This window comes from Melozone crissalis, unplaced genomic scaffold (genome assembly GCF_028551555.1).
Source record: "Melozone crissalis strain CALT ecotype California unplaced genomic scaffold, PUWL_Pcris_2 ptg000013l_1, whole genome shotgun sequence".
Taxonomy (NCBI): domain Eukaryota; kingdom Metazoa; phylum Chordata; class Aves; order Passeriformes; family Passerellidae; genus Melozone; species Melozone crissalis.
In genome coordinates this window covers 60,145,946-60,412,240 of record NW_026535791.1, presented here as the reverse complement: position 1 = coordinate 60,412,240, position 266,295 = coordinate 60,145,946, and the positions used below count along the sequence as shown (strand labels likewise).

The 266,295-nt window shown below is 39.9% G+C and overlaps 2 protein-coding genes across 4 annotated transcripts; both read left to right on the top strand.

The window, feature by feature from the left end:
• Positions 1–13,674: 13,674 nt before the first annotated feature.
• On the top strand, positions 13,675–42,358 carry BCLAF3 (BCLAF1 and THRAP3 family member 3). The gene is made up of 12 exons (XM_054271859.1): positions 13,675–13,707; positions 21,997–22,068; positions 24,035–24,613; positions 24,958–25,623; positions 27,927–28,105; positions 28,846–28,960; positions 29,153–29,216; positions 30,039–30,157; positions 31,836–31,950; positions 35,826–35,921; positions 40,249–40,404; positions 42,106–42,358. The coding sequence occupies exons 2-12, from the start codon at positions 22,028–22,030 to the stop codon at positions 42,133–42,135; spliced, it is 2,160 nt and encodes a 719-aa protein (XP_054127834.1). The 5' UTR covers positions 13,675–13,707; positions 21,997–22,027; the 3' UTR covers positions 42,136–42,358.
• Positions 42,359–48,192: 5,834 nt separating this feature from the next.
• On the top strand, positions 48,193–260,176 carry SH3KBP1 (SH3 domain containing kinase binding protein 1). 3 transcript variants are annotated; one of them, XM_054271713.1, is made up of 19 exons: positions 48,193–48,550; positions 73,037–73,194; positions 126,527–126,650; positions 154,245–154,351; positions 162,184–162,307; positions 167,588–167,662; positions 177,465–177,661; positions 197,823–197,898; positions 207,109–207,203; positions 224,035–224,136; positions 228,097–228,148; positions 231,953–232,033; positions 234,413–234,575; positions 239,322–239,407; positions 250,606–250,715; positions 252,317–252,442; positions 255,408–255,679; positions 257,049–257,112; positions 258,456–260,175. In XM_054271713.1, exons 1-19 carry the CDS (start codon positions 48,547–48,549, stop codon positions 258,495–258,497), a joined length of 2,058 nt encoding a protein of 685 aa, XP_054127688.1. In that variant the 5' UTR covers positions 48,193–48,546; the 3' UTR covers positions 258,498–260,175. The 3 variants fall into 3 exon arrangements, with proteins under 3 accessions (XP_054127688.1, XP_054127689.1, XP_054127690.1); XM_054271714.1 differs by lacking the exon at positions 167,588–167,662 and having other exon boundaries at positions 258,456–260,176; XM_054271715.1 differs by lacking the exon at positions 48,193–48,550 and having other exon boundaries at positions 73,043–73,168; positions 258,456–260,176.
• The last annotated feature ends 6,119 nt before the right edge of the window (positions 260,177–266,295 follow it).

The window sequence follows — 266,295 nt, the reverse complement described above, 5'->3', positions numbered from 1 at the left end:
CCAGCTCTATTTATGTTAGTGTACTTCAAAGAAATACTTTCTTTTGACTGTGCAGTAAGCTGTAGCATGGTACTGTGTCTTCCAAATTAGTCCTTCATCTATTTCCTAAATAATAAACAAACAGAAACAGTTTGTTTTGCTGTAATACACTGTGTTTGACAAATGTCATATTATATTTTATTATGGTGTCATTGTATAACCTGTAGATTTCTGTATTTGCATGACCTGTATAGCATGTATAAAGGTGAAATACATTTTCATTTATGAATCTGACTTGTTTCTTAGCACTTTTTTTTTCCCCACAACAATATGACTGATTTAAAAATACATGTATGTTAATTTGTTCTGAGGTGTTTTCTGAAAGAGAGTATAGTACTGGAGAAAGGAGCAGTTGGCAAAATCTCAGAATATTTCACCATTGTTCCCATTGCCATATATCCATTTGCTTTCTGAGGTGCCAATACACTGGGGAAGTGCAGGCTGGTGGCCAAAGAGCCTCAAGGTCAGGACTCCAAATTGTGCCATCCAGAGGGCTGGTGGCTGTATAGGGCCAGTTTGCAGCCCCAGCATCTGCTCTCTGGCAAAGAAAATAAGCAAAAGAAAACATGAGAGCTGTGGTAAGTAGACACTTCTGTTTAGTGTGCAAGAGCTGTTCTCTAAGAGTGCCCATGACATAAATGCTGAACTTCAGGCTATGTGCACACACTGCTGCTTGGAAAGCAACCAGCCTGGAGCTGCTGATAGTTCTCTAGTGAAATGCTGAGGAGATTTTTTTAATAGATTTTTTTAAAACCATCACTTCAGTCAAAATTGCAAATGAGACAACCTGATTTTATGATTAAGGATATTAATACTTTCCATGGTGACAGTTCATTTCATTTGTATTGACTCCTGAAACATTCATGTTATTTTTCCACTATATTATTTACCAAGATTGAAGGAAACAAGATGAGTATTTGTGAAGAAATTGCATATTAACCTTTATATTCTCTTTCAAATGTAACTTTTCAAATTTGGCTGAATATCTGGAGTAGGTAGTCTCAGCTGAGGGGTTAAATTGCTTCTTTTTGCCTTTGCTGATGTAGCTTCTTCATAGCAGCACCATCCCAGTGTTTGCTGCCGTGAACCAAGACTGTGCAATGAGCTTTACTTTGAATTTGTCCGTGGTTTTGCAACCGCAGCAAAGGATCAGAAGTGATTCACACAAGTCCTTGATGAGCTTTTCTGCAGTTATTTTATAGAACTATTAGTAGGTTTCTAAAAGGTAAATAACACCTGTGGGGTAACTGGGCATCACAGTAGCTTTCTGATTAGGTTCTACGTTAGGTTTTACATGGTGTTGCCCAGGGAAATGGCAGCCAGAGCTTGCCTTGGACCACAGTGAAGGCTCTGAGCAGACCTCTTGTCTCCCCAGGGAGTTAATTTCAAAATAAAATTGCATCAGTGGGGGGTGGATCTGGACCCCCAGGCTGTATTTTCATCTGGTGATGAACAGCAAGAAGCAGTGGGCATCATCCTCTCTGCTTTAATTGTACAAATGAGATGTGTGCAGGAAGCTGCAGAAATAGCACAGATTGCTACTCTGGCTGGCAGGGTGGGGATCTCCCCCCTGGCATAAAGAGAGCAGCACCTTGTCCTGCTTCCCACCCCACCTCAGACCCTTGACAGCACCTACAGCTCAGGTGTCCCTGCCACCAACCCACTCCTGTTCCAGGCACTGTCAGTGTGGCACTGCAGCTCTTCTATGCCCAAGGTGGCACAATGGCTTTGAGCATTGGTCATGCTGTTGGGAGAAGCCTGAGATCCCAGGATAACTGGACTCCAGTGCTGCACAGCAGCCTGGAAACACTAGAAGAAGACATCCTTCTCATTAAGGTTTAAACTGTATTAAAATGTAGGTAGTTCAATATTCAAGAGCTGAAATCTAGACTCTGAGGTTTATAGGTTGTTTTCTCTAAGCCTGGCCTGTGTCCTGCACGAGAGAGAGACTGTCCTCTAAGTGGCACAAATGAATCAGTGATAATATATGCTGTTCCTTTTCCTGATTTAGTGACCTGTGGGACTTCTGCCTTCTCCCTCCCTATTCAGGAGCAAGGTGGAAACTGAAGAATTCATTTGGTTTCATTTCAGGATAATGTTGTTCATTTGGTTTCATTTCAGGATAATGTTGTTCAGGCTGTTGGTTGTCTCCAAAACCAAAGTGAAGAGTGGTGGCTTGTTGGATTTCTCGGCTGTTTAGATGGTCTGGGGAAAAGCCCAAAGATGGCCTTGGGCCCCCGGGTTCGAAAGGACGAGAGGAAGCTTCAGATTTGTTCTTGGTCTTGGTGTTTATTAATTGCTTATCTAAAAGATTTTCTCTTGGCCTGACAGAGTTCTGCTCAGCAGTCAGCCATGGGCACACACTGAAAGCCCCTGGGGCGGTCACCTATCTTTATACCCGGAGTTACGTATACAATATTTATCATTTTTCTCCAATACCCTCTACCCTTATTAACCAGTGTTCCCCTAGTAAGGTCCAATCCCGGAGTGCCAACATCACCACAGAAGATGGAGGCTTAGAGGAAGAAGAAGAAGGAGAAGGGCACGCCCCAATCCCTCCATCTTGCCTCTCTAGACCCCCCTGTACAGGGATCTTAAACCCTGTATCTCACACTCCAATTAACTTGTCCCTTCACCATTCACCCCAGTGAAATCCTCCCGTCCTCATACTGATGTCATCTCCCATGTGGGATCAAAGTCCAGCCACCAGACATTTCTGGCAGCATTCCAGGACTCCCGAGCCCCCCAGGGGCAGTCTTGTTCACCCTGCACCCCAGTTCTGAGAGACTGAGATCCCACATCTCCCCCTTCTGTTTGCACCAAAAAGATCTTTTTCGCCATCCGATTCATTGCATGTTTTAAACATGCAAATATGCATGGGACAACAAGTATGAGGACTAGGAGAACTATTAAAACATAAAACCCTATTTTTAAGATTCCTCTCCAAATGGGAGAGATGTCAAAGAATTCTGCCAATTGATCGATCCATGATCCTGTGATCTCACCAAGCTTATTTATGCTGTCCTTTATATTTTTGATATTTTCATGAATTGACTTTGAATGATCTGAGAGATTCATGCAGCACATCCCTTCGAACTCTTCACACCCATGTCCATGAGCGAGCAATAGATAATCAATTGCTGCTCTATTTTGAAGAGTCGCCTGTCTCACACTACTGACGTCTTTTAACATGTCATCCAATGTGACAGACACAGACCGCGCATGTTTGCTCAACCAACAACCCATGCGGTCGATCTGAGTCAGGGCCACCCCCGATGCTGTCTGAGGTGAGAAGATTGCTGTAGCAATACTCGTTTTCTTGTCCCAAGAAAACATTTCATCATTGCAATCTGCCGCATATTGCTGTATTGATCTTTTTTCTCTGTGCCTTTCCTCTCTTAACATGTTCAAATCAGGCGATAGCATTGAAATTTCCCCAATGCTGCATGGACCTCCCGTGGCATTAGCAGGAATGCCGTGCCAAATTCTGTCCCCGCAAATTAAGAACAGACCCCGCGGCAATTGCACCGGAACTTGGATCGATCCTTTGGTAGTTCTCTTTGTATATTTACACCAAGCTGAGGCATTCTTATAAAATTCATGAGTGGGAGTTAAATCAATAGTTTTCACCTTTGTGACTTTCGGAGCTTCAAACTGCATGCAGAGTCTCATTGTCATGGACCCAAAAATCTCCAATTCCTGAGGTTCTGTAGAAGCCACAGGAAGCAGGTGTGTCCAAGCACACCACTCTTTTATAGGATTTTTAAAGACCTGCGAAATGTTAATTGCAGAGTGCCCTGGAACTGGCCATTGGTCCACTGGCAATCCAACCATGCATGCTGAAAACGGTTTACCTGGTCTTGAATGTGTCAGGCAGACACTATCTAAATTCGCTGCCCGAGCTAAAGCCTCCCATACATTTTGCCTTGGTTGACTAACAGGTAAATCTCCCCCACTGCTTACTGCAATGAATGAAAGAACGATGCACATAAGCATCATGAAACCCATTACTTTGCTTTTGTGTGAAAAACCCCCCAAGGTCCTCAGTTTCTTTTCATTTCTCTTCTGGGTCGTTTTTCGCAGCCCGAGTCTCGACTTCTGTCTGAGTACTCGTCTCTTTGTTTCTTGGATCAGCGTTCTCGTGCTCTCGTGTTCGGAATGGCTTCACGTGCCGCGCTGACACCCACTTCAGACCTCGATCTGTGGAGATACAAGCGAAACCCTTTCCCCAAGTGATTAGTCTGAAAGGACCCTCTATTTGACCTGTTTCTGGGTTTCTGACCAAAACCAAAGGATCTCCCTTTAGCTTTGCCTGCGTGTTGTTTAGAAAATGTCTCACGATCGGTGGATCAGATGGATAATCCCTTTGTCGTGTTAACATTGTCTTCTTCGAGGTGCTTTTCTTTTTATATATTGTTGGAAAAAATTGCTGCATTGTTGCAGTCTCGCCACGAGATGGCGCTGTGGCTCCGCCGAGCTGACCCGGCATGTCGTGCACTTCCGCCCTCCTGCCACTAGGTGGCGCTGTCACCGGCCCCCCTGGCTCGGATGACGGTGCAATCTCGACTGCCCCACTTCCTCTTCCGGCTCGGCGTCTCCCATGAAGGGAAGGAACTGAGACTCCGAGGCTCGGGACCAAAGGCGCCAGATCTGGAGACGGAGTGGAGCCCTGGGACGTAGAATCCCTAGCACGGCCCCTCCTCACCCGCGACGTCACAGGGGACCGGGCTCGGGCCCGCCCGCGTCTTACTCTCTGCGCGTGCGTACTCTCTGAGCTACTTCCGGTGTCCCCCAAGGTGACGTCATCATCGTCTCCCCCCTGTTTCACCTCCGAGGTTCCCGCCCCTCGGTCTGTCCCGGAATCCGACCCCTCCTCCTCTGACGTTGTGTTCGCCTCTCCCGCCGGCACCCCGGCTCTACCCGCGATTCGAGCTGACCGTCGCACCGGCTCTGACGTCACACCCGCGCGCCTCCTGCGTCCCGCCGCGGCGACCCTCTGAGGCTGCAAATTTTCCCTCAGCCCGCCTTCCGCGTTCGCGTGTGAGTCTACACCCCGGTTTTTGCGAGTTTCGCCCTCCGCGCGCGTTTCCTCATCCTCACCCGCGCTGCTCGCGTCCGCCGCCGCCGCCGCCGCGTCGCCGCTTTCACCGCGAACAGGCCCCCCCCCCGATCCTTTATCTTCCTGCTCCCCCCCTTCTGCTCCTGACTCCTCCACACTCTCTGGAGTTTCAGGACGCCCTTGGGGTTTGTTGCATTTTTTGATCGGGGGTTTTAATATTTTTTCCCGCTCTCTTTTTTCGAGAGCCCTTTCCCCCTGGCCTTTCAAAGCCAGAGCAATTTTTTTTTCCGGAGCTCTGCCGCTCCGCCCCCTTCTCTGAGGGTACCGCAGCTTCTCGCTGCTTTTCCAGTCTTTTAGACTGCACTGAAATACCTTGTAACATGATTCTTGCCGGCGAGAGTAGCTTTAACGCTGTCTCATCTTTTTTTGTTGCTAAAATATATAAATGCCTATTAATCTCTTGCCAAAACCCCACTTCGAACAGCAAATATGTCTCAGCAAGTGGATAATTGAGCCTTGCCCATAATAACAGCTGTTTTAATTCTTTCTTTGGGATCCCTTCTGTATATAATTCTGCTACACTTTGTAAGGTGGATAAGATTTCCCGTTGTTCTTGGGAGAGTGTTGCCCCCATGATTTTATTTTGGCCTTCTTACCGAATCTGTCGTCAGCGTGGTCTGGAGGCCCTTGTTCTCCGTCCAGCAGATTACGAGGGATGGATCAGAGGCGCCTTTCTGGTCCCAGTCCAGGCCGCTCTGCTACGAGCTGTCTTCAGCAGAAGCTGAGAGATGGAGTTTCTCAGTGACTGCTGATTTTTGCAGCTTCTCCCGGCCGGTTTTTTCTTTTTCTTCTTTCTTTCTTCAGGCTTCCCTCCTCTGGAGTTATCAGTGCTGTTCTCTTGGCTCTTCAGCTCTTCAGGGCTTTCCCCCCCCCGAAAGGTTTGGTGGGAGATAGCCCGCACAGTGGACGCCAGTTGTTGGATTTCTCGGCTGTTTAGATGGTCTGGGGAAAAGCCCAAAGATGGCCTTGGGCCCCCGGGTTCGAAAGGACGAGAGGAAGCTTCAGATTTGTTCTTGGTCTTGGTGTTTATTAATTGCTTATCTAAAAGATTTTCTCTTGGCCTGACAGAGTTCTGCTCAGCAGTCAGCCATGGGCACACACTGAAAGCCCCTGGGGCGGTCACCTATCTTTATACCCGGAGTTACGTATACAATATTTATCATTTTTCTCCAATACCCTCTACCCTTATTAACCAGTGTTCCCCTAGTAAGGTCCAATCCCGGAGTGCCAACATCACCACAGAAGATGGAGGCTTAGAGGAAGAAGAAGAAGGAGAAGGGCACGCCCCAATCCCTCCATCTTGCCTCTCTAGACCCCCCTGTACAGGGATCTTAAACCCTGTATCTCACACTCCAATTAACTTGTCCCTTCACCATTCACCCCAGTGAAATCCTCCCGTCCTCATACTGATGTCATCTCCCATGTGGGATCAAAGTCCAGCCACCAGACATTTCTGGCAGCATTCCAGGACTCCCGAGCCCCCCAGGGGCAGTCTTGTTCACCCTGCACCCCAGTTCTGAGAGACTGAGATCCCACAGTGGCTCACCTATGCTGCCACTGTTCATGGGTGCACAGAGACCCAAAGGGCAATGTCAGTTATCTGACATTGGGGATGTTGATATTCAGTATCAATATTAAATTCTGAAAAGTGTATTATTTCTGCTGAGCCACTATGCTAAAGTATGGAAAATATATTTTACATTATGACTGAGTGCCATTTTCTCTGGATTTTCTAATTTTCAGGAAAGCAGGATTTTAATTCATTCTCTCCAGAATGCATACACTTAAAAATAACAGAAAACTTAAAATATTCAGATGCTGTTAGTGCAATAATGCCAGTCCAGAACACAGTGAGCCAGAATGTTCATTTCTCCCCCACTTTTTTATCCCATCAATCATTTATCATATCCTTATGATGTCCTACAGCTGAAGAGTAGGTGATGCTGTTCACTCCAATTTGACATGTCTGTTGAAGCATGTGAAGTGGAAAAGTCCTTAAAACAGCAGGCAGAAACTCTAAGAGATATTATATTTAAGCTTTTAAAACAATTACGTAAAGTATAAGAAAATGGTTTCTTGATCACCTGAATTTTAGATACTTGTATTCTTCCCAGCAGCCTTGTTTCCTCTGCAGCTTGTGTATGTTTTATAGCATTTTGATTATTCAAGACTGAGCTTAGTAATGTTTTTAATCTAGTAGGTTTGATGATTACCTGAGGCCTGCAATTTTCAGGATCAAAATAGAGGCTCTGGAAGATAGTGTGTCATGTTCACTTGGGAGCTTTACCAAAATAGATGTGTATCCTTGCTATAATCAAGCCTTAATGATTTCCAGAGAAAACCCAGCTATGATGCAGGAGAGATCCAAAGAATAGAAGGAGCAGCAAGCAATGAACTGTGTGCTCTAGGAAGTCCTTTCTCTAAGAATAAGTTTTTAAAATAGTTACATTAATAGCTTAAACCAGCAGCTTTGTATATCACTTTAGATCTTGCTGTGCCCACAAGAACAACTGGAAGTTCATGCAATTGTAGGTGATTGACATTGTACAATAATGGACCCAAGGACATAAAATTGCTTAACTGAAGAAAAAAATTAATGTGTGTCAGAGAGGTTCAGAATCTGGGAAATTACTTACTCTGTCAGTATGTGTGTTTTTTTCTAGAAATAATAGGTCCTCTCACCAAATTCAGTAAGCAGCACAGTAAGCAGGATCAGGGCAATACATGTAACCCCACATTAACATGCACACACATCCCTTTTCAGAGTAACCTCACTTTTAAAATACAGATGGCACCATTGTCTGAAATATCATTTTTAGCACCTTAAATATGCTAAGCTGGGGGGGGGGGTTATACCACTAAATTCTATGGTGTAACTTCTAATTTTCCTGGTGTGAAATCTCAACCAGGAATAATTTTCACTATTTTTTTTTCTTAAATCTCTTATTAGTTTAAATATAGAAATTCAAATAAATACAAATTCTGGCCATTGCCTGCTGAAATGGGTTTGTTCTCTCAGTTCCTGGACAAAGACTGCCCGCACCACAGCTGGCAGAGAAACAGAAGTCCAAGGAGTCTTTCAAAGACTGATTGTGTGCAGTAGTGTGTCAGGGCCAGCACTGAATCCCTGCTGGCATGGGCAACAGGTACAGTCCTGGTCAGACATGGCTAAAACTTCCCCAGCTGAAGACTGGGTCAGAAGTTCTTCCCTTCTGGCAAGCAATGTTTGTATTTCTAACCTAGAGTTTTACAAGGTTAATTTATGCCAATGTTCAGTGTTGAGCTTTAGGGCAGGTGTCCTGTAGCAAGTGAAACTGCTGGTGAATTTAGCAAATAAATGAGCTGATGAATGGGTGAAGGTCACAGTCACTGAAGAATGCTAAGACACTTCACACATATTTATTTCCACATAATTACTATTAAAATTCCTAAGGCAAATCAGTATCAGTCATGCCTACAATGTTGTCTCAAGCTAGACATTTTAAAATTTTCTCTCTCTTAAGTCAGACTTTCACCTGCTGTTTTACTGCAATTTCTTCTGTCGTCTTTCCAAGACCCGGCTCTTGCAAAAGGAAAGAATTGCAGCCTTTTTGCACCTCTGCCTTCCTCCTCAAATTCATCTGCTTTGGCCTCTTGGATGATAAGCTCAAAGCCTTTGTTTTTAAAATCCTCTTACTGCATTTATGTCACACATTGGTATTAGTCCATACACTGAGATTGTTTTCACTGGTATTTTGCCAACACCCTACCAAGTTCACACGGGCTGGATGCCCAGCAGCAATGGCACATTTTCCTGTGTTGTTACAGGAAAGCCACGATAACCTTATAAATAAAACACTGCCTTTGTTACTGTCATGAGAGCCCAGGCTTGCTGGAGGCTGTCTTTGAAGGGTAATTCAGTGATGCTATCAGAGCCAAGTCATGCAGTTAGTCATCCTCTCACATTCCTTCAGGTTTTAATTAAACAATTACTTTCCAGTTTTCCTTCAATTTCCAGGCTAAAAAATGTAGGATGTATTTCCTCAGTGAAGGAGGAAGTAGTTATCTATTGCTTGGAGCCTATACTGGAAAAAGTGTCACAGTTCCACAGAAAACTGTTAAAGTTCTTATGACTGAATTTGGGGATTACTGCTTCATTCTGGAACATATTCTTGTCTTGTCTGCATAAGGTATTACAGATTTGAAGTTTCTGCATAAGGTATAACAGATTTGAAGTTCCTTTGACAAATAACCTCAGGAATTGACTTAAACCCCAGTGGCTATTTTTTTATAAATGAAAAGAAAGAGCTGATGCCCCTGTGCTGGGAACTTAGAGGTTTACCTAATTTTGTTCCATTGAATGATAGAAATATTTTTTTTATTACTACCATTAGAGGAAGCAAATGCCCAACATGTCTGCAAAGAATTAGGCAGCTCACTCATTTCATAACAGGAGACACATTTTGTGGTTTGGTGAAAGCATTTTGATAAAAAAGTCCTGATTGCACTAGGGGTAGGAATGGATGAGAGGCAGAAGAAGAAATCATGAATGTGAAACTCCTTCAAAAGCAGAGATCCAAGTTAATGAAGCCATGCAAACCTAATCAGGAGGCATAACAAGGTAGTGAAGTACAAAAGAAAACATTTCCCTTTAGGTATTATGAGAGGTTGCTTGGTAAAACCATGATTTAACCTTGGACAGCAGTTCCTGATGGTGGATCAAAATCATTGTGTGGGTGTTGACTCCACCAGACCCTCTCTCATTGTTCCAAGATGCCTCTTCCCTTTTAACTGTCAGGATCTGCAGGCTCTGTCTGTAGACAGCGAAATAAATTGTGTATGGCAACCAAGCCAAACCACTCCACAACAAGATTTTAATGTCATTTATCTGGTGCACCTCAATGGAGAGAGGTGTTCAGCAGCAGCTGCTGTGGTGGTCAGCCCTGGCACTGCAGGAAAGTCCAGGTGATGCTCCCAGCACAGCCTGGGGAGCACTTTCCTTGTTCCCTGCCTGCTTCTGTGCCTGACCTTGTCAGCAATCAAGGAGATGTTTTATTTTTTTTTTTAATTAGCATAATATGGTTCAGCAAAGGTCAGTGTCAAGAGTAACATTTTATGTGGAAAATCAAATGCCTCCTTGAAAGAACAGATCCATAAGATCTGTCTGCTGTCAAGGGCTAGTTCCTGCTTTTGAATTTTAGGTAACTTCCATTCATCATTTCCAAGTATTTAGCATGCAAACCACAGTTGTGCTCTTTCCAAAGGGAATGTTTACTAAATTAAGCATTAAAGGAATATGAAAGTGATTCTCTATTCTAATGATACTTAATTAGAAATAAAACATGGAAATAGATTAAAATAATTAGTCTTAATAAGCAGTAATTGCCAAGTCTTGTGCAATAGAATGGCCTTCCCAATTTAGAGGTGAAGAATAATGATGCTGTGGAGCTACTAATAGACACGGATTTAAATATTAATTTAACTTGTAAAGTATGTGTAAGTTGTTTTTCACTTAGACTACATGGTGTTAACCACAGAGATCCTTGTGTGCTTACTATCCATCAGGATAGTATCCATCCTGCTATCCATACATATGAGTTGGATCAAGATCATCTGAGGCAACATCAAACAAATAGGTTGATAATGAAATTTGGTAATTTATTTAATGTCACGTAGAAGTTTACCCTATGCACACAGAGGCTGTGTGTCTGTACTGAGAGCTCAGTTTTAGTTTCAAATCTGCTTTGTTTTGTCTCAGTGCAGAGGTAGCCCCCTACATGCAGAGGTCAGGCAAACCATTACACCAGCTGAAACAGGGAATAAACCCAAATCTTGTCTACTGTTAGTTCAACTTTCTGAATCTTGATAATGAAAGGGTGGCTGCCTATACAGCGATTATCCCACACAGTGCCACATATGGCAATATGTTTATATGGCACCCAGGCTGGAGCAGGTTTTATGGCAAAGTGCAGATCAATGGCATCTCTCTGCTTCAGTCTCACTTTGTACATTTAAATCTCACAGAGTCAATTCTCATCCTGAACTTCTATTAACAAAAATTCCAGCGTGGCAAAGAGGAAGCAAGTGTTGTTTGGTGCAGCTTGTCACTGTAATTCTGTGCCCTATGGGTCAGTAAATCTTCTGCAGTCCATTTTAATTGGGAAAATGCTACAGCTAAATTTAAAAATAATCTTATAATTTTATATTAGAATTTCAAAGTGTTTTGGTGGATGCAGAAATCGTGTGGGATTCCTTGTGTTTGAGTCCACAGAGAACCAAGCAGGATCCTGCAGACAAAGACAGCAAATGGATTGATAGCTGTGACAAGGGATCCCTCAGTCCCACCTACAGCCTCCAGGCATGAGAAGACAGAAAACTGAAGATAGTGCCCTGCTGAAAGATCAGTCCTATAAAAGGAGGACAGGAAGATGTCAGCAGCCAAAAGTCCAAAGGACAGCCAAAGTTGGCAGCTCACACAGGGTCGTCAGAACATAAGGAAACTGAGACCACCCCTTTGAGGGGGGCCAAAAGCAAGCAACCCTTCCTCTCCACTCTCTATTCAGTGAATATAACTTCACCCTGTTTAGGCCATGGCTTGATGACAGAGTTAAATGCAACACTGTGACTCTCAGCCGGATCAAAAATGTCAAGACTGCGTAACACAGAGTGATGAGTCTGGTTCTTTTTTTGACTTAAATTAAATTGTTTAAAAAAATGTTGACAAGGTTAAGTTGGTAAGCTTTACACCAGATCAGATATCACCTGCCTTTGCAGTTGTAATGATACTGTATCAGGTATCTAGGCTTCCTTTAGCTACTGTAAAAATACAAAACCAACACCAAAACCGTGCTTGGTCTAAAACAAAATTGTGTGCCTGCATTTGTGCTGAATCAAATTTATATTAATGAGTTGATCTGGCAATAAAAAAACTACCAAAGTAGTATTCAAGATCATTGACCAACAGCCTCAGACACCAATCCAATCTAGATAGCATCAGTGTCTCCTTGGTTTTGTGTGATCTATAAATTAAATTTATTTCCGAGTGGTTTTCAGCCAGAAGAAGATACTTTGTTTTGAAAGTATGTTCACTGTGTCATTCTGTTGTTTATAGCTCCTGAAGGAAAAACTGACACCAAACCTGTTGGGCCTGCTGGCTATCAGGACTGGCAATCAAGGGAATTAATGCATCCCAGCAGCCTAAAGAGCCTTCACACCACTAAGACTGATTCAATCCCAGGCAAGGAGAGTGCTGCCATCCTCTAGTGCATGTTCTGCTGAGAATTCCAGGAACTTGCAAGAAGTCTTGGAGAGCGCTACCTGACACCTTGCCAGGCGCCTCGACCCTCGCAGCAGCAGCCTGGGACAAGGGAGCCGTGGCTGCCTTAGCTGCGGGCTCGGAGCAGCACCACAGTGGGTGCAGCTGCAGGGGCCCGGACCTCGGGGAGGCTTTGGTCCAGACTTCCTGCCTGATCCACTTCAGTGCAGCCAAGACCAGTGAAAGACCAGTGATACCTGCCCAGGAAACCCAGGTCCTTGGGGCCTGCCCCGCTCTGGCCATCGCTGGCCCTGCACAGGCGCTGCCAGCTGCTGCTTGGGCCGAAGGGGCAGTGAGGAGGGACCCAGAAGAATTGAGTGTATCTCTGAGCCCTGCACAGGCCAGCCCCAACAACCACGCCATGTGCCTGGGCTTCTTGAACTCTGTCAGGCTTGGTGCTGTGGCCATTTCCCTGGGGAGCCTGTTCCAGTGCCCAGCCACCCTCTGGGTGAAGAACCTTTTTCTGATATCCAACCTAACCCTCTCCTGACGCAGCTTCAGGCCATTCTGTCAGGTCCTGCCTGATCTGATCCCCACAGAGAGAAGATCAATGCCTGCTCCTCCACTTCCCCTCATGAGAAAGTTGTAGACCACGAGGTCTCTTCCAGGCTGAACAAGCCAAGTGCTTTTAGCCACTTCTTAAATAGTTTCTCCTCTAGACCCTTTGACATCTTCGTAGGCCTTCTCTGGACACTCTCTAATGGCTTTGTATCTTTCTAATACTGTGACGCCCAAAACTGCCCCCAGCGCTCGAGGTGAGGCCGCCTCTGCAAAGCAGAGCAGAGCAGGACAGATCCTCCCTCTCCTGGCTGCCCATGCTGTCCCTGACGTGCCCAGGACACGGCTGACCCTCCTGGCTGCCAGTGTCACACACGGGCTCTGCTTCCCACAGGGCATTCCAGGCGAGGGGCTGCCCAGGAGTCACCCGGAAAGGGTCAGTGCACCCCGTCCTGTGCGCTACCGCGGCCAGGACCCAGCGGCCCAGATCCCACCCCGCGCAGCACGGCGGGCTCCGGCCAAGGGGCCCCGGTGTGAGAGGGGCGGTCAGTGGGCGGTGCCGGAGCCGCCCCCGCCCGGCCCCGCCGCCCCTCCCCTTCCGGGCCGCCCCCCGCCCGCCCTTTCTCTCCGCCGCGCCCGTGCGGAGCAGCCGCGGCCGGCGCGGCCGCCGGGACCCGCCCCGCCGGCTCGCCGGGCACCTGCTCGGGGCGGAGCGGCGGCGGCGGCCGGAGGAGCGGCGGGAGCGGCGCCGCAGGCGGTAAGTGCTGGGCCGGTGGCGGCGCCGCGGCCGCGGCGGGGCCTGGTAAGGCCCGGCGAGGGGGCGGGGGCGGTGCCGCGGGCACGGGGAGCCGGGGCTGCCGCGGTCATTGTCCCCGTCAGCGCCGCCTGCGCCCGGGACGGAGTGGGCCGGGGTGGTCTGGGCTCCGTCGCCCTCCGCCGCGCCCACCGAGGGCCGGCGGTCGGCCCGGCCCAGCCCGGCCGGGGGGAGGTGAGTGGTAGTTGCCGCCCTCGCTCCCCGCGCTGGCCCGGGCGCTGCTGGCCGGTGGCAGCGGAGCTGCGGGGACGGGAGCTCGGCGGGGACTGTGCTGCACCATCCTGGGTCTGCTGAGGGCGGGGTAGCCGGAGCAGCGGCACCCGGATCCGCCTCGCCCCGCGTGTGTGCCTGTCTGTCTGTACGCAGCCTGTGTGCCGTGGTGCGGGGCTCGGGGGCCGTAAGGGGCTTTGGGAGGGCCAGGGACAAAGCCCAGGGCAGGGGCACACACCCGAGTGGCCGCGGGGCTGTGGCCGTGGCCCCGAGTCGTGACTGTTCCAGAACAGCCGTGTTGCTGTGAGCCCTCTGGGCCAGCGGCACCGCAGAGCTGAGCTCGCTGCTCACCGGTACTGTAAGGACTCCTTAGAGGTGAGCAATGCATAAATACCAAAAGTCCCCGTTTCCAGTAATTTATATACTGTCACACGCAGAATCACACCAGTTAAAGTCTTTATAAAAACTTAGAGCGGTACAGATTTTGTGTAATAGTCATAGCTCAGTTTCAGTATATGTTTGTATTTTCTAATGTATTTTCTAGATTGATTCAAGCCACAGCAAGGTGAATTGATGCCAATTTGAACAAATCTGAGGGGTTTTGAGACTTCTTTAAGTAATTTAGTTGATTATGCACAATTTTTTCATACACATCTGAGTGGGTGGTAATGTCTGGTGAGGAGTTGGTGATAGCAGTCTCCTCACTTGGCTCAACTCCACCTAGGACAGCAACACCTCATTTCTACTGCCATTCTTAAATGCCTCAAGTCCTCATAAATATAGTTCAGATTCCTCAGTTATAAGGGTTTAAAACAAAGGCTGTTCAAATTGCTGGTAGATTTTAATTACCTGCTTAATTTGTGTGTTTGTGGACCTCAAGGAAAAGTGAATCTTCTGTGAAAGTCTTGCTGGGTGTGCATGGCTGGAGGAAGAACAGGGAAGAGGATGCCAGGAAGGGAGGGGAAGAAATATGCAAAAGGCATGGAAGGATCTTTGGTGAAGGATGTTGTGTTGTGGCAGCCTGGCACAGGACTGGGCAGAGGATGACTCTTTCCCTTTGAGGATTTTTTCGATTTTTTTGCCTTTTTTTTTTTTTTTTAATATTGGTGTTGATGAGGTGAACTGAAATTAATTAACTTCCTTCAGTGACACACCCTGTTATCCTGATAAACCGCTGTCTATCTTGAGTGTCCGTGCACTCCTCCACATCTGCCTTCAGCAAAAGAACTGGTATTTCTGCCACTGCTTTTGTAAGAGTCATCAAACCAACTCTCCATGTGCCTGTGCTGGGACAAGATGGGCTTGATTTTGGTGCAGTCTTGGCTTGTGGGTGTTCACCTCTCAGGAGGTAACCTAGGCTGTGTTGGTGTTGCAGGGAAGCTGGTGAGGGATGTGGCTGCACACTGTTAGCTTTGCTTTTCCTCTCGGGTGGCAGCAGGTGCTTGCTGTCAGCAGGGAAGGAAGGAAGCGTGCCTGAGCCTTCCAGCAAAGATGCATTTCTGTGGTGTGACTGGGGAAGGCAGCCTGGGCTTCCCAGCCTCCTGGCAATGCTGCTCTGCAGCACCACTGATCCTGAATAAAGAAGGGTGTTGTTTTGGTTTTCTGGTAGTTTGTGACACCAAGGTGAAACACAGAGGTTTCCATCATGGTTTGTTTTGGAGAGCTTTCAGTAGGCAGGAAGTTGTTATGGTCTGTCTCTAAGACTCACACAAGCAGATTTAACATACCTCTTGTGTCCCCTTAGAAACTGGTCAGCAGATGTGGCTGGGTATGGTGCTGTGAAGTTCTGTGCTGAACAGGTGTTAAAGGCCTCCAATTCAACACGTTATAGAAATGGCTCACTAATATATTTATGGGTTGGGTTTTCTTTAGTTAAAAAAAGGAGTTTGAGAGTGAAATACCTTATTTATTATGTGATAGGGATTTATCCTGCTCAGTCTTTCCAAGTTGGCATTCTAATCTGTTCTTTTGCAAAGGTGAGGCATTGCCTGCTAATTAGTGAAATTAAATGGGTCGATTTTAAATGAGAACTCACTGAAAAGTTATATGCTCTGTAGACCTACTCAGTTATTTTTATTCATTTGCTCAAATATGCAGGCATGGGGGAATACTTTCTATGTGTTTTAAGCAATTCCTTAAAATTTGTTGGGTGGTCCACTAAGAAATTCTGTATGCTTGAGCTAGGCCTGTACTTTCTGTAATAAGTCTTCATCCTACTGTTAGTGTAAGGGGGAACAATAATTTTTTTTTTATCTCTGTCTATTTGTGTAACAAGCAGAGGAGAGCAATCCCCACATGCTGCCCCTGCCTGGCACAGTTACCTCCCTGGTTGTCTGTTACAGCCTGTGTAAAGCCTGCCTTTCCCAGCTTGTGCTGAAGAACAAGGATAAAGCTGAGCAGGAGGACAGCTTTTGAAGCCACAGTGGATGTGGTTTTGATAGGTTCAAGCAGCTTCTGCTGCTGTGGAGGCCCAGTCTCTCATCAGAGAAACCGGAGCATCAGAGCTGCTCACCTTGAGGGGTGACACATTCAGCAGGAGTGTGGTGCTGCCTCTTGCCATTGCTGCCCTCTGTTCCCAGCTGCTCTGCCACAGCTGCCTGGGGAGGTGCTGTGGACCAGATCTGGAAATTTCTTAAATATAGCATGGTATGAAAAGTGGAGATGGGATATAAAGGATTATCTCCCTCATGATGTTGGTGGTGAGGATTTAGGCTGTGAGACTGCAGTTGCCTCAGACCTGTCACAAAATATTGTGGAGATTCAAAGCATATCCATGGAGAGGTGGAAGGTGCTCCAAGAGTGATAAAAGCCCAGGGGAAGGGATCTGTAATCATAAAGAGTCATTGTTGAATATCAGAGACCTATGAGAGAACTGAGGATGGAAATCTGGCTCTGTCATTTGCATTGATCTGTTACCTGCTGTTTTCTAAAAGAGGGTTTAGAAATCCCTCAGCCAAGTTCCATTTGTGTCAGCTGGGTGTGTGCCCTTGACTTAAACTTGACTTGGCTTTTCTAGCTCATAGCTTTCAAAGTGTTACACATGTCCTTCCTGAGGTGGTGTGCCTTGAGCTGGGAGTCACCTCCATGTGCTGCCAGAGCTAACAGGGGATGGTACTGAAGCCTGTCTTGGAAGCATTGACTACAGGAATCCTGTTGCAGGTTCAGAAATATTGAGACTGGTTTGCTGGGAGATGTTTCTCTGCTCTTTTACTTTTTCCTGAGGATTTGGTGTTGGAGGTGATAAGATTTGCCTCAAAGATGAGTGGGCAAGAACATGCCAGGCTTGTGTTCTGCTTGGATAGTGTGTGGAGTGGGCACTGCATGGGACAGCCTTTGAATCAACTCTTATAACCTACATGGTGGAGAAGTTACCAATTCTATGCTTTTCATTTGAAGATGGTGTAAATTACTTTCTGTATTGCAGACCTAAAAAAAACCAGCAAAAAAACCCAACTTGAAGTCTGGATTGTAGTTGAGCTTTTAATTTGATTGTATTTCTGTCAAATACGTGATTGTCCTGATATTGAGAGTCTCAATTCCTGGTTTTTCTTTCTTGACAGACACTGCAGCAGTAGACTTTTGTGTGTCTCTTGCAGCTTCTGATTGATCCCCACCTAGATCAGTGAAAAGGTTGGAGCTGCTTCTTACCTTTTTTGGGTGAAGTGAGAGAGAGAACAGTGGTGTGGGTAGTTTTTACAGCAAGTGTCAGTCTTCTTGTCACCCAGCCTATGAGACCTGCTTGTCCCTCTTTCCTCTGAAAGGTTTGTGGTGGTGATCAGGCAATCCCTCCAAAAGGGGTGGGGGAGGACATTTCCTTCACTGTAGGTGAGAGGCATTGAGGAGCAGCTCCCTGGTGATGAGCACTATTAGTATTGGTTTGCCCTTTGTGTGTTCTGAATAAGGTTTCTTCCATTATCTGTTCCAAGTGATGATGGAGGGCACCAGAAAGTCATGTAAAACACACATTTATAGTCTGCTCCAGCAGAGTTAACTGCTTCTACTCACTCTGTGCTCTTACCTGCAGGATTTTGGCTGTTTGGGGCTTGCTAATTTGGGGCTCTTTGCATTAGAAAGAGCTCCAGTTCCCTTCTGTGCAGCTAGATGATTGCAGTCATTTGTGATTTCTTGTTTCATGCTGGAGAAAGTAAAGAGATAAAAGATTGTTCTGTTCAGGAGTGCTAGTTGTGAAAAATCTGCAGCCTTTCTGGAAGAACATATGTTCAAATTGGCACATCCCATACAATTTCTGGTCATTTTTGATTTACTTGTCTCAAGATACTCCTTTCAGGTTTGTTAAAGACTTTTGTACTTGTCAAAACACTAATATCCCAAGGGTGGAATTAAAGGAGAGCTGGTAGCAGGCTTGAGGCCGTTTCTCCCAAGAGGGAAGTTGTCTGAGTCCAGTTCCAAAAGTCAAGGGAAAGAAAATAAAAGGTGAGAGTCCCATTAATATTTAAAAACTATCTAAGCATAGTTACTGATAACTCTTCCAATGAGTCACTTATTGTAACTAACAAACACAAGCAGCACTCTGAACCTAATAATGCTGCTTAGTTAAAAAAATAGTTCTTCATTGTCGAGTTATGTGTGGGTTTTAGGTCTTTAAAGAGACTGGGGCAGTTGTTGATTGTTGTAAAGTTGTTTATTGCATGAATGCATCAGCCTCAAAGGCAAAGAGTTCAGAGTAGTCAAGTCTGTGCTAAAAGCTTTCTGGCATAGAGTCCCGATGTTCTGAGCAGAGGCAGCAGGAGCAGCTAGCAGAAGCTGCTACCACACCTTTTTTTGCACCCCAATACAGAGGGATTTTATTCATAAATCATCCAGTCAGGTAAAAACACGGTTCTAAAACATTCTTCCTACAGCTATCTGAGCTTAATTCTAATGTGTGAAAATAATGTCAGTTGTTACACAAAATCTATGTATGTAGTTCTGTCTGTTCTGTCTAGAAATGTTAGCAACGTTCTGCTATGTTTTCATTATGTCTGGAGCTAAGTTAATCTTTGAAAGGTATCACTACTGAACTTTAAACTAGGCTTTAGGGCTTTTTACTAGCTAACACAGTCTCTTAAGGCACTTAAGATATATTTCTACTTACTTAAAACTAAAACTTGCACTCCTACTTCATGTCTGTGTGGCTTAATATATTTCAGTTTCTCTAAAGGTACCAATTCAATCCCTGCATTCCTTTCTCTCTCTGAGCGATTCAGAGAGGCTTCTATTTCATGCATTTCAACACTTCATGTTTTCATAGTGACAGTGGCTCCCAAAGTACAGCAGAACATCTTGGAGAAATTCAGAGCCCAGAGCAGCCAGGCCCTGGCACCTCTGCTCCATCATGACCTGTCTTTTCAGAAGCACCTGGATGCCTTACTTGCAAACTGTAGGGCCTTCACTTGAGTCAAGTAATTCTGCTACAGACAGGCTTGCTACCTGATACCATCCTACAAAAAACTTGCTTTTTATGGAACCATAAAAAGGTGACTTAAACCTGGATTTAGCAAAGTTTACAAATTCTGTATAGATTGATTTGCAATTCTGGTGTTACACTGGGAGCCTTGTTGCGGGGGAGCGACTGCTGCCTTCATATGGTGTGTTTCTCTGTGAGGAAATCCTACTGCGTGGGTCATTTTTAGGAGGTGCATGAGATGAGCACTTCTTTCCACTAAACAAAAGGAATGTCATCATTGGAAATTACAGCAGTCCTCCTTATCCTAAGGCAAGATCTAGGATGTGCTGTCACAGTCTTTCTCACGCTTTTAGGTATGATTGTTTAGCCAGTCTCAAAGAATAAGGAATTGGTCATTATGTGTGCCCAGTTTCTAGCTTATCAGTCTGGCAGATCAAATTCTGTACAGATAGTTGGGTGGAGTTTAATGGTACTTTTGTCTTTTTGGTGTTTACATACCCATTTGAAAATTAAGAATAAAGTTCATGACTGAAGGGAAGGTAGGAAGAAAGAATTCGATTGGCATGTAAAAACATTCATTGTCTCTTCTAAAATTTACCAGAAGAGATGGTAGTAGTGAATCTTTGAAGCTTGTTGGGCATGGAGATGGTAGTAGTGAATCTTTGAAGTTGGACATGTACCGCATTTGGAATATGTTACCCAGGGACTGTGGTGTTTTTTTGTTTTTGTGGGTTTTTTTGTTTTTGTTTCTGAAATACTGTTGTAAGATGTATTTTCATGGGTGAAATATAGGAATATAGATCACAATATTGCTTTTCTTGGAAAAATAATGAATAGTGGCATTGGAGCATCATATCTAACTTTGACTAGTATGACTTCAAGTAAGCAAAGGGCCTGAAGTTAATCATGCTGTGCAGTCCTCAGATATGTCTTCAGGCTATAAGAGGCAGTGATAACTTCATATTTGAGAGTTCAGGGAGCAAATGCTTTATCTTGTCCTTGGGGTACTTTGGAGTTGGATTCTTTTTGCTTCACTATCTCTTGCAACAATTACAACCTTGTGGTTTGTTACATGAAAAGATTGATTTTGGAGCAAAAAAAAAAAGTTATACAGGTTTGTCTTCAGAAGTAAGCTATTGCTACATTTTGCAAATAAATATCTGGTTAGCTTAACGAGCAGTTTGTAGTTTAGGAGGTGGCTTGTCTAATGCCTGCCAGTGGGATAGGCAGCAGAAGTATGCTGTATATTCTTAAGATCCTACTGTTTCAGCCATGAGGTAATCATACCAAAAAGTCAAGTATAGCAAGGAGTGATACTTTGTTTGAGCAGCCAGTGTGACTGAGGGGTGTGAGGCGCTGGGTCAGGCATGTGGGTCACACTACTTCAGGTAGTGCCTTAGAGCTTGGTGTGTTTTTCTCCCTTTTCAGTTTCAGTTCATTAGGCAAAAGATTGAGTTAAAGGAATTATTTGAGCGCTGGGAGTGTCAGAAATGCCATACTTTGCTAGCTCAGACTAGTTCTCTGTCTCCCTGAGTGTTTGTACAAAAAGCTACAGAAAATACCATAGCATATATAGATTGGCATTGACCTGGGTGCATTCTTTCAGTTTCAAATGGTTGGTTGTTCATTAACTTTAGAGCTGTTGATAGATCTGTTTTTGCATCTATATTTCTGGCCTTTAGAGCATTTTGTGGTAACTAAATCTGTAGGCATGGTTATGTTGTCCAAACTTCAGTTTTTAACCAGTTACCCAGTAATTTAATTCTGCTTTAATCCTTTGTCTTTGCTGAATAATGAACAGTCATTTAATTCCTGTTCACCAGTCCATTACTGGTGAGTTTGTATATACCTTCATCACTTTTTTATGACGTTCCTAGGGGTTTTGTTTTCATTCTTTCATAGCTTTTATGAGAAGGGTTGTCAGGAGCTACCTTCAGGAGTCAGGGGCAGCACTTTGTCATAGTGCATCCATTATTTGGTGTGTGTCTAGTTAGTAGGTTATTAACAGGTGAAGTACAACAATGAAAAAAAGTGATTTTTTTTGTACCTGGTTTTGGATGGAGTATGTGATAACCTAGCAGTTAAGATTTGATGGAATAGTTGAAGTTTACAAGAAGTTTACAAAAAGTCTGCAATCATGTAAAAATTTTGATGTATATGACAAATTTGAAGTTCAGTATGTATGAGGCTCAGGATATAACTTGATGGAAAAACCTTTTCCTGTATAAACTTTATTTTTAAAGCTTTGTTTGTTTGTCCCCTCTGTCATCTACAGCATTCAACACATACTAATGTATTTTTCATTGCTGCAGCTTGCTTGTGAGCTTATTAGCATTTAACAGCAGGCTGAATAGACATTAATAGCATTAAAAAATTGAGAGAAAAATGGAACAATGATCAAATATTTAAATCTTTATAAAGAAAATATACTGTGTTTTAAGATCAGCAACTAGAGAAAAGTTGCTTGCTTAAAATTGGTATTCGAGTTTTGCCTTTGATGTATAACATCCTAAAAATATCCTCACCCTAACTTTGAAGCTTCTAGTACTACACTTGTTAAAAAAACTTCCTGATGTAATTTGTAATTAGAATAGTAAATTATATAATTTTTACAGCTTCAAGAAACTGATAAACACATGAGAGAAGATGACAAGATCTAGATCAAGATCACCACGATGGAAACCAAGGTAAGTATCTACAGTTTGTGTTCTGAAATGTAGCTCTGTGTAAGGATTTATAATTAGGGCCTAAAACTTGCATTAAAGAAAGAAAATGGCATGCAGAATTGCAGTTTGTAAAGTGTGTTTTGAAATCTCTAGTTTGTTGTACAGCTGAACACCTGTAATTTTTTTCCCAACTTGTGATTTTATTACAATTTCTCTTAAGGTGGAAATGTTCAGTTTTTGCAGTCTAAGAACCTTTTCACCTTCTGTATTCTGGGATTTGCAACTACCTTGAGCACAAAATCCAAGCTCCAAACTAGTTAGGGTCATTTTTTCTCAAGCACCACCTTGTGCACTGAATGTCTGTAACTCGCTTTTGTTTTATTTCTTGGCCTACAGCGAGGAGCTGTTAAAAATCAGGTTTTTTTTTTCTTTTTTAAAGTTTTCTGGTTCAAACACCTCGGACTTTCTGAAGTTAGGGGCTGATTTGTAAGCTGATCTTTAGCACAGTTAGACATGCCTTGCAGCATAACAGAGAGTGAAAGCACGTGGAAATGTGGGAGTCATTGCCCTTCTCCTTGGACATCAGCCTGGTAGCGCGTGTCTTTGACGTTTGTCACCAGGATAACATCCAGCTTGCTTCATGCTGGGAGTTACCTGCCTCATTTTTAAGACTTGCAGTACAAATTTGAGGTGCTAAAATCAGGAGGGTAGAATACAATTGCAAGCTTTTGAGACTGTGAAATTACTGCTGGTTTTGGGTATCTCTTCAAAACAGACTTCAGTTGTGATGACCAAGACCAAGGGAGTTTGGATAACTCAGAAAAATGTGTAGGGCTCTTCACTTGTTTCTTTTGTTTTTAAAAAGGGAAATCCTACCTATGTCCACACTAGATTGAGAGTTGTGAATGTCATTTGAGTAAGGGCAGCCCCAGCTCTCATTAAGATGCAAGCCCTAACCAGACCAATGTGGGATGGCAGCCACAGTGTAGGTGCTGTTGGAAATCAGCCATTATGGCTTTAGGAACATCTGTGGTTCTGAGTTTGAACTCATTTGCAGAAATGGAGAAAATAGTTCTTCCAAACTCTTCATTTGCAATATGTGCACAAAGGAAACAGCTTATTCCAACTTGGTTTTTGATGTTTTTTTATTAAACAGTGTGTAAAGAGTGTGCAGTGAATACTTGAATATAAGCAGGACTGTTACGTCTGCGATTATTTCTGGTTGTCGTTAGTGGCCTGTGCTGTTTTTTCTTTATTTTAAGGAGATTTTGGCTAACAATTCCTAACAGGTTGCCCTCGTTTTTGTAACTGTAGGTGAAAATGCAGAGCTGAGTGATGCAATTGAATCTTTAATTGCAAAAGCTGCAGTGAGTGTGGAAGAGTGTGTGTATACATGTGTGAACATGTACATACAATTATCCAAAAGGCCAAAGCATCTTTCTCAAACTTGTTTTTTTATTCAGGAAAAAGCCTACCTGTATGACAATTTAAATACATTTTATAATGTTTCAGTCTTTCAGTTTCGAAGGTTGTTTTGGCATGCAAAGAAAATGTGAAAAAGCATTTTCCTCCCCTTTTAAATTTCTTTATACACTTTTTTTTCCTTCCCTTTTTTCTCTGCACTGAAAAAGAAAGATAAGGAATGCTTGAGAAGTGCAAAAATATGTATAACAGTTGTTCTCAATGTAGTGGAAACTTCATGTATATGAAATTATTTTTAGTTTTAAATAAAACACTTTGAAGAGACAAAAATGATTGACTTGCTGCAATTTCAAGTGTGTATTTTTACTATGAAAACTTTCAACAGAGTAAAAGTAAGTCTGGTACTCAGCCAGAAAAATGCCACTTCAATATCTTGGTGTTAATATTTTTACAAGCTGATTAAAATTTTGTACTGAACTCGACTTCCTTAGGAAATAGATGTTCTCATTAAGAAATCGATTTAAATTTATGGAACTACTCAAAGTGGATTTTATGTTTGCTTTAGGTCCTTATCTCCAGCTTTTAGGACTCCAGAGCACCATAGGCAAAGACATGCTCATGTTAATTATGACTGTGAATATAAAAGCTTTCGTAAGGACCCAAAAAAGTCTATGCCTTGGAGAACAGAAGATGAAAAGTATGGACAAAGCAATTCCAGGTTTGCACCTCATGGAAATAACCACCAGAGAATATATGAACGTAGGTCACCTTCACCAAACTTGAAAAGAATTCCCATGGAAGATGCTTACAGTCATAAGCCCTACAGAACACATTCATCTGAAAGGACTGAAAGCAATAGGAGATGCCAGTTACCACCAAAATACTCGGAGGTACCTTACAAAGAGCATGATCGTCCGTTTTACCAGCACAAAATTGAGGACAGATACATGTTTGATCACTACAAAGTCACTGGAAATGAAAAAGGAATGAAACCTTTTCATAGACCGTTAGGGGCTTCATGCAAACTTGAAAGAAAATGGCATGAAGATGACTTGAGGCACCAGAGGTTACATGAAGAGAAGTATGGTCAGTCACCCAGAAGAGTTTCTGATGAATTTACGGCAAGGAGCTCTTTACAGAAGAGGTATAGGAATAAAATAATTAAACCCTGGGTATTGTGGTGTAAAGCCTCAAGTGAAAAGTCTATTTTCATTATAGTTGAAGATATCCACCTTGAAACACGTTGGCCACTTTGTAGTTTAATTATGGGCGACTGGTAGTAGTGAAGTATTTGTCTTTTAAGTAAGTCGTATTGCTGGCTAGAGTATGAAAGGATAATATTTCCCTCTTAAGAGCCCCTGCACATCTGTACCTTGGCGCGAGGGATTATGGGTTAACTGGCCACGCATTCTGCTGTCCAACATTCTGCACATATAAGTTCTCGCTTTCTTCTCTAGTGCAAGTGTAAATTGCTTTATGTCAACACAGGTATCCTGAAGATCACGATTACAGAGAATATGGGCACGCGTCTAAAAGGGCTAAGGAAATGGAGAGGTATGACGCTGGAGATGTAGCGAGAAATTCCAAGTGGAAGCAAGAACGTTCTTTTCCACCCTGCCAGGAAAAGGAGGAGCAGAGATACCCGGGCGCGCAGTCGCAGCGCTCGGCCGAGAGGGAGCACCTGGGGGGGCCTGTCCCAAAGATAGCCTATGAGTACAGCCACAAACGGCGCCGGCAGCCCGACGGGGAGAAGCCTTTTGCAGCAGACAGAGCTCCCAAGTACGTGAAGCAGGAAGAGCAGAAGTACGGCTCTTCCAAGGGTGCTCGGAATGGCAAGGAGCTGGATTACTGCCCTGGGGGCAGAGCCAGGCGGACTGAAGAACGGCAAGTTGAGGAACCTCTGAAATGCAGCTCAAAGAAGGGCTGCAATGCTTATGTTAACTCGTCCAAAACAGATGTTGAGCTGAGGTCTTGTAAAAACAAACTGAACGAAAGAGTGAGGAAAGATGGGGAATTGAGGAAAAATGTAGATTCCTCCAATAGCCAGCGTGATGCAAGTCATACTGTTTCAGATGTGAAAGTGTCAGAGGCCAACTGTATGAGAGAACATCTCACAGTCAAAGTGGATATGAAGAAAATGGTGACCAAGTACAGGTATTGGTTTTCTTTCACCTCTGCTTTCTTGCTGTCTCTTTACAGTTTATGAATGTTGGAGGGAAGCATGGTTTCTTTAGGACAAGGACAAACTGTGATTGTACCTTTTTGGTTTTATTTCTTCTAAAATGGTAACTTTCCTGTCTGGGCAAGTTAATTATTAAACCTCTATTAAAATAAACAAATACAACCAACCAACAAAAACCAACATTTTATGGAGCTGTAGGAAGTGGAAAGAGTAGATATGCCTGATACAAACCTGTAGTTGGTAGATATGCCTGATACAAACCTGTAGTTGTAGTTGGAAGTTGATTATGATAAGTCAGTGTGTTATTTTTATTTAAAAGCAAAACCCTCAAAAGACCAAAACCCAAATGCAGATAAATGTAGTCCTGTGCTTTCATCTGAAATACAATAGTACTTTTTTAAACTGTCTTCCCTTCTTTTTTCTAAAAATCAGCTAACCTGTAAATACATAAATCTCAAGCACATATTCAGATATTCAAGATTTCAAGTTCAGTAAAACTGCAAAAAATGAGAGATCTCAGGGTTGTCATTTATTGTTATAACAAAGTGGCAACCTGTTGAGGCGTCAGAACTGAAAAGCAGTAGAGTCTGCTTACAAATGTCTTCTGGGTAATACTTGTGTTTGCATTTAGCATTCCCAGTGCTGGCTGCAATGGAAGAAAAAGTGTCAGTAGTATAAAATTTTAGGTGATAAATACACGGTAGAGAGTAAGCAGCTTGGTTTTGATAGGTTCTTGCAGGGTTTTCTGGCTTGTTGTCATGCTGTTGCAGGCCAGAATATCTTATATTGGTAGTAATGGCTTTTGGAAGAGATTACCTTCCTTTCCAAAATGATCAGCCTTCATTTTAAAGGTGTTTTGCCTCTTGTCCCAAATAAAATATCTATATTAATTTTCTTCTCTTTGCACTATTAAAAAAATATACAATACAATGGAGAGTTACAAAGACAAGTTACTGCCTATAAGGAGCTAATACTAAAGACTGAGGAAGGGGAAGTGGAGTAATGCCCATTGCCTACAGTTGGGCTAGGATGAGGATTTGACTTCCTGAATGATAATGTAAGGACAATTGTTGGGTTTTGTTGCAAACCCATAGGATGATTCCTTTGTCTAGGAGACTCTTGCTGCTGTTTTTGAAGGTCATGCACAATGGACATGGTAGTTGTTTGCAGACCAAAGAAACCTCTGCATTGATTACAGCTGATTTAATATATGGATGGTTTGCTTCTGCAGCCAGAAGTGCTAAATATTTTATTTTTGCAAGATAAGAACATTAATTTTACAGAAGCTGACGGCTTGGAATATTCATATTACTTTAGGCATTTAAGAAACACCTGACTTGAAATGACTCAGCTGAGAATAATAGTTTCTTTATAAACCTGGGGAGCAGGTAGATAAACCTGAGGTTGCTTGGATTCCTTCTTGCATGCATTTATTCCCAGTTTGCTAGGGAAAAATAGATTATTTCTGGCATCTGCTAGAGGCTATTTCTGATGCAATTTTTGTATGGAATTCTAGTATTGTATGCTTCTAATACAGTGTGGCCAGGCACATAATCACTTTGCAGATTGAACAATTAAAAGTCCTCATCCTAAAATCTTTTATCTGAGCTCTTAGAGTCTTTATATTTTAGAATGACAGGCATTTTCCTTGCAGCAAGAACAGTATGGTTGTTGAGGTGTTGGCTTTCTTGTCAAAATAATCTTTGAGCAGCAGTGCAACCATTTGGTGTGTAAACTTACTTAGAATGAGTAAAAATTTACAAAAAGATGGCAAGCACGTTCTTTCACACACTGCTACTGAAGCAGTTTCACTGCTGTTTCACTAGGCTGAAGTGATGATTCAGTTCCTAAAGATCTGAGACTTTTTTTCTTATCTCTGAACTGTTCTTGAAAATTGCCTGGTAGTTCCTTCTAAACAAGACACAGGCATAACTGCATTTCAGAGTTATTCTAAAGATGTCTGTCAAGATCTTAATTTTTATCTAGATTTGATAATCTAGTTGAATTAAATTTAAAAGTCACAAATTTTCTATTGCATACTTCACAGAAACAAAGATTCCTGAGAGTGAAATTATCTCTTCATATTTTATGATAGATTTTCTTCCTTTTGGCCTTACTAGTTTTTTAATTAAAAAAGAACAAAATAAGGTTTTGGCTTTTAATCCCATTTATTCACAAAATGAACTTCTTAATTTGTTTTATTCTACTTGTCTATTTCAAGTTTTCAGATTTAGATATTTGCTTTAAAATAAACCTTGCATTTTTTTTATTGTAGGACTGCTTCTAGTCACACTACAGAGAGACAGATGTCCCATGATCTGGTTGCTGTTGGCAGAAAAAAAGAAAATTTTCATCCAGTGTTTGAGCACATGGCATCTGTAAAACAAAACATTGAAAACGACCCTTCAAAAGAATTTACTCAGGAAATAATCACAATTATTCATCAAGTTAAAGGTGGCTGTAGTATTTGAAGTATATGTATGTTAATGTATATATTCCACCTATATATATATATATATATGTGTGTGTGTGTGTGTATATATATATACATACACATTACAAGTGTAGATTACTAAATCCAAAGCTGGTGGTTTAGATATGCGGTCCCTTTAAATCTCAGGTGTTTGCCATTGGCTTTGTTTGTATTTTGGCTTCCTTTTGTATTTAAGGAAAATATGGGTTGAGGATTTAAAGTAGTTGGTTGGAGGATGACTGCAGGAAGGTCTCAGGCCATAACTGAGGCATTATTGTGGAGATTAAAGATCCAAATGATTTTATGCTAGTATGGGAGAGTAACCTGCTTGTTTAGAAAACATGGCAGGAATAAGGGAGCTTTGCTGTAACCACAGCTCTCTAGTTATGTATAGTTCCTTTAAATTTTCAGATTAGTGTTTAGGCAGCTGCATCATGCTCAGTGTTGAATCTGTATATCTTTATATATAGATTCAAGTAGTTTGAGTACTACCATGGTAGAGCTGACAATTGAGTTTAATCTTATCAAATAAGGGTATCTAAGTTGGGCTGGCCTAATCTTTCATTTGTGAATATTAAACTGCAAGTGGAAATAGTTTGAAATTTCATTTCAATAGATTTGTCATGGTATCCTTAAGTATTAATCTTTTAAAAGATAGATTTTCCCACTGTGCATTTCAAATACTACAAATAACATTCTTGTATTTAATATCTCTTCACAGCAAATTATTTTGCATCTTCTGACATAACTCTGCACGAACGGTTCTCAAAAATTCAGGATAAATCAAGTGCAAATACAAAAGAAGTGAAAACTCATCTGGATCCAGAAATTCACAGGTAGTTGTTGAACTTTTGGTCTTAATTTATTTGCATTAAGGTAATTAATCTTCAGTAGGCTTTACACAGTGTGAAGTTTTTATTAATTATTTTAACCTGCCTGTACCTTTAACACATTCTGTAGCCTGGTCAAGAATGTTTTTGCCTTTACAGTGATGGCATTTGTTTTTATGCAGTATTTTTGTGTTCCAGGAGGATTGACATGTCTCTAGCAGAACTTCAGAACAAACGAACCGTGCCATCTGAGTCCCACCAGGTACCTTGGTTGCTTAACTTTTTTGGCAAGCAGTAAGTTGCTATTATAGATACATTATACATGTAAGCAATGTTTTCCCCTTGCTGTTGAGACATAATTTCTACATGCAGTGAAGACCAGCAGTAGTTCTGGGTGTTTTGAAAAAATGCACATCTGAACATATTTACAGATACCACAGTATGTGGTACTGTGTTCACTGAGCAGTAAAATGCAGATGTGTTCTCCTGAGTAGCTGCAGTGTGATTATTCCTGCTGCTTGAACTCCTGTCTGGTTTTAAGTAATGTAAATACCGAGTCCCTGACTGATGTGTGGTTCTTGGTTTTCCTCTGAGTTAAAAAAAGCCTTAATGTTTCTTCTACCCTAATGTTACGATGACTGAAAGTCCACATAATTCCTCAGAATGCTATTTTATCCCATGCTTTCATCTGGGCTCATAAGATTTTCTATGTTCCCCTTTAAAGCTCTGCTTGCTATGATATAGTAACCATTCCTTTTCTATAGTACAGGTACATGGAGATTCTCCTTGATTAAGGATAGTAGAACTTAAGATTTACTGAAACTTACATAAATATTTCTGCCTTGGCAACTCCATGCAGAATTCCAGTGCTCTGTGCACTGTTGTTTGGAAACTTGTACAAAGGCAGATGGTGCAAGGAAGGATAATTTTTTAGGACCACTTTTTATTGCTTTAGGCTTTGGATCCTTGGGTTGCTGTGAACCTGTTTGCAGGTTATGTACAGGGTGGTGCCCCTGAAGGACAGAAGCAGGTTGGTGTTGAATTCTTAGCAGCTAACTTGGCTTCAACCCTTCCTTTTAACTAGAACATTATAAGAGTGTTAGAAGATCCAAATGATCTACGGTATGATATAGAAAGGAGAAGAAAAGAGAGATTGAAGAATGAAGATGAGAGAGTGTTTCATGTAGATGGTGTAACTCCAAGGTAATGAGCAAATAATCTTGTTGGCCCAAGCCTATAGTTCCCTTATTTGTTCATTTTAGGGCCCTTGCACAGTTACATTCACATTTGTGGTGATTCTTTTCCAGTTAGGCCTTATAAGTTTGACTGGGGCTGAAATCCAACTGACTGTTGAACTATTGAATCCAATAGATTGCAAACTACTCTGTAATGAGGTGTTACCTTGAAAGAGGTTAAACTGCAGTGGGTGAAAATGAAAAGCAAGCACAAACTAGTACTGAATGAGAAGAGAGGACAAAGTTAGTTTGAAAAATTTTGAGATTTTTAAACTCTTACATGTGCCATTCTCTTGGTATTTTGCAGTTCTGTAAAAGCATTCTAGGATGAATATATTGTTTTGTTGCCCTACTGATTTGGTAATAAAATGTGGACTATCAGCAAATAATTGGAATTTTTCTCATTCTTGGAGAATTTGAAAACTTAGATTTTTGGAATAGCGGTTTAGTCCTATGGATTCCTCCAGCAGGTTTGTTAAAAGTTTTTGCCCCAAAGGTGTTTGCTAACCTCAGTCATCCTGTTTCACTTTTGATGTTGTGAGGTTGGTTGATTAGAGAGAGGGACTGTTAATAGAAATGTTGATTAATGAATTTCCAGAGTGTAATAAAATGTATCCACACAATAGTCATAGTTTCTTGTGCAGATTTTTCTTTGAGTGCTATTCCTTGTTCATTTTAAATGCAGTCTGTAATAGCAACTAATGGCAATACACACATTTGGAAAAACATAAGAAGCTGTAGAAGAAATTTCTTGAATTTGGGATTCTTGAATCAAAAATGTTAAGCTTAACAAGTGGAGGAAAAAATCCCTGGACTTGCTTTATTTCCACCAACACACTTCCTCAGTTATTGTCCTGCTTATCTTTTCTGAGAAGTGTAAATTTCCCTGCCAAGTATGGATGTCCTGGAGTTTGTTGTCAGGGGTTCCAGGCTGAGGGCAGTAATGGCATGAGTGATATATAGAATTTTCCTGAGGTTGAGAGGCTTTAATAGCTCACAGGAGATACTGGCAGTGCCTCTGAGCTTATCAAGTGTGCTGCTGTTTTTTTCCTTAACTTGTTTGCAGCTATGAAAACTGTTCCTGTGTGTTTTGTGAAATACAAAGTCTGACTTCTAGTGGTTACTTTTCATGGTAAATATTTTTTTTAGAAGTTTGTGGATGCATCTGTATTAGCAATAATCTTGGTAAAAAAAACATAGAAACAACAAAACAGTTAAAAACAAGCAAGCAAAAGCCCAAAGGCAGAATCAGCTGCTTGCTGAGGATGAAACTGGAGGATGTGGGTGTTCATCTAACGCTGCTGTGGGATGGGGAATGTCGTGGAAGGGCGGGAGTTGTGTGCAGGGAGCGCTGCCGCCGGCCGAGGGCAGCAGTGACCGCGGCACGGCTGAGCCGGGAGCAGAGCCGGGGCTTCACCGGGCAGCGTCCCTGCTCCTCTGCCGTCCGTAAGAGAGTACACATTGCCGTGGAATTCTTTGAGCTGGGACTAGGGATTTGTTGGATTGTCCTAGGAAAATTACTTATAAGCTGTTACTTTGCATTTGTGATACAGATGCTAGAATAAGCCAGTTTAAAATACAGGGTGTTGATATGCTGTGGATTTAGATATTAATTGTTCTCACACTCTCTCTCTCTCATGCATCAGGAACCAGCAAAGCTGCAGTCTTTCAAAGTTACAAACGTCTCAAGTTGATGGTTTCCAAAAGCCTATGAGGTTTATTAAGCCACCTTTCAGGAAATTTATTGGGAGACCTCATCTGGTAAGCCTAAATGTAGAAATAGTAGCTCCTGCATTGTTGATGTATAATGAATATTTTGCTTCATTGTCTATGCTGATGTAAATTTAACAATCTGTGATATCTTGCCCTTTAAAATTTTGAGTGAGACTTTTTATCTTCTTTCTGTGCTCAACAATGAAACTACTCATAATTTCACAGTTCTGGTGCAAGAGCACTTCCTCAGCTGTTTTTGAAGCAGAGATTAGTACATCTGAACTAAAACCACTTTGATACCACTCCTTTTCTTTTCATAAAAGAAGCTTGTGTCTAATATCACATTTCTTCCACATAATGGTGTAATTACCTAAATTATAAAATAGTAGGCCTTGTTATTGAGCAGATAATCTGAGCTAATGTTAAGTAGTTTGAGAAAAAAGAATACTTTCTTGCATTCTAGTTGTCACTGGTACAAAGGGAAGGCCTGAATCTTGTGTGGGTGGTATTGTTACTGAAACAGTGTTTCTTTTCTCTTCATTATGATAAAAGTTCTGAAAAGCACTAATTTTAAATAAAAATGAGGAGCAAATTACAGAAATAACAAGAATTATCTGAAAAATGTTCCTGGGGATGAAATGTTAAACAATGCATTGTCACATCTCTTGAATAATATTGCATTTATGAAACCTAGTTTTGGACAACTATACTGTAGGCTATCTTTCTGCAGTTTACTTCAATACTGAAGTGGGCAAGACAATAACATTAGGTCCAGTACAAGTAAATTTGTCTCCTGTGGAAAGTTCTAAAGAACTGTAATCAGTTCCAGGTGTTTGTGCTTGTTTAACCTGGGGAACTGGTGAGATCAGAAAAGCTTTTTTAATGTGTGCAGTATAATTCTAAATAATTTTTTTTCCTAAACTTTTTTTTTTCTGATGGCTGCAAAATAAGAAGGACACTAACATAAGTTGACATTCTTTATGCACTGTAACTAATACCCTATGGAGAGGGTTCCAGGAGTCCATGAAACTTAGTTCTGAGGTCCATGAAAAGAAGCTTTCATGTAGTCAACTCCCAAATGTAGCTGCTTTGCAGATAAAAAAGTGCCTCCTTCAGTGTAAAAAACCACAAGTTTTTAATGGTAAAAGCCATTACTTATTCAAGACTAAGATTCAGGTCTCCCAAAGCAAGTGCCAATGGCTCAGTAACTGCATTGGGTCTGGAGTTCATTTTCATGGCAGCCCTCCCAGTGCTGTGCTTTGCCCTGTGCAGGAAGGTGCTGGTAGCACACAGTGTTGGGCTGCTGCTGGGCAGGGCTCCACATGGCAGAGCTGCCTCTCCTGCTTCCCACCCCACTCCCAGCCTGGGCCTGGGTCTTGGGAGAGACCATAGCCAGGACAGCTGACCCAAACTGACCATATGACCTCCTCTGCTCAGTCAGGAGAAAGGAAATAATAATAATAAAAGCTCAGAGAAAGGAAGGAGAGTGTGGGAGGTAATTGGTTATTGTGACATTTGTCTTCTGGAGCAGCCACTGTGCACTGAAACTTGGCTTCCTGGGAAGTGGCTGCACCTTGCTTGCTGGTGGGAAGTAGAGAAGAAATCTTACATTTTCCCTGGCATCTATGTGCAGTTTTTGCTTTTGCTTTATTAAACTGCCTTTTTCTTGACCCATGTGGTTTTTAAAATTTTATTTTCTCCCTCCCAGCCCTGCTGAAGGAGAATGATGGGGCTGCTTGGTGGGTACCTGGTATCCAGCCAAGGTTAACTCACCACAGTAATACTGTAATTGCAAATAAAAAGGAGGTTGGTTTGAAAAAAACACTTGAGTTATTTCTAAATGTGGTGAAGATTCAGGAAGATTGCATTTTCTATTTAATAGTGAACTGCAAACATGCAGCTTTTAGAAAGTCCTGCACTGCAGTAAGGAGTAATTCCTTTGGAACAACGGTAGGTGTAAAAGCTTAGGTATTAAAAATGCAAGACATCCTAAAGACAGAATGGCTCTTAATGGTCAGCCTTTCAGAGGCTGGTTTGCAGACAAGTACAGAAATAAAAAGCTTTAATTAAGTAATCAAAATATAATATTTGTGATGTTAATATTCAGTAATTGAGAGTTGAGCTTAAACTTGAGAAAAACTTAGGCCTGAAAGGTACAATTGTGTATCTAAACTTGATTGTAAGATTTGTCCATTTAGCCTTGTCCCCTCCTGACAAAAGGAGGCCAGCTAAAGAGTGAAGTAGAAAATCAGAAGCATACATGTGTACATGTGTATTCCTCCTCCTTTTTTTTTTTTTTTTAAGGCTCTGGTTTAAGAACTTCCTAAAAAGTGGTTTGCTATACCTTTGCATCAAGTAGTTCTAATGTTAATATTTCTGTGAATGTATTTTAGTCTTAAGGAAGGTGGGGATGGGGAGGGCTGTATCCAGAGTTAATTAAGGCAAGCTTTATTTTAATTCCTAGAGGTTTATTTTGAACTATAATGGGAAGTTTTTCTAATTTTTTTTTCTTCTTGCTGGATTCCCAGCTTAAAGGAAGAGTGTACTTCAGCTAGGAGCTTCCTGATTTGTGTTGTATGTAGAAAGTTAATTTGATTTTGTGGAGTGTCTTTATTTTCTTAGAATAAGAAGGGAACTGGGAAGTTCCTATCTTTTTCTTGCAAAAACCATTTTGATCTCACTTCATAAAATCTTTCTTCTTCTCTTTTTGTTCTCCAAATCCTTTCTTGTCAAGGCATTGTAAGAAGCTGAATAGTAGGCAATAACATAGTGTAAAAAAGAAAAAAGAAAGTTAACTTAAAAAGTTATCTTGGATTCTAACATAATTCCATTGCATTTATAGCCACCCTCTCTCTCCAATAAATCCATTATTAGCAGTTTTACCAGAAAGGTTTCGTAGTTGTTAGAGGACAGAAATTCTGAGAACAGCAAAGTATGCATTTGGATTTATTATTTAATATTAGCATTTTTGAAATATTTCAGGGGAGTTCTCTTCTTAGGTTCTTTTTAAAATTTATTTCAAGCTGATGAAATTTCCTCTATTAAGAGAGTTCAACAGTGTTGGAATGCTTCTGTGATTATTCAAGAATGAACCATAGACAAATTTCTTTAGTTGCTTAGAGTTCATTAGCATGTTTGTTCTGTCTTCATAAAGGACTTCAATATATGCCAGTACAGGCCAATGCCTCTGTAAATATTGGTGATCATATGCAATGATGGATGGGAATGACATCCTCTAGAAGTAGCTGTCATAGGGAAAGTTAGAAAAGAGCCAAAGTGTGCAGGTAGGTCAGTGGCTGAGGGAGTGCTCTGTTTTAGGCAACCACAGCTGTGTGATTACAGCTGTTCAGTGTGTTGACACAACAATTTCAATACTAGCTGTCTGTGTAACTTGCTTTTGAAATTGTGCTTGTGTGGCAGGCAAGCAATTCTCAAATGCTCCCTTGAAATGAGGAGTTCAAAGCAGCATTTTCTAAGGACCTCAATGTGCTACACATTGTTTGTTTGCTGTGGAGGTGTGTGTGTGCTACACACAGAGGGGTGATGGCCCTGTGCTAACCAGGAGCTCCAGAGAGCCAATCCTGTTGCCCTTGTTCCTGATGCAAGCCATGACTTCTCTACTTGATACATGCATTTGTTCTGGGAGGGAGGGAGGGATGGAGAACCTTAATTGTGTTGTCAGCTGCTTTGATCTCTCCAAGAGGAAGGCATTCTGGGAGGATGGTCTGTATCATCTTTAGCTTCTGTGGACTCTGCTGGCCCTTCAGCTCAATGCTCCTGTTACTCCAGTTCCTTCAAAGAGTGTCATTGTGTCAAACAGTACAAGACTGAATGTGTTGCAATATTTGTTAGTGTAACCTGAACAATTTATATTTTTTCTTGAACAATTTATTAACATGAAGTTATTACTGTTTTCCTTCTAGAATTCTTACTATGCTTCAAAATCAAGTGACACTTACCCCCACAGACGTATTAGAGGACACCTTGAAAATGCAGGACCCATCAGAAGGCACTTTAAGGTACAGATCAGCTTTTATAAAGAGTTCGTTTTATAAAATGGTGGTTGAACCTGTTGAGTTTCGTAACAGGAGACACTTTTGAAGGTATTAAGTGCCATGAAAAATAGTGTCATCAAAGCCTAATTGTTTCTGTTGGAATAATGGGAGGCTTAGCTTTTAGTAGGTGAGAGGGCTGGCAGTGGATTGAGCAGGGCTGTCCAGTGTTGTATGCAGGCAGTTGAAATAAATAGGTTAATGCAGAGTCAGGAATAAGAAATGCAGGAGTTGCTCAATGACTAGAAAACTCATCTCTCCAAAACCCAAGCTGCTGAGCTTTTTTCCTTCATGTGACAGAAGCCTGAGCTTTTTCCATTATGAGTTGTGTTACTTTCCAAACTGTATTACTGTTATTTCATTAACACATTCATGTAGGGATTTCTGGGGAAATAATGTCATGTGAATACCCTACATACTGCTAGGTATGCATTTAAAAAATTGAAAGAAGTGAGGTTTTATTCTTGGAGCCTCAAGAGGGTAAAGGGATTGACAGTTGTGCTTCTTTCTCAGGTAGAGCAGTGACCAACTAATGCCTTTTAATTGTAAAATGTGTCCTGGGTTCAGCAGAAAACCAAAACATTTCCTTTTCTGCTGACAGTGGCATGCTCTGCATGAGTCCAGTTAGAATTGTTGATGTGAGAAAAGTATAAGTCAAATCTAAAGCAACTTTACACTAATTTTCTACCTTGAAATTGCCCCTACATTTTTAATATGCATTCTTAAGAGTAAAGTAATACACAGACTAGACAATCACCTTTTCTGTTTTGTAGATAGTGAAGCAGAATTTTAATGGGTAATTAGCTGTCATTTTTGGATGAAACTTTGAAAGGTGGAGAAGTATAGATGTGGGTTGTGGGTTTTTCCCCCTTCTTTCCTCCCACCCCACCCCACCCCAAACATAAAAGCTGTAGAATTAAAAAACTTTCTCCAGTTTAGGTGTGCTTTGCCAGCCAACCTTAGTCAGACAGCTGAGCTAACACCAACATAAACTGCTGTCTTGACTCTACTGGAGAAAGTCTTTGTCCAAGTTAAAAAGTTGGAAGTGTTCAAAGCCTGACACAACTATTTCAACACCTAAGAAGATGGTAGCCTGTTATTCTGTGTCCCCACTGTATTGTCAGCCTCCAGGTGATGGAGGAATCTTGCACTGGCTGCTGGATCCCTGAGGCAGTGTTGGTGGTTGATGTTCCTTTCATTTACATCATTCTGCAGCTCTGCTGGTTGTACAAGCAGGAAAGTGTCCATTTAAGTTGTCACCTCATGTAGAGATGAATATTGCAGTACCCAGTGATCTGTCCCTTGATGCTTTAATATTTATAGGGAAAATGGAATATGCACTTGTATTGCAGTTTGCTTTTGTGTATAGCACTTTCATATTGCCATGGAAACAGTGGTGTTGATTTGACTTCATTTCTTTAATTTTTTACGTTTAAATTCCTTTTGCACAACAGTTTTCTTGCTGTGCTGTTGATGAAATAGAGGTGATTTGACTGTCTTCTACACTCAGGACTTTCTTGGCTAATTATTTAAAAGAACTGCAACATACTGAGAAACAAAAACCTCACCAAAAAACCCATATAGAATTCCATTCTTTGCCTTCCCCTCTCCCCACCTCCCAAAACAAGCCCCACACAGTTTTTTCTTGATATGTAAAATAGGGGCATTTAAATTTAATAAGCAAAAAGTGATGACTACTCAGAGTATTTAAAAAAAACATATGGTCTGCACTGTGTTTTTGAGAAAAGAAAAAACTGCTGTTCTAAAATACTTTATAAAGGATCTGGAGCAGTCTTACAAAATTTAAAAGGTCTTTTTTGTAATGACTCTTTTATCATGAATCACTAAGTCAGCCTTTAAGCAAGTAAGTGCAAAGTGATCTTTAAAACTAAACTGCATTCACTGCTTAAAAAAAGTTCAGTGTATTACTGGCTGTGGTGGGTTCACCCCTGCCAGCAGCACAGCACCACACAGCTGCTGCCACCCTCCCCTCAGCTGCCTTCCTCTCCCAGCAGGATGGGATGGAAAACGTGGAGAGCAAAAGTGAGAGAAGTCATGAGTTGAGATGAATGACAGTTTTAAGTAGTGAAGAAAAAAGTGATGCAAAGGCCGTCACTCACCATCTGTCACAAGGTGACTGATGCCCAGCTGGTCCCCAAGCAATGGCTACTTCCTCCAAAACCCCCTTCCCCCAGTTTCTGTTCCATAGGAGATCATATGGTGTATGACATCTCTGTACTCAGCTTGGGCCACCTGTCCTGGCTGTGTCCCCTCCCTGCTTCTTGCCCACCCTGGTGTCCTTTCTGAGCAGCAGAGTAAGGAAAGAGGAGAAGATGTTGCTGCTGTGCAGGTACTGCTGGGCAATAGCCAAAGCAATGGTGTGTTACCAGTGCATTTTTAGCCACAAATCCAAAACTCAGCACCATGCATGCTGCTGTGAAGAAAATTAACTCCATCCCTGCCACACAGTGCAGCCATATATATTTACTCACATACCCTTGTTTTAGAGCTTCAGGCTCCTAGGGATTGTCATTAGCATTATTTATAACAGTCCTAATGTAAACCTGGATTGTCACTTCAGCAGACTCTTTTCTTATTTCTAGACCAAAAGTTTTGATGTTTTCCACAAACTTTAGATTATCTTGTTTTGCTATAAGCTGTGTGTGACTGAGGTGCCTATTTGTCAAATGTATATATAATCTGTTAGCTTTGTCTGTAACTGATGCTGCTCTACATTAATATTACTGCTGTGTCCTTCCCACTTACAGAACACATAGATGCTTAAGTTGAAAAGTCTGAGCTGTTTATAAGGCAATTTTCAATACCTTTCACCTTTTCCCCATCCCTTGCTTGTTCTAGTCCTTTGTTTATTGCCATACAATTGCAGTGGCCGACCACCAAGGCCTCCTTTCTAGTCACTGAAGTCAAGGGAACCATAGCAGGAATGGGGAAATGGGAACTTCTAGTGCTGTGTTCAGGGCATTAATCCAGCATTAAAAGTGCCCTTCACTTTTCCCTGTGATAGGCACATACCTATGTCATACAACCTAGTGCAAGGAAGTTCTTTGTGCCTGGTGTGCCTGCACTCTGATACTCTCCAGGAAAGTGATGGGCATTGAATGGGCATTTGCAAGTGTTCTCCGTCAGAGTAACCCTGGGGGAATGAATGATGGGGCCAGATTGTCACTTGTCTCCTGCAAAGTAGCTGGGTGAAATGATTTGTGAAATAACAGAACCTCTGCATGTGCATAAAGAAACCTCTGTTCTGTACAGTTCTTTCTTTATTGTTCACCAGCCACACAGTGGAAAACACAGTGGAAAAAGTGGTACTAAAGTTATTGCAGTCTCAGAGCATGTGATTTTTCTTGAAGTGATCTTTGCTCTGTCAAAATGAGACATTTCACCAAAGGAATTTTGTCATGCTCAAGAAAGGCTGTTTCTGTGACATATTTTGTTTTCTCCTGCCCTTCAAAGGTAAAAGATAAGAAGAATTTATATGGCCTGAAGGCTTTCTCTGGTTTTAGATGAAAACTCATTGTTTGAATTTGGAGTAGCTGTTGGAAAACTTAAAATGGCATTGTTGTAAAACTATGGAAAATCACGATAAATAACATTTTTATTACTCTAAAGACATTTACTGCTTATTTATTGGAGATCTGAGTGCCTAGGAATGAAAATCTTTTTCAAACTTTAGCCACTGTGATCAGTGTTGATCTTGCTATATCCTTTCTGTGTTTTTATAATACCTTTCACCTTTAAGTCTTCTGATACCTCTGTGGCCTCTGCTCCTAGTCCCACACTAGGTTAGTTTGCAGTTTTCCAGTGTGGAGGTATCAAAGGCATAGAAAATGCCTGTGTGTTCAGACTGTCAGACATTAAAGCTCTAAGAAAAACATGTGTACTGACTTGTGTTAGTGTGACACTTCAGACTCAATGTGTGCCTGCTGCAGGCTTGGCATCACTGAATTGGGTAGTGGCAGTGAGGTGAAAGTGTTTTGTTGATGGACTGTGCCTCATTAATGGTTGTAAAAATGTTGTACAATGCATTTATTTTTTTCCTACAAGGAAGATAATTTCCTATGTTTTAAACAGCAAGTGCAATACACCAGTTCTTTGAGTCCTGTGGTCTGAGAAATAATACATGGATGTAAAGGAAGAGGGTGTGCACTTGCAATGCATGCTTCTGTCATTGAGTACTGGAGGTTTTACATGTGTATAGCTGTAAATATGAACTGTTTGAGTTTTGGTGCCCTCATTTTGCACACTTTTTTCTTCCTTTCCCCCACCCTTACAGAGCAACTTTGCAGATGGCCGTTTGCAATCCCATTATAAATCAGGCTTAGTGCAGAAGGGTTTATATATTCAGGCAAAGTACCAGCGGTTACGTTCTGTTGGTGTAAGGGGATTTGCCACTAATAAATTCAGAGATGGATTTTTGAGGAAAGAAAAGGTAAGTTGGATTAATTTATTTTTCACTAAGCCATTTGTAAAATATGCATATTCATAAGATCCATTTTGATTTTTAAATCTCCATGGGATGATTTGGATGGGACTTCCTGGGATATTGGCTCTTTGTACTTCACTGGCAAACTTGACTCTTGTTGTGCACTCTTGTTTCCTCTCTGTTTATTCTATGGAAACTTGCTGAAACTTGCTTTGTGTAACTGCAAATCAGAGATGCCCTCTGAGATTCTGTGGTTCCTTCTGTTCCAGTATTTTTTCCTCAAGCTCAGCTGATTTCTCTTCCTACTGACAGGACCAGAAATTGTGTCTTTGTGAAACAAAATATTCTATCCTGTTTAATCTAAGAGAAGGATATTAATTTTTTAATACATTTGTGCGTCTCCTTTTTTGTTATGTTTCCGTAATTATGTGCTTTAGAGTATTCACTGGGGTGCTGCTCTGAACAAAATTTCCTGCACAATATAATGTCTTGTGTAAAATAGTTTGATAAACTTAAGCTTTGATTTGCAGAGTGTATGGGCCAACAATAATCTTGAACTGCAGAAGAACTTTTGAGCCATATAAAATGTTGCAGCTTTTGTGAGGATCAGTAGTTAAAACATACTAAATCCTTTATTGGAATTGATCAAAGTAGTATGAAGTTACTTGTGACATGGGGGAATTGGATTATATGAGCTACACAGCCCCTTGCAGCTCTGTGTGAGTTTTTGTTTTGTAACTCTGTGTCCATCCAGCTACAAGTAAACACACTTGAATAAATAAGCATTTGTAGTTGGATTAGAGTTTAGCTCTTGGAGCACAGAAGCACCTTAAAGCACAGGTTCTTACGGTTGTTTGCAAAATTCCTCAAGTTTACAGCCCAGTGGGCAGAAGAAAAAGTCCCCAACACCCCTTAAGGAAACACACTTATAAAAAACAAACCAAACAAACAAAAAACACCCAACCGTCAGAAAGAAAACCAAGCGCTTGAAACAAGGTAAAGAGATCACTTGTAACTGAAGTGTCTGGGAAAATATATCTTCTATTTGCATGGGCTCTGAGAAGTATTATCTTTGAAGGCTAAATTGAATTGGAATTAGTGGAAAATAGGAGAAAGATATCCCCCCCTCCCCCGATTATGACCTTGTGAAATGGCTATAGCAATGTTACAATTTGTTGTTGTGAGCTATTTCCAGTGTTGTTCTATAATTGGCTGTTAAGATTCTTGTCTGGAACCTATAAAGCATACTTAAAACATGCTGGCGGCTAGATACTGAATCAGAGATTCATCAGTAACTTCTGAATTTTATGGGATTTTTTACACCTGCTGAATTTGAGTGTGTCTGAATTTAAAGTAAAATAAACCCTGAAGAATAGGTATGACAACCATTTTCTTAACAGCATACTGTTTGCTGGTTGGCTAATTCCTAAAAACTAAAACTGTTCCTGAAATTGTAGCATTTTGCCTATTGTGATGATAAAGCTTGTTAAGATCTGTTAAACAGGTCTGAACATCTTTATTTCACTTTATTTCATTTGAAGTAATAATGATACATATGTATTTTTTAAGGTAAGCTCTTTATAGTTGTGGTGTTTGAGTCCATAATTGAAAGAACCTTGCATTTTACATACAGCACTTAGGAAGGTTGGGAGGGTTTTTCTGCTATTACAACTGACAGTAATGATTTTCTTTTTTTTCTCTGTGTAGGGAAATCTAAATATTGCAACAGAAACCTGAACTGAGCTGAGATCCTGAAGTTGAAACAGACAACACAGCAAAGGGATCATCTATTCAGTTTTTGACAACTTTCTCAAGACTTAAAAAAGGATAAAGGAACTAATGCTGTAACTTTCTTGATTAAAAAATAACTTTATTTTGAATGCTGCAGAACTTTTTTACAGTTTTAATAATTGCTTTTAAAGTACAGTATTCAATTAAAACATCATATTATGTACCTTTAGTTCTGTGTGCATACGAGTCTCAAGTAAGGAAGTCATTGAAGGGAGTCTTATTTATTGAGTACTTTTTCTCCAAGCATGATGTTACAGATGGAACTTGAGTTGTTATACCTAGAGGTTTCTATGTTGAAAGTTTATTGCTAATGTAATAATAAAAAAGAAAAAAAAAAGTGCCTGAATTGTTTGGTAATAGCACATTAGCTCAGGATTTTCCAGTTAATGACCTTTTAGGTTGTGCAATAGATTTTACACCTCTGTTCAGTCATTTCCATAACACAGTATTTTGTATTACTTTGGATTAATAATACACTTGGATTTCTGATGTGTATATACATTTGTAAATTGTTAGAATGTTGGGACAACTTTCAGCATTTGGTTAAAATTAATGGTAACAGGCAGTTATGTAAAGTACTGTAGCAGTAGCTTATAACTGCACTGAAAGCATGCTTGGGTTTGTTAGAAGATTGGTTGGTCTGTATTCAAAATTATTCTGTCTCATATTTCAGTGTATGAGATTCTTGGCCAAGCCACATGTTCTCTAATCTTTTTCATCATAAATTATTTGATGATTTTGTGAATTCTAAAATTGGCGCCTAAAGTATTAAATTACAAGAAAAGCAAAAGTGTAAGTTTTTGAAAGCGTGTCTTCTAACAAAGAAATTGTTCATGATTGAAACTGCTTTAAATGCAGACAGCTGGTGATTTTGTTCTGAATGATTCTCTGAAGTTTACCATACTGCAGTATTGTTAAGCTGTGTGCAAAACTCAAATAGCCAGACCTGTTTCATAAGCAGCTATAAACAGTATTGTGTTTATTTCCTGTTTATAGCCCTTGCCTTAATTCATTATCTATGGTAGGGTTGTGTGGATGTATTGCAGATCTGTTCAGACTTCTTATTGACAGTAAATTAAAGATGCAGAGCACGTAGTCTTAAGAGATGTTCTTTTTCAAGAAAAAAGTTAATTCACAATATCTTCAATACATGCAGGCAGATGTATTTCCATCTAGAATGCAGGCTGGTCTCTGTTGTGGCTGGTAGACCAGAATTCCAGTTCTGGATTAGAGGTATGTTCACAGGAAACGAAATTTGGTTTTCTGGGTGGAAAGCCAGGATGTGATTTCTGCATGCTTTTTTGTAATGTTTTTTTCCACAATGCCTTCAGTAGAGAGACTGTTTGAAAATGTAATTATGGTTCAGAACAGCTAAAATTATTGTGACTTGAGCTCTTCAGTTTCATGGGTGTTCTGCTTAATGTTCATAGGGAATAAGGCAGGAAGAGTGCAACATTCATTGATGTCACGGTCATTCAATGATAACAGATGGTTTGTTTCTAAAACACAGGTTTTCAGTTTAAATAACAATCATTAATAATTTAACTAGTTTTTTCAGTAACTTTAAAATGCAGAGACAAAATGGGCATTGGAAGGAAAGGAACTCCCTGGACAAATAGAGGCAGGCAACCTTCTGCAGATAAGAAAGTGGTTTTTTACTTCATGCTGTCAGTGATTAATCTGGCAGAGTCATCCTGTGTAGATTTACTGGGAGATAAAAATAAGAAACTGAAACAACAGGTTAAATGAGTCAACCCAAAGCAAATGTGGAGTAGCTGCAGTTGTGATCAGGCTGCTGGCAGGGGAGTGCAGCACTGCCCTGCTGAGAGGGGCAGGTTTACCCTGAAGCCAGCAAGTCCTTCACACTGCTCTGAATGTGCACTGTAAAAGATGTGAGAAATGAAACCATTTATGATACAGGACAAACTACTGAGGCTGTGTTGTCTTATTCAACAGGATACTACTGTGTCTGTAAGCTTCCTGCAGTGTTCTTATTAAATTCTGGAAAAGAACTCTTTGTTGAGTAAAGTGGGAAAAGTGAATACATGAAGAAACTTCTGACATGGTAGTTTTGCTAACACTGTTTGGAAGTAATGCTGGAGTAGTCAGACTTCAGTCAGTTAATGCTGCTTTAACCAGGTTTCAACATGTGACTGACTCCTGATTTTGTGATTTATTTTATCTATGCATGGTTAATTTGTTTTGTACTTTACAGTTTAGCTTTGTGTTTATTTCTGCAACTGGGAGCAACATTTTGCAAAGAAGTTTTGTGGGTTTTTTGACTTGTTTGCTGACTTTGGTCCCCCCCACCCATGGTCCTAAGATGAATGTCATGAAATGTAGTCACTGTTTCAGTTGGTTTATCTTTTGTATGATCCCATTTGCTCAAATCACATTTTTACTGATAATTTTACTTAAATAGTTTTGGATTTTGTCATGATAAAACCTCTTATATTCTAAAAAATGCACACAGAAATAATGACTTTTATAAAAATTCATGGCTTAGGTGCTAGAAGCATCTAGTCTATGATATGATGTGAGACATTGCTATGTAGATATACCTTTGTGAATTACAGAGACTTGTGTGTATATACTCATACCCAATTCAGCTTGTTTATTGTTTTAGCACAGAAAATTCTGTTTTACTGGAATACAGTGTTTGATTGAGGGCAATGTATTGAAGTTACTGTTTGGGTTGTGAAGGCACAAGGAAAAGGGTTAAGTAGAAGAAAGGTCAATTTACTTGAATAACCTGGTGCCTTTCAATATTGTGACTGCATTGTAGAAAACACATGTACAGAGACATAAGTTCGTTGCAATCTTTCTAGTGAGAGCATGGACTGATAGCAGTTCTTGTTAAAACAACTGTTTACTTTAAATAGGTGTGTAAGCCTCTGTAGGAAAACAGTGACTCTTTCATTAGTAAAGTCTGTCACTGCATTGGAAGGGCAAGTTAAAAATGTGATTGTCTTAAGAGCTTTCTGACTTTCTGTTTTACACTTTGAAAATACAAATGTGAATTGCCTTTGTTTTGTTTAGCTTGAAATGGCTGTTAAATGCTGTCATTTTCAGTTGTTCACATGTGAAATTTTATTTTTAATTGCTATCCAAAATGTAATGGGTTTAATATGACTAGAGTCTTCCTTTTAAGTGTCTGAAATACTAAGTTGCTATGATGTTAGCATTTATATTGCTGATCCATTTAATTTCTGCATAAATTGATTAGAATACTTACTTTAAATTTGTAATTGTTGAGTTCACAAGGTTCACAAAATTCTGGGCCAGTAAGAAGCAACATATTGCAAGGTTTCTATAAGCCTGCCTTAACTCATAATTGCATGTTTGAAATCGTTTTACCTGATGGATATAGATGGTCTTGAGACCTGAACGTAGCTGTCTCAACTCAGGTAACTAATAGCAGAGGATAGGAGTAAGTCCAGCTGATCCATCACCTGCTGTGTAATGTTTACCTGCTCCCATCTTCCCTAGGGCCCCAGGCTGAAATGCTGAGTTTTATTTAAATGAGCTTAGTTGCTTTACAAACAGAACCAAACCCCAGGATTACACTTTTGTCGCATTAGAGGCAGAGTTCTCAAAACTTGATTGTTATGCATCAGAAAGTCATTTTCTGTCTTGTCTGTGAAATGGATAATGAGAGTCGCTTGAAGAAGGTGATAAAAGATCATAACAAAGAGAGACTGATTTCTCAGTATTCACCTTAGAAGACTGTAAATAGAGGGATTTCTTTAATTTCCTTGCTTTTCTAAAGGGAGGCTTTTCCCATACTGTGTTGAAATCCACCTCTTGCCTTTCTTTAAGCATCTGAACAGCAATCTACAAGGTTCTTTGTGGGAGAGCTCTCTAAAAGACAGACTTCAGACTTGCATCCTAATGAATCTGAAAAAAAAGATGTTTCTGCACGTAACTCTGACCCTTGACAGACTTCATTCCATTGCTGCAGAATTTGAAGATAAGAAGTTCTTCAGCCTCCTTACGAAGGAAAGAAAGAATAAAGCCATTTCAAGATTGTTGAAAGCCTCCTTGTGACACTTGATTCCCTAACAGACCTTAAGGATAGCCATGAACATTTAAGTGTGTTCTGTTTTGAGCTTTGTGAACATTATTTTTCAGTGTCAAGATCAGAGAAAACTCTTGTCATAACACCTGCCCCTTCCTTCCATGCCTGGTGGTTTTTGTTGGAGGGATTTTGAGTAGGTATTTAGACACATGGTTTAATAGCCTGCCACTTTTAATGCAGTTTTCTTCTGTTCACTGTTCATTGCTCTGAATTTTGTCTAAGTAGTCTGAATCTCATGTTGTCTTTTTAATATTTCATTTTCTGTAAATAATGTAGTAGATGGCTTTCATTTTGTGACTGGCTTCTCACGTCTTTAGTATTGAGGGAGGAGGCAGTGGAAAGAGTTGTTGTTCGAGTATGTTCTTCAAGGAATAAAGAAAGCCTCATTGTTTTGTTTTAAGAATAGCAGGAATTTTCTACTCCCATTTGAATGAGGGGAACTAATGTCCGCTTCTAAGGAATAGATGGTTGATGTTATTTATACTGTAGTTTCTCAAGGACTGTCTAATGTGTGTATGTGTACGTGTATGTGCACATGGAAACACACTGTTAGAGAAGCCTTTAATTATTTGTAAGTGTGGATAAGAAATGGCATTTTTAAACTACTGAAGCTGGAGTTAAATGCAAATGCATTTTAAGTCTGTAGTCTTTGAGTCCACGACGGTGCTTTTGACAATGTTACTCCATATCTAAAAGCCTCGTTCATAAGGATATATAGTAAGATGTAGGTATGTTTATATGTATGTTTAACATAGTTTATATAAAATAAATGTAAATTTTGTTTCTACAGACAATAAATGTTTTCACGAAATTTTTACTTACAAATAATTCAGTTATTTGATTCAGTAGTTATTAATGTTTGGTGTAATTAAGAAACAGCTTTTTTCAAAATCTCTTGCGCAGGGAGTGGAAAGTGACAGTTTTCTGTTTTCGTGCACAAATTAACTATCTGAGGTAAGAACAGGCTCGTTTTGCTACTGTTTCATTAATAGTCAAGATGCTCATGCTGTAAAATTTACCTATACTTTATTACCAGCTTTTTTTTTTTTTTTTTTTTTTTTTTAATCTGCGCTTCTCCTCTGCTGCTATTGTAGGTTTTTTCCCAGGGGTCGTTACCTGTGGGAAGGCGTGCCTGTGCAGAAGCCTCCCCACCCTCCTTCTATGCCTGTCTGTCCAAACATGTTGCTGATGTGTGCGCACTGTTACTGTAGCAGGGGTTTCGCATCTTCCTGCGGTACGAACAATCCGTGCTCCCGTGCCACGCTGCTCTTTTTAGTAAAGCATCAACACTACCCCAAAGGCGCTCTTCATCTTCACTTTTTGTCTTCTCTTCCTTTCTTCCTTCCCTGCTCCTAAACCCAAACCTGGAGCGGTACGTGCGGGAAACGTGGGCCGGGCACAGGCGAGGGGGCTCTGCGGCGCAGTCGGTGCCTTTCCCAGTCAGTCGTTCAGAAAGCAGCGCCCCGGGGGCAGGGCCGGGCCGGGCACGGCTGCCTGGGGCCGTGAGCGGACGGGGCAGGTGTGCGGGGCCGGGATGCGCGGTTCGGAGCCCGTCCCGCCGCCCGGGAGCGCTCCGCATCCTCCCCAGCGCGCAGCGAGGACGCGCCCGTCCCCTCCCTGTGCCCGGGGAGTCCTGCCCCGAGCGGGCGGGAGCCGCCCCGCTGCCCGCCGCGGCTCCGCTCCCCGCCGCCCCTGCCCCCGCCGGGACCGCGCCGCGGCTCCGCTTCCTGCGCCCTCCCCGCCCTCCTCTCCCGCCGGCCCGAGGCGGCGCAGCGGCTCTGGCGCAGTCTCGCGACACTTCCCGCAGCGCGGAGCCGGAGCCGCCGCTCGCCCCGGCAGCAGCAGCGGCAGCCGCGGCGCTCGCTGCCCTGCCCGCGCCTGGAGCCCGAGCCGCTCCCGCCCCGCGCCCGCCGCCCGCCCCTGCCGCGCCTCGGCGGCACACGCTCCTCCGGGCGCTTTCGCCCCGGGCTGCTTTTCCCGGCGGCAGCGGGGACCCAGGTGGCTGCAGGAGCTGAAGGCTGAGCCCCTTCTCTCGCCTGATTTCTGTATATTTCCTTTTCCTCACACACGCCGAGGGAGCCGCGGCGCAGGACGCAGGATGCAGCCCGGCTGCGGCGGGTGCTGAGCGCCGTGGCCGCCGGAGGAGGGAGCGGCTCTGTCAGCGCCTCCGCTCCGCGCGGCGGCGGCTCGGGCGGTCCCTCGCCCCCTTCCTCGTCGTGGCCACCCGCCCCAAACTTTCAGCCTGTTGTCGCTGCCAGGCGAAGCCCAGCTCGACATAAATGGGTGAGTTCAGGCCGCCGAGGTGGCGGTGCCGCGGGCCAGCTGGGGCTCCCGGCTAGCCGAGGGGTGCGTGTGCCTCTGGGGGCGGCGGGAGGGAGGTGGCCGCCACCGGCCTCCGCTCCTCCGCCTCACGGCTTTTAACTTCTCCTCCCCTCCCCCGGCCGAGGCAATAATTGTTTTCATGTGACAGGCGGAGAGGTCGGTGTCGGCGGCGGCGGGGCGACGGCCGGGTGCCCCTCGGGGCTGCCGCTGTGGGTGCTCCCGAGCGGGGCTGACGCGGTTACGAACCCTCCCCAGCATCCCGGCCTCGCCGTCTTCCCGCCGAGCACGGCCTCCCCGGGCACTCTGGGGTGTGGTGGCACCGGGCCGCGCGGAGGGAAGAGGCATCTCCGTGCCGGGCGCGCAGGTCGCGCTCCGAGGGCTGCGGCGGGGAGGGATGCGCCGCCCGTCGCTGCCCTGCACTGCCCCGCCGGGCGGGGGCGGCCGCCGGGGCCGCTGCCGGGGTCCTCGGAGCCACAGCGCGGGGGGGCGGCCGCGTTCGGCTGCCGCTGCCCGTGAGGTGTCACCCGCGGACTTCGGGAAGAGGCAGCACCGGGATGCCCGGGCCGGGCTGGGCAGCGCCCGTCACCTGTGCAGGGGCAGGCACGGAGGATGGGGTGAATTGTCCCCTCATGCGGGCGAGGCGGCGGCAGCGGCGATGCCAGGCGCAGGCTGAGCGATGCGCACGGGGAGTGCGGCTGCCGCGGCTCGCTCTGCCCAGCGCGGTGCCCGGCGGAAAATGACGGACAGGCGGGAACAAAAGAAGCGGCGGTGTCGGTGGGCAGCCTCGGTGCACACACCGGCCGGTGTCTGGAGACAGCAGCGCACGGCGCTCCGAAACAGCCGCTCTTGGATGTCCCCAGGCCCCGCTGCCCGCCTCGCTCACGACGGCGGAAATGCGGTCGGACTGTGGGGAAACCTAAGGGCAGCATCACCGAAACGACTGAATGTAATGCGTGATGTGGGAGGACATTTTACACCATTTCACCTGTTGTAGTACAGCGACGCTGGGAATATAGTGGGAAATAGATCCCCCCTTTGTTCTTTGAGAGATTACTTTACGGGGTGCTATGGGAGCGGTGCACAGCTGCTCTACCTGTGTGTTGCCAGATTAAGCAGAAGCTTTTTGCTATCGACTTTCAGTTGTCCCTCCCGTTGGGGCTGAGACGGGCCCATCCCTGCGCAGCTCGCTCGGCCCCATGGATCCGGCTGGGCTCCGAGGGTGGGCCGGCACCCCCGGCTGCCACAGCTCACCGGGCATCGCAGCTCACTGGGGCACCGCGGATGGGGGCATCGCAGCTCACTGGGGCATCGCAGGAGCTCGGCAGGGCTGCTCTGCCGCGCACTGACACAGCCCTCAACTTCTGTCCTCTGTCACAAGAGATGAGGTTCTAAACATAGTGCTGTATTGAGAGTTAGGGTTTGTAACTGCTGAATGGAGCAGAATCTGTACTCACTAGGGCATGTCATAGGAATTTCTTAAAAATTATTTTTGGTTTCTTATCCTCTTCCAATGCATTTATTTCTTACTAACTTTGTATTGTGATACAATAAGGCTTTTCTGATTTCAATTTGCTCCATAGTCCAAATATTAGCCTTCATGGTTCAAAAGATTTAGTAAAGCAATAAAGAACCAACAAAGTGATTTGCATTGATAGAGCTCTAGGAAGGTTTTTAATACAGTAATTTGGTAGTAAAGGCCATCTTTTTTCTTTTTACTCACCCATCCCTCTCCTGGGCAATGATCCTACACATCTGGTTTCTTTAAAGCTCATTTGGGTGATGACTTTCCCAAATCATCATGGTTGTCATACTTTGCTTTTCAAAATGGGAGTGGAGGGAAGGTAGATATGATTTAATATTTGTTCATATCTTTAAATGATAATTGATTCTCATAGTTTGCAAACAAATAGAAAAATTGTGAAAGGAGGTCAAGATATGCATAGTACAAAAGTAAAATCTTTATAGGAGATATCAAATGAAAGCAGTTTTATTAAACACATTTTTAACATAGTTAACATTTTTGTAAGGTATCTCAGATACAGAAGAGAATAGGTGAATTCTTTGTGTACTATTCCTACTAGGAATTTGTGTACTAATCCTACTCAGGATTCCTTTTTTTTTTTTTTTTTTAGATTACTTGTAAGCCTCCTTATATTAACCATTTATATTTTCTCAGTGGCACTGCAGGGTGTTTTAAGCCCAGCCCTGTGCATGTGTGTATATTGGGTGTATGTTATACATACCTGTATGCTGAGATTCAGTGCTTCTTTACAGTACACACCCCAAACGTTACAAGAAATTCCTTGTGTAATTGGTGTTTTACGAGCTCTTCTATGACATTATAGGGAGAGTACATTAAAATTAATTAATTTGCACTTGGAATGGACTTCTCAGGAGAGTTGAGTGCAATAATGGTACAACATAAAAAAGGGGGGATAAGGCACAGATGTTGAAGGTAATAATGAATGCAGTGAAACAAGTTTGGTCCCTCTCCTTAAATGTTTGAGAACTGAAGATGTGGTGTTTTGTGGGGACATGTGTGTGGGAGAGGGTTGTTTGTTTGTTGTTGCTTTTGGGTCTGTTTCGTTTTGAAACTACTTAGACTCGAGTGTGGTCAGGGAACTCAGTCTCAACTGCAAGAGCATGGGGTGTCCACAAATCAGACTGTGCTCCTGAAGTTGAAGGTGCAGAAAACAAAGTAGATATGGGGAAACCTGGTTTGGAATGTACTGCTTGTCAAATTTAGAAAATGCAAGATTAGAAGTGTGATTTTAGAGAGCAGAGTTTGACTGCCATCATCATAAAGCAGCTGTGCAGCTCCTTCTGTCAGTCGAGGCACACCTCCCAACTTCTGCAGTGAATGAAGGAAAATCCTTTCTTCTGCCTCTCAACTTCTGCAGTAAATGAAGGAAAATTGTTTCTTCTGCTGTGCACTCTTTGCTCAAGTTCAGAGCACAGCCAGTTTAGTGCATTAAATGAGTTGTGGGTCCTGTATAATAACATTGCAATGAAGCTATGAAACCTTCATCACAATGCTTAAACACTTTCTTCATCAATATTTTTTCATCTAAATGTTTTTCAAGGTATTGTTAAAGCTCTGCTGTTTGGAAAGGGGAAGAGAGGAAGCGCTGCTTTTGTTTAGTGAAATCACATCCATCACCTCTGCTGCCACCACAGTTGGGAGTTTGGATCCAGAGAGTCTTGTGCCCTTAGAACCAGCTGGATTACTTCCCCTGGCAGGCAGCTGTTGTCTGGGTGGTTTTACATAATTGGCTGAGAAAGGTGCTTGCTGTGGAATACTGCAGCTGGTTTGTACACACCAAAGGAATATTGCACCAAGAGGTAATGCAATCAAAAGAATTCAGTCTATGTGAGAGTGGGATTATTGTGTACTAATTGCAATCCCTTTTCCTGTTTTCACCTTCCTTTATTTTTTTTCATTTTCTAAATTCTCCTCTATCCCCTGTCCTCAACTTTCCCCCTCCTCTGTTTCTCTTTACGCATTTCAGAGTTGCTGTTTCCTCTGCCTTCCTCTCTCTTATCACAGCATCATCAGAGGGAGTGCTCTGAGCACATTTCCTGCCTGTGGGGCCAGGCTGACCCCAGCACCAGGGCTGTGCCCCATCTGAACTCCTGTTGGCCCCGTGGAGACACCTGGGGAGCTCCAGCAGCCCTGCTCTCCCATCTAAAATGATGAATTTTTGAGGCCTGAGCTTAGCAGAAGTTGAACACAGAAGATGGTAGGTGTGCTTGTGGTTGCCTTTCCAAAATGGTGGAGATATTGGAGCCTTTCAGTGACATAGCTGTAAGATTTTAAAAATGGAAATAGTATTTGCCATTCCAGTCATCCTTGAAGGCAGTTGAACAGTTTCAGCTGAATAAGGAAAAGTAATAAGAAAGATGATTAGCATGACTTTTTTCACTTGGATTTCTTTTTTAAAAATAAGGTTTTAAGCAACTCTAAAGTGGCTTTATAGGAAAAAAGTTGTGTAAAAATCCTTCCCAACTCATAAAAAGTCTTTATTCTCCTCACAGGGGGTGTTACTGATTTTAATTCTTTTGTGGTCATTGGGAGGTTTGTTTCTCACAAGAAGGCAGCCACATTGGAGCTGTTCAGGATCAGATGTCCAGTGCTTTGGTGGCATTATACAGCCTGTGAGTGGCTTATGATGTGAGTTCCAGTGGAGTTTTCATGAACTGTAATAAAATACTTTCAGTAATCTGTATAAAGTTTCATTTAAAAATAGCTGGTGTGAAGTTTTCTTTTCCTAGAAATCAAGAGATAATGACACTCCTGTCATAAAAGGTTGTCAGAGCTGCCTTCTATATGGATCAAGATAGGGGTTGGAAATCAAGAAATACAAAATATGTAAACATGTGTGTATATGTAAAGGATTATAAAAATAATTCATGATTATGGCATCTCTTCTGCTTGCTCCTTTGCAGTAGCTCTTCTTTCCTCAGGCTCTCCATTAGAGTTGTTTTTTGATATTAACTGTTGCTTTTAGCTCAGGAAGTGTGATAAAGAACATAATACTTAAAATAGATGGTTTCTTAAAAGAACAGAATTCTTGCTTCTTTTGTGCTAGTCAAAGATTCATATGTAGAAAATGACAATAGAGCTGCTAGAAAAGGGTTTTTTTAGCTGCCTGGGTTTGAGGAGGGAATGTAATGAGCATGTAAAAATAACAATGTAATGTAATAAAACACTTTCTTGAGAAGCAGTTTTGTTTTGATATGAATGCTGAGTGCGTACATATTTTTGTTTAAACTCTTACTAATGTAATAAATACAATTTTTCAATACAATTATATACAATGTATACAGTTTATCTCTGGTGTTATTAAGATTGTTTATTTTGTAGTTGCTATCCACTGGATGTTAGAGGGTGTTTTAAGAATGTGGTATATCAGGATTTGTATGGGAGATCAGTGTTGGCCTTGTAGATAATGCATTGACTCCTTCCCTGCTTACAGGGCAAGGTTGCATGTGTTAGGAGGAGAAAAAGGAGAGCTTGGGAATGTGAAATGAGCAGCTGAAATTTCAGGTCTGATGTGTTAGAGGTCACTGACTGACGTGCTGCAAGCAGGTTAGCCCTGATGAGATCAAAGGAGCGAAAACAGCTGCAGAGATGGGATCTGTTGTTTTGCTCTGATCCTGCTGCTACAGAGCAAGCTCATAAAAAAAGATGATGGATTTTGTATGGCTCCTATCTGTGTGGTTTTTAAAATCCTGGGCCAGGGAGCGGATGTTTTCCCTTGATGCCAAAGCAGGAAGTAGCTGCAGGCCATATCTGCATTCTGTACACTGAGGAATGATGAAAGAATATATTAGGGGGAGGGGAGTGATGGAGGAGGTGAGTATCCAGATTCAGTAATTCAGCTAATGTAAAAGTAATTGCTGACAGTCTGCTTCACACTGAGAGGAAACACAATAAAAGCTTGAAGTCCCTGTGTGTGAGAGAATATGCAAATACTGCAGTTCAGTAGTCGTGGATTGTGTTAGCAAATGAAGTTGTCTTTCCCCTCCTTTTTGTTGTTGATAACTGAGAAGCATCAGTAGAAAGCAGCTCCTGAGAATGCAGTGGTAAATCCACAAAGAAGCTGTGTGGTGAGCTGACTGCTGCAAGGTCTTGGCTGTGCTTTGTTCCTAACATAACTTTGCCTTAGAGAATGGAGCATCCTGGAGGACAAGCAGTGAAAGGGGAAAGGATGTCTTTGTTCCCAGTCTTACAGCAGTTTGTGTTACAGTGGGAGTGCTCCTGAGAATTTGTGCTTCTGATTTAGTATGAGGAATTGTGTAGAGTTGTGGATCAGAAATTATGTTTGTACTGAAAAAATTCTCTTTAGCAACAAAGATAATGTGTTATAGAAAGGTGAGCATTTATACAAGAGAAATATCCCTAACTTCTGATTAATCAGTAGTGTCAGTATAAAGAGGTGTCTTTTGAACTCTGCCTTTGGATTTCATTAGAAGTATTGTACAGAAGGAAAAAGTTCCTCTTTACCTCATTCTCTGTCTTTCAGACTGTGCAGCTAAATCACTTCTGACAACTCAAACCTGCTCACACCGAAACCAGTGTAAAAAAAAGTGTAAGTTTATTAATTTATTCAAAGATCAAAGTCAGCATTGGTGCACAGCTCCCCAGGGAGATAATGCCTTTTTGGAACTGTCAATATAGATTCATGGCATGTGTTGCAAGTCAAGGCCCAATTAGACTAGGTCTAGACCTTTAAAGGTCCCTCCCAGCCCAAAGCATTCAAAATTATTTATCAATATTTAATTAGCTTTCAGTGGTCACACCAATTGTATTTAAAAATTAAGTGGTTTATGTCCCACAGGTAATTTGTATTAATGAATTTGTGACTTACATTTAAAAAAACCCAACTCACCTAAAACAAGCAAACAAAATAACCAGCCCTGCAAAATAGGAGTACTCATAACATGTTGTGTTCTCTGCTTGTAATATCCAGGAACTTGCTTGTTACCTTAAAAAGCAGCATATTGGTGCTTTTTATTGATAATGGGGTCTAAAAGCAAACACACACAAAAGTCACTTCAGGGTGTTTTCTTGCTTGTTTTAGGTTGGTTTTGTGGGAAGAGGTTCTTGGGGGTCAGTGCCACTGCTGGTGCTGTATGGACTACTTGTGCCAGCCTGGCTCTCTTTGTGTGTAGCCCTGTCTTCCCCCGTGAGCTGGATTTATAAATGTTTTCATTAAAGGTAGCAGCAGTATCAGAATATAAGTGTACACATAAAGAACTTTTCATTATTGAGCCAATTGGAAAGCATTCTTTGAGAACTTCCATGTCAGGTTTAAGTTAAATATGTTCTCTATCTGTGGTTGCTGATTCATCCTCACCAATGAAAAAAAATCCATTTTTCATACTCTGGTAACTTGGCAGAGTTGATTTTTTTTCCTGATAGGCTTGTGCAGCATTGAAAATTTTCTGTCCTTGTGACAGATATAAAACTGGCAAGCAGCAAGACCTCAGCTTAATTTTTCAGTGTTTTTCTCATTCCTGCTGTTCTTTTGGTGAGGTCTCACTGAGCTCTTATTGAGCTGTTAGTGCTCCTCTATTTCCCACTGTCAAAGGGCACACCAGATTCCAAACTGTGCCCAGGAAAAGATGCCTTTATTTAGAGGTTTTGCTATGGCAAGGTTTAAAAAACTTCTTTGCTGTTAAATTTGGACCATTTATAAAAAATGTTTTAGCTTTGGCCATGTGTTTCCAAATGTAGGGATTAGTGGCTTGCTTTGGAGGAGTGGTGGTGCTTATTTATAAACAGTATTTGAATGTTGATGAAGATTGACTACTCCAGTACTTTTCTTTTTCATTATTAATTTCTTATGTACATTTATTTATTGTCATCAACAGCTTTATGGAAAAATATCCTATGAAAGCATTTCACCCCAGACAAGACCACCCTAATTTCCCATGAAATAGCCTGGTACTATTTCAATTTCATTGAAATTGCAGAACGGCCAGTTTCATGAATACAGTTATCCAACTTTTCTGATTAATGATCACGTTGAAGAAACCCTCAAAAGCTTACACAAGGCAGCCAAAATACCTCAGACAACTCCTACCAAAAAAAAAAAAATTCTAACCCTAGAGGAACCTGACTTTGTTTCCATCAGACTTTAAATGGTTGGGTGAGAGGAAGGGATGGAGAAATGAGTGCAGAGAGTGAAAACCTTGAGAGCCTTGCCTTGAATGCACAATCCTGCAGTTTGTGACAGTGGGAATTGCTGAACACCTGAGAGTGAGCAGCAGTGCTTCCAGGCAGGTCCTGCTTGCAGGGAAGTCAAAATTGCACCATGGCAGTAAGGAACCACAGGCCTGGTAGTAAGAAATTCTTGTAACTTCACTCATTAATAAAATGAAAAATTAAATTAGTTCCAGGAGAGTAAAAAAAAAAGTGTCTACAAATTTATAAATCCTCATTATATTAAAGATTTTTTGATGGCATGTGCTACACCTTATTATTTGATTTTAGTTTTTGTTCAGAGAAACATCAGGGTCCCAACAGTTGTGGAGAACACTAGTTTGAAAGCTTACAAGCTTTTATTTTTTTATATCTGTATTTTTAGATTGCATGTGGGAAAGAAAAGATTAATCGCTATGCAATCTTGAAATCTAGATTTGGTTCTGATTTAAATATTGATGTTGAAGTTAAACAGTTAAACCTCTTTAGTAGATCTGAAGTTTGATACACTTCTGTGCTTTTGTTGCATTTGTTTAATGAGAATGTAACATTCAAATTTCATCTCATATTAAGGTTCTTAGCCATTTGCTGAACTGAGCTGATCATGTAACTAGTTCAGTTGTTAATCTCAGTCTGATACGAGATTACTTTTAATCTTGATTCATTGCTAATTGCTGTATCCTGAATGTTGGAAATGTGTTCTTTGTAGCTATTTTTGTTAGTGACTTGAACGACAAAGTTAATTTTCCAGGTGACAAAAACCTGAGTATTTTGTGGATTTTGTTGGCTTTTAAGTAGTTAGTTTATAGGTTTGACCAGCTCCTCAGTTGCTTCTTTCTTTGTTGCTTCTTTCTCTGTAAGTCTGGTAGATCACAGTGGGTCAAGTTTATCTTTCTGTATAGAACTGCTCCAACATCATAGAGCTAACATGTGGTTAATTAAGGGATTTGTGTGTCTGGTTCATCCAGGCTAGTTAACTGCTATTTTATTGATGGGAGGTTTGCTTAATAAGCAAAATCCTTCTCTGACTTCTTCCTTGCTTGACTAAATGTGTGATGAAAAGAATTTATCCTTGAACGGCCAGCTAATTTGTACAAGTAAGATCAGCTCTTTCTTTTGCAAGAAACAACCTTTCAACTGGGAGAGAAATCTTCCTGCTGCTGTTATCTTTGGTTATGATTGTTTTTAATGTTCATCTTCCTGGACAGCTGCTATTTCCTCCTCCATCCAGTAATCTCTTTTAAAATGGGAAAGGTCTTTATTTTCTTTGAAACTTAATACAAAAGCCCCTTGTATCTGCTGCTCGTTTCACTCATCAAACACCTTTATTCAGCTTCATTTGAAAACAGTGGAAATACACTTGTCAGTTTTCCTTTGACCACTGAGGTCAGTTTGAATGCTCTTTGTTCTGTCAGCTCATAGCGCCCTTCAGAATTGCTCACTTTGATTTGCATTAAAACCATGCTACTTATTTTAAAGGCCACCATTTCTGTGTATGAAGCACCTATAAATAGTGCTTTTGATTAGCTGACATCTCAATTATCTGACTGTGGTTTGTGGAAGATTAAGATAAGATACCTTCTAGTTCATGATGAACTATCTTCTGTCAATTCAAAATTGTCTGCACTGGTTCTGGAGTCATGAGACATCTATTAATATGTATTCCTCTGCAGTGTATTTGATAGTTTGTTCACAGTTGTGGAGAAAACATTCTTGTTTGTTCCTGTGTGTTTCTCATTCCTTCACCTCATTCTGTCAGAAAGCAGTTGCACCTCTTCTCATCACTTACAGAAGTACATGGATGCTTCTTTCCCTTTGTAAGTTGTGCTGTTTTGTTGCTTTGGGTTCATGTGTTGCGGTGCTTTTTGATTGTCAGAATGTTTTTTCTTTTTTTTTCTTTTAAAAATAAATCTACATTACAGTTTCTCAGCTGTTCCTCAGGAAAGATGCTCTTCAGCCTTTTTTTTTTGTCTGTTCACATACCTGATGCTCTGTCATCCCATGTTTTCATATGCACTTCATTTGAATTCATCTTTCCTTCTTTGACCTGTCTTTCAAATGTACTGCTTCCCTTTTTAGAAAGCTTTCTTATGTATTTCACTTAGAGTCTCAAAATTCCCTAAATTAAGATGCAAAGATATACAGGACTCTGAAGGCAATCTGGTGTAGAATACAGCACAATTGTAGGTGATCCTTTATGTATTTTATTTGAAATTAGGGACAGAAGAAAGCTTTGGCTGGAATGCCATAAATATGATGGGAAGGAAGGAAAGGGACTGACTGTCTTTTAGAGACTCTTGCTTTAATCTGCAAAGATTTTTCAAAGTTGAAATTGCTACCCTGGAATAATGCTGAGGTGTGTGTTGCACATTGTGTTTTGCCAGCCACGTTTTTGATATTTTCTGATGGAAGAGTGATGCCTATGTCATGTGGAGTAAAACAGGTTGTAAGAGTTGGCAAAGCCACAAATCAGATTGTGAAGTTCCAATGTTTTTTTTTTTTTTTTGTTTTTTGTTTTAATTTGGAGAACTTTAAAGCAGGATGTTGCTATTTTAAGTAGAATTTCAGTTCCTGTCTATTCAAGTCTGTCAGTGTCTCTCTTGAACCAAAACCAAGGAGCTGATGTAAATGCAGCCTTGTAGGCAGAGAAACTGGATGTAAGAAACACTCTGCCTCTCCAGACCATCTGAAATCTACAATTAGTTTTGGCTTCCCATTTCCTTCACTCTGAAAACCTGTACCACTCGAAACCAGGGAAGGTCATTAAGGGGATAAAGTTCAGGAAACTTTTTCTTAGATGGAAAAGTAGAGCTGTCTCCTTAGCCTTGGAAGAAGTGCTCAAGATAGAAAACATTCAGTGACCACCTTGTTGCTGTCCTCTCTAGTTCTCTTGGTTGCATGGTTTTTCCTGCCTGTTGCCTCCTGGATGCTGTAGAGAGATTCTGTGCCAGCACCTGAGGAAGTTCTGTCTGTCTTGAGGAGAATCTGTGCTGTTGTTACTTCCTTGGCCACACACTTTGTTCTGTTCCAGACAGTACCAGTGCTGGTTACTGCGGGTGGATGAGAGCAGCAGGCTGTCAGAAGAATAACAGCCTATAAAACAATGGGGTTTATTGCCTCTGTTTGTTTCCTTGGGTTCCACAAAGCCATCCTGCTGCTTTCTCCCCCTTTCCCCCCCATCCTCAGTGCAGCAATGGGTTCTTCTGTCTAAATGCTGACTGTTGTTTGTGCTTCCACTCTGTGAGCAGCTCTGCTGAGCATTCCCATTCAGGCAGCACAGAGTGGCTCAGATTCCCTTCTGGAACAAGGCTATCATCAGGTCACAAGCTGTTCTGGCTCACGATGAAAGCCAGGGATAAACTTTCAGATGTACTTCTTTGGCTGCACCAGGTTTTGCTTTCAGGATTGTTCTTCTGAGGAGGAGCTCTGTGCAGGGTCTCCCTTTTGGAGGTTTGTTCTCATTGTAAGAGTTAAAGAGGATCCCTTGGAAGGGAGTGTTTTTTCAGGTGGAAGAGACTTCTTGAGACATTTAACCTGCTCCCAGAGATACCTGTTGAAAGAGCTGTGTCTTCTAACTGCAGCATAATCTCTGCTTTCTGAAAGGCTTTGCCTTGTTCAAAATAAAGAGAATTTTTCAAAGAGAAAAATAAACTAAAAAAATGTTAATGCAAGTGCCTCATTGCCCAGGCCTACCATGGTCACATGGGATTTTGAAAAGCACCATTAAAACAAAACATACCAGCTAATGCCTCTGATGTGGATTTTTGTTCATAAAAGAAAAAAAGTTACCTTGTGAATTCCATTTATTGTGACATCCAAAAAACATTACCTGCAGAAACTGATTTGAGCTGAGAAAACAGAGGCATTAAAGATGCCATCAAAAACTTATTACTCCAAAATTGCATCCTGAAATCTAAAATTGAAATTTGAAAGTTTTTTGATGCACATAAGCTGACACATGTTATCTGAGATAATAGTGAAGTTTATTTGCCCAAGGATTGTCTGGAACTTGTGAGTTCATATATTCAGTAATTTCAAAGGAGCATTTTTTTTTTCAGTCCTATTGTTCTTACCACAGTTTGAAGGAGAATAATAGAACCTGATGTTAAAAGAGAAGATGCTAAGGGTCATGAGCAGCACTTTCATGATATTTCTTTATTAATCAAGAAAATATTATATTGATAGGTTTTAAAGGTGTTCTTTTAGCCACATGTGTCCTTTCTCCAAATATTCCCGCACTGCCCTCCATTGGTGCTCACATAATTGAGGGAGTTTGGTGGTTGCTGGCTTAGTGGAGATGGCTTGATGCTGGTATGTAGATGTTGTTTTGGACCCTAGTGATGAAATGCAAATTTCCCATCACCTGAGCTCTTGTACTTAGGGCTCTGAGCCCCAGTACACACACAGAAGTTACAGCTCCTGTATAATAATCCAATTGCACAATAGCTGTGTCCTTTAATTTCACTTATAAATTATGAAACTATGAGAAATTATGAGAAGTTCCATAATTTCAATTTATTGGGCCTGACCTTCCTCTGAATGTGAAGTTTTGTAGCTTGAAATGCTTGGATTTATGTGAGAGGTTAGAAAGAAAAAAGCTGATTATTTCTGCTCTCCATCCAGCCCAGCTCCTCGCTGTTGCACAGTGCATGTCTTTGTGACAGTTTATTGTGCATCAGTTAAAACACAGCACTGGCTTGTAGTCCTAGCATTTGACAGGTGGAATCAGAAAAGTTGCTGTAGGGGTAAATATTTTGCAACTGCTGTCTTAAAAATGATAGAATTCCATTAAACTGAGGGAAAGCAACATAACTTTGAAATTGTATAAGACACTGTGTTTGCAGCTGGCATCACACAGCAAAAGACTCAGACTGTAGTATAGTCTGAGGATTTTGGCTATATCAGGCTACTGCTGCCAGCAATCTCTTCTTGCAGAAATTGCCACTTCCAAAAGCAAGAATACCTCAACAGGATGTATCTGTGCACCACTTTTCAGTCTGGTTACTTAATGTAACACCATTTTTATGAGCACTTCCAGCAAATGTGGCTGAGATGCAGAGGAGTATGTTGTATTCTCCCCATCCTCCTCCTGTGCAAAAGGGTTGCTACTTTTGGCAAAGACGTGTGGTGATAGTAACAGCTTAGGCATCTAGTGAAATCCTCCAAGCTCCTCTGAGATCATGTTCATAATCACATTCATGCTTCTCTCTGATGTTAATGAGATGAGGTGGATGCTGCTGGTGTAGAAGCTCACAGTTTAAACGAGTGCTATCCATTGCACAATATGAAGACTGTGAACCACTTCTTGATCACAATCTCTGCTCATCTTCCTGAGGGTTAAATGATGCTACATCATCTCTGAAAAGGTGCTTATTCCTTGTCTTTTTAATTTTTTATTCATTTGTCTTTTCACCTCAGTACCATCCATCAGCATCTGTAAGTATTATGAAGGCAAATTTGGGACTAGAATACTGGGCTAGTACTTCGGAGTAATTTAACACAGCACTTACTATCATGGCATCAGCTTTTGTATCCTGTTTACTTTATATGGTGATACATTCATTTGGTAGCAGTTCTCATGAATTTAGCCAAGTGGTAGTTTTATAAATAGTTCTGGGTGTATTTAGCTGTTATCTGTCTCCTTTTTGTTCTGAAGAAGTAACTCATATCCTTCCTATGTCCTCTCAGTTGTCTGAGAATGAGATTTAGAAACTGCAAGAGTAGAGAAGCATTACTAACAAGTTTGTATGAAGATATAGTTTGTCAAATGGGACTTATTTGTCTTTTTTACCTTAAGCACTCCTCTCCTTTTCTGTTTTTCTTAGCAGTGGGTATAATAATTTACAGTCTTCAGAACTTGGAATTGTTTTTATGGATATTGGAGGAGGCAGGAACTCACGTCAAGATGATGATGTTAAATGTTTTCCTCTGAATTTTATCTCTTCCACTTCTTCTGAATGGGTCCTTGTGTGCATTACTTTCTAAGGGGAAGAGCAATTCCAAAGGTGAACAGCTCTCAAGACACTTTTGCCTCTGAGAAGCGCTACGTTTCTTTAGTTACAGGTTAACACAATGCACATTGTCTGCAAAGTTGACAGTGTGAATTTAAAGTAGGTTTGTTTGTGCATGCTGTGTGCAGTGGGAACATCTGCTGTAGTGGAGAGGCACTCTGGCTAGATAGAACCAATGGATTACAGTTAAATTAGTCTCTTTCAGTTGCAAAAATGTGATTTGAGTAGTTTGTTGTCCAAGGCAGAAAGACCATTTTGCCTGCAGGAAAAGATCAATTAATTAATGGAATAGAAGTGTTTCCTCTGACTGACAGCCACATGAATGCCAAAGAGTATCTATGCAATCTCAGTATTTCTAAACAGTTAAGGAGACTCATCCCAATAAATTCTAACATGTATTGTTGGATCCAAAGTGATATTAAGGGAGAATATAGATGTTACTGCTGCCACCTAGAACTACCACAGTGATCTTTCCTTGTTTACCCCACAGTTACATGTGCAACGTTTCTGGTGTTCTGGTGCTTTGGCATATTGCATAGAAAGTTTGTATCAGAGATACGGTGTGACACTATAAATTCACTTAGAGGCAACTACTATGATAGGCTTAGGAAAAAAATTAAATTCATAGTGTTTCTTAGAAATACCTACCTGAAGTAGTTTACTACAGACTTGCTATGAGATGTATATTTTATGTGAAAAGGTCCTACATAAATACCAACATACAGACACACTGACTTACTGTTGTTCTTCACCTGACTGTAAATGTGAGATTTTTTCAATGGATTGTGGTCATACCAAGTGGCTTAGCTGGAATATAAAGTATTTCTTGTCCTACTGGGTGATTTCCATTCAAATAACTGTGTGCTTGTTTGTTCTAAAAACTGGAACCAAGCACACCTCTTTGAAAAACAGAAAACTAGCTCTCTTCTTTTCTTGGAGGACAGCTCAGGTGTTCTGTCAGCTGGACAGAGAGCATCACATCAGGACAGGGCCAAGTGCTCCCTGTCCTGTGGATTAGGACGTGGTTGGGGTCCTCTGTTGTGTGCCTGTGTGTGGCTGTGAGTTCACCCCTCAGAGCTTCCCCCAGCGCCTCCCATCTGCCCCGAGCCCTCTGTGGCTCCCTGGGCTGTCCCAGGTGCAGCTGGAGAGGGTTTGTGGCTGTCACAAGGAGGGACCCCGGGCAATCTGATTTAGGGGCCCCTTCTGAGGCTGCTCTGCCCTTTGAGCAGAGGTGCTATTCTGGGATGTGACCTTTAGCTCCCCCCCATTGTTTGCAAAGGGGAAATAGGAAATCTAATGTAAACTGAAGGCTGTTGTCTAAGTGGAGGAGCTGCTGTTTATCATGTAGCATGGATTTAACGTCTTGAAGATTAAATAGTACTGCTTTTCCTTCTGATATTGATTTTTCCTCCCCCTACAGCTTTTCTTTTTCATGAAGTGAAACCCTTGCAAATACTTTTAGCAGGGAATATTATTCCTGATAGTGTTGCAAAAGAAAAATGTTAAAAATTGAGCAAAGTTTAGAATTATTTTTCAAGGAAATTATGGATCTTGCTTGCAATCAAGTAGAAACAAAATGTTGAACTTATTTTTTATGCCACAGACATGCTACCAAACTAACAGCTCAAGCTTTCTTAAAAATCCCAGTTGTAATTTACATTTAAGCTGTAAAGTCAGAGGTATATTGGTATTTAACCAATTTTTTTACAAGGCATTTCCATTTTGGTAGAATGATGACTCCAAAGCCTGTTCAGTGACTCATTCCTCATATTACAAAGTGTAATGACATTGAGAGAGTTGAGTCTTTATAAACTATGGATTATTTTGTTCTCTGGTAGAAGAGCCACATCAGACTTAATATGGATCTGTTTTCCTTGTCTTCTCTCAGTCCCATCTGTACCACAGCATCCCTCATGTGACTGGGCTGCCAGCTGCTCAGTGTTCTTAGAGTGAAGAAAACAGTGGCCTTGTAGGTCATATTTGATCTTCAGACCTTCTGGCCCTCCAGGTCTAGTTTAGGAAATCAGCATTATTGAATGTAATGTAGCTTGGGTTTTGGTTGTAGTTTTTATTTTGTGGTTTTTATTTGTCCTTTCCTGTGATTTCCCTTTTTCTTTCTTTCCATATATTTTTCTTTTGGTTTTGATTTTGGTCTTTGTTGTTTGTTTGGGTGGGTTTTTCTTGGGTTTTTTTGGTTTGTTTTTTTGGGTCTTTACGGTTTTTGATTGTTTGTTTGTTTGTGTATTTAAATTTAAGTTCAGATTGTTCAGTCATGCTTTGCTGTTTGGTCTAATAAAAGATATTGATTTTTTTCTCTCCTGGTGGTTCCTAATATTTCACTAAGAGTTTTATTGCAACCTGTCATAGAGCAAAAAAGTATGCCCATATGTGGTATTCACATGCCCTCTGAACAGAGAGAGATTTAGCTTTCTCAGGATTTCTCCTGAGAGAAGCTGTGAGAGAAGCAGAGAAAAGAGTGATCAAAGCAATTCTTATCTCATTTGCTGCTCCTGTGTTTGTGCCCATGTGGAATGTGTTCTGGAGATTGTTTACCCGAGGTGATTGCTTGATTGGGTTCTGGTGATGGTGCTTTGGATTCATTGGCCAACTGGACCCACACGTGTGTGTGTGTGTCAGGACTCTGGGGCAGAGAGCCATGGGTTTTCTAGTTAGTTAGTGACAGCTCTTTTTAGTGTAATATAGTTCTAGTATAATATAGTATAATAAAGTAATTAATTAGCCTTCTGATATCATGGAGTTCTGCCGATCATTCTTCCCGCCCGTTTGGGCATTGTAATAGCGAAACCCCTCAAACCCCTCAGCTCTGAAAGTGTGCTGGGCTCACCCGTTTGTACCCGGGTGTCTCAGATAGAACAGCGCATTTGAAGAAGACCTTGTCTGTGAAGTTGAGGCAGATGGAATTCAATGGTCAGATTTTTAACCTGTTATGTTATCTTCATGCAAAAGCGTGATGCTCTCTCTTCTCGGGAAATGCAATTTGAGCTTTGACTGGAGGCTTGAATGCAGAATATTTGCAGGTAGTCTGTCTGGTTTCTGTTCTGGCTTTTTTGGGTAAGCCAATGCAACAAGCATGTTTATCCTTCATATGAAGCTGAGTGGCTTAGAAATGTGAAAACATAAAAATTACAGCTCTTAACTCCTTGACTGCCATGTCTAACTGTATTTACTCACTTTAATGTCTACATTTGGGTGTGAAAGCAGACTGCTGCAGAAGGTGGTGCTGCCATATGGATGCTGTTACTTGGGTGGAATAGTGCCAAAGAGGTTAATAACATTTCCATTGTGCCTACACACTTCAGATGTCTCACAAGAAACTGATTTAATAACATAGTTTTTGTTGCCCAGTAGCAAATCTCTGTTTCTTTTTCTTTATATTTTCTTGCTTGGAAAGGCACTGTACAATAACTGAAAATAGAATAAACAGAAGACATTTCTGTCTTCAAGTATTGGTAGCATTATTAAAGAAATTCTTACTAGGTCAGTTCAAGAAATTAGATTTTACTTATAATTTAAAATGTGGCAAGGAAACAAACTAAACAGTAGGAAAAATATTTGTAATTATCACTAAAATAATTTCATCTGTGTGTGCAAGACTAATTTGTGGAATGAATGAATGAATGGTAGGACTGTAGGACCAGTTAAACTTTTAATCAACAGGTGTTTTTCTAGGTGTGCTTTTTAAAAATACAGCTGCTAGGTTGCATTTCAATGCCTGGTTCATGTCATTAGCAATTCAAATTGTGCATTTTAAATCCAAACCACTAAGCATTAAATGAAAAAAAAAAAGACTTTGTCCCTGACATTGCAGTAATTAGTTGTACTGTGCCAGTCTCCAGCAGGGCTCTTAATAACTACCTTTGATTCTATTTCATGAGTTTTTATGTTACAATTTGGATTGATGCTAATACAGGACTAGGAATGGCTGATTTTGTTGGCATGAGAATAAATGTTCTCCTTGTAGATCAAAATAACTGAATAGCTTTTGATATTGAATTTCATTCCTAATGTACAAAATGCCTTTTTCTAACAGAAAGAGTAGCTAGAGTAGCTGGCTGGGGCAGGTTTGACTTTCAGGCATCATGAGTTACAATAATTTGAAGAAAATTTCTCTAAAAAGAGAAACCAGATCTGCCTGTCCCAGTTTTGCCAGTTTATTTTTCTCTTGGCTTGAAATGGATTTGAGTTTTGGCTGTTAATGCAACAATCTGTTTACCTTGGCAGAGCTGGGCCTAAGACCAACCTTTGTTGGTTAACAAATAACATTAATTTGAGCTCACTGTCCAAGGAGTGTTTTCTCACATCATGAATCATTGTGCAAACTGGGACACAGTTTTAGTCCAGTTCCTGAGGAGAAATCTAGCACAGCACTTCAGGAATCAGGTATGTTGTTCTTACAGATGTGAAGCACACTTCTGATCTGCTTTTTTGTAACAAACCTGGATCAGTGCTGTCTCTAGTATCAATCCAGTTTCCATGAAGACTAAGTTTCAGCTCAAAAGAAACAAAAAAATATTAAGTTTGGGTGGCAGAATGAATTTTTCAGAGCACAATTTGAGGAGGTGCTGTGGTTTAGCATGCTTTAGAAAATGAGTTTGATTTAAAAACTGCAACTGCAAGAACCCAACAATTGTAGAGCACTTTTGCCTGTCTTGTGCTCTTCAAGGCTTCACTACTGTGATAAATGAGAATTTTGAGTGATCTCAGAAGTACCTTCCCATCAGTTTGTCACAATTCTGCACATTTGTTAGGTGTACTCCTATTTCTCTTTCCAAACTGTGCTATTGGTTTCCTTTGAAGAGTTTATAAACATCTCGATTGTGTGGTCTCACTTTGGTGACTCATATGTCTCTGACTGCTTACACACTCTTATGTTACAGTAATCAAATTGTCTGAGAGGAGGCAGCTTTTAAAAATATTTATATGTGTTTTTTAAGAAGTGAAAACTTTTGTAGACAGAGAAAAGCCTGAACAGTGAAGGGTTGGGGTTTTCTGTTTGTTTAAACAAACTTTCAGTAAAACAAAAGTGACTGAACAGCTGCTGTCTGTATGTGAACTAGTGCGAACTTCAGGGAGCTGACTCCAGTGCCTCCAGCCTACCCAAGCCACTGTAGGGTCAGGTCAACAGCCCCATTCTACCTTTTGGTGCCTCAGCTTAAGAGAGAGAACATAATTAATAAGAAAACTGTCATTAATCATGTAATTTTTGCAGCCTTCTTAAGGGAAAGCTGCAAGAACAGCAACAGGTTCTAGAAGTCTTGAAAAATATGGGACTTAGAGAGTGGGAGAGTTGTTTGTCTTCCTTCATTATATCTTGCTGCAGTCTGAATGCTGAGGAGTGTTTGAAGAATCAGTGGTTGGAGCCAGCCTGAATCCCTGCTGCATTGTCATCTCCCGCTTACAGCTCTCTGCCCACCTCCTAGCTGCTCAGGAAGAGGAAGGCACTATGTAATTGCACTCACTGCAAAATCAGAATAGGATTTTAAAGCTTCCTCAGCAGGGAGGAGACATGACTTGACACACACAAAAAGCTTTGAGTCCTGAAAGCAAGGATGTCCTAGTAGGCTGCTTAAAAATGAAGATACAGGACCTTGCTTTCAAAATTCTTTCCTGGGGTTCAACCAAACTGGAAATACCCTGCTGAATAGTCTAAATTTTGCCTTTTCTGAGGCACAGTCCTGTTGTGTTCTGTGGAGATAAAAATTTTCATTGATGTGTTTACCTTTCTGCCTCTGCTTGAATCCAGTAGTCTTTGGAGAGCTATTGTGTAAATACAGCTTCTGATCCAAATGCACTGGTTGGTCTGGGGTAAACTGTATGTATGTATATGTGTGTGTATATATATATATATACATACACACACACACATATAAAAATATATGGATAATATTGATGCTAATTTAGGGACTCTAGTTCATATATTAGATATATGTGTAAAAATTTGTTAGTTGGCTGAACTCAGAGGGTTGGGCTTTCCAGATCTTCAGGTCCCTGAGGTTTCAAGAGCCCATACCGACAATTTTCCTGAATAAAGGGCAGATGGAGTCTGTGCCTCTTGGGGTGGATTTAGAGACTCCCTGAATGGCAAACCTGAAAACATGAATTTATAATTTGTGATGCCAGGAGGAAGGTTCCTGCTCCACCTCAAGATCTGAAATTAAAGAACAGATTCAGTACTTTTGTAGGTGATGGGGATCTGGGTGCTCAGTCCGGTGAAGCACCCAAGCTGGTAAATCTGAGCCATGCAGAAGCACCAGGAGAAAGTGGGAAGTGGTAACAGTAGGGAAATTCCCTGCTGTGAGTGTTGGAGACTCCCAGCTGTGACCTGACCTGACCTGACCTGTCATCTAGGGAGGCTTGTTGCCTGCCAGGGTCTGGAACACTGTGGTGAAACTGCCAGAGCTTGTCTGGCTTCACACCACTGCTCCTGCTGCTCTCCCATGTAGGTTTGTGATACCACCTGAAGGGATCTGAAATCATCAGCTGTGACTCTGTGGTTCTGGGGTGATGACCAAGAGTGTGGGAGCCTGGCTGGATTCTCCTTGGTCCTTTGGGTGAGAGCAAAGTGTGTTAGGATGAGCGGAGAGATCCTGTGGGTAAGCAGGTTTCAAAGTTGGTGTCAGCAACAGAATTCTAGTTTTAGAATCATGAGGGTCTTTTGAGGATTGCTTGGAAAAGATGGGATTCACCTGACTGAGGCAAAAGCATCTCTGCTAACTATCTTATGAGCAAGTGGTGGACCAGGTTGGCAAACAAAATGTGATACAAACAATGGAGACCTTGTAATGAAAAAAAAATCAGGACTGATGGGGGTCTGCATCAAGCATACCCATATAGACAAGGAAGTGCTTTTCAGAATGACAGGGAAAACTCTGCTACTCTTTCTGGGAAGTGAGCACAGCTGAAATGTCTGTGTTCTCATGCAGACAGCATGGAATGCGAAGAAGAGGAATTACCTGTCTGTATGCAGTTTTAGAGTTAGGATTTCATTGGGATTGTGAAGATGCAATAGGACAGCTCATGTTCCATCACCCTGATATCTTCTGGAGGGATAGTGGAACTTGTTAATGTGCTGGGTTGGGTGTGAGCAGTTCAGGACGTTTCTGGAGTGTGTTGTCCACTGGATGTCATACCTGCAAACAGTGAACTCTTTGGGGCTCTGGAGGCTGAGGGTGGCTTGGTGGCACTGACCAGGAGATGATAAAGTTCATGATCCAGAGGTGGGGAGGGGATAGGCAGAGGGCAGGGTGGCAACCCTGGACTTGAAGAGGAAAGACTTTGGCCTGTTCAGGACTCTGAAACCAGTAGAAAAGTCCAGGGCAAAGTAAACTTTCCCTCAGTGGAAGAGAATCAGGTTAGGGAATATTTAAACAAACTGGTCACATGCAAAGCCATGGCCCTGGTGTGGTATGTCCTGAGGGAGCTAACTGATACTGGGAGATCCCTCTTGATGGTCTTCAAAAAGTCACTGTGATTAGGAGAGGTTCATTAAAACCAGAAGAATGCATCTCCTGTCTTCAGGAAGAGCGAGAAGCCTCATTTTTTTTCCTGAAAACTACAGAGTGATCAGCCCCATGTGAACCATTGGAAGATGATGGAAGAAATAATCCTGGAGGCCATTTCCAAACACATGAAGGACAAGAAAGTTGGGAGTGGTCAGTGTGGATTTATGGAAGGGAAATCATGTCTGAGCAATCTGTTAGACTTCTACCATAACAACTTGGTAGAGTGGATGTTGTTTATGCTGACTTCAGCAAAGCTTTTGTCACTGTCTCCCATAACTTGACAAACTGAGGAGGGGCAGTACAGGTGAGTGGACAAAAGTGTCTGAAATGCAGCCCCAAAGGGCAGCAGGAGCTCCAGCTGCAGGCTGGTCCCTGGCAGTGTTGCCCCAGGGTGGGAGATGGGGCTGGTGCTGCTCAGTGTGTGCAGGGATGAGCAGGAGCACAGGGCACAGAGGAGTCTGAGCAGGCTGCAGGTGCTGCAAAGCCAGCAAGTGTTGGACTCCCCAGAGGGTCGTGCTGCCATGTGTGGAGGCTTCAGGAGGCTGGAGAAAGGGGCTGAGAGGATGCTCCTGAGCAGGGGGAAATGCCAAGTGCTGCAGCTGGAGAGGAACAGCCCCAGGCAGGAGTAGAGGCTGTGCCTGGGGGTGTGGGGAGCAGCTTTGTGGAGAAGGGCCCAGGGGTGCTGGTGGCCATGAGGCAGAGCACGAGGCAGCAGCGTGTGCCTGTGCAGGGGCAGCTGCTGGCTCCCTGGGCTGCTTTAGGCACAGTGCTGGGAGCAGGAGGATCCTTCTGCCCTCTCCTTCCTGCTGAGGCACCTGTGGAGTTGTGTGCCCAATTCTGGGTTCTCAGGTACAAGGGAGAGATGGGGAGAGCAGAGTGGGTCCTGTGCAGGGCCATGAAGGTGTTTGAGGGATTGGAGCCTGTGATGTGTGGGGAAGGTCTGAAAGAGATGGGGCTGTTCAGTCTGGAGAAGAGAAGGCTCAGGCTGATATTATTGACATATCTGAAAGCATTTTTAATCTTAAGGGTGATCAAACACTGGAATTTCCATCCTTTGAGATACTCAAAACTTGGCTGCATAAGGCCCTGAGCAATCTGTGCTTTGGCTGTTTTTGCATTGTTAGGGGATTGGTCTACAGAGGTGCCTTCCAACCTCAAAAACTGTGATTTAGGCAGTGGTTAGTGGTTTGTACTGCAGGTGCAAGCTGATAATAAATGAAGTAGCACTGGGGGCTGTGCTGGAACTTCTTCAGTCTAACGTCTCTATCGAGTACCGGAGAAGGCAGTGGAGTGCTCTCTCCTCATATCTGTGATTTCTACCAAATTGGTGGAACAGTTCATGTGTTAAAAAGTGAAGGAACGTGAATCTAGAAGAGCTTTGATTGTCTAGCTTGGAGAAGAGAAACTGGGAGTTCCTAATAGCAGCCTTACAAAGCTTACAAGTAGGTTATCAAGAAGATGGAGTTATTGCCCTGCAGTGGAGGGTGGGCAACAAGACCAGTGGGTGAAAACTGATACAAGAAAGGTTTTCTCTCTACAGTCTGTTGGAGCCTTTTTCCCAGTCAAGCAGTGGAGCAGATTCTATTGCATGCCCTACCTGCCTCTGTAGGAGGAGGTTGGAGGATTTCAAGACCCATGTGGCAAAGCCCTGAGTAACCTGGTTTGACCTCACAGCTGGTCCTGCTTTGAACAGAAAGCTGAACTAGAGATGTGAAGTCCCTCTCAGCCTGAATGACTCTGATTTTTCAGCTAAGTTTCACTGATAAATTTTTCATGTTCTGTTTGCCTGTCAGCTTACAGTGTGTGGTGCCAGTCTTTCTCTTTTGCTGTTCATTATGTAGTTTAGCAGGCCTCCTGTAAACTGGTTTTACAATGGTTTTTGACTTCACTGATGAAGTAATAGAGGAATATTATAAGCCATAAACTTGTGGCTGGTGTGTATCCAAAAGTTAGAACACTGCTTTAGCTATGACTTGCAGGCTCTGGAGGAGGGATGGAGATATTCAGCATTGTGACTGTGTGACATTTTGGGGGTGGAAAGAAGTAACTCTGCTTTCCTGTCAACTTAATTCAGTTTAGTATGCAGGGTTTGTTATTCAGGCAGAACCTTTTTGCTGCCTGTGGTGTAATGGTTGGCTTTGTTTTTGCAGGCTAGAGCTTGCAGGGTTTACGTGGCACAGTCATTTGTGCAGAAAGCAGATGCCTGATACTATTTCTCACTTTGCTGTTTCAATGGTTGCAGTGCTGTTTGGTGGGAAGGCTTGGGACGAGCTTTTCCACTGAAGAAAACAGGAATGAGTTTTAGAGGTATGGCTGTCCAGACCTCACCAATTTGGCCAGTAAATGTTTGATGAACCACTAAATATAACTATGGCTTCCATGTTGAGTACCCCAGGTGTGTTATTTTTGATTCTCTGAAGGAATTTTTCTGTCTTTATGACTTCCTTAATTCTCTAAAGAGACTTACTTGTGTGTATGGTTTCAAAAGATGAGGTGACCTCTTGGGAAAAGACAGACATACCATGTAATGGCAGCAAGTTTATAATGCTTATAACTGATAACAGACATTTAGAGCAGTAGAAGTATTTAATCTTAATTCTTTGATGCGTAGTAACAAGTGAAACTAAATCTTTTCTCTTTGATGAAACCCTATGAGTTCATGTTCGTGCAGCAAAGCTTTGCATTTCTATATAAACAACAGTGAAAATCATCATGATGAAAAAATTATTGTAAAATATATTTTAGGTTGATAGTGATGTATTTAGCAAGGTAGTTGCAGTGGCTTGGGATGCTTATGAATTTGAGAACCTTTACGTATTTATTTCCATATAAAATAGAATGCTTTGAAAGCCCTGTGAACAAAAGGTAAAACTTTGTCCAAGAAACAAAAATAAACTGTCTAATGCTGCCAGAATTAATATTGCTGAAGCATAACAAATTGATTTCCTTTAAAAAATAAAGAAAAATGCATGTTGCCTTAACCATGATGGGTTTCTTGTGTGTTCTTTCACTTCAGCCTCTCTTGTAGCAGTTACCCACAGAACATTACCATTGCATGGTGCCTCTTTGATGTACTCAATTGGTTAAGCTGAATATATTACTTTCACTGAGAATAAATGATTGCATTGGTGTTTTCTTATGCCTCTGAAAGCCAGGAAAGCTTAAATGTAGTCAATAATTGTGCCTGTGTGTGTTTCTCTTTTAGTGGAGGCGATAGTGGAGTTCGACTACAAAGCTCAACACGATGATGAGCTGACAATCACTGTAGGTGACATAATCACCAATATCAAGAAAGATGATGGAGGCTGGTGGGAAGGACAGCTCAAAGGCAGAAGAGGTTTGTTCCCTGACAACTTTGTAAGAGTGAGTACAAAGTGGAACCGTTCTTGTGTTGTGTGTATAAGTTAAATGTACTGTGCTGTTCAGGCTAAATATCAGCCTTTATGTCATAATATCTCTTATATCCAAAACCATAATATTTTGCATATGCACATGTATTGCGTATAGACATATATTGCATATATATAATGCAATGTTCTATTGAGACAATGTTACAAAGAAAAGATTACTTGCTTTGCAAAGACAAGCTGAAAATAAAAGAAGCTACACCTACATTTCTCTGGTGTTCAGTGAAAATACTTGACTTTTTGGTCTGAGAACAAACTAGTTATTCTAGAACTTATTGGCTTATTTAATTTGAATTTATATAGGCTTATAGAACTTATTGTATTTTAAATATTTTGTCTTCTCTGTAACAGATTCTGCTTTTCCCGAGTGTTTTCTCAGGTTCTATAGAAGTTTTTCTTGGTGAATATTTATTCCTGGCTAAACTAGTTGAGAATTATTAGATTTCTCCATACAGTTCCCTATAAAAACCTTTTTAAAAAAAGATTAATTTGCATTCAGTTGATATACCAAATAACTTGCAGTAATCCTTGTTTTAGGACAACCATTGAGAGGTTTGGAAAGAAATCATAATTTTCACTGAGCATCTGTGTTTGCACACATGTGCCTGCACATGTGAAGCCAGCTATTAGCATCTCTGACCTCCTTGATTTGTCGTTGCAGACCTATGCTGTTAATTTCCATAAGTCTCCATAAACCTGGCTCTCCACTATGGAAAAGAGACCAAGAACTACAATAATTTACATAGATTTTATGTTAATCTTTTAGTACAGCTTCTGAGGAGCTTTGGTACTTTCACTTTTCTAAGGGTATAAGTGTCTTTTTTTTTTTTAAGTTCTTCTAACTGTGTGAGCCTGTTGTGTGTGTGGGCATATGGACACAATGAAGTAATTTCATTTTGCGTCCCTAGTGCTGCGTGTGTCCAGGTCGCGGGGGGAAGGGGCTGGCTGTGAGCTCAGCCAGCCCATAGCAGGGCTGTGGGGATGGACAGGGAGCCTCAGGGGGCTGGGGGGCAGCACACACCCTGTCCTTGCTCCTGTCATGGGCAAGAAGAGGGAGCAGCTCTGTGTGTGTCAGGCAGCAAAAACGAGGAGCAAGACAGGGCCTCAATGAGATGAGAGGGCACGGTGGAGGACAGTAAATAATCTGGTTTTTGCTTATCTCTGAAAATATACACTTTGAGCTAGGGGAAGAAACTGTTTTGGGATTCATTGTGTATTGGTAATATTTTTCTGCTTGAACTCTGGTGAAGTGAACTGTGTGACAAATGCAGACTTCCTCTGGGCTTTTTCCTGGCTGATATTTTAAATTTGCTGCTGATTTTAGGAGGTGTTTGATTTAGTGTTCTAAACAAATGCAGCCTATGAATGTCTGCTATGGCAATATAATAATCTAAAGATTTGTAAGTTGGCACCATTAATACCTAATTTTAAGGCCTCTTTTTTCCAAAATTACTTCAAACTGTGGCATCCTGTCACATAATTGAAATATAAATAGCTTTTTCTTAATAGAAAGTTCTAAAACAACAGTAAATGGTTTAGGTTTTGTCTTCTCATGAAATACCACTCCCTGCTCTTTCCTTCCTGCCTTTTTTTTATCAACATCCAGGGCTGTTTTCTAAACAAGTAAAAACCACATTGTGTTCAAGCTGAGGATGAGGAAGAATTTAAAGTCGAAGATGTTTTTGGTAGCCAATCATTTTCTCTCTAAACTAGGTAAGATGTTTAGAGAGAAACACACTTTAAGATACACACTTTAAGTAGAATTAGTTTATGAATCTCTTGAGTGAAAACTTTCATTTTTCTTGTTTTCCTTGTGTAAATCTCCTAGATGGAGAGATATAGTCAAAATAGCAGTCCTGTTAGAAAACTTGTTGAGTATAATGACTCTGCCCAGTAAGAGTAATTGTGAATTTCTCTTGATTATGGAATTTTTTTTAACAAGTGAATGCAGTCAGATCGTGCCCCATTGGCAAAGTGTGTGTCAACAAAGTAATAGTGAAGCTGGCAAAAAGGGATGCTACAGACAAGTAATGGACTTGAACGCTACTCCAAATTCCTATTTCTTGTCAAAATTGGTTCTAAGTGTAGTTGAGACAGTCATTCAAAGGTTAAAACCTACAAATTAAATTCTTGAAGTACTTTGCATTCCACCTTCAAGAGGTAGGATTAATTTCTTATGGAGAAGAGCTTTTTCTCCCCATGATTTTATTTTGTTTTGAATAAATTCATGATGATGTTCCAAATAAACTGTTGGAGTTTGCAAAAAATTGAATGTTTGGGCTGGAATGAAATAATGGAATTAACACTGTAAAGAGTACTGGATGGTTTCTGTCAACATTTCTGCACAGATTCTAGAAGTCAAGTTTGGAAGAAAAGAAGTAGAAATCAGAAATAGAAAAATTAGAGAAATGCAATATATTGGAATGTTTATGAAAATAAATTTATTTGAAGTGTTACTTAAGAAATAAATCCGCCGTATTTTTCAAGGGAATTTGAAATAGGTCATGAATATGCAAAAGATTTTTGGAGTTGCCTGTAGTAAAAGCATTTTTAAATTTCTTGGAATAAATGTGAATTATGAGACCATTGAAGAGGCGTTATCTGAAGACAGATGTGAGACAGAAAGAGGAAAGGGGAGGTAGCAATGAGATACGTGAAGTACATACGCAGTTATTTTTTTTTCAAGGGACTTTCTCTACGAAGTTGTAGCAGAGGTGCTTCCTGTTCTTGAATCTACAAAACAACTGCTTTGAATTTTTTGTGTATTTATACATATAGCGACGAAAAAAGACGGATTCATACCCTTCTTAGGCCCTGAAACTCAACATGCAAGGCGTAACAGAAAAGGTATTTGACATTTGTTTTCTGTTTCTTTTTCCATTGCCTAGTAGTCTGCGGCGATGGCCACTCGAAAGATTTTGAGGAAAAGTTTGTTGAGAAATATGAGAAAAATCTTTGGTGTCTCTTCAAGCTCTAACTTACCTCTGTCAACACTTGATAGATCCCTTCTTTTGTTAGAGAAAATGGTGCTGAATGTATCGTAAGAAATGTACAAAAGTGTATCTGGTTGTTGTCTTCTGTTTTCTTTCAGTTTTCAGGCAGAGAAATAGAAGTAGGAATGGAGAATTACGTACTGTTCCTGGTGTCTGTTTTGATTCTCAGTTATGCAGCTGACAAAGAGGAGGCATCAGGTGTGATTGCAGTGTTGATCATTTATATGATATAAAGTTGGTTTTCGATGTCTTTCTAGCTTGAAAACTTCAACTTGAAATCCATGCTCTGCAGTGTAAAGCTATTTGTAAGTGTGGCGGCATCTGAGACAGACTTTGCTGATGGCGGATGGAGATGTAGAAAGCAGGAAACTGGTGCACAGCCATGCTTGCTGGCTTGAATTTTCAAAGTCAATTCTATGTGGGCTTGAATAGTGTTACACTGGTAAATGGAATCTGCTGCATGTAGCAACCTGAAAGCTTCTCTGTACTCCAGAGGACTTGCCAATATTACTAGCAGAGTTGGAGAGGTACATTTATCTCAAGCAGGAAGTGTAGTGTAGTTGCTTTTGGAATTCTGATGTATAGCTTTTGTTTTAGAATCAGTGAAACAGGGCAGGGATTTGTGTAACTGTGCTGCTGCCTCGGGTCAGAAAAGCAATCTGGATTTCTTGTTATGCAAGCAGAATACAATCTTTAAATAGTGCACATTAGTTGTAGGATGTCGAAGATGTTCATGCTGAATCATGGTGCAGATCCTTATCTGTTGCTTGTTATTTAATTTTCTTCTCTGTATTTGTTTGTTTTTATCACAATCAGCCTATTGATTGTGGAGGGACTGTGAGTGATTTCTTGATGAGACCCTTGTGCTTGTTACGTACCCCTACCTATCTCTGTTCATGCTTTCATAAAACTTTTCATAAAACATAAAAAGGTCCTGTGCACATGCAGGGGCCCTTTGCAGCTGAGGTTTGTCTCCTGGGTAGGAAAAGAGAATATTTCCCATGTCTGAGAACACTTTGGTTCTGCTTGGTACCCGCCAGGGCGGAGAGCTGACCAACTCCTGCTGTCCTTCCCTGCTGCTCTGCCTCAGCCTTTTGCAGTCTGTGGCACTCTGTGACTTCCTGCCCTACAAACCCCCTTGCTCTGGGGTTTGCAGGCTCTTAGGGCCTCCACTGCCCTCCTCAGCAGCCTGAGTACTGCCAGTTGAGTGATGTCTGGGTCAGCTTTGCCTCAGTAGCCACTTGTCAGGGGTTCAGTCCCCGTACAGGCCATTCACTCAAGAGCTGGACTCGATCCTTATGGGTCCCTTCCAACTCAGGATATTCCATGATTCTGGGAAAGTTGTGGCTTTAGCAGAGGCACTGAGGTTATATGCAGACTAGGGAAAATATTTCTGTCAGTACCTAAAAAGATAACTTGCTTTTTGGGTCAGTGAATTGTTATGCTGGGGTACTTTTGATTTGGTTTTTTGGTGTTCTTTGTTTCTTCTTCTTTTTACACACTTGGCAGGAATTTGCAGCTCAATTAATAAGCTTTTTCTTTTGTTGTTTTTGGAAATCTCACTAGAATACTGTCTACATATTTGTTTTCAGGAATTGTTTTAGATTGTGGGATCCTAACTGAATGAGACTCAGGAGTACTAACTTCTTATTCCAAGTTTTGAGTATGGCCATTAAACTTGCTATACTTATGGTGAAATGCAAGGAAATATAATAATATGAAAAGGGTGTCTCTGAGGTTTTGTTCCTGTCAACAGCAATCAAGATTCTATGAAGAGAAAAGTAACATCACAGGCTGTAATTATTTATTATTGCCATTGTAATTGCTCTTACAATGATGAAAGCAAAACTAGTAAAACAAAATATTTCCCCTTTTTCCAGCCCATCTCTTCACAAAGACACAGATTGACCAAGATTGCCTTGTGCCAGTCAATACTCTGTGGCTTGGCTGTGTTCTCTGTTCTGAGGGAGCTGAGCACAGAGCCATGGCAGCACTCGGGGCTGTCCTGGATGCCCAAGGCGTGGTGACAAACGATGTCACACCTCAACCTGTTCATCGGCATTCAGAGGAGGTGAGGGAGCTCCAGGGAGGCAGCTGCCTGGGTGCTTGGCCTGGCAGTGATCTGCAGCTCCCTGGCAGTGAGGGAGGCTCTTTCCCCTGGGTCTGTGGGGGCTGGAGCTGTTCCCAGGCGGATGGACGCGCGCTCGGGGCAGGCAGCAGCACGGATGGAGCCCGTGCGTTCACCAGGGGAGCAGCGAGGGCTTGGCTGGCCTGTGGTGACCACTCTGCTGGATGTGTTTTGATGGCAGGCTTAGAAGGGAAGGGTTTCTCGGGGGAGTGTGGGGGTGTGGAAAAGAGGAAAAATGATGGTGGTTTGGGTCTGTCAGCTGCTGGAGGCTGTGTGGGAATTTTATGAAGTATGTGAAAGTAAGAGTACGTGCAGCAGTCGTGTGTGAGCACACAGTAATGTGAAGCTTCAGTGCTGAGGTGTTTACTCAGTGACTGGTACATTATATTGCAAAAAGTAACTTTCTGAAAAGACAGTGGCTTACTTGTAATTATATACTGATAGGACTGATAGAAATTCTGCCATGGATCCAGCTCCTCCCATGGCAGGGGGAGTTGAGCTAAATGATCTTTGGGGTCCCCTCCATCCTCTAACCATTCTGTGATTTTATGAGATCCTTGAATTTGAAAACAAAATTTATTGATTTTCATTCTTTATGCAATGTAAATGCTGAGGTCTAAGACCATTCTTATTTAAATACACGTTTTACTGCTTTACTAATAGAGTTAATGTAGGTAGTATCAATTAATATGCAAAGGAGACTCAGTTGTTTCCTTTCTTGTTCAGATTGTTTTCATAGTCATATGAAAACCTTAGTACAGCATTTCAGTTTAAAAAATGCTGTTGTTTAAATTGTAAATCACAAAGACTCTAATTTGGGAAACAAATACTATTTTTTCTTTCTTTCCTTCCTGAAGCTCCAAGCTATGAGGAGAATCTGATCAGAGATTGAAACAAGAGCCCAAGATGTCATCTAGAAGTCATCTTTTCAAATATATAATTTCTTTGGAGCTATAACATAATAATTATTTAAGGTAGCTTCAATTTATTCAGAACTTAGTTATATATTATTATTTGAAATGTGTGTTATACAAAGAATTCAATGTGGTTTTGGCAATAGCTCTTAAAGTAGTCATAAGGATTTATAGAATTGGCAGGATTAGATGGTTCACAGCATTTCTCCAACCTAGTCCTAAAAGCTTGTGAGGCAAAGAGAAGATATTAAAAAAGTATAAATTTATATTGTGTCTTCCCTGAAATCAGTTTTCTTTTCTTTTTTCCCCCCTCTGGCAACCTTACAAGCTCCGGATGTTTTTATTTTCTCTGTAGATTGTGTGTGGGTGGATATGTTAGTAATCCATGTATTTTGGTCTGATTCATTTTCACGCTTGGCCTGGCAATTGTTTTTCTGTTGGAGGAGGCTGCTGTGAGAAACTCTGCTCTGCAGCTAGAATCTGTAGAGGCTCTTAGCAGCATTTGCATACAAATGTCTTGCAGAACATACTTCTACAGTTATGGATTTGAAGGGAGTACAGCTGTGTATCTGATTTTTCCTGACAGGACCAAAAACCTCATTAAAATTCTTAAAACACAAGCTCCTAGAAATTGAATTGCAGCTCAGTCTCACTGCTGTTTGAAGCTAACGTGAGAATACTTGTCAATACTTCCACCTTCTTTGCAGTTTAATTACAAGAGCACTCAGATGGATTCCTTCAAGTTTAGAAAATAAACTTTTACAAAGTTTAAATGAGTATTCTGAAAGCCTGTGAAATATCTACAGCATTTAATAATCATAATGGTGAAAGGTGGTGCTTCAGCCTTAGTCTGCCAAATAGTGCATTTACGTAGAGCAATACAGCCTGTATCCAGACTTCATCCACTGATTGTCTTTTAGTTTATATTACTTAAGAATTAACAGTAACAGTAAGAAAGAATGAAGATGAGAGCAACAGGGGCATGTGGGGAAAAAAAGAAAGCTATCAGAGATTGCTGCTATAACTACTGCTGCCATGACTTAGTGATACTCTAGTTCTGATCAAACACTTTTATTTATTAAATATGTGTGTGTATGTGGGATTTGTTTAGTGGTGTTGATTTTTAATTTATTTGGATTTTTGTTGCTGTATTTAGGGTTTACTTTTATGTATGGAAGCGCTGTTTTTTTCTGAAGTATCATGTGTAGACCATGTAACAGTTTTCATGTTTTTGTAAAGTGAATATCAACTGGAATGACAAACTTCTTGCAGTATTTACTGTTGGAAGTAGTATTTGACTAATTAGGTATCTGAATTCTGTTCCTGTAAGTGCTGCAATTTCCTCCTAGAATCTTTTGGGAGCTGTTTGGGAAGCTGATGGTGAAGACAGTCCTTAAAGGGTCTGCCATTTCCTGCTGTCACCTAATTATGTACTCTACTAGAATTTCTCTGGCACTGTTAGTGAAAAGTAAAATTATGACATGACAGAGTATATTAGAGCAGTTTAAGTTTATGAGCAGAACGTGTTGTTCTCTTCAGAGCTGGAAAGAGCCGAACGTTGTATGAGCCTCTTAATCCTGATTTTTTGGCTTTGTTACAGCCAAATAAAATATATCATTGTTTATATATAGGCACTCTAGTTATTCAGTTACCATGGAAAAAGTCAAAGGTGCAGGTAAATGATCATCATGAAATAGGATGGTTATTTAATAGGGTTATTTACTCACTCTGACTTCAGACTTCAGTGATGGATGCATAGTGCCAGTGGTCACGAAGAGAGGTGGTGAGGGATGGAAGGAAAGCAAGTAGAGCATACATTTTAAAAAATAGCATTGCTACTTCCCACCCAGGGAGAAGGAACAAGGCAAACCTTTCATTTTGACAGAAGGTGGTAATGACTTTTGCTTTTATTGAATTTTTTTAAAATGGGAATATCGAGAGAAATAAATGCATCACAAGCCATTCAAGAATGTGCAAGATACTGAGTTTATGTATCTAGTGCCTCACAAAACCTTAATTCATCCATTTCCCACTTGGTGAGGACTCATTGCACCTTTTGAAAGATGGAGTCAGCACTTGTTCTTCCAGAGAGCCTGCATTTGCCTTCCCAGAAGCAACAGACCAGTATTATCTAAAGCCCCGATTAAAAACACCCTTCCAACAGATACTGTCTCTAAAGCAGAAACTTCTTTCATAATTTTCATGACTGCTTCAGGATACAAGCTGCTGCCATTATTTTGGCTGGTTCCTTACAGCCAGCTTAGCTAAGCCTTGGTTTCCATTTTAGACATGCTTTGGTGTGTTTGGGCTGTCTGATTTATCTGTCAGTATTTACCTATTATTTGATAACACAAACCAAATGAAAATCTCTTCTAATACTTTTGGCTGAAAATTATTCTCTTCCTACTTGGAAGCCAAGAGCATTACATCATTCAGCTTTGCTTTTGCCAACTTGTTTATCAGCTTTTTGGTTGCTTGAAGGATCTTTTAAGTTTTATTCCCTCACCCCAAGCTTCCTAATAATGATGCCCCAGGACCAGGTGAGCAGACTGCCTGTCCTAGCTCATGGTGCTGTCGTGTTGTCTGCATGGCGCTACAGACATGGCTCTTACACTGTCATCAGCCACTGCCAAATCACTGGCCCAATGAATGCCTAATAATTAGAGGTAGAAGAAAGTAAAATGCAAATCTTCATGTTTCCTTTATGCTTCCTCAATGTCCCATGGCTCAGTTTTATTGTGCTATCAAATGTGTAATCTGTTCTTTTAAAAGCCCCTCTAAGTTGATCTGAATTATTCTCCTTCCAGAAGTGAATTAGACAAATATGGATGGAAAATGTCTGTCTCTGTAATTCAGAGCTACCACATTACCAATCTTGAATAAAAATTAGCTGAAATTCACCCACCAAAAATCTGCATGCATGTCTCAGTGTAACTTTCAACAAATTTTTAAATTCTCCTGTTTTGTTTTAGAGGAGTCTAATTCTAAAATTTAGTTGAATAGTTGCTATATAATTTATGTCATGAAATAAACGACTTTTAAGTAGAACTACCTGAAATGTAATGTTGTGCAGGTATAGAAGGACAAATGCTCAGGATTTTACTTTTGTTCCTACACAGCTTATGAATTTTGTGACTTTCAGTTGATTTGTAATGCTGTGTGGAGCACTTGCTGTATTTACCTTTCTTTGACTCTGACTCTGTCCTTTCAAACTGAGAGAACCTGCAGACCTGCAGTTGTGAACTTGAGTTCACAGGTTAGAGACTGTTCCAAGTTGGAAGGGACCCACAAGGATCCCACAAGGATCAGAAGTCCAACTCCTAAGTGAATGGCCCATATGGGGATTGTCCCCACAACCTTGGCATTATTAGCTCTCACAAACAAATTGTCACAACTAGTGACAGTTAATTCAAAAGCAAAACTTGTTTTTTTGCTGGTGTTTTGTAAAAGTACAGAATGCTGAAGTTAAAGTAAAATCCTGGAAGGAATTAGGATTTGAATTATTGCGCTGTCAGATAAAACTGGATTTTTCCCTGCAGAAGAAAAAAATATGTACTTTGAAACATTTCAGTGGTTCACTGAAGTTGGTAGAATGACAAGGACACAACAGTGCTTGTGGGACTGAGCACTGCATTTCATGATTCTTAATTGCTCCGTGGTTCTGCACAGAAAATTTTCTAATATCTGTATTGTTAGCCCACATGATTTTACTAGGTTGTTTGAACTTCTGCAGCCTGTCAATGTGAAAAATTTTTAGAGGCTAGTCAGACTGGTGGACATCAGAGGAAAATGTTGAGTAAGCAGAGGGAGAAGAATGACTCATTAAACTATAAGATAAAAGCTCTTTCTCAATGTGTAATCCCTTTCCAGGTGTTTTCAGAAGTCCATATATATAGCATGATGTATGTGTGTTGTGCAGAAATAGACACTGGGTCTAAAACCACAACATACAAGTTAAGGCATAGGAATTTTTTTTTCAAGGGACTTTTATTATACAAAATGAAGAAAGAGAATTTATCCTCTGGTATCCATTAATTCAGCCTTTTTTACTCCACTAAGCAATTGTATAAGGATGGAGTTTTTTTCTACATGAGGGTTTGCACAAGGAACTAGCCTGTGTTGCTTGCCCTTCTGAACCCTGGTGACACTTGCAGTGACACTGCAATATTGACCCCATTTCATTTTGCTGGGATTTTTACCATTGCATTGCTTCCTCAGTGAACATTCAGATATTTAGAAAAGGGTAGTTTTTGTTTGGTCTCTTTAGCTGAGTATGCTGTACTCCCAGTACGTTTTCTTTCAGGCTCACAGGTTTCCATTAGAAGCTGCACTTCTCTTCCCACTTTCCCACCCCACAGCTTCTGTGTGGGTTTTATTTTCTCATGAAGCTGAAACTGGGCATACAAGTTCCAGGGCTGAAGAACTCCTCCAGGGCTTCCTTGCTCATGCCTGGAGTTACTTGTGATGTGTTGGTAACCTGCCTCTCCAATCTCTGTACTGTGCCCTTCTGCTGTCACATTGCTGCTCCATGACACTGAGCACTGTAAATAATGAGAGAAAGTATTAATTACAGCTATGTTAGAGAGAGGTTTTTATTTGAAGACTGTATTAGTGGAGGCTTTCCCAGTCACTCTTTGGAGCGTGTCTGTGCTGAAATGAGATTCTCAAGTCCTGCCATTGAAGAATGTATCTGGAAGGACAGACAGGGAGATGGGATTTGAGTTTTGACAACCAGCAGCACCAGCATTTGCTAATGAGTGCTAACAGATGTGTTTGTTTTCTACTGATGTTTTCAGACATTCATAAAGTGAAAACAGGATTTACAGGGAGAGGCTAAATTACTATCTCTTACTAGATTGCGTTGTTGGAAAAATTGACTTGGCTCCCACACAGTATCCCCTCATCAGATCTGGCAACAAGCAATGAAATGAAAGATAAATACTGGCTACAGGCAATTGTTTTTAGTTAAAGCCAATTAATATTAGCTGCTTAGACTGCTTGAGAGAAAAGGGAAGTTTGCATCACTGGAGCATGACGTGGGGTAGCAGGGGGAGAGGTAAACTTGAAATGGCATTTTTGATACTGTGTTGCCATTATAGTGACACTATCATTTTATTGAACTTCATCTCAAAGTACTAAGATTTTGCATTCCTGCTGCTGTCAGAGAAATACATGTAAACAGGACTTGTGAAAAGATGTCACATGTGACAATACAGTGACAGATTCAGTGACAATACAAAGTGATTAACTACAAGCGCTTTTCTAAGTGTGCAAAAAAAATACACCAACATAATTGTCTGGCAAGGATCCTTTGGTAGCACTAACAGAGGTCCTTGATTTTTTTGGTGTTAACAGTGGCCTCTTGAAATATTCTTTTTGGTTTTTTTTCTGAATGGGTGTGCCTTTTGATGAGGAGCAAAAAGCAAAAGATAGTACAAAACCCAAATTGTTCTTTGTGAAGATTATGGATGAGCAGCCTCACTTGTGATAGGAACTTGCACCTCCTGCTCTGGTGCTCTTTCATGGTTATAAGGGTGTTGGTGTGAAGTGTTGCCAGGGAGCTCCTGCTATGCAGCAGCTCTACAGCAAAGTCCTGCTCCAGGGCCATGAAACCCTGCACAGCGAGCAAACAGGCTGTACCAGTGGCAGCTCAATCAGCTCAACCAGCTCTGCTGCTCCAAGTCAGTGGCTGGGGCTTCTGCTGGTTCAATTGCTAATCAGCCCCTGGTCTTCCTACTTCAGCTCTGCTGGCAGAAGTTTGCAAATAGGTACCATTGTAGGAAATTCCGCTTTGGTTGTTTAACACATATAGCACATTGTTGCATTGTACTATTTTCCTTTTTTCCCCCCCCCTTCTTTTGTATCTTTCTTTTCCCTTCTCTCTAAGGAATTTACAGCTATGCCTCTTAGTTATATGTACCTGGTCTTGGATACAGTCATTAACCACCTGCCTGTCTTGGAAGAAAGAAGTTTAAGGTTTGAATTCTGTGACTGGAAGAGAGTAGTTAGTATTCAGATTTTATTCTCATATGAAAAGGTTAGAATGAATAATGACAGCCATGGAAGCTGTGCAAGGTACTTGGACAGCATTTAATATCCAAATAAGTACTGCTTTTTCATAAAACATTAGCATTAACTTCTGGTTTTATATTCAACTGTTAGCAGATGAGACAACTGGAAAGGAGTGATTGAACAGTTTCTCTAGCATTTTTTAAGTGAAAAGGATACCTACAGGGTATCAGGAAAAGCTTCTTTAAGATGAACACATAGTAAGCTAACTTAATTGTACAGATCATCACAGGAAATGCAGCTAAGGCACCAAATTACATTGTTTGAAATGTTAATGAAGCATTTTTGTGCACTGCAGAAACCATAGCTATGCTAGCACAAAACCAAAGCTGTTTTCAGTGGTTGTTGCCTTGCAAGCTCCTCTCTGCTGGGTGCACAAAACCTTGTCTGCAGAGAGAAAAGCTGTACAGCTTGTACTGTGTTAGGTTGCTTCCATGCAAGTGGTAACGATGGTATGACTAAGCAAAGCTTGAAGAAGCACAAGTTTGATCAGGAAATAAAAAGAATAAATAGGAAAAACATTGAAAAATGGGCACAGGACAAACCATGTAAATTCAGGCATCTTTGAAAAACCAGTGGTCTAATAGCTCCCCAAGGAAAGTTGGATGCTTTATTTATATAATATATGGTTATTTTTTAAATTGTAGCTGCCAGGTTGTATATATGCTCTAAAAATTACATTTAGTCTCAAAGGTGGTCTTCCAGTTAATCATGGCTGTGTAACAATGAGTGTTAGAATTGCTTGAACAGTTATGTCTTACATGGCTTCATTGCTTATCCTTGAGCTTACATGAATGCTTGGTCTGTTATGATTGGCTTCAAAAGTATAGATAGCTTTATCTGCAGTATTTAGGGTTTCAGAAACCTATTTTATTGTGTGAAATGTCATTCAGTAACTCTAGGTCATATTTGCTTCCAGAGTATAAAGCATTCTAAAGCATTCTCTATCATCCTGCAACCTAGCCTGATACCTGAAAAACAAGTGTTATTTTCATTCATACATCATAAAGATAGTGCAGACAGATCTGCTATAATGCCTCATCCAGAAGAAAATCTCAGAGGAGACTAAATTGACACAGAAAATTGATTTTCTCAGAAAGAGCCTTGGGCAAGGCTCCTGGGGAATAGCAGAAAGCAAAAGTCGATCACCTTTTCAAGAAGGAAAAGAAGAAGAATTTGGGGAACTCAAGCTTCCTGTTTACATCCTGGAGGCCGTTTCCAAACACATGAAGGACAAGAAGACAGTAGTCAGTGTGGATTTATGGAAGGGAAATCATGTCTGAGCAATGTGTTAGTCTTCTACCATAAGATCATTGACTTGGTAGAGTGGATGTTGTTTATGCTGACTTCAGCAAAGCTTTTGTCACTGTCTCCCATAACTTGACAAACTGAGGAGGGGCAGTACAGGTGAGTGACAAAAGTGTCTGAAATGCAGCCCCAAAGGGCAGCAGGAGCTCCAGCTGCAGGCTGGTCCCTGGCAGTGGTGCCCCAGGGTGGGAGATGGGGCTGGTGCTGCTCAGTGTGTGCGGGGATGAGCAGGAGCACAGGGCACAGAGGAGTCTGAGCAGGCTGCAGGTGCTGCAAAGCCAGCAAGTGTTGGACTCCCCAGAGGGTCGTGCTGCCATGTGTGGAGGCTTCAGGAGGCTGGAGAAAGGGGCTGAGAGGATGCTCCTGAGCAGGGGGAAATGCCAAGTGCTGCAGCTGGAGAGGAACAGCCCCAGGCAGGAGTAGAGGCTGTGCCTGGGGGTGTGGGGAGCAGCTTTGTGGAGAAGGGCCCAGGGGTGCTGGTGGCCATGAGGCAGAGCACGAGGCAGCAGCGTGTGCCTGTGCAGGGGCAGCTGCTGGCTCCCTGGGCTGCTTTAGGCACAGTGCTGGGAGCAGGAGGATCCTTCTGCCCTCTCCTTCCTGCTGAGGCACCTGTGGAGTTGTGTGCCCAATTCTGGGTTCTCAGGTACAAGGGAGAGATGGGGAGAGCAGAGTGGGTCCTGTGCAGGGCCATGAAGGTGTTTGAGGGATTGGAGCCTGTGATGTGTGGAGAAGGTCTGAAAGAGATGGGGCTGTTCAGTCTGGAGAAGAGAAGGCTCAAGCTGATCTTTTAAAGTGTCTGAGTACGTGATGTGTTGAAGTACAGAAAGTGGAGCCAGAGTCCTCCTGGCAGTAGACAGTGGAAGGAGGAGAGACAGTGGGTATGAATTGAAATACAGGAAAATCTCTTAAACATAAGAGAAAATGTTTGAGGTTGGCCAACCACTGGAACAGCCCAAGGATATTTTGGAGCCTTCATCCTTGAATGTACTTAACAGCCAGCTGAACACAGCCTTGGGTATCCTGCTCTCAGTGACCCTGCTCTGAGCTAGTGGGTTGGAGCAAGCAATCTGCAGAGCTGCCTTCCTGCCTTGGCCACTCTGTCAGCCTGTAAAAGCAATTAGTTGGATCACAGGACTTTGGCTCAATAGGGATCACTCAGCTATGGAGTAGTAAACAGGAGAGTTAGTACAAGTACAGGACACCTAGAGGCTCTATCTTGAGAGTAAGCAATGCCTTTTCTGTATAATCAAGTTAAGTGTTGGTTATAGTTTCCACTTCTAATTATAACTACATGCTTTTTCTTTCAATGAGCAACATTTTTCACACTGCAATTAAAAATATGCCTACACACACACATGCACTTATGCCAAGAATGAAGAAGGAGGTTTTAGTAACATTATGAAAATATGATTCTTAAAGCATTTGAATGGGCTGAGTGAACTGCTCCTCTAGTTGATTTTTTTTTAAACAAAACCTAGCCTTCGTCAGGCTATACTTCTATGTGCCTCCCTTTCCCTCCCTCATTATTTCTCCCATATGTCACAATTTCTGAAGTGACCTTTAACTGTGAAGAGGTGAGTTGTTAATTTATAAGTCACAAGTAACCCTTTGTGAAAGTAGGCATCCACAGAGAGCATCTATATTCTGTGAAAGGTAGCAGTACAAATTCAGGACTTGTCTGATGTAAAATAGTCTGGGGGGAGAAGAGTGGTTAAAGGTAACTGCTGAGAAAACTTGCAAACAAAGGAATAAAAATATCAAAGTATTGATGAATATGGGTCTTCACTGAAGATGTATCTGAGTATCTTCAAATGACTCAGAGAGGAGAGGGGTGAGGTAACTGCTTAATGTGTGTGTAAGTGTCCATGTATGGCTTGGTGTAGGAATGAGAGAGCAAGAGCATGGGAGGAGTTTGGAAAACATCTCTTAGATCTCCCCTTACTCTTGTAGGCTCCATGTTTCACATTTATGAAGAGTCATTGGGTTGTTGCTGTGCCCAGCAAATGCTGCTCAGGAATCTCTTTGCTCTCCTGGTTAGAAATGTTTCTTTACATTTTCTCCTCATCTTGTGAGTTAACATGACTTTTGGGGTTTTTCCCCCCACCACGGTATTTCATCAATCCTGTTTGCTCTCTGTCCTTGTGAGGTCTTTTCTGTGCTTGAGAAGGTGTGGTAAGGTAGGTTTTCCTTCTCCTGTGAGTACAAGCAGCACTACTCTGTGTTTTATTTTACACCACCTGCTGGACAGACAAGATATGATAAGGAGTGTTACATTGCAACCCAGATTAAACTTCAGTAGTGCACCCTATATTGAGTTTGACTCATCCATTGTCCATTTAATACTTTTTTCTCTCATTTTCAGTAACCTGTGAGCAATTAATGGGCCTGTATTTGTGAAATGGAGTCAAAACTATGAGAGAAACAAAGTCTCTGTGGTCTTTTGAAAATCACAGGAAGTTTTAATATCTTTCTCTAGCTACTCAGAATTACTTAAAATGTCTCTGAAACTCATCTCATGATATGATTGGGGTTTTTTTGAGCTGTACACTAAGGATTGGTTTGAATTTTTTCATCTCATCGGGGCTGCTTTTCTCTCCTTAGCTCCTACACATACAGTTTGGCCTTTTCTCCAAAAAGAATTTTTGCTATCTTGCCTATGGGTAAGAGTGTGTGTTAATTTGTATTTATCTGTCAGCCAGAGAACCACCTGTGTGCTGTCTGGTAAAGCAGAATGCTGACTGGGATGAGTTTTGTTGAAGAAGTTATACATGGAAAGAGTGTTTGGTTTTTCACTTACCTGAAACAGCCTCCATTTCACATTTCCATAGAACCATGTTTTCCCTACAACCCTTTCTTTTACTGCTAATTATAACCTTCTCTTATGAGTTCTCACAGCCATAGAATTCCCAAACTGTACAAAGGGGAGAAAGAAGGATTTAATAATTCAGAGAAAAAATGATTGAGTGAAAAGGAAAATAAAAATTATTGTGGGAAAAGAAAAGAAGCTCTGATGTATATGGGGCTTTATATGCCATTGTGGAACTATTTAAATAATTTAGCTGCCAAATGAATCACACTCCTGTTCTGTCATTCATGGAGGGGTCTGATAAGACAGAAGCTTTGTATGAACAGGATGTTTTCAGAACAGGGTGTTTGAGCAGCCCATTCTGTCTTGAAGTAAAAAATTATTTTCAGCAGGCATATTCTAAACACATTGTACCTGTGTGAGAGAAGTACAAAAAGCACAAAATCCTGCAGCAGAATTTTGTGCCTGAGTTCAGTAACACTTGGCAGAGGCTAGCCAGGATAGGAAATTATCTAAATTATATTTAGAAATAGAATATTTGCCTCTCTAGGACAAAGTTGTGAGAAACTGGTATTAGGTTGATATTAGGCTTAATTTAGGAAAATAGAGGAATAGTGAAATTATGATAGAGTGGTTAAGGGAGAAGATTGTAATGGCTGAGCCATGTTTGCTGTTCTGAATAGTTGAAACTGGCGACCTCTGTTAAAACAGATAAAAATAAAGAAATAAAAGGATGGCAAAGTGTCCAGAGTAAAAACTTCTGTTGAATTGCTAACAAGGTCTGAATTTAACAAGGGTGATTGAAAGGGAGTGAAGCTGTGGGTTGGGGTTAAAAGGCTTGAATAGGGCACTGTGACCCAGGGTAGCATGTTGAAAAATGTAAATGTAGTTAAAAAAAACTCCAGACAGCACTAAGATGAAAGTGCACTGGAGGAAATGCAGAGTAATGTTCAAGTGCAGCATACCAGCTCTGCTGTGTTTCCTTTTGGGTTTTTGGGTTTGGGTTTTTTGGATTGTTAGTTTTTCATTTTTTAGGTGTTTTTTCTTCCATTTTCTTCCTCAGTTATCACCCTGCTACTAAGCCATGCCCCGTGGCTTTCTCTGCAGACCATAAACACCTGTAAACCATCTCTACTGCACCTGTTTCACAGAGGTTTGGTAAAAAGATGAGGGACAAGACAAGTGAAAGTTGATGGAATGCATGGGAAGTTGAGAATTGGAGCCCTGAGGTGGAGCAGAATGCTCTTGGGAGCTACCCCATAGGGCCCTCAGCCTGTTTGTACTGAGATTACCAAGGTTTAATACAGGCAGCGATGAGTTCTTGGATTTAAAGATCCTGTGACATTGTGTACTGGCAAAGACAGACATCTGTGTTTGTATTAAATTTTTATCTTGTGGTGTTTTGAAATTTGCCATGGTGTCTTTATATTGATTTCCCCCAGTTAGCCTCCTTTGAAACTGCACTAAACTGTGTAATCAAAATCAATTTATTTGATTTTCTTTTTTGTTTTGGGTTTCACTTTTGACAGATACCAGCAGTTACTTTACATGTCTTTGTTTTATGAAATCTTTCCTTATTGGTGGTTTGCAGTGTTACCTTCATGGATTTGATCCAAAGTTAATGTAGTCTAATTTATGTCTCCCTTTGGATTGCACTGCCTATTGCTAATCATAAAGTGGATATTTTCCAATTTATACTGTTGTTTGAATGTTTTAATATTTAACTTTGTACGTGTGTGTGTGTGTCTTATCTATCTCCAAACTACACTCTTGAGTTTTTTAACAGTCTCTAAGGAGAAGCAGAAAAAACTGCAAACTGCATGGACCAATGCTGACACTTAAACTTACACCCCTATGGAGCTGGTTTATTGCCTTTTTCTTTCTTGAAACCTCACTTTTAAAAATGATATTAATAAGAAATAATTCTAATTGTCTAAGGACAAAATCTTAGAAGTTGAATCAGGTAGATTTGCTTTGCTGTATCAAGGTGAGGTGGCAGAAGGCAGCCCTTGCATCTATTACTTTTGCAGAGGCTGAGTGTCATTCTGAAGTCTCTTTTCCTCTTTGTGGCAAGTGGTATTTAGACCATCTTTCTTGGCTGCATCTGAAGATCAGAGTCAGGTGTGATTTGTTGTGTTTAGGATCCCTGCAAACAGTACCCCTGGAATGTACAGGGGGCAGTTCTTGCTCATGCTGATGAATTCTGCTAGAGCAGCTCAGCATGCCTTTGTTCTGCAGCTGATTATAGCAACTTCAGGCCTGAGGGCTGTAAGGGCTCAGCATGTCAGAACTGAGCACCTGCATGAACCTTTCTTTCTCCTGAATACCTGGTTAATATCTAATTAATGACCACATTATTTAAAATTGTTTGTGTGTTTATGTCCCTTTGCCTGTAAAACTTAGTGACACCTCTGATATTTGCTCACAGTGAATTAGGGCTGAGCCTTCAGGAGGAACATGCACTCTGAACTCCTATAAGCTCCTTAGTGGCTGCTGTGGTGGCTTCTCTGTTACCAGCACCTAACCAGTCTCATCAATACTGCTTGGGGACACTTTGAGCATAAACAATGCTAAATAAAGCTTGATGTTGTGCAGTACAACACTACCAGTGCAGATGGCAAACAGCAGTTTCGTTTTTTGTGAAGTTGGACCACTTACACAATGTTTGCATAAATTCAAGCATGATCTGATGCAAGGAGAAGTAACGTGTAGCTGTGTTTTCAGAGCAGCATGCCAAAAGCAAAGCCAGCTAATGACAATATCTTTCTGATTTGAGCTTCAGGTGTACACTTTTTTTCTTTTTGGTAATACAACCTAGTGTCCCTAAAATGATTGTGCAAGAACTGTGATCAGAGGACTCTGTTAGCTTTGTGGAGCTTGAGGATGAACTAGAACTTCTGCTTAATATGGAAGTTATTTGGCCCTTTAAAGCAGAATTGCATCAATTGGAATTTACCAATAGCTATGAAGACACTGAATCTGAATTCTGATGCAATTAAAAAGAAGAAGTACTGTCATAATTTTGCTGCCTTCTTGCAAACCTTGTAACAAGAACCATGGGAAGAACTGACATGACTGTCCTCTTTTCATGAGAAGATGCTGACAGAAGCAACAAGGGTGAGCTAAAGGCTGCAAAAGTTTATTTCAGAAGCTATTTCTACATAGTTTTATAGTCATTCTGCTGAAATTGGAAAAGCAACTATGGTTGTAGTTTACTGTCATAAGTAACCCAACCTTGAGGACTTTTATAGCCCCAAAAATGCCTCAATGTAATGAAAATTTGTAACTCTTGAGGTAAGAGTCATCATATAGTGTGAAAATTAACATCTTGCATGAGCACCTGGTTTTCTGCAGGAGCTTTTAGAAGCTGCCTTTGCCAAGAGCTAAGCTCCTTTCTGTCCCCATTCATTTCTTGTCAGGAAGAAAGGTGTTGCCACATTCCTGGATGAGCTGACCACCTGACTCACAAGGGCATTTTACCATGTTTAGTCAAATATGATAGCCTATCATATCAAACACATTTCCAGGGTGTATTATTACTTTCAAAGATCTTAAATAATGAATTTTTAATTTTCAAAAAATGATAGAATTCCTGGAGAAAACTATCTACTTGCTCTTTAAAAAGAGAATAAATTTAGAATAGATGAATTGACATCACTAAAGCCTGAGGCATAAGTTTAATTAGTTACTGGCATAGGTTCCACTACAGCTATTATGCAGTACATACCTCAGGGAATGTTTGTCTCAATGGATTTATACTGTCTTATGCTGCATGGATTTTTCTTACCAATGTTAAAAGAAATTAGTGGAAGTGTTAGGAAAACTTTTTTTCATTAATTCCTGAAATGGTAGAATTTTTAAACATATAACAGTGTATCATTATCTTAATATATTTTTCTTTTTACACTTTCTGGAATGAGCTATTGAATCTTTGCAGAGACACTAGGGATTTATTATATTTCTTGAACAAAATCCTTCTCAGGTACCAGAGCAGTTGGTTTTTATTCAGAGGAAGTATTTGTCTTTATTAGCAGGAGTGCAGCATGGGTGCAAAGCAGGAATGTGGATTTCTTTATTTTTTAACAGTGAACCTGAATTTTTGTAGTTATTAAAATTATCTTTGGTTGTATGAACCATGGCATATCCCCATGGCAAAATGGCAGCAAGTTACCCTTGCACTTTTTTGGGTCTGAATGTGTTCCAGGTCTCCAGAGGGTACCTGGGAATTTGTCCCAAACCCAGGCTTAGCTCACTCATGGTCCTGTTCCTGATCGCTGTGAGAGGTGCTGGGCACTGGGCTGTGTCTGAGAGCCTGTGCCAGCACTTTCCAGGGCTCCTTCTTGTGGGGAGCCTCAGGATCCTTTTAGCACCTGCACTCTGAGGAGTCTGGCCACCAATGGTACTGGAGGAACAGATTCTCCAGTGGGCACTGCTTTATCAGGCCTGGGAAGCAGTTGCTGGCATTCAGACTTCTGAAAAGATTGCATTTGCAGCCCAAAAATTCAAACTGAATTATAAAGAAAATTTGTGTGCTTGTGCACTATGGCACTGTCCTAAAACTGGAAGCTGTAGTTTCAGGTCATGCCTTTGGTGCCAACTTTAGCACATGAGAAGCCAGGTATAAAGTTTCTTTTCCCTAGGACAAAGTAAGATGAGATACTGAGGGAGAAGCCTGTGGATCATGATGCACTAATTAGAAGGGATCAATGAATTAGAGTATCCTCTCCCTTCTGATTTGGTACAACATGGAAAATTACTAGCAATTAGCATGCAGCATTGTGGATTTACCTTTCCTTGTTTTGAAACTCCTTAAAACTGGCTGTGAAGAAAACATCTTGAAATGCAGCTTTGGAGATTTTGTGCTACTTCTGCTGTTTATGAAATTGCCTTTACTAATTGAGAAGCATCACAAACCCTGGAAGTCACCTGTTTGCCTCTTCCTTTTTTGGACTGTTGGGGTTGCACAGAAGTGGCAAATATCTGCAGGTCTCCAGCTACTCCTAAACCTTCCTTTGACAGCTGTGTCAGAGGCCATGCCAAAATCTAGGTGTAAGATGTGTTATTAATTCCTTGGGTAGACACAGCCCTTTCAGGGTCTTGGACACCTCAAACAGTTTCGGCACAACTTCTCCCCCAGGGTGGCTGCTTTAGTCTGTGTTCAAGGAGCTCAGACAGTCACTTTGTTTGCCATTTCTTTTTTTTGACTCCCAAGTAGCAGCTGAGGGAGTCAGAGTTGAGCGTTTCTTGTTCTTAAAATGACTGCTCTCTTGCTCATGTTCAAGCTGAAGCTCCTCTTCAGAGATCTGGTTGGAGACACAGATGAATCATCCTCCTCTCTCCCTCCCTCTGTGGTGCCACAGAAAGTCACTGGAGCTGATGCCTGAGCTCCTGAGACCAAGGGGGAGCAATGGAAAGGCAGCTGGAGAGGCTGTCTTGTAGAAAGGATCAGAGTACTGAAGCTTACCATCAATGAAAATAATTTAGAAAAAATTATGTTTTTAATGAATCATCTCTAAAAAGCCACATTTTTAGAGCATAGGAGGGCTGGGAAATAATGGTTCAAGTTTGGGGATTAAGTACTAAGGAAGATAGCATCTCTTTTTGGTCTGTGAAATTGTTAGAAAATGTTTCCAGCCCTGGAAAACTTGATATCATATATGCAATCCTGAGGCTCTAGATAGGAGCAAGGCTGTATTTCATCAAGCTATGTGAATGTGCACAATCCCATCGCTGAATGGTTGATTGTTTAAAAATAATTGTCAACAGCCCTATGACCTCATCCCTTGGTGTGAAGGAAGCCAAGAGATTTCTTTGTATTATTCACTGTTTTTCTCTAAATGCAAATCCAACAAACTACAAATCTTTCAACAAGAAAGTGGATAAAGAGATACTAAAGATTCAAACAAATTATAAACACATGAAAGAGAAAAGCAGAAATCAACATAATCTTGCCTGTTGGGTGGCTTTTGATGCCGGTTCTGTCTAAAGTCTGCCATGGTAGAAGCAAGAGGAAAGAGAAGGGTAATCTGTAGGTGTCTCAAGAAGAATGTGACTTCTCTAACTATTACAGAACTGTGGATGCCATGGGACAGAGAGAGGGAAATTGCAAGTGCTTCTCACAGTGGCTTGTGAGAATTTTTAAGGAGTTGTAAAGATGTGATAACTTGTTTAGTATAAATAATCTGCAGGTGGTGTTTCTCTACTTCGTCTTTCTGTTCTTCTCAAGGACAGTGTGTGAGGAAGATGTTTTTGTTAGTTAGCCAATCAAATAAAATCTATCATATCACTCTATAAAAACTGTGTGGTTCTCTTGAATAAAACCTTCTTTGCTCTTTTTACAATACTGCCTCCTGCCTGTTCCTGTGTTATTCTTGTTGCAAGAGTGACACAGGACCATGCTTATGACAGCTGGTCTTTGGGGTGAGATTTCCTGTAAGAAATGCCTTTGCCTGGTTTTACTACTGCTGTGCATTGACCACTTCACACACTGAAATAAACACAACAGCTTCAGCTGTACAAGCATCTTTGTAAAATGATCATCCATGCTGTGTGTGGTGGGTGAATGAGACCCCTTTGCAGCCTTTGTAATCACTGTCATTACAGCTAATGAACGAGGTTCTTACAAGAGGAATACCTTTTCTCCCTGGCATTTAGGGAAATAATATGCATTTAAGATTGATAGGATAGGGATCCAGTTGCAGTGGGGTGATTTGAAGGTCTGAGGGGTTCCAGGAAGTTCAGACAGCATGTCTGGGTGTTGCCACAGGAAATCTAACTTGGATTACAGTACTTAAAAGGAATGGCTTGGATCCTGCCTGCCATAGATGCTGCCTGCCTGCATCTGTGTATCCAGGGCAGTGCTCTCAAAGACACAGTGCTGCAGCAGTGGTGGCAGGCAGAGAACAAGCGTGCCTGGAGTGTTCTTGTTCTCCTGTTGCCTTACTTGAAGCTCTGAGCCTGGCCTGCTGGGCTTTGCTCCATGGTGACCTGGTGGGTGCTGGTGAGCTCTGCCTGCCGTGGTTTCTTGGCCCCTCAGCACTTCTGGACACACTGAAGTTTCCTCAGGTCGCTTCGGAAGTTTGAAGAAACTTCCCAAGAGCGTTATCTTAACATTTGCTACCCGTGAGAGGCCTTTGCCTTTGCTTCTTCCCTTTCTCACTTCCTCCTCTCTTCTGCTGTAGAGAAACCCCTCCATTGAGCAAGAGCCTGTGGCTGCTCAGGGTGGTCACCTGCAGGCAGCTCTGAACCCAGAGCAGCTTGATCCAAACCCACAGTGAGAACACGGAAATACAGCCTAATGTTTATCACAGAAGAGATGGAATGGTTGAGTGCTGCTTTGTGTTATAGCAAATGCCTGTACAAGAGGGAAAACTCTGATTCTCACTGAATCTGAATGTAATATACTGTGCTTTTTAATTTTCTGTTATTAGTTTACCTACATGGTACATATTTTCACAGTTTCTTAAAAAGCAGTGCAGCAGTAATGAGGTAATGCAGACAAGGATAAATCTACAATTAGATTTGAAGCTTTCAGCTGTATTTTAAACTGAACTGTACTTTTTAGAAAGGCATGCTTTCTATTTTTTCTAGTCATAATGTAAAAAAATCGAACTAATTTTTTTGATGTGGGAAAGCAAGTATTGATAATAAGTTTGAGTGCACTTATTTCTCAGCATTTACTGGGGGGAAGGGGCATTTTGTAACATTTGATAATCTGAATTCCATCTGGGTTGGGTTTTTTGTTTGGTTTTTTTGGGGGGAGTTTTTTTGGTGATTTTTGGTGGGGATTTTTAGTGTTTTTTAAAAAAAATTTGGGGGGGGAGTGTTTCACATTTTTGAAGACAAGAAACTATACTAAAACCTGGGCAATGGTATGCTGCAACAGCTGGGAAATAATGATCTCAAACAAAGAAGGAGTGGGGGAAGCCAAGAACCAAGGATGATTTTAGGCAGCTGTGTCTTTTAGCATAGGAATGGCTTTCAGAAAGTGAGGATAGAGAAACAGACAGTAGATGCCAAAGAATTCTTGCTGGGGCATAGGATCTTGTGGTGCATTTTGAAGGATTTATTCTCATTTGGCACGTTTGGAGGACTCTAAGCAGTCCTTTCACGGTGATGGGATATCCTTACTCAGGCACTCCCATTGCTGATCTGGTTTCAGAGTGCTGATGCCAGAGGTGGTAGCTGCCCTGGACAGAAGATGTCTGAGTGCCCTGGGTCTCCTGCCTCCTCCCAGTGCCAGCCTCTGTGGAGGAATGGGCAGTGTGGTGCATGGGAAGGGTCTCGAGGCATGTGACAATTAATATTGACCTATGGCAAAGGTCTGAGTTTGGGGTAGTCTCTGTCACTGTCCCTGTGTGTGCAGGTGGGCAAAACAACTGGTCACGAGAGGGTCATGCTTTCAGAACACTCTTAGTGGGAGAAAGAAAGGAATAATCAGTTTTGACCAAAACCTCTGAGGTGTGGGTATGATCAGAGCTGAAGCCCTTTGTTTGTGGTTGCAGGACATCTGTAAACAATGTGACTTTAACAGGAAGTATTTTTTTTTTACACACAAATAACAAAAAATATCCTGGGTGTCAAGAGTTAGGGCGAAAAGGATTATAGATATGTGGGTGGCCTGGAGTCTGCTTGCGTTGGGAGATGGATTAGCTGGAGTTTTTACTTGCATTTAAATATTTATTAGAGGTCCTAATAAAAGGAAAAGTAATTATGCAAAGTAAGAGTATTCATTGCTATCCTACCCACAAAATGCCAGACTTAACAGTGAAATGGCTTTGTGCCTTTTTTCACTAGAAGTGTGCCCAGGCACTGCTGAATGAAACATATAATTAACCAGTTGTTTTCTGGAGTTCTCTGTTGTGGGGCCAGTGTGTCTTTTTCCTCATATCAAAAAAGAGATTTATTTCTTGTAGTTAATTTCTAGATAATTTTAGGGAAGCCTAGTTGTTTTGGAACCACTTTGGTTAAGTAAAAATGAAATGTTTTCAGTTGTGGTGTATTGTATAATTTTTTCTCCTGAATGGAAAGATTAAACAATTTAACTACCGCTTTCTGTAGTTCCAGGGTAAATGTTTTGTCTGGAGTAAAATTCTGGTCTCCACTCAGTACTATAATTCCTATTTAATTTAATGGAAACAGGGCTTCACCCTTAAGTCTGAGTAGATCTACTGTAAATGTGAGTGGGATGCTGATTAAATAGCAGTTAAAAACAGAACAAAGCCTTTTGTCAAGGTAGATGATGTGTGTGTGTTACATCTGACTCGCACTGTATCCCAGAATAGACCCAGAGCTGCTGCTGGTACAGTTTACAGGTCTTGCATCAGAATACATTTCTATATTGCAAAAATCATTCCCTTTCATGCTGCTTTCCTTCAGCTGTGGGGGAGCTGTACACAGAGGTCAGAAAAGCATTACAGACGTTTCAGAGTCAGACAGAGCACAGAGCTTAAAAATAAAACAAAACCAAACAAAAAGCTGTCTTTGTGTGCTGGTCTCAGTAAACTGTGCTTTGCTGGCTCCCTGCTTTTGGCTGTAGCCATTGGAAATTAAGAGGCTAAAAAGTGAAGCTGGCAGAGAGCAGAACCACGTGTGATTTTTGAGTGGAGCACGTTACAAGCTGTGGTGCTGTTTGGGGGGGAGGAGAAAGGCAGCCCCAGCTTAGAACCCTGTTGGGCAGAGCCTCTGGGTGAGTATGCTGCTGCTCCTGCACAGCTCTGAGAGCTCATCTCACCAGCACAGCAAGTTCCACTCTGAAGGATTGAACGGTGTTGATGGAGAGATTTTATTTTAGAGGGAGAGTTTTGGCTTGTTAGCTTGACATGGCTTTGAGGGTTTTGTGCATCTAAAAAAAGGCACATTATTTTTCTTCTTTTTAGATGTTATTGAAGATACTACTCTTATGATTTAAAAAAACAAACCCCAACCAACCAAGCAAAAAACAACCACCAAAAAACCCAGCTACAAATAACTTCCTTACTTGTTTAGCATAAAATTATTCCTGGGAGATCTTAGCTCATTTATTCTCATGACTTGTATTTCTGATTAAAAAGTTCCTCCTCTTCCTGTTATTTTATTATTCCTTCCCCTCTGATGTATTTTTAGAAAATAATCACACATATTTTCAATGTATCAAAAAGGCCAAGCACTTTTGATTTCCCCTTTCAAGTGTCCTTTCCACTGATTGATCCAGCCCTTTGCTTTGCCCCATGAGGGTGGTTGGTCCTTCACTGCAGAACTGTGTGCAGCACTTCAGCAACGCCTTGGCACCGAGTTACCTACATGGTAGCAGACAATTTTTTATGAGGCTCCTGCCTTAATTCAGCCTCTTCAGTTTTCTTATTCAGATTCCTTATCTGGTTTCAGCTTTCTTCCCTCTTCCTCCTGGCTCTTTCTACTCTTGATCTTCAGCCCTTCCCATTTGTTCCCTTCCTTGTCAGGTATGGGTGCTCCTTCCTCACTCCCACCTCTGGGATTTCTTCAGCTTGTGTTATTTTTTCCAGCCGTGCCAGGCCTCCTCCTCTTTCCCCCAGCTCTGTGTTTCCTTTCCCTCTCCCCATTTTTCATCTCAGGTTATCCCATTGAATTTGCTCTGCTTCACCCTTGTTTGCTTCCCCAACAGGGTTCTGATCCAGGTCCTTATTTCAATATAAATGCTCTTCCTCCCCCAGTGCTTTTGCTCCTTCAGTGATTTTTGGTGATTCCCTCTTGCTGTGGCACTGCCAGGGCTGCTGGGAGCACAGGGCTGGGGCTTGGAGCCAATTTCTGCACCTGGCACCACCAAGGGGATTTCTGCCCTCCTGCTCACAGCCTTCAGGGGGTACAACTGAGCATCCCAGCGTGTGTGGCAGTAGTGAGTGACAATGAAATCCACAACTATCCTAACAACTATCACTAAATCTGTCAGTTGTGTACTTTTAAATTTTTTTTTAAATTTGAAATCATTATTTTTTACCATATTTGTGAGATTTTTTTTATGAGGATACCTCAAAGCATAGTCATTGCGTAAATATTACCTCTGGTAATATTTAAAGGTATGACATGTTAATCTTGTGTTTTTCAAAAGTTTAGGATTTTAGGGTAGTTAAGACTACTTTGTCCTAAGCTTCCTGCCCCCATCCCCAGAAGCAGGTTCTTGTTAGAAATAAAAGAAGGGGATCCTGACATTGCTTTTTTAAAATATCAAATATTTTTAATATCGTTTTTAAAAAGGATTGTCAAGATAATACCTAGATAAATACAGGTTTTATAATAGGAAGTTATTTGCAATAATGGAGAGCACTAGAGGATTCCTGTGAAATTTGTATAGTGTAAGTTAGATTTTCAAGAAGACAAAAGAAGGTCGGTTTTATTGTTGAACTTGTAACTTACAACATAGCTTTAAGCAAATCAGAACCAAAGAAAGTATGTTTTTGTACAAAATAAGCATTTCCCTATTTTTAATTTGAGCAAGCTATTAAAAAACCATAAAATTTTAACTGCTACCTCAGCCAAATTTTATAGCCTTGTTTTCATCCAAGATGCTTGGAATAAGTATCAACAAGCATTTAAAGATAAATTGGATTTTTAGCTGAAAATTTCATTTATCTGGTATAAAACTTATTATTAGTGGGAGGCATACTTACCTCTATGTATGATTTGCATCCATGTGCCAAACAGTACCATGCATTTAATTAATAATTATTTGCCCTTCATTTGATTAATATTATATTTGTACAGTTGGCTGATGTGAATTAAAATTTTATTTCCTGAAAATATTGTACTGTTTTTTCTGTTCATAATGTAGATTTTTATCCCCAGTTTGTGCAGCATCATGTATATATTAAACTGTGAGCTCTTGAATACGAGGGCTCCAGCTTGAAATGCAAATGTTTTTAGTGCTGAGTTAATTTTTTTTTTTTCCTGGAAGAAAAAAAAAATCACAAAAGAGCAGAATGTATTTCCTTATATGTCATAAGAAAAAAAAAAAATCTCCTGAGGCAACAAATAGATACAGTATTGACTGAAATATCTAATATCTGCTCATTGCTTGGCAGAGATAGTACTGAGCCACCCTTACAAAATCTGTGCTGTTCCAGAGCCCACTCAATAGATTTAGGAGCACACAGCTTATGAGGGAAGTAAGTGCATTACAAATATCCTGCTTGAATTTACTCCTTGGTGCAGACTGTTTAAAGATGTCATGAATAGTAGAAAAAGCAATGAAAGCTAAAATCAGGAATTTTGGTATGCTCTGGTAGCTGTTCTCTATTATGAAATGAAATAGTTTTAATTTCAAATAAAACCAAAATCGTTTGTGTTAAAGGTAGTCAAAAAGTAAACATACTTGGTTGCACAGTTGAAATATTTTTTTTTTCTACTTTGGACAGTGTTGTGAGTCTTTTTTTGTTTCTCACAAGTGTGGAGTCTAATATAAGGATTCACCTCTTTGAGCGCATCACAGTGAGTGCTGTGGAAAGGGGACTTGGGGATCACTCTAAGCCTTTTCATTATGAGGGCTTCCTCTTGGGAAATGAAGGGATATTTTTATTTTTAATACTCTTTCCCTCTCTAGCTGACATGCTGTCTGACCTGGCAATGGCAAGGTCCTGGAGGGTGTGTTCATCCACCCAGAATTGTCACTGCTGGATCCCTCAGCTGGGCTTGGAATGGGCTCCCTCCGAAAACCTCTGCCTGTCATTAGAACAAATGGTGCAAACTGCTTGGGCTGGGGAGGTGGGAAGTGATTGCTCTTTGCTGGCGGTGATAGGATGCTTGTTTTTCCCGTGAGCTGGTGAATGGGTCTGAATCACCATAACAAAGTGTTCAGGGTTGTTTCACAGTCCGTGGTTGCTCTCTTACTGCTCATGAAAATACACATTATTGTTGTTTCCACGTTCTTACAGTTTCTCCCAGGAGCCTGGGAATGTTTGTCATCTCCTAGTTCCCCCCTCCTCCCCCATCTGGTTCTGAGACAAAAGATGTCTAAATCCCCCATGTTTCTTTAGTGCTGCTTCAATGGCCTGTGTCACCATATTTTGCCATTTAATACAGGGTATGTAAACTCCTCCACACAGGGCTCAGCACAGGGATGGAGAATCTGGGTCTGGGAGGGAGAGGAGTTTCTCTTGCCACAACCCAGCTGAGCTGTGATCTGTTGAAGCATCTTAGTAAGGAGGGAGACTTAGGAAAAATCCTTTGTATCCATATGGAATCTTAGCTTACCACTTCAATTGGAAAAAAAACCAAACAAACCCAAGCTAACTGTGTCAGCACTACATCTTTTGAGTGGAATAGACTGATGCTATGACCTAGTAGGATAATTCTGCTGTATGCTACTAGGCAGAGGGGCATTTACAGTGTATTTAAAAATAAAACAACCTGTAACTTTTGTAAGTTGCAAAATAGCAATATCAAGTAGTTATGTACATGTAACTGAAAGAATTACAATGCACCCTTACTCCTCCTCATTTCCTGGACTCTCTGGTGCTGCTGGAAGGACAGCTGAGGGTGTTTTTTTTTTCTTTTTCTTTTTTCCTTTTCTAATATGTTCAGAATCTGTTGAGGCTGTTGCAGTATTCAGGTGTGATAGCACATGTGTGGTTTGTCCTGCTTGGCTTTGAGTGAAGAATTCGTGGCTGTGGTTGTATGGGAGCAGTGATAGTGCAGAACATGCACTAGGGAAGAGATAAACTACTTAAGCTGCATCATTTTTCCTTATTTCTTCTGTAGTCTAGGCACAAAGTACCACATTCGTGTCTCTTAAAAAAAAAAGACTTTTTTTTAAATTTTGAAGAAGAGGTTGCTCTATTTCTCATTTGTAGTAATGAAATGTACTTATGGATATCTTACCCAGTCTTAAGGAATTTGTTTTCATCATTTTAACCTAAAATGTGAAAATTACATTTGGAGTTGTCTGTTTACTTAACTGAGATTGATTGCTTTAAAGAAAATGAATTTGCCTGTCTTTGAGAGCATGTAGAAATAATCTGTGATTCACCTATTAGGCATACTCTATGGTATTTCTGAAAATAATTTAAAAGGAGGAGGAGAAGGAGGAGGAGGAGGCCGTCCTGAGGCAGCCTAATGTTAACTGCAAAGGTCTCAGAAGTGATATAGCTGAGCAGGATTTGTCAAAGCTGTGATGAGTTAATAGTGAAGAACATAAGTGATGAAATCCATTTTCTGTTGGTTGACCTTTTAAAATATTTGATATTTCTTCTTGTGTTATTTTTACATAAGCCTTTCTTGAAAATATGATGATCTTACTTCACTTTAACTCCACCTTCACCCATTTTTAGTTCTAGCTCCCCCTCTCCCCTCCTTTTTTATTTTATTAAAGCATTTGTCAGATGTGCTGACAGGAGTGTGAAGAAAAGGCAGTGAGGTGTCCCTTGTTGTGCCTCAGAAATTATTTGAAGTAGAGTAATTGGGGGTCTGGGGATGTAAAAACTGGAGATTACATCCTAAAATAGATCTTAAGAACTGAAAGGATGGGCCACAACTTTGATATCCTCTGTGCTTGTTTTGAAAGGGTTATGGAAAGTCCATATGGTTAAGCTGCAGATGACTGTCCATATGACATTCCTCTTCTGCCACACAAGTTTCTCCTTTCTCTGTAACTAATTAACTCTATGGCTGGTTCTATACACGGGGGTGTTTAGAGCCTGCAGAGTTAAACCCCTCCAGTGACCGTGGCAGCTCCCAGTGATCCCGGCTGTCTGGCAGCCTTTCACCAAGTCAGCACATTTTTTAAGCTGTAGGATTGGGTTCCTGGGTCTGTGTTAGCAGTTTGATTGTCTCTGCTGCTCCACTCCTGGTGCAGTAGGAAAGCTTAGAGTGCATTTCCCAGTGGATTTAGAATTTTTTTGCTATGTGGAATCTAAACCTCCATACCTAGTAATAAAGACTTTTAAAAAACCCTCCAAAAACTCCTGAGTGGACAAGGCCTAGCCCATTCATGCAAACTTCTTGCATGAGTAGTTGGGTCTTCTGGATATCTTGAAGACCAGCAGAAGAGCTTTTGGAGTATTGCTTCCTCATGTTACAGCCAATAAAGTACAGAGATTGCTGCTTCAGCCACGTGGCTCTGTATGGGCATAGGGGAACATTCCAGTTGTGGAAGAGAGAAGGGCAGGGCTCTCCCACTGACTTATATATGTATGCTTTAACTGCTTTGTTATGATGGAATAAGAAATTAGTCTGCAAATTTTGAAAGGAAGCTTAAACATGTATGTCCTGGTTTATGGCTTACATGTCATCTGTTGTGTTGCTTAAGCAGCTGGAAAAGGTATCAGCTATTTAAATCTAATTCAAACCTTTTGATTAGAAATACATGTTTGTTTTCCTTTCTATGTGTAACAGAAGGTATTGTATCTCTTCCATATAGCATGGTGATTTTAGTTCTCACTTCTTTCAAGCTCACTTTGCAAAGCAGAGGGTTGATGCAGCTTTTAAAAGACTGTGGCAAAAGAACTGAAAATACTCAGACAATCACTGCATTTTTGCATAAGGGTTGCATTGGGGAGGTAATGGGATAGGACTGCAAGGCTTGGCCTTCTGCAGGTAAGGAAAGAAACTCAGGCTGCTTGCCTGACATCAGTGCACGTTGGAATTGCATCCTCCCTGCGCGGAGACAGAGGTTACACCTTTGAATTGAAGGAGCTGCTGTGGCCCTGGTGTGTCCTGTTCAGTGTCCTTTTGCCAGCACTCAGCAGTAATCAACAGTTGAGAAGAACAGGCTCCTCTGAATTAACCCTTTAGTGTTGTGTTTCTTGTTACGTCTCAAAATGGGAGCATAAAATTGCCATTAAACCATTTTTGTTTTCTGTATGGTGCTGCCAGCTCTGGGCTTGATGCTTTGAATATTGAAATACTTTGAGTATCTACTTCCAGTGCCCATCTTGCTCTTGATTATAGCCTGTAATTGCATTTTTTGAGTAGATAAATGTCATTTCTTCCATTTATTTGTATGAAAATTGGCTTGTTAGCTAATGTTGGTGACTCCTAACTTGATCTCTTTCACTCAGGAAAAATCGCTGTAAATTTTTGAGAAAAGAAAGTCCAACCTCCTCTGCCTTATTCAAATTGCCTGTTTTCTTTCTTAAATTAGGTCTTCCAACTAAGCTGTCACTTATAATTTAAATGTGACAGAGGAGGTGGCTGAGTTGCATTTAGTTTTTTACCTTGAAAAGCTGTAGGTCAAACCAAAACTACAGCAATGGTTGCACTTCATAGACTGCAGGAGAAGGACAGGGTAACATCATTTCCAAGGCAGGTAACCAATTGTGGCTAGGTATGCAATATATATGGTGAGAGAAGAATTGCACACATAAAAGCAAAAAAAGGTAAAACTTACTGAATAGGTGACTTGGTACTTGGTCTGCTAGGATGTAATCTATGCAGTTCACTGTACTTCACTCCCTGTACCTTTGTTTTCTCAAGTAATACCTTACAGAAATTATCTAGACATCATAGTGAGAATATTCTGTGTGTAACCTAGGAGAAAATGCTGTGAATATGCCACTCCTGCTCATTGCAGAACTGTGCTGTAATGGAGTTAAGCTTTCATGTATTTACCACTTCTAATCCATATGTACAAAGTTGAAGATAATAACCAACTTTTACAAGAAAATATAGGTGCTAACTTTAACTTGCTGCTGTCCTGCAGTGCTGTCAGTGCTGTCTTTGTTGAGCAGGGATCTCAGGAAAGTGACTTGGCAGATGTAGATGGGGAACAGTTTATAGCTTGTCCTTAGTAAGCAATTTGTCTCTTATGTAGGGTTTGTTTGTTTGTTTGTTTGTTTGTCTCTTTGAATTTACCTATCTATATTAGGGAAAAAGCAATTTTCAAATCCCTCCCTTCCCCTTTGAGTTTTGTAAACAATAGACTGGGTTTTAGACTACCAGTGCCTGCTGATTTATGTGTTCCTGCTGTTCCAGACCCAGTGCCTGGTTTGCCAGACTTCTGGCTCTGTTAGGGCATGTTTTGTATTTAGCAGTTAATCCATGGACTGACTTGATTTTCAAGGGAGGGTGTTTTACTTTCCACAGCCAGATCTTTGACTGGAGCTGATGCCCTACCTGCTGGATTATTAATACCCAGTTCAAAGTGTCCAGTTCATTTTTCATTTATTGACTTCCCCATTTTCCCTCCTCTTTTAAGTCTTGGTTGTTATAGAAATACTGAGTTTTGGTGACAAACTCTATTTCTTCTCAAGTACCACATAAAATAAGGTGAAACTTCTTAGCAGGAACTGTTACTATATTATTGTAGACATCTGTAATTGTAGAATTTGTATTTTTTCCCCCTTTCAACAGCTCAGCCTCCTATTATTTTAATGCATACTTCCAGGCTGTAAAGGAGCTGTTATAATAAAGGGTGTTTGCAGGACTCTGCTGCAGTCTCAGGAAATTCAGAGAGGCTTTTTTGCAGCCTGTCCCAATCCCCAGCCTCCCTGGAAGCTTTCTTGCATAGTTACTCTAGCTGTGAATTTACAACAGTACCTCAACACACCAGGGAAAAAACTGACTGGGCTTCATTGGATAACAGATGAATACTACTTTGTGCAAATGTTGTGGTGTTTAGAGTATTTCTCCCAGTCTCAGACATTTTCAGTAGGTCTTGGTTCTAATTCAGCATATGTGCTTCCTTTTACAAACAAACAGGGTTGGTTTAATGTTCTTACTGAGAACCCTGTACAGTTTCTGAGGGTGGGAGGCAGAGTGCTGTGTGGGAAGGCAGGAATACATTGATGCTGAAGGGATCTTTACCTGCACTACATGTTGCTAAGTTCCCTTTTCCCCCTCATTTATCTTCATTCCTGTGTGTTATCCCACCCCCATTTTGAGGATTTCTTGACTTTTTTTTGCATGTTAACTAAAATCTTGCAGGCTTTGATGGCTGTTCAGTTAGCAGAGCTGATGTCACTCTCTTTTGGGTATCTAGTACTAAGAGTTGCACAGTTGGCTTTTCCTCTGTCCACAAGCAAATGGGATAGACAGAAAATAAAGTTGGATTGTATACAGGCTTTGGGGCTGGTTCTAATATCTTTCAGTTTTAATTTCCAGCTGTTTGTAATAAAAAAAAACCTGCTTTAGAAATGATCATCAGCTTGATACAGTTATATGGTGAATAAAACCTGCATCTTCAAACCTGTATATCAGTTTTTGAGGCTTATTTTTTGCTTGACAGTCTGTAGTGGTGCAGTATCTCATGGTGGTTTTTGTGCTTGCCCTCCTGAGATTCAGTGTTTCAGCAGGATACACATGCAGCATCAAAGGTTATGGAGATAACGAGTTCAGATTATTACAGTGGTGATATCACTGCAACAGGCAGAGAGACATCTGGCTGTGGTCAGATACAGGTGCTCTTGGGTTTTGTATTGCTGTTTCCTCTGACATCTGGATAGTGCAGCTCTGAGTTTTCTTCCTCTGAAGAACAAAAAGTCATGTCCAATACACGTCTGCTGTGAAAGTCCTTACAAATATATAAGGCTGGCTTTTCACGTGTAAAGTGACAGGATGAGAGCCACCAAGCAGTTTTTCTTGTGCTGTCAGACCCTGTTGAATCATTGCTCTCTGCCCTACAGATCAAGGCTTCTCAGCTCCTTCAGCCAGGTACTGCCTGTCATCACTGCCTGGGCAGGGTTACAGGTGATGCTCATGATGTCAGTGCTGCCACTGCTGCTTCAGACTGGATCACACAAGCATGGAATTGAGCTAAACAGGTTAAAATCCAAATAAACACTTCCATGTTTAGTACCATTTAAATGGGATAGCTTTTTCAAGATGTGAAAAAATCTGGACACCTTCCACAAGTGTCATGAATCAGCTAGAACTGCAAGCTTTCTCTTGCAATCCATTTGGGCAGAATTTCTACTGGTGATGATGATAATTTTCCAATGGATCCAGCAGACACCTATTCAAGCAGTGACTGGGGAATAGAATCAAAACAATCAGTGTTCTTATTTAAATAATTGCATTAAGTGTTCACTTAACTGGATAATATTAGATTTATGAAATAAAGCTTACAGAATTAAACAGAGTATAAATGAGTGTCAATTGACTACACTCTTGCCTTCTACATTATCAAAAGGATTTTACACATACTATGGCAATTTAGATTTTTGTTATTTTTAAATACACTGAGCAGTTTTGGTATTCATTTACACAAAATAATGTCGTAAAACACTGTTCAGTGTAGAACAGCAGAGTGGGGAAAATATTTTGGTTCAAAATAGTCTTCAGGACATCTTTTCTTTTGGACATCTCATATTGTTAAAATGAGGAAAGAAATTCAAAAACATGATGTGAGAAGAGAGTGGAAGTAAAATTTAGCTGTGTCCTCCAGAGGGTACTTTAAAAATTAAGGATTTTTAGAAATAAGCTGTGGAGATTGATTCTAATTTTCTCTGGGTTTTTTCTGTTAACCTCATTGTGTATATATGTGTGTGTGTGTGTGTGAATTAAGAATGCAAATAGACATGATAATTCTTGCTATTTAATAGAATTTTTCCCTTGTTTTAAAAATACTGTAGATTTTAAACAGCTGGGAAAAATAGTTGCCAAAGATTCTTACTGAATTCAGGGTTAGCAATGTTTTTACAATACTTAGCTGAAAAGTGTAGTTTGTGGCTAACTGCCCCAGATTTTGAGTGAATGAAAATAAATATCCAAAGACAAGGTCTGAGTTGCGACTTTGTGAAAAGGGAATAGTATGCTTTTCCAGTTTTCCTTGTGCACTTCAGAAATTTGGGTAAATATTTTGGCACGACCAGGAAACCTGAGCAACTAAATGAAAGAGTCTCATTTTCTGGCCTTAGAAGCATCTTTGTATAGAAAATTACTTTTGAAAGTTGAACTCTGAGTAAGGAGAACTTAATAGATAAACTAAGACAAATAAGTAAATACACAGGATTTCCCTGAGAAGTGCATGTATGTGTCTTGTGAATAGATTTTAATTAAAAAAAAATTGGAAGTATGAGAGGGAATTTCATGTTATTGAAAACCAAACTGCTTCATTTTTCATCCCTGATCTGTGCAACTGTCATACTGAAGGCAGTGTCATGAGTTAAAGGAGAACCTGTGAGAACAAAATATTGTATTGTGGGATACATAAGGAGAAAGGAAGCTGAAATACTTGTTTTGATTACCTGTGTCTCCAACCTTTGTTTTCTAAATGACAAATAAATTACTTCCTATTAAACTGTCAATGGTATTAATGTTAAGGTGTGGTTGGTTCTGTTTAAAGATTTGTGTAGCTGTGTAAATAAATGGAGACCAGACCATTTATTTTGATCTATGTGTATATTTAATAAATATTTAAAATACAGGAAGTATGGAATTGACCAGTACTTGGCTAGCATGGTACTTATTATACTCAAGCTTCCTTTTTGCCTTTTTAAATGACTTTTTCCAGTTATTGAATGTTTATTTGTGTGGGCTTGGCAACAGTGAATGTGAGATAAAGCCTATTTAGATGAGGACGTGAGTGATTTTTTAAAAAAAGACACATTAAGTAAGAAAGATAAACATGATTCTTCAGGATTTAGAGAATTTAAGTTGTTGGTTTAGGAGCTTCTTGTAGCTGCTAAAATACCTGGCCTTAGCAGATTAACTAGTGATTATCAAATATATTTGACCAGACTAGTTACTCCACCTTTATAGGTGGAGGTTCTTTCCAGCACTTCAGCTGCTCAGTGGGCTCATGTGACTCTTGTCATTGCTCACACCCTGTACAGTACTTCAGAAAAAATCCAGTCCAAAGCAAACAAGTTCTTTCCTCGTGCCTTGTGGTCTGTGCCAACTTAAATTTTGTGTTAGTACTGATGGTAGATAATGAAATATGTGTTGAAAATACCTAGGTCTGAAAATACCTGTAAATACCGACAAATTCAATGCAGTAGTCGCTGACTGTGCAGCACTTACCTGACAGAGGGACAGAAGGTGGATGAAAAGTGACCAAGTGTAGGATTGGCTCATTCTCTTTAAATGAGTGAGGGCTGAATGGAGACACTGTTATAGGAATGTGTGAAATTCATTTCCCTAAATGGGAATTTGCTACAGCTACCTGCTCTCATCACTAGCAGGTGCCCTGATGCAGACACTGCTCACTTTCATGTCTGCATTTCCCCCTGCCTACAGCAGTGAGGACCCTCTGCCCCTGAGCCCTTGTGTGTTGTGTGCAGCAGTGCAGACACATCTAAACCAGTTTAGAGCTGTGCTGCACCTCCCCAGCCCTGTGTGGGGTTTCCATTGTGGGTTTCAAGCTGCTTGCCAGATCCTTGAGTCTAATGTTTGCTGCTTGCTTGCTCTGTAGATCTTGTTTCTTCCCAGTTTTATACTGGTATTAAAAGTGATATCTTTGTCTGTTATACTTTTCAGTGTGGCATGATGTGTGGTCAGCTCTGTTTCCTTTTCAGAGGTATCTATTCCCAGGCCACCACTCCCGTGAATTCTGGGACATGTCCACCACAGCCCTTGTCTGGAGTGGTTAATGGCTTTCCTGAAGGAGTCTGTTATTTGATTTGGGATTAAAACTGTACTGTTTACAAAGTAGAACACACCTATGCTTTGGGTGTTTCTTTAAACCACTGCTGTGTGGGTGTTCCTAGATAACTTTTGTTTTTTCAATATTCCCCCATGGAGTGGATCACAGAGGGGAGGAGCAGTGTATTCACAGTGTAAGGAGTGCTGACAGGTATGGGGTCTTGTTTTTCCTGAGCAATGGGCCTAAAAACTTGATTTCCTGATGAGACCTATTAAAATCAGTAGAATTACCTGAGTGTGAATGTACTCCTTGACCTGAAGTAAATGTGTCAAGGATGGCTCCCAATGAAAACAAAGGAAGCAAGTGGTTTATGCTCTGTGCTGTCAAAATTTATATTGTAAAGATAAAACACCCCTGTTGGAGATGAGGGGAGAACGACCATCCTTTAATGCATGGAACTCCACTTTATTGATCAATCAATCACCTTAAATAACAGTGTTAACGAACTTCATGCATATTCTGTAATCCAATTTCATGATAGGCTAACAGAGAAAAGTCTAACCACTCCTTTTGTTTTAGAATACCTACAATTGTTTATTAAAAACAGAACCAGAGTTCCCAAAGCTTTCACATCTGTTCCCAGGGTGTCATCTTCTCCCAGAGACGGTGTTCTGCTTGTTATGGGAAGACAGTCTGAGAACTTTATTGTTTAAAGAAGTCTAATTGTTTATAGAAATCAGAAGGCTGAGAACTGTTAGGAACTGCTTTACTTTTTCCTTTTACTTTTCTCTCAATTGTATGTCTCATGGCCTTTTTCTTTAAGCCATTCTTAAACTAAACTCTCCACACACCCCTACATCTGAGCTTAAAGCATTTTGCAGTAAAGGCAGTTAAATCTAAATGCATCTAGAATATCCTGTAATTTCTAGAAGATATTGGAGTATCTAGAAGAAGGAGTGTTGCTTTTTGCTTTCCCAGTAAAAAATACAGCTCAGGGGAGGCTGGATAAAGAATAGCCTTGTGAACTGCCTGGCAAATTACTCTGCTTAAATTCAATATTTGCCAAAAATTGAAGGGTACTCCCTTCTGCTAAGTGAGATTTCTCCCCGTTCTTTTCGAGATATTTGTATTTGTATTAATGACTGGCTTAATTTTCTAAGATTTTTATTGTGCATACACATTTATCTTTTATAGCAGGCAGCTACTTTCAAGGTAGGCTGCTCTTGGGGAACAAAAGCTAAGTCATATATTGTTATTTTTCCTGTCATCTTGAGAACTGTGTAAGCCAATATTTAGAATTTCAAGGCATAGATCTGGATATATATAATTGGAGCCATGGCAGTTTAATAATTAAAGTTGCAGTAAAGTCTACTTGAAATGTAGGTGAGTCCTCTTCAACACAGAGGAATAACACCCAGTGTCTCCCCTCAGCCTACAACACTCAGACCAGGAATGTTTCAAATGTTCAAAATGAATTTATCTTTTCTTGATAAATTAGTGAGTAAAAACAATTGCTAATGCTTAGATCAAAAAATAGGTCTTTCTTCTATGTATGGCACATGCAACTTTTCCCTCTTGATTCTTATTTAAAGGTAAAAATGAAAAGTAAGTATTAAGTTTTTTTAATTGAAAAGTATTTAAAGGCAATTTCCCTGGGTGTTTGTAGCTGGTGAAATCTTGTTCCTGCTTGCTGAATCAATCTGCATCATCTGCATCAGCATTCAGTGATGCTCAGCAAAGCAAACAAGTTCAGAGGACTCAGTCCTGCAGTTCCAATATACCTTTATGTATGGTCAGACCACCATTTCATCATCCTTGATGACTCCTCTGCACCTGCTTGTCTGCTTGCTTTCTTTAACTGTCATCTTTAAACTTTCATTTCCCCTCAGCAGAACTGCATAATCAGTACTTTTCTTTTACCTTTATCTTATTTACAGTAACAGCGACCCTCAAGCATTCTGGTGGTACATTGGGAGAAACCATAAAATAGCTGTCTCTGCTTGGAAGGAGACTTATCCAAACAAAGATTGTACTTTCTCATGCAACTCATCAGTGAACAGGAAACATGCTGAGTGTGCTAGGCAGATACACATAATTTTTTTCTCATGTGGACTTGACCATAATATGTCCTATACTGTTATGGGGTTTTTTTGTAATACAAGCCAATGAGTCTGTGTGGCTCTGATAGCCATGAAGGTTTGTTCAAAGTTTCATGCTGGCTGAATAAACACTAGGTTGAGAAACTCCCAAGGTAGTTTCAGTATGATGCATTACTTCAAAGGTAGCATGCCAATCTCTTTTGCAAACATTGAGTAATTACGGGATTGAGTAATTTGAGGTGAGGATTGTGGTCACCAAATCTTCTCCCATCTGTCATGCTAGGCTGCACCTCTCCTGCAAATACCAATGGTATATCAAACTCTCTCAGGCACTTTTAGCACCCATCACACATTTTTTAGTCTTGAGCAACGCTCTTTGCTGTTCTGGATAAGTGTTGAGCATGGTTATTTCTTCTATTTGCATTCTTTATACCTCTTTTCCCTTGGATAAGGTCAAGATACAGAAGGTTGTTTTGCTAGAAGAGATTGACCAACACATCCCCCTTTCCCTGCTTGTTCCTTTGTCACAGCTGTAAAAGAGCAGACAGAACATATGAAGAGCCTAAAAATTCTACCATGGAAAGCTTTGTCCAGAGACCTTAATTCTACCAAGAGAAAGCAGTCTCAAGTGTAGAGGACAGCTGCTGCATTTCTAGGGACTTTTTGAGACCTGTTGTTTAAGGTTTGGGTCAAATTTCCCAGCTTAAGACTTTATGAATGGGGCTATCTTTTCTAAATATCAAATCTCTAGAATTAAGTCTAATACTTCCAAAGAAACATGTGACCTACATTTTATAAAGGGATTTCCATGGTTCCAGGACATCTTTAGTAGGGATTATTAAGGTTGTTGTTCTCAATCTTTGTGGTTTCATACCATTTTTTCCCCCCCACCAAGAAATTACCTCTGGGTTTGAGCATATCACCAACATGCTGGAACTCAGAAAGGTAGAGCAGACAAAAAGGAATCCATAGGATATATTGCCCCTTCCAAACTCACATGAATTAATCTGTGCCTGCTGCAATGTTTGCAGGAAGAAGGGTCAGATTAAGATGGAAAATAATCAAACAACAAATTTTGCTTAACAGCTCCAAGGGTTGTAAGCCTTGGGGAACATGACTGTCAGAAGTGCTGAGGAACTGCTTCTGCCATTGGCTACCTCTTGGAATTGTTGGTGCTTAGCTCCAGGAATAACTGGAATCATAATACATTGTCTTGTGAACAGTGGCAGGTGGATGCCAGCAATATTTATAAAGAGACCTCTAGCCCTAAACTGTCAGACTGCAGAAAGAAGAGTGTTAAATTCCAATCTCTGATTTACAAGTCTGGCAGCACACACTATTCACATGGTGTGTGATTTGAATAATGATGCATCTACTCCTGATCTCATTAACCCTGATCTAATCCAGGATCTTATTTCATTAATTCCTGCAAGCTTTCATACAACTGGTTGCACAAACAAACAAAGCCCTAAAAGTCCTGTAACACTGTAATTATCTTTCCCTCTGAATGTTTTCATGATCCTTTATTTTTGTCTTGAAAAAAGTCTCAACTTGTCTTTTAAAACAGTGATGCATCTTCAAGAATCTCAGTTTTAATTTTACATGCAGTGGAACTCCCTGGCACTTGCCCTCCCCAGGGCTCAGTGGGTTTCTCTGCATAACCTTAAAAACTGTATGCTGCAGAGGGTTGAGCAGTTGTGTTAGTTCAATAGAGCATTCGGTGAAAGGTCTATCAAAAGCAATAGGAGTGTCTGTAATTTGCCCTTACCTTTTTATGGCACAGTTCTTCATTCTATAACGCAGAATTATGTGTTTGAAGACATCTGTACAAATTTGTACAATTTTTCATTACTTGCTAATTGGGTAGAAAAATGGCTGTTTGGACCATCACCAAGGGTTTTTAAAGTGGGGTTGAAATAAAAATTCTGAAGTTATGTGCAGCTGTATTTTATGTATTTTGCATGTTTTTGTGTAGAACAATGACTTCCTTTCAGTTTGTGTGGTTTATTTTTAGTTGGTTTTTTTTTTCACTGTACAACATAATTTAGACTTTCTTAAAAACACCTTCCAAATGATGTTAAACAGAGAATGCAAGATACTGGGTGAGTCAGTTAATGTTCTCATTAGAAAATCCTGCTGTTAAGGATCATCTGGTTTGTGATAGGATTTTGCATAAAGGATTTGTTACTTTGTCTCTCTCTATACCTGTCTGTGTCACAGAGATAGCTTATCTGCTTATCTAACATGTTACAATTTGTGATAATGTCCCATCTCCCAGCGCTTTTTTTCCCTAAGACTGTATGTTGCTGCTTTTTTTCTACATTGGTCATCTTTTCAAATTGGTATGGTTGTGAGAAGGAACATAAATACAACAGAAGTTTCATATATATATATATGTGTGTGTGTGCTAATATTACAGGGTTTTTTTTATACTGACAATAGAAATATTTTTACTTCATGAAATATCCATTTTTGAATGTCTAAAACTGTAGTCTGTTACATTTTTTTATAAGGCCAGGTGTCTATGGGGAGAAGTTCTTAGCTTGCTAAATTCTGGCATATCCCACTCCCTATTCAAAGAAATGAGGAATGACATTGCACTTTCAAGCAAAGTTACCAATGCTTCTAATAGCTGGATGAAAATGGAACCTTTGTGAGAAGAAATTTATTTTTGTTTGAAACTGCTTGAGTAATTTAATTCTGCTGGAGCTGAATTTAAGCTCTGGGGAGAGGATGGCTGAGAAGCACCTTCTGTGTCTCCCCACAGTACCTCCCTGCAGCATCCAAGGATGCAGGGAAAGCACACGAGTGTTTCTGAGCACCTGCACAGGTGTGTGTGTGTGTGCTGAGAACACTGGGCAGCTGAAAGGCACACAGATGTACTGTGCTATTGGCAGACACAGGTGAAAGGCAGCAGTTCCAGCTGATAACAGCCTGGCTGGCCATCCATTGTCATGAAGGTTATAGAGGTGGGGGAAGAAAATGCCATTTAGAGAGCCTGGTTGTGGAGCATCTTCCCCATGGCAATCCCTGCTGCAGCAGTGCCTTTTGCCCTTCATCCCACTGCTCACATGTGTTGGTAAATAGATAAAACAAAACAAATTCCCAGCCCCAGATGAAAACTGGGAAGGAGTGTGTGCTGCAGGGGTTCATGGGCTCACAACTCCACAGTGTGAAATCAGGAGGTTGCTTCCAGTTCATCTGCAGGTTGAGAGACCTGCTGCAGTCATACAGTGTGATTCTCTGGGAGGTTTCTGACATGCAAAGTCTCTGTCAGCTCTGCAACTTGCCCACTCTAAATCTTAGAGTCTTTGGGTCATCATGTCTCAACTGTCTCATACATGGATGGTGTGTCCCTCTGTTCTGGTGACAAGGTGACAGGTTTGGTTTTCCTCACCCTTTTAATAAATTTATAACAAACTTCTGCTTTTGTATTTCTCACCTACTTTGGGTAACCTGCACATAAAGATCAACAAATGTACTTGCTGTTTTTCAAAGCCTTCCTTGGAGGTGTCTTGTCACAGTGTGTACAAAATGCTAAGTGCTCATGCACCCGGCCTGTGCCAATCACTTCTGCTTCTTCGTGCTTCCTGCCATCTGCTGTGTCTGCTCATCAGTTATGCTCTGCTCACACCTACGTTGGGAGGCCTCAGAGAGAGGTGCTGTCGTTTGAAAAAAATAGGTCAGGATGAATTGAGTGGCTTGGAGTGGCATCCAGCACCCAGCACACCATGGTTTTCCTATTTCTCTTTTTGTATTGTTCTAATTATGATTTTCAGTCTTGGTCTGTTAAGTGCATTAAGATGTAATGAATTGCTTCTTCTGGTGGTAGTGAAGCTGATCACTGATGTAGCCAAGCGTGTCTCCAAAACCCAAACCACAATGTGCAGAGGGTGTATTCTTTTTTCTTCCTGGCTTTCTCTGAGACAGGTGGTGTTTTGTGATTCTTTGTTTTAAAATGTGCTCTCTCAATTTCTTACTGTTGTATTCCTTGCAGTTTCTCGTAGTCTCCATCTCCCTTCCCCCTCCACCCCCTCCATGTTTCTTTAATCATGTTTCTTTAATCATGTTTCTTTAATCTTTTCTTTTCTAGTAATTAAAAAGCCCCCACAGTAAACTAATTGGTGTAGGTGAATATGAGCTGTCTCCTTTTGAACTGAAGTACAAAGTGTGAAGCTAAGGGATTTAACAAGATTTTCTGGAGCTGAGTGAATGCAGAAACACACGCTTATGTTCACAGACAAGCACAGCTGAAGGATTGCACAAGACTCAACAAATCTGAGAGTTTTCTTAATTTTATTATAAACTAGGCTCTCATTTCTCTAGAAGTACAAGGCTTTCTACATGTGTAAGAGTGTAAATCCTATCCAGAAGATCTTTACTTATCAGAAAGATGTAAAAAAGATGTAACAAATAACATAACAAATCTGTATCAAAAAAAGAAGAATGTGGAGGTTCTTTAAAAGAGGAGTTTGAGTTTGCTGTGGAGAACTGGTCACTGAGGTGTAGAAGAGGAAGAGAGGATTTAGGAGTGGCACAGTGTGGCCTCCTGTGTTATGGAGGGCTTTGTAGCTTGGGCATCTTTGGCTGGGATAGACAGGAGGGTTCAGACAGGGATGTCACAGAGAAGTATCAGCAGTTAGGCAGGAGCAGGCTGCACTGTGCCTTCAGAGCACAGTGCTTTCATGGTTAATGTAGAATACACTGGATGTAGGAGTTATTTTTTTTCATAACAGCTGCTGGTTTGCCACTTCATAGTAAATTTGTTTGTTGCCAATTGTTTGCATTAAATCTGACCTATTTATTGTTTTACATTGGTGTTTTCAATTTTCCCACTATTGTCTCAAATGTCTGAGGGATGACCTTTGTTATAAGTAAAGTTTATAAATAAAATTAGTACCAAAATGAGTATTTAAAGAAGAACAATATGCATGACAGATGGGCTGTAGAAGCCTGCATCTATGGCAGTGTAATGAATTTATGATTGTGCAGGCTGGTTCTAGGTGCACAGTAGGCAGGGGAGCAGAGTCCTGACAGGAAAGGCCTTTCCATCTTAGGAGCAAGGGTGGCACTATGGGCTTACCTGAGCAGCCATGAAAGCAGCACTTCTGGCTGTGTTCAAGGCTGTATCTGTGCTAGGGGGGAGCAAATCAGTGCATCTGTTTTATGTAACACAACAAGAAAAACAAAGGAGGGTAAAGCAGGTCAGAGTCCTCATCCTTAAGGTACCTGTTCTGCTGGAGTAGATTTGCTGTTCAGTATGTAAAACTCGGTGAGCAAATAACATTTTCTCTGTCAAGCTGTAAATCAGATAGCAGTCATGTGAGCCACAGAAATAGACCTGATTTTAAAGGCCAGATACAGAAATGAAAGAGAGGTTTAGGAGGCTGTGGTTAGAGAAACAGGCAGTACTGGCACAAACCAGGAGGCTCATGAACTGTAACTCGTGGGGTTTTTTGGTTGCTTTTTTTTTTCTCTGTCACATGCCTGACAGCTGGGAACATGTTTCCTATAAACTTGGGATAAGCTGATAGTGAAAAAAGGAGAGAGGATGTGGAATCCTGCAGCAGTGAAACAAGAGCCCAGCTTTTGTCATGAGCTCAGAGGATGTGTGCAGAGGCAGTTTGGGATCTGTGCCTCTGTTAGAAGCTGGGGATCACTGCTGCAAAGCACAATCTCCAAACCATCCTTCCCCCTCTGCCTGGTGACAGAGCCACTGGTGAGTGTCTCCTGTCACAACCAGCTGATGGGGAGGTCTCAGTCTTGATCACGGAGCTTGAAGTTCCTATGTCCTTCCTCTGTGTCTTGGACTGGCATTGCCCTGGAAAGGAGAAACTAAAAGCTAGTGATGCAGAAGCCTGGAAAATAAAAGCTAGATGGTTTCTTATTTCTCCCTGAAATGTCATTTTGCTTTTTAACAGAATGTAAAACTCGTGCTATGAAGGTATACTGGATTTTAGTGCAGGCAACATCTTTCTGGTTGAAAATGATTTTTGTCTTGATTCTAGTTCAGTTGCTGGGAATGTTTGTTCCAGTCTTGCTTCAGGATACTTTGTTTATTTGTATTAGAACTACAAGATTCTTGAAGATCAGAGTCACATTTCTAACTAAGGACATCTGTAATTATTCAATAACTCTTAACTAGTTTTAGTGAAAATGTCACAGGAAATTACTTTGGAGGACTAAATATTAAATTGATGTACTGTGCAGCGGAGTTCTATTTTGAGGCATTTAATAATTGAATGATTGAACTCATATATTGTTTGAAGTTACAGACACAGTCTGCAGGAAATCAAGGTGGCAGTTGTCTCTTGAAATGTAAGGTATGGTTTTTGAGAAAAGGGATTGAAGGAAAAGCATTCTGTGTCTCAGAGGGGTCAAAGTGCTCCTGGCATTTCCATTGTCATCTTTTGATAATTCAAATGTGTTGCATTGTTTCCTCTTTGCTGTATATGATTCCAGACTCTAATTTCTGCTCCCAGATTTGGCTTCAAGCAGGGCACATGCTACAGATTTTAGAATTGTGAAAGACTCATTCTCTCTCAGCTTTCAACTCTTTCATTATGCCTGTGTCTTGTTTTCAAAAGCTTTGATTTTTATTAAACCTCTTGCTCCCAGGATGCAAGAACTGTTGTTCCCTTCATATGGAAGCCACAGATAAATCACTTTATAGTCTGATAGTGATTCTTCTAATATTTTTTCATGTCTTCCAACAGTTTTGAGGAATTAATTTTGTACCTGCAGAGGTACAAAAAATCATTTTGTTGCATTTAGAGTCATGGAAAAGGTTGCAGAAATTTCCTCAAATGTTTTCAGCTGAGTTTCCTGTAAAGGTCAGAACTGTTACAGTAAAAAGACTTGAACCTTTGGTGTAGTGAAAATGGCAGAAATTCTTGTACTTTCCTAACTGTAACTTTTATGGCTGACCTAATTCAAGCATTTGCTTTTACTTCAAGGAAGCTTTTTGACAGAGGGGCGGAAACTTCATCATGTAAAGGCACATAAATAGAGGAAACTTGTTCCTTGAAATGTAAGAAGTGATTCAATTCTGAGAAAAAAAGCTAGGTCTTGCAAACAGCAGTAGAAAAACTATGTCTTCACTTTGAAAGCTGTTAACTGTTCTTTTCGCCTCTCTTCAGAATGACAAAGCATGTGTCATTCCAATGAGTAACAGTTTTTTACTTACAAAAGATAAGGTGCTTTATTTTAATTTAGTAAATTTTAATTGTGTTTAATTTATACATTTTATATGTTGGGATAGCCATTTATTAGGGTACAGGTATACTTGAATATATTCTATTTTCCTATGTGGTGGACTTTCATCACACTCTGTAATTTGTTGTTGTTTGAAGTTTTGTCACGTTGTAAAGCTGATGAGCTTAGGGATAACATCTTTCAAATTTCCTGTGGCTTATACTGATGTAGGATAGGATTAGAGAAGATCCAAATAAAAACAGCTCAGGTATTGTTTAGGATTTTGTGTTTCTTTGGAGAAAATATATTTCAAAGCTTGCTAGAAGAAAAGAATATTTTCACAGTGATTTGGCTGTTGATATCTATGCAGTATGGTTGAATCCTAGTTACAAAAAAGTGGTTTTTATGTATTAAAAAGGTGCACAAATTTTAAGGGCCTTTATGCCCCCATAACATCTTTGAAATCATAATATTGCATGGAATGAAGCCTAGTTTATTTTTAAAGTTCACAATTACTTTTTTTCAGTACTTCTCAGACTGAGGATGCTTCTTCCCAGTAAGAACTGCTCATCATATTGGAATCACACTGAAACCCACGTAGACAGGGGGTGGGAGCTGTCTCAAAATTTCTGACATCAAGAGAGCATCTTTCAGGTTTGGTGGTTGAAATGCAAGGTTACTTACTTAAGGGTTGGGTTCCTGAGGCATAGCCTGTTGAAAATGATCTGCTATTAACCTGAACCTGCAGTTATCTCTGTGTGGGCTGGGAAAGAAGTGCATCATTTAGATCCATGAAATTTATACCGGGCAGGGCTCCAAAACCAAGAACCAAATAGTCCCAAAGATTAGGTTTAGAGATATTTTTGAAGCTGCTAGCACTGTGAAAGCCTGCCTCTTTGCAAATGGGTTGTGTGAGTGAGACAGCTGCTCTTTCTGCAGAAACATCCCACAGGAACCAAGAGGTAAAGAGCCAAGCACTGCACTCAGGATCCCCCTGAGCTCCTTCTCCTGAGGCTCTTTGCGGGGTGTCCATTGACATCTGTCTTGTGAACTTTATTCTGGGAGGGGCTCTCAAGGTGGCCAAGCCTGTTCCAGATATTGTCAGCACAGGGATTGCTGGTGAAGGCTCTCACATGTGCCCCTTGCAGGAGACCCAGCACAGCTCAGATGTCCGGCTGTACCAGTCCACACACCCCGCTCCACCCAAGGGCAGGTTGAGTGGTGGCTGTATCTGATCAGGGTGTGAATGTGTCTGCTGTAGTCAAAATAAAAACCAGAAACCAGTGCAAAAGTCCTGGTCAGGAGGTGCACTGAAGTCCTTGCTGGGCAGGCAGCAGGTTGATCCTTTCTCAGTATTTTTGGGTTGATCTTTTCCCAGTATTTGTTGATATTTTCCCAGTATAATGTAGTCCAATATCTCACCTGTCTATTTTCTCCTCTCCTTTATTACACAAGCTTATTTTTCAAGACACAGCAATTCCTGAACTTGAAACTGGACTATTAGTTTCTGTTCATCCTCCTTTAGCATTTAAATTCAACTGTTCTTCAGCTACTTATGGCAGATTGAGGTCTTCTACCTAACTGGAAGTTTGCTTTCTGCTTATTTGTGTGCATGGAATTTCTTCTTTAAAAAAATAATATTTGCAAACTTCAACTTGAAATCACAACTGGAAATACATTTTGTCATACACTGGGGAAAGTTCCCACAAGCCACCTTTGATATGCATGGATTTGCAAGCTCATTTGCCTACTCTTTCCTCATGTGGTAGGATTCAACTCCTTGCAGATCTGGAAGGACTGGGTTACACAGAGAGATTTCTATAACTATTACTGATAAAGCACCAAGCTTTTAGGGCCACTGTAGTTCATTTACCAAATATGGCAGGCAGTCATATTCAGTATAATTTTTTCAGTGAAATAAACTGAGCTTTAAATTAAAAATATAGTTACTTGGTATATTTATTTTGCCAGAGTTCTTTGTGTTTGTTTTCACTTCATTTTTCAAGAATAAATGAAATTTGAGTAAGGCATTATGGTATTTTAGAGTAATAATTTATTTTTTTACAGCAGGTTAGAGTGGGGATAGATGTAAAGGGCTATGTCAATATTTCTGAATTTAATAGCACCAAGAGTCCTTTTGGCCTGAGGTTAAGGGTGCCTGGCTGTGTTTGAGCCACAGCTGGAGAAAAGTTCTAAAATCCTGAATTCCCTCAAGGATGAGCACTGCAGAAGAGAAGAGAGCATGGAGGCAGGAGAGCACATACCAGAGAGAGGAGAGGGGCATGAGTGTTTGCTGAAGGCTACAGGGGTGAGGCTGCTGGAGGCTGGGACATTTGTTAGGCTTTGTTCATAAGTTTGTATTCTTACGCTCTAGACTAAGACCAGGAAATAAAAAAATGTGCCAAGGTTTTAAAGCTGGCATTGCTTACTGCAGAATGCATCATAAGCCACTTGGATATGGGCTTCCCATAGGGTATTGCTAAGTATGAATGTGTTTCTGGTAAGATTTTAGCTTAGTAGGGCTGGATTGATCTTTACTTGATTTCTGTTTCATTATTTAGACAATTCTCCTGTTTTTCTTTCAGCTCCCTCCAGGGTGTGTAATTTCAGGTTGCTAGGGTTGATCATGCCATGTTACTCTGGGCAGTAGCTATGAAAGATTATGGCCCTTCTCATGAGCATCAAAGGCGACAGTAGTGAAAAGTAGCTCAAACAAGTGTTAGAAAGGCACACAAAAAAAGAAGTCCTTGGACAATTTTGATGACTGCAAGGTGCCAAACCTTCTGTATGAATTTTGGCTTAGTGGACACGCAGCACATGTGTCTTTCTTCTTTCCATGAACAGTGGATGAGAAGGAAGTGCAAGACTCCCTACCCTACAAACAAATGCCAGTGTTTGGGAGTTGTCTTGTATTCCTTTGCTTTTTCAGCAGCCAAACAAGGCTTTCTCAAAAAGCTGTCAGCAGCAGCAAAGGCACCAGTGTCATTCAGCTGGAGACTGAAGGGTACAGCATTGTTTTCTGCTACAGCAGGCAGTTTTCTCTGTCAGTTTTGAAGTTGCAAAAGGATTTTTACCGTTAAAAATCTAGTACTGCTGTTTCAGAATTTGTGAGTTGAGGATTTAATTACATTCTGACATAAAGAATGAGAAATAACACAGTAATGGCACACAGGAAGTAAGTTCTGGCAAGGTGGGGTCTTCTGTAGGGTGTTGTCTTGTGGTCTTGTTCACATGAGAATGCTGTTTGACTCACAAATTCTGTTTAAATGGCAGATAATTTTTAATAGAGTTTGTCACCTAGCTGCAAAATAGATGTGAAGCTCTGGGTGAAGTAATTTATTTACATTTTCATTTTTAAGGCTGTGAAAAAGAAGCTTGTGGAATAATGTACGTGTTAAGTCTAGTCCACTTCTTTTAGAAAGTGATATATTCTTCTAAATGCATACAGTGTTCTTAAATTCTCACATGGTTCACTTTTTTACCAGAGCTATGAACAATATTTCTTCTAACAACAGCAGCATCTATCACACAGATATCACACACCTTTCATACACATATTCACATTTGTTATTTCAGTTATTATGGTTACTCTGAGGAGTTGTCTCTTAGATACTATTTTACCAGTGTGATGGCAGTAGATAAAGGATTTATTCCACATGCTATAGGCAGTAATTTATAAAAGTTTTATCTCTGCTAATGTACTGATACACAGAAAATACTTTGGGCAGATGTAGAAGACTGTATTAATGTTGTATAGCTTATAAGTCAGCTTTGAAATAATAATTGTTTTGGGGAAATAAAAGGTAAAAAAATTTCTGAGATTCAGGTTTAAGGTGCATCTTACAGATAATAACTTAAAAATTCTTGCTTTGCTCAATGCTGTTCACAGTTGACAACTTCAGAAACTTCAAATAGAAATGTGCTTTCTATGCTTTAGTGCTCATGTCTGACATGCTGAAAATCTAAATAAGATCTACAGTATTTCCTGTGTATGTACAATGCTGTGGGGTGGTGGAAGTTGATCCTGCACTGGTTTGTAGAAGAAGGCAGTGAAGATAAGAGAGGTGAAAGAGAGATGGAGAGGTAGAGGTTTTTGTAATGGAAAGAGCTCATCCTAAGCCATCACCTGTCTCTGATGCCTGTTTAATGAAGATCTCATCACATTTGCAGATGATATGAAACTGGGGGAGCAGCTGACATGCTTAAAGGCAGGGCTGCTCTTCAGAGGGCCCCAGACAGGAACATGATGGAATCCAGCAAGGACAAATACCAATTCTTGCCCTGGGAAGGAGGAATGCTGGCAACTCTGCAGAGTTGAACGTGATAAATTTCAGCTTTTTTCTCTGCTGAAAAGGACCTGTGGGTCCTGGTGGGCAGCAACATAAGCACGTGCCAGTCTTGTACCCTGGCACCAACACAGTGAACAGCATCCTGGGCTGCATTAATAGCCTGCAGATTGAGGGAAGTGGAAATCCTCCTTTACCTGGCACTCATAAGTCCACATCCACAGTATAGCCTCCCATTTTGTGTATGGGATGAGAATTTTCCATAAAGGGAAAATATTGATGAGCTGAAGCAAGTTCTGTACCTCTGGAAGCTGGAGCACATGCTCCCTAAGGAGATGCTAAGGGAGGTGCGGGCTTGTTCAGCCTGAAAACAGGGGTTTGGGGGGACCTCCTGCTACATAAAAATTGTTATCCAGGAGATAGTGACACACCCTTCACAGTGATACCTGCTGGGCAGGACAGGAGAGTGCAGATAAGACTTGAGAAGAAAGTTCTAGACAAGGTATAAGGAAAATCTTTGTCACTATAAGTCAGTCAAGCAGTGGGCTTCTGCAGCCTCTGTCCTTTGAGGTTTTTAAAATCCAGCTGCTCAAACAGCCTTGAACAGCCTGGTCACCTCCAGTGAAGGTGACCCTGCTTTGAAATGAATTGGAGTAGGGACCTTCTGAGTTCTGTCTCAGCCTGAGTGGCTCTGTGGCTCTAGGACAAAGCTTGGAGCCAAAACTCTTTTTTTCCCCTTATATTTTGGGACGTGGTTATAAGCAAATGGTTATCCGCCTCTGTAGTGTGTCAGTCACCTGTTTAAAAGTGGAGGTAATGCAGTTTGTTTTCTCCAGTGGCATTTCCATATAAGATATATGGAAGGCGATGGTATTTTGGATGCTTTGTCACAGTGGGTATGGACAGCAACACAGTTAGGCTTTTAAAGTCTGCCTAAGAAGCTGATATGTGGGGATGTTCACAGGGGTCCCAGGATGAGGGAAGACACAAGGATCTGACTCCATGTTTCAGAAGACTAATTTATTATTTTATGATATATATTATATTAAAACTATACTAAAATAATAGAAAAAAGGATTTCATCAGAAGGCTAGCAAGGAATAGAAAAGGAATGGAATGATAATAAAATCTTGCGTCTGACCACATAGTCTGAGACAGCTGGACTGTGATTGGCCATTAATTACAAACAACCACATGAGACCAATCACAGATGCACCTGTTGCATTCCACAGCAGCAGATAACCATTGTTTACATTTTGTTCCTGAGGCCTCTCAGCTTCTCAGGAGAAAAAAATCCTCAGGAAAGGATTTATCATAAAATGTGTCTGTGACACTTGATAGAGAGGATACTGTGCATCTCTAGCAGTAACTGTGAAGCTGTTTTCTGTGCATTTACTTTCATGAAACCCCACCATATATATTTTCGATATACATTTTTAATCCCCTTAAAAGGTAGTGAGCAGCAAAATGTGTCAGTGTTAGCAACAGCTCTGACAGCAGTCTTGCTGTATGCTTCTGCCAATTATGGTAACATTTGTCATATTTTCCTAGTTAATAGTTTTTTTCCTGCTATGGTGGTTGTTTCTGTGGTCTTCTCATGGGAGGGGAAGCAGATTTAGCTGCCTCTACATCAGGAGCACTGTGCTGGTTCTGCCCTGTGTATCAAACCTACAGCTCACTGCTTGATAAACTGAAACACCTATTTTTTCCCCCCCTCACACTTTTCAGCTTTAGTGATCTTTATTAAGGGATTTTTAAAGCTATCCTAGAATTTTCATGCAGAGACACGGAGATATTTGAAAAAGAAAAACAATAGTGCCAATTGGAAAAGGTTACTGAAAATTGCTTTCTTTTTGTGGCATTTCAGCTTTGTAAGAGTCTTTGAGGTTACATTAGAGCAGGCAGAGGTATGTACATAGAAGATTTAAGAAATCTTGGGAGCTTGAGATTTAGAATATTCTGTAATAACTTTTTAACACTGGTTCTTTTTTTTTCTTTTCCCTGTCTACCTGTCTTCTGCAGGAAATAAAGAAAGACATGAAGAAAGAAAATACTGCAAACAAACCACCAGAGAAGCCTATAAATGAAGTTTCCAATGGAAGCCCTTTACTGTTGTCTGAGACAATTATTAGAACCAACAAAAAAGGTACAGTATATGGACATTTAATGCAGATTAAATTCAGGCCCTCCAAAGAACAAAATGTGAACCTTCCTTGTTTCTAGAAATAAAGCTAGAGTCTATTTAACTGAAAAGGCATGATAGGAATAATAATAGAAAAAAAAATCTTTGTCCTCCTGGATTGGCATATATGGATGCACGTCTAATATTTCCACTTTAATTTGCACAGACATCCCTTTCTTTTTAAGTAAATCCCTCCTCCATACATTTAATTAAGGAAAGTTGTATGAGGGGATTGCTAAAGCTTATTAAAGTATGGAAGTGGCAGCTTGCATATATGGAGGGTTTTGCACAGGGATGTCAGTCTACATTCACATATTCATGCTTTATCTGGGACAGAGAGCTCTAAAAAAGGAAAAAAGAAGTGGAAAACATACAACTTAATGCATTAGTTTCTTGGGAAGTGTCTTTCACTGTCTTTCATTTGAGACTGAATGTGTGCTCTTCATGTCTGGCTTGACTCCCAATGCAGATTCCTATGTATGGTCTTGGGTGGCTAAAATGAAAGCCCCAAATCTTCTCTGTCATTCCCTAGCTCCCTGCCCTGCTTTCAGAACTATCAGAACCAAACAAAAATTTGAAAATATACACCTGGATTTTTCTTCAGGTTATGTTTATGCTCCTGTTTGTTTGTAGGAGGACAATTGGGTCTGTGCAAGAGATGTGCTGTAACTTTTTCTGGAGGATTCACTCGACAGTTCCTTGCTTGCTGTCTTATACAGAATATCTGCTGCCATTAATCATTGCTGTAATGTAATTTCCATTTTAGTGTGCCTTCTATACTTTTAGGACTGTTGTGGACATTTCCTGTTATGTATTATCAGCTAGCATTTTATTTGAGCTGCAGTTTCAGTAGAGGTCTTAAGGTTTACAGCAGCAAGTGAAGAAGAATTGATAATTTTTGCAAAATGTATTATTCCTTTAAAATGTGAAGCAGACTAATCTCTACTTCTTTTGCAAGGATTGATATCCTCTGAAAGAAAAGATTGGAAATAAATCTCAGAAAACTTTGTCTTTTGAGCTTGCAATGCTGTCTTGAGTCTAGAGACACATCCAAAATTTCTGCTTTGGGTCATAAGTTTTTCAAGCAACAGCAGAATTAAATTACTAAGAATTATTATTTTTCATGGCTGCTATACAGAACCATATGAGTAGTTGGGAAATCATCTAGGGACCAAGTTTGTTCCATATTGCTTCTGCTGCTATTTGCAGAAGGCTAATAGCTGTGGCAGATACAGAGATTTGTTTCAGTCACAAGGGGATAGCACTCCAAATATGGATCTTAGAGCACTTTCTCCTCCTTTTTCTTCCCTCTGGCTAGAAGCTTTAAAGGATTCAGGAGAGAAAGATTTTCTGTCCCTAGTTGAAGAATACAAACCCTCATATTTACTGAGATGAGAAAAGCAAAGTCTGAAATGAGGATCTGTAAGTTGAGGCAGGGGTTAGGTTTGGCAGTAGCAGATTTCGTATGAGGAGGTTGTTTCATTGGACTTGGCTGGTGGGGATTGCACTTCTCACGGCCACCTGTACATCGTGTCAGGGTTGGTGCACTGTTCTTGCTGCCTGCTTCTCCTCAGCCGTTTCTGCTGCTGCAGAAGAAGCAGGTGCAGAAGGCCATGATCTGGCACCACAGCCAAGGATGCAGGGGGCACAAGGCAGGAGAGCTTCACCCCGTTTTTCCAGGGATCAGTTTGAGCATGGTGCCATGGTAGCCTTGTTTAAGTGTGGAGAGTTGAGAAATCCAATTGCTGCTGGGTTCAAAAAGAGTTTTTTAAGATCTATGTGGCCAATCTCCTTGTGGAAAGTGTTGCCATATTGAAAAGGGAGCCGTAAGTGCCATGGGTGTTGCTTTCTTCAAGTGTTCTTGTCCTGGGATTTTTATTAAATCCTAACTCAATCTGTTTACTGATCACAGAATATGACCTGAAAGACATGAAAAAGGGGACAGGATGTTTGTGTTTGGTTCATTGGTTGGTTTGTTTTCTTGTGTTCTCTTTGTTGTTAGGAAGTGAGTAGGACAGGGGTGCATCTAGAGGTCTTTAGCCACTGTTCAGCAGTGAAAGTGATAGGCTGTATTATTTATTTGCTTGGTCAATGTAATCCTGCTGCTTGTAACTTAAGAGCAGATCCAGTGATGTGGGAGTGAAGCATTCTGTGCTGCTGCATTGTTTTTATTACCAAGATGATGAAAATAATGCTATTCTACTGCTGTGGTGTTATATTGTGTAGTTTTACTACTTAACTTGGTTGGCCTAATTTAAGTGTCAGCACTTTAGCAAGCATTTACATTTTGAGGAGCGGAATCTTGGCCTCTTGGGCTTCTGGCTTGTAGAGAGTTTTTCCTTGAGTAATATTGACAAGTGTCCAACAGTGGTATTCAAGGAAAATAGCTAAGTTATTTGTAAGAAACATCTAAGTAACTAAGAGGAAAACAATGAATTTCTCAACTAAAAAGATATTTAGGATCCAACTTTATATCCTGTTTGTTTCATGCTAATTATTTCTAAGTACTGGATTGAAATTAGGAGTTCTAATAATAAAATCAGTGTAAATTGAAATAAGTGGCTGCATAATGTTTATTTGCTGACTGAGGTTAAACCACGACAGTAATGGGTGTTGGATTACACATGTAGCATAGGAACAAATTAAAGTTGGTGTAACTCCACCAGCAGTAGCCTACCTGGATTATTACTTCCATTACATAGTGAGAGTTACAACTGGTTGTACGTCACCGTTTGTGAATCACTCAGGTTTTTGTTACAAAGGCCAAGAGGAGATGGAAGGATTTGATTTTTTTCTCCTTTTCACTGTGGGCAGTAAAACCAGAATATGTCTTATCCTTTAATGTTTCTTGTTGACCACAGATATTAGTGACTTAATGGAAAAAAACAGTAGTGACCACTTCTGTGGTGGACATAATTTAGTTTAGGAAATGCTATGGAACTCTTGCTAAATCACTAACTGTTGGCCAAATTACCACATTTATCTTCCTAGGTCAGGTATTTTAATATGTATTGCTTTTTCAGATAGGCAGGGCTTTATTTTTTCTGATTTATTGCAGTGGCTTATCCAGATTTATGAGTAACTTCCATGTATTCTGGGTGGCTCTGCCTTAGGCTGCCTATTGGCAAAACCTGGTTTATACTTGCCTCATTAAGATGTTGAGATCTGCTCCAACATAGTAGAGATGGCAATTAACATCCAGGAAATGGAGCATTTTAATTTAGCACTGCAGTGTGCTCATTCTTCACCTCTGAAAGGCTCAGGAAAGGACCATTTGCTGGAGTGTGGGGATGGGGTTTGGGAAGCATGATGGCCTCGTGCTTTCCCTGGCTGCTCCCAGGGCTGCAGCAGCTCTGGGCTGGTTTGATGGTGCTTCAGGTGCTGCAGTGCCAGCCCTGTCCATTCCCTTTTCTTTCAGGTGCTGAAGTGCCAGCCCTGTCTATTCCCTTTTCTGGGGACAAAGGCTGTGGCACTGAGGCACCTGTCTGTAGCTGCAGGAATGTCAGATGTTGGTTGGCTTGCAAAAAGTTGCAAAACTGGAACTGATAAACTGTATTTTGTAAGTAAACTAACAACAATTGTTATATGAGTAAACGTCTTTGAGGCAAAGATATATTGCCTTGTCAGATATATTTGTTTTCTATAAACTGTAATTGCAGGCTGCATTGAGCCAGCAAATCTGGAACAGCTTATCACGTGTTACATGCTCTTAATCAAAGCCAAATACTGAGAGCAAGGAAAGTTTTTTCTAGTTCTCTTGAGAATTATTTAATTTACCTTCCAGCCTACATTTAAATAATAGAGAGCATTTGCACGCAATGCTAAAAGGGAAGTTTTGTGTAAATAGGTTTGCTGATATAATAGGTTTAATTGAGGAATAAATAACAAGTCTGTTGTATGCAAAACTGAGATTAAAGACCATTTTTGTAAATTAGAGAAATGGGAAAAGTATTTTGCAAGAAAAATGCTTCATCATTTTATTCAATAGTTTTTTTTATTATTGGGATATAAAAAGGCACTCTGTTTATTAAAAGCACAGGCAGTTGGCTTCTCAGCATATGAGTGTGTTGACTCAATCTTTTATTAAATAATCTATGTAAGCTATGATTCTGGTAATATTTTTCAACAGAAAGGCAAACTTCAAAATCTTTTTCATAAAATATTTTACTACCAAGAAGTGGAAGTGGCTGCCTTCATCACGCTTGATGAGGTGTCTGACCCTCAGTATGCTCAGCTTTGGTTTTCCTTTCTAACACAGTAAGTTTGAAGGCATTGATCTTTTGTTGGATTATTCTTCTGCTGTTTACACATTCAGGCCCTCTCCACAGACAGGCTTTGGTGTTCCCTTGCAAATACTGCCAGCTTCAGAGAAATTATTGCTAGCAGGGAAAAAATCCCTTTCATTTCTAAGATCAGCTAATTGGTGTATAATCAGTACACAGTTTACACAAATATGCTCAAGAACATACTGCTCAGCCTATTAAGGTTAAAATATGCATGCAACATATGACACCAACCCAAAACGAGACATAAAAAATTAATGGCACAGGAAACTCGAATGTGGAAAATATTTATTCTTTGGGTTTAAATACCATATCTGCATATGCATATGTAGTGTTTCAGATGATACACATTTCCTTTAAAAGTACTGGTTTTTGAAAATAAGGGTGGAAATTATCCCAGTATTTAGGTGAGCTACACTGCCCTGGAAGTCAATGCTTTCAGTTCAGAGAGGCAGGAAAAGACACCAGACTGTGCTGGACACGTGGGTGTGACATTGACATGATTTTTTTTGTGGCTGGAAGAAACATCTTGGTGCTGTCTTGGCAGGAGTGGAATGGGTGCTCACTCATTCTTTTCAAGCACATTTTGTTTATGAGTTCAATTTAAATAATGAGTTGAGATATATAAAATCTAAATTTATTTTCCTGAATTATGGTTATTTGCTACTCTGGTATTCAGTTAAGGTTTCATAATCTATCCAGGTTCCAGTATCTCATTCCAGGAGATAATTTCTTTTCTTTTATTTACTGTGCAGTGTCCTCCATATTTTTTTAATCCTAATTGCTTACCCTTTCTTTTCAATTACTCCTTTCTTGTAGTCTTCAAAATGCATGAACGCAGAGCCCTGACTTAGTTTCTGCAATTTCAAATTGTTGGATCCATCCACTGGTGTGGCATGCTAGTATCATGAGGCTCTGTGCAGGAACAGCCTATAGAAACAAGGAGTCACTCTGGGTTTGGAGTGAAATCCCAGGTTAATTCTGTCCTCTGGGCATCTGTTTGCCTCAGTGGCTCTCTTGTGTGTCAGATATTTAGCTCTGGGAATCCCATTTATGGACCATGCTGGGAAACCCTAAACAAAAACACAGCCACAGCATCAAGGAGCTGACTGTATACACATCTCTGTGTGTATCTATTAAACAAGGTAACAGAGAACTAAAAAAAAAAGAGTAATGCAAGAGAAGAGACGATGCCATATTTGGGCAATTGCCAGCTGTCTGAGCACACTTGTTTCAATAAAATATTTAGATCTGGATCTGCATTTGGAAACATTTGGGAGGTTGGTATGGAGAAAATTGGGACAATGGTTTAGAATTTAGTTTTTTCCTGTTGGATGCTGGACAGGACAGAGAAGAGGCAGAAGATGACCTTTTCATATGGAGCCTAAAGAGATGTGGGAGAGCAGTCCCTGCTGAGCATTCCCAGCAGCTTCCAGATGAAACAGAGGGAGGTAGTTATGGAAACAGATCTGGGCTGGTTATTTTTATTTAAGCTAGACCCAGAATTATATCTGTATCAATGAAAAAGCAGAGGGAAGTGAATTTTTAAGGAAGAGAGTGAGAGAGAACAAGAGAAGTGGTGGAACAGGGCTACAGGGAGTGTTGAAAGAGTAAGGAGAAGAAAGTATTTTTGCAAGTAATTTATGCACGTACTCAAAAATCCTGCAAAATGCTGTTGAGGAACAGTGTGGAGAGTGGCAGCTTCTTTTTCATGAACACTGAAAAACTTTTGTCTAATCGGTTAAAGGATTTTTTTTCATTTCTAAGAGCTTTGCAATACATTTTACATGCCTGAAGTATAAAACTGTCAGGTATATAATTTATCATTTGTACGAGCCATTTGCAAACTCACTTTATCACAATATGTGATAACTGTCCACAAGGTGCTAGTCAAGACCAAACATGTTGTCAAACTCAGGTACAAAATGTTTTTCTATTTAAATTTTCATTGAAATCTCCTTTAAAGAATGCAAAAGGCAATAAAATATTCTGGTTGTTGAAGTAACAACAGCAATGAAACCTCCTCTTGTCTCAAAACTACCTTTGCCCACCACAAAAGTGGATGTTGATTTTTCCACGAGGTTCTGCAGATAAATGTCTCCCTGCAGGCAGCAGTTCTGTCCCTCTCAGTGCTGCTGGATAATTCACCTGGCACCCAGCAAGGCCTTGCTGCCCTTGAGGTCTGTCCCTGACCTTTCTCCTCTAGACTGAGCTGTGTCTGTCTCCTTTAGCCTTTCATCTGGGTGGTGTGGGATTTTTGAGGAAAACATGGCTAACTTGATTTGAAAATTAGCAGATCAACCTTTCTCCTCTGTCCCTTCTCGCCTGTAATTAAGGAATAGCAGAAGATGAGCAGGGTGGTTCGGCAGATGCCGAGATGTGGAGCAAGACTTTGGGATCTCTGTGTATTTCCCAGTGCCAAGACACATCTGGCAGCTGTGATAGGAGAGAGTTGGATTTCTTATTCTGTGATAGAGACAATGAAGGCAGAGGAGAAATGCAGGGATACTGTTGTGGAACATAGAACAAAACCCTATCTGGACTGAATTTTGGGGCCAAGAGAATATACTTTGACTGTGCAAGTTTACTTTGACTGTGCAAGTTAATATATTTTCCACGAACTCTGAAACTTTGCAGGTGTACTTTAAACTGGGTCAGTAAGACATTTTTTGTTGTTCCTTCCGTTATCTTGATGAATTTGTAACTGCTAAGTTAAATATGTGACTGTAAATGTGCAAGCACACTGACAGGCAGATCTTAAGTTCAGAGTTCCTTCACCTTTGCTTGATGGGGTGGTGCTGTGCTGATTTTGAGGAGACAGAGAGCTGGTGTTAGCCTTTCCTGTGGGCTGGAGCTGGGGCTGTGCAGCTGTTTACATCCTCCCCCCATGGCTTGTAGATAAGAGTAAGCTGTGCTATGTAAATTACAGCACTAATCAGCATCCTGAGGTAGCTGAAGGTCTCTGGCTCCTGGACAACCATAAAATCCTTTGGATGATTTCTGGGGTTGTAGGCGAGAAGAAGGGCCTGTCAACAGCTTCCTTGGGTCTCCTTCAACTTGCAGTGTCATGCAACATGAATTGAAGGCCTAAATAATTTGGATAAATGATTGATATTAGAATTTCTTTTTTCACCCATTAAGCCCCCCCGTAAAAAAGATTTTTGGATGTAGGTGAAAGTTTAATGTAAACATATACCTTTGTATTTTTTTAAATAAAAGCTCCATACTTGTGCTGTCTGCATTGCATCAAGAGACTTATTCTGCTGCTGTTAAGGACACCTGTTGTTTTCTGTCTACTAGGACCAGCAGGAAACTATAATTATTGTTCAAGACCTTCCTCTTCTGATGGAATGGTGTTTTCAAACCCAGGTTGGAACAAACTTCTGCAGAAAGTGGCTAGAATGTACATAGCAAAAAGGACCTGTGGCTGCTGGTAGGAAGGAACATCACTGTTTAGGTGGTTTAGGAGAGCTGGGCAGAGTTCTGCTCAGGAGTGTGCTGTCCTAGGAACCTCTGAGCCAGCTTCTTGTGGGGGTCTGGACAGCAGTGTGTGTCTGGGGAGGGCTTTAACTCTGAATGCATTTTGCAGAGGCATTTTTCACCTCTGCTTTTGCCCTGCTCCCTTTCCTACGTGCATACATGCAATCTCTAGAGTGGTTTAAGCAAAGCTTTGCTGTTCTCTGCAAGTAGTACTGTTTATTTAGCAATAAACAGTATGAAAGCAATGCCCATCAGGCACATTGTTCAGGCTCTTTTATGATGCATGATAGATTCTATGAAACATTTTACTTTCAGGAATTGATACATGCTTTAAAACCAGTCTTCTAATAAAGCACCATGCCTGGAATAAGCTTGCTACTGCATTCATTTTAATTATTTTTCACACACTATATGGAATACTTTGATTCATTGGGTTAAAAGCCCCTGAAATTAGGGGAATTTGCTTTGCTATAACTAGATTTGAAAAACACATGTGGGTATCAGACGGTGCTAACAATGCATCACCTGGATTTTCCTGAGTAAGATGGTGTTTTTAGCTATTTGGGCGTTCGGGTTTTGAATTCCTGTATTATGTAGGTGCAGTAACTCCAATAACAAGATAGTTTGCCTGCAAAGGTATATTTCTAGTTTCTGCTGGTTTGAAGTTTCCCAAATTTTATTCATTGAGTGCTTCATACATGTTTTATCTCATTTCAGAATTTTCTTCTTTACAGTCTACGCTACCATTGTCAAGGTGCACACAGCATGGGACCTTGTGCTATTATTAGTCATGTGTTTGATATATAGCACCATTTGCCCTGTTTTTATGGTTATGTCACTGTTTTCTAACGTTATTTCACAGTTAAGATGCACCAGTCATTTGCATTAGCTCCTATTCTATATATTTTTGCATTCCCTTTTCAATTATAAATACATGTTTTTGCCTCTTCCTTTCTTGCAGTTAATTTGTAAAATCATCCTCTATAAAAATTCAAAGCATGTTGCTGATGATGGTTAGTTTCCAAGCTCAATGGTAGAGTGGTTGTGCTTGACAAGGGAGTGAAATGTGGAAGTGCTGACAAGTGGCTGATGGCTGATTCTTGGCCCCAAGCACAGGACTGAGATATGAAAGATTATTGCTGTTGTTATTATCTGTCACACAGCAAGAGCCGCTCTTTCCCAACTTCGGCGCTGACTTTATTTAGAAGCAGAAGTGGAGGCTGGGCAGAGTTCCTCGTGGTGAGAAGCAGCTCCCTGCAGATGCCCAAATTAGCTGGGAATGATTGTTGCAGTCAGCAGGGGTGATGTGCCACTGGCATGGTCTCTGTCTGAGCTGCACTGCTCTGGTGAAGCCCTCACGACTTCAGCTTTTACTGCAGGATCTTCTGTGGCTGTGAATTTGTGAATCTGCCACTGTGTTCCACAGACTTCCAGAGAGCACTGGCACCACTGTGACAGCCCAGGATATATCTGCTTTCCCCCAAGAAATAGTTGGCTGCATCAGAATCTGTTTCTGATATTGTTTTGTCTAGGGACCAGATTTTACCAGCTCTCTACCCAGGGAGTACTTAGCCTGGCACTGAAAATATGCTACTCTGGCAATTCTCAGATTAATACCATGCTATTTTGACTTTCCATTAACTCTGTTCATCATAATACTGTTACTTAAAACACAATTTGTTAATATATTTTTTGATTACAGTATGATAATATTTTTATTAATGATGTGTCCAAGCCTGATGCCATTGTTAAGACCTCTTTAAGGATTTCAGGGATTTATTTTATATTTCCAAGCTGGTTGTTCTGTCCTGTACTAACACGTTTCATTACTATACATTTAGTAGCAGATGTACTTTGTTCTGGCTTCTGTTAGACTCCTGTTAGATTCCAGATGTCCCTGATCTATAGAGTCTGGTATCTAGCTCTGCAAAAGCTGCAAGATGCAGTGTCAGCCATTTTTGCTTCATTTTGCAACTGCAGTCATAAGGCTTGGTGTTTTTTAGACCTAGGAATTCTCTGCTAGACTACTGACTCAGCATAGTGTTATCCTAAATTATAAGGGTCACAGTCACTTCTGGGAATTCATAAGAGGTCAGGAAGTCTCCAGGAAATTATTTAATAAAAAAGGTCCAGTGACCTTAAGAAAACCAAAAGATTCAGTCACATGTGTGGCAGTTATCGAACAAGTAGAGTAGTGGAAAACAGAAGTAACAAATGTAAATATTAGCCTGAGGCTGTAGTTTCATGAAGATGTTAAGCTTGCATTGCCACCAAAAAAAAGAGTCATTTTTTCCTTTTTTTGTTCTTCCTATGTTCTGGTACAAATATTTGGCTACATTGTGGGCCAGATGAGGAGAATGATCAAGGTTAGCATTAAACTAGCAAGAGAAAACCTTGTTTTTAATAGCAGGTCTGTTCCTTGCCTACCTCCTCCTACTGCTTCACAAGCACTTGATCTGACAGGATGGCAAGGGGTGTTGCAGGAAATGCAGGAGCAGAAGGATCACTAGTATTGCCTTTTATTTGGTTGCAGGTGAAATAGTTCCAAAAGTCCTGTGAGAGAGTGATGGTTCGTCAAACTTTTTGAAAGCAGGTTCATAGTAATTCAATTAAATCAACTAATAGAGAAAATTGCTCTCTTGTTAGTTTCTATTCTGAATATTGCTCTTCACTTTTCTCTTGTGTTGGGAAGGTACAAGCATTGGTCATTGTCCAGAAAAACCATCATTGCAGTTGCATACTGAATTCTTCTTATGCAGATCCCTTCTTGCCTGCTGATTCTATGGCTTTTAATCACAGAACTGTTTTAGAGATGGATTTCATTGCTGACACAGCTGACTTGAGCCAGAGGCCTATTTATTCACAGCTTTTAAGTTTGAGGAAGTAACTTCTCATTCATGTAGCAGGAGTAATGGAAAAGACAAGAGGAACTCAACAGTTATTTTTAGGAAAAGATAGTGTTTATCCCAGCAAAACTAAAAATGTTGTTGAGACATTACACACTTGAAACCTAGACAGTTGTGGTTTTGTTCTTCCATAATTATTTTAATGTGAAGGAATTTCTCTTAATGCATACTCTACAGCCCTGTCAGCTTCAGTAGTTCTCCACATACATTTTTATATCTATTCAAATTGGCATTTTCCTCTGTGGTATATGAAAAACCACTGTAAAGCTGGAAATCAATAATTCTAGAAAAATAGTAAACCTGATAATGTGCTTTCAAATGCACAAAGAACATTTTGCCCACTTTCACAAATAAAAGTAATATTATTGATCGAAAGCATCAGCATAAGAGCTGACAATAGTTTTGTAGCAGATTGTATGATTCAGAAGGAGAAAGTAGTGAAGGGTGTACAGATGCCATTAAAAAGGCAACTAAATTGGTAAGGTATGAAAGCAGCCTGCCTGCCTTGCCCAGCATCTGGAAAGTGTGGAAATCTCCTGTCTAAGGAAAACAGAACAAAAAATGAAAGGGACAGTAAACTGGAAGGAATTGCTCGGTTCAACCAGCACTCTGGTTTACGTGATGCTGAGGAATCTTAGGCAGAGTTCTGGGACAAATTTTGGATGATGGCCAAGTGCTTTGACCTGGGGAGAGAAGTAGTTTGTGTAATGCTGCTGAGGAGGGAGAAAAGACAAAGATTAGGGAAAGTTTTGGTGGCAGGGTCAGAAGGGGATCTTGCGTGCCATTGCACCCTTGGATAGAATTAGCAGAGTTGTGCAGCTGGATTCCAGGGGTTTGTTAATTTGGCAGGAAGTTTCATCCTTGCACAGATCAGAACTGACATGAAGTCATCCCTACTCACAGTGAGTTGGCAGAAGTGGAAATGGTTGTGGCCCTAGAGGCAGAGCCAAAGGGGATTGAGGTGAGGAGTCATGCAAGTATGACATGCCCAGATGTATCATGGAGTGGGGAAATCTGGGTTAGCTGCTGGATGAGAGACTTGCGGCAAGCAAAGCAGCAGAGGTTTTTGACATAAAGTTCAGTACAGCTTAGGAGTTGGCATTTGGAACAGTGTATTAAGACAGGGTTACTTCTGCACAGAAGCCTTTCAGTGTCTAAGTTAAAATCCGTGAAAACTAGCAAGAAGCTGAAAATACAGGGTAAGAAAACATCACTAGGAAGGTGGTTGGCAATAGATCCCTTGAATAGGAGACAGAATGTTTAGTTTGTTCATTACTTGCAACTTTGAGAATTATGGAAATTAAAGGGCAGACAAGCTTTTATTATGAAGACTGCAAACCCAACCAGCACATGTTCTACAGTCAGGTTGTAGGAAGTTCTGTGCCAAAAACTGGGTAAACAAATGTGAACTCACCATTTCCAGAGAATGGCAGAGTGGTTAAAATCCAGCACATAGGTTTGTTTGAACTATGCCTTTGCTGTGTTTTGGGGCTTTCCCACCATTTGTGTTGTGAAATTCAATGCTTGATGCAAGAGTGAGACACTGCTCAAGTGGTTATTTGAAGTTAATGTTTAGAAACATAATGCAACCTACATTATCTTTGGGACCAAAAACAATTATTGTGGAAATGGACCACTTTCTGGCAGTCTGCAGTGTAAAGGAGACAGACCTTTAGTAGCTATTTCATTATGTAAGGTATTAAAGGTTTTATTAGATTTTCAGCTTTTCACTGTAAACACTGGACCTAACACTGAGAAACTATTGCTATACTGAAGGGTATTGTTTTCCATAAGCAGACAACTGATTACTATGCAATATAGAAAACTATGAGGATTTTATTTTCTTCCTTACTCTTCTTGTTTTTCAAATCCAAAAATGTAGTGTGGGAGACAGAACTGCTTTTGAAATAAAAATTTTACTATGTCCTTGAAGAGGAAAAGACAAATTTGTCATTAAGAGATTCTTCATAAATGGTGTATATCTTCATGAAAACTTAATTGTTAAGGTCCCATAGGAAACTTGTTATAAACCTCATTTCATGATATGAAGGCTCTGATGTTGTTTTCTGAATACATAAATAGGGATTTGCATATTAGAGAAGAGTCCTTGAGATCATAGCACCAAAGACACTGTTGTCCTGTGACATTCTGGAGGTCTTTGCTACTAGCAATTTTATTCTAATTTCTTAATGGAACAAATACTTTTTTAAGAGCATCTGTTTATTCGCCCTATTCCCCTTGATTTTTTGAACCCTCTGCATGAGGTTTCAAAAACCAGCTACAGTTGGCAAAAGGGTGGAGGAACATAATTATTCCATAATTATAGGAACACAATAGTTCTTTTAAATTGAAAGTGGAATAGGGGAATTAGTGCTTCTAAGGGAATGAAAACCTCAGTTCTGAGAGGCAACGGGCAGTGGCCAAGCCACACAGGTGTGCTGGCCAGTCAGCCAGTGCCTGTGCTGCTTTGAAGCAGTCCCAGCATCTACTATCACCTTCCCAGCTGGGCAGGTGTAGGACACAAGTGGAAGCTGGGGCAAGATGTGGTGGGAGCAGGTTGAGGTGATTAGAAGGCATTGGGTGCTGTGGGAGGATGGGTTGTAGGAGAATTGAGACAGTGCTGAAGGCAATCTCATCCCTGAGGAGCTGCAGCTGTACTGATTGCCAAAGAGTAGGAACAGCCCTGCCCTTCACAGGCCACAGCTATGGCCAATAAGGATGGGTGCTATAAAAGAGTGGGTTAGCTGCTCCAGAGGACTTGGAAGTTGTGCTGTGAGGAGGAAGGGTCAGGTGGGTGTGCAAGGGACAAGGAAGGAGTCAGCTGGCCATGCAGAAGAAAGAGAAAAGGAGTCAGTGTTGTGAGTAGCTGCTTGTGGGAATTCACAGAGAGAAGGTATGAAAATTTTACACTAAGATAATAAACTGGTGCCAAACACCAATGCCAACAATTGGTGCCCCATATGGGGATGAGTCCTGACAGGGTGCAAATCCATGGTTCTCCAAGCTTCACTAGTTCTGCTGCTCATGAAAGAATTATTGGATGCCTTTGGATGTCATGTTCTTTGTGCTAAGATGAAATAATTTAATAACATGGAGATGTATGTGGAAGTTTCATGGAGGTGTACATAGAAGTTTCATGTATTTCTAGGCAGATGAAAAAATTCTTTTTTTCACTCACCTTATGTCATCTTTGTCAAAATAAAGAGCAAAAATGAGGAAGTTCATCTTCCTGATTTCTCTATGATGATAAAAATAAACATTTGTTCTGGAGTATTTTTATTACAATGATGGAGGTTTCATTTCACCTTGTATTTCAGCTATCTTAGTGGGAGTCTTACCGGTTAAGAAGAAAGAGACAAAGGTAAAGTGCTAAAGAAAGGCTGTCTGCAATTCCCTAGTGAAATGCCAATCCTCATAGATACAGTTCTGGTATTTTCTTTCTTATCCCAAGTGGCATTTGCTGCAGATAAGATCGTAAGGGAGTTTGTCTCAGCCTGGCAAGCTGAAGGATGGGTTACACTAACATGTGCTTTGTAAACAAGGAAAGGCATCAAATACATGAAATTGGATTTCTGTGGCTTTGCTGACAGCTCACACCTGGTTGCAATAATAAACTCTGCTCTTGGTATCTTTACCTGTCAAAGGCTGGTTCAGAGGAAGGAGAATGCCTCCGAGAAGCTTGGGAGGCTTGGTTGGATTTCAGTAATCAAGCTGTAGACAAGGAAGATTAATGACAGAGAAATAATACAGAGTCATGGGGCATAAGGATTTTAAAGAATAGCCTTAAAACAGGGTGACAGCATAGCTCAGATTGGAAGGCACCTCTGGAAAAGGTCTGGGTCAGCCCTCTGTGCAAGCAGGGACAGCTAGAGCCAGTTGCCCAGGATTGTGTTGTGTTAGGTTTTGATTATCTCAAAGGACAGAGACTCCACAAACTCTCTGAGCAACCTGTGCCAGTGTTTGATCATCCACACAGTAGGAAAACCTAAACAAAACCAGCAAAAATTAAGAAAAATGTTAGCTATATTTCATTAAGCAGAGATCCTGGTCCAGTCCTAGTCTATCAAAATCACTACTTCCCAACTCTTCTGGTTGCTGACCAAATAGAAATATACTGTACAGACAGGAGCCTGTAGTCTTGAATGCTCAGGGCACGAGTTGTAAGTTATTGCAGGTTAAAGCCACACTGTATCCCAGGCTAGTATCTTGAGATGAAAACTTACTACTCTATATTTACTAAAAATGTCATTGTGCCTGGAAAAAAAAAGGACCGGATAAGAGGATAGCAGGAAAGGCTGAGACGAATATGTTGTGGATGGGATTGACAGCACAGGTGAAAAGGTTACCAGGAGTAAGTGTTGCCCATAGTCCATTAGCCCATGCCAGGAGACTTGAAGGTCCAAGCCATGTTGCTATATTGCAGTATTGGGCGCTGCTGCAGTGTCTTCCTCTCTTGCCAGTACTCTCCTTTTAGAGGAGCATCTCAAGCACAGATGGCTCAGGAGACTGTCCTGGTCTGGCCTCAGGAATGCATTGCATCCTTTAACTGGTAACTTCAAACAGAGAAGCTTTTAGAGCTTTATGTGTATTTCTTTTAACACCACACAGCCCCATGCTGGACAGCACTGAAACAATTTAATTTTCAGTTGCCTGTCTTGAAAAATTTACTTGGGTGAATGTGCTATCAGTTCTTTATTTCTCCCTTTCATAGCACAGTAGTCATTTAAAACAGAGGATGCATATATATAGACCAAAGAATAAAGTGATGAGAAATCTGAGTATGTGCAGAGTAACTAAGAGGTAAATCCAGCCCTGGAAATAAGGGCAGGTCACATGAGTAGAGGAAAAAAACCTTAACATAGGCAAAATTGGAAGATAACAGGGATGCCTTTCATAAAGAAGCTGTTGCTGTATCATTTGAAATCAGCAGAGAATCAGTCAGAGGAGAGAAGGCAGATGATGAATGATTCATTTGCTTTCTTCCTCCTTGAGATCCTTTTCTTTGCCAGCTTGAGTTAACAGATGTCTTAAAGATTATGAATTCACAGGAAAAATAATGCAAGACAATGGGCAGCCAAGACAGTATTCTGATAGTCTAAATATTTTGTTCTTCATACGTTATCAGCTATTGAATCTCAAAATCTAGAAAAGCTCTTGTATTAAGGAAGGAATTTGCTCACAAACACTTTGGTTCAATGAGAAATGGTTCTTCTGTATTTGAACTATAATCTCTTTTGTTCACTGTGATCCAGCCTTTGGTTACAGGCAAGTCAACTGGGCCTGGGGAAACATGAAGACTGATTTTCTGTTGTGCTATACATCAAATAAAGTCTTCTTATAGAACTTTGTGATCTTTGGTGAGAGTTAATTTCAAAGGACACTTATCTTTAATGGTATGAAATCTTTCAAGGTTAGCTCAGGGCAGTCTGTTTTCAGCTTCAGTAGGGGACCATCTCTCTGCAGTCACTATTCACTAGGTGGGATTCTTGTATGAATATGCTAATCCCTTTAGGGATGGGAAGTTCCACCCCCCAGGTTTGTGTTGAAGATGCCAAAGAATACTTTAGGAATACCGAGATTTGTTACAATGAAAGTTTTGCAACCTAAAACAAACATGACAGTGTATTCTTTGAGGGTTTCTACATTGAAAACACATTGCATTTACAGTGTGTAGAAGCAGAATAAGATGTGAAGTAATTATTCTGACTCAAAAGGGCTTATTGATATACTCCCTCTTTAAGAGAAAGGCTAGACACATTGGTGAATATCTTGTCATTTATGTGTATCTCTGTGCTAACTGAAGTGAAAACTGAAGGACTGAGGGCTCTGAAGTGGCTGCCAATACTGTGCACTGTTAAATTACCAAGGGGTTGTGTTTGCAGAGCCACTCTGTGCTTGTCTGCAAGCAAACGTGTCACCATGAAGTGCTAAGTTCTGTACTGCAGCCCTGGTCTGCAGTTAGATGGACCCTCTGTCTTCCTCTGTTTCCACACACAAATTTGGCTTTGTTCACTAAGCTGTGTGGAGTTCAGAGGTCTTTTACATGCATACATATCCATTGCAAATGGATTTACAAGAGCATGTTTACACTCAGAGTGAAGGCCAAATGGTCATCAGATTTGCTGTCATTCCGGCTCTGGGTTAAACTTCATCTGCTGGAAAAGGATATAAAACAGTGCTGTGTTTGCTTTAGCCTGTTGCTAGAGAGTCATCATCCTACCTTAGTGCACTCTTTTTTAAGTATAAATGCTTTCTTTGTCTTTATAAAAGGTTTAAATTGCAGTTTTAGTGCAGGCTTCATCTCTCTTACTGGATTGTAAGATACTGAACATCTGTGAGCACCACAGAATGACAAAACTGGGTAAGTGGTCTAAGAGCACTTTTTACTCCAAGAAAAAAAAGTTACTTAAAGGGCTATTTCTGTAAATAAAAAAGCATGAATCATCCTAGATGCAGATGATATTTTTCTTATCAGATATTTTTCTTCCTTCATCATCTGTCTTGCAAGGCAAAAGATAGTGAATTACGCAAAGCCTTAAAAATATTTATATTGATCTTTCCTTGCAGCATAAAGATATCAAGTATCTTTTGTGAGGTATTTGATTTGAAATTTTTCTCTGAGATATGGAGTCATAGACTTGCTTTGGTAATTTTTTCCTCTTAGGTGTTGCTAGGTGTTTAAATAAAGGTTTCTATATTACTGGATTTCATTACTCAGTAATGTAAGCAGCACACAATGAGAGCAGCCAGTATTCATATTAGTTCTCAGGTGTTGGCTTTTGTAGAGATATTTAGACTGATATTAGTAGATAACTTAATATTTACAAATGACTGTATCAGGATATGGGGTGGCTCATAGTAACTGTAAGCAAACATGATACTGCTATTCACAACACAGAAAATAATTCTAGCCCTGAGGACAAATATGAGCATTAGCCTGGAAGTGAAGTTGGCTGTGGCTGCAGCTGTGCTGTGGGAATGCAGCAGAATGCAAGGCATGACTGGAGGTGGCTGGGAAAAGTAATTTGAAATTCCTTGATCACTCAAAGGCTGCCAATGGAATCTGCAGACTTCACCTGTTCCCCTTCTCCTAACAGCACCACAGACTAAATCAGAAAAAGCTGATTAATCTTTGATCTTTTTAAAGCAAGATTTTAGTGGATATTTGTACCTGCAGTAGTGATGAACAGCACGTGAAAAAAGGGCTGTAAAAGGTGTTGATCCCATGGTACTGAGGGGGTCACTGGCTGCTCTCTTACCTGTCAGCATGTCATATTTCAGTTGCTTTTCTGCCAGGGGCTTTCCTGTTTCCCTTCATGTCAAGAAACTTTCTGAGTAAGGCTTTTTCTTGTATTGTTTTGTAGCTTCAACACCTCAAGAGGGGTGTGGTGACACCAGAGTGTGCTTGGGCCTCTAGATAAGAGTGAACACCATACTGAGACATGACAGTGCTTCCAGTGACTAATGGAGCAATTATAAAGTTTGACTATTGCTTTTCATGTAACAAATATAAAAGTCTTTAGAGTAATGAATGATCAGTGGGTTGAGATTGCAGCAAGGTTTTTAGGAAAGCTTTTGTGTTCATAATGCTTAAAAGGAAAGCATTTTTAAATGTTCTTTCAAATTGATGGAATAGAATTGTAGGCTGATTATGCCTATCTCTGGCTGTATAAACAGCTGGAAAATAAGGTTAAAGCTATGACTGTTGTTATCCTACAGTCTTAATCTGTATGTTGAATTCATGCAGAACAGGAAATATGTTACTGGAAAAGTATGTAGTAGTTGTAAATCTTGTGAATAATAAAGCATTAGGAATATATTACAAAAAATTGTGTGCATTAATTTTTTCATACCCTAGCAGTGGTTGCTTTTAGTTATGGAAAAGAAGTTACTAGGGAACATTTTCTTGTACTGACATTTTTAAGCACTGTGATTGATACATGTATTGCTCAAATTCACTCCCATAATTTTCTGCCCTCATAAATAGACTGAATCTCTATCATCCAAGTTTCCTTGTTATTCTAAATTGGTGTGTTTCATTATTGTAAAGACAAAAATGCATCTTTGCAAGATTTAAGGGGCTTTTTTTATTCAGGCAGGAAAACAGAATGGTTAAGGAAGCAATGAGAAAACAACTGGGCCAGTAGGGTGTTGTGTAGTTGTGAAAAAGTGTTTGAGTTGAGCACATTGGGCCTTTTATTGGGCCACTTTGGACCAGGATCTTTTCTTGAGGTTGTAAGATGCTCCATGGTTTTGGTTTTCCATTTATGCTGGATTCATGTTGTTGGTTTAGCATTAATTATTGCAGTCAAGGAAATCCCTTACACTCCAGGTGCTCTGAATGTGCTCAGGAGCAGAGGATTTTGAGGAATAAAGCCTGCTTTTTGAGAGAACTAAAGCTACAAGGCAGTGATGGCAGAATTGAATGTTATACCTTTTGGCATTTTTGATTAAACACTCTTGATAAATTACAGCTTTTTGACTGTATTAAAATCTTTTGGGGAAAAAAAAGTAAGAAGACCAAAAGAACTTGATTTGTTTGTGGCATCTTTTGAAAAAGACACTATATTAAAAAACTAAATTGCTGGCAGCCTTCTTACCATGAGCCATCACTCTTAATATTTCATCAGTTTAGTAAAAATGAATGCTTATAAATGCCACAGAGGCTTGTTTAACTGATGAGAACAACTAAAAATATACGGGAAAAATTCTGTGGCATTCAGAGTTTCTCATGACCAAAAACTGAAAATGCTGCAGAGCTGGCTAGATGCAGGTGTTGCAAAACTGCCTCCTCTTTTTCTCCAACCTTGCCTGAGGTGGCTTTTCTCCCCCTGCTCAGTATGTGTAGGCTGACTTGCCAAAACAGCCTTTTGTTTCTTTTTTTGCATTTGTTGCTCAGTTTTGGAGGATAATGATACACATCTGATCTGCTTGATACAGAAGTGTTTCTCCTCCACTTATGGAGGGAACTACCCTGTGTGGATCCTGTGCTAATGTTAATTTTTGAAGTTGTGGGACAAAGAATGTTAATTTTCACTTTCATTACAGAGGTGCCTTTCAGGAAACCTACCTTCTGCTCAGCCATCACAGAGCTAATGGTGCCTGGTGTGGTAGTGGGCCAGCAGCAGCAAGAAGAATTGATTTATTTCAATTTATCCTATTTGTTTATTGCTGTTCTGGATATATATTCCTGCATTCTTGTCCAGCCTTCAAATACTAAAGTATAGCATAAGATGCCCTTTAAGACAGCAGGTTATTTTGGATTATAGAGTTTTCATGATGGTAGCTGAGAAATAATAACAAATCTGAACACGAGGAGTGCAATTGAGGGCTCCTCCTGGGGCTCTTTCCTCTGAGCAGAGCTGAAGGACAGGTGGTTGTGTAACCCTGCACGCTGAGCTGCAGCGTGTCAGCAGCCCAGGGAGGAGCCCTGCCAAAGCCCAGCTCTCCATGAGGTTTTGAAATGTCATGGCTTAATTGCCACGGGAGCCACATGCCTGAGTGCCCCTGCCCAGGGTCTCAGTGTCCATGGTGCAGAATGAGACCCTTGGTCCCCCCCTGGCTGAGTCATTTTCCCAGTTTGCCAGGGCATCTCTTGGCTTCCTAGTGTTAGCTTTCTAGAATTTAGGATTTGTCTCTGGGCTTGTGTTTCAAGGCAAATTTAATGTAGTTTCCTAGGCTTTAGGAGCACTGCTGAACTGGAAAGTGAAGTGTTTGCTGTTTGTGGATGTGTTACTAATTTTTGTTTAGTTTTGTTTCCTTTAATGGCAAAATGAACAGATTGTAGAGATAGTCTAGAGGAAAATAAAATTCTAGATTACAAAACTGACTGATGTCCTAGATGCCAAATATGAAAAAAGAGTTTTGGTTTTTTTAAGTTGTTGATTTGTTGCATGTGTTCATTTTGTATTAGCTCTCATGACTGCAGCAAGCAGAAAAGTAATTTCTGTATTTTTTGCATCTTTTCAGCATTTCTTGATGCATTTGTTTAATGCATGTTGTTACCTCTTGGAATGAAAATAAAGTGTTGACAGTGGTGGGTTTTTTCCACTGCTAAGAGAGGCTTATCTGAAACTGATCTAACAGAGATCAGAGTAAGACCTGCAATGTAATGTCATTAGAGATTGAAAATCTGTTGAAAAGGATGGATACTCTTAAAATGGAGTAGCACAGTTGTTAGCAGTCTTAAGTAAAAAGTCATCACTTTTTAAAGGTGTTTGTGAATTTTACTCTTTAGGTAAGTTGGCCAGAAGTCAGCTTCAAGACAGCAAGCTGGTAGTAGAAAGCTAATACTTTTGGAGAGTACTGTGTAGGAATCCATGTGGTTTAATTGTAGTGAGGAGAACATAACAAAAACTGATTATGCACAGTGGTTTTGCAATTTAGAGCTATTTTATGTCATTTACTGAATGTTTGAAGTGCTGATGTGTACAGGCAGTTTAAGCTATGTGAATTATGTGATGGAACATACAAAAAGTGGCAAAGATGCAGCAGCAACTCATGTTTGCTTTTGGTTTATTCAGATATTTTCTCTAGAGATCAAGATAAAAAAGCAGCAAAGACCCAAGTAGTTGGCCACTATCTCAAAATTTAGCTAAGGGGATAAAATTTTTTGGGATTCTCCCATGATGTATATACAATGAGAATGGCAAGAGAAAATACCTGTTTGGGCCCTTTGGAAATCTTGTGTTTCTGTACTTGCATTTTTAAACTTGGTCTGTCATCCAAAAAAGAATATTTTGGTTTGTATATGCCTTCTTGTTCTTTAGATACAGATGCTACAGATATCTATTGTCTGCAGTATTTCTTGAAGCTATTTAGATGATGAAGTTTAAGAGGTACAGGTACTAGAATTTGTATATTTGATAAACTACCACATTTTCAGTTCTGCATGTGGTTGAGTTTACTATGTAGTTTAATACTGTATTTTACACTTTCTTTCTTAAAGATAGATTACAAAGTATGTAGCCTGCATGCAAAGTCCTAGGGTTCCTGTTAGTTTGGAGTTGCTTTGTCTAATTTGCTTGTGATGATTTAACTGCATTCTTGATTAAGTTTCAATTCCATTTATGTGCATTTTAAAACTTCCAGATTAAGAAAGAAAAAATGTTGGCAGTGTATGGTTAAACTCTGGAAGGGTCTTTTGAGTTTATTTACAGTTATTTATCTGATATTTCCTTCTGCTTTGGGTTAGGCCTGAGTGATGATCTCAGCCTCACTAGTGTTGTGGTTCTGCCTGTCACATGCACAAGCCTGGCTCCAGCTGTGCATATGGAATTAACTTCTTAGTCAATTTGCAATTTTCTCCTAAAAGCTTTTGACCACTAGTACTATGTTTTTGCTGTAAGTTGCTTCAGTTAATTACTGCTGTTATGCAAAAGAATTATACCCATTAAAAGGCCTGATTACTGCTGCATGTTTTTAACAAAAGAATAAATTAATTGAACAATGAGGCATGCTGTTATTCTGTCAGTGCATATGTGTAAAAATGAGATGGTGTTAAAAAAAGGTGTCCTCCAGCCTTTCAGGTTCCTCACAGACAAATCTTGGCCATAAAATCCAGAGCAGCAGCCAGATGGCTGAAAGTTGGAAGTGTTGCTGTGGAGTCTAGCAAGAGAAAACACTCCTGGGTAACAGTAGAACACTAACACACTCAGAGTAATGCACTACTAGCAGTGATGCCATTCTGCATTGTGGCTTAATTGTGCTTGATGGAGTCCTGCAGTCTCTGTGATTTAGCTGCACATGTCAAAGCAGGGCGATTCCCAGTTCATCTGCCTGTAGAAAAACACAGCAGCTTTACATAACCCATTTGAGAGAGTACTGGAAGCACCTCAGATATTCTGCTTCACCTCACTTCCTTCAGTTTATTTCTCTCTTCTCTGGCATACCAATGCCACAAATTCAAACGAGACCAAAAAACCCAAACTAAACAACCTCCTCCCACAAACAAATCTTCACCCCCACTATGTATTTCCCTACCCAATATTGTCTCCCATCTTACTTCTGTTTTCTGCTAGACAATTCTGTTTTCTGCTAGACCTCAGCAGGTGTTTTTTGTCATCCATCCAAAGCCATTCACCCTTTAACAGCATGTGGGTGAGGAGAGAGTTGGAATTGACATGTCAAACCACAGGTCAGAATTACACTGCCAAAGCCGTCCCGGAAAAGAAGGAAACTGGAACTTGACCATTCTGGAGCCTTCTAAAATCAGAATGGTGTTTTTGCTAGTGGGTGGGGATAAGAGGAGGGAATTCTTGTGTTGTAGAAGATAGTGACAGAGTCCACTAAATTAGAATTTAGTATGACTATGACTTTATTTGAAGTCTTATAACACTATCTTCAATACACTTAAAGTAATAAAAAAAGTTAACATTTTTATGCTGTTTGCTCTTAATTAAGTCATTTTCTTAAAAACAGCTAACTTTTGGAAGGAAGTTTGCAGTCCTACCTTTTTTCTTAATGTGTGCATTTTGATACACGCAGTTGTCGTGGATAACTTGTATTTTGCTTCTGCTTATTGGTAGAAAGGAACTGGCTGAATCAAAGATGGGAAACTCATTTTAGAGTGTTCTCCTTTAAACTGTCTTAAGCCAAGACAAAAATTCAGTTATTTAAAAAAAATGAAAAGGGGATACAGTAAGCACCAAGACTGGCTGTGCAAAGCAGCTGCATATAGGTGCATAGATTAAAATCTATACACATATATGTGTAAAAGTCATCTTTAGTTATGCAATAGTTGCCTTTTATCTTTTTACACATTAGATTTAGAACTAGTTTCTATCTGAATCATATCAAAGCTCAGCTTATCTAGTCAGGAGACACTGACTGAACCAGTTCCCCCCAGTTACGGATACAGCTGTAAAGATGAGAGAATCGAAAGTCAGACTGAGTCTGATGGGCAGATAATGCTGTGTGCAGGAAAATCTGAAATAGAAGACAGGAAATTTCTTCATCTTGTCATTTTTGTCCTCATAGAGCAACAGGATAGGCTACAAAGACATTGGCATCAGGGAAGATTAGACTACAGAAACCACCATATAACCCACTCACACTTGCACATGTCTGTATTAACATTTGTTTCATGACAGAGGTTTTGAGTTAAAAAAAGGGGTAGTTTGGATTTGAGAATTCCAGTTAACTTTGAAATAGTTTACTTCCTATGTTGCTTCTGCTGCTGCTGTGCTTTCCAGCTAATCATGAGCTGTCAGTCTGTGCCCTTGTCTGGGTCTGATGGCAGCACCTAAGTGCCAGTGCGTTTTTTTTTTTTTTTTAGTGTAGCATTGCCTCAGCTCTTGATGCTGCTTACAAAGGTAAGCACTTAATGCCAATGTGCTGTCATTGCCCCTTCTTTCCTGCTAATGCCAGAGGAGCATTTAAATGTATGGAAAGGATGCTCTCTCTTGCATGTTTACAGCTGGAGGAAGCCCCTTTGTGGCCTCCTGCTGTCAGAGGCAAAACCACCGTTTTAAGGATCCGATCAAACACCACCTAGATTACACCACAAATCAGATTTGTGGCCTCAAAGATTTAGTTGTTTCCTTCTCTGTTTCAAAATTCTAAATATAAGTTAATAATTTCCTTTTCCATTTGGCCCAACTTTAGACCTTTCAGTCTGTTCTAGCCACACCAGTAGAAAAAGGGCTGTAGAGCTCATCTCTTATGGAATGGATCTCATCTCTTTTTAAATTTGAAAAACTTAATTATATATACCTGATTTATGTTCTTCTCAAGTGCACCAAGTGTTAGCATGCACATAGGGACCCTCAGCACCTTCTCCTTAAAACCAAAGGTATTCACTGCTGGGTCTGTTGTCTTGCATTAGATCAGAGAGAACAAATAATTGGTGCATAGAATCAACTGATTGGTACCTAGAATCTGTGTATCTTGCTGGCTAGCTACCCCTCACTTAGGTATTCCTTTAGAGAAAGATTTGGAAGGAGAGGGGAGAGCAGTGACACAACCATGAGACTAACAGAGATAAATGCAGACTTTCACTAGATTTTGTATACAGTAATAAAATAACTTTATGGATTGGGAGGGGGAAGGATTCATACAGATGTATTATTAACATCCAGAATTTTGTTTATTTCTTACTCTCAAAAATATTCTCCAAAGAGTCACACAATACTTATTATTAAATAGCATGACAACTGCCATCTGTCACATCAGGAAACATCAGCATATCAGTTGCTATTTGATGCTAGAAATCATAGCAGGAATGCTATTTTTAGGGCAGATAGCCAGCCTCTCTTGCACAATCAAAGAAGCCATCAACATAGAAGGTATTTATTATATTTAAGTTATTTGGAATGCAGTTGTGTAAAGTTGTCAGTTTAGGAGCATTTTAATTTAGATGGTGAAGAATGAGAAGGCATTTTATGTGGAAAAACAGCCAATTTGAGAGAGTTTAGTTACACTGCATTAAGGTATCAATTTTAACATTCAGAAAGCTGCCACTCATCCAGGATTGCAGTGGCAGTGAAAAATATTATCAGAATGCTAAAATCAGTGGATTCCTTTCTATCTTCTTTCTTTAGTTTCAATTACTAGATTAGGGAAAAAACTTGTAACTCTGTAACTTTATCACTATTCACTCTAGAGCAGGATTATGAAGAGACGTTGCAGAACAAAAAGTAGACTCATCATAAAATCCACTTCTGAAATTTAATTTCACATTAAGAACATGCTTGGAATATGTTTACACTTTCAACTTTGATGTTGAGCATTGAGCATGTGTAACAGTCACGAGAAATGGCATAAGAGAAAGCACATTTACTTGTGTAGAGTACCTGTATATATTTGTGTGGATACAAGTATATAAATTATATGAAATAGCATGGTTTATACAATGCACATAGACAAGAGACAAGAGAGTATAGTTAGAGAATTCTGTGTTTTGAATAAATTCTCTTGTCCTACCTTCTGCTCCTCCACCATATTACAACACAGTCATGATTTGCATCAGCAAGTTGTACTTCAGTTAACAGAGGCTAAGCAGCCAGCTTAGCAACTTAATTTAGGGAAGCTCTCTCATCTCACACAACATAATTACATGTAAGCCAGCAGATCTGGCAAACGAACCTCTGGAACAGAGTATTTTCACTAATCTCCCTTGAAACTCTGATGGCAGAAGTGTCAAGTTGGGGTCTTACTCAAAGCTGTGGATTCACAGCCTGGACATCCAAGCTAAAAGAGAAAAATTGCTGTTAACATAATTTCCAGTGTCTGACCGATTATCCAAATTAGCCTGTCTTAACCTTACTAACTCAATTGCAATGGTTTTCCTTCTATTTTCTTTAACCTAGCATTAGTGCACCTTACAAATACATGTGTGCACAGACACACACACACACACACACACATATATATATATATATATATAAAATATCTCTCTCTCTCTATATATATATCTGTGTGGTATATAAGTGTGAGTTCCTGCCTGGTGCAGCAGGAATATCTCTGTGACTGCCCCACCTCCCTGGTGCCTTGGCATAACGGGCGTGAGGCTCTGCAAGTGGAACTGGACAATGGTGACAATGGTGCATCTGCCTTGGCAATGTCACCAAGGTGATGTCAGCCTATGCCCTTTGTTCAAACTGATACCATAAAAAACAAGAAAGGCAGGCCACCATTGTGGAAGACTGTTTTCTGAAGGAAAGAGAGATCCTGATGTGCCAACAGGACCCACTTCTTTGGGAACTCTGCAGTCTCCCTGGGGCCAGGGTTGAAGGTGTGGGTGGAAAGGCTCCTACCCTAGTACAGCCCTCAGGTTATTGTCCATTATTGATTTCTCAGGTAGGCAGTGATAAAGTTGCAGCTAGCAGACTAAGGGAAATCTTGGGGTTGATTATGCAGGGCCATGGGACACCTGCTTAAGGCATCAGGAGCACAAGCAGAATTTTTCTCTGTCCTTCCAGTCACAGGCAATGAGGATGCAAGAAGACACATGAGCTGATCAATGTCTTGCTCTGAGCCCTTCCCTACTAGAAAGACATTGAGGGGCTGGAGTGTGTCCAGAGAAGGGAACAGAGCTGGGGAAGCATCTGGAGCATGAATCCAATGAGGAGCAGCTGAGGGACCTGGGATTGATTAGCCTGGAGAAAAGGAGTCTGAGGAGGGACTTCACCACTCTCTATAATTATCTGAAAGGTGTTTGCAGTGAGGTAGGAGTTGGGCTCTTCTCCTAGTGACAAGTGACAGGATGAGAGAAAATGGCCTCAAGTTGTGCCAAGGGACATTTAGATTGGATATTAGGAAAAATTCCTCCACAGAAAGTGTTGTCAATCATTGGAGCAGGTTGCCCAGGGAAGTGGTGTAGTCACAATTCCTGGAGGTATTTAGAAGGAGTTATTTAGTATGGAATTTAGGGATGTGGTTTAGAGGTGGACTTGGGAGTGCTGTGTTAACAGTTGAACTAAACAGTTATAAAGGCCTTTCCCAACCTAAGCAATTTTATGATTCTGTGAAAAAAATATAAAGAATGGTTAATGAGTTATTTGTACACCTGTGAGAGAGTTGTGGACAAGATACAGCTGAGACTTTATTTCCTTATAAGATTTGGATCCCTTCCCCATCCCTCTGGTTTCTGGATTTGCCTACACCATGTGTACAGAGCATTAGCATAGAAGAGAAATTGTAGTGAATACACCTGGGAAGATCCATTGGGTGAAGTTTGTCCATCCTGTCATTAGGAAGCACAATTATTTAAATTTGGGCTCTTGTTGTAAGGTAAATCTAGGCAGAAAGACTAAGTATCACAGACATTCACATTCTGATAATAATGCTCAAAGAATAATTTTTCATCTTTAATAATTTCCCCTGGCTTGTCTTTGGCATGGAATTTTATTTTAATTTTGTGATTTCCCTATTTCCTTCATTTCCCTCAGGAGAGAGAAGCAGAAGAAGAAGATGTCAGGTGGCTTTCAGTTACATGCCTCAAAATGAAGATGAATTGGAATTAAAAGTTGGTGACATCATTGAAGTTGTGGGAGAGGTGAGCACATCTTTAATTGAATATACACACATGCATTTCTGACATGTCTTGTGCATGCTAAGCTCCTCAGTGTATAACTTAAACCAGACATTTTTCTTCTCTGCTATACTGACCTGTCTGGTTTGGGTTACTGTTGGGGATTAGGGGATGTTGGTATTTTTCTTATGGATTTTGTGACCTTTTTTTTTCCCCCTGTAGCATTTCTGTTGGTTTTACATCAGTTGATGTTTCAGAGCTCTGTTCAGGGAAAGAGCTCCAAGTTTGTGTTATAGAGAAGAACCAAAGATTAAAGCAGAAGAAACTTTGCACAGTTTGAGTAAGCCAGCCCCAGGGAAAAATTACCTTTGCAAAGTTAAACACATTTAAGAAATTTACTTGAATCTCTACTGGAGTTCACCTTTTGTCATCTTTGGCAGCAAATTTTAAGAATTTCATTTTGGTCTTAATCAGTTAAAAAAACCCCCTAAAACCAAAGAAAAACCCCCAACAAAATATTTAGAGACTCAAGAGCCACTTATTTTGCTTAGAACTGGATGTGAAAAATTAATCACACGAGCTGGGAACAAATTATGCAAGCTTGCCCAGAGGGACAGAGATTTTCCTTGCATGGGTGACTCTGGCTGCAGGGTCAAGAAATGGTGTTTGCTCCCAATACCTTCAGTGTTCCATTAGAGATTTTACAAATATCTTCTTGGTAGCACGAGGACCAAAGTCAAAATGATAACATACATCCTTTGAATAGAATACATTTAAACTCTTTTATACTTATTTACTTAGCTTTAAAAAGAAGACCTTAGTCTACTCAGGCAGCCAACATAATGTGTGCTGCAGTTTGTATCATTTATTTGTAAGATTTTATTTTCTCTCTCATAACTCAGCAGTTAGTAATTAAACATTCATTTTCTTGTCTAGGATATATAGTTAATTTACTTTTTCCTGCATCTGTCGCTTAAGCAGTCAACTTGAAAAGAATATAAATTCTACTGTAATCTATATGGTATCCAGCATTTTCTTATAAGAGATTAAATTCCCACATCTGAATGTAAGGAGCTTAGTGATCTCTGGTTTTGCTCTAACCTAGCTGTGCACACCAGCTCTGCACAGAATTCTTCATCTGGAATCAGACATGATGTGTCACCTAACCGACCTTATTCTGTCTGTGAGCAGTTTTGTAATGGGGGAATTCAAGGTTAGAAGAGCATATTTTGAACATATTGTAAACTCCACGTTATGATGAGTTTCATGACATCACATGAACTGTTTTCATTGGGCAATTTGACGTATATTTCACCTCACATGACCATGAAAATACTACTTAAAAGTTTTAAATCTGTGTTTTTTAAGAGTAAATTGATGGAATAAAACCTTTTCCTAGTATCCAGCCAACAAATTAATTCTACTGAATGGATTATATGATTAAATAATTTAGGTGACACACTAAACGTCTCTTATGGAATGGATCTCATCTCTTTTTAAATTTGAAAAACTTAATTATATATACCTGATTTATTTATATCCAAAAGAGACTGAAAATATCAGCATTAAAATTGAAAAATGTGGAACTATAAAAGTGAAACATTCCATGTACTTGCATGTGTGTGCTTGTAGTTAAGGGCATGTTTTTTGAAACCCACTTAGGTTTCTCTTTTGGGTGAAAGTAGATTAGCTGGCAGAAGAGGGAAAATAGGATATTAAATAGAAATTGTCAGTGCTTCAGGAAGTATTGTTGTGGGACTCTTATTTTCCATTATGGTTGATACCAAGCAGTTGATGTTGAACACTTGCTGTAGCTTCCTCTTCTGCTGTTATCATAACAGTGTAAATTCCTCGAAAAAGTAGAGCAGAATGTGTCCTTTGAAACAGGAACTTTATTTGATGCAGAAAGTTGCACCAATGAATGTGCTGATTTAATTTTTTACCCTTCTGCTTTTAAGTAATGCTGCATAAAAAGTCATTGCATTGAAATACAATTCATAGTGGTTTTGTCATTATACAATGCTTCCTATTTCAAATGATAAATATTTGGGGTGAGTGACTTATTGTTGAAAAAATATGTCTTCCTCAGTTGTGAAAGTTGAGGGGGTTTTTTGCAAGGGCCAAAATCATGCTCGGTTATTGTACAAAACCCTCCCAAAGAACCAGAAAAAAGCCTTTCCACATAGGCAACAATTTGAGATCATTCTTGTAAAATACAGGCTTTGTTTATAATTACTTAGGAATAAAAACTGGATGATATCTTCCACATTACTTAGAGCAGTTTCATGTAGTTGGAACATTAATGGTAATTCACTTTCCATTTCCAGTTGCTCTTTTCTCTCATCCCATCTTTTTATTTATGAATAGGTCTCAGATTCCCACAGATAGTATTTTTTTGAATCTTCCTAAGACAGTTGATGAGTTGAATTCATTGGTTTAATTGACTTGGATTAATATTTTAAAATCTCTATGGATTTCTGTTTAGTTGAAAATAAATTGATTCCTAACTGAGTTACAGCAAATAAAACTGGTATTATTTAGGTCAAAAAAACATCTATGTATCTTCATGTAGTTATTGAGAAAAAAAGCCAACATGTTAAAATCTTGCTTCTGGTTGAACAATTCATTAAGCTTTTCCTGTTGCAAAGAAAAGCTAAATTGGACTTCATTATTAGAGAAATGTGCTCTGCTCCTCCTCAAAATCACTGCCTGCAGCACAGGGTTGACAGAAGGGAGCACAAGTCTCAGATGCCTCCAACAATGTCCAAGTGTGTTTCCCCAAATTCCCAGGGAAAATAAGTTACACTGACATCACATGGGGATGTGCTGAGGATGAGGATGTCTCCCCTTTTCCCACCTCCCCATATGTAATAGCATCCAAAGCTATCCAGATCCTTCTTCCTGCTGCCAGCAGGTGGGATAAGATGTTTGGAGAGGGTTTTTGTGCCTGCAGTAGTGGTAGGCTAAATGGAAATTCCTGTTGTGGCAGAAGTGATTTGGGTTGTAGAGTGGATTGAAACAACAGCAAGTTGAATTTTGAACTTGTCACCAGATGGATATACTTAGAGGTTGTGTGTGCTCAGAATTTATATTTCCTTCCCATTTGTCCTAAGTAGTTAGAAATTAATTATAATAAGATCAAACATTCAGCACAATAGATAAAATGCTTGTCATTAAAATAGGTTTCCATAACTACAGAGACACTGATACCCATGAGACATTAATTAACAGACTTAAATTAAAAGTACATTTAAAACTAACAAGAGAAGAATTTCCATTATTGTTTATGTTCATGTTTATTGTGTGATTGATAGCTTTTTGCTTGTCATTTTCCTACTTCATTAGCTCTAACTCTAATTACAGTTGTTCCAAAATACAACTGTAACTAATTGTCTTATTAAATGCAGATATCTGAATTCCAATTATGTTTCACCCTTACACTTTCAGGGGATGCCAGATAATTAACCTGCAGCATGAGAGTGAGGACATTTGGCACATCACTCAGGAGTTCTGAGGCTGCTGGCATTAGGGATTACTCTGTCACTGTGCTGCTTTTTACCTTTTGGCCTTCTCCTCCTAAGACAGCTTTTTGGCAATGTGTAGTGAATGGAGTGAAGCTCACAGGGCTTTGACTGAGACTTTCTGTAATGCCACTGAGCTTATTCTTTGACTTTTAGGTAACATTGCCATATATTACATGATCAAATCCTATCAGTAACTATTTTTAAGTTATAAAAATGCAAACTGAATTTTGACAAATCTGTTGCCTCTTATTTGCAAGATTAATAGATGGATGTTTTTTGGTCTTGTTATCAGATAAAGTGATGCAACCCATGTCCAAGAACAAGATAAACTGGGGAATGACCTGGACTTTTCTTATTTCTTAAGACTTTTCTTAAAAGAAGTCTTACAGTGACTTCTTTTGGCCTCTGTAGAGTTGAAAGGGGAATGAATATTTAACTGTAGTGAGGGGATGGTCTGTGCCACAAATAGAGAGCTGTATAAATTGCAAGATAACAGCTGGGAATGAAAGCTGGGGTTTCACATCCCTCAGTTACTTTTCTGTGGAATGCTGTGCCAGTTATTCCAGATTCTCTTCTAACAGGTTGTTCATGAGGATTTCTATGCCTACTTCTTTTTGGTTAGTTCATATGGTAGGGGACTTTTTTGGGGAAATAAGGGTGCAAGTACTGCTGAGTCCATATAAGGTCATCCAAGTTCTACATGATTGGTTTCACAATCCCTTAGTTTCTTATTTAGAAGATGATATTTAAAAACCCCATCAAAAACCCAAACCATAAAATCAAACACTCAAAAATTCCCAAAGCACATTTTGACACTTTAAAATGAAGAACCCTGAAGCTGAAAAGATTCCCTACTGCAAAGTACTTGTGCATTTTTATTTTTTTATTTTCTGCACCCGAGTTATCAAACAGTTTCCAGATCTATCCTGCTGTACCAGGATCCCAAGGGATGGCTGACCCCTTAGGAGCATGGCTCTCTCTGAATGCACTCCCAGATTAAGCCATCAAGTGGCACTGTAGGCACCATCTTCTCTTGAGGTCTCGCTTCCAAAATTTATTTTCCCATTGGCAGTGGATGTGATTTGTTTATTTTGCCTCTTGGGAATCTATGTTTTTAATTTCTTTTCAACATGTGATTGCTTTTTTCCTTTGAGCTCAATGTTTTCCATTAGAATTTATAAACTAAGGGAGCTTTTTCCCCCTGCTTTCTATGCTCTAGTTCTCTCAAAGCAAAAGAAAATCTGTTGACCTTGAGTTTCTCTCTCTCCTGTTGTCTGCTGCTTCTGGCATTGCTTTTGTTCCTGGGATTGTGTTTTAGTTTCAACAGCTCAGAAAGACTCTGTTATGATCCAGGGAGACTTTCTTCCTTTTGAAACCTTTCCTGACTCTGAGCTTCCCTCATTTGCCTTAATTAAACTATGAGTAATCTGTCAGCCTAACAGGCAAAGCTGCAGCTTGTAGAACATCTTGTGGGACTGGCTAATAGAGGAATTCATTGGAAATACACTTTAGGTCAGTGATTCCAAAGAGCTGAACATTTTAATCATTTACCAACTTTAGCCTATTAATTATATAGCAAGGTGTAAGCAAGCAGCTGGGGCAGCCCTAGATTTCCTGGCAAGCTGATAGAACTTCTTTTCCAGCATGGGGACATGGACTGCCAAATGAAGCCCTCCTCTTTTTAGATTCTTTGGTTCAGCACATGAATGCTGGGCATAAATCAGGACATAAACGTATAAATTCTGAAAGCACTTTGTTTTAATAGTATGGTAACAAATTTTATTGAGTTCGTGCCTTCAGGTGGATTACCCCCCATGAATAATGGATTTTCATTTGTAAGGTTTTATTGGCTGTGAATTATTGCAACTTTTCAAACCATATGGTAATGGAATGCCCCAGTTTGGGATAACTAAATCCTGGAGGTATTTTAGTGTCTTGTATTGTATGGATTCATCTCTAGCTGGTGTGTTTTAAGGCTTAAGGATATGTAGCAGATAGCTTTAATGTTTAAAATACTTAAAGCCTTTGATACTTTTGATGAAAATTTCCTAATAAACCTTTGGGAGCCCCAGTTTGATCTCAGTCTCTAATGTCTTGCTAACATGATTCTGCATTTCCCTTGTGGAAGAAACCCCTTGGTTTTGCTTTAGATTTTTTCCTGAATTTGTAGAATTATTGCATACAACATGGTATTTTCAGACAATTAATTTTTCAGTCAGCTGAAAAACTTAAAATATGCTAATGAATTATCTGGGCATATTTATGTGCACTTTAGATTTAGCTGTCTAAAGATCTTTATATATATATATATATATATCTATACAAATAGAGATCCATAGATCAACACATCAAATAGAGTGCTAATTTTAACTGTAAGAAAACTCTGAAGAGAAGTAAGCAAGTAATAGTAAGAAAGTAGAAGTAAGAAAACTCTGGAAGAAGTAAGCAAGTGAAAATTACTTGAGGAAAAGATGGTACTGAATGATATTGGTCACATTATTTATCAAGTAATCTCAGCATCTTGCAAAGCAGGGATCTTGGGAACTGTGTAAATCCTCTCATTAATCTTCTGGTCAATCAGCTAATGCAGTTATGGTTTAATATTTAGCTCTAATCAATATAGCCACATGGGAATACTGCATTAGAAAAATTGAAATATTTTATAGCTCAAAGAGTCTTGGCCATTTTGTGTATTTTCTATATAACAATAAAATTTTATATGGAATATAACATTTATATCAGATGGTCTTTAGAGATATAATTTGTAGAGTCTGAGTGCTGTGTATCATGCAGTTTCAGTTTTCCATATTGCTTTTTATTAGTCTGGAGAGAAGAAGGTAAATATTACCTTTTAGAGACTCTGATACTGTGATGTAAAAACCTCCACCTCACTGAAGGGATTGAGTGATATGTGCACATTCTATGTTGTCCAGTAGCAGCAGGATAGTAAGAACAAGATAATTCCCAGAGATGTGCTGGAGCTCACCAGTGCTACTGAGGCATTGAGGGAGGGGAAGTTTTGCCAGGGACAAGTACTGAAATTAAATGAAAGTCTGGTCTGAACTACTTTCATATTAAAACAAAAATTCTATTAATGAGATCAAGAAATGTGGGGTTTTTTGACTAAAATGTCTCATGTAGCTAAATTGAGAAAAATGCACACATTCCTCTATATTTTGAGGCAATATTTAGTTGTATTATTGTGAGATTTCTTTCCTAAGGACTCAAGTTTTTCACAAATAAGTGAAAAGACTTTTCACAGACTTTTTTCTGTGATAATTAGCTAGGTTCATTTAAAGTGTGGGGTTGTTTTTTAACAATAAAGTTAACTTTCTCTTTTCATAACTGGGGAGAAGGTAGGCAGAAAAGATATGAGTCAACCATTATTGGAGACTGATGTGTCACAGACCTACACTGTCCTCTCCTGTCATATTTTTAGTGAAGGGACAGTGTCTGACAGATGAAAAACATTTATCTATCAAGAATGTGTTTAGCAGATGCATATAATCAGTCATTTCTTGCAATGCCATTATAACCTAAAGGCATTTCTAAGTGCTGTCATTTCACTGCCTGACACCACCATTCAATCCTAAATGGGTTATAGAGGAGGGAGTCTGCAATTTTAAAGTGATATTTTCTCTTAAGTTTTGGCTAGGTAGTGTCCTTCCTCCTCCTGACACTATCATTATTATTATGTATTTCAGTGCCTCTTTGTAAATCTCGAGTCAAATATGCATTAGTACTGGTCTTTGTTCTCCACAGGTTTCTTACATTTACACATGAGTGATGTAGCAGCATTCTGAATTTCTAAAACACAAAATTTCTGATTTTGATGGGGAAGGCAGGAATGTTTTCATTATATTAAGATAACTAAATTAGATTCTCTGAGTAGCCCTTTTTAGGTGTTTCACCATTAATTACTTAGGGAATTCAAACAGAATCTGCAAATCACATCTACTAAGATGGTCTTGAATAGCCATACGGTGTGCACTGAAAATTTACTGATTGAATGGATATCCATAAAAGTTGAAATTGTTGAGATACCATGTGCTCTCTAGTTGCTCTTTTATCCTTTTATTTAATGCTCATCCGTGCTTCTGACTGCTGTCAGCACTGCTGACATTTACAGATGGGTTCATGCATCTCTCTTGTTTTCACTTATGAAGAAGAAAGGAGAGGTGTTCTGGCTTGGAGCCCATGCCATGTGCTCCTTATACCTGAAATTAATTAATATAAACTATTCATGACTATTACTGTCATTTATTGAATGTATATAATGGTGCTCAGTAAAGTGTTGCTTATGTAAAACCCCCTTTTTTTGTCTCTGTGCAGGTGGAAGAGGGCTGGTGGGAAGGTATACTCAATGGGAAGACTGGCATGTTTCCTTCCAACTTCATAAAGGAGCTCTCTGATTCTGATGAAGTTGGAATAGCACAGGAGGAGCAACTAAAGTCAAGTAAGGAAAACTTTATTATTGATGTACTGTATGTATGTTTGTGTCTTTAGCTCATAACACATTGATAGGATAGCACATTCTTATCTCTTGCTGCGAAGTGTTTTTGAATGCCATGATCTTAATTCATGCTGAAAGGGTCAGAAGATGATGATTTATGTATACCTGCAGTGCTACCTGAGTTGCAGCATTGTCAGTGCTCTCTGAGCTGTGTAAGCCCTGCTGAGCCACAGCAGACCAAGAGGAGAGAGAAGGCAACGATGATGACTGCATTTGTATTTCAGAACCAGTTACAAGGGAATTTTTGTCCTTAGAAGTGGAAAGTACAAAGTGGCTTATTTAAAGTGGAGGGATTAAAGTGCCATGCTTTCTATAACAACTCCCGTAGATGAAGGATTGATAATTACTGGTGTGGGACATGCAGCACTTTTTCCCCCCAGGTGCTGAGCATGTTTCTATCACCTCCGACACCCACTGCCCCAGCAGCCAAAGGGAAAGGGGCCAGAACTGGGACATGGACTTTGTTCTCTCATTTACAGTGGGCCAGTACTGCTGCAGGTGAAAAGCATGTTTGGTGACTAAGTTTGCAATAGTATAAGCATGGGAGTGGGTTGTCCTATTTATAACTTCTCATGGAGAATAACCTGAACAAAAAGGGTGCTGTTACATGAAATGGAAAGCTGTTGGTCCTCATGTTTTTTATGTTTTTCAAGCAGCTATTACCTTTTTTTTTTCCTAATTCAGTGATCAAATCTGACTTTTCAGAGAAAAAAAAAAAAAGAAGCCAATTCTATTTGCATATTTCAGGCTAATTCCACAATACTTGCCAAGGTCTTCCTATTTTTAGCACTGCAGATGTTCATTGCTATGTAGCATTCTCCTGAGATCTCTGAATAAACAGAAGTCAAAGGACTACCAAGACCTTTGTAAGCTGATTTCAGCTGAAATTTACCAAAACCTTTATAGTTTACTCTGTCAATAAAAGGTAGAAAATTATAACACTTTTTTCTGTTTTCCTTATTTTTCCACAAAAGGCAAATTTTTCACCCTTATTCCACAGCACAAAAATAAGATCCTGAAAGCCCTGACATTTGCAATTATGGAAATATTTTATCTTTTTTTGTAATGGAGTACATTTTCATGTGTGAATGTGTACTGGTGACCTACACCAGTAGGTGGTCAGTGCAGTTCAAGATATTTAAATGTAACATTCCTTCAGACTGGAATTAACATATTTTAAACTTTAAAATTTTTATGTGATGGAGAGGGAGAAAGGTCATGAAGTGAAAGTGCATGTTTCAGTGAGATTGCAAACTGCTTTCTATAATCTGTATATGCTCTCATGAATTATGTTAATTAATTATAAACACAGTGAGTCTTGGAAGAACTAATTGTGTAGAGTAGTTTCAGCTCTGGAGTCTGTAGTGTTTGGTACTATATAAGCGAACAAGGTAGGTGATAATGTTCAGAATGGAATACCCCAATGTTTTCTATATGAATGAATGAATATTCTTTCTTTTCAGGTAATTTAGTGATATATACTTCATAATAAGCATCCTAAAAATGGCTTTAAACAAAAACATGCATTGGAGTGTGCAAAAGCAACCACAAAGCATTAACTCTTGATGTCCATTATGGTCCATGCTTTGCTCAGACTTGGGTTTGTGTGCTGGCTCTGTCAGTGGAACCCAAACCTGTGATACCTTTATGGAGAAGACAACAGTAACACAATTATTGTTTTTGCATCTTTAAATAAATTGAAGGTAACTGTAGGTGGGAGATGGATTTCCTACTTTCTTGTATTTAATTTAATTCTTTGGAGATGCTTTCTGGCTATCTGAGGAAGTGTTAGATATATCTGTAAATCAAAAGAACAGTGTAAACCTCCTGAGAGAGTGACTCAAGGAATGCTGAGATTGTTACGGGGATTTTAATGTTTTTTAATTTATTTTTTCTTCAAGGAAAACTATAAATTTAAGAATTGCATTCCCCTAGGAGAATTATGGGAAATATATATAAATTCAATTTTTTCTGTGTGTGATTTATGTGATTCATACAGCTGTTGCTCTCCAACACATAGTGCTTCATGAGGCTCTATTCAGGCACACTGGATATCTGGATTTGAAAATTCCTGTAATGAGACTGCAAAAATTTGAACAAGTTTACACAACTGAATAGGAATGATAATCTCATTCAGTCTGAAAATATATTTAAAAAAATAAACAAGTAAACCCTGGAAGATTTGGCCATCAGGCTAGTAGCACTGCTGAAATGCTCTAGGTTACATCTCAGAAAGAGAGATGAAAGGTGTGTATTCACGCCTCCAGGTCAGCTCCTTCCTCCATGGATGACAAGAGGTGACAGCACCTTAAATGTGCAGTAATTCCTTTTTGTTTCTCTGGGAACTTTGAGTGTGTCTGTATCACAGCACTTTGCAAGGTGGAATCCCTGAATATGAATTCTGGATTATGAGGTTGGCACTTGGGTGAGGGGCTGTACCCAGGCACTGAGCTCAGACCCTGGGCAGCCACTGAGGTTCTGCTCAGCTTTCAGAGGAGCCCAGACAGGGCTGGGGTTTGGCTCTGCAGTCTTGAGCAGCAGCCTTGAACTGTTCAGCCCAGCTTGTAAAATGGATAAGGTAATAGTTGGCAGATTTACTGTGAGACCTGGGAAAATAGCACAGGATATGTGGAGAACTGGCACTGTGCAAACCCATGAATGTTTTAAAGTTAACAATTAAATTTAACGTCTTGGTTAAATTAAATTAAACTTGATTTTTAAATCACATTTTACTGACCATCTATAAAGAGAATTTTTGAAGGGCAAATGTAATTTTGGTGAACTCAAAGAAAAAGAAATACAGAAGAGAAAAATTACATAACTTGGATTTTTAGGAATAAAGTCAATAAAACCCCATATTTCTCTGTCCTTCTGTTACCATCTACACCAGCCCCAATGGACAGAAAAAAGTCTGATTGTATTGGTTTTGTTGTGTCCATGTAAATTTTATGGCAGATCAGAGTAAACAGCCAGAAGAAATTATCGTGGTTTCTTTTCATGCTCTGCCATAGACTAACCTCAGAAGCTTGTTCAGAGCAGAAATTTCCTTTTTTGAAAATGCCTGGGGCTAGTTTTAGAAGTGCCAAATGTTTCTGAATCCTGACTGTGGGACTTAGCTTGAACCTTATTTGGAAAGGGTTGGGAACCTGTGCCTCCCCTTGATGGTGTGTGCTCAGCAGGCTGGAAAGCAAGACTTGCAAGATCAAAATATCTGGGGGGATGTTTGTTTGATTTTAAAGTATTTGTACCAGCTGTAAGATGATTGCCAAATTTCTTCTCTTCAAAGGCATTTTGCAGTGTAAGTACAGACAGGATCTTAAAGTAAACAGCAATTCCTTGCTCTTTAAAGCATGCTCTTAAATGAAAATATTGCTTTTCTTGGGCCAGCTGTTACAGCATGAACAGGTAGTATGCATTATCAATTTATTACTATATTAGATACATGGATTATAAGATTATTTCCCATATTTCTCAGAGATACAGTATTAATTTTGAGACTATTTTCAATATACCACTTCTTGTCAATACAGCCTGTTGAGAAGCAAAAAGTTGACATGTAGTAAAAAAAAATTCTGTTTGAGATAATCACAATTTCACATTGAGGAGGTTATTTCAAAAAGCATTTAGTATGCTCACAGCAGTGTCATGACAGCATTGTAAAGTGGCCTTTTGTGTCTTGCTGTCTCTGATGTGTGTTCTCTGAGGTACAGCTGGGCCTCATGGTATCTATCAGCTATTTTTGGAACCTGTTAGTGATGACCCCTGAAAAGTCCTGGCTGCTGGAGGTAGAACTGATGATATACTCATCAGCTGAGGCTTCAGTCAGGCAACCTCCTCTGTTTTGAGTTCTTAAAACTTTGGTTTTCCATTACTGTCTCTCTGGCTCTCCACAGTGTCATGAAGCTAACTTATGTTTCCCTTAGCAGTGGGTTGATGTTTGACTGTTTTAATAGCACTCTTTTAATGGTATCCTGTAAAAAGATGGTGTAAAGATGGATTTCTAGCATTTTTACTTCCTCATTACATGAAACGTTACATAAGGCAATGGAAACATTCTGTTATTAATTAAACTGCATCAACAAAACTAAGAACTAGCTTATTATACTATATAAATACGTATAGTTTTGTATTGTCTAAAAGTCCAACAGAATGATATACAGGAGAAAAAAAAACCCACACATTTTTGGTACCAAACTGGGTGTGATTCTGTGTTGTGACAATTCACATATACTGTCTATTTTGCTATAAAATTTTACCAAAGGCATCAGTTTTTGTGATGGTATACCTAGGGGGGATTTGGGACAAGCTGGCATTTGTATATTCTTGGGCTTGCCTGGGTTTTTAAACCTGACACACAAAACACTTCAGCTGCTCATGCCTTTACCTTCACTTGAATTTCATGTCCTAAATATCAGAGCATGAGCTATGTCACTAGCAATGAAAAAAAAAAAAGGATTTTGTAATAAATATGTTATCTTAAATATCTTAGATGAGAAGTGGGATTTGCTTTTTGTATCTTTACTGGTTTTCCTCTTAATTTTAGATTTTTGCTTTTGTTAATGTCAATGCCAAGTCACACCTGATTAAGCTTTTAGCTGAAAAAACAATTTATTGAGATTTTACTGTCCTATCCTTCCTACTAAGCACAGTTTAAGACCAGTTCCCACGTCCAAAATATTTCCAATAAGTGATCTTGGAAAGATGCAGTATTTCTGATGCTCACAGGATCCTGGTACATTAAAGAGATGTATTTCATTGCCCTGTTTGGATGTCAGCTGTGCTTTTTCAAGTGCACTACATCTGCAGCAGGGATGTTGAGCCACTGTGAGTACATCATTGCAGTAATAATATTTTTTCAGCATTCCTCTGTGCAAGGCTGCAAAAACCAGACAAATAATTTTATTTGCAAGTCTCGCAACTTGATGGACAACAGACCAAACCTAAGAAGAATGCATTCTGTTGGACACTGTAAATAACAGCTTTAGCAAAATCATGCGATTCTGTTATCTGACATACATGCAGTAAGAATATTTTAACTTCATGTACAATCAGATATATTTGTTAATGTTCTCGTCATTTTGCTAGTGAGGCTTTGAAATGTCAGTGACTGAAAATACAGATTAAAACCTCTTCCTTTCCCTTCTTTTTACCATCATTCGATCTCTTTACCCCCACCCTGCCCCTTCTCCTTTTTTTGTCTTTCCTTCTCTTGCCTGCTGTCAGGAAAATCTGCCTTTGAAGGGACAATTCTGTACAGAGTGGCACCGGCAAAGATTGACAGCTACAGACGTTATAACAGTGAGTGCGCTCCAAATCATCCAGCAATAGCTTCAGTCCTCCGACCTTGTTTGATTTAGCTACACTTGTAAATTGTGCCACTGCTACCCACTTATGGCTACTCCTCGTGCATTTATCTGTCTGTAAGCTGAAGTCAGTTTGCTGCTGATGAACTGCCCAGCCTTAATGCAATGAGAATGCACCTGTTCCTCCTGTGCATGTGTGTGTTCTGTGTCCATACAATGTCTGTGTATAAGCCCACAGTAAACTGTGAATTACATTGGATGTTTTGGTCTCAGCTATGGATTGAATCTAAGAACATTTAGTCCCATCACTTTTGCCCCCTGAAACGAGAAGACTGTTGATAATCACCACTAATCTTTGAATTAAATGTCAATCTGCCCTAAAAGTAAAGTTTCCATTGTGATTGTTGAACTCATAAAGTATGCTTTGCTTTTCTTAAAGGATATTTTGGGTTTTGATTTGTTCGAAATTTTCTTTTTTTGGTGATTTTAAAATTTATTTTTACTGCATGCTCTTCATTTGGCATTCTGTCTTTGACAGTTATTACTCACAGCATTCTGGCTGATACATTCTTTCTGCCAAGGAGAGTAAAAGAGATATAAAGCTCTTTTCATTTCATGTTCAGGTTTTTGGCTTCTGCTTTTTAAAAGAAGGGCACATCCTGTTTTCATGTTCTTTTACTGCCCTGGTAATACAGAAAAAGAGAGAATGGTTATATCAGATGCAAGACAGAGGAAGCAAGGAAGACAGAAATCTGTCCTTCCACCTGTTTCCTCATACAGAAATCTAGCTGGAAGATTCACATTTGGTGTGTCTAAGTGCAAAGTGTTCAGTTCTGTCTTCCAGTGAACAGGATGTTGTGCTAGCTTTGGCATCTGCTTTTGCCCCAGAGAGCTTTCTCTTGAGAGGATCCATGCTGTGCTGCCCTTCCTCCTCCTTAATGGGTGGGAATGCTTGGTCTTCTACCTCTGAGGACTTCTGTCTTATACATGTTGACAGCAAAGGATGAAAGCAGTTGAAGTCATTATTCTATTCTGATATTTGCCCTTACACCTTTTTTTTTTGCTTTTCTTAACAAACCTGATCAATTTTTTGATCAAAAATCTATGTCAATGTGTGCAGCTCTGAGTATTTCCTTGCAGAAAATTATCTCCCTGTCCACCAGAATTCATTTTGCAGCTCTTTGCAAGCTCCAACCAAGCCTTGCTCTGGCTGGAGCAGACTGTGTGGCTGATGGTCTTCAAATTTTTGTGCTGCTTCTCACCTTATATCTCCATGACTGCTTATCAACCACTCGAATTTCATGCTTCTTGCAGAGTTCTTAGACCCTCATGTCCTCTAATCCACCCATCTGATAAGCATGATAAGGATTTATGGAGTTAATTTCCAGTGTGCTTGACTTCGGACGTAAAGATGAAGCTTCAAATCAGATTCAAGGTCTGCTTGGAGCCTTTAATTTCACAATCTTACTGGGCAGTGGTGCCCTAACGTTACCTTTCAAAGTTTTCCAAAAGCCTGCTCTCCATGCCCAGCCTGTTACGCATTGAGGGCCAAATCATCCTTCCCCTCTTCTCAAGTCATCTAAAGTAAGCAGAACTGAAGCTAGGAAGAATTTAATCACCTTTTGTGCCAGAGCTGTGCATTTAGTTCTTCTTGTTAATCATACTGGCCCATTGTTGTGCCATGTCAAAGAGAGGAAATTGCATCAAACTGATTTCAGAGTGCAGGATTGGATGGGTGTCTGGAGGAAAGCTTGATAACCAGCTGCAAGAAGGCAGCTTAACCCACAGTAGATTGTCTCACATTGCTCTGGGCAAACACCCATCTAAACTTTGTTTTTAAAGCTGATAAAATATATCTGTTTTTACTACCTGGAGTTGGTTTACTTGTAGGTTTAATTCTACCTCCCGTGGCATTTGGTTGAGACTTGGCTGTCTTTTCATGCTGCAGAGGTGTGTTACTTTCTCCATAAAGCTGCATCTCAGAAGGCCAGATATCCAGCTACACTTACGGCCTGTTTGTTGCTTTTTGGGTTGGAACTGGGACTGAGGAATTGGTAATACACAAAATCAGGTCAAATGGGGAAGTCTTAAACAAAACAAGGGTTTCAATGTTGTTACTATCAGAGATGCTCTTGCCTAAACCAACAGACAAAAAGGAGGGTCTCTGACTCTCCCTGCTCCATCTGTCTCAGCTCACTCCCTGCAAACTTACTCATCATGCTCTTCCTGAACAAGCTGCCTGGTGGTGCAGCCAGCTCCTTCCATTTCATGTCCCCTCTATGGTCCATATTTTTAGGCAAATATCCATGAGCTTATGTCTCCAGTGAAAACCATTTGGAGACATTCCACAGAATTGATTTCATTTAGGGATGTCTGGTTAAAACAACTCATAGCTGCTCGAATTTCAGCTTGCTGATTTCTCTGTAAGTTAAGCTGGAGTCAGTTCATAACTTTAGATTAGTTATGCCTAGGCAATGCTTGGATTTACCTGTATCACATTGCATGAAGTGTTGCTCAACTTTGCAATCAAGCTTAGAGCTTTTACTTCACAAACATATGCTTAGTGCTAAATACTTTTATTTTGAAAGCCATTTTCCAACTGCTGCGTTTAAAAGGCATTTTCTTACTTAACCAAGGCCTGTAATAGCTGTTGAATTGGTCGCTGCTTCTAGAGGTACCTTCCACTGAAATATGCAAGGTTATCTCCTGCAGAAACACCCAGCCTTGCCTTTATATGCTGACATGGCTTTCTTGGTCATGAGGTGTGCCAGGCTCTGCACAGCAACAATTCCAGCTCCTTTGGCATTCTGCTCATCAACCTGCTGCCAGAAAATCTTTGCTGCTGCGTATGCTGGGTGAAGAGAGACACAGAGCAACAAAAAACTTGTCATTTTGTTGATCACAGCCCTCTTTTCTCTCATCCTGCAACTTTCTTGCACCTCCACGAACAACGCTTCTTGGATTTCTAATTTTTTAATTTTTACTGATTTAGTTTCTCTTTCTTGCTTCGCTTTCTTTCTCTTCAAAGATGCAAAAACTGAGGAACAGTGCAGATAAAATGCTTGATTTGACAAATATTTGCCTCTCTTTCCTTATATGTGGATCCACAATGCTGTCAGTAATAGCTATTAGATATAATGGAAGAAGATCAGGATCGTTGAAACAGAAACATTCGTGAGTAACCTCAATTGTGTTTTGTGTTTTCTAATGTTCCACCACTTTTTTTTTACCCTTTTTTTTTTGTCTCCCTCTCCTTAATTCTTGAGGAATTATGGCTGGTCAGAGTTCTGAGAAATCAATATGGCTGATGTATTTATGATGTTCTAAAACCCTTTTAGGAGTGTTGGAATGTGAACAAAGTTCAATGAATGAGCAAAATGTGGATTTTAACAGTTCTGAAGAGAGGACAGTTACAACTTTGTATTTCTCCTCACCTTGTTACAACTTGCTTGCAATAAAGAACTTGTATCAAATACACAGGTGCTGCAATGAAAAGCAACATCTGAGAAAAATTATAAAATTGGGGGAGGGAAATTTTAATGATTAAAAATTAGCATCCTGTTTGCTGGAGAACAAATGTACGGATGACATGGGACTGGGGGCTATGTGTGGAAAAATTACGTTGACCAGGGTGAAATGTGAAATCCTTCTGTTGATTGGGATTTCCATTACCAAGTGGTTTTCCATGAGTTTCACAAAAGAGCTGCTTGGTGAGTGGGAGGTAAAGAACCCTGCTGCCTGTGGCTGCTTATCTCTCCTTCCACGTGTGATAACATGCCTGTGCTTGGTGAGGGTGGTGACAAAAGCAGCCCTCTAATGAAGCGGACAATGGCTGTCTACAGTTTCAGAGCTCCTAAACAAATGATTGTTCCTGTTTGCTCTTGGGGAGGTGGGGAAGCCACCAAGTTCTGTACTGATGGCTCTGTGCTCGTGCTGCAGAAGATGCTTGTGCTGCATCACCCTCAATGCATGCTGCTACGTGGGGCAGGCACTGCTCCCCTTCCCCTTGCATGGCCACTTATGCAAGCATAGAAATCTTGGGGCATTTCTTATGTGGCAAGAACTGTTATGCAAAGGAAAATGAACGTTGTAAGCAAATGACAAAATATTTAGCTAACATAGTTACATTTTTTCAAGGAATGACTGAGAATAATTACTAATATTGAGCTAGTCTGCCTCAGTTATTTGTATAAGTATAATCACTCTTGGTAAAGAAGCATTAATTTGTATTTGAAAGAATGAATTTATTAATCTTAAAATAAGCAGAATCAACATGTCTTTCTTTTGCAGTAGTATTTAGAATCCAATTTAATTTTCTGGTTTTGATTTTTTTATGACACTGGAATGTTGTTGGGGATGGCTTCAACAAAATACAAGATTTTGATAGAAAGCAAGCTCAAGAGTAATACCTTATAGGATGTGGGTATTTGTTCTGTGTTCACCAGTAGGTGAGGAAAAGGAAGAAGGACAGTTCCTGTCTCATCTACTGCAATTACCATGTATAATTTCACCACCTTTGTCATTCAGATCGGTCACCTGGGCGTTCCATGCTGTCATTCTCTAAATGGAAGGAAAAGGCATATTTCCCCTTGCTTTCCTTCCCTTCCATAAAAGTAGAAAAACCTAATAAGCTTCATTTAGAAATGTCTTTGTTCTATTAAACACAGTTGGCAGTGTTTCTCTCTGGCTGCCATACCAGATCAGGAGATCCTTTGCAGTGTCTCAGGTGTGCCTCTGAACAGCTGCCTTTGCTTAGCACAGCTGAGAAGTGCTGAGAGGGCCAGAACACCACTGGCCTTTACTGTGTCAGTGGTCCAGGGCCATAAATTGTCAGCAGAGAGAGCAATCCAGAATAAAGAACAAAAATTAAATTGGCAAATAATAGCTCAAAATAGTAAGCTCTGTAACCTTAGAATGTATTTTCTTTTCTCCCCTGCCATTTTAAGCTATTTAGAAATAATTTGTTTCCTGCTTTGAATGGAGTTAATTTTACCACAGCTGTTTATTTTTGTTTTAACAGCTTTAGTTACACAGCCCTTTATCATCCCTAACTATCTTTCTGATTTAGAATCCTGGTTTGATGCCAGCACAGCTCTGAGAGGCTGTTTCTGAATTAAGTCTGATGTTGTGGTCTCTTTTTAATCCCTGTTTGAGCTAATCTGTTTTGGTACATTTCAGAATGTTGCTCTCAAAAGACCTGTAACTGCTATAGCAGGAGTGTGGTGTGTTTGAAATGTCTTGAGGAAGCTAATCTCATTTATATACCCATAGAGGAAAAATGTGTGAAGTGCAAAATTCCTCCAGACAGTTTTGAGAAAATTTAATCTTCATGAATACTAAATGAGCTTGCATTTTTAAGGAGAATGAATCAATAAGAAATCAAAATTCTGAGTGTTTTTAAAAAGCTATAGACCCATATCTTATTCCATCCAAAAGCTGGGAACAGTCAGCCCCTGGGAATTTTAACTCCTTGCTGATGATGGTGCCCTTGTTCAGACTTCAAGGAACTTACTAGAAAAATGCAACCAGTGCTTAGATTTGAGCTCTACCTTGTGGTGCTACAGATGATTTAGCAACAATAAATCAAGGTAAAAGAATAACAGTTTTGCTTATAGGTCCAGAAATTTGAAGTGACACTAGCAAAAGACTTGAGAAATATGGCCTGAGAAATATTAAAGTTCTAAAAAACTTTCCTGTTATTAAGACTGATGTGATAGTAAGCATGTTAGTGAGCACCTTATTGATGTTATGTTCTTACCTTGTCAGCTCTCCAAATAATGACAGCGAGCTGACAGATTCTAGAGAAGTTCTGTTTAAAGAAAAAAAGCAGCAAAAATAGTGAGAGGCCTGACTGCTGTAGCTTTTATCCTATACTGGCTTTATTTGAAATACTTAATGGGCTGACAAGAAGAGCAAGATGTTCTCAGTGTTTCTGAGGAGAGCAGTTTGCTGAGCTGCTGCCTCACCTTGTGCTCAATCCATGTCTGTGGTAGGGCACAGCTGTCCCAGGCTGAGTGGGTGTGATGGGCAGCACAGAGGGGACTGTGACCACTGAAATTCTCTCCTGCTTTTAGTGTTCACTTAGCAGCCTGACCTCCCTGATAGCTGTAGCTCTTCATGAAGAAAATTTCATACTTAAAATTCATAATCTGACAGTCTGTGTCACTCAGGTTCCTGCCTAGATCCCAGCTGTGTCCATGGGTTACATTTGTCTTTTGGAGAAACTATCCAGCCAGCTGTGTTCTGCCACACAGCTAAGCTATTTGCATAGTGGCAAAAAATTCCATGAAAAGATGAATGGAAAAAAAAAAACCAAAACCCCAAAACCACCTAAAACACAAACAAAAGAGGAACATTTTTCTGGTTTTAAGAGGAAAGATCACCTGAGCCAGGTTGCAGGTGCACCAAGAGAATTGCTGACAGATACATACTGACGCATATATGTACACACACATGGATGTTTCACACACATGTATCACACACACATATATATGTATTAGGGAACAACCCAATGGAGAGAGTTTATCAGGCAAGGATGGGCATAGTGTTCCAAATCCTTGCTTCCAAGATTTTATCTGTCCAAACCAGAAGAGTGTATCTCATGTACCCAGACAGGAAGGTAAGAGAGAGTCTCCTGAGCATGCCTTTAATAGTAAGAGCATGTTAGATTATTTTCTACAGGACTGTTCTGTACCCAAGCAATGCATTATTCTTTCTAAATGTTACTGCAGATCCTCAATTTATCTGATTTGTTCTACAGTTTCCACTGCATACAGTTCTTCTCTTTTGTCCTCTTTGTCTCTAGACCCCATCATGTTGTGGTAAGAGCACAAGTAGGGCTTTTATTCTTACTGATTTATTTAGTGAAGTACAGAGAACTTCTCAGTTTGGGTCAGTCAAAAATAATAAATTAGGTCATTTTCCCAGTTGATCTGGAAGAACTCTTTTTAACTTTGAAGGAGCTTTGTATCTGATCACACAAATGCAATTTACTTTGGTCAGGCCAAGCTTCAGTCCATTCTGTCCTCATTAAAAAAAAAAAAAAAGAAGAAAAAGAAGCAATACTGTTATTTCTGTTATTTCCTATGTTGCTTTCATTTTGAGGACTGTATACTGAGACAGCTCTGTGGCAGTATAGAGAACAAACCACTCTTGGATTATCATCAAGCACAGATGGGTGATGCTCAGGAAATCTGTTGTGGGCCTGAGGTGAGGCTTCTGATACAAAGTGTGGTGCCTCATCACAGAAGAATGGTCATAAAAGCTGAAAATGCTGTAATGAGAAACAAGTGATGACCCAGAAACAAACAAAAGCTTTATTCTTATTAGATCCCCTTGATGTTTCTGATTTTTCTTTCATGTAAACTTCAAAGATCTGAAGTCCATGTGAGACCTGTTGAGTAATTCTCACAATTACTTTCATATTTTAATTCCATCCATTGACCAAAGTCCAGATCTTCTTCCACAATGAGGGATGCAGAGAACCTACTTTAATAACCTATTTTAAAGATAGCTTTTCTGTTCATTTCAGGGCGTGGCAGTGGATTCTTATCAGTTACTTCTGGAGGGAGGTGTCTTCACTGCTTTTTCCCTCCATCACAGAATAGTTTGAGATTTTGGCAAGGATGACAGTAGAAACCTTTGCCAGAGAGTAATTTTCTATATAAAGAGATTTTGTTCAGCTAAAAGACAACAATAACAATCACTACAATTTGAGTTTTTTGAGTTGTGGAAATTTTGTACTCAGCATAGTCAATTGCTGACCATTGTCTTTGCAGGTAGAAGTGGTAAATAAAGTTGGTTCTAGCTTCTGTCTCAGCCATTGCCCCAGTGATTGATCATTTGCAAAGCTGGAAAAGGTCCAGCGGGCAGAACTTGCAGCTTCCTCACTTACTGCCCAGGTCAGAGCAAGGGGAGGGAGCAAGAAAGGGGCAGTGACTTTGCCACACTGCCCAAGGAGATTTATACCTGTCTGGCTTAATTTACCCTTAATTTACCCTTGCATCTCCGAGTGCCTCTGCTGGAAACACTGTGCAGTGGCTCTGCTGCAGATAACCACTCCTCTCCTGCCCTCCAGAGCTCCAAGCAGCATCACAGTCAATGCTTAAATTCTCTGGTTACTGATTTCCTGAGGTCTGGAAGAGAAGTGGTGCACAGAATTTACATTTCTGATGGTAGGCATGCTACCATGATAAATATGATAACTAACCAGATTTGAGGTTTTCTGCCAGGTCCATCTTAGAAAAATAAAACATAAAGAAATCAAGACTTTTGCATATTTAAAGAAGAGTATTGTAATATAATTATTTAATATTCATTTTAATTGCAATCCTGCTCAGTTTATGGAGCAAATAGCTTGTTCAGTGTTAATTGAACTGAATACCTGATTAAATAGAAATGTTACTGATGTTCTGCAGTAGCTGCTGCAGCCACTCAGGAGGCTAGAGGGCCAAAGTGTTTTGTTTAGTCTGTAGTCTTTCTATTTGTTTCTAATTGGGAACTTTCTCTAATTCTGCTTTTATACTGCTTTCATGTTAAAGGTACAGAAAATGTCAGGGCAGCAAATCATGGCTTTCCTGGTTTTGGCTGAAAGTCCTGATCTGACATGAATTCATTTCCTAGCAGCACCCTGGTTTGAAACCCATTTAGCAGATGAGCCTCTCATGTCCTGGATCATGCAGATGTACCTGGAAGTCTCAGCACTTGGTTTCTGTGGTTCATCTGTACTGTCAGCCTTTCATGATGAAAATCAATTGCAATTGCTTTGTTGACCTTGATATAAAATTAATTAAGAAGAAAAGCTTTTTTGAAATTATTCTTCAGCTTGCAAGATCCACATCTGTGACATCATGAGTGCTTGTTAGGGAAATGTGAGGATTTGAACTTCTTATTGTTAGGTAGAATTCGTGCTGTAGCAGCAGCAATTGCTGTGGTTTTCCTGGAAGCAGTTCATGTAGAGAGGCAGATTTCAGTGGTCTAGGGAAGGAAACTTCAGTGGGTCTCTTTTGCTGCCTGTGGCTGTTTGACCTGATGCACCCTTCTGTAAAGTGGCTGAAACATCACCTTATTGCATCTGTGGCCTCTGTTATTCGAGCAGCAGATATTTTCAGATAAATGCAGGTAAATTTTCCTATTCACTGAAAGAAGTAATGCAAATCAGAATGTCAGTTTTGATCTGCTGTATTCCTAGAGGAGAGTGTGCATGGGTGCTTTTCTTATGAGGCTGTCTATGCTGCAGAGAGGTTTCATTTTCAGCAGGGAACATATTATACAGCTTATTTGATTGCAAATTTGTTTGAACAGCTTTCAGCTTTATATTTCCCAGTTAGGTAATGTAGCTTTAGATACTAATTGCATAATTGGCTTGAGTCACACAGATTTAAGGTACAGCATGTCTGATCTGACTGCTTGTTAGCTTTATGTGGCTTTATACAATAGGAGCCTTACAGCTGAATTTAACTCTTTCTTTTATTGAGGTCTCTTGCAAAGAGGTTTTGCCTGAGGAATGAGGATTTTCTTGGTACTCAAGGAATCACCATCCTCATTTGTGAAGTTTTGATGCTGGAGTATGCATGTTTTGTGATTTTGTGGATTGGTGTAATTTCTAACCTGTACACCAATGTGATGAAATAAAGTCATTTTTCAAAGCCAAAATGCGTGCACGGCACAGAGAGCATTTTCTCTACCTGTTTCTTGTGGTTTCATTTTCCTCTAGAGGATGCTGGGAGGGATATTTTCCACTCACAATCTGAGCTTAAAAGAGTGAGTTTCACACCTTTCATCCCTCCTTTCCACAGGTCTAAAAGATGCTACAGGCTCTGAGAGTGACGGTGGTGACTCTTGCAGTACAAAATCAGAAGGAGCCAATGGAGGCACGACAATCCAACCCAAAAAGGTCAAAGGTGTTGGCTTTGGAGATATCTTCAAAGACAAACCCATAAAGCTACGACCAAGGTCAATAGAAGTTGAAAACGACTTCCTCCCAGTAGATAAGGTATGTGTCCTTCCTTAATTGTCTCTTGAGTTTAAAGAAGTTTTCATCTTAGAGTTTTAAAATCTGTCACTGGCCAAAACTTGAAGCTTTATGGTCATCATTTCCTAATCTTTCTGTAGACAAGGTTCTGCTTTTTCTTATTTTTGCCTCAGACCAGAAAATTGATTCTGGTGAGGTTAGCTGCATGATAAAATTTAAAAAAAATTTAAAAATTAATTGCTCCCAAGTATGTTCTTTAGGGAAACAAACAAAGAAGTCCATGGTTTCCAATGAAATCACGACTAAAAGAAAAATCTGTGAAATCCTTTCTTTAAAAGAAGACTCAGATTTGCAAAGAGTTACTGATGTGCTGAGAAGTATTAGGAGGCTTCCACAGCCTCAAGTTCTGCTATGGGCATAGTTACAGGATGCATTTTATTTCACCCCCAATCATCCCCAGTGGTGATTTTAGGAAGCTCCTGGGCTCTTATTACCTGGTGTGGCACTTCTCACCTTTTGATTCATGCTTGTCCACTTGTCTGTAGAAACAGGCACTACAACAATTACCTTTTTTGGCCTACAAGATTTTTTTTCAACCTAGATAATTTCAGTGATCTGATTTATAGCACAGGACCTACTCCCACATCCACCCTGAGTTACAGTAGTACAGGAGAAGAGGAGGTCCTGCAGAGAGAGATGAAAACTTCTGAACTAAATTACCCTGAGGGACATTTGATTAATATTTTGCAGGTGACCATTTTTCCCTTAGTATAAAGAGGGTAGGGAATAATCTAAATAAAGGATAACCTAGACTGGATTACTGCTTGACCATTGCTGACTTCAAAGCATGCTTGCCTTCTGTTTCTGGGTGGACTTCCTAACTCACATGTAGGGCTTTGCAGAAGCATCTCTTTTCATTTGAAGTAGTTGAAAAGTCCTTATGAAGTGTCCCTCATTCCTTGAAGGAAAATCTTACTCCACTTTATAATTATGTGAAGTCTTACCTTTGTTTTGCACAAACAACTAACATGTTTTTTACCCAGCCAAAAATGGGATATGCAATTTTCAGGAAACTTGTAACACAGGCCTTCCTTCCTATGTCTTCAGATTCTCCTAAAATTGCCATAGTTAGTAGAAAATAATGGCTTCATTTTGTAAACACAATCCATCACTTGTGTTTGCAAGGTGTAGATAACTAAAGGCAACACTTCTTTCCTGTTGATGCTTTTTTCCTGTCTAGGATTAGGTTAACCTTTGAGAGGCGCCATTCAGAGGCTTCGGCACTGTGATCTTTGCCTGCTGCCAGCACCAAAACATGAGGCAGAGACAGGATATCTGTCAGGACTGCAGACCACCAACCTCCCCAAACACTTAAACACTTATTTCCCCGCTGCAAGAAATTCCTCCCTTGTCATTGCCATGTTTTTTACCATTTAATGCTGAGTGTAAGAGAATCCTGCATTAAATTGGCCATCATTAGCAAGGTCCAATTCAGCCTGAAAGCTCTGCATACTGGTTCAAAGTGTAGCAATGCATGAAGAGTTCCAAATCATGCATATTTTTCTCAAGCAATGTAGATCTAACAGGATCTTTGCCCTGTTATGTGTATTTATCATTTGCAAGTACCCTTAGTTTTTCAATAATTTGTAAACTTCTGAAGAAGGAGTAAAAATGCTTTCTTCTATTCCCCCTTTTAAATTTTTTTTAAAGCTTTCCTGAAGTTTGGACACCCTAAAACTCCTTCTGTTGCTTTTTCCTTATACAGTTATTGATGAAACATTATTGATGTAATGATAATTTTAACTTTTTTGATTTAAAATATTTCCTAACAACAGTTGTTTTTTAAAAAGCATCAGTAGGCTACTGTGAGGATTTTATAATGTGGGATTATTTATAACATGATATTTCTCATGTAAAATGTCAGTCCCATTTACAGAAGAATCAGCAGGGTCTTATTTTGTTGGTGTTATCACTTTGTGTTCTAATATGTTTTCAATTTTATGAATCATAAGCTTAGATCTTATTTCACACAGAATTACTGGGGTATTAAAAAGGCTTTTACACAAATATTGGCCGGAGCATGAAGGCAGAAAGGTTTGCTGCCATCTGAGCAGAAGCAGATGCCATTAGGGTCTCCTGTAAATCACCAGGCAGTTTAATGTGCTTCAAGTGTTTGCTCAGTGGCAACAGGGTGGGATAAAATCCCCCTCGCCTTCTAAGGTGATCAATAAACTCTCAATAAAAAGCAAAACTGAGGAATTGTGTGAAACCCCATTGGTTTTATTGGTGTGTAGAATTCATTGCTTAGCTGTTATTTGTTCTAAAATCACAGAGGCAGATTATCCTAGGGAAGTTAATGATGCAGTTGTGGGAGATTTGTTTGAGCAGCACTATCAGAGCTCTGCTCTTATAGAGAAGTAGTAGAATCAAATACTTATTATGCTTTGTAGTCCATTTCATTGCCTGTTGGTGCTGACAAGTTGACCACTGGCAGTGTGTAAGCAGAATCAGATTCCTGAGGCTTGGCTCTGACAAATTTCCATTACTGATAAATGTAACTGAACTGATTTACAATGGTGGACATGACTGATGTCATGGTCATGTGCAGTAATAGTCAAACTCACCAACAGATGAGTTTTTAGAAGAAATATGGTATGCAGACAGACAGGCTGTGTGTCCTGAGAAAATTCAGGGTAACACTATGGAAGCAGCACAATATTTATGGTCAAATAGAAATGCCTGTCTCACCTCAGCTTAAACACATTTAAACAGGTGCTTATGCTTACTTCTTTTTTTCCTTTTTCATTTTGTAGTAGCTTATCTAAAGCTTCTGTTGCTAGGTTGGACTTCCTTCCAATATAATCTGTATGTGCTTCCATTGTTCTAGCAAGCTGTCATTTTTTCCTCTCCTGTATCTAAGAATAAACCTCTACAAGTACAGGAAAATTAATTCAACCAATACATTCTTAGTCTGAGTTAACTGTATTGGTTTGATTTGTGAGTTGAGGCTTCAGCTTGGAAATGCTAAAGACCATGATAGATGAATATAAAATGTCTTAAAAAGCTATTTTTATCTTTCTGAAAACTGTCCTTTCTTCAGAAGAGACTACTGAGAGTATTTTTTACATTTTCCACTTGAGATGTATTTGTAACTTTCTTCAGGCAAAACTTTTATTGTTGACTAGCCATGGTGGATTAGATTAGAACTAGATTTCATGAACATCCTTTGATGAGATCACAGTACTGTTTGCCACAACTTAGTGTAAATTATATACTCAGCCATCAGCCCAGGGAGTATTGCAGACTCTGTAATGATTTAATATAAAGGGGGAAGCTTTCATGGCTCTAGAGTCAGCAACTTGTAAGATCTAGTTAACTGCTGTTTAGGGATCCTTACTGCAAAGCACTGAATTCCGACAGAAGTTTTTATTTTTTTATATATTCAGTATGTTTTGGATAGGGGAAATGGAGAAGAACTAATGGAAGTAGACACAAGGGCTAGAAGGGCTAGAAGCTCTTGTCAATTATTAAGTCTACCTGTCCTTTGTAATAAGATAAAAATTTGTAAACTCTGAGACTGAATGCCTGCAAGGTCTGAGTTTCTATTTTGAGCCAGCAAGCAGGGAACCCAGAAGCTGTGCTGAGAGTCTGTCTTTGCACACCTGTTCTGACAGTTCCTGCCTGCCTGCCTGCTTGCAGAAAACATTTTTACCCCTAATTTTCAGTTGTCATTTAAAGAGAAGTCTTTGAGAGACACAAGTTGGAGACTCCTGTGTTTCTGAGCCAGCTGAGGATGCAGCCATGGTGCATGGCCAGCCCTGGCTGTGTGTGCCACGTGTGTCTGCAGCCCACAGCCACTTGCTTTGCCTCTCCCGTGCCTTTGGAAGTGCTTCTCCCCTAACAGAAATGTTGGAGTCAGTGCTCAAAATCCTGAGATTAAAAACGGATGCAAGCAAAACCACCTGGTGCTGACTAGCAACACTATGGAAAACACCTGCTGAGGCAGAGAGCACACAGTGGGAGCACCAAGTGTGTGTGCAGCACTTTGCACTTGAAAGCACAGGTTTCTGGCATCCCTTTCTTCAGAGACAGCCACCAGCAGTGGCAGCATCAGCAGTTTGTCGGATTCCGTGTAGGAACAGAGGAGGCACTCATCTGTTCAAGCCACACTCATGTTCTGCTTTGAAGCTTCCGTCTGCTACAGTCTGGCATCCCTGTCCTGAGCATTTATTCTGGTGCCATCTTGTGAGGAAAGCTGCAGGGGAAGAAGGACCCTGACCCCTGATGCTGCAGCTGTCCCGAGAGCAGGGCTGCCTGCAGCAGGGTCCCTCTCCTTTGCTGGTGTAACTTCCCATTCCTTATGGAAACAGGATTTATGTGTTTCTTTCATTATGTGAAAAAATAGTACAGGTTTGCAAATGGTGGCTGATGTTCATGAGGCAGCCTGGACATTATAAATAAATACTTTAAATTATTTACTACCCTATTCTGGAGGAATAAGAAGGAGGGGTAGGGAAATTAAGATTGACAGGGGAGAGTTGAAAAGCAGCTTGTCCTATTTTAGGGAGGCAGACTCAAAGCAGGACCTAGTACTAAGGGAATAGAATGGGAAATGCAAGATTAGGTTTAAAGGGAGGTACAAATTTGCTAACTTCAGCTGGCAGTGACTCTCTGCTGAGTCACTGAACTGTGCTATGTGAGTGAGGAGTGACTCCCGATCTCCTGTATGCTTCCTTCCTTTCTGTGCTTTCATGTTCTGCCACTTTGGTTTCTAAAATGTTCAAGCTGTCTGAACAGAGTTGTCCAGGTATCAGTGACATGGTTCAGCTTACACATCAGCCTGCACTACTGGTTTTTGGCAAAGGATTGCCAGAAAGGTGTGTAACACACAAAGGATGTGTGTTACTCACACAGTGGTTTGTGCTGCCTGTGAGGTTTTTTTAGGCTTTTTTTTTTTTTTAATTAAAGCAGCTATTTGACTCTAAATAATTGCAAGTTAGTTGTCCATGCCACAATACTTTACATGTATACAGTTGGACTTTATTCAGGAAAAATTTGTCAGTGTGAAAGAAACACACCAAACATATGCATGAAAGTATTTTCAACTGTTTCTGAGTCAAGCTGTTCGAGGAACATCTTAAAATAGAAGCAGAGTAGTGTAAGAAATATTGATAGTACAAGTTATTCCTAAAAGCAACGTGGAAGGTCTGATCTGTCCTCCTGGGGCACAGCACTGGGCTTCTGCCAGACTGAGTTCTCCTGGAGGAGTGCTCTGTGGGAAGGAAAACTCCTGTTATTTCAGTCATGGTTTTGATTAGGAAATCTTAGGATGCTCCCGTCAGAAAAACAGGATGTGTAGGTTCAAGCTAATGCAATTTTATTTCATAATAGGATGGCAATAAAAGTCTATATGTTTTAAGTTGCTCTGGATCCAGCTGGTGATCATTAGCTTGCAAGTCACTGTAAATCTCTGAATTTCAGTTGTATCATTACCAGGCCTTTTACCCCAATGGCATCCTAAAAGAAGAATTGCTAAAAACCCCAAAATGCTTTGCTTACGTAGCTTACAATAAAGCTGATTTCCTGAGTTCCACAGATACTTGATGGAGCCATAAACTGAATTTCTAGGAACTTTTGTCTCGTGTTTCAACAGTACAGAGAAAATGCTTCAGAAGGTGACAGTACTGACATGCAAGCTAGCTTAGTTACTCTCTGATGAGTTTAAGAGGACTGGTTCCTGAATCAATATGATATGTTCATTAATAGCAATAAAATCTACCTAAGCAAAATTAATTTATATACATCGATCTGAAAAGATTTTAATTAGTGTAATGAAGACTTTAGGAATAACATTTTTATAAACCATCCTGGTGGTTCTCAGTAAAATGTATTTTTCTTTCTTGCTCCATTTGGATTTTGTTGGATGGTGTTTCTGATTTTTAATTACTATATCTGACTTTTTGCATTTAATGACTTTGACAAGATTATAAAGCAATTAAAATAACTTCTGATAATCTTAAAACACATTACCTTTGAAAATCGAAGAAATAGTTATACAAAAAAAATTACTTGCCTTGAAATTTACTTACACCACTTTGAAAATTACATAAATAAAAAGGTTGATGAATGTAAACCAAACTGAATATAACCTTTAAAGTGAAATCTATGCCCTCATCTTTTGTTGTCTATTTAGCTTTACTAGCTTGTGGAATTTTTCTGAAATGTTTTCTTTCTTTATATTTTTCCTAGTTGAGGATTATTTTTTAATAGTCAAAAGGAAATGAGGGTGTATAGTATCTTGTGACTTGCTTAAATATAAATCTTTAATTTCTTCCAAATCATCTGTGTCTTTACCTCCCTTGACCTTATTCAAACATTTTAAAGTTGAATGTTTTTAGGGAGGCAGCATTAAGAATTTATAAGATTTTAATGGAACAGTGCATCATGTTAATGATATTTCAGTTTCTTGAACATTTTTCTTTAAAAACAAAACACAAAACAAAGACATAAATTACATGAAATTTCAGCCTTTTTCCCCACCCCCAACAGAAAGACCTATACATTCAGAATTTGCCATAAGATCATTTGCCAATAGAGTTATTCACAAAATTTACTGCCTGGGCTGTTCACAAAAGTTCTGTAAATGGTCACTCACATCCTTGCTTTCCTTAGCTGGCGGTCTCAAGAAGCCAGGAAAGTCTAAGCTGGAAAGGAGAGGAAACTTCTTGCTGTGAGTGAGCAGGGGTAGGGGAAAGGTGCAGATTTCCTGTGAAACAAACAAGTGGAACTTTTGTTTCCTGGGGATGGCCCTGCCTGTGAGTCAGTGTCAGGGCTGAGCTCATGCAGGGCAGGGCCAGGACTCCAGGGCTCCTCTTGGACACCTCCAGCTGCTGAGAGGCAGCTTGGCTTCACAATGGGAGAGGAGGTATTTATTTTACCATTAGCTGGGGTTTTCTTTCTGTGACTGTTTAAAAATGTATCGTAAAATATACTCTGCATAGCACAGGTATCATGTGCAGGGTTGTCTGGCTCTTCTGCACACTTTGGAGATGCTGGCTAGGTAAAATAAAAGAAGGAAAAAGAGTGCGGAGGATCCTGAAATCCGTTCCTGCTGTGGAGGTCCATATTAGAACAGGGGGTTACTTTTGTGTGAAAACCATATTCTCTCCTGGCTCTATTCAGCTTGCATTTTTTCCTTTCTGCCTGTTTGGCCATTAAACTTGCACACGTGTTTTCTATTTCTATATGATGTGGTTTCAATTTTCTTACTCTAAAGAATAATGCAAGTTTAGAGTTAAGCAAGACAAGTTTTAAAGTCTTTAGGATGTGTTGCTCTTTCAAATGTTTGCTTAGTAAGTGAAAATTCACCACCCCCCACCCTGTGTTTTTTCCTTCCTAAATACACCAACAAAACTGTACTTCTTGTCAGAAAAAAGAGGAAGAGCTTCACTAATTCCTCTTCTGTGTGAGGTGCCATTTGTCCAAGTGAGGAAAATGGATATGAATGAGTGTTTTAGAAAATTATATTGTGGTAATAAAACCTACATGGAAATTATCCTTTTTTCTCTCCAAGAAAAAAAGGAACTAGAATCAACTGTTGCTTGTAAAATTTTATAGAAAGCTGAATGGAGAGATACCAAATAAACTGTTTAATTATTTGCAGATACTTTGGGAGCTCTTAGTATCTTAGTATAAATTTCCCTCAACTTTGGCTTTTCACAGCAAGTCAGTAAGCTGTGTGCAGAAATGAAGGAACAAGTTTTTAAGTTGCCTTTTCTCCTAAAATGTGCCATGTGTCTTTCTTGTTTTCTGCTTTAAATATAGAAAAGAGGAAGGAGGAAAGTGTGAAAGGATCATAGATGAACTGGGCATTTGTAAGATAAAAAAATCTGTAGGCCAGTCTCTAAGAAGCCTTTTTAATGCTTTGTGTGTGTTTCTATAGGAGATTTTTGGCATTCTGTGTTTCTAAAATAGTCCTTAAATACTGGAGATGTGAGCTCATATTATTACAGTTAGCTGGCTAAGGGCTTTATAAAAGCTTCCCAATAGAAGCCAAGGGGAGGGAGAGAGGGGAGGTCCTGGGGAGGTCCTGCTGCAGCAGTGACCAGGGGCCAGGCAGGGGCTCCTGGTGGCTCCTGGGCTCCTTGCCATGCACTGGCCACACAACGAGCAGAGCCCTCCACCTGCACAGCTGACGCTTCCCTCTGCAGCAGCCTCGGTGCCTAAAGCACTTGCTGGAAAGAAAAGCTGAAACACATGGTGAAGGTCATTTTCCATTTGTGTTTTGAGTCACTTGTTGCTCTGCAGTCTTCCCTGTAAGTGTTAAAAATAAAAATATGGCCCTATTCTTCCTCAGTAACTTCTGATTTAAGTGATGTAAGGTGAAGGGAAAAACCCCAAATCTAAAAAAATGAAAGTTAATCTGAGGAGAAAAGAAGTATAAGTCCAAAATGGAATAAATATTTGTTGTCAGCACTAAATCTGGGATAATCTGCATGACAATATGGGTTTGTTCTTTTGTTTATGATAATTGAATTTGAAAAATGTCATTGAACAGCTACTTGTCAGTTTGTTGACAACATCATAACTTTGACAAAGAAACGATGAAATACTGTTTGAAGAGGATGATATTAAAGAAGAGACATTCCCTACTTGCTGTTTTCATAGATTTTGTTATTCTTCTCAGAGATGGAAGTAGCTGCACTGCTTCCCTTACTGCTGCAAAAGGAAGTGGAGATTCGTGTAGCAGTTGTAAGGTTCAATAATTGTTGTAAAAGAGGGAGGTTTTATAACCATGTTTCTAGGCTGGATGGTGCAGTCTGGGTCATGCAAGTTACCAGCTAATATCTAGACAGGCATGGTTCTCTTGGGAGAGTAGGAAGGAATTTCATTCACTCACTGCAGACTGACTAAAGTATTTTTCCTAGAAGAGATAGAAATCAATTGTGAATGGCAACCTGCAAATTGTAAAATTCATTACAAAGAGAGCAAGGGGACATATTTCCTTTACATTTATGTGAAGGAAAGTAAAAAAGGAGAATGAAAAATAATCCAGGGAAGAAAGAAGGCTTTCTGCTTAAAAAAATACTTTTGATACAAAAGCACCTTCTAGCATTACAAATCTGCAGCGTGAGGAAAGAAGAAAATGAGCTTGTTCATTGTGCTCATTGTGATGTGCACGCTTCCAGAGCTTTGAGATCAGGCAGCTGGGAGCATGCTGTGTGGGCTTCATTCTGTGCTTGCCTTTTATTTCATTTACTTAAGTGGTTTTACTCATCAGTGGTTCTAATCTGTCTCGCTCCAATTGTTTCAGCAGCATCTATCTAATCTAAACTCTTCTGTTCACTTTCTCACTATTAACCTTTTAGCAAGGCAGATTTTTAGTTCATTAATGGTTTGAAACTGACAGCCTGACAGCATCAAATGCCAGGAGTCCAAATTTTACAGAAATACTGACGATCTAATGCATGCAAGTTAAGGTATATAGGTTTCTCTCCTGTCCAACACATCAAGCATGTTGGAAGGAAAAAAGCCTCTTCAGTCCCCTCCCTGCCCACAATTTCAAATTTTAAGAGCTTGTCAAAATATGAAGTTACAACAGTTTTAGAGACTAAACTTGCCTGCTGGTAGAACAGATTTAACGGTGAACTACACTGCAAAAAGCAAAATGTGCACTCCAAGCTATCCAGAGTTTTACTGGGAGTGATGTTTCAGTGTTCATGGTTTTGTTTCTACTCCCTTTTCCATCCAAGAGGTTAAACCAAAACCTTTGCATTGCATGGTTTACCTACCTATTTCTTTGAATGTTATTTCAGATAGCACAGATTTCTCTGGTGAGTTGCATAATGCTAATGAAGATGTTCTTCATCTGTGGTTTGAAGACTGATGGCTTCCTAAATACCTGGTAGTTTTAATGCTTGGATGAGACATTTGATGCTGGCTCAGGTCATTTCTAAATGGAGTTCAACAGCTGGAAACACGAACAGAAGCGATTTTCCATTTAAGCAGCTCAGAAATTGCTGAAGAGATGTTTTGTCATTGCAAATGGGAAGTTAGGAGTCTGTGCGGCAGCCTCTCTAATTAGAAGTCTTCCCCACTATGAAGGTTTGAGAGTCCTCTAAATGCAGAAATATAAATTACATGAATGTGGACGATACAGTTCAGCATAAACATCAATTTCATCACTGAGAGAACAGTTTTTATTCACACCCTGAAATATTGTGCATCTCAAGATGTCTTAAATCTCTAGTGGTTTCTCAGCAAAAGCTGGTAACAGTCAAAGCCCTTCCAGACAGCTTGACTGGAAATAAATCAGTTTATTCAGGAGGTTGGTAAGTTGTACAAGGTTTCACTTTGTGGGGTTGTGATGGACATAATCCACCTTACAGGTCATAGCATGTTTGAGGTGGCTAAACAGGAAATGTAAATATGCATTTCTGTACTGTGGATTTGTCTTTTTCATTGCAATAGCTGACTGTCAATCCAGTATTTGATTTTTATAATCTTTTAGACTCATAGTGGGTTTTCCACTTCTGTGGCAACTACGAAAGATGGCCCAGGAAAGTAGACTTAGACACATAAAACATTTCTTAGCTTTAAAAATTTTCCATTGGAAATTTCTGTAGTGTCTTATCAGAGGACTGTATAATTTTGAAGGCTTTTCTAATTATTTCCTCCATATAATTTTGTTCTCTCTATGATTTTGCTTTCTTTTTAACTGAAGAACTTAGTGTGTTTGATAATATTTGGGTGGGAGATAGGAGTTAGAATAATCCTTTGAAGTTTCCCTTAAGTTTTCCCTCACTTTGGTTTTATATCACTTCTCTTTATTTAAATTTACTTTCTGAAGAGTCCTGTATTCAATATTCCATTTCCCTATGTTAAAGGATAATAATTCTTGGAAACTGGAGGATCTTGGGAAATCTGTAGTGCAGACCAGAACTGTGTCTGGAATCTCATTGTGCCTCCTCGAGAGGTCAATACTGCAAGCCTGGAGACGATGTTGGAAATGTTGCACAAAGAAATTCCTGTGGGGAGCCTTAACAACCTCTGATAATTTTGAAATTTGTATTAATAACCATAAAGGATCTTTGTTCCTTGGCAAATCAAGTTGTCACATTTTCATTGCATGTGACATTTTAGCACCTGTAGCTCCTGTGAAAGAGTTCCAGTCTGCTGGAGCACACTGTGGGAAGGAGTTACCTCCCTCTGTTTGTTGTGAATATGGCAGCTGCTAATTTCATCTGATAGCCCTTAATTTTAATTACTGGAAGAGATGAGTGAGTCCTTAATTTTTATTACTGGAAGAGTTAATGAGTGACTCCTCCCTATCTACCTTCTCCCCTGATTTTTATAGACTTGTGTCACCTGTATCTCTTTTTCCCAGAACGAGAGATCTGTTCCATATGTTTGATCATTCTTGGGGACTTTCTGTCTTTTTCAGTCCCTTTGAGAACTCAGGGGGTTTGTGTGTGAGGGCAAAAGGAGGTGAGAACTGCTGACAATGGCCAAGATGTTGGATGAATTTATGCAGCATTTTTATAGCTTCTCATTGCTCTTTATTGCTTTCTAAAGTATTAACAACTATGAGTTTCAAAGCCTGTCATTTCCCTATTAAAATAGCACTTTTTCTGCAAATGTGTCATTTTATTTCTACCTGAATTTAGTTTCTGTCTTTCCCTTTGGTGGGTCATCTGGGAAGGTGTGGGAAACAAGAGCCTTGATCTAGATCCCTGAACAGCTCTACTGATCACCATGATGAAATTCTTTGTTTTCTGTCTTTTAATAAGTTACTTATCCAAGTTAATACCTTTTTTTAAAGGATGAACAGCAAACTCTTCCTAATCTCAATGTTAGTTTTGAATGTGCAGTGAGGTTGTAATTTCAATCTTCTTCAGGAGCCAGAACCAGGAACTTTAAAAATTTGTGTATTTTAATGAAAATTGCTGTGAGTTGGACAACACTATATGCTGCAACATCATTGTCTTATTATTTAGTTATTAGGTAGCTGGATTTATAGCTTTATTGCTAATCTGAAGATATATAGATCCAGATAGATAAGGACAGATCCTTAGAAAGATTACTTGGCTGCTGTTCTGGCAGGTAACATGCATGGACTACACAACAAAGATATTTAAAAATAGCAACTATTGTGAGATTCTGGTGATTGAATTTAGGTGTCTGGGATGTTGCTTGTAGACAACAAGCAGTCTTTCTTCACAGTCTGAAGACTAAAAAGCACTATTAGGACAGGAGCTTTCTTTATCCCAAAGTGAATTACATGCTAAAGGGACTGTTTTACCTCCAGTGACAAAAGGGAAGCCTGCAGGGTCTGGCATCTGGCTCACAGCTGATGCTTGAATGAAGTTAACTCAATCTTGAATAACTACATCAGAACACCAAATCTTGACAAAACCAGCTGAATGTCATTGTACTAAGAAGTAAAAGCAGATTACATCTAAACTGTGAGACTCATGTAGTCACAACAGAGCAAAGGGTAGTATGAAACTCTAAATTTTAAGATTTCTTAGCTTTTCAGTGGTTAAGTAAGAAATCATGCTAAATAATCACTAAAATAATAAGCAATTGTGAGTAGCATATTCAGTAGGTAAAATTTGATTCATACAAGATAAAAGCAATAAATCACGTTTAATTGCAGGACCTTGTGCCTTCTCCTGAAGAAAATACACACCTGGAAAATCTATCAAAGAACTTAGTCTCATCTTTAGTTTTGGAGTAACAGACTCTGAGCCAATAGGGAGTGTCAGCACATACTGATTAAAGGATCCTGCCCTTCCTTTCTCCCTCCCTTTTCTTCTCTATGTAATCCTTCACAGTGCTATGCCAAAAGTAGTACAGGTTTGTCATTTTCCCTTTATTCTGCTCAAACATATAAATAATTCCTTCTCTGTCCAGCAGGTGATTTTCAAGGACTTCCCTTCATGTGATTTTCAAAAACTTTTTGTTGTAGTTAAGTAAAACACCAGTAACTTCTTTTACTAAATATTTCAGAAGTTACAGTTATTTTGAAATCAAAATAACTTTTAATCAAAATAAAATGCAACTACTCCTTAAGCATTCAAAAATTTATACTTAGGCTTGATGTAGTTTAAGCATTTTAACCAAGGAGTAAAACTTGTTTTGCTTCCTGTCAACTGTAAGAAAGAATCATATAAGAAGAATAAATATCAGTGATGAATCAGAAAAAAAAGCCCCAGAAAAATCATGTTTTTTTCTAAAACTTCCCTTGTCTGGGGATCTTAGTTCTGTTTCCTTTGCTTTGTTTACTTGCTTGCTTGTCTGCTTGGATTCCAGGGCTGTGACAGTGGATGACAGATGCAGTAATTGTAAGATGCTCTGACAATCAGTGCTGTATTTCTAGGGCACCAAGTGAGCTAAGGGTGGTGTAATGTAATCACAACCTGTTCACCATTCTCTGTGATGGGTATTGTAGCAGGATTTAGACAGACATGCTATTTTTATACACACCTTGTCTTTTCTTTCTTTTTCTTTCTTTGTACTCAAGAAGCGACTCCTGAATTGAACACTAGAAAGCATTTTTCCCCGAATACCTTTAGTTTTTCTGCATATGCATGCTAATTCCAAAAGCCTTTAACATTCAACAGCATATTCTTGTTGTCTACTTGAATATTGCTTTCCTCTAAAGCACTGATGGTGTTGTGGCCAGTTCCCAGTGGACTGATGTACATGAGCATTTATGGGGCCTCCACTCCTTCACTCTTGACTTGGCTGCTTTGTCCAAACTTGTTAATTGTGGTAAGAGTCATGCTGATGGCTGAAATTGTGTTCATTTCCAAAGAGCTCCAGTGGGATGAAGGCTTTGGTCTTTTGCTTTGAAACAACAGCATGCTTATTTGGAGGATCATCTTTTATTTAGAGATTGTTGATTTTGTCTAGACAGAGAGAATTAAGATGCTGGAAGTTCATATGCCTTTCACAACATCTAAATACAGGGGCTTGCAATCTTACTGCAGAAGGGTAAAGCCTTTCACAGGTAAAATCTTTTTCAAAATTAGAAAAAAGACTTATTTCTTTACAAAGATTTGATGTAAATCAGAAGACCTCTGTTCATTCAAGTCCAAGTGTCATCTAAAATAGATATCAGCTGGAAAAAACTGCCCTTTAATCTGCTGGAATATGGACAAAGTGTGAAAATGTGCCTTTGTCGGATGGAAGAAAGTATAGTTTGACTATGTGAAAAGAAATTGTAATATGAAGCTTAAAATACTTTAATTGCTTTGTTGTCTGCATTCTGTGGAATATTTACCAAACATCCCACTAAAAAGTTCTCTGAGTTGTGCTACATCTGATGCTTAGATGGTGGTGGTTAGGGGGACAGTTCTTTAGGGAAGCATCATCTGGTATTTAGAGCTGAGTGATGTTCATGTTTCAACTTCCGAATGATTTAAAGGCAAGAGCTACTAGAGAGGAGTTTGAACCCTGGGTTTGAGGCAGAGTTGATTTATTTTTAAGCTCAAGCTGGGTGCCTCTGGAGAGGGACCCTGAACAAAGAAATCCTTGGGCCTTTACACCCTCCCAGTTTGTGCGCAAGATGTTCACGTGCCCCGCCTGCCCCTCTTGGTCCAACAGTGAATCATTGTCTGGGGTCTTTCAATATCTCACTGCATTCTTTCTCCTTGTCTACCTGGGCAGGCCTGCTCTTATCTCCCAGCCTCAGGGTCTCAGAGACTGGGCACCCTTATCTGAAGGTTCCCAGTCTTTGTTTCCTCCCCTGCTGAGCCAAGGGGAGTTCACCTGCACCAGGCTGTGAGCTGGCAGTAGAAACGTGTGCAGTTTTGGCAACTGAGTCTCCCTGTATCAGCTGGGAGTGCATTGGGCAGGTGTTCCCAACTGATTGGTGTTAAAAACCACCAATAATTGTACATGCACGTGGATAGTCTTTCTAGCAAAGCAAAGCTGTGAAGAAAGTATTTCCAGGGCAAGAAGCTACTGTAGAGGACTGAAGCAAACGAATGTTTAGACAGGTGTTTAGTTCCCTTTTCTTCAAGAACTTTTGTTTTCTTTATAAATGTTTCTTAAAATTCCCATTACCCTCTTTGAAGTCCCATGTGGTGACCCTTCAGAAAAGTGTTAACTCTGTCCTTTTGAGAAACCTCAGGATAGCAATATTTGATCATGCTGTCACAGAAAGGGCTTTATGTGGAGCTGAATGTTGGTGGCATGGGAAAAAATGAAATCTTGGACATTTATTTTGTTTCTGACAGAGTGAGAGCATTTTGACATCTGAAAGTCTTTGGGGTTTTTTTCTCTTTTTCAGATTTTAAGGCAGAACAGATAGGATGGATAGAGCACTAGATGACACTCCTTAAGCATATTAGAAAAAAAAGAATTAATATGGCTTTTCCCTTACGACACCAGCATTATACATAGTCAGTGAGAAGATGGTTTATGCTCCTGTTAATTCAGAGCTAGAAGACTAATAACCATTTCTACTTCTTTGTGAACAAATGTTCTCAGTTAAAAAATGGAGTGTAAAACACATTGAAGACTACAGCTTTTATACTCTCACTAATAGTGGCCCTGGATTTGCATATAAACCTATATATTAGAAAATTCTCATGCATATAAGCCACATCTAAATATACTTAGGTGAATGTTAGGAGGAAGTATTGTGGTCAGAGAAACATGAAACTTTTTTCCTCTGACCCGGTCATTGAGGTTTTCTGAAGTTCTAAAAGTTCAAAAGATACATAACTGCGTTTTCCTCCCTCGTGCAAAGCACCAGTGCACCTTGTTGTATTCACTATTCAAACTGACAAACTATGTTAAGCCTAATGTTTCTAGCTCATACAGCCCCTTTTTATGAATTCTTTAATGTCTGATGTATTCCTTAACAATATCTTCATAGAGTTGTACTCCAAGCAGCAGTTTCCAAATAATTTTATTTAGGATAAAGACCTCAATACACTTTTCAAAATAAATAACGATGCTGAGTAAATCCTTTTTTCCTTATTCCTGAGTAAATAACCTATTGCTTCAGGAAGCCTATATTGTTAAAGGAGCCTCAAAGGATAAGGATGCTACTTTGGTGCAAAGTGAAACAGAACCTTCTGCATTGACCTATCTGTGCACATATGACAATTCAATTCGAATTTTCAGATGAAATATTCTAGACACCCTAGACCTGAATTCTGAAAGTAAATATATAAGTCAGTTTTCAACCACAGAAAACCCTGAAGTATAATGCTAAAATATCCTGAAGGAAGAAACTTGGTCACAGGTGTACTTTCCTCCCTCTGGTCAGGGCTCAATAGTTGTAGCAACAACCACAGTATCTTCAGGTGAGAGAAACTCAATTTGTTTACGATTCATTTTGTGTTCTGTTTCTCTTGTGTTGTTCTCCGCTGTTACAGGGACTGCAGTTGACACAAAATATATAAATGAAAGAAAATGAGACTGTTCAGATTGTACCATGACCTCATTTACCTGACTTTGTGGCCACCTAAACAATTTTTGCAATCCCTGGTAATTCAGTATCAGAGGAAAGTGGTCTGCAGTGATGCAGATTTGCAGTGTGCCAAAATGCCATTGAGGCCCACAGAACTGGTTATTTGGTGCTGGGCTGTCCTTCCATTGGCTTCATTGACCAAGCATCAACATCCAAGATAGTTTTAGAGAGAAAATGCAGAACTTCACTTGTCTTTGCAGCCTGGTATTTAGGACACTGCTGGGAGATGCCATTATGGGCATTTTGGTTCATGCTGCATTTGACTTTTAATTGCAGCCATTATTGACAACATGATAGATTTAGGTAAATGAAGTGAGACAGTTTATGTTGGGAGAGGTCAGGGATTGCTGACAGGGTTGAGGATCCTGGTATTGCACTTGGAATGTCTAAATTCCCAAAAAGTCCTTCAAGTTCTAAGTCTTTTGTGCCTGTGTCCCCAAGGGCTAAGATGTTCTTGCTTCTTAGGAATCCTGAGCCCAATAGGTAAGAATTAATCAGGTAAAAGACTAACAGCAAAGCTGGAGCTGTCTATCAGTACTTTGTAGCACAGATCAATGGGTCTAGAAGGGCTTGGACCACCTTCTTATGTGAAGGAAAAACAGAGGAAGAGAAAGATTTATATTGAAATCTTCAGTTCAACATACTGGGTGTTCTTTGCTCCCATGTTTCCTTTTTTCAGAAGTGAAGGTTTTGATAAATAGTACTGGGCCTTCAACTGAAGAAGACAACAAAATATCTTGTGGTAAATGTTTTTGAGAAGAGGAGTCTATGTCATGCAGATGTGTATTGGATCAGCAAGAATTCAAGTTGGGCTTGCTTTGTTCTCCCCACCACTAAAAATTTGGTAGATATTTGACCCGTATGGGAGTATGAGTGACATAGAAGAGTTGGAGAGAGAGCAGGAAAGTTTCTGGCTTATATGGGAGATGTCACCCTCTCCCATTTTTGTTTTCTTGTCAGAAAAATTGGTGGGTCTGCTAATAATGTTTGGTCTGGGTCTCCAAGTCTTAGCTATCCTGGAGTTTTTAGCCTGTTATAGCAAAACCATCAGATTTACCAGATCAAAGAGGATTCAGCATCTCTTAGAGTGAGGAGAGTTTATCTTGGGTATTTCCTAAAGAACAAAAAAGTACTATATTAAGTTTCATGCAGGTGTTTTCAGAAAGTGGTGACACACTTTCCATGCAAATGTAGACCAATTGGAAACATAAATAATAATTTTTAAATCCCACCTCCTTTAGAACCTCATAACAGGACAATTGAACTTGGCAGTTCAGGTCACCTGAAACCAGATTTACATGACTTATAGTTTTGTATTCCTTTTTCCTGTCAGTGATGCTTTTTTCACCCCTAGAAATCACAGAGTGTAGTCCCCTCACAATTAAAGAGTAGCAGTTCCACTTGTCTTCTGCTTTCCCTGTCCCACAACAAATTCAGGTATCCCTTCTCACTGGAGTGGGTCCTATGCAACCCTCATAAAAATTATTTTAATTCTTCCTCCTAGCTCCTAATAAAAGAGCAGCCTTGTTTGGATAGTATTCCCTTTTCTGTTCACAAATTGGTTCCCAATGCTGATTTATCACCTACAGAGGCATTTGTTCTGAATGAACAGATGAAATAATGTTTTCAAGCATAGCTCTTGCATTTCATTGTATATATTAGGAAATTACTTTGCATAATGGATTTTCCAGTAGGATACACAAATATCTTCCTTTTTACTCATTATTCTTTTGTTGTGATCTGTAGCTTGTTATATTTTAGCCTGTTGTGGGTTTATATGGTGTTTGGTTTCATGGCATAAAATCAATGATTCATGTATGGTAAAGCAATTACTAAAATATTTCCTTTAATTAACTGGTCTTGCATAATAATTTAATCTTTCAAATAGGTTTTAATCTTTCAAAGGGTTTTCATATTCCTTTAGTGGGTATGTCTTTATTGCAGTGCAGTTTAGAGTATCTGCTTTCATCATTTTCCTAAACAATTTCATGAAGCAGAAATGTGAATAAAGGTTTGATGATGACTGAGCATGTACTGTGATGTGCAGCTATCCTGAACTGCCCTGTTTGCCTGTGAACCAGGAGCTGCCTTCTCAGTCTTGCTTTCATCTTGGAGGCATTCTGTACTTCTATCTGTGTAAATGCAAATGCCTGGTAGCTTCAAATTCTTCATTATATCTCTTTCAGTACAATTTTCACTGCTTTGCAGATGGATCTCAGATTTATAATCATCCTTCTTGACTTTAAACTTCTCCATCACAACCAGGTCATGAACTTTTCTGTTTTGCTCTCTCTCAATTTGCAGATATCTGTCATCTCTTATTTTTCTTATTTCCAGCTAATGCTTCTTATCTTTCATTCCCACCCCAGAAAATAGTTTGGGAGGTTCTCTAGAGTTTTGTTGTTTATTTCTCTTCCTTAGCAGTTCACAAACTCTGGATTCTGAGCAGAGTTATAAGCTCATCAGAAGGGCAGGTGTTTCTTCTTCCACCTGCAAGTTAAGTTGCAATGGGATGATTTTGGGTATTGCAATTCGTAGTCTGCATTGCTGCCAGCATGGATTTGATGATGTCTTGTGCACAACTCTCAGAACTATCTTTCCTCCCTATGTGCTCTTTTTACCAGCCTGAAATCCCTGTGTGTATTTGAGTCCTTTCCATAGATATATTATCACACGTTATTGCATATTATTAACACGGAGCTCTCAGTATTCTTTATACACCTTGGAATTTTCAGCTACTCAAAGAGCCCTTCTCCTGTTGCTTCTTACATTGACCAGGGTTTTCTTATGGACCTTGTGGTACTCAGCACTGGCAGGGCTGGATCTCAGCACTCTGCTCCCTAAGCTGTGGCTCAGGAGGTCGTGAAAGCCTGGAGGAGCTTTGTGGTGCTTGTGCAGACCTTGCAGGGAGCAATGGCAGCTAGGGCTTTTCAAAACAACAATGCTTATTTTCCCATCTACACATTGCTAGGATTTTAAAGATAGAAAACTTTCTTCACAGGAAGACAAGCTAAGAGAGAGAGGGGATAGTATGCATATAATAGGAGAAGATACATAAAGATGAATATCACTGATTTTCTTCTATTTTATTTTGGTGGGGGCAGATGGTATTTATTCAATGTTACCTCAACTTACCTATCTGCAGCAGATTATTGCTTATTATAGTAGGTAATTGTAAATTAGTTACTTTTGCTAAAAAGATATTAAAAAATAATAAAATAAGAAAGAGATGTTGACGATATAAAAATCACACTCAATCTAGAATGACTGAAATGAATATTCCTTGTATGAACAGAAGTCAAGTAAGTTCCTCTCTGCTGCTTCTTTCAGCTTTACTTTTGGTACTGAATAACATCTTTCCCTAAGTCATTTCATCAATTGTTTAATATTCAATCTACCAGTGAAACTTCTGTGAGTCTTTCCTGAAACTCAGGGAAGTGTTAAGGGGTGATCATTTAAAAATGTTAAAAACATTAGCAGAGGAAAATTAAAGGATCACATTTTTATTAATTATTTGTAATTTTTAAAAAAGTTAATCCCCAGTAACAAACATAAGTATAGTTTATAATTTGCCTCTTTTTCTTTACTGTCCCTTTTCTACTCCTTTATTTTGTATTTCCATTACTATTTTTATGTTGTCCAACTTTTAACTGAACCTGCAAATTTTAAAGAAGAATAATTATTTTTTTTCAGAGTGTTGGGAAGAAATTACCTCCAGCCACAGCAACTCAGGAGCCAACAAAAATAGAAGTCGACAGCAGAACAAAAAGTAGGTTTCATAGGTTTTTCTTTTTTGCACTTTGTGCTATTAAAATCAAGCTGAATGCTTTTCTTTGGTTTTGGTTAAAAGAGTGTCCTATATGTAAAAAAGTCAGGATGCAGATAGATATATTTAGGATAAACTTTGAGTAGGTGGTACCTAGACAAAATGCTTTGTTTCACAGAATCCTCTAAATTGTTTTTGCTCTTGTGACCCTACCTCAAGTTTTCTGTCACCAAAAATCAAGTTAAATTATGTGATAAACTTTCAGCCTTGAGGATACTTTGGAATTAATCAGAGTTGAATAAGATCCAAATTCAGGTTGCAACTTGTGGGTAGGTCATAGAAAAATTTCTCTCATTGCAAACGCCCTTGACTTTTTCCTTTTTTTAAAAAAAATATTGCAATTATTTTATTTTTATTTCTTTATGTAGCAGAAATAACACTGTATGCATGGAATAGTTTGCATGGGAAATCAAAGAGAAGGCTTCAGGGAGACCTTTCATCTGCCTTCCAGTACCTCGAGGGGACCTACAAGAGAGCTGGAGAGTGAATTTTTATAGGGGCATGTAGTGACAGGACAAGGACAAAATGGCTTTAAACTGAGAGAGGGCAGGTTTAGATCAGGTGTTAGAAATTTCTTGCTGTGAGCATAGCAAGGCACAGAGCAGGCTGCCCAGAGAAGGATGGCTGCCCCATCCCTGGCAGTGCTCAGGGCCGGGCTGGATGGGGCTCTGAGCCACCTGGTTATAGTGAAAGGTGTCCTTGCCCATGGCAGGGGCATTGGGACTAGGTGATCCTGAAGTTTTTTTCCAATCCAAACTGTTCTCTGATTCTCTGACCTTCAGTCCTTTTTTGTATCATCTCAGCGCTTAGCAATGATGAAGTAATGATTAAATCTTTCAGGTATGTCTCTATGCTGTTCTGGGGAGGCATATGTAACCAGCTTACCAAATAACATAAATATATATTCCCCATCTTTTTATTTTATTTGTAGAGTTACAAATAAGTGTTACAGATTCTGGTGGAAAAGAGTAAGAGGGAAGAGAACATAGCTATACCTTAGAAAAGAAGCTGAATATAACAGAGTTGACTTTATTTAAATATTGCCCAGTCCTTCTTCCCTGATGTGTTTATCCTTTTAGATAGCAGATAACATTTTGTCTCAGAACTGAAACCAATACAGACATATGTAGGAAAGCATCTGGATCAGCAGGGCAGGGTCTGTTTGAGGGAAGTGTGTGGTTCCAAACTGGTTTGTTCAGGTTTTCAGCTCAGAGGTGGAAAAGCAGCTTAAAAGAGCTTTTAGTGAGTTATTGTCCATTAGCTCCACCACAATCACTGACTTGCTACATCCTCTCATCTTGTGCCCCCATGCCAGCAGGCTCTAATGGAAATACTGCAAGATTTCAATTGCCCTGGGGAAGTGAAAACTTGAAATACTGTGGACTGGTAATGCAGAAGAGAGCTCCTGAAGGTGTTTAGGAATTACCTTTGCCAGCCTGCAGGCTGAGCAGCTCAAGCTGACCTGAGTGCAGGTCCAGGGGCTTTCCCACCTGCAGCATTGACCCTCGTGTGGGAAGCCAGGCTGCTTCTTCCACATCACCTTATACTTCTGACAGCTGAAGCTGCTCACTAAATCCCATCCCAGGGTATGGGAGGTTCAAATTTTCACACTTATAAATTGAGTGTGGAAACCTTCTGACCAATGGTTAGAAAACTGTATCTTCTACTGTGATCCACTGAGCTCTGGCTGAATGTATGGGAGACACTTTTCCATCAACACTTTTGGGCTCTGGATGGTCCTCCTTTCACCTCTTTTTATTTCCCATGGATACATCTTTTTGGTCAGAAAAATCCTTCTTCTGTCACTGTCTTCATTCAACATCCACTTTGTCAGAGTTGGTGAGAAGGATGGATTCCTTATTTGCACAGTATCTTGTTGCATTTTAACTAAACTGCAGTATTTATTATTTTATCTTTTCTGGAATCTCTGGGGCCTCAGTAGAATTCTTGGCATCTCTGTTCATGCTTGGGAAAGAGAAGCACATCTATAGGAAGGTCTGATGTAATGTAATTATATATAATTTTCTTAGCCCCAAATGACATCATTGAAGACACATTTCATTCAGCTGAAGTTGTCCTTCACTTAAATTGAAAAACCTTTCAGTGCAAATGAAACCTGCTTCAGTCTAGTTTGGTGTTTAATATAGGCAGAGGAATAATTTCTCCATAATAAAATTAATGTCTAATAGTCAGAAATTAGGAGTATGATCAGACCTTGGCACAGGACTATAATCTGTATAGTATTTGTCATTTCTCAAAAATTCAATTTTTACTTTTAACCATAAACGAGCTTGAAAAGGCATTCAGCTCAAGGAAGTTTGCAGTCTCAGAAAACTGGTGAATGTTCCCACTGCTGTGCTCAGCACAAAAGTATCATTCCACCTTGGACCCCAAGTACTTTCACTTCTGCCTGGGATGGTCGTGCCCCAGTCCTTGCTGGAGTCTTTACCTGCTGAACAGAACAGATACTGTGCCATTCTCCAAGGAAGCAGCAGGAAACAGAAGATCCACAGACTAAGTTCAGTACAGAGAGGGAGCTTTTGGATACATGGTTTAGATTCCTTTGGGATTACTCTTGGAGATGAATGCTGCAAGCAAGACAGAGGTTATGTTGGGAGAGGAAGAATCCAGTTTTTATTTTATTTCCATGACTGATGATGTTATACCTTAGTGCAAACTGGATTAAAAATGCAGTTGCATTGAGAAAAGAGAGAGGACGCAGGCACCAACAGCATCTTCCCTCTGCCCATGGGGCTTCATCAAGGAATGATGGTTGCTGATTTTCTCACACTTAGGTTCCAGTCTGCTTTTTTCTGTAACTTTTCTGATGTGGTGGGGCAGTGATCAGCAGTGAGGCACTTAATGTGCCAACTGCTCCTGGAACATGCAAGATGAGCTAAGCTCTGCAATAGGGTGAGTTGGCTGAAGCAAAAGGCAGAGGTGTGTGGTCTCTAAGGTGCATCTCCCAAAAAATGCTTTGTAAATCTCCCCAAAAAATGGACTTAGGATTTTGTGATGACTCTTGAGGGTAAAAGACAACTTTTTGCTCAAAGGAAGAGCACAGTGAAGGTACAAATCTTTGCAGGGTTTGGTTTGAGTGATCCCTTGGAAAACATCAGTAATCTTTTAAAAATGAGGGAATACATCTTCAAAGAGAAAAGGGGAGAGCTGTTTGATCTAGATTTGTGGATTCCTAGATTTAGAGGAGTATTCTGCTCTTGAAGTTCCATCTCTACCAAGTAGATAGGATGGCACATTAATGCATGAGTGTTTACAATCCTCTTTCTGGGGTGGGATATATTGTTTTCTATGAAATAGCTTACTTTTAGTATGAGTGGCTTGTGGTGAATAGGATATGTTGTAGAAAATATATCTTTGAAGTAGCTCTGTTGGATTCTAAAATTAAGCAAAACAAAACCATCCACAACATCTCAGAGTTCTTGCAGATTACTGAGACTGCATTAATAAAGTATAAAAAAGCAGACAACAAAATAGTAAAGGCAGAAAGTCACAGAGTGCGTTCACCACAGCACTTAATTTGATTACTCCACTCACTATTTAAAATTTGTGTTAAGCTATTGCATAGGAATAAAAAGATCATAGCAAACAACTAATCTTTTTGCATCGTGAATATGTATTAATAGGACCATAGTTACTTCTGTTTCTGTTTTCTTAATAAGGTGGTGTTTTCACAGTTTACATCTTACTAAGTTCTGTGAAAATATTTATTAGTGAAATCTATTTATGAGTCTTGAGTGCAGCAATTAATAGTAAAACCAAATTCTGCTGAATATAGTGTTTGGATTTTTTTTTGTCTGATTTGTGATTTTGGTAATAATTATGTAATTTTTCACTAGATTTTGTATGTTTTACTGCATTTCAGAAACATTTTATGAGTGATAGTCAAAGAGAGGAAGTTTAAGCTCAAGGAATACTACCTTAATGCTGCTTGTTTTCTTACTTAGTATTACTGTTTGTGTCCATATTGATTGCTGTATGATTTAGACTTTGCTGATGGGGAAATATTTAAGCCACAACGATTAACCATACAAAGAAGCAACAATAGAAGTAAAAGAAAGAGATTGTGTCATCCTGCCCTAAGAGGAAAAGCAAATTCCAGAATCACTGTCCCCTTTGAAATTTAAGCTGGAATGAATATTTGTCTGTGGACTGCCTTCTTGAGGGTCTCAGCTCACCCTAAGAGTGTGGCAGGAGAACAAACACAAGAGTCATGCTTCAGAAGTGCAGCAGGGTTCACTGATACAGTAAATGGAGTTTGCTCAGGTCTGGTTGGAACAGTACAATATTTAACCAGTCTCTCAAAATACAAACAAACCAATTTACCTGCTATACTACTGCAGGACCCCAAGTCCCAGAGCGGGTCTGCAGCTTGACATCAGCTTTTTGCCCTGCAGTTGTAAATACACATTGAGCAATGGCCTGGCTAGTGAAGCAGCCTCTTGCTATTGTTCTCCTTCTTGAGGCAATGACTTTTTGAGGGGTTGGGACTTTGCCAAAAAGGCCCCATTTTCAACCTGGGGACAGACAGTGTTGCATAAAGACACATGATAACAACCCCCATAAAATATCTCATTCTCTTTAGGTTTATCCATTCACTCAGTTCCTTGAGCAGTGCCCGTGGTTGGGAGGAGCTGTGAGTTTGCAGTGAGAGACTGAGGTCTGACAGAGTAAAGTACTGCTGAATTGATAAAACAGCACTGAAAAGCTCATGAGTATCATCTTTTCTCCTCCCTTACTGTTTCCAAGATATCTGCTGTTGGGGGTTTATTAACAGATATATTTTTATCAGGTCAGGGGGAAAAACAGAGGCTTCTGGAAGAACTGTCTGTGATGTATAAACCCAGCTTTGGATGTCAAATGTAAAAATGAGATTTATCATCTATAGCTGATGGATACTTAGTATCTTAGTTTGAAGTTTTAATTTGGCTTATTTGCCAGGCATATAATAGGATATATTGTTTTGACTTTTAGTATTTTTCTGGGTTTTTTTTATTTTATTCAGAAAACCCCAAATTCAGCAAATTCCAGTGTGGTCTATACAATGCTGTGTCTGAAATCAGTTTTTTCTCTTTTCTTCCTTCCTATCTAAACAGGACTGTTGACACTAAGTGTTTCTACATTCTGCTGTGGTATTGTGTCCTACTGAGTAAGGACAATTTTAGTCCTGATGTGCCATAGCCTATTAGATTTTTCTCTGCTTTTGTTAATCTGATTTTAGAGATTCATATTATTTTGAGTTCTGTTGGCTTTGTTTTTGCTTGCTTAGATAATGTTGGCTTACCTATCCCTTAGGAGAAGATTGAAAGCTGACTTTGTCCAGTTGCTTACATTGCTCCCAACCCATCTGTGATGTGGAGACCTCTGTTGCAGGATGATCCACTGGGCTCAGTGATTTAGTGTAGGTTTGTCTGAATTGTACTCAGGAAGTCCAGACTTCCACTGTACATAAACCATATTCTTTTTCTGTGGCTGTCCCTTCACTCTGTGTTCCTGTGCCAGCATTCAGAGCACAGGGGACCATGAGCCTCCCCCAGCTCCCTCTTGTGCCTCTCAGAAGTTTCTCCTGGCTCTTGATGAACCACATCATCAATTGGTTGATTTTTGACATTTTCTATAGTTTAATTCCTTGGTTTGCTGTTATTTAGGTTTGCTTTTGTTTAAGAAAATAAAAGGTTTATAATTTGGTGGGGAGAATGGAGAGAGTTGGGGACAACAGAGTTCTTGACACCAAAACTAGAAGGACAAGAAGTGTATCTGTCTGCTGGAGAGAGCTTGCTTCCTGATCATCTACTGATATTTCAGATGCTGAAACCACAACCCTCTCTTCACTCTTGTCTATCAGGGTCTTCATCCTGAAAGACAATTCAAATATCCAGTTTTCAAATAGCAAGCCTGAGGGAGGCTTCTCTGTTACAGGACTCAGGATACCCAAACCCCTTGCTATCCAAAGCATTTTTTAACCTGAAACCTGTGTGATTCATCTGCCTTGAGCAGAAGTTGCACTGCAGACATCCTGTCAGAGCGATGCTGTGGTGCCTGTTTGCAGTTTTTTAGCTGTACTTTGTGCTTGGCATCCCACTTAATCTTCAGCTGATGCTGTTATTGAACAGAGGATCAATGCATGTGGCTGAGAATGGATGTTCTGGAATCATCCTTCTGGGGCTCAGGTGTTGTTTACCTCTGAGAATCCAGGTAGTTCTGCATCCCAAAAAAGAAATGCTAAGCCTGTTCCCAGTAACTGGAGACTTGCCTGAGTGTGCAGCACTCAGCCTCTTTAGTGCAGTATTGCATCTACATCAACTCTGGGCTAATTCATTGAATCTATTATTTAGCACAGCTGCTTTTCAGAGTGTGGATATGCTCAGAATAGGGAAAAAACCCACGATGATAATTTAAGGTAGCATGCCACTGAAGTGTAAAATGTGTTGAATCTCATATTTATCTACATGCTGCTTTGCATCCAGCTAAGTTAGTGTGTGTGAGCTTTCTACCAGGTTTTACATAAAATGTTGTTATACTGTCTCTAAGACAAGGCAGTGAGCAGGTGGTACAACCTAGCCAAGTCCACAAGGAGACATCCCAACCCTTCCTCAGAATGCAGTAAAGCAGCAGTTGAATACCCCTCTCATCCTCTGAATCTGAGTTGTCACCTGGTGGTTCTCACATGCCCAGTGGTTTGGAAAAGTCACCAAATGTTTATTTCATAGCGTTCTCTGCTTTCACAACAGGGGAAAGGATTTTTCTCCCCCTTGCTCCCTTCCTTTCCCTCAAAACCTTTTGTTCATTTTCTTCACCTGAATTTTGTTTCTCCAGCGACTCCAGAGGAGGTTTGGTGAGCTGGCCCACCCAGCAGCTGTGCTCCACCCAGCCACTTGCTCCCCATAAGGGAGAGAGCAGAGCAAGCAAAAGCGAGAAAATCAATTAATAAAGACAGTTTGATAAATAAATGAAAGAAAAATAAAAAGAGGCAGCACAAAGGCAACCACCATTCAGTAGCTCAATTCATTCACCACCTACAATGGATCAATGTCCAGCCAGTCTCCAAGGAATGGAAACACCCCCAAAGCCATTTATTGCATTTTTCATTTTTATTGCTGAGCAGGGGGCCATGTGGCACAGAATATCCCTTTACTCATCTTGGGTCAGCTGCTGTGTCCTCTCCAGCTTCTTGCTCACCCTGGCCTACTTGGGGGATAGAAAAAGGGGAAAAAAGAAAGCTGTTTAGGTATGCTGGGCAACAGTGAAAACACCAGTGTGTAACCAGTGCAGTTTTAGTCACAAATCAAAAATACAGCATCATGTGGGCTGCTGTGAAGAAAATAAACTCCATGTCAGCCAGACCTAATACAGGGCATGGCCAGAAAACCAACTGTAATGGTCATCAAACATTTTAAATATTTGTGTTCAGAATAAGAAATCTGAAAACCCTAAGAAGTTCTTGCTTGCTTGAACCAATGACACATAAAATTCATGCTGTTTCTGAATGACTGTGTGTGAAATGAAGAGCTTTCCTGTTCCCTACTAGTGCTATTTAATTTCTCAGGCTGATGGTGCTTGCAGAGAGCAAATTTTCAGATGCACATTTCTGGGCTGCTTCTTTACAGCTGGTGTTCCTCTCACTAAACTTTAGAAGTTGGGAGGGAGCTTATGTGTCAGAGCCCTAAGTTTGGGTTATAATCATGAGTTTGGTATCTGGATTTTTTGGGTGGTGGTCCCATTACACATCTGTCACTGCTGTCCAGGGAGCAAATGGTTCAGGTAATCAAATGTAGGTGTCTGCTCCTGGAGTCAGGAGTGGCTCTCAAGGCTTTGCTCATTTTAGTGACCTGGTCTCCATTGACTTTAGTGCACTGACCAGGTTGGTTTCTAACGCTGGATGCCTGAATCTAAATTTAGACACAGGGCCAAAGCTTGGGGGCTGAAATCAGTAGCCTGCATCTGGAGCTCTTTGAGATACCCCCATGGTATTTTGTTTTGAATTACCTCCAGCTGTCAGACCAGAGGAACCTGGGAATTCCATAGGTTCAGCCGTACTATGCATGTGTCTTACACACTCACAAGTGTCTGAAACAGCACTTAGTGTCTGGGCAGCTGAACTGACCCCCTGGTAGAGCCTCAGATACCCTCAAGTGTGATAATGCAGGTTCTCTTTATAGTAATGATAAAATAATAAGTCCTGTTATTTCAAATTAATTTGGATTTCTGTGGTCTGCCAGTACTTCTCTGCATTGAATATGGAAGTTGACTAGACAGAGAAGTCATCAAAAATGAGACATTTAAAGGGAGGTGAACATTTCTACAAAATCACATGCCCTTCTACAAACAGTAGTTTACTTAGTCCTTTTAGACCTGCTGTCTTAGAGTATCACATATTTTTATGCATAGTTTAACAGCTGTAAAACATATTACCTTTTTATTTGTAAGGCACGTTGACATACTCATCTGTTGCACAGCAACATGGAAGTAACTGCTTTTCATGACAACTGCTTTTTATGATTTCTGAGTAGGAGTGCTGGCTTCTGTATTTTCCAGATGAAAGTTGAGATGATGCCCTTATTTATAGACAGTAAAGGAAAAAGAATCAAGGAAACTTTGGAGTAATACTCAAAACTCTTACACTGAGTGTACAGGTGGTTTAGTTATTAATGGAGTAACATTCATTAATGTCTTATTTATTGTTGTACCATCTGTATGGATTCATAAATATCTGCTTTCTTGCACACAAGGGGATAGGTAAGCTGTGTCACCCTACTGCATTCTTTATGTTTCCAGTTTATGCAGTCTGGTGGGAGGCTGTACCAGTGGAACTATGGAAGGAGGTGTCAGATACAGGCTTACTCTAAGGGAAAGGGTTGGTGGCAGGTTGCTGTCTGGAGCAATTTCATTTGAGATAATGGTTCTAGGGGCTACAGAGCTGACTCCCTGGATGACGTGTGTGGGAATGCTTATCAGCCTGCAGTTTTTTAAATATTTCATGTTGTTTGTGAAGGTCTAAAATACAAAGAGAAAGATGGCAAGGAAATAAGGCAGCACAAAGAGACACTAATGGAATATTTTATGAAGATTATTCACCCTTGAATAAGCAGTTGTTATAAAGTGATAATTTATCACAATGAATGTTCTTCCTTTCAGACAAGGAGTATTGCAAAGTGATATTTCCGTATGAAGCGCAGAACGACGATGAACTCACAATCCGGGAAGGTGATGTTGTCACACTTATCAGTAAGGTAAAAGCAATACTATTCTCCTATAATCAGTGATACAGTTTTTAAAATTTGCATAATTACATTGCCATAAAATTAGTGTTTGTGCCTGTAGTGTTGCTGCTAAACCAATGCTAGTTTGACAATGAAACATTACACAGACTTCAGAGCCCTACATCTCCCTTCCTCTTGTGCTTTAGAGCCTTACCCTGATAATGAATGTTAAGCAAAGAACAGCCAATGTGTACTCAAATTTACACAATTAATTTTAATTTGAATCTGATGGCAGATCAACTTAAATTGTAAATTGATCCCTGTAACAAACGTAGTGGCTTAGAGAATAAACTGGAAGATTCTGGAAAGCAACAGCTTTGAATATCTCTCTTTGGTGAATGAGTTATTTTTCTTGTAGGCATTGTGAATTAGATTTTTGTGTTAGATTGAAGTAATGTGGCTAAATTAACTTACTGAACTAAACATTTAAAATTTAGCCACCCTTAATATTCTGGTAAAGCAGAGAAAGATGACAGAGCAGAAAATAAATAGTTCTACATCTGTGTTTTTTCTAAAACTATGTGTAATTATTCAAGATTAGAAATTAAAAAACAGTGCCAGGATTTATATTAAATCTTCAAAAGCCATAGAGTGAGATGGTGAGTAAACAGTTGGTTTTCCTTTGGAAGAGCTGTGCACCATGTTACAAAGAACAGATTACAATTTAGGTGCACTTAATTTCCTGCTTCTCTTTAAAGACTTTACAGTTTGTTTAAAAGTTTTGGATTGCTGGACATAAATATTTGTGGGGGAAAAAAAACCCCTATAAACTAGAAAAAGCTGTGGATCTTCCATGAGGAAGATGAATCATAGCAATGTACACAATACTGCTGCTTTTGTTTGAGCTTATATGAAAGTAAAATAATTAATTCTATAATTGATGAGTCATAAGAAATTGTTACTTGACTGAACAATTTGGCACTTGGTGAAAAAAACCCCAAAATCTTGGGAAGTCCATCTGAGGCTGTGTTTGCCACATATGAAGGTATTTTCAATCCTATAGGACAACTTTGTCCTGAACAATATGCATGTAACCAAAGAAAAGTAATCACACATGTGGTAGGAAGAGAAACTGCAAATGTAAAAATAAATTGTGTACATTAAATATCCTTTAATGGCTTTCCCTCATTGACCTTTGTTTAGCTTGTAGAGCTGTGTAGCTTTGCCTGATTTAGAATGTTCTCATGTGAGTGTTTAACAGTGTTTCTGATCATGAAAATGGCTTTTAAGAGGTTTCTCCTGCCCACTTTATGCTTTATTGACCAGAATGATTTAATTCCCCAAGATGGCTGGTCTCTGGGTGGAGCTGTGTTCATCAGCAAGCATTGATAAAAAGACAATTACATTACTGAGGTTTTTATGTGAGATTTCATTAGCTTGCTTTTTTGCATTTTCTTCTTCCCTCTGCCACAGTGGAAGGATATTTGTCTTTTATAACAATTAAGCTGATGATTTGACCACATTGATCAATTTTCCAAGCCAGGCAAAGAGAATGATTTGGAATAGTAAATACACTATTCTCCAGCCCTGTCCTTCTGTTCTCCAGTGATATCAAGCCATTGCAGACATTTTATTTACTTTTCTTCTCTTTTTCTGTGTCATGTCACGTCTGTGAACACTTACATAAACCCATGTCTCTAGAGAGGGGGATCTCAATGCCCAAAATCCTGGAGTTTCTCTAGGGATGCCTTTTTATGCACTGTCAGAACTGATCTGAGCCACTGCAGAAATGCTGCTTAACAAGCAGTCACTTTGCAGATCCTTTTGTGCTTTGCAGACTTGTGGGGTTTCTTCATCTGTTTTTAACATCGTTAAAAAAATAAAATTCAGGCTATGTGGAGTCAGGGTCTTTGCTGTACAGTTCTGAAAACAGTGAGGTCTCCTTTAAGCTTTACCACATAATACAGTAACTTTATTTTAGTCCAGATCTTCTGAAGCAGATGTCTGTTGTCATCTTTCTTTTAGTCAGCAATAACAAAGTCAGCCCCACCTTTCTGCCACCAATGGCTTCTGCTAGAGAGTGACCTGGAGCTCAAATCACCACACATGACCAGTTAGTGAGCCATGCTGACTAAGAGGCATCAAAGAGAAACATATGGAATGCTTCAGAAATTATTATCATTGATATGCTTTGCTATCAGATCGCAGAGTTTCTTTTAATTTATTTGTAATGAATTGTTTTGCAGGTTTTGCTTTCTATGCCGGAAAGCAATAGGCAATAGTTATTCTTCCCAATTATGTAGACTTAAAGAGAGAAGACTGCTACTTCTAAGGAAACAGATGGGTGTCACAGTACTTCCTACAACCACAGATGCATTATTGTAAAATAATGTATTTTGTTGAAATCACTAAAACTAAAAAGTGATATAGATTCCCAGCATAAAATGCCTGACACTAGACTAGTCTGGTTTTCCACAATTAGATCCATAGGAGCATTGAAGATTCATAATTTTAACTCATGCTGAAATTGCTTTTATTTGAAGGCAACAGCATCGGTGAGAATGTGTGGGAGTGGCTGAAGTAATGAGTGACAGAAGAATGAGAGAGAAATCTCATGAAAAGAATGTAAAATGCATTACAATAATCTTAAAACCACGAGGATAACACATGATAGGTGCTAAGACAAAAGGGAATGGATCAAATGAGCTAAATGGGAAGTTTCTACAGGAGCCTGGGTACAGGTGCACACTGTGTGACAATGGAGGAAGCTGTTTGTCTAATGTTCATCTTAAAATGCTAAGACCTCATTTTGTGGAAAGGTGTAGAATCAGTAAATGCAGAATTCAATATCACCATTTTAACAGTATCCACAGACAAAAAGGATAAGAATATAACAGATTTCTCTTTCTTTTATTCAATTGAAAAAGTCCCTTTGTCAAGATCATAAAATCAAGATCATAAAATATCTCTCTAATATAAAGAGCAGACTCTGTTTCAGGTTCTCACTGTTTTGATGGATGTTGAGATCTTGAATCACAAGCTGGTCACAACTTCCCAATAGGTCTCTGTGATAGGAGAATTTGAATATCTGAGGTTTCTTTAAAATAGCTAAAGAAAACTTTGAACAGATTTGCTAAATCACAAGTGACTCCCTAATCCCATGGAGAATGTGCTGGAAAGGTTTATTTAAGTGCTGAAGAAAGTCAGTAGAGGCTGATCATTTACAGGTCAGAGTGGTGTGTATTTGGGGAGATACAGGGTAAAGGATAGCATTGTGCAAAACTGATAACCAAAAATAATTGCCAATTATTTGGGAAATATACACTAGGAGATCGAGTCCAAATATATCTTAGTTAAAATGTACCTAAAAGACTGAAGAAAAGCCTAAAATTCACATACATCTATTCCAAAAATTCTGGAAAAGGTTTTTCTTCCCTTTTATTGCCCAGTGAAGCAAATACCCTTGTAAATACCTAGAAATAGTTTTATTTATTAATAAGTGGAAATCAAAGTGGGCAAATAGTAGCCCTTTAATTTTTTTCTTGCAGAATAATGTAAAAACCCTGAAAACATTGGTCAGAATTGTAACAGAAGATAAAAACTTCATCTTCAAGGCAATAAACTAAAAGATCTGGTACCTTTGCTGTGCAAAAAGGGAGTCTAAGAAAGATGCACATTTGAAAGAAAGAATAAAAAGCAAAATACAGTAATATTACTTATACAGTTAAGGTGATGGTTGTGCATTTTGATGATTAGATATGTTCATAAGGTTAAAATTATGAATGGTAAGAGGGCCATGAGATTGACACTGTAGATTATTTTTGTATTGTCAAACATTTGTGTTCCTCAGGTTTTTGGTTTTTTAGGGTTGTTTTGTGTCTTCAAAATATTCCTGACAGCATTTGGGTGTGGGTAAGAACACTGGTAATCACTGCACCTTGCGGCAGAAGGAGACTGGCAAACAAGTCTTTTATCATGCTTGTATTTGTAATAAATACAGTTTTTTCTAAGCAGCAGAAAATTCATGTGACATTTTCAACAGTCATCATTAAAATTTTACAGGACTTTTTATTCCAGCCCTCTTAGATCTAGCTATTGTAAGCCACTTTTCTACAATTTATTAATAGCTTTGATAAATTATGACAAAATGCATAGGATTCTGAAGAATTCACTGGCACACAGAAAATTACCTGTGTGAGCGATCAATAGAAATGGCTACATAATTTCAAAGAAAATACATCAAGCACACACTGGCAGCTGTGCACTCATTCAAAAGCAGTTTTATTGCAAGGATGTAAAGAATATTTCATTGCAGTGCATCAATCTACCTGAGCTCTAGACAGCAAAGACCACTTTGTTCCCAGGAGTGAAAATGGTAATGGATAAATAAAATTAGCTGCTTCAAAAATCATTGCAAGTTTGAAAAGCTGGCAGCAATGGAAAGATATCCTCATCTGAACCCTTATTATCAGTGGGCAGCACAGATATCAGCAGCAATTCTGCTAATTTTGAAGTTATAAGGTGATTTTTGCTCATGCTATTCACGTAGTACTGGGAAAGTTACTGCATTGGTATCATAAAAGACACAATAGGATAATTACTAGTAAAAAATTTACATGACTATCTGGTCTAGATATTTAATGACAACCCAATTTGTAGAGCTTAATTCTGTGCTGGGGGGCAAAGAGCCACAAACCTAGTTATAAAAATAAGCATAATGGCAATCACTTTTTACAAAGCTTGTATTTGCTTGTGGTGTTACCGTTAATAATTTATTGATAGATTTGCAAGTTTTGTGGTTCAGAATGCTGTACATTTAGCAGCTTCCTGCCCTGAGGAATGTGCAGTCGAGTGATTAGACAGACAAGTAAGCACAGGTGAGTAGAAGAGCAAAAGGAAACAATTCAATGAGATTCAGTCCTGGTAGTCTCTTTCATCATGTCCCTTTCTCACTGCTGCAGTGGTGCTCTGTGTGTTTGTGCCTGTAAGAGCATGGAGTCTGCCCTTGTGCAGAGCCTTTAATGCTGCCCAATCCTTGGGGTAGCCACAAGGCAGCTCATTTAACCCTGCCTGTATTCATAGGCAGTTACTGGAGCGTGGCCCTTTTGCCCAAACAATTCTCCTGCTTTTCTCTCTTCCACCTTCTTTAAATGCTCATCCTGGTGCAGGAGGTAATTGTCCAGAGCACTTTCTTTAGCTGAGAGATTGGCGAGGCAAACTCATCTGGGCAGGGCAGTGAAGGGAAACAGCTGCTGTGCCGGATGCAGGAGGCTCCTGAAGGGATGAAATTGGTGAGTGCTGTGTTAAAGGATCCTGCCAGAGAGCTGGGGCCATGAGCAGGGGAAGAGCACAGGCAGTGTGATAGAGAAGGCACTTGCTGATACTCAGTTGAGCATTTTGCTGGGCTGGGGAGTCACTAGTGTTGCCAGAAATTGTTTCTGTGGGGTTCTATTCATTGCTGAATTTTTCTGTATGTCTTTAATTACAAAGAGCACACACGTATTTTACAAACTTTGGCTATAGAAATATGTGAAGGAATTAAAACTCTTAAGATTTTCTTTAAATATGAAGTAATAGGTATCACTAATTCTTCCCTACTAAGATGAAATCTTCACTATTTTTGCCTCTATGGGTAAAAAAACCCAACAGAGTGATAATATTTTAAGCCATTAAAAATGCACCCAATTGGCAAGAATATAGAATTTTTCCAAGCAGAACTATTGTAGCTTAAGGCTTTCAAAATAAAGTTTAAGATTGTCTCTTTCTTCCTTTGAAAGAAAGGAAAAAATTAGTCGCATTTCATGATAGTTAGGTAATTTTGTTTTCCCCTGATTGGCAACTAAAATCAAGCTTTTAGCTCATTTTTAGAAAATAGTTTTCTAATAGAACCATGCAAAAATTAGATTATGTAGTTAAAGTATGATCTGATTTATTAAAATAAAATTATGGCTTTCTGTCAGAGTTACACAATGGACTTTTGTTGACACTGAATATTTGGTCATGCAGATGCCCCTTTTTGGGATTTTAATACAAGATATTTTGCACATTTGTGCAAAACTTCTGCAGCAATATTGCATACAGAAACTGAAAGGAATACTGTAACTAAAGTAAGTAAGTAAACATTTAATAATGCCCAGCTTTAAGAAAGCTTTTATGAATATTTGTGTTTAAAGAGAAGCATGTAAGCCATAAAGGCACTTCTTGCCTCTGGAAATAAATAGGTATTTCCTTCAGAAAGAACAATACTATAAAGGCTCCTGAGATATCCATGAATTATTCATCACTGGCCAGGCCTAATGGCCGTACCTAATCTGCTTTCTGTGTTCCTTGTCCTCTTCCCTTCACTACTTCCCTTGGCACCAGTTTTTCCCCCAGGACATCCTGCCTCCTCCTCTGATTGGGAGCCCTGCTTGTATCCCCCTGCTGACTCCATACAAGGAATGATTTTGCACACTGTGCATGCTGAGGGTGCAGTTTTACGTGATGGATGAGAGGTGGCTGCTCAAAGGGATGTCTCTCCTGCCCCTCCCCTTGCATCTGGCAACCACAGCACACACAGAGGGGCTGTGTGAGCAGGGACAGGTGATGGAGGAAGGGGACTGTCCCAGCAGCTTGCTGAGAGCTTGGTGTAGCAGTAGGGTCACTGTTCCCTGCCCTGAAACTTCCCTCTGTAGGGTTTGACTAGTAGGAATCAGAAGGTTTGGATCTCTTCTGGGTTTGAAGCCATGGTGCCATGAGGGATGGCAGCTGGGGTGGGTCCTGTTTGACACACCTCCAATGTGTGCAGCTAGTGCCTGGGGTAAAACTTGTGTCACTGCACAGAAGCATGAATGCTTCCTCAAATGAGTGATTTAAAGCAGTTATATAAAACTTGTAGGCACACTGATGATCAAGTAAATAACTGTTCATTTTCTGAAATTATGTTATATACTCAGTAAATTATGGAAAATAGACTCTGAGTAGAGTCTATTGCTTGAACCTTGTCCTTGGCCAAGAATTTTAAATGTTTATCAATAACTTTGAACACTTAGTCACATCTTGCAGCATTTCTTGGCTGCTGTGATTAGCAGTGGGGCATTAAGGTCTCTGTAGAGACAAAGCCTAACAATGTTTATTTGGGAACCAGGTGCAGCTTACTTTTCATTGGTATCTTTAGATATATTACTGAAACACAAATGTTTGAGCTCAGCACTTAAATAAGCTTTTAAGCCTGTGATTAGTCCAGGGAGAGTGAACAGCCAGCACTTGAATGCTGATCTCAGCAGTATATTTATAATATTATTATTTTAAAGTACACACTGAAGTTGTCTTCTCCTGGTTTTGTTACCCCAAATTGTGATGCTACAACAGTGACTTCAAAAGAAGGTGATTCTTTTGTTCATGGGAAGTCCCAAATTTGAATTTTGACAAACACAAGTTCATGCCAAGCTATGTAGGTGAAGTGGCAGGATCCCTCATGTGTGCAATGCTCCAAGATTTGCATAATTTGAAAGGCGTTTTGTTTGTAAGTATGTTTAACACAGCCAAGCTAATCTAAAAAGGTGACATATTTTGAGATAAAAAAGGAAAGAATCTTTTTTTCTGCTGAGATATTGCTGAAATGCTGAGGTGTCTGGAAAACTGTGATTATTGCTCACAGTGTGGGCTTTGGATGCATTGCTTAGCTTCATCCCTTCTTTTATTCTGAGTGTTGGGTTCACCTCCTGGTTTGATGGTATTATCTGAAGCTCAACCTTTTCAGGGCAGAGAAAGCTATTTCAAGGGGAAGTAAAAATGCACATACAGTGCCAAGTAATTAGTAATTGTAATTAGGACCCTGGTCCTAAGATGTCTTCAATCTAAGTAGTAATAGCATTAAATAATCTTTCAAATGTTTTGTTCTAGGTTTTTATAATCTTTCTAAATACAGAAAATGTAATTACATAAATATTTTATCTTGGCTCATCAGAGGCATAAATTATGTCTGTTATTAGAACCACCTTTCATGTTTGTGTTGGCTAATTTAGTTTTAATTTGAGTATTGGAGTGTTAGAGTTTTATGATGTGGAACGTATTTATTTTTCCACAATAATTCTGCTGACTGAACATTGCAAATGAAGTGAATCCTCAGAAGAGATGGTTTTGTTCAATAAGCAACTTAATTCTTCCTGTTTGTACAAATATTTCATCAAAGCTTTTTAGCCTCATTACTGATTAAACCATTTAGTCACAGAATGTAAAGTCAAAAGATTAGACCTAGCCTGAAACATACTTAACAGAAAAAAACCCTGCTCTGTTAGATCCTCTGCTCTAATGTCCTGGGTATTGCAGGTTGTTCATTATTCTCAGCCAGTTCTTTTTTGCAGGATTTAATAACCTGAGCCTATTTTTGAACAAACTTTTTCTTCTGGAGAGGTGTCTCCTTGTTGTGCCTTCCAGTAAAAACCACAGCCTGGAAAGAGCAATGTAACCAGAGCTGAAATAATGTCTAATTTCTGACTATCTCTCCTGTTTCCTTCCACAGAAGTTTGTAGAGCCTTGGAGCTTGCAGATAAATAAAAATGTTCCTGTTTGTCTCCTTAAGCTTTGAAAGATGCAACTGGCATTATCAGATGTGAGGTTCTGTATGGCTTGGGCATGAGAACTGGCAGGAGCTGGGAAGGATCCATTCAGGATTTGGGGCTTTTGGAAGAGGTTAAGGATTTGAGCAGGATAAGCCTCTGGGTTAGGGGCCAAACAGAGGATAGAGGCCAGACTGTGAGGTTTCCTTTAATGCTTTTCTTTCAATATTTCATAATCTACATATATTTGCAAGAAGTATGTAAAATGAAAATGGGTTTTCTCCAGGATTGCTTCAGAAGGCAAATTTATTGTCTATTGGGCTCTTTTATCTAAATTATCTCATATTAGGTAGTTGTTGAGAGACTCATTCTGTCTTATTGACAGATCTTAAAATCATGTTTCTGCCAAGGAGTATCTGATTACTAACCAGATGCTCTAAATCATGGCCTTTTTCTTAACAGAATTTAACAAATTTTGCACTTTTTTGCACTGTAAGTTCTCAATCTCAGTAGCTGAGCTTACAGTAAGTAACAAACCTTGATCATTTGGAGAAGTACTAGGTAGCACAATGTGAGTGTAATGTAAGCCTCTGGAGAGATGATTTCCTTCATTCATAGATAGTTTACCAAGTTTAATGAGAACTGATGAGGATTCTAAAATCAATTCTTTTCTAACTCTTAAGATAAACTTGGATCTTGAGTATGATCTGTCTTGGTGTCAACGTCATGACACTGAATGTAGCAAGAATTTCTAAAGAAACATATTTGAATATTATTAAAATGCTTTTCACCCTGATTTAACATGACTTTGTTGTTTCCCTCAAAAGCCAGATTGCATTAATGAAGATCTGATGTGTTTTTAATGATGGTTTGGCAATCACAGAGCCTGTCCAGTGGCCTGCTCTGGTGTTTGTGAGAGCTGGGACCTCTTGGCCCCAGCACTGCAGTCAAGCCTGGAGGCCCCAGAGGTGCCCTGTGAGGGTGGCCTGAATGGCAGAGGGCTTGTCCTCCAGATTTGTCTTTCTACAAGCCTTTAATCCTCACATTCAGAAGCCTTTATATGTTGCATGTATCTCGTTGTGTATTATGGGTGATGTCTTGAAAAGCTCAGTAGACACATTTTGTTTGCATTAAAGGTGGTTTGTTTTTCTTTCAATGATGATGTTGGCTAGCTGTTGTCAAAAGAATTCTGGAGAGATGCTTACAATGGGGTTAGCAGTAATTTAATGGGGGGCTGCCAGCACAGCAGAGCTGACACATGAAAGCTCCCAGGGCAGGCATAAGAGAGATTCATGGCTTTCTGAATAATGCTGTTTTTCCAGCTCAGCATTCTTCTTGATGAGAACCAACTGTAGAAGGGCAGAAGGAAAGCAGAGATTTAATGAATGGAAATGCCAACTGCTGGGATGATTTATTATTATTATTACTATTACTATTATTATTATTATTTTGTAAGGAACTGTGTCTTCTAGTGGAGATTCCCCAAAAAGTAATACTTTCTTAAGCCCTGCACCATTATGGTGTATGTCAGTACAGATGCTACAGTATAAGCTTCACATATACTTTTCTGGGGCCTGCTTTTTCTTGTTCTTAGTGTTGCTTTCTGTCTTAGCTGTGATAGTGTAATCTCTGTGATGGAAGAGTTCTGAATCAAAAACTTTTAATCAAAGAGCTGAAAAATCAAGCAGTTGTGGGTTGATATCTAAACTATATCTTCACATTTTAGCAGTATTGCAAACTACCATCATATTCAGAGGATGCAGAAATCAGCTCCCTCAGAAAAAGAGAAGTCCTATTTACAGATGAGAAGATTGGCCTTTTTCACATGTATTTCTTCAAGAGTTTACACAGCTGCAATTCAAGCCATGGATAGGAGAGAAGATAATCACATAGCTTATTACTCCTTTTGTGACCTTGGGGAATAGAAAAAATCTCTCATTTACTTATACTGACAAAAGCCTTCCTCTTCACTGGGGGCAGCTTGGAAGGTAGGTTAGGGAGTGGAGAGATGAACTTGGGCCATGGCACTCCCTGAAGTTGTCAGTCCTCCCAAAGGCAGCAGGAGAGGAGGGGAGTGGGTGCTGCCTTGAAGGCAGCATTGGAGGAAAAAGGCAGGAAACACCTTTGCCCCTAAAGTGGAGTGGAAAGCACAGCTGCAGCAGTGGATGTGGATGCCTGCTTCCTCTCAGGCCTCCTTGAGCTTTGGTAAAGCTGCAGGAATTGCTCAGCTGTGGGTAGATTCCCAGAATCAGATGGTTGTTAGTGCTGGAGAGAGCAGTCTTGATGCACTTGCAGCTGGCTGCAGTGATGATAGGGGTGCAAGTCCAATGGGCTTCTGAACACATTATAATGTATACATAGAGCCAAGTAGCTACAGGGTTTTATTTAAGTGATTAAGAACAGTCTCATAGCACACAGTAATTCTCCTGTAAGTGGCTTCAAGAAAAAAAAATAAAAAGAAAAAGGGTAGAATAATGCATGGTACTTGGAAGAAAATATACACTGGAGCGTGTCTGACATTTAAATTATAGTAATCTTGCATGCTTTATTGATTCTTGTTAAAATAATGAAAAAAATCCAAATAGTAGAGTTTTATTATAAATATGTTCACAACGAGCAGTGCTGCTTTGCATTTTCAGCAAAAAATGTTGTTTTCCTTCATGTTCGTTTTATCTGGCTCAGGCCTAGAGTACAAATAGTAGCGTGGGCTAGAAATAAACCCATCTCTAATAACCAAGTCTGTTTTTTTAAGAGAGAGAACTTTATATGAAATAAAACCCCTCTGTCTGTGGGGTGGATGAAACTCCTTGGAGCAGAGGGAAAGGCTGTGAAGCTGTCAGCAAATCCAGCAGGGAGAGTTCAGTCAGGTTTGGTAGCGGGATGATCAGTCACAGCCAAGCTTGTAGCTGGGACACACCTTGGCATGAGAGATACCTGCCAGGCATGAACTTGAGCCTTTTAATTTCATGGTCTTGAATGTGGTATCAGGTACTAAAGGGGACTTGTTGTGGTGTTGTGAGGGTCCCCAGGACGATGTGAGAGATGAGAATTGACTCCAAGTTCTCAGATGGCTTATTTATTATACTAAAAGAAATTATATACTAAAACTATACTAAAGAAAGAGAAAGGAAAGAAGAAATCAGAAGGCTGGACAAGAATGAATAATGAAAATCCATGACTGACCAGAGAGTCTGACACAGCTGGACTGGAATTGGTCATTAATTAAAAACAATTCACATGGAACCAATCAAAGATGCACTTGTTGGTAAGCAGCTTCCAGACCACATTCCAAGCAATCAGATAATTATTGTTCACATTTCTTTTCTGAGGCTTCTCAAGAGAAAAATCCTAGTGAAGGGATTTTTCAGAAAATATCATGGTGACAGAGACTGACAGCTCTGCCTTATCCACCTCCCTTGTCACCTCTGTTACCACCAGGGAAATGGTGTTTGACCAAAGGGAATTTTGTGTTCTTGGCTGGTGGCAGCTGCTCCTGCATGGGGGATGCCATGGGCCCGTGTGGTGTCAGTGGGCTCTGTCTGGGTGCAGCAGCTTCTGAGCACAGAGTGGAGCATTTGTCAGATTGCAGAGCATAAAGTGCTTTATGCTGGGCTTTTCCTTCAATCTCCACCATCTTCTGCTCTTTTCCTGTTGAATTGAGAGCACCAAGGGAAGGAACACCAACATGTTTGCTCTAATACAGAGCAGTAGTTCTGCTGCTAAGAAACCTTTTAATGTAGGACACTGTGTGCCTAAGAGACCAAACAAAGTCATGATTCTTACACCCAGAAGAGGAGAAAGCATGACTCTACCATTTTATGACTTTCCTTCGTCACTATGAGAGTGGCTGCAGGATCACTGCAGTTGCCAAAAGGTGACTAAGCCTTGATTTTATGCTGTCAGCCCTGCTTATGTATCTCACTGTGTTTCCCTTCCATTCAGTAAGTGTGATAAATCTGGTGCTCTGAATGGAAACTTTCTTTGCCAAATATCTCCCCATGGCTTTTGGGGAGATGTATCTATCTCTTCCCCCTCTCCTCTGTCCCTTCTCTTTCAGTCACCACAGACAAAAGTTTCAGAGTAGATCTGTGTTTTTACCTTTCTTGTTATACCATTGTTTTGGGTTTGTATTTTGTTTTCTTTTTTGATGTTCCCTTCTGGAAAAAAAAGTCTATTTTCTCCAGATGATTTTTACTTCCAGTTTTATTCACAGCTTGCATGTCTCACTGCTAATTCCCTAAAGAATAGTTCTTCTTATTCTTCACATCAATAAAAGGACTGATGTTTTTGGTTCACTTGTATATACTCTTATAATTCTTGGCAGCATGTTGACAAAAAGTAGCTATATTCTGATTTTCTAGTACTTTCCATTTCTCCCAGATTTACCCTTTCCTCTGACTTATGTAAATTTTCCAGCCCAGGCTGACATTTTAGTGCCTTCTATTTTGTGTAATATTTACTTCTTATAAAGTTTAAACATCTCAAAAATTCTTCAACACTTTAGTCTTTCCCTTTGCTATGTTTTGTCCAATTTTTGCCCAAATATTTAGCACAAAATGAATGTTTCCAGTTATGCCAGTGTATTCAGTTTTTTATGCTTTATTTGGGAACTGCTATGGAATTTGAATGGTTACTGAGTGGATGTGACAGCTGGAATCACACCCTGCCTTCCCTGGGGCAGGCCTGAGGGGCAGGGAGGATGCTGGACATGGAGGATTCCCTTTCCTCCCTCTGCCTGGAGGGACTGAAGGAACTGAAGGGACAGGGCAGTGGCACCAAGGTCCTGCCCAGCACAGGGGGAGCATCCCCTCTGTGACTGTCCCCCCTGTCCAGGTGCCCTGGTACAGGCAGTGTGAGGCTGTCCCCAGTGACAGGTGACAGGCCTTGAGCTGTGCCAGAGGATCAGCATGATCAGATGTGAGGAAATATTTGGTCACCAAAGGAGATGTCAGCCACTGGAGCAGGCTGCCCAGGGAAGAGATGGAGTTTCCATCCCTGGAGGTATTTAGAAAACATGCAGATGTGACCCTCAGGAACATGGTTTAGAGGTGGGCTTGGCAGTGCTGGGATAAAAAATGGATTCAGTAATGTTAGGGGTCTTTTTCATCCTAAACTGTTTTATGATTTTACTTCACTAGAAATGAGGATAAAACCAAGATTTGTATTTTAATGAGAAAATACCAAAATCTCCCTCAAGATTTTTAATTTCTCTGTTTTATGAGTCTGCCTCTGCTTGAACAATCAAAGTAGGCTTGGCAATGTGAAGCAGCAGGGAATTTCTCTGAGGTCTTTGATTGCACTGTCCCTGCAATGAGAACGTGGGTATACTCTCTAAATTAAGCTTTGGTAGGAGCGGATTTTTACAGTAGCTAAATGTTGACACAACTACCCCTTAACCTGATGAATTTCAGTAGCTGGAGTATATTTTTTGCCATGTTTTACTTCTTCAGTTTCATAAATATTTTTTGAGGGCTTTTTTCTTAAGGGAAACCAAAATGCATTTCTACTACTTGGGTTACATTTTCTTCATAGGACTTTGGGGATATTGCATCACCTGATTTTTGTTTAAGTTGTTATATGAGTCTGACAGGATAACATGGCTATAAAGCAGAGATCCATTTGTTTTGTTAATAAATTTTGGCTTATTAACAAAGATTTGTCAATCTTGATATTGGATTGCTTGACAGCTTTTCTATAAAATTTGCATTTTGAAATTACAGCCATTTTGCTGTACTTGAACACATGTGGGTTTTGAACAAGATGTGTTAAAAAAAAGACAATATGGTTAAGATTGCATGGCTGATGGCAATCTGGAAGATTTTTGCTCAATGTTCACAAGCAGACACATTGTTTTCATTGTGCTGCCTTGATTGTGCTTCATAGCTCTGCCCTTTGATCATACTTGTGGCAGCTTGTGCAATGTAGCTCAGGTGTGCTTGTGTGCTGCTCTGTCCCACAATTGAGACCTACCTTCTGCCAGCACCTTAGGATGACTTCCAGAGGTTTCTGGGGCATGGCAAGCCTGCAGTTGTGGGTAGCAAAAGAGCACCACCATGGAGATTCTTCACCAGATTTAATTTCAGATTTCAGCTTTTAACTTCTGAAATCTCTTTATTTCTTTCTCAGTGACCCATAAGCCTCCTCTTGCAAGTGAAGTAAATGAGAAAATTAAAGAGAAACTGCCAGAAGAGATTTACTTACTGTATGAAATTCCACTGTGGTGATTGGCTGCATAAGCCTGAGTGACAAGCTGGAGAGGGAAAAAAGCAAATCTGCAGCTGTTTGGGATTTATGAATGTGTGACACAAACAGCAGCTTCATGAAAACAAATGAGCTTTAAAAAGGAAAAAATTCAAGTGTTAATGAAGTGAAGAAGTAGGAGTAATATTTGTGTTCCCGAAGAGCATAAAAAAGTCTAACCTAAAAAGCATATTTGTGATGTCTTGTGCTGTTCAGTCAGGATTATTAGCTAGTGCTAAGCTGTGCAATCAGTTAAAGCACAAGCTTTTCGTCTCTGGATGCTTGAATTATTCTTAATATTTTTCAAAATCTGAATTGGGTATAGGCAAAATCTGAATTGGGTTTAGGCAATTAGCAGTGGAGGGGTGGAGGGCATTATAAAACACACCATGTGATAGAGCAGCTGAGTGCCCTGAGTGTTGGGCTGTGCAAGTGGACAGGGCCAAGTGGGAGAGATCCTTCAGAGCAGGAATGAGGGGTGCTGGCTCTGCAGCAAGAGCAGAGTCCTGCACACAGCCTGCCCATGCCTGGCCTCCAAGGAGCCCTTGACAGCCCTGTAGGCACTCAGCACATGTTTTGGAAACATCAGCTGGTCAAGAACCAGCCCTGGTCACTAACAAAAGTCTTACAGAGCTGGGAAATGCCTCCTAAATAACTGTGGGAAGGCCTAGGAAATGTCCTCCCTGGTGGAGGCCACCCTGCTGAAGAGAAGGGAGAATACAGAAAAGCAAAGATTAGCCATGAGAAAAGATTATAAAGAAAAAGAATGGAAGGATTGTTTTTTGCCTGCATTACATCAGAAAAAATACTGAGATAGTGGGGGGAAAGAGCCAAATGCACCAAAACAGACATGATGCAAGAAAGCAGGCTCTTTAGCTGGTGTGTTTAGTTAGCACATTCTCAGGAGACCAGGAGGACTAAATAAGCTAAATAAAGATTCTAAAACAAAAAAGTAACAAAAACCACCCCCAAAGCATAAAAGCAATGATCTTTAATGTTAGTCTGTTTTCTCTCAAATATCATCCAGTGTTTGTCTCCTGTAACTTACAGAAGAATACCAACAAGCACACTCATTGTGAACAATATTTTTAAGACTTGGTATTAAGCACACTTCACTAAGTTAACCTGCATTGTTCTGTCATCCATTTAGCAGCTGAAATAAAAGATTTTATGGAAATCAGGAAAGGCTGGCCAGCCTGATGTTGAGCCAACTGCAAAAATTGGCTGAAGTGGCTTTAAGACTGAGCAGACAATGGGTAACTTTCCTGTAATTGTGTTTTGGAAAACAGCTGAGCTGTTTCAGCCTGAGCTTTCAGGAAAAAAGAATGTGGAAAATCTCAACAGGAAGTGTTCTATGTAGCAAACACAGAGACACAAAAAAAGGGAATACGGAGCACTGAGGACTTAGGGAACCATTTCAACCTTCTCCAAAATGTTGTGGCTTCTGTTACTATTATTATTTATAATGGAAATAACTGCCATTTTTAATCATTTATACTCACTGATGTTCCTTTTCCACCTATTATCTGTACATTGTTTTGCTATACACTCTGCATTGCACTGCTCAGAAATGCTGCGGAAAAAGAAGGTTATGCCAGATATTAATCAGGTGCATTATGCCTTATTAATTGGAGTGAAATGGAATTTAATAATTCCAGTGTGTCAAGCTTTTTTTGCAAGTATGGGAAATAAGAGAGCTTTTTTTCTCCTGATGTATGATGTTTAATGAAGTTATTGTCTTTCTGCAGAATGAAGTCAGAGAGACATAGGGTCATGGATGATCAAAATGCTGACTTGTTTAATAGATCAAATGGTGAACAAGCATTTTGTTTTAGACACAGACAAGGTCTTGAGCTCTTACAGCATGTTCATTGTTCTTTCCTGGCTGCTCCATGTGATAATAGAATGCAGGGTGGTTATTGAAGTTTTTGTCTGATAGATTACCCTGTTAACCTGGCACTCCAGCAAATTGTCATGTTCTGGCAAACAGGCAGGACATTATGCAAGAGAGTACTTTAGCTCAAAAATCTGTTCAGTGCACCAGCTCACTGTGGTTTTCATTTTATTTTACTGTTTTGTAGGATTGCATTGATGTGGGTTGGTGGGAAGGAGAGCTCAATGGCAGACGAGGTGTCTTTCCAGATAACTTTGTCAAGCTACTCCCTTCAGACTTTGAAAAAGAGGTAAGCAATATATTCTTTCATTTTCACTTGAAAGTTCAGAATTAAAGTAGAGCTGAAAGAAATCCTCTTTCAAATATGTGATTCTGACAAAGTTTTACTTCTCATCTAATAACATAAAAACATAAAGGAAAAAAATTCTAGTTAGAAAGCATCCATAAAAAGAATGTGTGGCACTCAAAGTCATATTACAGAGTTTCCTAGAAGGGTTTGATTTGCCCATCCAGTCACCCCACCTGCACTATTCTGCTCTGAAAGCTCTCTGTCCTGTGTCCTACAAATGTGAGAGAGAGCTAGAGGTCCCAAGACTGAGTCATGTGATGCAATGATATCCAGAATTCTTTAATCTTCTTCATTGTTTCTGTGGTGGAATATGAAAAGTTAAGAGTATCACCTGCATGCTGATGGACAGAGTCAAGCACTGTTCCAGAACAAAAAGGGTGAGATTTTAACTGTGAAATTTGAAAAATAAGAAGCTTTTGGTATCTCAGAGGCATGTTTCTTTATCTCTCAGAATTACTAAAAAAGAAGGTATAAAACCTCTGCAGAAGTTTCTTCAGCTCCTATTTATTTGAAAAAGATGGCGTTGTTATTTGCCAAACAATATTTAGAAATCTTGTGGTTTCCTGGAATAAAGTAATGGATTGCTTCCCCCAAAAGACCATTCCATTTTTAGGAACCTTTTGAGTCATCAGTGGGATATTACAAGCTTGCAATCAGGCTTTTGATGAGTATTTCACAGTGACAGTGTTAGCCTTCTGTGATAAAACCAAAACTTACTGACACCCAGCTTCCCTCTTTGGCAATAAAATTGGATGCTAAAGGCAAAAATTAAATAACTTGGAAAGCTTAATAAAGCAACTATTAAACAACTCACAGAGGCTAACATGATAATTTTTGAAAAGGAAAGGAAAAGAGCAGCAAAAATTGTGGGAGATGAAAAGGCAATTCCACAGCAAGTGCATATCCTGACTTTAGGCCTAAAAATGAAAGAAGGTGATTTCTAGAAGAGCCAGAAATCAAAAGCCTGAAGACATAGTGAGCCTATTATAGAAGAAAAAAATCCTTATTGGTATCTATTTTTTGTGGTGTAATTATTCAGTCTTTTTGAACTTAAAAATTATGTATCTTTAAAGTGATTTTTAGAGTACAATTGAATATAACTTGTAAAGTAAATTAGGTATTCAGGCACTTGGAAATTACAGCTAGGTTTGCTCTAACTGTGGAGAATAAAATTTTATTAATTTTTGAAATGCCACAGATCTGGCCACTTGAGTAAGTAACTGGTAGGACTATAGACCATCTGTCTTTGCTTGAATCAGTGCTAAAAGGGAAGGAGATAAATACTTTACCAGTGATTTTGTCAGGTATTTTCTGATGTGATCCAGAAACCTTGGATTCCATCCCATGGTCTGAAAGTATTTGTTGCTTTGTTGCAGTAGTTCAACAAAAAAAAAAAAAAAAAAAAAAAAAAAAAAAAAAAAAAAAAAAAAAAAAGTCTGTTCAACAAAAGCTTGGGATCTCTTCCCATCTCCTTGTCCAGTCCCCAATTTTCCAAGCCTGACTTTTTTCCACACATGTCTATTTGTTCCAGGTTTTTTCTATTCACTGCCTAGTCCCAATCTCCACTCTCAGGTGGTCTCCATTACAGGATTTTCTCCTGAGCTCACTACCTGAGTCCAAATCACCATCTGGATTTACTTTCTATCCCTACACCAAATTTCTTTATACAGCTTTTTTTCCTCTCCGCTTTTACTCTTTGTCCCTGCTCTGTAGTTCTGTTCTCTTCTTGTCCAATCAGTCCTGGTTTCCTTTCTGTAAATTCTGTCTCCATCACCTTCTCAGTTATCTCATCCAGCCACAGACCCTTGTAAATCCTTCTGGCTCCTCCATGTTCCCCTAAGGAGTCTTTTAAGACTCCTTCACCCTACACCCTTTCTGACCTTGGTCTGTCCTTTCTAACCAATCTATTTCCCTCTTCAGCTTTCAGTTAAAGCCACTTTGTCAAATGAACCATGAGACCCTTTCTCCTTTGTGTCTCTACATAAATGCTTTGGTTTTAATCAGAAGTGACCATAGGGAATGTGTCACTTGTCCATCTGCACTTGTCATGCCTTGGAAGACATCTCAGGGGACACAGAGCCCTTACAGGAGAGAACTAAGCCAAAAGATGTGCTAAGGGAGTGCATCGCTTGTATTCCAGCTGCTGATGTATGGTCAGTCAATGGGATCAGTCCACAATAAAACCCCAAGTGCCTGTACTGTACTGTTGAGTCCTCAGCATCAGCTATTTCCCCCTGCAGCCATTACCAAGAGAACTCCTAATGCCTATCACAGGACATTCATTGTGTCTGTCTCATTTCCCTTCCAAATTTTTATTCACTTTTCTGCATTTAAACCTTAAACCATGTTGCCTAAATTAATCTAGAAGTGTCTCTGAGAGTGTAAGGGACTCAGTGTTTGTGGACAATGGCCCATGGCAGCCAGGCTGTAGAAGATGATTCTGATCTCCTGAGTTCCTGGCCATGCTTTGTCAGGTTGGTGATGGGAGGTGATCTTGTCAGGGTGAGATGGTAGGAGAAAATTGAAGGTTGCTGGATGACAACTTCGAGATTCAGGATGTTAGGCTTACCCTGTCTGGGCTGAAATTTTATTTACTCCAGAGATGAATACATTTGCTAGATTTGAGAGAGATTCCTTGGAAGGCTATGTGGCAAGCACTCAGCCTTCACAGCAAATCTGCTCTCTTTCAACACTCAGATCAAGATCTGAGAGTTCTTGGGCAGACACTGAACTAATTACTGCAAGTAAACAAAGCAATTGATCTTTCTCAAAAGCTTTGGCAGATAGATAGAAAATAATTGGGAGGAGGGCAGGGATCAATAAGAGTTTGAGAGAAAATACTAGTCTAAATGGCTGATTGAAGTTTGGCATAGCTGTACATATCTGGAAAAATAATTTCATTTCACATTTGTTCCAAGAGACAATATACATTGCTACATAGCCAGCAATGTAGTCAAAGTGATTGTGATCAATCTGTAGCAAAGGAAAGATCAGAAAAAAAGAATGAACATGTGGGGGGAAAATGTTTTTTTTTTCCCTTAGAATTTCTTTACAATAACCTTGATAATTGGGGTTTTTTCAAAGTGAGAGATAGAGTATGGCATTTGATCTAGCATGATGCTCCATTTGGTTCTGTACTCAGTCCAAGATATTTGTGGTGACTGTCAGTGTGCTGTGCATGCATTCACACACATCAGCACAGAGGAAAAGACATCACTTCCCCAAACTCAGGTGAAGAGGAATTGTTCTGGCACTGCCAGAGCCATTGGTGGTCATGTTCTTACCATTACAGATCTATAAGGAAAATCATCCTAACAGAGATGGTAAAAGTATTAAAAGGACAGATTAGTCACAATAACTAGTTTCATTTCATCAAACATCTAAATCCTGATCTTTCACAACTGGAACCCTCAATTTTTCCTAGTAAGTGAATAAAGAGTAACCTTTGTTGTATTTCCTGAGTTCTGCATTTTTGCCTCATTTATGGGTCTGAAAATACCTCAGGTTTTGCCACATGTATCTCGTAGTTTCTTTGTGTTTGCTTTTTTTTTTTTCCAAAATGGGTAAATATTTACAAGGTTAAATTTTAAAGAAATAGACTACTTCATTAGACCAACGGTCATGTATTCCTCCAGTCTTAAGGTACATAAAATGAACTTTTTTAACCCCTCAGCAGGATTTCAATTGCAAATATAAAAATGATATTTTATTTGTCAATGCTATTTTCTCTCTTCAAATTCATTTTAATGAAGTTATTTCAGGAAAAATATGTGACAGGTCTGTAGTCTCATGACTTGTAATTATTAATGTTAAGCACTTTATGATCAACTCCAACTTCTGTATGAATGAGATTTACAGGCCTTTTGAAGCAACCTGTTTTCTTCTGTTATTAAATTTTAGAGACCGAAGAAACCACCACCTCCATCAGCTCCTGTCATCAAACAAGGATCAGGTAAAGTGCAGCTGAATTTTTACATCATGTGTCAGTGAGTACATCTCAATCCAAATAAAGTGTATTCAAATCTGTATAGAATTCATCTGTATCAAAATTGACAAGCAGATGTCTAGACAACACCTAATAAATCACAAGAGTTGGTAACCCTGAAAGACTCTGGTTGACTTTAAATGTATTTAAATACTCAACCATCTATACCATTTTAAAATAACCTGTTTTGCCCCTTAATCATGTTAAATCAGAGCAAGTGTGATACTTCAGTTTTTCAAATTGTTTTGGTTTTGTTCCCTGACTGGAGTGGATTGTGTGCATGTCCTTCAGTACAGACACAGTATGTGGAGTCTGACAATGCCTGCAGGAGGAAATTGCATTCACTACAGATCTGATTTATTCTAGAGACACTGAGCTTTTTAGAATATCTATAAAATAGTGTCATGCAGTGGCCTCCTCTGAGCTGCAATCTGAGTCTTGCAGATCTGCATGAATGCTGGATCTGGCTGGCTGCTCCAGGTTTTAGGCCATAGATTCTTGGTTTTCAATACTTTTATAGCCCTAAGTGTAAATCTAAAAGGAATTATCCTGAATGGTTATGTAGATAAAGGTGTTGAAAAGGTATTAAGGGGCTAAGTTTGTTTTCCAAACAGAAGTGCTAGCAAAACTGATTTTGTGATCTGCTATACTGAATTGTGTGTGGTTACTGAGAGTTGAACATACTTCTATTTGTAATTTTAAAAGGACCTCTCCATACTAATTTTCAAAAGTGCCTGCATTATTTATTTTTATCATGAAACTTAGAAACAATTAAAGAATCTACTCACTTGACAGATCTCAGAAACCAAATTCCAGTTCCATTCATGTAAAAATACAAATCACAAGGCAGGGGATGCTCTCAGAGTTTTCATTTGTATTGCAATTGTGGTGGAAACATTACTGTGGCTGGAATTCTTTAATCCCTTAAGTCCAGTCAGTTTGTAAAAACTCTGCAGCAGCACTACTGCTTCCCCACTGCAGGCACACATTAGAAACCAAAACAAATGTGTCCAATCTCCAGATAGTTTTCTTGTTACTGTGATGTGTTTCAGCTTTTGGTGCTGTAAAAAGTAAATTTTCCTATCCTACAGACTTACATTGTTAGTAGAAATGCCACTTATATCAATATACAATTTTGTATGAATTAATATGCTATAATTTAACTAGTTTGAATTTTTCATGCAGTTCTTTGACTACAGAATCATGACCATAAATATATGTGTTGTTTATTGACATCCCTGGTTTGTTCTTCATTCTGTCTTGAGACTCAAGGAAATATAAATTTGATTTTAAATCAGTAATAGTGTCCAGAGAGAGCAGTATGACTTTGCCATCTAGTGGTGCCTGTGTAACAACAATGTCTTAGTGACCACTGATGTAAAAGCTTGATGCGTTTTGTAAAAACTCTATAAAACTTCCTATTTTTTTCAATTTATACTGCTATAATTAGAGAATAACACTTTTAATAGGTACCTGCTTGCATAGAATGCTTTACTGTGTCACCATAGCACTTTTCCTTCTGAAATGTACCTTTTTTCAGAAGGAAAAATGGCTGTAAAAAGGATGAAGACAATCTGATTAAGGCCTTCTGAAGTCTATGTCAAAGCCAAGACTATTGCAGTTTTTTTCATTTCATTCATTTAATTTCCTTTTCATTTCATTTCATACTCATTCTTTGACAACTCCTGGTTGATCAGGCACAAGAGTTTCTTGTGATACATATCTAGAGCTGAAAATCATCCTGTGTTTATTAGGGTTAATCATCCTGACATCCTGTACTTTGTCAAATTATTTCTTCACTGAGATTATACTGTATTTTACCACATCTCCACATCAGGTCTTACTGTTGATAGAAGGTAACAACTTCAATAATGCTTCTGCATATTTGACCAGTCACAGTGTGATGAATAAATTTTAAATTGTCAGTTACAGCCTAAATAATTAAATGTCAGCATCTTCTGATGCAGAGCATAAAATCAAAGCAGAGAATTAGAACTTGTCTTTGTAGTACAAGTGGCATATGTGTAAAGAGGTGTCTGTATTATAGTAGAGATAGAAATTTATAATCTCTACAGCAGTAAACAGCCAGACATCTGTGCTGCACTTTACAAAGCAAGTGAAAACTGGAGAGCCAAATTCAGGGGCACAAGTTCCCTAATGAACTAGTCATTGGAAAGCATTGGCATTTCACTGGGTATCTGGGTAAGCAACACAACTTGTCCAGACTGAAGGGTGGCAATACTCTGGAGTTCCTCTGGAAGCTGATACAGAGCTTTCCAAAGCTTCCTTGAAGGTGACTGTCCCCTGGGAGCTAAGGCAGGACCATGGTGCCTGCCTGGGTGTTAATTAATCAATCACAATGCAAGTAGGAAGAACAACTGAGTCTGGGAGCTCCTCAGTGGCTGCAGGCTCATTGTTCTAGACTTGGCCTGAAAATGTCCCTCTGTGTGTTAATGATGACTCTTAATCATACTGTAATTAGGTACAGACTTATGTGTCTTTCTCTTTGAACACACTAGTGTGTGCAAGATTATCAATACATTGACTTTTGCTTTGCATAACTTGAGGTTTGAAAGGCTTTAATTGCTTAGGAGCAACAGCTTCTCCTTTCAGGAGTGAAGTCTTTTTCATAGAATCATTTCTGTTGGAAAAGACCCTTAATATTATCAAATCCAACCATAAATGAGAATTTAGTATTATTTATTGGCATGGTATGTGGTACTGTTGCCTATCCAACAGCACACTTGGGTAAAGAAACAATGGCTGGTGATCACCACTGATGACTGATTTCTAGGAACCAGCTGCAGAAGGGAGTTCCAACAGCACATTCAGAAAATGTAAATGCACTGGAGAACTGCATATAATAGAATAGATTGGAACAAAAAAATTGCCTTGTGCTCCTTGCCCTGCCTTCTCTGCTTTTCTTGGATTTCATCTAGTGTAATTTTTATTGAAATGCTAATAGTGTTACTTAAAGCAGTTTTCAACACTACTAAGTTGAAATGGCATTAGCACCTAGTGGTTAGCCAATGCAGCAAAGCCAATATTCAATAAAGTGTTTGTTGTAACGTGGGGATTAGAAGATTTTATCTTGTATGTGCCAGGAAATTTTTGCAAAATCTTCCCGTTGTTGGTGCCACCAGTTCTCATATTTCTTGAAGCAACAGAATGTCAGGGCCTCCAGTACAGAGGCAGGAGAAGCCAGGGGCTTACACCTCCAGGCCAAAAGCTGTCAATTAAAATAGTCATGCAGAATGCTGCCAGCACTGCTCTTCTCCTCCTTCTAATATGTGGAAGTGAACAGCTACTAGTAGTGGAGAAAAAGGGGAGGGATGTGTTAATTAAATGTAAAATAATCTCTGTATATTCAGCTCCATCATGCGTTCCCTTGAAATTGCTCAATTAATTGATTTATTCTTAATGTTTCTGCACACTGTTGAGTCGCTCTTCATTCATGTCTATGATGATAAAGGATTTGTCCACATTTTTAAATCTGCAGTTATATCTTTTTTTCCCATAGAATAGTCAGAGAGTGTCTATTCTTTGGGATTGCACACTTTGGAAACTGTGAACTTGATTATAAAGACATAAATATCCAATTGCTTTTTTGTCATGATGATACAGGCAAATATTTTGTATAAATTTATGTTCAGTTTTAGCAAGACGTTTTCAAATTGGGGAATATAAAAAGCCTAAGAAAATGCAGAATTAAATCTTATGTCACTGTTTTGTTGGCTTGATCAGAATTCCAAGTTTTTCTGTCTTTGGCAGGGACCACAGATCGAAAGCATGAAATCAAGAAGATACCACCTGAAAGGCCAGAGTGTCTTCCTAATCGAACAGAAGAAAAAGGTATGAAATGTGCTTTCCTGCCTGTTCTCTGCTGAGAGATGAGGGAAATAGAGCCAATGCACATCCTCATTTTCCACTCTCTGTTTCCATTGAGTGTATTGTTTGGATGTTTGTTTTCCACTCTGATAGACTGTGATGATAGGCATATTGGAAAGGCTTTTATTGTTGCTTATGGACTGAATTCAGGGGGTTCAATTGAACCCATCCAGAGCTGTTGAGTACATGCAGCCACCACTGAAGGCCAGGGGAGATTTGCTCTCAATACATGAAATGCTGTATAAAGCCCAGTGCTCTGTAGAACCCAGGTGCTTGATCAAGTAAAATACCCCATTTTTCTTAACATCTCTCTTCTTTGGTTCTCTAGTTGAAAGCTGGGTTGGTGGTTTTCCTGCATCACAAAGGGATTTTGTGGAGATACAGTCATTAATGCTTATGAATCAACCCATTATCATAGCCACAAAAGTCACAGGCAAGGCAGCGAAGAAACGAAAAAATCCTTCAAAGCCATGTTTGAACATTGTGAGAAATGGGACACAGTACCACACAGAGCAGGGACAAGCAAATTAAACCTTTAATGGTTTCATTGTGTTCATTGTGAATGGTGAATAGTCTCAGGAAAATAGCTACATCTATTCTCTAATTGAAGATGGTGCCAAGTTTCATATGTTAAGTGGACTATTAGATTGTAAGAACAAGTTTGTTTATGGGATTTTTTAATGTCGAAGTATTTGAACTTGCAGCCTTTAAAAAGGCACGTGTATGTACATGACTAAATGCAGTAATAATTTAGTGACAGGACCTTCAGACTTTGTACCAAGATCTGTTTCTGGATATACATCTTAGCAATCTGACAAGTGTTTTAGCTATTTTCTCCGCATAGGTTTACTTTTGGTTATGTGTGCTGCTTCTTGTGATTATCTTAGCAATAAAACCCTTTGCTTGCCATTATAAGATTTAAAAAGCCAACTGCTAAAACAACAGAGGAAATTTAAATATGTTACTCTCCTGGGCTATAAATATCTGTAACTTTTCTAAACATTGAAAAGAGGCTGTAGGAGTAGTGCCTGCATTTAGGATTACCAGGGAGTGGCAGGAATGGCTCATATGGTGTGACAGCAGGGGTGGCCCAGGAACATCCTTTGAGCTGTGGTTGGCACGCTGCCCAGCCTGTCCCTCATACAATTCAGATTCTTGGACACTGACGCAGTAGAAATTGTCATAGGATTAAGTGTGCAAAAATTACACAGTGTGCTGGAAAAGCTTCAGTGTTAGTGAGGACCCAACGAGTGCATCTGCTCAAAGCATACTGCCTGTGAACAATAGCTGCTAGCTGGACTATTCCAAACCTAATGTGCCTTGTGTTTCTGGGGATTTATTCCATGATCCTCTCATTCATGGGCTCTCATTAAGAACCCATTAAGGAATATACTGTAACATTCCCAATACCTCTTAGATGTATACAGAGGTGTAACATTCACAGTATATCATAGGCAGCATTGTCAAGGGAAGTGGGGTATTGAAATGGTAGTATATAAAGAGCAGAACTTGAGTTCCTTGGAGAGTTTTGTCCTTTCTTTAAGAAAAATCAGCTCTTCTGGGGTGTGGCAAACACGCTTACATGTTTGTTTTGTATTAGGAATTTAGAGTACATTTTTTAGAAGAGATATTAATGTGTATTCTAATTTACACATGCACAGGCGCTGCATATTTGGCATTGGGTATTAGCATGGTGGCACTCCCTAACTGTGCCTAATCCATTCTGCAAATGATCTAGGTTTTCACCAGCAAGCTGAAAAATTCAGCATATAAGTCTGTGCTTAAAGCCTAAATAATAGGTCTGATTTTTCTGAGGGGTTTACATCCTGCTAGACATTGTTAAATTTTTCTGCTTGTATTTTATTTTCACTTAACTGTTGTTCACTTGAAACATGCTTTTTCCCCTCCCAAAAATAGTATTTCTCTGTTTATTCAAGAATATCCAGCATAATTATTTTTGTGAACTTCTAAATTACTATTGTTTCATATTAAAATTTAATATAAGTTGTGCTCGTGGGAAGCTGTACCATATGGTATGTAATTTCTTGCCATTCTTGTACTTTACACTCAGAAACCAGTAAGTTACTAAAATAAAAAATAGTATTCCCATCAAGATGCTGCACACATGTTTTGGCTGAGGAGTTCCAGGCAGAACAGCCAGGCAGAGCAACTGATTTGTGGCAAATATATCAAATAAAGAATGATTTAGAACAGAAATGGAAAGGTTTTTCTTTGTATACAGTCTATCTATAGATTTCTTCTTTGAATGTAGACTTGTGAGTGCAAATGAATTCCACTTAATAATATCCCTGTTCTTTTTTTCTGGAAATGATTGATTTAAAGAAAGATCAGAGAGAGAGCAAAAGCAGCTAGACTTGCAGAAGCCTTCAGTTCCTGCTATACCTCCGAAGAAACCCCGGCCCCCCAAAGCCAACGCTGTGTCCAGACCTGGCACCTTGCCCCCGAGACGACCAGAAAGACCAGTTGTGCCTGTGAATCATGCAAGGTATTGCTTTTCTCCTGTCCAATGCTTTTGGGATTAGTGGGAAAAACACTCATTTAAAGAATTTAGGTCTTGCAGTTTATGTCCCAGTTTATTTCACAGTAAGCTGTATTTAAAGAACAACAAGAAAAAAGAAAATCCTTGTAGTCACCTGGCTGGATCATAACTGACTTCTCAATAATAATAGTCTTACACTGTTCATGACTAGCTCATTTCTACTGATGAAATTCTACCGTTGCTGCAACAGTGCAGAACGTGTGGGGAATACCTGCATCAGAATGTTAATCTGATCTTGACTTTCTTAGTTTACCTGAAATTTTTGCTGCTTATCTTGGGCACTAAGTCAATGCAAAAGCTTGGATTTTGCTGAGGAATAGCATTAGGCAATGCACATTTTAAATACTGTCAGCCTGGTTTCAGTCTGCTTTCCTTGATCATTTTAGATCAAACTTTAGCAAAATACACATCTTCAATGCTCTTTTAGCTGGTGCCACTGCAGAATAGTGCTGTCAAGTAATTATTCTCTAATGTTGGTTGTCACTCTGCAGTTACATAATGCTTTTTATCAGAGGTGGTTACAGTCTTTAGGAGCACTGAGAAATTGGACTTGCCAACACAAGTCCATTTATTCTCTGCTAGAGGAAAAGTTGCAGAAATTAAAGGTCTCACTGCAGTCCTAAGCAGGTCTAGGTGGCTACTTTATAGTCATCAGCAAGTGGTTTGTGCACTGTAGATTTCCTTATGCATAGTGAATAGAGTTAGATGAAAAACAGAATAAAACAGTTGCCTATATAGGCAAGCTGTGCATCTTGCAGAAAAACTAGAATATAGGCACGAAAATATTTTTACTATTGTACTGTTAGGAAAATTATCTGCTATTGAACTACCGGAGTTCAAGTAGTAATAGTAATGGTGAATTAAATACCTGACTAGAGTATAGGTTAGAGTGAAATGCTAGACATTGATTCCCTTCATACCTCCACATATGGTTAAATAAAAAAATACTCTTAGTGAGAATCTGGGGCAAATGAAAAGAAAAAAAGGCTCCTGCCTTGGGCTCCCAGTTTTGTCTTACTGAAATGCTTTGGCAGTGCATCCCTGAGAACTTACTCTTCTATCCAGGTGCTACTGCCACAGCTTCTTTTGGAGTTGGCTTTGAACATGCTAGCCCAGTTGCTCCAAAATACAGTCCATACCTGCTGATCACCTGGGCATACTCGGAAATAGAAATATTTGCTACAATCTTCTGATTTCACTATGTGATGTCTTGGAAAGACCAATACATACCCTAGTGTTCAGTTCACTGGTGAGGCATGCAATGGAGTAACTATTCTTCTGTTCTATACTTTGCTTGAAATATTTTAAACATGCTATAAATTTTTAGCAATTTTTAGAATTTTGGAAGGTTATTTTGCTGCTCTTGTGGCTTCCTTTTTTTTTTCCTAATTACAAAATTGTATGAAGTAACCACGTATTTTTAAAGATATTTCAATTTTCATGTTATCAAAGGCAAAAGGCACACCTAAACAGCAACCTTTTTGTTCTTAATGGTCCTATATCTAGCACAGAAAAAATGGAAAATACTTTTAATTACTTGGATAATTAAGAAATATGAAGCTTCAAGTGGAAGCCGTTACTTCAGTAAAGGTGTTTTGGTTTTAAATCCCTTCAGTTTAATAAGATAGTAATTATTTTAAGACCTACTGGTATCCATTTCCATAATTTAAAACACCTAAAGCAATTAGAAGAAAAGTTGAATCAGCAGAACTTTTGCTGACCTCGTGGGCAGCTGAGCCCTATGCAGACACTCACATTTCCACAGTGGAATAGGGGTGAGAATCAGAAGGGAAAAAGTAAAAAACTTGTGGGTGGAGACAAAGACAGTAAAACAGGAAAAGCAAATTATGCATGTGCAAGCAAAGCCACGAATGTTGCTACTTCCCATGGGCAGGCAGGTGTTCTGCTATCCCCTAGAAAGTTGGGCTTCATCACCTGCAGTGGTGACTTGGGAAGACAAATGCCATAACTCCAAACATCCCCCACCTCCTTCCTCCCTCAGCTCTACATGCTGAGTGTGGCACCCTGTGCTGTGGGACATCCCTGGGTCCATTGGGGTCAGCTGTGTCCCCACCCAACTCCTTGTCCCCTCCACCGTCCTCCCTGGTGGGATGACAGAAGCAGAAAAGGCCTTGACTCTGCAAGCACAGCTCAGTAACAATGAAAACACCCCTCTGCTATCTACACTGTTTACAGCACAAAGCCAAAACCTAGCCCCTTGCAAGCTGCTCTAAAGAAAATTGACTCTATCCCAGCCAAAACCAGTACATGATCCCAAGGGGAAAATTGCTGTAGTTACAAAGTGAGTCCTGTGATATTTCCATGGCAGCTGCTAAGCCAAAGAGGGTTTTCTTCTGTACTAAGTGGCTTGCATCTTATGCATCTCACTGACATTTTGTAGTGATGATTGTTTTTCCATTTAAATATAATCCTCCTTAACTGGAAGCAGAGTAGGGCTTCAAGGGCAATAGGACAGATAAAAAATACGTGGGACAGTGAATAGCTGTCAGTTTGTTCCAATGACTTCACAGCTTACTTAGACATACCATGATTATACAATTTATAGATAAGTCAATTCTCTGGAGTAGGCAAGCCATCAACACCTATAGAAGGTGCATCTTTGCAATTAGTTTAAACCAATCCATGTCCATGCCACTGCTAACAGGGTTCCTTCTGCTGGCACCCCATTCCCACAGCCTCCCTTATGTTTAGCACCAGCATTTGTGCAGCTGCACATCCATATGGGTCAGGGAGTTGCTCCAGATGGCAATTAATCAATTTGCAGTGGGACTTCTATTAGTGTGGGGTTTCTCTCAGGCTGATCATCTGTCTGGTCAAGCTGACAGCCTGTGTGTATGGGCACAAGCAGAGAGGGACACTGTGAATGAGGAGGGAGGGCTCCACTCCTTTCACAACACTATGGATGCAGAGTGGCACAATGAGCCTGTTGATTCTTCTGACAACAGGATTGGGGTTTTTTTTTGTGGGGCTGTTGCCATATATCTTGGTATCTTTTGTAGGCAAATGGTAAATGTTGTGACTTTCAGCCCTAAATCGTGCCATTCTAAGAATCTCTCCAAAGCCATGCTCAAACATTTCCTAGAGTGCTTCCAACTCACATTGTGCTCTCAGATTGCTGGGAAATGAATGTGTGCAAAACAGAGTATGCAGTCAGATGCTCGTTGCTCTGTCAGCCAAGAAACTCTGTTGCTTCTTTTAGGTTTACAAATGTATAAGCAATTTAAGAAAAAGTTAAAGACCAAAAAATAAGAAAACTAATTGTTCCAGTAGATCACTTGGAAATGCCCTTATTTATCATCATGCCAATTAATACATTTTTCTATGCATGTGTTAAATTTCTTCTGCATCCTTCCTGGTGCAGACTTCCTGCCATTTGAGAGCTATGGAGGACTTGTTAATCTGATTGTCTAGTTTTTTGTTCGCTGGTCACCCTCTTACAGGGTTTAATGGGATATATATTCACTTAATCTATGACCTCCTCGGGTTTTAATAAAAATTTTCAGCTCTTTATCACAGCCTCCCTGAAGTCTGAAATAGGGTTTCCAGCCACTTTGTGTTTTGCTCATAAGCTGCTGCCATGAGCTGAGGTTCAGGCCATCTGTCATCAGCTTATGGTATCAAAAGCAGAGACCAATAAAAAATCAACAAGATTTGTGAACTCACTATGTCAATTTTTTGTCAATAGCTAATTATTGCAATGTATAGTACACATCTGCCTGGGTTGTTTTGGGGCAGATCTATGCCTTTACCCCTAAGCTGGGTACCTTACATGCATCATAATTTTTATAGTGTTACACTGGGAATAGTCATTGTGGAAAAACTAGTGTATTTGTCAAGTGACCTGATAATGATGGCAAGTACAATGTATTGCATTAACTGAACAGTTGTCACAGTTAATATCAGAGATTTGAGTTACTGTGCAATACTGAGTTACCCACTTACCACTGTTGGTTTTTTTTATATTGTTTCAGTAGGTAAATTATTTTAGTAAACTCAAGTGCTTGTGGGAAAGAATTTTCTCCAAAGCAGGAATAATTTTGTTGCTTTTGTTTGATCTCCTGTTTGATTTTAAAATAGCTCCTCTGTGTAAAGTACAGTAGCTCCTGATGCATTACTATTCAAAGACATTTCTGACAAATTAGGTGATCATTGTTCTTTGGACTGTGGAAAAAGTATTCATAGACTAGTCTCATAAGTAAAGTGCAAAAACATGGTGGACAACTTGCATTTATAAGTAAATACTCGGAATTGCTGAAATGCACAATGCTAGCATTAGGTTCTCTTACTTTCTGCAGCATTCCAGGTAGTCCAGTTCTGTAGTTTGTGCAAGCCAATTAATTAGAAAAAACTACAAAGAAGATGTTGAATAATGTCCCCTTGCCCTTGGATTTCCTTCGTGTTGAGATGCTGTGAACATCTGAAGAATTATTCCGGACACTAGGGTGTCTAAAAGAGGCTTTTTGGACAGGTGTTAAGGAGAAATGGGATAAGGTTAATCCGGACAGCATGTCGACTTGCTGGAGATTGCTCTCGCTGACATTGCTGTCACTCGGGTGCTGCAAAGGAAGAATACTTTGCTCTCTCATCATTAATTGCAAGTTAGATACCAATTTACTGTAACCAACACAAAATCTCCCAATAAAACATCTCCTCTTCTTGATCCAAATGCAGGAGTGATAGTCCAAAAGTGGAATTAGTGGGCAGTACGGTATCTGGCACGCTAGAGAAAGACTCCTCTGAAAGAAGCAATGACATCGGTAAGTTACAGTGCTTTCTACAGTTTGCCTAAGAAATTTATGGTGCAAGTTTCTGCTTTTTAATGACTTTTGTATGATTCAAGAGGCAGATTGAGGATTTGGCAATGAATGTGAGTGCTTTTATATGAGATTTTAAAAGATTGCAGGATTAAAGGATCATTTCTACTTTACTTAAAATAGTTTTGTTGGGGTTTTCTGTTTAAAAAAAAAAATATAGAATAGTGAGCTATTTTGAATAGGAAAGCTCTTGTTCTTTATGTTTAAAACTCTGAAGTAAGTGAGAAGGCCAGCAATAATAAGGCATATTTGTTTAACTGATGTAATAGAGCTGCCACGGTTTTAATACTGCAACAGGTAGTAAGTTTGGTGCAGTTAGTAATCTTTACACTGTCCAGTACAAAGGAACAGGTCAATTTGGCTAAATCTTGCTGCATACACTAATTAAAAGCAGTCTAAATTTCTATTGTAAACAACTTGTGTTCCTGACCCGTGAACCATTTAATCAGGAAGTCACCTGGAAAGGAGCAACAACAGGTTATTTTTTGGTCTTCTCTCACCCTCCTTCCTCCTCAAGCTGGCAAAGCAGGAGCGATGGTGTTTGCTGGGTGGGTGCTTCAGAGGTGGCCCTGGGTGAGCAGGGTGCAGTGAGCTGTGTCCCAGAGCAGTGGGCACGAGCCCCAGAGCCATCTCCTGCAGTGAGCTCTGTCCCAGGGCAGTGGGCACGAGCCCCAGAGCCATCTCCTGCAGTGAGCTCTGTCCCAGGGCAGTGGGCACGAGCCCCAGAGCCATCTCCTGCAGTGAGCTGTGTCCTGGGGCAGTGGGCACGAGCCCCAGAGCCATCTCCTGCAGTGAGCTCTGTCCCAGGGCAGTGGGCACGAGCCCCAGAGCCACCTCCTGCAGTGGGCACGAGCCCCAGGGCCATGTCCTGCCCTGCTCAGAAAGCCCAGCAGCTGCTGCCGTCGCTCTCGGCGCTCGCTCGCAGCTGTGCCCGCACACAGATCTGTGTTTGTCTCAGGCACAGCCAGGGATCCTGCCTGTGTAAGCATTGCTACCTTTCAGCAGGGCATGAAATGTCATTTTGGTGTGGTGGTGTCTACCCAGACTCCTCTATCAGTAAAGCATTTCTGTACAATAGCATCCTTTCAACCACCAAACATGCCTTTTCCTCAGCTTTGGAAGTAAAACTTCAGGTTATAAAGGAATTTTAATTGCAACATAACATTAGAACACTAAATGCATTTCACATAGGTCTATGAGCTTTCCAGCATACATAGATCTGCTTTTTGTAAAGCTTCTGCTGTTGCTATGGTTCTTCTGGAGCAGCAGGTATTATGCTTTTCCCAGGTTTTCATTTGGCTTAAACATGGAAAGCTAGAAGCTCGTGATAAATTCCATCCAGGTTTTTATTGTAGAGACTATTAGAAAGAATGGTATGGAAATGCAGACAAATTCTACCATTTAGTGTTTCTTAACTGTGTTTACAAATTTACTTCAAAGCACATAAGCCTCTGCTTACTTGAAAGTTATGAGTGCAGGTAGCGTATGCTACCTATGAGTGATGGAGGTAAACTTTTTTATTCCTTGTTCTAGTTCCTTTGGAATCACTATCAGGATAAAAGCTTAGAGTGTTTTGTATTTTTACGTTTTGTTGGTTATGGTTTTATTTTGTTTTGTTCTTTACATGTCAGGCAGGAAATCTGATTTATAAAAATTCTTGTTCATTTCCAGAACATGTAGTGGGAGCAGAGGGTAGCAAAGGGAGGAATTTGTGTTGCTTAGGGGCTTTTTTAGATGCAGAATAGGAGCCAACAAGAATCCATAAACCAAACCATGTTGCAAAGGGTTTAGCTGATGTCCTCCTGTTACCACTTACACAGAGAACCTACTGAGCTCAAGGATAAAATACTGTGAGTACTTAAATAAGTATAACTTGATAGGGTCAAACGAGAATGGCATTTACAAGGGCAAATCATGTTGTTCTAGCCTGTTAGACAACTTGTTAAAAGAAAAAATAAATAAATTACGAGTTTGAATTGAAAGAGGATCCAGAGATCAGAACTGCTATAAATTTTCAGGCAGCTTTTGACAGCTTGAGTAAAATATTGTCAAATAAATAAAAGGCATTTTAAGAGAGGCCAGAGCAATAAATCAAGGCTTAATAAGGAAAACCAATTCAGAGTGTATTAATGTCTTTTCCTATGAAGAGAAGTTTGGAGCTCAGAGCAGTTTATGGTACAATGTAATTCTAGAGATTTATGGTAAGTGTGTGATTTTGTTTAATTTATTTACAATGAGAACAATGGGCTGGAAAAGTCTTATGGCTGCATGAGTTATTAGAAAAGATGATGGATGTGTGAGTGGAGTTGTCCAGTGTGTTCCAAAACACTGCTGAATTTGGCTGTGTGGGTCCAGCTAACATTTAACAGTGATGTATCTTACTGGTTTTGCCCCTATATCTTGTGCTCTGTAGGAAGGACAAACTCAGCTTCTCTGAGGCTCATCCATCCTGTCAAAATGAATTTGATTAAATCTACTATTTGGTGTCTTTTCAGAAATCCAGATTTACACAACAAGTTAAAGTGAACCTATGTGGCAGACAAGGTGTGACTTAGCAGTAGCCTTTAATAAAAATTAAAGTTAAATGCCTTTTTAGCATCTTGGATGCATGACCATTCTGGTTACTGGGCTCCTCTTTATTATTCCATTAGTCAAATACCATTCCCAGTCACTCAGAGCTCGCAGGGAGAACAGGGGTAAAAGCAACAATCTCTTGCAAGTTGCCTCACCCTCTTTCATGTTTATGCTAAGTACTGATGGTAAATTGTGCGCTGAAAGTGCAAACCACAGCACGTCATGGCTACTTTGCACTAGAGATGTTAATCTGGGTGGTGGCTGTCACTTTCTTAGTCCTATAGCCAGTCTAAAGCTCTTGTTCCTTCCCTGCAGAGCAGAGAAATGGAGAAAAAACAATGGAGACAGTTTTCGTTATTAAAGCAAAGCAAGATAATGCTGGGTGGAGAACAGTTCATTATTCTGTGAAGCCTTTCTAAGGATTGCTAAGTTGGTTCCTTTTCTTTACTATGATGAGACCAAAATCTCTGTGATGGGGAAGGAGAAGATAAAGGGCTCTTCCATATGCCATCTCTCAAAAAACAAATGAGTGATCAGCAACAATGAAATCAGTAATGCCATCAACAACTGAGCATCACTATGCTGAGCTGAATTGGGAATCCAGAATCAAAACTTGCATTTTGTCTAGGTCCCTTGGAAATGGCATTTTCCTGTTCATTTTCTGAGTAAAATTCAGAAAGTGGATTGGTGTTGTCTAACCAGAAAACCCCACACCATTAAAAACATTCTCCCCTGCACTTTACCAATCAGGAAAATCACAAATGCTTGAGCAAGGCTGAGATGATGTGCAGTAGTGTTAAAAATGTTCTGTGAGTTGCATATATAAAAAAGTTATTAGCTCATGACTTGGTTTCCTTACCATGTTCAGCAGAGCCGTGACTTCACATGTAAATTTCTTGATGATAATTCAGTACTGATTACAATTTTCCAAACTGCACTGACATTTTGAAAAAATTCTGCTTAGCAACATCACTGCTGATTGTAGATATAATGGCAGCTCTTATTTCTGTTGTCCATGCATTTACTTTTTTCACACTCTTTATGAAACCACTGGAAAACTAGCCTTCAGATTATATTATTTAAGAGGAACCATTCCCCATTCCTCCTCACTTTTTCTTTTGTTTTCTTTTTCCCTGTTTTCAGTGATGTCTTTATTTTCCTTTCCACACATCTTGCATTCAACTTTTCCTATTTACATCTCTTTGCCATGGCTAACTCTTCTTCATTTCATGTGGGTAAGGCTTTTTTTTTCCCATTTCTTTTCTGTCCTGTCTTTGGTTTAGTTTACAATGCATAACAAGCAAATACAAAAAGAAGCATTTCATAGAATGCTGAAGTTTATATGGATATTACAGATTTTTTTTTTTATTAAAAGTTGAAATTGAACATACTGTGACAGAAAATCTTGCATCATAGTATTGAAATGAGAAATCGTTATCATTTATTGTATCATAAGAAATTTTAGTGACGAAGGTGATGTGCAGTTTACATGTGGTGTTTGTCGATGCTCTGGATTCGTTAACTTATTCTTGCAGACATATTTTGTCTTCACAAATTGTAATACATATATTTCATTGTGAAAAAGTATTTAGAAACATACTAGTATGGTTTTCTAGTCTGAAAGTGGAAAAAAATCACAGCATACATACAGTAAAAATTTAACGAGTGTTCGGGACACTCAGTGGAAAGTGTGTGGTCATGTACCCAAGCTGTGCTTAAATCACAATGGTTACTTGCATCTGTTTGCACATCTCTCCCAACACTGGTCTGGATTGGCAGTGGCATTTTGAGCTTTGAAAATGCTTTTAAAGCAACAAAAGCTACACTGGCAATAAATCCTGCTCTACAAAAACTGCTGTTCCTACATAGAACTACATTGATTTCAACAGCTTCAATTCAGGCCTTATGGCATAGCTTGACCTTTCTTTAGGTGATGTGTTTCTTTTTCATTTCATAGAGAACTTTGTACATGAGGGCCAGTGTGGTGGCAGAAACCTCTAGCAGATAGAATAGCTTAGTGGATGTAGTGGGTTGAGCACTGACTAAATGCCAGTGTATCTACCAAAATAGTGGATCAAAACCTAATGCTTTGCAAAAAATAGTATTGGGTTATTCCTGCAAGTCAGGATCAATCCCACATCTTCTAATTATACACACAGACACACACACACACAGACACACACACACACACACTTTGGAATTCTGGCATCCTGAAACAAGCCTTGTCTATCCAAAGCAGGGTTGCTTTGGCATAACTGATACTTAAGTGCATATGGATTTAAGCTAAATGATTTAGGAATAAACCACAAAGAATTAAAAATAATGTATCTACTGTGGAAATGATCAGTTAATCCCCACAAAAAGCCATTTCTGTGCTTTGCAGAAAGACTGAGTTGCACAGAGCCAAGTGGACACATCTTTCCAATATTTTTCCTGGCTCTTTACACATTTTGCTTAGTATTTATGAAAGCAGTTAATATTCTTCACTGGTGCTAACATAAGGCACATATGCCTTCATTGATTCCTGCTGAAACATCTAATGATGGTATGAAATATTGTAAGAGCTTCTCTGGAAGCTGGTCAGTGCAAGTCCATTTTTTAGCATTTCTTCAGACTGGTGGATCATGGAGTCCTGGCCAAAGCCATGTGATTACCCATTCTTTTTTTTTCCTGTCCCTCCCTGCAAGACTGGTGCTAGCTTGCCTGAAGGGATAGTTAAAAATACCCTCTTGAAAATATCTAATAAACAAACTAAAATTTTTTCAGTATATCAAGTTTCCTTGAAGTGTATTTGCAGTTGTTCTAGAGCTGTATTTGTCAGAAGAGGTGATTGCTGTGCCTCTGACTGCAAGAAAAAGTGATCTAATAAGATTTGGCCCACACTAGGGAAAAAGATGGAGAATATTTCTGGGGAAAGGTTGTAGAATGGAGCACATTTGTCTTTAAATCACAGGCTGTTTTACTGTGAGATATTATCATTATTTTGCCTGAAAACACATAAAGAATGTTGGAAAATCAGAAAATACTGCTTTTAAATATAAGGGTTGGAGGACAAAATGTGACTCATATAATGAAGATCAAAATCTGTCTAAACCTCTTTCTATGCTGCTATTCATGCTGATTTTAATAGGGCAAAGCAAAGGAACAGAATTGCCCAACTGGTTTAAGTTGCAATATTTACATCAGTGAGTCAAAATCGCACATAAAACATAGTTCTGGACTGTAAATATTGTAATCAGGAATATGGTAATGGTCCTTTATATAATTTAAGTAGGGCTCTTGCCCTGAAGGGTCCAGAAAAAAGCAGTAAACTACAAATTTAAATTGGTTGCCATGTGTATCAAGTTGAGGTGCCTGAAAACAGCATATCCATTTCCTCTAGCTCCTCAGTTTTCTTGACCTTTTAGTTCTTTCTTGGCATGTTCTGAATTGTTAAAAATAAAATCCTTATGAGGGCACTGGCAAGTGGTTAGCAGAGCTCCTTATGGCAACTCATTTCTACATTCAGCTATTAAAGTGATAAAAGTCAGGACTGAAATGGGAGAATATAATTGGGTGCTTTAGGAGAGGTTGTCCTAAAGTCACAGCAGCTGTGCAGTGACAGTCCTGGGGAGCCAGGTGAGCTGGGCTGTTTCACCCCAGGGCACAGAGCTGGGTGGGCAGCCCTCCCTGGCACATGAACAAAGGAGCCTTGCAGCCAGGGAGCTCTCCTCCTAAAACTGCATTACCCAAACCTTAGAAAACAGTCTGTGATTCATTCTGAGTGAGATTTGCTGCCTGGACCCTGGCTGGGAGTATGGCTGTCTTCCTCAAAGGGTACAATGCTGTTCAGCATGGAGGGAGTAGCAGAATCTGGATGCTTGAAGTAGTTAAAATAATTGTAGTCTTCTGAAAATTCCAACTAACATTCAGATTATTGAGTGGTTTTTAAATTTCTACTATATATTGAATGGGCACTAATGCAGAAGATTTTGTCTGCATTGTGTGTCTCATTTGACATATTTAAGGATTATTGCATTTAAAGACAGTATATATACTATTTCACATGCCTGTTGTCAACCTGTTAAACTTATTGAAGATGATTATGGAATGAAATCCACCTCTAGCTTTTGTGACATAATCTTCTTCAAATGAACTGAATGCCAATTTTGCCTTATTTCCTTCAGCCCTGCTGTATTTCTGTTCTGTGAAACATCACAATTAGCATTCTGAAAGTGTTGATTCTCTTATATATAATTTCCTATTTCAGTTTTTTCAAGGTGAATTCTCTCTACTAATTAAAAAAAAAAATCTGTCATCATTATGTATAAATTATTTTGCCCAAATACTAAAAAACCAAAATGGAAGATAAAGCCTAGCTACATTTTATGGCAGAATAGTAAATACGAATAGGGAATAAGAGGGATAAGGAAGGAAGCATAACCACTTAACTGTTTATTTCTGGGGTCTTTTGGGGGGCAGGGACTAAAGGTCATTTTTCCAGGAAGGTGCCAGTCGAATGAGTTCAGAACTTTTTCTCTAAATAATTGTTTTCCTGGATCTGGGCATTTTTTAAAAAAATACCAACATCATCCTTTAAATACCCATGTTTCCAGATAAACATAGCAATGGGGAGAAATATTCTATTCTAAAGGTCCATGAAAGGATACCAGGGAACAATTCTTGCACAGCTAACATTTTTTCATATTCAGGAAGTATGGTTGCTCAGTAAGCCAGACTTTATGTACTACACTGATATATTAAAATTATTCTGATGCCTTGCTCCCCATCTCATGAATTACTTCATGGATTTCCAGCTTGATCAGTGAGACAGTAATAATGATGAATGCATCTGTTTATTTGTAGAACAAATATCAACTGTTTTTTAATTAGGGACTTAATTGATGGGTGCCATCTCTATGTTCTACATGTTTACTAGACTCTTCCTTACTGTTTGTTATTACCAGACAAAGAAAAAGCTGGACCAGTGCAGAGTCCAGTACTGCTAGATGCTGATGTTGCTGTACACAATTAATGTGGCTGTGAATACAGTAAAATGGACTTTTTCTTAATAAAATTCTACTTGGGCCCTGTCAGGGAGGCTGTACATTTTCTTTAGTATGTAAATTTAAGCTCCCAATTTCTGATAGCTGCAGAAATACAAACTAAAATCAAAATCCCTGCATTTAATGACCTCAGTGAGTTTAATATAGTCAGAACCATATAGCCTTGCTTTCCACCAGCAAGAAATAATCAAATAACCAGCACAAGTGAATTACTGATTCCACAGCATATATGACAGCATGGCAGAAGCTTTGAGTGGCTCTATTACCAGTTCACTGGGTGGGAATTTCCTGGAATGAATATCTCCACAGGTAATGATTGTGGGAAGTGGTGATAGTCTTAGATGCACAGTGGAATAGGGTGGAAGAACAACATCTAAATAAGGAGGACAAATGGAGAGAAAAAGGGCATATAACAGTGCTGGAAGTGGATTTACTATTTTATTATTGTAGCAAGTATTGTCCATTACACTTTAATAGAATTTCATTCAGATTATCAACTGAATGGCTGTGATTTCACCAGTTTGGCAGCAGATTCTACCTGTGGAGCCTTTATAGCCTCTGTTCTACTCTCTTTAAAACTCAGTGCAGGTATAGGCTGCTTTAGCTTATTTTTCTAGCTATCAAAAATGCATTCAGAAGTGGAAAAATGTAGGATTCCCAATATTTCTTGATAATAGAAGTTTGCACATCAATGTTCATCTTTCATGGTGTTTATAAAATGCATGGAGCAAATTATGTCTGCAAATGCTTATAGGTCTCAAGGATGCAAATCTATACATTTTCTGTTTATCGATACATTTTACAATTTAAACCTGAGTGTTTTATTCTGATCAAATATAGAACTCTATGTATTTGGTAGTTTATTTAAGCCAAAGACACACATTGAATTAATTGACTTCATGATTTTTTCATTGATTGTTTTCCATCTGAGTGTAGATACCTTTTGTAAGAGCAGAGAAAGGGACAGTGGCACTTACAAAATCATAGAATCTTTAAAGTTGGAAAAGACCTCTGAGATAATGGAGTCCAACCATTAACCCAGCAGTGCCAAGTCCACTACTAAACCACCTCTCTAAGCACCACATTTGCACATTCTTTGAATACCTTGAGGAGCAGTTAGCTCTTCCACTTCCCAGGGCAACCTGTTCCAATGCTGGATGACACTTTCAGTGATGACATTTTTCCTAGTATCCAATCTAAACCTCCCCTAACTAAACTTCAAGGCACAACTTGAGGCTGTTTCCTCCTCTCTTGTTGCTTTTTACCTGGGATAAGAGACTGACTCCCATCTCACCAATCTCCTTTCATATCCTGTGTAGAACACAGAAGTGGAAAATGGGGAGAGGGAAGTCATGCACTGCAGCTTTCCTAGGCTGCAGAATAACTTCAGCCAATTTCCTGCCCCCAAAGCAGAAATCTGCTCTTCCCCTCAGTTTGGGCAGCTTGAATCAGTCCTGTGGTGCTGGTAACTGATCCTTCCTTCAGGGCATGGCTTGGCACATGCCACTGAAAAATGAGCTGGATTAAAGCTTGCTCAGGAAAAAAAATAGTAAAAACAGTAAAGCAGGAGAGAGTGGCTGGGGCAAATGGAAGGATTGCTTCAGCCTCCATTTCTCCACATGTGGGTATCACCCATTTAGAGGGAGTGTATATTTTTGATGGTATTGCATTTTGACTGTGCCATTTAGCAAAGTAACTCAGTAGTGAAGATTAAAGTTAGACAATATGTTAATATATTGATATATTTGCTTTGTGATCTTAACTCATTTGGCTATCTTATGGGTCAGCTTAGAACTGGATATTAATAGAAACCAGCTCTTATAATTGCTTGCTATTTTTTTTCCCAGAAAACAAATTTTTCCTTCTGCTTCTGCTCTCCTGAAACCCTGAAGTTCTGTAGTACTCCATATAGGTTTTGTGCAATCTGCTAAAATTAACTAAATTTAACTTTTAAAGCACTGTGGCCTCACCTGACATGTTGGGTACAACTGAGGCTTCAGATTGCCCAAATCCCAGTGACAGACTGGGTGGGTGACCTACCTTAGCATACAGGCTGCAACAGTCACTTGCAAGAGCAATGACAAAAACACATGCTAGAGGACAGTGGGGTCACTGGTTATATATAGGAAGAGTCACTCCAAAAATAGAGTAGCATTTGGAGGTGAATAACCTTAGACTATTTCAGGGCTATTGAAAGAGCTCTCTTTTTTTTTCTGCTTCTTTTTTTTAATCTCTTGGAGATGGGAGGGTATTGCTGAATAAGGAAGCTACAATCCCATTTACTTTCTAGCTGACAAATCATGAGTACTTGGAATCAATTTAAATGTCTTTCAGTGCAAATAGTTTATTGCACAGGCCCATTAATTAATTTGTTTTTCTGTTGCATAATTTTGTACAATGGTTGGTTGTAATATGACAACAAAACTGGATCATCAGAGATTTATTGTTCTGTAATATTTGGAAAATTAAGTGCCTAGTATATAGAACTATTAACTTAAAGCTATTTTTCCTACATGTGTGTAATGAAAAATAGTCTCTGAATAATTAATATCATTCCTATATTTGATTCATATCTCAAAGTAATTTTGAAGAATTTTGATTTATCTTGTCTAAAGTACCTCTTGTGTGTTTTCTGACTCCTTCCTGCTCAACATATGCTGTAGGGCATTTTGAAATGAAGGTGAGTGAAACTGATACAACCCATAAAAATAGATGAATGGTATTAAGCCATTTGATTTATCCATGTGATCATGAGCTGTGGTATTCCTTGAGCCTCCACATCTTTCTTTCACGTAAACATGCTACCCTGTGGCTGGATCCAGTAAACACTTCCCCAGAGCTTTTCACTGGCCATGGAGATGGTTGGTAGAGCTTTCAAGCAGACCTGCTTTCCCTGGACTCTGTACAGCTTCAGGAGCCTGTTAGAGCTTTTCCTTAGCACAGCCTCTGGGCTACTGGAGGGAGATAGTCCTCTCACCTGCAGCTCCTGGAAACCATGGTGCCTCCAGCTGCAGGTGTCCAGGAACCTGCACATCACTTCCAGCTTGATCATTCTCATTCTGCATTCTCCTGAGCAATTGCTGCAATGCAGAGCTGACAGTACAGTTCCTGAGACAAAGTGTGCAAAGTCTTATGTCTCCAGTTATTCAGGAAAAAAAATTACTAACCCCTTCAGTAGCCAGATGGAAATTTTGAAACTGTTTATTCCATGCTGTAGAACCCATGATGTCATTTAGCTTTCACTATGCTGAAAACAAAGCCAAAGGCTCCTCTACACGTTCCCCCTCTGCTTTATTGTGTTTGAGATGGAAGGGTAATTGTTCTTGGCAAGGGTGACTGGATTACAGCTGCCTTTGACTTCCAGGTTTTTTCAGTGCCATCATGGCGGCTAAATATGTGCAGAACACTGTGACACAGTGGGGAAAATGGGATTTCATTTCTTTGAAATTAGGAAAAAAATGTGATTCTTTCCCTTTGAAGACAATTGCCAGAAAACCAAATCGATTCTATTTTATTTTTAAGACTTGGAAGGTTTTGATTCTGTAATACCAATTGCTGAGAAGCTTAATCATCCAACTACAACCAGACCAAAAGCTACTGGCAGGCGACCACCCTCCCAGTCTCTCACATCTGTAAGTTAATTTTCCTTTTCTTTAAAAACTATTTTTAAAAATATTTTTTCTGAATTTTCCCCCCCTTCCTACTTGTGTTCCTTGATGTTTTTATACTTTTACCCAGCCATGCCTTCACACGTACAATGAGGCAGAGAGATGCAGATCGGGAAAATTACTGTCAAAGGCTGCCAGTGTTTTGAATACTGATGTTTAAAACATTCCCTTCCTTCTAAGGTTTATACCCCCTTATTTGGGTGTTGCCAAGTGTTCCTTGCCAGACATGACTGAGCCCAGAAAAATCCCTTATAAAAATCTTTGGAATAGACTAATTTGTGTGAAATATTGAGGATTTTGAAAATGTTTCCCAAAAGAAGCATTTCTCTTGGTTTCTTGCAGACATTTACCAGATTTTGAGGACAAATAGACCATTCAGTGTTCAACAGCCTTCCCTGAGCTATCATGTGTTTCTTCTCATTAAGGTCACAGTTGTAAATACAAGGGTGATTTAAATTTCACTCTCTAATGTCTATCTTTAGACAAGTTGGTCTCATAATACTTTGGAAACCACTGCTTAGCTTTTCAATGTCTTCTTCTCTGGGGTTTGGGGATTGTTTATTTCCATGCTTTTTGTGTTCTGGAATATCAGAATGAGAGCAACTACTGATGGTTACCTGGGTCCATGTTGCTGAAGAAAAACAAAGTGGAAGGAAGCAAAAAGGATTATTGCAAAACTAATAGAACTCAAAAAAGAGAATGCTTTCCAAAATGACTGCTGTCATAAGTAGAGAAATATATAAGAGCAATATAGAGGTTCTCCTTACCCTGTCACATCTATGAGAAAGGATCAAGGGGTGGAAAGAACCCTCGCTTTTTGTGCCTTTACCTTGGGCTGTGCCCAAGGCAGTGCCAGTAACGTGCCCTGGCAGTGGCTGGGGCCTCTGGGGAGCAGCAGGGTCACACCTGCTCTGAGCAGAGCCAGGGCAGGGCCACCCCGGTGACAGAGCTGGCATCGTGACAGAGCTGGCATCCCCAGGGCTCAGCCCTCAGCACATCCTCAGGGCTCAGCCCTCAGCACATCCCCAGGGCTCAGCACTCAGCACATCCCCAGGGCTCAGCCCTCAGCACATCCCCAGGGCTCAGCCCTCAGCCCTCAGCACATCCCCAGGGCTCAGCACTCAGCACATCCCCAGGGCTCAGCCCTCAGCACATCCCCAGGGCTCAGCCCTCAGCACTCAGCACATCCCCAGGGCTCAGCCCTCAGCACATCCTCAGGGCTCAGCCCTCAGCACATCCCCAGGGCTCAGCCCTCAGCCCTCAGCACATCCCCAGGGCACAGCCCTCAGCATCCTGCCTGGGACAGGAGCCCGCTTGCACCTTGTGATATCATGCAGTGCAAAGCTGTAAATTGATGCTGAATTCAGCTCATAAACATACCCTATTTCTTGAATGCTTTGAAAGCAGTCTAGCTTTGAAAATAAGATGCAAAAAAGGGGGAGTAGGGGGACAAAAGAGTCCTTATTTTAAGTATTGTTACTAGGAAAATGATAGCTAAAAAAGTTCTTGTACAATGAAAATATCTGTGATTTTTTTTTCTTTTTTTATGGTGTTTGTCTATATAGTCATCCCTTTCAAGCCCTGATTTCTTTGACTCACCAAGTCCTGAAGATGAGAAGGAAGACCATGTTTCCATTACTCACAAAACTCTTGAAGTGTCAAGGAAATCAAGAACTGTTACAATATCACAAGTAAGTTAATTGGAATGCCTCTGCTTAACCTTATCACATGCATCTTCTTTTTTTAAAGCAGTACTGAAATATTTAAAATTTAATTCATCAGTCACCTGGTAACTGCCCACTTAAAGAAGCTTAAAATGATAAAGGTTACTAAAGATTGTTCTGTGCTTGAAAGGCAGGTATAAAGTGAATTGCACAGTTAAATGTGTCAAATAACCATACTGTGAAAAAAGTACTTCTTATGTAAATGCATTTTACAGAATCACAGAAGCTGGGAAATAAATTGTAGAAACAAATACCCTGTCTTTTTGTAACTTGAAATTGAGTTTACATTAGAAGAGTCTGTGAGCAGAGAAAATATTTAAATTTGAATTTAAATTTGCCAATATAATAAGTTTTTATACTGGTATAATTGTATTCATTTTATAGGCTTGTGCCATTTTTACTGTATATTGGTAGACTCCTATAGCACAATCAATATTACAAAAGGAGTGTGTAGGTCAGGCTTTAAAGGTTGGAACTCTTTTTTAATACATAAGAATAACTTTAATAATAAAAATACTGCATTCTAATAGTTTAACAAGTATTTGAAAGATGAAGTCATGCACTTCTGTGATCAAGTTATAAGGACAATGTTTTGCTATGCAGCTCCCTCTTCTGGGAGCACTTGCACCAAGGAATACTGCAGGGCCAACATTTCTGAGTTATATGACAGCACTGTAGATGTTGTTCCTGTAAAATGAGATGGCTGCTGTTAGAAAACAGCTACTTGAGGCTTTAATGTTGATAGCCAGTTAAGCTCTGGAATAAGATGCTCAGATCAATGACTCCAGTTGTGCCTTGCTTGCCTGCTCCAGATTTGAACTCAGCCTGAAATTTATTTTCACTCCAAAGGAAACTTGCACCTACTGATACATGGGGTTATTATCCATGAAAGATCTGTTTAATGTTACATATTTGTCACACCCCACTCTGCTCTGGTGAGACCCCATCTGGAGTTCTACATCCAGCTCTGGGGTCTCCAGCACAGGAAGGACATGGACCTGTTGGAGCAAGTCCAGAGGGGGCCACTGAGATGATCAGAGGGATGGAACACCTCTCCTATGAGGAAAGGCTGAGAGAACTGGGTTTGTTCAGCTTGGAAAAGGGAAGGTTTTGAGGTGACCTTATTGTGGCCTTTCAGTACCTGAAGTTAACTGGCAAGAAAGATGGAGAGGGACTATTTATGAGAGCATGGAGTGATAGGAGAGGATGATGGAATGGTTTCAAACTGAAAGACAGTAGGTTTAGATTAGATATTAGGCAAAAAAATTCTTTACTATGAGGGTGACAAGGCACTGGAATGGGTGCCAAAACAGAAAAGTTGTGTATGTCCCATCCTTGGAAATGTTTAAGACCAGGCTGGATGGGATGTGGAGCACCTGGTCTAGTGAAAGGTGCCCATTTCCTTGGCAGAGGGATTTGAACTGGGTGATCTTTAAGGTCCCTTCCAACCCAGATACACAACCTAATTGATAAAATGTTAAAAGAATACTATTCAGGTCATTGAGTCAAGTTTTCAGGGCACAAGAGTGATTCAGCTTTCTTGTGATTATAATACCATTTTTGTTTATATTTATGGTCAGACTTGGTTTTTGTACAGAATGCTTCTTGAATCCAGTGTTTTCCCAGACCAGGTTCTGTCTCAATCATAGTTGTATGACCTAACATTACAACAGTATAGTAGGGAAGACTGTTTTTTGCACAGCTTGGTGGATCCTGCTCTTCTCTCCTCATCATAATTTCTCCTGATTTTCATTTCATCACTAACTTTTCTCTCTTTGTTCAGCTGATGCCACCCTGCCAATCTCCAAGTCCTCGCTTACAGTGTCTTCTTCCATTTCCATAGCATTTATTCTGAGTATTTTGCCCTATTTACCATTCAACTTCAATATCTCTTTTTCAAAGAGAGTTGGAAGGTTGCCTAGAGCTTTTTCTTACTCTTGTCCAAATTAGATTTTCAAATATGCCTGGTAGCTGTCATGTAATGCACACACAGCACTGCCAAATAACAGTGCAAAGATTCCCTTCACTTGCCATTGTGACACCTGTGCCTGTGCACTGCTCTCTGTATGCAGTGAAGTAGATGGTCATGTATGGTTGGTAAACTGCAGATTTTTAAATTGTCTAGTAAGTATAAAATTTTATATTGCATTATATACATATATTACTTTATGTAGCATATATGAGTAGAGGCTTGTCTAATAAGTAGAGGACTGGATCACAGTTAAGAAGCATGGATTCCTTTTTAGCTAATCACATTATTCCAGGGATATAGGTTAATGGTGTGTTTTTCTGTCAAGTTCCTGGAGGAATAAACAGCTATTGGTAGTTATGGGGATTCATGGAAGCTTTGATTAACAGAGTACAGTATACTACATTTATTTATTATTAATAAAATGTTGAAGCAATGGGGATTTTTTTCTATATATGTCATACCAACAAGTGAATCTAATAAATATTTTTTTATATTTGTAATGCTAGAGAGGACATGTAATGCATTTTTTAATTTTTGAAAAAACTTGGAAGATTCCTTCAATAGTTGGTGGGAAATTATGAATTTAATTTACAAAAAATATAACTTCGATTCTTGGCCACGTGGTTTTGTGCACTGTGGGAGACATCCATGGATGGAGATATGTTCTCACAAACATCTGAGAGAAACACTGAGCATCTGTCCCTGGTTTAATTCACTGCTAGGTCTGGCATCTTGGAAATGCTGTTGCTGAACTTTTGCATCACAACCAGACCCCCTCTGAAGCACACATACAAAGATGATGACTAATCACTATATTTATCATGCTTTTGCCAAGGCTGTCCATGTTTGACTGATGGAATTTCAGCATTACTGAAGAGCGGCTAAATACTTAGCATTGGTTAGAGGTTTGATTTTCATAAAGCTTTCTGCAGACATTAAATGTTTTTTTTTTTGTTGCAGGTGTCTGATAACAAAACTTCCTTGCCTCCAAAACCAGGAGGTCTGGCTAGTGGCAGTAATGTACAACCATCACTATCCCCTTCACCAACACCTGGATTTCACTCAATTGCTATGGGAACAACAGGCCACAGGTCAAATTCCCCATCCCTGTTTGGTACTGAAGGAAAGCCAAAGACTGAGCATTTGAGCCAAGGTCAGACTGCCCTGGAAGAGCTGAGAACACAAATTAGGGAGCTGAGAACCATCATTGAAACCATGAAAGACCAGCAAAAGTAAGTGCTGCAAATCACAGCTGTAGGTGGGATGGATCTGTTCTTGCATAGTGGTGGCAGCTTCTGATTGAGTTTGCCTTCATGGATGTTACAGCACAGCTGGCATATGTGTTTGTGAGTTATTTTCATGTGACAGAACATATTCAGGGGTGAGAAACTCCACAAAAAAAAACCTGCACTATCCACCAGCTTTTTTTTCCTGTGTTATGACCAAGTAGATGTTTACGGGGTGTTAAGAAAGTTAACTAGCAAGCTATAAGCAGTGAATTTTGGTTTATTTGTCAATAACTACCTGGGAACTCATGTGCATTGATCATAATAAAAGGAGTGCATTTGTTATAGTTATAGTACAAATTGCTACAAGCTCCTAAAGTTATTAAATTGATTTGTTAGCACATTTTCCCAGGAAGCTCATGTTACTTGAATTGTGACTAGGTCCTCGGAAGGGCTTTGTGTTTATGGCCTTGAATCTTACTATTTTAGTTTTGGGCACCTTTGTTTTTCTTTAAGTTGCTCATTTCTTAGGAGAAAGCGGGGCTGGCATGTAACTTTTGATGTTCCTGAGACTATTGAATGCTTTGGAAGCTAAACCTTCCCTTACATTGTCAGTTGTGTGTAGCCCAGGCAGGAAAAGGAAAAGGGCAAGCAGCGTGCAGAGCGTGTGGCGGAACAGAGGTGTGCGGAGTTTGGGAGAAGATGCGGGAGGGCTTGGTTCAAGCTGGATGTAGCCAGCAAGCCCCACGGCCTCACCTCTCAGGCTGACCCTGCTCCTCTGGTCTCCCCGGCCCTTCTTGCAAGGGCAGCTTCCACCTACTGGTATCTGTCCTAAGGTGAGATCACTCAGTGGGAACATGAGAACGTGTCTGCTCCTCATAGCTATGTTCCCTTTCCCAACAAAGAAGAATGGCAGAAATCCATATTTGGGATCATTAAGTCTTATAAATGAAGTTGGAGGTTACATTGTATTGCTGGCATAAACAGATTTTAAGTGACTTAAGTATGTGATAGGATGGGCAGCATTTGTGTTACCAGTTCCTATAACCCACCACCAGTCAATACATCTAGAGTTTGTATGGAAGAAGGCAGCTGGGTGCTGATGTGGTGTTGGTACAGCTAGGCCAGAGCAAAGCCTGTGGATGCAGGGCTCTAAGGAGGCATTAGGCATGTGGGATGGGCGGGGTACTGTCCCATAGGGAGTTTGACTTCTCTCTACCATAGCCTAGAGTGTACAAGAGTGCATTGACTTCAATTGTTCAGAGGAAAAAACCAAACTAGTGAAGTGGGGTAAATATGTCTCCAAGAGATAATCTTTTGTGTTTTACTAGTGTGGTCATTTCCATCCCAAGTTTCTTTTGCATTCTTTTAACAGAAAAGAGATTAAACAGTTGCTCTCTGAGTTGGATGAAGAAAAGAAGATCCGTCTACGACTGCAGGTACTTGAATTATTTTTAATGTTGGGGATGTGTTGTCAGATTTGATTTAGCCCCCTGTTTTTAGGGGTTTGGGGAGTGATTTAAACAATGACCTTAACAGCATGCTTTAATTTGGTCAGGCGGATGGACTGAAGGGTCATTATATGCCCCTTCCAACCAAAATGATTCCGTTCTAATCTATGCTGTGCTACACTCTTCTATTCCATGTACTTGAAGTGGTTTAGTATCAATTATATTTTATATTTTTATTATATAAGGCAACTGTACTTCAAACTAGGGATAGAAAATTGAAGTGTAATTTTACTGGACTGTTCCCTCTCTGTAAAGCACTTGGGAACATGGCAAGGGGTTGCAGAACTGGGGATCCTCAATGTCTATGCTCCATGTCTGCTTAAAGGACTTTATGTGTCCAACCACATAGCAACATGGCTTCTAATAATGCACAATTCTTGTTCAGCTTAAACTGAAATTTATTCAGATAAAACCCAGGGGATATTTTCAATACCCACTGTTGATGGGTATTTAGTCTATCAGGCCAGTCTATTCAGAGTTATCCAGAGATAACTTTACATCTTTATGTCCTGCACTAATGAGTTTAAAATTATGATCTTATAGCTGAATGCTTTTCCTCCAGTTTGAATGTTGCTTATTCTGGTAAATGTCTAGATGCTAGATAAGATGGCACTATTAGATTTACATGTAGATAAGAGTTAACAAAAAAGGTAACATTAGTTTCAGAGTGCTCTGACAGACATGCAGTCGCACAGTTATCAGGCCATGTATTAAAGACTGCCTTGATGATGGTGCAGTTGAACACAGGCTGAAACTGGTGGGTTTGAATAAATCCAGGACCCTGCCTTAGGGTTTCCAGTGTCTGTCATAGGGACCAAGTGTACACCTGGGGCTGCTGATGGTTTCAGCCACATCCTTTTAAGCATGGCTGTACATCCTTCAGAGCCTTTAAGATGCCTGGGCACAGGCTTGATGGTTGTAGAAGGCAACCACCATGCTGGCTGTAAGTGCAGCTGCTGGTGCATGCACATTCTGCAGTAATGCCAGGCAGTGAGCTGTGTGGCTTGTAAAAGTTGTAATTTAAAGAGATTGAAAGATCTTGCAGAACATTAAATGACTGTACTTGTCGTGATTGAGGGAGGAGGGTGTGAATAGTCATCTTATACAGTTGAGAAGCACCTCTATTTGTGAAATCTGTGGAAATAAGAGTGGTGTAAAACCTGTAGCTGACACCTGTGGACAAGAGGGAACACGCTTTTCAAGTGACACCAACTGTGTCTCAGTTTGCTAAAGCATCTATTTTAATAAAATACTTTTTCCTCTGTTTTTAGATGGAAGTTAATGACATAAAGAAAGCTCTTCAATCAAAGTGAATACTTGATAGGTGGAATGTTGCATTATTCTTCATGACTGAGACTCAAATTTATGCCCCAGCCAAAATAACTTTGTGCCAAATGATTTAAGAATTGCCTCAACATCCCTTTATTTGAAGGATTAGCACAACAGTTTTTGATAGCACAACAAAAATACCAACAAGAACAAATTTCTACCCAAAGCCGTGCTGTGTGGCACTAGTTGTGACTGAATTGATCTTCTTGTGCTAAAGGCTCTCTACTTCAAGATCCTAGGTGAAATGAAAACTCAGGCAGTTTAGTCCATAGTGGTACTATTTTGATGATATTTTTCCATAAATAAAGTGTATTTCAGATTATCTGTTTACAAGCTTTATGATTTTGACTTTTGGTTTTTAATTGTCTTTTGTCACAGATTTTAAGATGTTTGTACTTCATATAGCCAGGAATGAATGTTAATGTTGGGGCTGAAGGGATTATTTTTGCTTCGAGATTGAACAGCCTACTTTTCGTTATGGTTTTAAGTTCTGTTAAATATGCAATTTTTTGTCCCCAGATCCCCTACAACTTAAACTTACATTGTGTACAGTAATGTATTTACAAGAAGGAAACAAACCAACAGAAGTCTGGTCTTTGCAATGATTTGTGCCTTTCTTTGCCACACACTGACTGGAGCCGGTTGAGGCCAGGTCTCCCTATGTAGCCACCACAGCAACTCCTGTCCCCGGTGTCCTGCTGTCCCCGGTGTCTGGCAGAGGTCACCTTCCCAGTGCTGGCCAGGAGAGCACGTTGGTGCCAGCTGGCAGGACAAAAGGGCACAGCTGAGAGCAGCTTTGTCTTGAGCAGCTGTGGCTTTTTAGCTTCCCTGGTTTGGATAGGCCTCTCCCTCAACCTGAATGTTCATCTCCGCTTGATTTTCATTAGATGATTTAAACACCCACCTCTGTCCCCAATTTTGCACAGAGTGAACAGAATATGCATTATTAAAGCAAAAATAAATAAAAGTAATCTATAAAACATGAATAAAAAGTTGTATTATTTCATGCACAAGGTTCTCTGCCGTGTGACAGTGTTTCATTTGCTGTTAATGTGGTATTGTTTGCTATATAATATTGTATACTTACAGACTGATACACTTCATAGTCCTCCTTTTGCAGCAGGACTGTCTTCTCAACATTTTGTTGAACCAGATGCTTACTTCAGTTTCTCTGTTTGCTTTCATTCTTTCAAAATTTCACATTTTCATGGTTGTGGTTTCATATGTTCTTAACTAACCACAGAGTATCTCATATCTTGTCAGCAATCTCTGTTAAGTTTAACAAGTGTTTAAATAATAGATATTTTTGCATAGCATGGAGTGAGTGGGTAAGTGATGCTGGTGATGGTGATACTTCCAAGTAACAAAACCCCACACACAAAGGATCTACTTGTCATCCCATCAAATGCTAGAGCGGGCTCCAGCAGCACATCCTGTATCAACATGAACCCCCCTGCCTGCTAGGAGCTGCGTGAGATGCAGTATGAAGTTGGCTGGTCACATTCACATATGGTTGGCAGAGTTCCCATAATTTACATGCACAAATATATAAAATACACACTCCACCATACCCAAATCTGGCTTTACAGGTCTCAGCTGGCAGTACAGAACCATACTGTTGGGATGATTTTTTCTTTCAGAGCATCTGCTTTTATTGTAACAGTAGTGTCTGAGATTTAAAGATAGGGTAGTGAAACTTGAGAATTTCTTTTTAAAGTCACAATACATTGCTCAATGTACTCAAACAGAAACACTAATAAAATATTTTATCACTGAAATGCTCCGATGTAACATTTCTAAATATCTACATTAAAATATTTTTGTACAAAGAATGAGAGTCCTGCCATAGCTTTCCAGCAATAAGGATTTCTACATTATTTCCATGATTTTTGTAAAGTTAGTACCAGAGTTAGAAGAACAGAAGGAAATGAAGGGATAAGAAACAAGAATTCTGTTTGGGTTTGTAGTTATACATTTGCCATATTTATCCAGAAATTAACTGCACTGGATTCCTAATTCCCTGGAAAGAGATAAACTACTGTATCTGTGATAAATAAAGTATTGATTCCTGAGCTGTGCCTCAGAAATATACATATATATATACACATATAAGTGTCCCATCTCTTGAAAATGAAAGTCTGAATTTGGAACTAGATTCCAAAAGAAAAAAACATTTTTTTCCCTCCTGTTGACATGATAACTTGTCATTTTACAAATCTAAGTTCGAAGTCCAAAAAACCATGCTTTGTAGAAGATGGTTAAATAAGTATTTGTGAAAATGCTTTGCTTTGCAAGTTGGTTTTATCTGGGGGAGGATGCTGTAGAAATACAAGTTCTTCTTGCTGCATTTCATTATAATAATACAAAGTATTACACATAAGATATGGATTTTCCCTTTTTAAAGAATATCAAATATGCATTAAACATGTGGATATAAACTGCTGCTTTTAAAAGTGTTCGGTTTTATATTTAAAGAAAATCAGAAAACACTGGTGAGGTACAAAGTGATTTTGCTGTGAGAATAATTGAATCTTGTTGTTTGGAGAGTTGTGTAAAATGACTTTTAACATGCACATACCATTCCTGTAGCAGACTTCTGTTTATGTGTAGAAGTCAGGCTCATACTTTTGGATGATAATATCCAAATTCTTGATTTGGTAAATTTTTAGTTATTAAGAAAACAGTTTTATGTTCTCTTTTTGTTCTTACAATTCTAAAAGAATCAAGTATTTCTTAATGTGAGATCATAGCACTTAGAACTTTAACAAGTTCTACATGGAAGTAAGATGGCAAATACTTGAAAGTGTATTTTAAATTTCATCTTCTGTGGTTTCCTCATTAATTAATTTGTGAATGAGTGGAAGGTTCAGATGAATTTTTTGTTATGCAAACAGGTCAAGGAACTCTATGATGTAATTTTTATGGGTTAATTTGTGTATGAAATGTCCATGACCACCACACTCTGTGACAGTGAGGACTGAAATTTGCACGCATGAAACAAGGTGAGACAGTGCTGTAAAACACCCTCAGAAGTTCATGCTCTGCTGAGAATAGAGAATCCTTTCCCTCCTCTTGCTGTGGAGCTGTCTGGGGTGTGAGCAGCCCCCTGTCCCCCGCTCCCCTCTCCAGGCTGTCCGGCTGCAGGGCGGCTGCTTCCCTGCGCATCCCGTGCATGGAGCCTGCGGCACTGACAGCCCTGGGGCTTTGCTGCTGCAGGGCTGGCATGGCCAAAGGGGTCTGGTGCTCCTGTGCTTTCCTTGGCCATGCCACAGCACATCTGTGCTGACACTTTTATCCTCTGTCGGGGGTGTTTATGCTCCAGGGGCCTGCCTTGGGAGCAGGGGACTGTGGTTGGAGGTTCTGCAGTTCATGGGTCCCATAAATAGCAAGCACCACAAGCCAAGGAGAGAATATGGCTGGGTGGGGTGATGGGCAGTGCTCCTGCTTGCAGGAATGATCAGCAGTCTCTGCAGGGCCTGGAAGAGGTGAGGACTCCAATGTCTGTGTCTCCTCTGAATAAGGACCCTGGGGCTCAAAACTGGACAGAAGTGCATTGATGAGCAAAGTGTGAAGGCTGGTGAGAAAGATCATACCTTTCACACAGTAGAGAATTTTTGTTCGAAAGCAGGCAGGATTTTTGTTTAAAGTAGGAACAGCTACTTTACAATTTGGCACTGAGAAGGCTTTTCAATGGTGTGAGGGTGGCAGTGCTGCTGGACACCAGCAATTCCCATAGGCTTTGGCAAGGACAGGGTCCTCCAAGCATTGACTTCTGTTCATGGCAATCCATAAGTTAAAAAGAGCTACAAGAGCTGGAGCTGAATTCCCCACAAAAAACATTGGGTAATTGTCTCCATGGTTATTAATACCCTTCAGCCAGAACTTAGATTTTGCTTGGCACCTTTTGCCTCAGCTGACTCTGGAGCTGGCCTAGGAATTAGCAGCTGGTTGTGTGTGACCTGACCCATTCACTCCCAGATTCCTGCAGCTGCTTCCCTCCTCCTGAGCTGCAGCCTCCCCACTCCAGCCATTCCCTGCCGTTGGAAAACAACCAGCTTCTTTAGGTCACCTACACCTGAGGGTGAGAGGGTGTCAGCACTTCCCAGCCTGGGAAAGAGCAACTGAGGAAGCCAAAGACACCATTTAAATGCTGGCAGGAAGCTGCAGTGGTGAGTGTGTGCTGGGAATGAGCAGCCTCAGTGCCACCAGCCTGGTGCCACCAGCCCAGTGCCAGCCAGGAAATGGCCCTGGGCCATCCTCCCCTCTGCTTTTGACTCAGGGAACAAAAGTTATTGCACCACTCCACACGTTGCTGTTTGGTGTTCTCTCTTTTAATGACGATGATTTCCAACCCAACAAAGACACAAACTTTGAGAGGTGGTGAGTGTAAACCACAGGCAGCCTGAGCAAGAGACACTTGAGAGACTTTCTTTATGCTGCCTCAGTCAGGCTTTTCTTGAGCCAATGATGCAGCTGAGGTGCCCCTTGAAGTGCTCACAGTTCCACTATTGAACAGGGGCTGGAGTGCAAACAGCTGAACTAACAAAATGACTTCATGCTTCTGTGAAATTTTATTTAAAGTATTAGAAATTAAATAGTATTTTCAAATGTGTTAGCACTGTAGGATGAAAATTTTAATATGCAAATTTTTTAAATTGAATTTTTACCCTACGAGCTGGAGTGATTAGTATATTTTGGCAAGATAATTAACTATAATTCTAGACAAATCAATAGATTCATGAGAATAATTGTGCTGACACATTGTAGAGGTTACAATAGAGAGGCAGGGCCTACCAATATCTCTCGGCCCCCTTGGATAAGCAGGTTTCAAACTCCATTATCTTTCTTTCTTCATGTAGGAAAAGCAACTGGAGAATATAGATGATGATAATCACAAGAAAACAAAATTGGCATTTATCAGTACGATCTTAAAACATCTAATAGGCTGTTTCTTGAAGGAGAAAACTTGAAAATTAGAGCTCCAAAGCAAATTAGATAAGAACGAGCAGACTTCAAAACCAATTTTGAATATCAGGACATTAAAGAAACATCTGTTCTCGAAGCTGTCTCTGGTAAAACCCCTTCACTTCACGAGCCCAGACCCAGCATTTTCATTTGGTATGGGAGATTATATTCTTCAGTACAACAAACCCTTCCCTAGATCCTACTGAACAGCAAATATCCTTTTAGCAAAGGGGTCCATCAGGCTGCTCTTCACCTCCTTGGGTAACAGCAAGGAAGAGTTTGGGATTTTGTGAAAGCACTTCTTGTGCTTATCTTAGAGCTAGTGAAAATTAGGCTGGGCAGCTGTCCCTGCCACAGGATGACCAATTACCTGAATTTACCCCCTTCTAGGCATGGTTTTCATTGCCAAGGGCACACCAAGTAAAGGAGAAAGCTCAATCACACAATCTGTGCACCATGCTCGTTCTCCTAGAACAGAGCACCAAACTGAGAACAACAGCTAATGCAGGGTAAGTAGAAAAGAAGGTGCACCTGCATGGAAATTGCTACTGCTAGATAATTTGGCTGCTCTGAATTCAAAGAACCAAATCTACTGAGCTCAGACAAATTTACTGTTGGAAGCACAGATTCAGATATTTAGCAAACAAAAGTACTAGGTAGGGGGAGGAGGCATGATGTAAATTTTGAGACCTCAGCAAAAGCAGTGCTGGCTGGAGAAAGCTTATTTATTAGTGTTTGGCATGTTTCTTGTGGGAGGTGCAGGTTGTTTGTGCCATGATCACACAGTTGTGCCTGGTGTGTCACTGTTCTCAGGGAATGGAAAACTGATGTTCTAACCTGAAGAACCTGCTCACCTCAGAAATAAGCTCTGTAACCTGTGCTTGGGGAGCTCTTAACACAAGAAGGATGTCACATTACTGCAATAACTACAGGCTTCAATATTGGACTTGATCTAATTGAGATCTATTAAAGTTGATAAGACTGATTCAGTCTAAGTGCTGATTCAGAACTCCCAGATGTCACCAGCTCTCTCCAGCTGGGTGCAAGTCTGGGGTAAGCCTGAATTCTCCTATCCCCATTTTCACTCATCTTCTGTGTGCCTTGACTCAGGCCTCATGCTTCCTCAGCCTTCCCCTGCATAATTATAAAAAACAGCAATCCCAGACTCTAAATTTCCCCTTTCCTAAATCTGACACCTTTCTGCTCTAGAAATGTGTGTCCCAGTACCCCTGTGACACAGAGAAGAGGAACTGCCCGCTCAAGGACACAACCTCTGCCTAAATGAAAGTGCTGAGGCTGCTCAGGTGAGCTGGTTGTCTTCTGCAGGCTCTGGCTGGAGTAGTTTTGTAGGCTGGACCAAGATGTGCTGGACCAAGATGTTGCTGTGCCTCTTTCTGTTAAACAGAAAGCAAATGGGACTGTCCTCAGGTTGGTTTCATGCTGCAGCAGTGTGTGTGTCATAAGGAAATCTGCAACCTGTTGGTCTTTCCGTTTGGGGATATAAGAAAGAGTATCTGATGTTTGTCCTATGTGCCTGTGTGTGCCAAAGTACTAACCTGATTTTCTACTTTGTTGCTGTGTGAATAGCTGAGAACTCTCCAGTGCAAAACTGAAATAATTCACCGTTTTACCACTGGATTTAAACTTCTAGAGGAAAAAAGTCCATGCAGTAATAAAAAGGATACTTTTAATACTGTTTCCAGAAATCTTACTGCTATCACTAACTCAACTCTTTTCCTCAAATAGCCATTACTTGGAATTTCCCAAATAAAAAGAAGAGGTAGGTGTTTCCATTACAAGGTTATTAGCAAAGACTGTATTGGTTCCTACAAAAAGGTCAGGAATGCTCAGTGCTTTCTAGGTGTGTTGGATTAGAACAGGAAGCAGGTTATTATTTAACTTGCTTTTTACTGTGAAGTACAGGAAGAAATTCTTTGGCATTTTGACAGAAATGAGATTTGACACAGTGATGGGCTGAAGGTCTTGCTTATGGCACTATAAAATTTTCTGTAATGATTCCTATCATTCTGGCAGATAGATGTCTGAAAAGGGACTGCATTTGAGTGACAATGTGTCTGGCCATTAAATTTTCCAGCTGTACAGGAGTGACGTGTTATTTGGCAGCAACTTTAATAGTCTCAAGCATGTGACACTGCTCTAGCAGAGAATAAATGTAATGCAAGTTGACAAAGCAGAGAAGTGTCTGGCATCACACATAGGTCTCACTGTGTAACCAGGAGAGCTTCAGGACCTCACTGTTCAGTGTTACACACATTTGGATTCCACCATTAAAAGTACTGAGAACTCCACCTAGCCAAGGCCAAATATTCAAGTCAGACCCAATGCTAATGCCTTCACACCTTCAGAGCATGAGCATCATGCAAGCTGAGAAAATAGTTGCCAGAAATTTCAAGACAGGCTGATGTTGCTCTCTGTCTCGCTAGGTACTTCAGCTGTGCTCCTACATATTCCTGCCTGCTTCTCCCATGACTTTTCACACTGCTACTTCATGAAGGTGAATTACTTACTAGTGCTTTTTTAGAAAAAAAGCCAGCCCCTATTTTGGACATTGGTAATTTTCTCTCTTCACATATCAAGCTCATATTTAATAATGTTGCAATTTCTTGACTGCCTTAACAAGGAGAAATGCAGTGCAACTGAAGAATTCTTACTGAAATTTTACTAAATTTCCATACTTGCTTAAATATATGAAACTTTCATTAGTACATATTACAAAAGTGAATATCAACATAACAGATAAGTTTTTTATTTGTCACTTTAAAGCAGCTCTTCAGGACTCCTTTGCTGTTCACAGTC

Bases quoted from the DNA above. Each gene is read 5' to 3' on its own strand.
- BCLAF3 (XM_054271859.1), top strand. From the start codon at position 22,028: ATGACAAGATCTAGATCAAGATCACCACGATGGAAACCAAG. The intron at 22,069-24,034 runs GTAAGTATCTAC...TGTTTGCTTTAG, and splicing joins TCACCACGATGGAAACCAAG to GTCCTTATCTCCAGCTTTTA. The intron at 24,614-24,957 runs GTATAGGAATAA...ATGTCAACACAG, and splicing joins AGGAGCTCTTTACAGAAGAG to GTATCCTGAAGATCACGATT.
- SH3KBP1 (XM_054271713.1), top strand. The intron at 126,651-154,244 runs GTACAGTATATG...CATTTCCCTCAG, and splicing joins TATTAGAACCAACAAAAAAG to GAGAGAGAAGCAGAAGAAGA. The intron at 257,113-258,455 runs GTACTTGAATTA...CTCTGTTTTTAG, and splicing joins AGATCCGTCTACGACTGCAG to ATGGAAGTTAATGACATAAA.